Below are 220,294 nucleotides of genomic sequence, written 5' to 3' on the forward strand. Positions count from 1 at the left end.
AAAAAAAAAAAATCACCACTTTATAAAAAAAATTACTGAAATTCGTAACGACTATTCAGACTTGATGCAGCCTCAATCATCCAGGAAAGTAAATCTCCAAAAGTTGATTCTGTTCATCTGGACGTAGTGAGTGGGAGAAACGTTTCGTCACTCATCCAAGTGACTTCTTTGCCAATGTTGTGATGTTGTGCCAAAAAGTAATCTGTGTCCAAGAAGTAATTAACAGTATTTAAAGCTATCAAGTATTTGTCTTTCAGCTTGCTCTGAAGAACACAGGTCTTTACCATTAGGCTCCCTACTGTTGTGTAAGCAAAAATGCTGAGTGTAACTCAGGTTTTCCGAAGATTGAGATTTCTGATCATTTGGCAGTCATTGAATGCATCACAGCACGTCATTAGCCATTTCCAGGCATCCATGAAAACAGAATTTATTAAATTTAAGTTAGCAGGGAATTTGCTCGCTAGTTTTCACCCAGGCATAATATAGCATGTTCTGACTGAGAGATATCTGAAAAAATTAAAAAATAAAAGTTGAAGCGAGGGTTCCCGATGGTTAGGGACAAATGCAGTTGCTTGGCAGGATCCTGCAAAGAACCAAACTTCAGTCAGAACAACTGAGATAATCCATCCACAATACGAGGTTAGTCATTATTTACTGCTGCATGAGCTAGGTTGTAGTTAAATCATAAGGTTTTAAAACCCGAGAGATTTCCACAGTGATCACTGACTTTTTTTTCTTTTCTTTTTTTTGGGCCTTGTTAAGATGGAACAAAATACAAAGCATTACAACATGTTAAAAACACAACAGCTTTAATAAACAGAGTAGTCTGAACCCAGGAGCAGGATTCATCACGTCATTTAAAGACCGGATAGGCCTAGTCCAGGTCCAGGCCTTGATGTTTTCATGCCTAAAAAAGTTGAACAGTGTTTGTTTTCGGTTTTTTGTTTTTTGTTTGTTTTGTTTTTTTACATGAACAAGCCTGTATTTTTTTTGATGTTGAGACTGCTAGATGAGCCGTTAGTGATACTGGAAGTCATGAATATGCTTTGGTTAATTCTCCAGCATCCGGGTGTGTGTAGGCTGGTTTTTCCTTTGGTATCCTGTTCCTACTGGATGATGTTCCTCATCTGATGACTCCACTGAAACATCCTACCTGGTAGATGGTCGTTGCTACAAGTGGATGCTTCTGCTTTCTGGATGCTGTTACTGGATACTACACTGTTCCAACAGGGTGGTAGGAACAAATTGGAGGGCCCCAACGTTGCACTTTACCTTTCCCTGAGCTCAGGTGTTTGTTTGTTTTTTGGCCAAAGGACCTTGATAAATTTTTTTTTTTTTTTTTTTTTTTTTTTTTGGGAACACTGAGTGGAAAGACAGTAAAAGAAAAGGGTTATTGTTTAAAATTGTGTTTTAATAAATGTGTCTATGTTAAGTGAGTGTGGTGTTCGTTGTGTGCTGGAGGTCTTACTGTTCCTATGGTGGAGCAGCTACTACCAAACTCCTTTACAAAACTAGCCTCTGATGGGTTACAGAGTTTTGGGACACATTTCAATTTTTGTAACCTCTTTCTATAGAAACAGATTTTTTGGGGCCTAAAACATTGTGTTGTGGTGAAATTGATGATACAGACACTTAGTGAATTGCTCAAGGTCAATAGTCCTGATTTCCAAGCATTAAAGCTTTGGTGTAAGTACAGATTGCGTTACACAAGGATTCTTTAGCCATAAATGACTCATAACAAAAGTCAAAACCACACAAAGTGCATGCTGCAATGACCTCAATGGGCAGTAACACTGCATATTAATTTGGGTCTTAGCTGCTGTTCTTGAATTTACTTTAAGAATTTATTTTTAACAATTATTTTCATTCACTTTAAAACTTCAACTAAAAGTTTGTTGGAGCATCATCTGTTTTCATAAACTGAAAACAGTAATGTTTAAAGCGTTCATCAATGGCTACGAATGATGTGGTTTCCTGGAAGGGGATGAGCTTCTTATCCATCACAAGGTAGTATATGTTAATGGCCTCCCTGCTGGTTCCAGATACAAGGAGGTACAGCTTGCAATGTCTTTCCTGGTGCTCCAGGTGTTCATCTAAGATGATCTGTGACTAAAGTGAGAAACAAAAATAAAGCAATTGGAAACTCTTTTCTCTTCACTACATTCCCCACCAGAGTCATCTCCACCGTTTACCAAACAGAGGACACTGATGACGAACCGCTGGAGAGTAACAGACTACAGCGCAGACGGCAGAGTTCTCATGTCGGTTCTCTGCCGTTTTCTGAAGACGTCGGCAAAGGGTGCTAAGAGGAAGACAACAGCATCCAGAGCCCGACTCCACTGAGGAAGCGCTTCAGGATTTAATATAAAGTGAAGCATGTCGAACACCAGCAAGCCTGAACAAAGTGGTAAGTAGTAAATAGTGTTTAAGGTTGTTTCTAAAATTCTGTCCTAAAATATAGAAAATTGTCGAGGTTTTAACTTTTATTCTTTCTTTTCTGCCTCTTGTTTCTAAAAGTCAGGAAAAAGAGTCACGCTGAGAAGAAACTCCACACAGAAGATTCTCCCTCATTAAAATGGTAAATATATTCATCTTGTTATGACGTTTGCTCACAATAACCAGGAGTGTTCCTGTTGTTCTGAAGTGATTCACTCTCATTTGGTGTTATTTGTTCCAAAGACAACTGAGAGTGTTCAGAGCAGCGTGAACGGCAGTGACCTGAGAGCAAGAGAGTCCTCATGCCTTTGTGGATCCCTCCAGGTACTCCGGCTTCTTCCCACAGTCCAGAGCGATGCAGTTAGGTTGAATGTGAGTGTGAATGGTTGTGTGTTTCTCTGTGTTAGACTGACCACCTGTCCAGGTTTTGCCCCTGCCTCTGACCCCATAACAGCTGGGATGGCTCCAACCTTGAACCAGATAAGCAGAAGAGATGGATGGATGGATGCACTGAAGGCCCTCTCACCAGCTTTCATTTATTAAATTTGTCTTTACTAAACAATTTCTGGTGTGTATTTGCATTGTTACTCAGACAGCAGCTCACATGTCCTCTTTCTGTTTGTGGTGGAAGATTCAGGCAAAAACATATTACATATATAGATTATGATATGACTCAGTTTCACATTAATTGCTATATGATAGTAATGAGGTCCAATTTAATAGTATTGCTAGTATCTAATGTAATGAATTGAACACATGTGATTTTGGGGTCCAGCAAAGTGAATAGTTTTCACTGTGGATAAAATACATGGAAAGGTTTAATGAGTCATATTTCACTACAAAGATGACGAGATTAAAGGTTCTCATAGATGTCGGTCAGAAGTTTTGCTCCATGCTGGATGTTAAATGTTGATCAATGTTTACACATATCTGCACATTTCTAACAGTTCATTTCACAGGTCATCAGTCTCCTGACTGCATATGCAGAGTTTTGTCATCATCATGAATTCTTGCTTTAGTTCCATTCAGTCACTCAACATCAGGTGTCTGCTTGTCCTGAGCTGTGAGAACTACAGTGAGTTCCTTTTCTTCTTTAGCTTAGTATTAATAAACCAGCTCGTAGCTGGGCACCTGCATCCCTGTCTATGGGACAGATCATTTCTGACCAATTGCATAACTGCCTGGTTTTACACAAAGAAATCACTTGTTGTCAGGAGTGATGAAAGTGTTGAAGCACTCAGTGTCACAGGAGACGTCATTCATGATGAGAACTGTGGATGACAAATCACATGATTGGATCCTAGTTCAAAGTACGCTTTCTTGAGTCCTACATGAACATAAGGTACAATTAAAATTAAAAAATTGGTTGAAATGAGTTTGGAAAATAATTGAGATTTTAAGTTGGAAAATATCTTTACTTCCTTTAGCGTGCAGTTAGCAAAGGTGAAACTTTTCCACACGGGGATGGAGATTTTTTTTAAAGTTTGAAATAACTGGGATGCTGGCTGTCGTTTAATTTGTTTATTAAAAAAGTCAAGAATATTTTAGTGTTTAACGGTGAAAATAATGGACTGTTATTCATGTGTTTGGAAAGGAGAAATGGAAAGACTGAAAGTGGGGCCTGGTGTTGACTTACACTTATTCAAAGTGATGAAGTACCAACAGACACTAAACGTTACAGGCTGAAACACATCAACTGCTTTATTATTTCTAGTTTTAAATAAAGTGTAAGAGCAGTGTGCAACAACAAAGTGCCATAAAAATAGAAATAAAATTAAAATCCCTTCAATTAAACAGTCCCTAGTTAATGTTTTAAGTTCTAACTACTAAATATAATAAAAAATATATCAGAGAAATACTTCAGTATTGTAAATTCATAGACGTAGGTGAAACAAGGGAACAAGATGTATAAATTTGTTCTGAAAACTATGTAAACATGTCTAAACACTTTGGTAAAAATAAGAAGAACTACATTTGAAAATGAATGATTGGAATCCAGACTTTTGACTTTTTTGGTTTTCCTCAACACTCTTAGCATTTTTGTTTTCAAGCTTTTCTAGAAGGAAAATCATTACATCACTGCAAGAAATCTGATGGCCAACTTTATTGTTAATACTAATTACTGCCAGTCCGCTCAGTCTTTCTTGTGCCGTGGAAGGTCTGTGGTAGTTTTTCTTATTGATCTTTTTTTGGAAAAGCTCAAAGTGCAGTGCACCTGTGTTGACCGGGACCTCCGGGTCAACATAGATGAACCAAAGATCAAAAAACAAACATCAAGAACAAAAGCTGCCATATCTGATGTCATATTATACTTAAACATTATGAAAACCCTTCAGTTTTTTTGCGGTTTATTGTACGGAAAAGAAGTCTGCCAGTGGAACAATTGAGAATTACTTGAGATTTTTTTTTAATTATCTCTGCCGCCCCAGGCATAAGCCCCCCAAAGCAATTAATTCTTTTTTTTAAAGTTCGTTTATTATTTTTTATTATTAATTGTTTATTGCACTGTGAAATATAAAATATATATTTCACATAAAAAAAACTATTTAAAAAAATTCTCCCCCCAAATCTCACAAACCTATTTTCAGTCTTTTAGTACGTTCTTTTAAATTAAATAATCAATTTTAAATAAGGCAATAAAGCAATGTAATACCTAAAGACGATATTTTTTAATGTGTTTTGCAATGCATTATAGTAAGTTTAAGTCGGAGAGGGGGAGGGGGTCCACTGCCAGGCTCCACTAAGAAAACAGCTGACAGGAAACACGACCACTTTCACCGGAAAGAAGGAGGAACTGCTTTTATTATCGCCTGAGAGCTGCTGTAATGGCGGTGTCTCGACGTTCATCGCAGCAGCAACAACAGCAAAATACTTTACAGTCTCCGCCGAGAAACGGCTCTCTTTCTGGCGCTCCTCCGGGCTCTCCGCCGATGGCTTTGCTGACCTCGGCCGTCGGACCTTCGGAGAATGAGAGGGAGTGCAGCGGAGGGATTGAAATGGCTTTGGCCTCCCCAGACCTACCAGCCCCGGCCTTAGCGAGCAGTGCGAGCTCCACCACGACAACCTCTGGCGGAGGTAGCAGCAGCGTTTCGAGCCCTGGCTCTGGAGCTGCCAGTCCCACCGACGGCAGCAGCGGCATCGGTGGGGCGTTCAGGGAGTTGTTCGAGGCCTGTCGTAATGGAGACGTATCCAGAGTAAAGAGACTTGTGGATTCGGTGAATGTAAACGCGAAGGACATGGCTGGTCGAAAATCAACCCCCCTTCATTTCGCTGCGGGTAACGAGCTAATGAAGTAGCAACAGCATCTTGTTATTAGCTAACATACTGCGGGCGGCTAGCTAGATAATGTGTTTTGCTTGACTTGTTTAGTGCTAGCGCTAACATTTTATTTACATTTATCTTTCTTATATATTCCTTAAAATGTAACTATAATTTTAAGCTGTCGTTTTATAACTGTTTTATAAGCTGTGCCGCTAATAACATTTAGCTAGGAAACGCAAACCGTCGTATCTTTTAGTTAGGATAACCGTACGTTAGCATGAACTGCAACAAAAACTAACAGTATGCTACTACGTGTATGTTGTTTGCTAAGTTCCCAAGCCCTAAATTAAATACAACACCTCTGCAATTATTATAGGTAAGAAGTTTGTGTATCTATACGGATGCTTAATCGTATAAAGAGTATTTATATTTTAATATAGTTATAAAGTGTTGTTTTTGTTGGGATATTTCCTGTGAATGGCTAAAAGCTATTAATGTTAGCAGGATACTTATGCAAAACGCTTAATGTAATATAGATGGAAAAACTCAACGCACGTGCTTCTTTCAGGCTTTGGTAGAAAAGATGTTGTGGAGCACCTTCTGCAGACTGGGGCCAATGTTCACGCTAGGGATGATGGAGGTCTCATCCCCCTGCATAATGCCTGCTCTTTTGGACACGCAGAAGTCGTCAGCCTCCTCTTGTGTCAAGGCGCAGATCCAAATGCCAGAGACAACTGGAACTACACTCCGTTACATGAGGCTGCCATCAAGGGAAAGATAGATGTGTGCATTGGTAAGGATGCTAGCCGTTTATATCTACGGTTAGGCAAATATGGAATTGTGTATGTGTGGGAGTGAAAAACTTAATAAATGTGTGTGAGACAGGAAAAACAGCCAGAGCAGGCTGAAAACATTACTTACACTGGGGTGACACACAAACAAATGCCTTAGTGTTTTTTTTTTCCCCTATCAAATTTCTATAGCCTATATAACCTTTTTATTTGTTAATTTACATAAACATTTGCCTATGCAGGGATGGCTGCCATGTAGAAGTACATCTTGTGGACTCATTTCAAGAGTAAAGAAACAGTTTGAACTAGGGCGATATGGCCAAAAATATTTATCACGATATATATTTGAAAATTTGCGATAACGATATAACTGACGATATAATTGATGCGAGACAAAATACAACTCCACAACATTACTAGCGCAAAAAGACAACCTTCCATTTATTTTCACTTAAACAAGAAGCTGGTTTTTATGTACATTAAAGCTTTATAAAAATGTAACAGTGCAAATGCAAATTCCTTGCTGAAAGTTTAACCAAAAGGCATTTCCAGTAGAAATGGGCTGACATATCCTGAGCATAACCATGTATAATATCCACTGAAGTTAAAAAGAGGTGCTTTGCAACATTAAACTGCAGTGTGCAGTACGTATTTTTCGGACCATAAGGTGCATGGGATTATAAGGCACATTAAGCGAAACAAAGCAGTCAGATAAATCAAACTTTATTAAACTCATTCTTGCTTCCTCCACTTCTGTACCATTGATTTATTAATGTTGAATTCTCTGGCAGCTGCTCTATTCCCATGTTGCAGTATATTAATGACTAACCTCGTATTGTGGATGGATTATCTCAGTTGTTCTCCTGACTGAAGTTTGGTCCGTTTACAGCATCCTGCCATGCGATTGCATTTGTCTCCAACTATCAGGAACCTTAACGTTAACCTTTATAAGTGTAAAAGTGTTAGTGTTCGTCCTCCAGCTTCACTGTTTATGCTAACATAGCTGTGTCGCTAGCGATCACGTAGCACATCATTATATACCAGCTAGCCCAACTTCAGTAACCCTACAAACGTCACTGCTGTTTAGTTTCCGGTCTTCATTTATGTTGGAAGTGATAGCAGAGCTGTACGTTTGAATTTTTCAGAAATCTCTCAGTCAGAACATGCAATATCATGCTTAGGCAACTAGCGAGCTAACTTCCGCTAGCTTCCTGCTAACTTCTAACTCCGTTAAATGTAATAAATTTTGTTTTCATGGATGCCTGGAAGTTAGACTTCATAGTTACACCTGGTAAAGCAGCAATGCTGATCGTTTTATTAAAGATGAAAGAATTTAGACAGTTTTTAACTCTAAGTGATGCTGCAGTGTTCTTTGACCTGAAGCATACGGAGTTTAGGACCCAGATTACTCCCAGATTTAAGCATCTTAGTCCGACAATAACGACGGCCGCTTGCATGTTCTGCAAAAAAGGTGCTTTGTCATGTATCTGACGGACAAACACCAAACCAGTTCCACATCACTGAAGTTGCACCATTTTTACAAACCAATTCTGGTTCATCTGTTTCGCTCAACAATCGGCCATGTGCGTATGAAAACAAGGGCACTGCGCATGCGCGTTTTACTCATATTCTATCGCGATATTTCATTTTCCTATCGTTGCCTAACATTATACTGGTATTACCGTGAACGGTATAATATGGCCCAGCCCTAGTTTGAACTGGCATTATGAGCCATCCTAAGCCTCAGTCTTTGACTCATACGGATTATTTGTATAAATAAAATGTGCCTGTGTGGAAATAACTGAGGTTCTACTTGATAAATCAGCCGGGTTCATTCTCAGCACTTAACTTGCCAAACAAACAGAGACTGTAATTGCCCATGGAAAGTTATATCCACTGCAAACATTTATGTGAAGTGTTTTGCATGCCAGGCTCTAATCTAAGCGCTCATTTTCATCCAGATGAATACAAGACTGATGTCATTCTAGTTCTTTGAGTGTATGTGCAAACGTCTGATGAGCTGGAGCATTCATTGTGCGAGGTGGCGTTCTCCCCTGGGGCTCTTTAAAATATAGAGGTGGTGCCAGCTTGAACACTGTTTTCAACTTTGTGTCTTTTATTATTATCTATGCTGTTTAACCAGCCTTCCTCTTTATTAATATGCACAGCATTCTGAGTAACACAAAAAAGGAACGTTAAAATGCAAGTTTTTGTTTATTTCATCTTATCTTTTGCAGTGTTACTGCAACACGGAGCTGATCCTAACATCCGCAACACCGATGGCAAGTCTGCTCTGGATCTGGCTGACCCTTCAGCTAAGGCGGTTCTCACTGGTCAGTCTCGGTTAATGTGCCAAACAAACATAAGCAATAAATGCTATGTAAAGTTAAGTCACATGCCAATATTTATGTATAAGTGTTTCACACGTTTCTCTAATCTGAGAGTTTTTCTTGTTCCAGGTGAATACAAGAAGGATGAACTTTTGGAAGCAGCAAGGTGAGTGTGTCAATAGTTGATGACATGAAGTTCTTGGGTAAACTGCAGTTATAGAAACGATGCTGGTGTGTCCTGTGATTCTGTAAGCACATTTAAGAGTTAAAACATATGAAGGAGGAGAAAAATTATTGCATGTGATATCCTTTTAATCTGACTTTAATTGACCTCGTCTTAGTTGCTAGTTTCCATCAATTTATTTTGATTTAACAACATCTGAGTCTTTTCAACCATCTAATTACAGGAGTGGAAATGAAGAAAAACTGATGGCACTGCTGACTCCATTAAATGTCAACTGTCACGCCAGCGATGGTCGCAAGGTAAATGAGCCACAAGTAGCACATTACACCAAATACATACATACACGTTTACTAGTGTGTTTCCAAAACTTCAGATTTTGAGGGGGAAAATGCACGTTGTGTTTTTTTTGTTCGTTTGTTTTTTAATTCAGTCAGCATGTGTTTAAAGGAGTCTGAATTAGTTTGAATGGTGTTTCTATAGAGGATTTATGTTGGGGCCATCTTAATTTGAAAATACCTGTTTTAGACATTTCTTATTCTCTAATCATGCATGCGTGACTCTCATGAGACCATCCACAATCCATTTGCTGCTGTGAAATCATCCTCATTTTAACAGCATCAGTTTTCTTCAACTTGGCTTTTAATTGTCCAGCCTTTTTCAAGGAAACCACTAAAAGCACTATTTCAACCCAGTTTATCAGGCTAGTTGATTCTGTATACATTCTCTTGAAGCTAAAGTAGACATAAATTTACACGAAAAACCCCCAAAACTATATTTTTCCAGCATGTTTGGTCAGTTGTGAAATCTATTTTCTGTGGAAGCACATCTGGTCAGATCAAAGAACTAGGCTTAATGTATTCTGCACAGTTTATTTCTGTGTCATTTTCAGTTCTTAGTCTTTGTTAGTGGGACGTGATTACACTGTAAGCAGTGTTTAGATCACCATGCAGGTTTCCTCCTGTTAATTTTGTTTGTTTTGTTTTTTGTCTTCCTCTTTGTGGTTGAGGGAACTACATGTGTAATGGTACAAACACAGCTGGCACTCCTCTTTTAGACTTTACACACTGTTTATCATGGCTGATTTAGGTGAGGGATCTTGTTTCCATTGCATCCCTATGAACAGGAGCATTTACTCCTACTGTTTGTGTGTGTGTGTTTCTTTTTTCTTTTCTTTGGGAGGGGGGGTGGGGTTGGTCCCTCATGCATTATTTTCAAATTATTGAATGATTAGCTTTCTTATCCTGAATAAATGTGTTTATTTCTCTAACCAGCTTAAAACAAAACATAACTACTACCTTCATTATTCCATGAAAACTCATTGTTGCTAACAGTTTTTCAGCACATGTCATTCACTTCTAACCGTATTTTTTTCCATCAGAAATTAAAGTGTTACCTCTTTGCAGTAGAATTGATGTTTGCATGATCTAGGTCTGTAAGCCACTTTGGAGATGTGGTCTGGAATTTAAGCAGACCTAAGAAGAGGAGGAGCAGTCTCCACTGCATCCTCCAGCTACTTACCCTCTCTGGCCCCGTGTCACATTTAATCTCACACCGTCTTTGACGGATCAAACAGTGGTTATTGTCTTACTGCGCTTTATGTTTCACTGACTTTAAGGGAGAGAGAGAAATTGCTGTGAAAAGACACTGTCATTTTGTAATTTTTGTTTCATTTTGTTTTCCGTGTGACTCTGGCAACATTTGTCGATCAGTCAACATCACAAAAAATGCTGGTAAGTTGACCTTGATAACGGCCACTTAATTGATGCACTGTTGTGATCTTTTTTGTTTGTTTTTGTTTTTATTCTTTTATTTTTAATCCATCGTTTTTATTTGACCAATAAGCTGGCTGTCACTTGTTAATTGCACATCATGGACCTGGGTGTACGGGTCACTCATTTATCCTACCCTGATGCTCCTCTGTTGTGTGTGCGTGAATGTGAGTGAGCGACTGAACTGGGTTGGTGTCATGGTGACGACTCATCTTTTTGGATTTGGAGAGGAGCACAAAATGCCCACTGCCTGCCTACTTCAGCGTCTGTCCTCTCTCCTCTGCACACTCACCCACACTTCTCCAGCTTTCGATCACTTGCACATAAATCAGTGTCTGATTTATCTTTTCATTAATTTTGTTTTTGATGATGGTGATAATTCATGCATGCCTGAAGGCCTGCCCCTCTGCACTTTGTTTGTCAATCGAATCTTGAATTTGTGTCATTGTAACTTGTGTATACTTCACATGTCCTTGTTGGATTAGTTGGTATGCAGTAATGAATGGTCTAAACTTAACCTGCCATTCTAGTGCTATGCTCTTCCCTCCATGTTGATTGCTTCTAAATTGCCTGTGTCATCCCAAACTGAATGAAGCCTCCATGATTCAACTCTCATTATTCAGAGCTGTTTTTTGTTTTTTTTCACTGTCACTTAATAGTCTTACATTTCTGCATTTTTATATTAACATCACTGCATGGATTGAAATGAAACAATGTCCCTTCTTTTCATTGTGAGCTTGACCTGAGCCAGATTTTTGAACAGTGAACAAATGCAATTGAAATGGGATTTGCAGCTTTGCTTATACTAATTCTCATTTTTCTTGGCTGAAATTAGGCTATTTGATTTTTTGTTTTTTCTCAGCCTGCTTATTGTAGCTTCACTGCATCCTATTATGGTTGGGATTCAATATAATTTTATTTACTCAATAGCTAGTATTGAATGATTGTTTTTATACACAGGTAATTGAAAAATTAATAGAAATTAAAATTGGAAGCATTTTTGTATGTCTCTATTGTTTTTTTCTTTTTATTTATTTGTTAATTATTTTATAACTGGAATTGGAAAGTAAGTCAGATATTGTATCCTAACCATAATTCACAAGCAGCCTTTTGGACTTTACTACTCCTCAGCTTACTGCATCAAACCTATTTTCGAAGTACTAAGACCTAAAAGATTTATTTTTTTGTGATCTTATCAATTGGAAATCGAGTTAGATGACTAGTGAGGTTAAAGTTGCTCGTCGTCGCTCAGGTCAGACATAGTAACAACAGCAACTGAATTTTGTTGTTGAATTTTCCCCACAAACTCATTGACTCTGCATCACGATGTCCGCCATTCATCTGCAACTCACCGAGCATAGCCTGCTCTAGCACAATTGCTTTTGGCCTTAATCAGCCGCTCGCTCATGTGGCCATCAAAGGCAGTATGCACCGACCCGGCCCACGAACGATGTTAACAGGCTTTCTTTCTCTTGCAGTCTACACCGCTGCACCTGGCTGCTGGGTACAACCGGGTCCGCATCGTTCAGCTCCTCCTTCAGCATGGGGCTGATGTTCACGCCAAGGACAAAGGGTGAGGCTTTTTTTTCTCTTCTCTCTTTTGTCCTTTTAAGTATAAGTCACGACACTAACCAGAGTGTGTTGTCCGGCAGTGGTCTGGTTCCTCTTCACAACGCCTGCTCCTACGGTCACTACGAGGTCACCGAGCTTCTGCTTAAAGTAAGACACGATTTCTTATTTGATGAGCTTGTGCTTTTAGGACTCTGGGTTGGTTGAAATGTTATTGAGCAATGAATAAGTGTAACTCGTTTCGCTTTGTAAAATCATGTCATGAGTTATAACTAGGAAATAACGTAGTGCTAGGAATTGTAATCAGACACTAATTACATTTTGTTATGTCAGATACTGATGTGATGAAACAAATGTTTCTTCCTTCTCCTGTACACGTTTTGTGCTGTTTCTCTCTGCAGCATGGAGCCTGTGTGAATGCCATGGACCTGTGGCAGTTCACTCCCCTCCACGAGGCAGCATCCAAGAACCGAGTGGAGGTTTGTTCCTTGCTGCTAAGCCACGGGGCTGACCCCACCCTCCTAAACTGCCACAGCAAGAGTGCTGTGGACATGGCTCCGACTCCAGAGCTGAAAGAAAGGCTTACCTGTGAGTTCTCGCTAAGCCACCTAAAAGGCTTCATCAGCAGGCATTTTTTTCCACAAAGATTAGCTTTCATGTACTTAGAAACCCAAATCATTAGACCATACCTAATTTGTCATTTCCACATCTCTTTTTAGATGAGTTCAAAGGTCACTCATTGCTGCAGGCAGCCAGGGAGGCGGACGTGGCCAAAGTGAAGAAGACGCTGGCTCTGGAAATTATCAGCTTCAAACATCCTCAGACCAACGAAACAGCTCTGGTCAGAATCAAGTCTATGGAGCTTGCCAGTAGTTTCTCTTAACATGCCTGTCTCTCTCTCTCTCATTGTGCTACCAGCAGTTCTTTGCATAATTCTGCATAATGAAGATGAAGCTCGGCACTAATATAATGTTAATGTGTATTTCAGCACTGTGCTGTGGCTTCACCCCACCCTAAGAGAAAGCAGGTGACCGAGTTGTTGCTGCGTAAAGGTGCCAACATCAATGAGAAGAACAAAGAGTAAGTTAACAACAAAAAGGTTTTAGATTGTATTTTTAAAAGTAAGAAGCAAATAAACTAGGAGTTCATCTTAAAGGTAATGAATGTAGCTGATATAATAATAATAATTATAATAAGCATTTTATTCCAAATTAAGCAACTTAATCTCTGTGGTCTAAGATGTGACAACATAATTGCAAAAAAATGTGTTGCAAGTAAAAACACATTAAAGTGCCGCAAAGACGTGAGACCGTGATGTAAAACATTTTAAAAAAACGAAAAGCTGCTGATTCAGCACTAAAGAGTGATAATGGTGACATGTTCTCATCTGTGACGTCTTTTAGCTTCATGACCCCGTTGCACGTCGCTGCCGAGAGAGCTCACAATGATATCCTTGAGGTGCTGCAGAAACATGGAGCAAAGGTGTGCTTTTGCATTTCCTTTTTGAAAAAATGTGGTCTTTGGGAGAGTTGTTGGTATGAAACTTAGAAACCTCTTTCGTTCTGACTCCAGGTCAATGCTGTGGACACTCTGGGTCAGACAGCTCTTCATAGAGCGGCGCTGGCTGGTCACATCCAGACCTGCAAGCTGCTGCTGAGTTACGGGGCCGACCCCTCCATTGTGTCTCTGCAGGGCTTCACCGCTGCTCAGATGGGCAACGAAGCTGTGCAACAGATCCTCAACGGTGATTACCGCACTTCTAACTTTCAAGAAAATGGAAAAAACACTATTTTTCTTGATCATCACATGGTGTATGTGAGTCCTTCTTTGACAGCTTTTTTTTTTTTTCTTTCTCTTTTCCAGAAAATGTTCCCACACGTAACTCTGACGTGGACTACAGGTTTCTGGAGGCGGCCAAAGCAGGAGATCTGGATACAGTGCAAGTAAGTTCACTGATTCTTCTGCCTGATCATTCATGATGAGTTTCACAGAGACTTATTACTGTGATAAAATCTTTATTGTACACTTGTAAAATTTGTAGCACATCAGTTCCACATGCTCACTAGTAGCAGTGATATAAAATGTAATGTCTTGTAAACTTGGCTAATTAGAAAATGTACGTTTGTCAGCAACTTTGCACCCCCCAGAACGTAAACTGTCGGGACTTGGAGGGGCGCCACTCCACTCCTCTGCACTTTGCGGCCGGTTACAATCGAGTGGCTGTTGTTGAATACCTGCTACACCATGGAGCTGACGTTCACGCCAAAGACAAGGGGTGAGTTCTTAAACTACCATCTTACAGTCTGTTAGTTCACTAAAAATGTCATAAAAGACATCAGAAGTTATCATGTTTAAAGCCTTTTAAGCCGTAATTATCAGTACTTTAAACACATTTTCTTCCCTCTTAAATGTGATCTTTTTTTCTGCCGGTTTTCCTCCTTCAGTGGTCTTGTTCCCCTCCACAATGCGTGCTCCTATGGTCACTATGAAGTGGCCGAGTTGCTGGTCAGACATGGAGCTTCAGTGAACGTGGCCGACCTTTGGAAGTTCACCCCTCTTCACGAGGCTGCGGCCAAAGGAAAATATGAAATCTGCAAACTGCTACTCAAAGTAAGCGCCCACCCTCATGATTCTGACAGGAAAACGAATCACTTTGGCCTGGAAAGTCACTCAGTGTCATGTGCAACAAATATTTTTATAAAATCGATCAACTAAACCTTTCTGTTCAGCATGGAGCCGACCCAAGCAAGAAGAACCGTGATGGCAACATGCCGCTGGACATGGTGAAAGATGGGGACACGGACATCCAGGACCTGCTGAGGGGCGATGCCGCCCTGCTGGATGCTGCCAAGAAGGGCTGCCTGGCCCGGGTCCAGAAGCTCTGCTCCCCGGAGAATATCAACTGCAGAGACACACAGGGGCGCAACTCCACACCGCTTCACCTCGCAGGTACAAGCTCTTCTGATGTGTTTGTATACTTTTGTACTGAGTAAAAATACTAACTCACACACTGTTTGACATAAAAACTTGGAACATAATATGTCCTGTTTTTCTGGCTGTTGGTCTTATGTGTTTTGTATTTACACAGTATTTCCTTTGCATTTTATTCATGTCGAGCTGTAAAAAGAGTGGAGCTCAATGAGACTAATCTCATCTAATTAAATATGCATTAAAAAAGACTTTTCGAAGTGTGTTCATATGAAGGAAGTTGCACTGACTTTTTTTTTTTTTCTCTTCTTCTTCTCTCAGCTGGCTACAACAACCTTGAAGTGGCGGAGTATCTATTAGAACACGGGGCCGACGTCAACGCACAGGACAAAGGAGGCCTTATCCCTCTTCATAATGCTGCCTCTTACGGGGTCAGTCTCAGCTACATAAACAGAAACATTTTTGTGGGTTTTGTAGCTGTAGATACATGAAAAGTGTAAACATTGTAGATGAAAAGATACTTGAGCTGATGACCTTGCCATCAGCTCTTGAAAACTCTGTGTCAGTAACTGTGTTATTTTATTTAACTTGAAGTTCAGGGTTTAACTTGTGATCTGTTCCCTCTCTTCCTCGCAGCATGTGGATATTGCAGCCCTTCTGATCAAATACAACACGTGTGTGAATGCCACAGACAAATGGGCGTTCACACCCCTCCATGAAGCAGCTCAGAAGGGTCGCACACAGCTCTGTGCGTTGCTGCTGGCTCATGGAGCCGACCCCACCATGAAGAACCAGGAGGGGCAGACTGCTCTGGATCTGGCTACGGTAATGGCTCCTGTCTGAAAGAATAACTGTGATACTAAACGCACCATAAAATGAAATTCTGTACTTCAATATGTTTGCTCGTTGAAAGGCTCAGGCTGTTTCCTTTGCTGAATTTTTTTAACTTGTATATTCCTGCAGGCTGATGACATCCGAGCCCTGCTGATGGATGCCATGCCACCGGATGCCCTGCCCAGCTGCTTTAAGCCTCAGGCCACAGTGGTCAGCGCCTCTGTCATCTCCCCTGCCTCCACGCCTTCTTGTCTCTCAGCTGCCAGCAGCATAGACAACCTTGCCGGGCCCCTCACTGAGCTGGCTGCTGCCGCTGCTACAGGGTCCTCCGGGGTGGCAGATGGAGCCACTGGCACTGACCGCAAGGAAGGGGAAAGTAAGTTTGTTGCGGTCCTTATATCAAACACTGCTCAGTTTATAAAATCTTGTTAAGCAGACAAATTGGACATAAAAGAGATTGGGGAGCTTGTGTTACAATTATTTGTTTTATTAAATCTTCTGGGTTTTTTGTTTTGTTGTTTTATTTTTTTTCATAGTGGCAATGCTGGACATGAACATAAGTCAATTCCTGAAGAGTCTGGGCCTGGAGCACCTCAGGGACATCTTTGAGAGAGAGCAGGTCATAATGGCTTTTTCTAGCAAGCACACCTTTTACGCTGGACCTGTAACCCGCTGGTTATACGTTTGACCAAAATTAAATTATTAAAGGTCTCAATTTGTTGTGGGGTTCTTTTTTTCTCAGATCACACTGGATGTGCTGGCTGACATGGGCCATGAGGAGCTGAAGGAGATCGGGATTAATGCATATGGCCACCGACACAAGCTCATCAAGGGAGTTGAGAGGCTGCTGGGTGGCCAACAAGGTGAGGTGTAACCCAGTGGCTTTTGGGGGGATTTTTTTGGTACTACTTTAATAGAGAGTGTGCATCTTTACACTTTGAATCTTGATCACTTCTCAGGTGGCAACCCATACCTGACATTCCACTGTGCCAGCCAGGGAACCATTCTTATAGACCTCGCCCCAGAAGACAAGGAGTACCAGTCAGTGGAGGAGGAGGTGAGCTGAGAAGCTGCATTTACCCAAAAATAGTGTCTCTTTTTTAATGCAGCTGTTCTAAATACCTGGTAAATTATTATGTAGCGATAGCTGGACAGAGTGCCTTATAACAAATCTTGTTGTTCATGTGTGTCACACAGATGCAGAGCACCATCAGAGAGCACAGAGATGGAGGCAATGCTGGTGGTGTCTTCAGCAGATACAACATCATTAAGGTCTGAATGCTGACTCTTTACTTGACTGTTTTGATTATCAGCAAAATACTGACCAAGTGTTGGCTATTTTTTAAAATCTTTATTTAGTATATTTTTGGGGTTACAAACCTCAATATTACAGCAGTTTGGGAGGAGTCATTAGTTTATGGTGTAAAACAAACACAACTCCCTGCATCCTGTTTGAAATGTACCCTACTGTATCACACAGATTCAAAAGGTGGTAAACAAGAAGCTGAGGGAACGTTACACCCACAGGCAGAAGGAGATCGCAGACGAGAACCACAACCATCACAATGAGCGGATGTTGTTTCACGGTAACCACACCCACTGTCACACCATCTATGTGCTCTGTGTGTCTGCAGCAGACATAACAGAAAACCTGACTACTGTGTAACTTCATCCTGCCACAATTTCTTACAGGCTCCCCGTTTATCAATGCCATCATTCACAAAGGCTTTGATGAGCGTCACGCCTACATAGGAGGGATGTTTGGAGCAGGTATCTATTTTGCAGAGAACTCCTCAAAAAGCAATCAATACGTCTACGGCATTGGTGGAGGCACTGGCTGCCCAACACACAAAGACCGATCCTGCTACCTGTGCCACAGGTAACTTTTGGCTGTCACCCATTAAACTGCAGCACAAAGATGTTGTAGCAAAGTTTTGTTCCTGTACTCAGTTCATATGTTGTGACTTCTCAGGCAAATGCTTTTCTGCCGAGTGACTTTGGGGAAGTCGTTCCTACAGTTCAGTGCCATGAAGATGGCTCACGCTCCCCCAGGACATCATTCAGTAATCGGGCGGCCCAGCGTTAACGGCCTAGCTTACGCCGAGTACGTCATCTACAGAGGAGAGCAGGTAATTAAGAACTCGGGCCATAGCGTTAGCAAAAAGCAACACGTGCTGTGTAATATTGGCTGACACCCTGCTTTGTTTTCTTTAGGCCTACCCAGAGTACCTCATCACCTACCAGATCCTTAAGCCTGAGAGCGCAGCGCAGTCTGCAGCAGGAGCCGAGCAGAAGTCGTAGTTACTTCATGTTACACAAACTCACACAAAGACTCGATGCTTGCTTCTTTTTTCCCCCATTTGTATTGCAAATGCCTAAACACCGTTTTTATTTACCAAACACATTTCCAGTTTTCTGTCCAGTAGAGCCCATGGTGACCAGTGCTTCATGAGCAGATATGCTGTAATACTCCTCATGGTGATTTTCTTTTAGTTTTTTTCCTTTTTTCTGTTTTGGACTCGGCTGCATGATTTTACAGAAGCATGTAAAGCCCAATAGCGTGTGTGGGTTAGTTTTTTGTTTTCAATATGTCTCCCCTCCTCACCAGTGAGAAGGATGCCTGTAGAGACTTTGAAGTTTCAGCATTAACAGTTTGCCACTCTGTCGCCTCATACCTTGTGACTGTGGAGAATCAGCAGCAGCCGCCTTCGCCTCACCTCTACTCACACTTGCTGTCGAAACCTGAAACCTGTGGACTACTACAACCCTGTCGTGTTTGGGGTTCAAGACTGTATAGAATGGTCTGTGGTTAACTGTGACTTTAATGCTAACCTATAACACTACCATACATGTAACAGGTTGTCATTGCTATACTGTAATGCTGACGTTTCCAAACTTTGAACCCGAGAACACTACAAAGACTGAACTGCAATGTTTAACGGTGGCTTTATTTAGGGTTGGGCACGATTGGTTGAGAAAGGGCGTCACAGAGTTTGGGACTGTTTGGGATATTACAGTACTGATTTGCTGGTCAGTGCAAGGCATAACTACGCAGCTAAATGTGTTTGTGTTTCCTTACAAGTGGACATCCTACAGCCAGTGAGCTCAAAGCACCCTTTCTGTCGCCATGGTTTTACTCACAGACATCACACCCATATGGATTTGCACTTTTACGTAGAAAACTATTTAAGTTATTTTGAAATTTAACTTGCAAGTTTGCGGAGGAAAAATATTTGTACAGGTTGTGTAAATGTTTGTGTATAACTGTTGCTGTTTAACAATTTTTTTTGAGTTAAACTGTAAATGACATCTGTATTTTTCCTTTAATGCCTTCTGATTCTCCTATACCGTTTTTGTTTTTTGTTTTTTTTTAATAAATGTCCCATTAACAGCTCCTTGTGTTTTGAGCGTCTGATTTATTATCCATTTCTTTTATGATATGTAAAGTCGAAGGTTAGGGATTTAATGTAGCTTGATGCGCAACTATACCAGTATGATTGAAATTGCAGTCAAATAACTGGCATCTAAGATAAGATAAGATTAGATAACCTTTATTAGTCCCACACGTGGGAAATTTGTTTTGTCACAACAGGAAGTGGACAGTGCAAAAGTTATGACGCAAAAATTAGAATACAATAAGAATAAATACAGTACACAGAGAATAGAATAAAATATACTATATACAGTAGAATAAAATAGAATAAAAATATACAATAAGATAAAAATAGAATACGAATGCTATATACAACTGAGTAAAAATACAACGATGCCAGAAAAGATTATTGCACTTAGTGTTATTGCACATGTGTGGATGTGTGTGTTTGTTCAGTTAAAGTCTTTGTTGTGGAGTCTGACAGCAGTGGGGAGGAAAGACCTGCGAAATCTCTCCGTCCCACACCGTGGGTGCCGCAGTCTCCCACTGAAGGAGCTGCTCAGTGCTGTCACAGTCTGCTGCATGGGGTGGGAGACGTTGTCCAACAGGGATGACAGCTTAGCCGCCATTCTCCTGTCACTCACCACCTCCACTGGGTCCAGAGGGCATCCTAGAACAGAGCTGGCCCTTCGGATCACCCTGTTCAGTCTCTTCCTGTCCCCAGCAGAGATGCTGCCGCCCCAGCAGACCACACCATAAAAGATAGCAGAAGCCACCACAGAGTCATAGAAGGTCTTCAGGAGTGGGCCCTCCACCCCAAACGACCTGAGTCTCCGCAGCAGGTACAACCTGCTCTGCCCTTTCCTGTAGAGGGCGTCTGAGTTATGAGTCCAGTCCAGTCTGTTGTTCAGATGAACACCAAGGTACCTGTAGCTGTCCACAGCCTCAATGTCCATACCCTGGATGTTCAGTGGTTGCAGTGGAGAATGCTTGTGCCTGCGGAAGTCTACCACCAGCTCCTTGGTTTTACTGGCGTTGATCTGGAGGTAGTTCAGCTGGCACCAGTCCACAAAGTCTTGAGTCAGTCCTCTGTACTCCTCGTCGTCCCCATCAGTGATGAGGCCGACTATTGCAGAGTCATCAGAGAACTTCTGCAGGAAGCACTGGGTGGAATTGTGGGAGAAGTCTGCAGTGTAGATGGTGAAGAGGAACGGAGCCAGAACCGTTCCCTGTGGGGCCCCCGTACTGCAGACGACCCTGTCCGACACACAGCCCTGAGTCCTCACATACTGTGGTCGGTCGGTGAGGTAGTCCAAAATCCAGGTAGTGAGGTGATGGTCCACTCCAGAGTTCACCAGCTTGTCCTTCAGAACCGAGGGAAGAATGGTGTTGAAGGCACTGGAGAAATCAAAGAACATGATTCTCACAGTGCTTCCAGCGGTCTCCAGGTGAGCGAGGGAACGATGTAGGAGGTGAATGACGGCATCATCCGCTCCAATGCCAGGCTGGTAGGCAAACTGAAGTGGGTCCAGTGATGAGCTTGTTAGGCGCCGAAGCTGAGCCAGGACCAACCGCTCCAGGGTCTTCATCAGGTGGGATGTCAGAGCCACCGGCCTGTAGCTGTTGAGGTCCTTGGGGCGTGAAGTCTTTGGCACTGGTACAACACAGGAGGTTTTCCAGAGCTGTGGGACTCTTCCCAACCTCAGGCTCAGGTTGAAGAGGTGCTCCATCACCCCACACAGTTGGTCCGCGCAGGACCTGACGACCCTCGAGCTGATGCCATCTGGACCCGCTGCCTTCTTGCCATTAATCCTCCTCAGTTCCCTCCTAACCTGGGTGGTTGAGAGAGACAGGCTGGAGCCTTGTGTTGAGTGTGTATTGGATGCTGTTGTTGGGGGTGGGGGGGAGTGAGCAGGGTGAATAGAGGAGGTGTGAAGTGTCTGAGGTGTCAGAGGTGGAACAGCAGCAGTGGGGGTGGGTGAGTCTGCAGCCGATGTTGTAGACTGTCTCATGGTTGAATCAAATCTGTTGAAGAAATGATTCAGTTCATTTGCCCATCTCACATCCCTCCCAGGCAGAGAGTTCTGCTGTTTGTGGCCTGAGATGGTTCTGAGGCCTCTCCAGACTTCACCAACGTTGTTTTGCTGAAGCTGGTTCTCCATCTTCTGCCTCGATAATATAATAATCGATAATATAATAAGAAGCTACATCATTGATACTCTGCAGAATGTTGTGTTTAATTGAATGTGCAGTGGTTTTGTATCCATGCAACTGATGCACCGCTCACTTCCCTAAAAGACTACAACACTGTCGCATGTAATCTACGTTGTTGTGTTCACATGACTGCAGTCGCACTTTGCTAGTTTGTTAGAAACACTTGTTGGTGTCTTAAGTGTGTCTAGTTGAGCTATGGCAGAGCTTTTTCTCCTATTTACTCACAGACGACGTTTAAGTCACACTTCCCCACTCTCTTTATAACACACCGTGTTTGTTTTTTGTTTTTTTATTGTAGCCGTTTAAGCTAGCGGGTCGCAAATATGATGGTGTGGAAAACGTTTACATTTCTAGCTTTGCTCCTTTGCATTTCCGAAACTTCAAGCGCTTCCTATGTTATCACAGCTGACGTGCAAAGGCCGACAGGAGATCTTAAACACTTCTGGAGAAGCACTGGTTTCTGGTAGGTCCAGTTTTAACTTTTCCCGTGTGAGCGCCGAGCAGTAAGTGTCAGCCAGAAAGCAGAGATTCACTGAAACGGGACACTGACTGTGGAATTATTTTTATATTCACTGTAGCAGAATACTTCAGAGGAAGTATTTAAAAAACGATGCACTTACTAGGAACACGTAGGACTTTCTCTGAGCGTAAAGGGAGAAAGGTAGACTATGGAGTAACTCACTGCCAAGGTATGCAGAAGAGCATCTCTGAGCACACAAGACATCAAACCCGGAAGTGGATGGGCTACAGCAGCAGACCAAATTTCTGACAACTAAGAACACATTAATGATGCATGCTCTGATGAGTGTCAGTATCTGCCACTCATTCAGGGTTGGCATGAACAACATGAGGGCCCTGCCTGCTGCTGGTGGTGCCATGGTGTGGGAGATATTTTCTTGGCATGCTTTGGGTCCCTTACTAAACGTTAAGAATCATTTGAACGACACAGCCTACCTGAGTATTGTTGCTGGCGATGTTCATCCTTTTTTGATCACATCTGTCAGCACCAGCATCACACACAGTGCCACAAAGCTCAAATCATCCCAAACTGGTGTCTTGAAAATTCACTGTACTCAAATAGCCTCCATATTCACCAGCCCACTGACAAATCTGCAGCAGCTATGTTATGCCAGTCATGTCACTACAGACCAAAGTCTCTGAAGATGGTTTCCAGTACATTGTTGAATCTGTGTCATGAAGAACTAAGTGAGTTCAGGGAAAAAGGGGGTCCAATCTGGTGTACCTAATAAAATGCCCAGTGAGTGTGTGTAGATATAGCACAAAGCTAAATGTTTGTCTGTGTTTTGTGTCCAGCCCCCCACTCCCTCACACGCAGGCCCACGAGTATGACCTGAGCATTGACCAGCAGCTGAATTTGGCCTATGTGGGCTCTGTTCCTCATGGAGGGATCCAGCAGGTCAGGATACACTGGATGCTGGAGCTGGTGACTGCACAGTAAGTGAAGTAAATGAACAAGCAAGTAGGTAGCAAGTAGCATGACATGTGGTGGGTCATGTTTGCTATAACACGCTCGCGATCGAAGACAAGCTTTTTGAATGTTGTTTTTGTAGGTTATAACTTACAGTAGTACTAAGAGTGGTCTCATCTAACTTTTTTTTAATTTTAGAGATATTGGAGGAAAACCTCAATATAACTTCACTAGACTGGACCGGCTGATAGAGCTATTATGGATGAATGGCCTTCAACCAGGTACTGTACTACAGTCCTGTTATATTTATTCCTGATGTACATTTGTCATCTGTTTTCATACCTTTTTATTGTTCGTTATGAGGTCATGGAAGAGTAAAACATAATTTCTGTGGTCACGACTACCACAAAAGTTGACCCTGCGCGGGCGACCGTGGTTCAGGGGGTTGGGAAGCTCATCTTGTAACCAGAAGGTTGCCGGTTCGATCCCCAGCTCTGTCTGTCTTGGTCGTTGTGTCCTTGGGCAAGACACTTCACCTACCACCTACTGGTGATGGCCAGATGGTGCAATATGACTCTCTTCTGTCAGTCTGCCCCAGGGCAGCTGTGGCTACAACTGTAGCTGCCTCCACCAGTGTGTGAATGTGAGAGTGAATGAATAGTGTAAAGCGCTTTGAGGATCTCGAAAAGCGCTGTATGCAGTCCATTATTATTATTACTCGAGTAATACCTCAGCCAATTTTGAAGTAGGTCAGATGACAGAAAAACATTCTCTTGCAACAAAATCTAAAGCCTTGCCTAGCCTAGCCTGCTTGGGGTGGCTGTAGCTCAGGAGATAGAGCAGGTCATCTACTGATTGGAAGGTTAGTGGTTTGATCCCTGGCTGCCCTTGTCTGCAGGCTAAATATCCTTGGGCAAGATACTAACCCCAAGGTGCTCTCCGATGCATTCATTGGAGTATGAATTTATGTGAATGTTAGCTTAACCTCCTAAGACCCAAACATGCATTTTTAACTTCTGTTTGCTATTTGGGCTGATTGGGACCTGATTAATGTAAAAACAAAGAATTACCTGATGATTTTTTTTAACTGATTTTTGTTTCTGAGAAAAATTAGATCCACATATGAGGACATTTGTTTTAAATTTTGATAGAAGAGTGGCAGTATGGTGTCCTCGTACGTGGTTATCAGTTCCTTGTATTGCAAAGTTGTGTATTTTGGTCTAGACAACCCAAAATGTGATGTCCACATATGTGGACGCCAGGTTCTAGGAGGTTAGGAAGCACCGAAGAAAGTGCTTGTATGAATGGGTGAATGTGGCATGTTGTATAAAGTGCTTTAGGTGCTCCAGGAGGGTAGAAAAGTGCTATGTACGTCCATTTACCATTTAGTTAATTTGTTAGCTAAACATCAGAAATTTGTATATCAGAAAACGTAATTGGATTTTCCTGTTCTCTGTTGCAGGATTTGAACTGATGGGAAGTGTCTCTAATTACTTCACTGATTTTGAGGATAAATCACAAGTGGTCGAGTGGAGAAATCTGGTTTATCTCATAGCCAAGAGGTACATTGGTGAGTGAGTTGAAGCAGACATCGTTAGTTTAGTTTTTTGTTTCGTACTTTTTTTGCATAATCAATAAGAATATTAAAAAGGACGACAGTGAAGAACAGTGAAGTCCAATAGGAGAGCCATAACAAATTACTATGCATTAAAATAATGAATAACAGTCATTTTTTTGACTAAAATGGTCCCAATTGAAGTATTCAGAAATCAATCAGAAAATGTACTGTGGCGGGCATGTAAACATGTGATTTAGCTGAAACTAAATGGCTTAATCTGCACTGTGTCACCCTGCTCATGCGTTTTGTGATGACTGTCGTTGCTTGTTGTAAATTTCAGACAAATATGGCCTGGGAAGTGTTTCTCGATGGAACTTTGAAACATGGAATGAGCCCAACAACCATGACTTTGATAATGTTACTGTCTCAATTCAAGGTAAACCTGTGAGACATTGTGCATGGCTTGTGTGTGTGTGTGTTTGTGTTTGTAAACTGTTACCATTGATGAAAGGTAAGTCTGGGGGTCCCCCCCCCACCCCCCTACTTATTTTCTCTTATAGATCTGGAGCTTGTGTTTATAATAGTGTTATGTGAATGTAAACGGGCACACACATTATATGAAGTTATGCCTAAAAGCACTAAACCAATTCTTCTGGAGCTTCTTTTATAAATTTGTGGAAATTCAAATGTTCTCGCCAGACAGTATGACAGTGCTGTGCTGTGGATTATCATTTTTTTCTCAAGGGTTTCTAAACTACTATGACGCCTGTTCTGAGGGTCTGCGTGCTGCCAGTACACTCCTGAGGTTTGGAGGTCCAGGAGACTCTTGTCACCCCCATCCACACTCCCCGTACTGCTGGGCCATGCTGCAGCACTGCTACAACGGCACCAACTACTTCACTGGAGAGACTGGGGTCAGACTGGACTATATAGCCCTGCACAAAAAGGTGTTTTCTTTTCTTAGCAAATAGAAAATGAAAGCAGCCTTGATTATGCTCTAGATTTGTGCTTATAGTTGCCAGAAAAATATAATTATCATTATGTTCATAGACTCAGCTGTTTTAGGAAAAACTATAGTTATTACTACACAAACTTGCTTAATTCCAGGCTGACTTCCTGTCTTCGATCTTACAGGGAGGAGGCTACTCCTTCCCCATCCTCCAGCAGGAGATCAAGACTGTAGGAGAGATCCAAGAGCGTTTCCCTAAGTTTCGCAGCTTGCCTGTTTACAATGACGAGGCTGATCCTCTGGTAGGGTGGTCCAGGCCTCAGGAGTGGAGGGCTGATGTGACCTATGCTGCAATGGTGGTAAAGGTGAGGCGAAGACATTTAAACGAACAGCATGGGTGGAAAAAAATATTTCACGTGGGAATTTATGTTTGTTAGAAGTGTCCAGTCTAGAACAATATCTTTCATTTAAACCTGAAAAGGACCGCACCAAATAGCTGATGTGAGCACGGCAGCTCTAAATTGCCGGACATCAAACTTTAATCGGTAATGGAGAGATTAGCAAATGCCCCCATATTTTGTGTATGATCTTCTTCCCATAGAAATGACCCCGACAACTTCATAAAATGTATTCATCAGACCAGTCTAAATGTGGGTATGGGATAAAAGAACTAATTTGTTGTCGGTGTGTTACGAGGAGCTTCTCTCCGCCAGTTAAATCACCCTGATCAAATCCTCTGCTGTCCACCTTCAAAAGATTATAAACCAGCACCAGGATATGTTGATGGCAAACCCAAACAGCACCATCAACTACACCCTGCTGAGCAACGACAATGCCTTCCTCAGCTACCACCCACACCCCTTCACCCAGCGCACATTGACCGCCCGCTTCCAGGTCAACAACACTCAGCCGCCTCATGTTCAACTCATCAGGAAGCCCGTCCTCACAGTCATGGCCCTGCTGGCTTTGCTAGGTGACATCTTTACCCTAGAACACATGTTCCCTCGGGGGGGAAAGGGGATGAATCGTTTAAACATGATTTAATTCGTATGTGTCCCTGTGATTCAAATTTTAGGAGAGACCCAGCTTCTGGCTCAGGTTGTGAACTCATCAGGAGGCCACAACGGCACACTGGGAGTTCTCGCCAGTAGCCACAAACCCGTAATGCCCGGTGGCTCAGACAGCTGGCAGGCAGCAGTGTTGGTGTACAACAGTGAGGACAACAGCACCTCTACCATCACCGACGATGTCACTGTCTCACTGAAAGGACTGCCTGCACAAAACGGTAACACTGTCAAGGGATTTGGAGTGTTTCTGTTTATCTGTGATGATTTCTGTAAGACTGTTTGGTTAATTTTACTCCTCTTTGCTATCTGTTTGTTATCCAGGTCTAATGTATGTCACATATTACTTGGACAATAATGTAACCAACCCTTACGAGCTGTGGCAGAACACGGGGAGCCCTGACTACCCCACAGCAGAGCAGTTCAGACGCCTCAGGAGTGTGGAGGTAAACAGGACAGCTGGACAGTATATATTCTAGTTTTCTGCAATTATAATTGTATGTTTTTCAGTGTACAGCAAAACACGAAAGCTAAAAGTTATCTATCCTGTTTGATACACTACTCAGAGAAAATTAGGGGAAGACTTGATCATCACCACATGTCAGTTAAAAAAATTACCTTGAGCGAGTTGTTAATGTCCATTTCTGAGCATACGGCCAAAATCGGACTTCATCAGGATTGCATGTGGTCCTGATATTCTTTAGCGGCATCTATGGTCACAGCCCAGCACCGTGCGGCTTGATTGGCGTTCCCGAGAGATCAGCAGAACAGCTACTGGTGCCTTTTTCTCTTTACAGAAGAGAGCAGGTTGTCAGTGAGCACACGTGACAGGCATGAAAGAGCCTCGAAGGCTGTGGCACACTTTACGCCGTGCAATGATTCCCTCATTCCACCGAGTTAAACAGGCTTCTCTGCCTTTATTTTTTTTTATTTTTGATGAAGTTTTCTGCACACCACATTGTGAAAGCATGGATTTCCTCCCAGTATGAACTCTCATCATTTTTTGTTATCTAGTTGATGCCTGTGGGATTATTTTTTTGTGAGTCTTTAAGACTTGAACTGATTTGACAGATCACTTTGACCTTTTCCTGCTCTCTCAAGTGCACTGAGACACGCTTTGACCTGATGTGTCATTGTCTCAGGGCCCCCACACTGACGGACCCTTGGACGTTCCTGCAGGAGACAGTCTGATTCTGAAAGCCAAATTGCCGGTGCCCTCCGTCCTCCTCATCCACGTCTGTGCCCGGCCGAAAGCTGTGCCAGACCAGGTTAGTACCAACACAACACAATGTTGTATAGATAAAATATCTCATATTACACTCGTGTCATAAATGAGTCTGAAAGACAATATTAGAAAATAGTAAGAAAGCTGAAGCTGCTTTAAAATATTTTAATTGATTATATTTTTAATTTTAAGCTAGAAAGAAGTCTATAGAGCCAAGGCGAGTTTTTATGAGTAGGTCTATTTGCTAAATTTGTAATAAATGTATGTTTTTAAATGCTCTGTTGTCTATAAAATTAATCACAGATTTATATTTTTACACTGCGTTATATTTGACCTTCTTCAGGTCAACGGGTTACGCTTCATTAGGATCACTAAAGGTCAAGTCCTTATTATCTGGTCTGACCACTGTGTCAATTCAAAGTAGGTGTTTCTCATCCAAAACATTTCATTTCACTCTGCTTTAAAATGTATTATATGCATCTTTATCCTTTAAAGGTTGGACAACGTTAGTAAGGCTAACACCACTTTTATTATGTTATGCTTCGCAGATGCATCAAAACATATGAAGTGGAATTATCCACAGGCGGCAAGGCATTCGGCAAAATCAGCACCCAGAACACTATTTTTACTTCTTATGTTTATTCACCAGGTAAGAATTCACACTAAATTCTTCTAAATCTGAGACCTTTAGAGTCTGACTGTACAGAGAAATAATATCATGCTCTCTGTTGTGTTCTGTAGTGGACCAGGAGGTTAGTGGTCTGTACAGAGTTCGAGCTGTGGACTACTGGGGAAGGCCCGGCGAGTACTCGCTGCCAGAGAGATATTCAGAGGAGCATTAGTCCGAGATCTGGTCTGCTGGCTGTTATGTTATGTTTTGTTATTGTTTTATATAATGTAAATTTTTGGATTGGTGGATTTTGTATTTAATAAAGCATTGTATGTGGTCAGCTGTAATCATGTGAGTCAAGGTGTGAAATCACTGAATCCTCGCCCCACCCCATCATGTTGAGGTCACCTGAGGCAAGGTGTAAGTGAGGTTTGAGACACTTGGGAAGGGATCTCTAGACTGCATTGTTGGTTTCTAATATCCGGTGTCTGGTCAAAGATGGTGGACACAGATCGTCTCCTTTACTGCTCTTTGAAAACATCTGTATTCTCGGTCCAAGGTGTGGACATTTGCATCCTTGAAAGAGTGACCTTTATCGTTCAGGTGCAGATGTTGTCATGTTGAGGTGGCTCTTCTACGGTGGCTGTTTGGTTTCTCCTATTTAGAGTCCGAGCACTACTCACCGCGCCGCACAACATACATTGTGTTATTCAGCTTGTGTTTGGGAGTGCATTGAGATGAACCAGTTTCTGTCTGAGGGTGTTGCTACATCTGAAGTGCAGGGGGAAGTCGTGGGACCACAATGTTGTTCTATTTCTGCCTGGTTGGTGTTTGAAACTCTTTCCTGTACATCTTTGCTGATTTGATTAAGGCTCAGATGAGATAAGCACAAGTTTTAGGACTTTTCTTTAAACACATCCTTTTCTTTCTTTCTCCTCTGCCTTGGAGGAAACATCCTCTGTGACTTCAAAAATTTGGGTTTCTAATTTTTCAAGCGAATCACTTCAAAAGAGTGAATAAACGGGATTGGATAAATAAGTGAACAGTAGATATGAAGTGCAGTTAAGGGAAATAAAAAGCCACCACAAGTTTCTTTACAAAATTTATTGTCACCGATGCAGAATGGCACAGTGCAGATGTTACCCACCAGTGTGACAGTTTGATACAGCTGGTTATTTGATGATATCCACTCCATCGCTAATAGTTTCCAGTGGATTTAAATTGTATTTTTGTCGTGGCAGGTTTAAAGTTTTCACAGGGTTATGGATTGGATTGGATTTATCTGATGTTGGTCACATAGTTGGAATGTGACAGGCTTATTCTCTTGGATCCACTTTAATGTAGGGTTGCTCAACATGCCCCAGATGAGCATTTGTTTAGCAAGCTCCTGTTGAAAACAGAGAGGAGGAACAAGTGTCAGATTAAGTCTTAAAATTCTTTCTCTGCATCAGAGCTTAAGCTAAACAATCCTCAACACAAGTCCTTGTTTTACATACCGGACTGCAGCACAGGCTGGAACTGTCCGGCCATGCAGATTTCCTCCTGCTTCTGGCGGACCACTCTCTGGATGGCAGGGGGGAGGCCACGGGGGTTGCGGGAGAAGACTAGAGCATAGCCATCCTCGCAGGTTCCGTCATCCTTCAGGGTGCGGCAGGCATAGGTGATGGCGTAGTTGTCATAGTCTGTATCAATGACCCAGTAGTTGTCACCTAGAAGTCAGGAATGAGAAATTAGTCCCAGCTCCACGAAGGAAAGACAGAGTGACAAAGAGAACATGATGAGCAGGCTTACCGCCACTGGACAGGTAACTGGCCAGGCCCTGGTAGTCCATAAACATTTTACCAGGGTTGCCAGGGTCAGGGACTGTGTACTGAGCAGCCATGTCAGCACAGACAACCCAGAACCTGAATACAGAGGAGAGGAAATATGCAGCAAATGCAAGCGTATTCATGACCTCACATTGAAGCTGCTACCAAGTATGTTGCAAATACCCACCCAAAGAGAGTGACTCTGCCTCTGGAGGAGGCCACCATGGAGCCATCATCGCCAACCGTGTACTCAGCAGAGATGTTGTCCTGCAGGAACAAACCCTCAGGATCTTTCTTCTGCAGAGCGTACCACTTCCCTGCGTACTGTTATAGGGAAGAAAGGGCAAAGATGAGCTTTATTTTGATTGGCATGTCTATAGTATGGATATACACACTGAAATGTGTGAATATCACAGTAAGTAGCACATAGTTCATAAGTTCATATGTGTGATTGTATGCCGATGATGTTCTGGTTTATACATGAGCCACATTGATCATTTTGTTCCTGTTTTGGTTATTTTTTAACTACTTATTATACACCAGTGTTACTATAAATACAGTCAAGCTAATTCAGATTACAGAAAGTTCAAAAATACACAGAAAAAGTCTTAGAATATATTTCAATTTTTGATCTCGTAATGAAAGGGTTAAGAAGTATCCTTAAAAGACACATTTGCGTACTCACTCTTTTGGGGTCAAAGTCCTGTTTGACTGTGAAGCTGTCCACCACACAGGAGGCCAGGCTGTGCTCCACACAGGCCAGAAGCATCATCACCAGAGCAAAGATTTGAAAATTCATCCTAACGCAAAACCCAAATTAACACTGTATTATGATTTGTTTATATAAAGGTGTAAAGTCAGCATTCCTAAATCATTTTGACACTAAAATCCTCATAAATGGTTTAAGAACAAGAAAGGGTTGTTCTTTGAGCTCCATATTTATTTGTAAAAATTTGAGCAAGTCCCTTAAAAGAAGCATCTCCTTACCTGAAGTAGGGAATGAAGAAGCCACAAGACGTTTTCAGTGCAGAGTTGTTGCAGTGAACTGTGGTGAGAAGACGCTGTGTGAGCCTTTTATACCCGACGCACAGACAGGCTCGCTGCTTATTTTCAGATTTTAAATCTACGGCTTATCCAGTTAACAAAATCCGCCGGCGTAAGCTGATGAACCCCCAGATTCAGCAGGCTTTATGTAATTCAGTGCAGGGCTACATAATGGAATACAAGATAACAGATGCCCGGCAGGATAAGGCTGGCTGAGCCGCAGGTCACGTATGCACAGCAAAGGTGTTTACATGAGCAGGCAAATGTATTTTTAGCCCTGAGGATACATGAAAATGTATAAAGTGTACAGATTTACCCAGCCTGAGAAAGATGCAGGGTTCAAGAGAGATTCTGTCTTTCTACTGCATCTGTGTTTCCTTTAAATGTGTTCAAAATATTCCCAAAACCCTGAACAGGGACAGTTTTTCCAAGAGCATTAATGCTTTCTGTTATCATTATTAATATTAATTTAACACGATAAAATAAATCACTGCACTAATTAACTTAGTGTTTTGTTCTGCCAAGTCTATTTGTAGATTAAGCATTACTGCTCCGTCTCTTTAGCCTTTTTGCCTGTTCTGTTTTATTCAGGATGTTTTAACCTAAAATTATGTATTTTGTGAGTTCTTAAACTTTAACAACCAGTGGAAAGAAATCAAAAATCTGTTTTCCACCTTCAACAAACAGTACAAATGTACAACTGGTAAAACTGCAAAAAAAGAAAAAAATTATATATATGTACTGGATGTTGGGTCATGTTAGGTCAGCACAGGCTCAGGTGTTCCCGGCTGCTGCCACTTACTTGGTTAAGTAATCTGTCTCTTCTTCAGCTTCGCCCTGCAATGTGTCACACAGGAAACAGCTGAGCTGCATTATAGAAAGTTTACACCACTTATGCATCCTGCATGTGCAGAGGTCTAAAAATGCACAAGCTTCTGTTTTACAGGTATCAAGGTGAAGTTATATTCCAAAAGCGCTCACTTTACGATATTATATATCGTCTACATGGTTTATTTAGAAGAAAAAAGGATAAAGAAAAGCTCTTCTTTTGATTTTACAAATTTTGGAGTCAAATGTCGAGCAACTGGTTTTGTTTTGTTTTTTCAGTTTTTGTGTCCCAGAATCCAAACGTAACCAGATCACTGTAATCCCTCTAACAGCTCTTGGGAGATATTTTTGTAAGGTAAGGAAGCCAATTTAAGACGAGTAGTGTGTCGGTAAATCCGGCTGCATTTTTCTGGCAGCCCTGTCATTGTTGTCGTTCTAACAATAACCTGTCCTGAAGATATTACATAAGACCTTTGTGCCCAACGTCCTCACCTTTTTAAATGCAGTCAAATCTTCGACACTGATGTGACCAGTCACGTGTCAGCAGTGTTAACTCTGCATCTCTAATCTGAAAACAAACGACAGGTTTAAATGATCCTGTTACAGACGCGCACTTGCTTAACTGGAAGGGAGCTCAGGTTGATCAGATCTGGACCAGAGCCATGTCAGGTTGATGACTGGTTCAAGTTGTATAACAAGCAGCTGAGTGTAGAAATATATGCATCCGTCTTATTTAATCATAGGCTGCAGTAACTCTTTTGATACTCAACTAGCCATTCACTTTTCTCCCAATTAAAATTTCATTTTACAAAACTATCTTTTTGTGCATTAGTGAAAATAATTAATGACATAACTCTGGACTTTGGAAACAATAGAAATTATTTTTAGGCGATGCAATTAAACCAAAAGTAAGAGGTTGTTAAAATTGTTTTAACACCCAACCAATGTGGGTCACACTAAAAGTGAAAATGAATTTCCACATGAACTGTAATCTTAATTAAATGGGAAGTTTAGACAATAAGTATGAACTTTTCCACAGGTTCAGAAATACAGCAGGACTGAGCAGAGTGACAGACATGTGAATCTCAAATAAAGAGCATATGACTCAAACTTTGGAGTCATATTTATGCATTTAAATAAGTAAATCTAAATTAAAGATCAGCCACAAAATAAGTACATTTTTACCTTTAAATCTATAAAATTATAATAAAGTGTTCCAGGCTGTCTTATTTAAAACTGACATCAAGGGCCTGGTGGCATGTCACCGTGCCAACATCTAAAAGGCTCTTTCAGGCTTTCAAAGAAAAGATTGTGAATGCCTGGCAAAAGGATTTAAGAGGATAAGTCATTCCACTGTAACAACAACTACAGATCACCTCAGCCATGTTGCCAGTTAGTTCTCAGGCAGACGTGTGACCACCTGTTAAATTATTTTAAAGAAATGTGGTTCACACGCACACAGAGTTATACTTCTTATGTCTTTATTGAAAAGCTTAAAGTGAAGGCTGGAGAAAGTGGACATAATACCTCAAAAGCTCCTTGGATTGAACAGGATTTGTATAAATTGGGTATTGACAACCTGTGCTCTTGGAGTGAGGTTGGAGGGAACAGTGCTTTCATCATCAACTTACACAGAGCAGCATTACGGAGGTGCACGAAAGTGGAGGAAAAAAATAAATCAATGCACTCCGTGTTTCATCAGCATTTCTGAAGAAGAAATGAGAGGTTTACTAAACTAACCAGCACCCCTTCATAAATGGTTCCCAGACAACTGTGCAAATTTTAAGTCGATGTTGTAAATGGAAACCAGTGATCCAAAAAGTTGTTGGCAGTAAAACAAAAAAAAAGGTAACTGTAAATAATGATATATTTCTACATTTAATATGAAAAAGTGTTAATGCAGAAGCAATCGGGAATTCAGTTGACTGAAGGAGAACAAAGACCACAGTGCATATATGGCATTAAGAGTTCAAAAGCTTTACTCAATAATCCATGACTAACATTAAATCACAATATCTGGAAAACCAAAGGGCTGCTGTATTATCAAAGGTAACGGTGAACATGTCCACAAAATAGGAGTGTTTTTGAGTGGCAGTGACCCCATTTTGCCATAGCTACTCCAGAAAGAGTGGAAGAGGTTGGAAATTGCACATGGACGTGGACATCCTGGAACAGCACTCCAACGCTTTACTTCAGAATGCTGTCTTCATTTGCTGTGAGGACGAGAGCAAAATATGAGATTTGACAATGCAGTCGTGATTGAGACGTCCACATGTGAGCTGTACAGTATGTCTGCGTGAACAAGGTACCTTCTGCTAGCTGCTTGGCGATGCGCTCCTGCTCTTCACGGACCTTCTTCTCCTCCTCCTCAATCCTCCTCTCTTCCGCTGCAATAGGCTTCAGGTGATCTGAGCAAATCAGAACATTTATTAAGCTGAGGTGGAAGAAAAAGACACGCAGTTTCCTGATTTATGAGATACAACTATTGTCTTACACAGCACGTAGTATATAAGAAGCTCTGCCCAATGAATGGAAGTGTTTGACCTCATTACACTACACAGCTGCAGTAAAGGACAGTTCTAGTAACAACTTACCATATCTCCTTTTGCCATATATGATCCCAGCAATCAAAGCTGAGTACCTGGCTGTCTGCAATAGAAAATGTGTACATGTTAGTGTCAAAAACTCCACAATGAGCCGGCTCAGCCGCAAAAGAAAAAACACGATACAATTGTAAATGATAAATGATTTATGTCTGACAGTGAGAGCCATCCATCAGCCTCTGATGACCATTTGGTACCTAAAAAGCGAGCTACTTCAAAAACCCTCCAACAAAACACAGGAGGAAAAATGTTCCCAGTAAAAGTGGAAACAACAAAAGGTGTTTCACCACTTGAGGCAAAAAACACACCACCGAGTAAAACCTTGCCATAAAGAGGGAGATACTAGCAGCTGGTGTTGTGTGACCCAAATGTAAAATGACTCCACTGAGCATCGCTGGGGAACTCGCTGACTGCACCTCCATATGACAGGAAGGGCAAACGTGGATGGAAGTGACTGATGTGATCACATGGTGGAAAAACAAGGCTGTAAGCAGCTGGTTAAAAAGCTTGATCCAAGACAGAAAATATTTTTCAGTTTTATTATATGACAGCATGGTGCAGCTCCTGAAGGGTTAAGTTTACACTTTAGTTCAACAATAACCAAAGTGTTAAGCAGTTATACTTAACAGTTATAATGCACCTTGTTTTAATAGATTCACATTTCAATTATGGCAAATTTATTGAAATATTCTGATATTGTGTATTATACCGTCACACAGCTTTTTGTTTTGTAGATTTATAGTGTATATATTATTTATGAATGCAATATTCATTATTGTCTTACACAGTGTCAGTCTGTAGTATATATATACACATTTTTGCATTCTCATAGAATAATGCCCTTAGTAGGCGCCTGCAGCATTTTTAGTTTAACTTTGTTGTTTGCTCAATGTTTATTAAAGACTGTACTATTTGTATTCTTTATCCTGCTGCTGTAACACAAACTTCCCTTGTGGGATTAAAGTATTTATCATTTTGAAGCTGTATTTTCTAACACCAGCCGCTACACCTGATGAGCTTTCATTAGTACAAAACCCACATTTGACTGAGGATTTAAAGGGCATTAACGACAGGGCACAAAGAGTAACTGTTCCAGTAAAAAAATATCTAGTCTACAGTAACCTTATCCACCTGTCATTCACAGTATGACCAGTAGGGGGCAACAGCTTCGCTCCAAAACAAGAGTTTTCTGACAGCTGACAACTGAAGTAGAAGGCGAACAGCAGCTAAACTTGTTTGATGCAGAGACAAATACAAAAACAACACATTTTTAGAATTAGTCATTAGTTATTTCCGGTGACTCCACTTTACCAGCCAGTTAGCGCTGCGGCGTTTAAATGAAGGCAGCTTGTATTAACTATCAGTCAAATCAAGCGTGATGTTCCGTAACAGTCACTGTTCTCCCGCACACATGTACGGTCAGTGCAAGCTGAGCTGTACGGCACAATCAAACAACAGTACAACTCAGGCTGCAGCTGCTCATTCATAGTTTTAGTGACACAGCTGACAGCTAGCATGCCCCTGCTAAACGTTAGCAGGTTAGCGTGTTCTCGGTAGCTAACTAGCAGCCTAAAAGACGGCGGTTTGTGCCGTGTGACTATAAAACACTAGTTTTATAACAAAATGTGTGTCAATGCAAACCTTAATCAGAGGTGACACTGCAACCGGAGGAACCATAGTTTCACGGCAGGCTTACGATTAACAGCAGAGGTCACTTTAGCACCAACAGGAGGAAGAGCAGAGGTGTCTTCTTCTTTAGGTCTTTCTGCCGCTGGTGAACTGCTGCCACCTTCTGGAACAAGTGGTCCTCTTCAGCCTTGAGGCCTGGAGTTCCCCACGCCTGATCTAGGCTGCAGCTCAGGCTGTCCAAGAGCTCAGTGATCCCCTTGTCCAGATCTGGATGGAGATCCCCCAGGACACCATCCGTCATCGCATTAGGAACATGCCCCGACATTTTCATGTATTCACTATTTTTGAGCTACTGCAATGAAAATTCAGCAAAATGGACTAGCCCGTCTACTTGTTCCAAACACATCAACCTGTCCATAACTGTACAGATATGAGCATGATGTCTTTTTCTCATTTAGACCGAATGTGTTTAAGTTTTTTGAAGAGTGTAGTTGATAAAAACTATAAAAAGAGTTTGGGTTTGTTTTTTTGTTGTTGTTGTTGTTGTTGTTCGCTTTGTTTTTCCCCTTTTCTTGATGCCAAAACTGTAAAAAGGAAGCAATGTCAGTCTATGGGACAATTTGTGATTGTTATTTGTGCTTCACAATAAAAATATTTGAAGAGAAAAACTATAAAAAGCAATCAACTCTGTACTGAATACAATAAAACAAAAATAAAGTTGATGCGAAATGTCTTTAGCATTGCAAATGCTGTTTTGTGCTGTGATATGTACTAAACTACTCAACTTCCTCAACCATGCCTCCATGTAACAGTGCTGCGCCACCCTGTGGACTGTTTTTCTAATTAAATGCAAACATCTGATCTTCTTTTATCTGTCTATATTCAGTCATAGAGTTTGTCTACATCTGAAAATAATGTAGAAACTGTTCTTCAGACTTGAAGCACAGACATAACACTGGGTTCATTCCCTTACTGATGCTGCCATCCAGCAATAATAATAATAATGATAATAATAATAATAATAATAATAATAATAATAATAATAATAATAATAATAATACTTCATAATCCACGTTTTCCACAGAAATAAGGTCTATGAGCTAAATGGAAAATCAAAACCCAAGCCCATTATTAAATATGTCAATAATACTTAGCGTTAGCTTGATTTATTCATTTTAAACCAGTTTTATTTTCGGTTTGGGATCATGGTCCTGTTTGAACACCCAACTCTGTCTAAGTTTCAACCTTCTAGCTGTTTTGAGGTGAAGAATTTGAAGGTATTCTTCCTTCTTAGTTATTCCATCAACTTTGTGCAATGTAACAACCACTGGCAGCAAAACAGCACCATAACATGATGCTACCACCACCATGCTTGACAGCTGGTACAGTATTAGTTTTGACAGCCACACCTTTACTCCTCCAAACATACCTCTTATCATTGTTGCCGAATCACTTGATATTTGTTCATTCTTATCATAAAACATTTGTTAGAAGGCTCGATTTGCCTCGATGTTGATTTTAAAGCAGGGGCTTCTTTCTCGGTCAGCACCCTCTCTGTCCATGGTAATATAAAACTGACTTCACTGTGGACAGTAATGCTGGTGTTCCAGCAGTTTGAGTCTGGCTGGTTCTTGAGTTGTTCCTGAAAATCCTAACCAATTTCCCCTCATCTGATATTGATAGTTCAGGTGTTTTTTCAAGAATTTAGCAAAGTGATGTCACATTTGAACAGCATGTACCTACATATAGAAAGAGGCCTTCCCAACCTGTGTAAATCTACAATTTCCGTTCTTAGATTAGACACCGAGTTCCTTAAAATCTCCCATTGTTCTGAGTGTTGGTAATTCCAAGGAAAAGCTACAAGTTGTGGTCAGTCATGATCACTAAGAAGTTAAAATGCTTTGTCAGGTTAAAAGACAGTGTGGAGCCTTCAGCACCAATTATTAAAGATTTAAGAGAACATGTGTATATATTTGAGTCTGCATGTATATTTTGACCCTGTGTGTATTAGGAAAAATCCAGAAGTCATTAAAGATGTTTGCTGTCCAATCATTAGAACCTGGAAAAAGAACAGTTCAAATAAATTGTTAAGGGCCCAAAATTACCATGATGTTCATGTTGAGTACATGTGAACTTCTGACTACAGCTGTATATGTAACTGCTGGGTCTCCGAGGTAATCCGACCAGCTCTTTTAATGTATTCCTAGATCCAGGTTAAAGACAACAGGAGACTGGGATTTTGAGGTTGTGGCTCCCAAGTTGTGAAACTCGCTTCCAGTAATTGGACCTTCTTTTTTTTTTTAACAAAAAAACCCCCCTTTAAGACCCACATGTGTGAGATTTGCTTTAATTGGTTTTATCCATTTGTAGTTTTAACTGTTGTATCCTATTTTGTACTGCAAAGCCCTGTGATGTTTGTTCTTGAAAAGTGCAGTTTAAATGAACTTGTTTACAATCAGTCACTGAGGAGACTCTCTCTGTGAGGAAAACAGCATTTATTGAAAACAGTGTTTGAGACAGCATATGTCTCAAAGCCAATAAATCATACCGCGTACATTGGCGGAATGATTTACTTGCTTTGCATGCAGATTTGCAAAATGACCGAATACTGCAAACACATGAAAAGCAGCGCTGCACTACAAAGTTCACCAAGTAAACAGATCACCTGTGTGAACACTGATTTAAAGCACTTCAGATGCAAAGGAAAGGAAACTTTGTTCAGCTGCCTCTTAAAAGCGTCTCTTCCTAAATTTCACTGAGCTACACTGTAGATGTGTATAAGGACCTATGCCCTGCCTATGCCCGAGAGAAAAGGATTAAAGGATTTTCATTCATTCTATAGGTATCCAGGTGAACTCTGACCTCTTTAGCCAAACATTTAGATGTTGATGAGATTACAGATTTTCACTCTGGGAAATTAAGAGTACTGCTTTTAAAACATTTCACTTAAAAATTATGCATTTTAATTTGACTTTAAGTTAAAAAAAAAAAACAACCTCTTCACAGCATGGATAAAACAATCATATGTAAACATATTTTTACACTCTAGATGCTTTTACGGAGAGAATTATTCCCATTTTTGCACCAAGGGTAAATACTGTAGATGTGCACAATTTAATAAATGTTGGCCACAAACGTTTCTCTTTGTCTCTCTTTTGATATAGTGCATAGTTGACAAAATATCTTGTAGATTTGAAGAATGTTTACATTTGTGGTATTCTTGAAACAAATATTTCTAAATTATGATTTTAATGCTTGAATATTCCTTAATAAAAATATAATTTCCTGTAAGAAAATTTAAAGGGACCAGTTTTCCCCTTCTTCTCGGCACACTGTGTGCCAGATTTTCACTCTGAACTCAGTTTAATAGCTAACTAGTCTGGAGGGTGTAGACAGCCATATGCTTCCCTCACAAAAGCTGCCAACTAGCTGGAGCGCCCCACTCCAGTAAGCTGAGTGGTTTCTTTCTTTTCTTTTCTTTTGTCCCTGTTCTAGTTTCACAGTGAAGCATATTAGTTTGTTCTATAAAGAAGAAACAATCAGTGTGCATGACATTGGTGGTTTCCAAAGCAGTGTTCCAGGGTTTTCACCGTCCTCTTGCCAAATTTCACCTTCCCTCGGTTCTTCAGGGAGGCGGTGTACTGGTTGGACTTGAGTTTGGAGTAGTAGTCTGAGAACTTGTTGAAGAGGATAGATATGGGCAGGCCATTGAGGATGATTCCAAAAGCAATGCAGATGAAGGCAAAAATACGGCCTAGCATGGTCTCTGGATAGACGTCTCCGTAGCCCACAGTGGAGATGCTGACCTGCAGCGAAGACAGGAAAACGGTCAGTGCTGATGGAAAAAACATCCCAGAAATAAACAGTAGGCACGTTTAGCCAGGGCCCAGCTAAACTGACCTAAAGCTTTCTCTGCTTTTGGCTGCCTATTGTAATCTAAACCATCATGTTGTATTAAATACGCCTTCAAACGAATGACTGAGGCCACCAGGAAAGTGTTTACTGAGGTTATAGATGAAGTGAGCAGCATGCTCATATTCACACTCACTTCTAAACAGGAGATGCCCCCTGTTGGCCATAAGATAGAATGTACATTACAGCCAACTTTTCTATACAGCTTATGGACAGTGTTAAGAGAACTTTCTTTTGTAACTCTCTTAACCGTCCTAACAACAAGCCTGGCCTCCTCTTTAGAGTACAGCGTCCATGAACAAGAGTTTGTAAATGCTTCTGTATATCTCAGTGCTGCAAATTGTAGGTATGCTAAAAATAATTATGTTAAAAAAATGCAAACGTTCATCTATCTATTTCCCACCACTTCTCAAATTCCAGGTTGCTTCCAGGCTAGAGCCTATCCCATCTGCCATGGGGCAAAGGAGGGGGTACACCCTGGACAGGTCCCCAGCCCATCGCAGTGTTAACACACCATGCCACTACTTATTACATCTGATTATTAGATATTAATAATAATCACTGCTACACGACTACTTACGGTGAGATGACACATGACAATTTGTTTGTACATCAGGACATGCACTGGCTAGCAAACCACCTTTGTAGTAGTTATAAATCTTGCCCTAGAGTGGTTCAGTTTTGCTGAATTTCACTGCTTTCCCCTCCTGCTGACAGACTCACAGTCAGGCTGTATTGTGTAAATACATTCAGACATTTAGTTAGAAAGCACCCACGCTGCCCCTTGATCCATGAGCACTTTTGTCAGACACCAGTTCAGTTTTCATAAGGTATCCTGCCACCAGACTGCAGGTAAACTGTCTTAGAAGTAGGTGGTTCGATGACTCACTGTATGTGAATTTACATTAATGCAATGGGAGTCGGTAGCCTTGAGCAGCATTCAGAGTTCTATAAACATGACTATCATTCAGAGGATTATTGTTTCTTTCCTTTGGATTAGATGTAAGATTCTACCACCTGGTTTAGGGGAGGGAGGGAAAGGATCTGTTAATGGGTTTATTCATGGTGGCAGGCAGACTCTGTGAATCAAGATGTTAACCTCTTAAACTCCAGCACAGACACTACTGGAGTTATGACTGTTCCACCCTCTAAAACTTGACAAGGTGCCCCACAAAATATTCAATACACAATTCCTAGGAAGCGCAGGGAGACATGTCCTTAATCAGAGCTGACCTCATTTGTTTTGTAAGGTGGTATTGCCCAGTGTAATCTAATAATGTTGCACTGAGACACGAGTTACTCAAGGACAGGACGCATTAATACTTACTTTATGATAAAGTTTATATTTGCTACCCTTTCTGTTATTACTTCATACTGTAGTCATTCTTCATTATACCCCTCAATACAAACATGCACTTACAGCTGCCCACCACCATGCATGAGGAATGCTGGTGAAGTTTGTGTGTGGCATGTCGTGCTCCACGGTATAAACCATAGCAGAAAAGCTGAAAATGCCCATGGCGATGAAGAGGAAGAGGCAGCCCACTTGCTGGTAGCACTGTCGCAGGGTGAAGCCAAACGCCCGCAGACCCGTGGAGTGACGCGCCAGCTTCAAGATCCGAAAGATCCGCATCAGTCTCATGATCCTCAACACTTGCCCCAGCTTTCCCACCTGCCCCACTGCCTGCATGTCAGCCTCATGCTTCACGTAATTATCCTGGCTGTCAAAGATCTCCAGAATGCACTGCAGATACTGAGGCAGGATTGCGATTAGGTCCACGGTGTTGAGCACGCTCCTGCTGAAGGAACAGAGGTCGGGTGTGGATATGAGACGCAGCAGGTATTCCATGGTGAAGAAGGTGATGCACATGGACTCCACGCACTCCCAGTATGTCTTGCCGCTGAGGTGACCTGAAGCAGTTCTGTACTGCATCTCCTGTACCGTGTTGAGGGTCATGGCCACCAGGGAGAACAGGACAAACAAACTGGAGGCCACAGCCATCAGCTTGGCCTGCACAGATGAAAAAGGCTTCTCCATCAAATTCCAGATGGCTCGCCGCATCTGGCCCATGAACATGTCGTGGAACAGCTCCTCGTTCTCCTCTATCTCTATCTCTGCCTCCAGCTCCCTCTGGATTTTCAGCTGGTCGTTGAGCTCGTCCTGCCTCTCCTCGAAGGCGATGCGGCAGCAGCGGTGGGTGGTCTTGATCCTCACGCCCCAGTAGTTGATCTCCTCCAGAAAGTTGCGGGGACACAGCTCGTCCTTGATCCAGAGCACTCCCGTCCTGTAGAAGTTGAAGATGCTGTGAAAGACATCTGGGTCCCTGTCAAAGAAGTACTCGTTGCTGGTCACTATGTAGTCATCACACAGGTCCAGCTTCATGTTGTGGTCTGTGTACGTGGCCAGTCTCCCTATCCTGGTCTTGGGGTACTTCGCTGCCATCTTGTAGGCTATCTTGTAGGGCTTCCCTCCTACATTAATATTGATCACATAGTTCTTCTTGGAGGGGGAAATGTGCTTGGTGAAGCCGTATGGAGTACTGTCATCCTCTTCGTCCTCATACTCTGCATAAATGTCGTAGATGTCCCTGCTGAGCTCCTGCAGAGAGTTCCACGTTTTCACGCAGCTTTCCTTTGCTAGTGGGTAAACGATCTCAGAAGGTCTTCGATTAAGATCAGAATCTGTGACTTTGTAGTTGGGGAAGAGACTCTGTCTCCTGTTCGGTATGCTGTCCACCTTCCTGGTGCTCCCCATCTTCCTGTGCTCCACCCTCAAAAACTACACAACACACAGAGCAGCCAGACTGACCAGCATTACTGGAGTCTAATACCCCCTTTACCTAAGAGTGGAGGACACAAGCAGGATGCCTCATGGCCCTGTTAATGTTGCTGACTGAGAGGATCCGCATGCTTACAGGACATATAAATACCATTATCCTCTACTGAGCTGCCTGGTGACATGATGTTGGCTGTGTAGAATATCTGAACAGATGACCAATAAGAATACATCTCGTTTTATATAAAATGTGTTTTGAAATCCCTTACTCAAGAAGTTATACCTGAAGGCTATGTGTGGGAAATACTACTGTATACCTTTGTTACTTGCATGCTGTCTGAATAAAACTACACTACTTTAATACAGGAAAAACTGTAGATTTCTAGTAGAAGTGTTGTTAAAAGTTCACTTCAAATTATTTGTGAGATGTTTTTGTATTGGTTTCCTATAGCAAAGGGAAACAAAGGAAGGCTACATGCATACATAAAAGAGGATAAAGGTTTTAAGCATTAGCCTACTTCCTGACTGGGAGGGGGTGGGGGCGTTCCTCAGAAGTGAAGTGAATCAAGGTTGCATGCCCTTAACATTAAAACATGTGGTTTTAATGTTAAAGCAGCAGACAAGCATCAGCAGCAACGCTGTGACACATTCACATAAGCAAATAGCAGGCTGAAAATTTCTACTCAGAAGAAACAAGTGTCTCCAACATGACTTTGATTGCCATTGAATCCTCTTATTGGATATCAGATTATTGTCCTGCTGACCAATGACGGCATTCTGCAAGACTATTGGCTTATTACAAGAGCCATAAAGTATGTCAACCCTTTATTTACCTTCCTGCTGCCAGCCACCACATGAGGGTTAAATCAATTAAGGACTGAAGTCATTAAATAAGTGACACTTAAATACCACTTTCAGACTTAAGATAGCCTTATTAGTATAATGTGTCATTAGAACAAGGGGTAAACTGGGATGACGATGCAAACTGTAGGGTCACATCAAGTGGAAGAGAAAGGAAAAGAACATTTTCCATATCGTTAGCTTCATAGCATAATTGCCTAAGTCATTTGACTAAGTCAATGACTTAGGCACTTATGCTATGAAGCTAACGATATGATACATTTTCAGAACAATGTTTTTTGTTGTTTGTTAAGCCACTTCACATCTGTGAATCATTTAAGAATCAGAATCAGAATCAGAATTGGTTTTATTGCCAAATGTTGAGCAGGTTTACAACATTAGGAAATTGCTGCGGTGCTTCAGTGCAAACATACTGTCATAAATTACGCTTAAATAGACATGAAAATAAAAATAAGAATAAGAATTAAAAGTGCTAAGTAGATAGGTATATACACGAGGGGCGATCGTGGCTCAAGAGTTGGGAGTTCCCCTTGTAATCGGAAGGTTGCCGGTTCGAGCCCTGGCTCGGACAGTCTCGGTCGTTGTGTCCTTGGGCAAGACACTTCACCCGTTGCCTACTGGTGGTGGTCAGAGGGCCCGGTGGCGCCAGTGTCCGGCAGCCTCGCCTCTGTCAGTGCGCCCCAGGGTGGCTGTGGCTACAATGTAGCTTGCCATCACCAGTGTGTGAATGTATGTGTGAATGGGTGGATGACTGGATATGTAAAGCGCTTTGGGGTACTTAGGGACTAGTAAAGCGCTATATAAATACAGGCCATTTACCATTTACACGAGTGCAGGTGGTGATCAGTGCCAAACATGGAATGATGCAGTGAACACAGCGTAGGGTCATGTGTTAGTAGCGGGAACAGTCATACGGTTATTGTTCATGTGTCCAACAGCAGAGGGGAAGAAACTGTTCTTATGGCGAGAGGTTCTGGTGCGAATGGACCGGAGCCTCCTGCCTGAGGGGAGCAGGTCAAACAGACTGTGTCCAGGGTGAGAAGGGTCAGCTGAGATCCGAGCTGCACGCCCCAGTGTCCTGGAGGTGTACAGGTCCTGCAGAGATGGGAGTCTGCAGCCAATCACCTTCTCAGCAGAGCGCACAACACGCTGCAGTCTCTGTTTGTCCCTGATAGTGGCTCCAGCGTACCACACGGTGATGGAGGAGGTGAGGATGGACTCGATGATTGCAGTGTAGAACTGCAGCATCGTCCGTGTTGGCAGGTTGAATTTCTTCAGCTGCCTCAGGAAGTACATCCTCTGCTGGGCTTTCTTAATGACGGAGGTGATGGTGGGCTCCCACTTCAGGTCCTGGGTGATGGTGGTACCCAGGAAGCGGAATGAGTCCACAGAGGTGATGGGGGTGTCAGTCAGGATGATGGGGGGAGTGGGGCTGTGTGCTTAAGTATATGAAAGGCACCCAATTCGAGGGATAAACCAATAATGTGTCTACACATACGAGACAACTCAACAGAAAACTCATTTTAAATTGTTGCAATAGCATATAATTTGTTGAGCATTGATTAACATTATCTGAAAGTCATGTCCTTGGTGCAAATTGTTGTCAGTATGTACAGTGCAGTTCAGCAGAGAGGTACAACGGTGAGTGTCAACAGGAATCTGTAAAACACAGCTCTGCCGTGATTTGAGGCTGAGATCATTGTGATAGGATCATCTTGAGAAAGAAGAGAACAAAAGGCAACCAACATCCAAGGAAAAACATTTCTAATATCCTTTAAGAAGCCTGGAGAACTAGCCCTAAAGAGTACTTAAAGAAACTATAAGAAAGCTTTCACAGGAGAGTTCAGGCTGTGTTGAAGAATAAAGGTGGCCATGCCAATTATTGACTTTCAAGCTTGCTAGAATTCCACAAACTGTTTTTGTCTTATCTACTGTATTTTGATGTGTGTTTGCATGTTTCAATAAATCCCTGCACCTCTTTCTCATTTTCCCAGCAAAACATAAAGAAATGAGAGGCAGCTCTTGCCTTTTAAGGAGGAAATAATGTGGTTAATTTTTACTATGACCTTTACTCTGACATGGTGACAAACATTACCTACCTACAGACCGAGTCACTCCCGGACCATCAGCACCGGCTCCCCTCAGGGCTGTGTTCTTTCTCCTCTGCTCTTCTCCCTGTATACCAACTGCTGCACCTCCACCCACCAGTCTGTCAAGCTAATCAAGTTTGCAGATGACACCACCGTTATTGGACTCATCTCGGACGGGGATGAGTCTGCCTACAGGAGGGAGGTTGAACGTCTGGTGTCCTGGTGCAGCCACAACAACCTGGTGCTGAATGCCCAGAAGACAGTGGAGATTATTGTGGACTTCAGGAAGCACACAGCTCCACTCCCCCCCATCATCCTGACTGACACCCCCATCACCCCCAGTTAACTTCAATAATTACTTCCTCCAAACCATCAACGTGTCTTTTAGACCCCATTCCTACAAAACTGCTCAAAGAAGTCCTGCCATTAATTAATTCTTCAATCTTAAATATGATCAACCTATCTCTAATAATCGGCTCTGTACCACAGGCCTTCAAGCTGGCTGTAGTTAAACCTTTACTCAAAAAGCCATCTCTAGACCCAGCAGTCTTAGCTAATTATAGGCCAATCTCCAACCTTCCTTTCATATCAAAAATCCTTGAAAGAGTAGTTGTCAAACAGCTAACAGATCATCTGCAGAGGAATGGTTTATTTGAAGAGTTTCAGTCAGGTTTCAGAGTTCAGCACAGAAACAGCTTTAGTGAAGGTTACAAATGATCTTCTTATGGCCTCTGACAGTGGACTCATCTCTGTGCTTGTCCTGCTAGACCTGAGTGCAGCGTTCGATACTGTCAACCATAATATCCTATTAGAGCGATTAGAACATGCTGTAGGTATTACAGGTACTGCACTGCAGTGGTTTGTATCATATCTATCTAATAGACTCCAGTTTGTGCATGTAAATGGAGAGTCCTCTTCACACACTGAGGTTAATTATGGAGTTCCACAGGGTTCAGTGCTAGGACCAATTCTGTTTACATTATACATGCTTCCCTTAGGCAGCATCATTAGAAGACATAGCATACATTTTCACTGCTATGCTGATGACACCCAGCTCTATCTGTCCATGGAGCCAGATAACACACACCAATGAGTTAAACTGCAGGAATGTCTTAAAGACATAAAGACCTGGATGGCCGCTAACTTTCTGCTTCTTAATTCAGATAAAACTGAGGTTATTGTACTCGGCCCTGAAAATCTTAGAAATATGGTATCTAACCAGATTCTTACTCTGGATGGCATTACCTTGGCCTCCAGTAACGCTGTGAGGAACCTTGGAGTCATTTTTGACCAGGACATGTCCTTCAACGCACATATTAAACAAATATGTAAGACTGCGTTCTTCCATTTGCGCAACATCTCTAAAATTAGAAATATCCTGTCTCAGAGTGACGCTGAAAAACTAGTTCATGCATTTATTACTTCCAGGCTGGACTACTGTAATTCATTATTATCAGGATGTCCAAAAAACTCACTGAAAAGCCTTCAGCTAATCCAAAATGCTGCAGCAAGAGTCCTGACAGGGACTAGAAAGAGAGAGCATATTTCTCCTGTTTTGGCTTCCCTTCATTGGCTTCCTGTTAAATGGTAAATGGCCTGTATTTATATAGCGCTTTACTAGTCCCTAAGGACCCCAAAGCGCTTTACATATCCAGTCATCCACCCATTCACACACACATTCACACACTGGTGATGGCAGCTACATTGTAGCCACAGCCACCCTGGGGCGCACTGACAGAGGCGAGGCTGCCGGACACTGGCGCCACCGGGCCCTCTGACCACCACCAGTAGGCAACGGGTGAAGTGTCTTGCCCAAGGACACAACGACCAAGACTGTCCAAGCCGGGGCTCGAACCGGCAACCTTCTGATTACAAGGCGAACGCCCAACTCTTGAGCCACGATCGCCCAGAATTGAATTCAAAATCCTGCTCCTCACATACAAGGTCTTAAATAATCAGGCCCCATCTTATCTTAATGACCTTGTAGTACCATATCACCCTATTAGAGCACTTCGCTCTCGCTCTGCAGGCCTACTTGTTGTTCCTAGAGTATTTAAAAGTAGAATGGGAGGCAGAGCATTCAGTTTTCAGGCCCCTCTTCTGTGGAACCAGCTTCCAGTTTGGATTCGGGAGACAGACACTATCTCTACTTTTAAGATTAGGCTTAAAACTTTCCTTTTTGCTAAAGCATATAGTTAGGGCTGGACCAGGTGACCCTGAATCCTCCCTTAGTTATGCTGCAATAGACGTAGGCTGCCGGGGGATTCCCATGATGCATTGAGTTTTTCCTTTCCAGTCACCTTTCTCACTCACTATGTGTTAACAGACCTCTCTGCATTGAATCACACTTGTTATTAATCTCTGTCTCTCTTCCACAGCATGTCTTTTATCCTGTCTTCCTTCTCTCACCCCAACCGGTCACAGCAGATGGCCGCCCCTCCCTGAGCCTGGTTCTGCCGGAGGTTTCTTCCTGTTAAAAGGGAGTTTTTCCTTCCCACTGTCGCCAAAGTGCTTGCTCATAGGGGGTCATATGATTGTTGGGTTTTTCTCTGTATCTATGAAGCGCCTTGAGGCGACTTTTGTTGTGATTTGGCGCTATATAAATAAAATTGAATTGAATTGAATCACCTCTGTGGACTCATTCCGCTTCCTGGGTACCACCATCACCCAGGACCTGAAGTGGGAGCCCACCATCACCTCCGTCATTAAGAAAGCCCAGCAGAGGATGTACTTCCTGAGGCAGCTGAAGAAATTCAACCTGCCAACACGGACGATGATGCAATTCTACACTGCAATCATCGAGTCCATCCTCACCTCCTCCATCACCGTGTGGTACGCTGGAGCCACTATCAGGGACAAACAGAGACTGCAGCGTGTTGTGCGCTCTGCTGAGAAGGTGATTGGCTGCAGACTCCCATCTCTGCAGGACCTGTACACCTCCAGGACACTGGGGCGTGCAGCTCGGATCTCAGCTGACCCTTCTCACCCTGGACACAGTCTGTTTGACCTGCTCCCCTCAGGCAGGAGGCTCCGGTCCATTCGCACCAGAACCTCTCGCCATAAGAACAGTTTCTTCCCCTCTGCTGTTGGACACATGAACAATAACCGTATGACTGTTCCCACCCCTAACACATGACCCTACGCTGTGTTCATTCCATGTTTGGCACTGATCACCACCTGCACTCATGTATATATCATGTATATATCTATCTACTTAGCACTTTTAATTCTTATTCTCATTTTTATTTTCATGTCTATTTAAGCGTAATTTATGACAGTATGTTTGCACTGAAGCACTGCAGCAATTTCCTAATGTTGTAAACCCGCTCAACATTTGGCAATAAAACCCTTTCTGATTCTGATTCTGATATATATATATATCTTTCAGTGATTTTATCACAAAACCATTTATGCAACTGTCTGCTGAATAAATCCAAATGTCTTTCCTGTAAATATCACGTGTGGCCGTAGTGAGTCCTCTTTTACAGTATTGCTGAAATTTCTAACTTACAATGTGGTGATTAAAAATGATGGATTGTCATAGAATTTAATATTTCAGAATAAATGTGAGAAAGATCCAAAAGGATTTAAATGGAAAGAATTTAAATTAAAGTTGTCCAACATAGTGACAAACATAGCTAGCAAACATAATCGGTCATACTTCTTTGTACTTTTCATTTACAGCTGAATCTCCCTATTGATCCAGTTCATGATACAAGATGCTAAAACAAAACAACTTTTTACTTGCAAATCTGGGGATTAATATGACCCCCCACACCCCAAAGCCTATGCTTTGTTGTCAATCACAAATGTCCACAAGATCATATTTAGTCCCTTTAAAGCTGTTTAGCAGAGCAAGAATGCAGGTTTTAATCTGCCCTGTAGCTTTTTTAAAGCCTCCGGTCATATACATTCCTTGTTATTTAAATTCAAACACAGATTGTTCAGCCACAGTAAATGCTGGCGTTTGACCTTTGAAGGTGTTATTACATAATTTCAAAGTGAACAACTTTGCAATCTGCAAACTCCACAGCAGATTATACTTTATGGTATACCTTTTTCGCAGTGTCAGTTTTGGTGTCAATATTTTTTTTTAGGTACAGTGAGGTACAACAACCTAATCTTATTTTCTCACTTGCATGTGTGAATTGTACACATGTTCATATTCCAGTTTGTTAAAAAGAGTTAGATTTTGTTGCTGCCTCAAATAAAAAAGAAAACAAAACGGAACAACAACAAAACCCCATCAAAATATTTATTTATCTGTTTTACATTGTGTAGTATGGGGGAAGGGGGCAGAGTGCTCTGCTAAATGTTGCTTTTTACTAAGAATTTTTATTTTTTACATTTAGATGACTGGCTTCTCCCGCTTCTGCTGTGCACAGGTTATTTTACCTCTAGTATTCATGAAGTAGCTTTGGAGATATTTCAGATATTTTTATTTTCTGGTTTGAAGCCTTGAAAGAATTATTGCAATGATTCCCAACAATACATCATTTTCAGAGACAATTTAACACATCACAATAGGAAACAGAATAATCAAATTAATGGCGCTTCGACTTTGAGATCTGATTGCTTGTGTGTGACAGAATCAAGTCATCAGTAATGTTATTAGTAACACCACTTTTCTGTGTTCGTCAGTAAAAAATACTGAGTAGATACCGATTAGGAATAGATTAGATTATCAGTGATACTCAAATGCAATCACAGGAAAATAATGGTTAACTTGTGCATTCCTCAGGCATCCTCTCACTCTCCAAGACTGAGGTAAAAAGTCCACTGCCCTCACTCCTGGGCATCTCACTATCTCCACAGATATGTCGTGTGGACCAACTGCTTTGTCTTGACATGTGTGAAACTTCCTGATTCACTCATTTTTCTCCATCTGTCCTCTGATGAATTTTCTTCATTCATCAGCTCCTCAAAATACTACTTCCATCTTCTTGAGACAGCTTGTCAGAGCTAATTCTACTTATTAATTACACGTGTGCTTTCGCTGCTGAGACACACAAGTGAATTACACTGCTCTTATATTGCCAGGGTTGTTGACTGATTATTGGAGGGCTGTCCTGACATGTAGGTTGAACACCATTTATGTGCTTAAGTTTCAGCTTGTTCTGTATCAGGCTGGCAACTCATCATTTATGGTATTCCCTTTTCCCCTATGGCCAAATCCATCACTTGTTAGAGATGAGTTCTTGTGGTAGAAACTTTGAAAAAGAGAAGAAGAAGAAACTACAATGAGTCAATATTATTTTAGAAACAAAGCACACATAAATTTTGATCAGCTTACGTTTCTGAACACATTCAAATCACGTTTGTTACTTAACCACCTCACCAAAAACTACAGCGGGGTCGCACAGTGGGGCCTGACAGCACTGTGAGCTCTGTCAAGTTAGTTACACTAGAATAAAAGATTATATGATTGTAAGAAAATAAAAGTGTTTTATTTCCAATATGCAGACAAAAAAAATGAAGACTGAAGGTCTAATTAATATTTTTATGCAAAATCGGCTTACATGTAAAAAGGTTTCTGTCGGCTGGCCCCAAAGGTGTGACTTCCGGGCTTGATTGGCAAACTGAGGAGATGTGCATTAAACGGAGGTGGTGATTTATATATATATATATATATTTTCTTAGCGGTGCAGAGCATCTTCTGTATTTTATTACCAATGAAATAGTTATTGTTATAAAGATAAACTAAATTATTTGATAATTTATTTATTCTTAAGGAAACTCTAACAGCAACGGCCACTATATATTATTTTGAAACGCCCAACCGGAACTTATTTAAGCAATTACCTCGTTTGCTAAGAAAACGCTGTTTTTTTAAAGGGAAACCAAGGTTGTTGAGGTCTGTGGTGGGCATAGCAGGTGGAAGGTAGGTGTAAACTAATTTTTGCACTATAGCTGTCCAGTTACCACAGATGTTCTCAGTCTTTAATTTTTTCTTGTTTCGGAGCTTATCGCTGGGGTTAGCGGAAACCGAGATGCGTGCAGGTGTCAAGTCAAACGAACTGGTAAAGTGCGAGCTAACTAGCTAGCTAGGCTGAAGCTAGCGAGGCTAACGGTTGGATTTCCGCGGTTCGCAAAGAAGGCTGCCGTGCTCCGGGATCTTACTGCCTTTGGTTGGCCGGAGTAGACAGTGGAAAAGTTAGTGTTGTTGGCTGTTCGCAAAAAACATACTGTCACGGTTGTATTTTGCCTTTTATAAGTACAGTGGCGAATATTTGCTGTGAGTGGCTGCGGGCGGTAAGGGGGGCATTTCCTTTACATAGACGGTTCTGTTCAGTATGCTAAAGTCCTTCTCCGTAGAGGCGAGGTAAGAATAATAAAAGGCCAGTCATCCTCTTCATTACAGCATATTTTACGATGTTACATTTATAAATGCTAACTTTTAGTAGTTTTTCATAATTAAAATTACTTGTATGAGTAAGTATGTATGTTGTGAAGCCAATTGGTCTCGTCAAACAAACAGGCAAGTTGTGTTTGGCAAATGCTAAAAGATAGGAAACCTAAATGAGTGATTTGGGATTTTTTTAATTTATTTTTTTAAGTTGTAGAGTTTTGTAATTGCAAATGGTAGGGTGTAGTCACTGTGGGAAGTTTTATTATTATTGTTGTTGTTGTTGTTACATTACATAGTAGAAAAAGAACAATAATTTTAACACTGCTTCATTTGTGGGTTCAACCCTTCTTTGGGTACAAGAGCTTCTACTCCATCTAATGCCACTGTATAGTCCCTCTGAGCTAAGGGCACACTTGTAACTGTACCCTGTGTAAAGTGATACACATCTGTGTTGGGGCATGCTTTCCTCCACCACACAGCTGACCTTGACCAAGTCTACATTCTCAAAAGGGTACACCTTTCCCAGACAGTTTAACAGCTTCATGTTGCTCCTCATTTCTTTTCTAGAGGTGCAGTCAGTTTTTGCGTCATGTGGGGAACAGATGCCGTTACAAATGGACATTGGTAATGGTGACATAGGGCAGTCTTACGGAAGATATTTAGTGAATGCAGTGAGGTTTTATTGCTGAATGTGTGTTTTGTTTACTGTAAATGGAACAGTCTTGCATGTAAACTTTATTTTGCGCTGAGGTTCATCAAGAATCTAAGAGTCCCTAAAAGAGTTTGATAGGCTGGCCATCCTCCTTTGTTTTGTTTGTTTTGTTTTGTCTTTTTTTTTTCTTTCTTATCAGCATGCTGGGGACCTTCAAGTTACTATAAGAGTACGCACAGTCACTGCTTATTTTGTCCCTCGTGCCACACAAGCACAGTGTGTATGTGCTTAACAGTTGGCCGCTTGCATTTATGTCTTAAAATGCAACCATTAACAGAGCATGTGAGGGAACTGAGCTTTTTTTTTTTTCTGTGATATGCATGCCAAGGCAAGATTTTTCCAGATGATATAACACTGAAGATGTGTCTGTAAAAAATCTATCTGAATGCTTCATCTGTTTAATAAAATTGTCCTTCTACTCCTCACCTTCTTTAGGGTTGCTGCTGTTTGCAGGAACGTGTGGAGCAGAAGAGCTGTGCCATTCCCCCTTTTGCCCTCTCATGCCCCCCTTTCCCCCGTGTGTCTCCCTGTGTGTTAGTGCCCCCACACCCCACCCACCCCCAACCTGATCCGTTGCCGCTCCAGCCCAAAGTCGCCCTCTCACCCCATGCTTGGGACAAAGGTTGCTCACTGCCAGCCCAATGACTGCCTGGATTGTACTACCTGTCAGCTTGTCTGCCTTCTCCATCACAGGAATATGGATAGTGTGAGTCACAGTGCCTGGGTCTTGTATGCTGTCACATTTAAATGTGTTACATGATGGGTCGATTAATTGAAGGGTTTGTGGGAAAGGACGGAGCAAATGGGCTTTTGTCATTGGGGATTTGTTTCTTTCTTTAAATTATGGTGGGTTTTTTACTCTACAGGTATGCCATGGCTGTGATGAATCACCATGTGTGTCCTGTGGAGAACTGGTATGTGATTTTTCTTCTATGAAGGTGATGAAATGGGCTAAAATATCTAATGGGTTACAAAAATAAACCAGAGCTAACTCCATAGCTATGAGCAGGGAATAAACAGAGCTTTTTGTGTCACTCCTACAGGTCTTACAATGTAACATGCATAGAAGAGCTGCCCCGGCCAGGCTTCCCGAAGTCATGCTGCACCATCCAGGACATCCCCCTCATCAGGTCCCTTTGCTACACTTAATGTCTTTGTTTCAGAGTACAAAAGCTATTTTGTGTTAGCAAAGGCCTCGAAGCATGAATTATCATCTTGTTATGTCATCGTTTTGCATAAATTGCATTTGTTTAATTTGCAAATACGCCACTTACCACAGGCGAGTACAATAGCGCTCTTGTAAAAACTAATCACTCCAAACAAGTTTTTGCAGTCCGTACGTTTAGATGATTTCTCATCTAAGTTTCAGGCCGTGTAAGCCGACATTTGGTGTCATACTTGAATTTATTAGAGAAGCTTCCCTTGGCAGAAGCATACTGTTAAACAGTGTCAGGTAAAATACATGCGTAGTCCTTTTAAAGTAAGTCTCACTATTCAGCAGCCATCTTGTCATCACCTCAGGGAAGTTATTTGGGCATTTATCTTAAAGATCCTATCTAAATGAATGGGGAAGGGGCCATGGCTAGTCTTATAAATAACTGCTTAAGACAGTGTTTCCTCCTTCTCACACCAGATCATTGAACAAATGGATGCAGTTAACAAAAAACAATAAGTACACTTTTCCATGTTTTTAGTATATCGAGTGGTTTGAGAACGGTTTAGTTTTGAATCTCAGTATGTGACACTGCAACAACATGATTAACTCATGTTTTTCAGTTCATTACATTGTTGATTTGCTCTTTAAGGGTAGAGGCAGGACAGCTGCCATCTTTGGCGTTTCAGAAATTAGAATAATTTATGTAATTTTTGGTGTGTGTGTGTGTGTGTGTGTGTGTGTGTGTGTGTGTGTGTGTGTGTGTGTGTGTGTGTGTGTGTGTGTGTGTGTGTGTGTGTGTGTGTGTGTGTGTGTGTCTTTGTAAATACTGTCTATATCTTGTCTTCACAGTAAATGTGGCTCCTACCCTCCTGAAAGCTGTCTGTTCAGCCTGATAGGCAATGTTGGAGCCTTCATGGGTAAGCCTAACTAAACGCAGTATGCATGCATATCTTTACAGTGTGTATAGATGTCGATGTAGCTTGCAGTGAGTTGGCTGAGTGTGACATGTAGTCTGTAAACAATGGGGAAAATCTGTTCCTCATTATGTTTTATGTTCTATTGTTATGTTAAGTTTTAGCAACACCCAACGACAGGGTTTTAGTGTTTATGTACTAGTGTTAGCCAATGTATCACCAATTGAAGACACCAGGAAGCGACTGTACCCAAGTTTTACTTCCTGTAAAACTACCAGTTGACATTTTAACACTTCCTTTTTTTGTTGTTGTAATGATTACATAATCATTTTAAGCTACTTTCTGTTTCAAGTCTTAATGTTAAACTGAGATAATCATCTGTAAGAACATCAAACTTATTCGACTAGCAAGAATGATACCCTCTGTAATTGATTACCAAAGTATGACTTGGTGTATTTTTTTTATTTTATTTTTTTAGTCTTTAGTGTCTTAAAACATTTAAGAGCATCTTAAATGACACACAGAAGAAAGGTGTGGGGTCATTTCATAAGGAATAAAAGGTGGACTGGTTAAATCTCTAATCTGTCTTTATATTCATTACCAACACTTGAGTGAAAAGCCTGTTGGCTTCTGTTTGTTAAACAAAATTAGGCAGTAGACACCTTTCATCTCAACACTGTCTCCACAGTCCACTCTGTATATTTTATTAATTCTCCACAGTTTCCCACAGGCACAGACGTTAGCCACAAGAGTTATGCAGGGGCTGGAAATAGCCTGTGCTCTCTAATCAATAATGAATACAGCTTTCCTTCCCCCTCTGTCCCTTCCCCTTCATTCACCTTCTGTGGCTTTCCTCCATTCCTTCTCCTCCCCCTCTCTCGTTTTATCACCACTCACTTCTGTCCCAGTTTTCCCACAGCTGCTTGATTGCTTCTCTCCTGCAGCTCTACTTCATTATTCACGTCACCTTTACTTCTCATATGTCTTTCCTTTATATTCCAGCTGTCATGGTTTTATTTTGTTTCCTTGCATTTTTAGTAAATAATGCATTTCTGCAATTCCTCAGTAGACCAGAAGCCGTTTTAGACCCTCCAATTCCTTCCTGTTGGTAGCTTGTGATGTTGGGCTCTGTTTTACTGACTTGCAACCTGGGTTTTTAAGCCTGCTGAGAAAATTGACCCTTATGCAAGCAGAGATGTCAGTATTTGAAAGCCAGCATCCTGTCTAGGGCAGCAGTTACATGAATCACATAGTCTAACCTTTGGAAGAATGCGTGAAGCTACTTCCCAGCTGCCTTTCTCATGATGCAGAACAGCGAGTGTCCAAATCTCAGGCGTTCAAGTTTATTCTAAAAAATTAGGAAAACAAAAGCATACTTTTCATACTAAGACCGCTTCGTTCCAATTTCAAATCAAAAAGATTATAGATTATTAATACTTGTTAAATTTGTTTCCAACAGTTGTGATGGTGTGCTTTTTGCGCTACGCCCAAGTGATCGAACACAGCCACAGATGCTGGGTCAACACCAGCGCTCTGGTGTCTGGCTGCACCAATGCCATTGGTCTTGTCATGGTGGGCAACTTTCAGGTAAGTAAAGAAAGGAATATAATGATTGGCAGATATCATAAACCTGTTTTTATTCACAATAGAAACCCATCTAATGTTTAAAATGAGAAAATGTACCACTTTTAAGAAAAAACCCCATATTTGCTCATTTGAATGTGGCGCACAAAAGCGCCCTCGTGTTTTTCCACGATAGTCTGTAAATATCTGAGAACCGAGGAGAGCAGCTGCTGAACTTGAACAGCAGTATTCTCTCATTCTTGTCTGAAATAGATTTTTCTTCTGTTTCATGATCCGTCGGATGCTTTTTAGTTGAAGGGTCTGGACTGCAAGCAGGCCAGTTCAGCACCTACATTCTTCTGTTCTCATGTAAAAATGGCTGCAGTCGGTGGTTTAACAGTCTCCGCTCAAATTTGCATGGCCTTCTCTTTTAAAATAAACAAAACAAAAGCCATCGCCTGAATGGGAGGATAAGTTTCTCTAAAACCAGTGTACATATCATTCAGTATTGATGGGATCTTTCTGTTTGTACAAGCTGTTTATTTCACAGGCACTGATGTGCCTCAATACAATCTAGATGCAGACTTTTGAACTGAGTGCTGCTGATAAGCTGGATTGTCGTCAGTTTGTCTGACCACAGAGCATTTTTTGTTACCAGGGTCAATTTTATATCATCTTTAGCCAGAGAAGACGGCTATGTGTTTACTCACATGTTGCTGCCATCAAATTTAAAATGACCTTAATTTCTAAAATGATACATTTTCTCAGTTTAAACATTTGATGTTTCAGTGTTGTGAATAAAATGAGCTTATGAGACTTGCAAATCATTGCATTCTATTTTTATTTTCATTTTATAGTGATGCTGATCACAATAAGTGAAGACCTCGTGGATGTCACAGTTCAAACGGCTCTTCTGACATTGTTTCCATCTGACAGGTTGATCATGCCAAATCTCTTCACTATGTGGGAGCGGGTGTGGCCTTTCCAGCAGGGCTGCTGTTTGTGTGCCTGCAGTGTGTGTTGACCTACCGTCTGGCTGTCACGGCCCTCGACTACTGGATGGCTCATTTCCGAGTGGCTCTGGCACTGGGAGCCATGATCTCCCTCGTCTTCAGTATCCTTTCCTTACTGGAGTGAGATCCTTGTTATTATGCAGATAAACGTATGAATGTGGTTTCAGCTCTTATAAGCTTTTTTTCAGTTCCTTTAAAGCCACACTGACGATTTTGTCATTTAAAGGCATGGTGGCTCTGTGCCTTACAGTAAGACCGTCCTGGGTTCAAACTTAGACGAGGCCTTTGTGTGCTCCATGGATGCTCTTGCTCCAGTTGGACCTCGTGGTGACCTGAGCAGGGTGTAACCTGCTTTTCTCGCCACCTCACCTGGGACAGGAACAATCTATGAACTAAATAAGAAAAATAGCCTTTGATGTCAAACTGCCTACCTGCCTACTCATTGGCTGATTGGCAACAGAAATTAGAACCGTTCAGCTCCGTCCTCATCAATCCTCTAAGCTGCACGTGTGCGCACTGCTGGCACGGTCTCTGCGCACAGACAAAAAAAATCTAACCTGAATTAAAATTAAAACTTTGACACTGCAAAACAGAATTGTTTAGTCAGTAAGTGACCGGCTGCTCCCGTATGGGATTAGAACAGACCTTCCCAAAGTATGGGGGCGCAGAGCCATTGCAGGGGGGGCGCGGTATGAAAAGGAAAAAACAAAACAAAAAAAACCCGCTTGGACACTGCTAGCATAATGGACAGGTTTTTGACGGGGCGCCCACACAAATGCAAATCAGGAGATGAAGCATCGCTGAATATGTTTCCAAACCAACTTCATTCAAAGCCAAAGACTAGAAAATATGGTGAAGCAAATCTGCCCTTTGGCTTCACCTGCACAAGTGCCGCGGTAGGTTTTCCCTTCATTGGGAGCAGCGCTGGGCTCTCCAAATCACGGACAAACAGTATCCCAGTTGTTTATGTTTTTAAACCCATTTTGCACAGAGAGGCATTTTTTTGAAAAATGTATTGATAGCAATGTTGAACATTATTACACAGGAAAAAAACAACTACACGAAAAATAATTACACCGTGACACCTCTGCCTTTGTAAACAGAGGGACATTAACTGCATGTGTGTATGTAAGCGTGTAAACCTGCAGATAGAGACAAAATACTGTTAATCTGACTATCTGCCATTCTGCAATTCATCTCATGTAAACAATAACATGGCGCACAGCGCAACGTGAAAAAGGCTCATACCTTTGACGTTGCCTGACCAACTCTGTATTCCTCGTCCACACTAAACGCAAAAAATTAGTTTAAAAAAAAAAAATCTGTTTTCGGTGATTCGAAACGCCGTTTACATGTGGACGAAAGGTCCAAACACATAGAAACAGCTGCGTTTGCAAAATACCCGTGTAGGTGCGGACGTAGCGTGAAAGAGTTTATTTTCTTACTACCTGTAATTTATTGCAGATTACTTGTATTTAGTTAATTGTTTACTAAATGTTTGAGATGTGAAATAAACTGCAATGGAGCAAAATATGGGTGTGTGGTTAAAGGATGTGTTTGCACGTGCATGTGCGCGCGCCGGGAGGGGGGGGGCGAATATTTTTCTTGTAAAACAAAGGGGGGGCCTGGCAAAAAAAAAAAAATGGGAACGACTGGATTAGAAGATGCCACCTTATCCCATAGTCCAGCCAATAATGTGATTCACATTCGTATACACGCAGCTAATCAACGTGGCTGACAGGCTATGACAGCGTCCTTATGTGCCGACACCGGTGTTTTAGCTAGCAAAGCGGCGTGGCTGATGTGGAGTGAAGCCACGTTAATGACAACGGGCACAACCATTGGAGCAGGACAGACGGAACAATTGACGGAAAAAGTGTGGACTTTATAACAGTTTTTAACTCTGTGTAAAACCAGAGTTATGATTAAAAATAGATGCAATGTTTGTTTTTCTTCCTGAATACTGTCGTTGTTTATATTTACTGTGGGAAGAAACGGTAAAAACTGCGTTTTATAAGGAAAACGCTCAAAAGCCTGTGAGCAAAAACACCAAAAAAAACCCCCACCCTTTCCTATTGGTGGAAAAATGTACCATGTCGACCAATCAAAAAACGATATAGCAACATAGCATTTAGTTGTTTAGGAAGGGGGGAAGTTTTAGGAGTGACGGCGTGTTTTGAGATGTGAGAGATTTGCGAAGTTTAGGTGTAGTTAGTGTGTAGTTAGTGTGTAGTTAGTGTGTAGTTAGTGTGTAGTGTAGTCAATAGTTGTGTGTGTCAGAACAATGAGGCGACTGCTGAATGTTACAGGTGTTACAGCAGTGATACATCTCCTGTTGTCAGGCCTGCAGGTATCAGGCCGTTGTTCTCCTTCATCTCATAGTGGACAGAAATTATTTTTTGCAGCGGCACAAATAATTTGATCAAATTTGATGCAGAACAGCTGATTGTTCTGTAAATAGTTAAAAATGTTTATTTAAAAAAAAAAAAACGCCTTGGCTGCATTTTTAGGTAAACGGCTGCAAAAAAATTTGTTTGCATAACTCAGTTACTTTTTTGAAGAAGTAACTATATAATTAATTGCCCATCATTGGTCTTTATATGCTGTATTTTGCAGACAGAGTTACAGGACTCTCTCCCAGACCACAGACTCATACTCATAATACAAGTCAAGAGTTTTATTTAAAAAATTTTTAAAAAGTTGTTTTCAAAATTGGAGTTCAAGTTATTTTTACTTCAATAGTGTTAACATCCTACACAGGTCATGAACAAGATTTTTTTTTTTTTTTTTTTTTTAATTTCATTGTAAGTGGGCTAAAGCAGTTAAATAACGTTGTCTAACATAAGTGTAAATGCTGTAATTTGATTATTTTAATAAACCATGTAACTTTGATTCGATGCTGGCGTGACCACAGTGCACACGTGTGCTGTTGCTCACAGTGGTCCAAGGGACGCTCAGGGAGTTTGTGTGTTCACTCAGATACATGAAATATTGGAGGGAACATTGGTCATTATAAGTAAGCCTACTGTGGGTGAAGAAAAAATGAAGACACCAATCATTTAATACTTTAAGTCCATCTGTTTGGTAGAGATTTGAATGTTCTGTCTGCTTCAGTGAGGATAAATGCTCTGTTCTCTCTACAAGAGCCGTTTGTCATCCTTAACTTGTCCTCCAAGGCGGCATCTTCTTCATTCACGAGAGCTTTACCCTGCAGCACGCCGCAGCCATCTGCGAGTGGGTCTTCACGGTGGACATCCTGGTTTTCTACGGGACCTTCACCTATGAGTTTGGCACAGTCACCAGTGAGACCATGATGGCAGGCTTGCAGCAGAGCCACCACGGCTCAGGGGTGATCATGGGTTCCAGGGGCCAGGGCTCAACATTAGGAGGGGCAACCAAAGGCCTCAAGTCCCCTGGGGGAAGCAGCACATCGACACATCTCAACTGTACCCCAGAGAGCACAGCCATGTTGTAGCTGTGCAGCCCAGCCGAAAGGTCTGAAACATCACCGCAGAGGTGCTTCACGGGCTCCCACAGGAAGCCAAGCTGACAGAGGCAGCACGTGGAGGAAGAGGAGGCGTTTGGATATCCTCAACCTGTTTTTGTTTTTAAATCTCCACTGTTGGCGTGACCTGCTGCAGTTGTTTCCTGTAGTGTTGTTGAAAGTTTGGAGCTATGAATGTTCCTCGGAGGCTGTTGATCTGGGCACTTCTGCATTAGGTAGGGTGTTGCCTGACTGGGAGAGAAGTTTTTATTTTTTATTTTACTTTCTCCAAAAGTTGATTCTGTTCATCTGGCCGTAGCAAAGTCCAGATGAACAGAATCAACTTTTGGAGATTTACTTTCCTGGATGATTGAGGATGCATCAAGACGTTTATTTTATTTTATTTTTTACTCTGCATAGCTGATCTCTTGATGGTTTTCTCCTTCTCCCCAGACTCCTACACAAAACCTTGCGTGGCCGACCTGCTTCGGCTTTTTGCTTCTCTGCATGGCACGCTTTTCTTTCTTTCTGTCTTTTTCTTTTAACAGAAGAGCATTTCATGTTTGATTTCTGAGTTTGTGTAGTAGGTAGGAACCACTGAATGTCTGAGAAATGAATAGTTATGTTTTACAGTTTGAGAGCGCACAAGCTTTTTTTTTAATCAATCAGGCATAAATTAATTATCGCACCTGCCTTTGGTTTGGTTGCACAGATAATTTGAATGCAGATGGTGAAGGTAGTTTTTAAATAATTTAAAAAAAAAAAAACGTGTAAATGTGTATGTTGGGCCTGCGTCCCTCGTGTGACAGCAGCATGGAAATGAATCAATCACCCTTAGCTGATAATCGTCATCTCCTGTATGTCGTTCCATAAATGTGTTGACAGTTTCTTTGAAATGCTAACATTTCATGTCACCCTTTATTTCACCGATGTCCACGCAATAACTGCCATCAGTCATGTGATAATGAGTTTAACGCAAACCCTCTCTTTGCTTCTGACAGATATTTAAAGCCCATTTTATGATAAAACAAGAATCGACTTTGGCGTTTGAGGGTTCTTGTTCGCACATTGATTCCAAGCTGGACCCTTGGAAGCCTTATTTGAGTTCATAGACCAGCGTTTTGTTTCAGTAAGAAGTGATGTGAAGCCCGAGGTAGTGTGATTTATTCACAGGAGAGGTACATATGATACAGGCTGTAGACTGGTGTCAAAGTGCTTTATGTGATGCGTTTTTGTTTTAAATTGTGTTGCCAATTTCTCTTAAGTTGTTATCTTTGTAGTAGCTCAACACCAGACTGCCACACATCACCACTGGTCAAACTGCAGCTGGCTAATGCCGCCTGTTTAGGTTACATTTCTTTATGTTGGAGTGAGTGAGGTGTGTTTCACAGATGCACAGTATTCTGCCCTCTGCATAGTGTTGAGTCATTTTAAACTGTCTGAAACACTGGATGCCAGCAATATTTTTTTTTTTTTTTTTTTTTTTTTTTTTTTTTTAAAAAGGTCACCTACCTCTCTTATTTTTTATTTTTTTTATTTTTTTGTCAGTTGGATGTTACTAGAAGGTGAAAGCTTCTGGTACAGAATACAGTTGTGAAACATTTTCCATCTGGCAGCGTTTGAGGTATTTAATGTGATGGCGAGTGGGCAGTGTGCGACTCTGTCTGCAAGTGTCTGTCCTAAAAAGTGTCAGCATCCTGTGTAACGGCACAGTGGATGCAGTTACACAGGATGCACAATCATGTGTCTGTATTGTCAATCCTGTTTGTCCTGCAAAACTTGCCAAAAAGACTAAAATCTACTCCAGGTTGAGTTAATTTTTTTTGTGTCTTTTCCGTTTTAGCATTACATCTTGTACTTTTTTTTTTTTTTTTTTTTTTTTTTCTTTCTTCTCATGTGTTCACCTGTAACCTGTTTCGCCATACTGTTACTGAGTCATGCAGTTTGACTCCCAATGGCAGCTTGTTTGAGTCCTCACATTGGGGTTGGGATTATTCTGTTACAGCATCTATACCATAATGCCATCTTCCACAGGCCAAATATTAAATTAGTGGATTTCATTAGTTTGTTTTTTGTTTTGTTTTTTTTCTTTCTATCCAAATGTGCACTTCAATAAGCAGTCAGATCATTGGGTTGTTTGTGTAGGAACACTGTATTACAAAAAGCCGCCTGAACTGTACGTCTTGAACTTTAGCAACACAGAAAAACTTTACTGGTCCTGTTTTTCTTTTGAATTTGAAGAGTATGTAAATGAATGGTAATCACGGAGTCTGACAAATCCCTGAAATCAAGTCAACACAAATTGTTTTGTTTTTTTTTTTATAAATTCTGTAAATATGTATGATTTTTGTCTATCATTTAGGTATTTTCATTTGACAGAGATTTATATTCAAATATGAAATAAAAATGATAAATTATTAGCACGTGGCTTTCATGGACTATTTTAAACGCACAGATTTCCCTTTGTTTCCTCAACGTTACTTTCAGCTGCTGTGTCTTTGATTTAGAAGATTATATTTCTTCTGTGTGGGATGGCCTTCCTGACACAACCCCGAAGGAATTCAGATCTCCTCCTGGGATCAGACCGGGGCTCTTGTTGGGTGAATGTGTAAACTACAACATTATATAAACGGCAAAATTAGTTCAACTCTACAAATCAGCTTCTATTTTCATTTCACTTTTGGTCTTGGGTGCGTCACACTGTGGAAAATGTCAGGTGGAATATTTTTAGGACTCGCCTGTTCTTTAATGCGGCCGTTCACACCAAATGCTGAATGAATTTGTGGCAGTTATTGCTTCTTTTTTTTTTTTTTTTTTTTGCATTTGGCAAAAGTGCTTGTAACCCAAATTGTGCACAGTTACTGAATATACACAGACACTGTTCCTGGTCAGTTGACTCTCAAATCATTTCTCTCCCTTCTCATTTTTTACATTTTGTTTTTTTTGTTTTTCTAAGGATGAATTTTTCACAAAATGCATCGTGTTGTAACACATTTGGTGTGTAATGGCCTTTATAGAGTGGCTTTGCTTGATTTACAGCTCAAAGCCTTATATATCTCATAATGAGCTTTGATACAGCCAAGACTCATGAGATAATGACACGAGCTTTATTTACCATCTGAAACAAGCAGTTTTAGATTGCCTTTCATCAAGGCAACTGTCTTCTGATTGGCTGCCCCTCGCAAACAGATATTCAGACAGCAGGTGGGTGGGGCTTCTGTCTTCACATAGCTGTGATCGAGATGACTGTAATGAGATCTGTTCTCTTTGTCATACTGAGCCAAGAGTAAAACCAGAACGTCAGTGACGTAGTAGCTCAGCTGGCTCATGATCCATCATAATTCACAGGTTACTGTAATGTATAAAGTGCAGAAAGACAGTGAAGAGTTTTGTCATTGCTTGGATGCACAAACCAATGAAAAGTTAGAGAAGCTTTAAGTCCGTCATATCCACGACACATTCATCTCATGTCACTAAAGTCTGACCACCAGTCTAAGACTCATTACGTCACTGTGTACTTGCTAATAGTGGAGGGACATATGGACAGCTGATGAACTTCTCAGCACTCCATGAGTTCACTGATCCTTTTGTCTGAGATGGTGTTTAGAGCAGTCTGAGCTTTTGGCTCACAGGAAATACTTGTACATACACCGACCTCACAATTTAAAACTTTAAAACAAAGACCAACATGGCTTCCTAATCATAGCACGCCGTACTTGTTAGATAATAACAGCATCACTCTAACTATGGTTAGTGTTCTATACGTTCTAACGTTTTTAAAAAAGGGCCAGCTACTTATTTGCAAGCATAAATAGAAACAACTTTGGACAGAGCAGCTGACACAAATAGCTTCATAATTGGTTAAAAAAGAAAAGAAAAAGCCTGTTTAAATGTTTCCCAGATTATCACTGTGACGTGGACGCAGTTTGAAGATTGTCATATGATTCAGGAGCATTAAAACCAATTCTGTGCAGATTGTGTTATTAATATTCGCTCCAGATAGGCTACAGGACAGCCAGTGTTTTTTCTAAAATCAAAACATCATGGGACCAGCTGAAGGGGAACTCCACAAATCTTCCCAATTACAGATCAAATTACTCAGCATGAGGAACAGACAGAAAAATCTGCTGAGACCGCAAATGTACAAAAAAGCCCGTTCTCTACTGCGAACATGGAGTTTGAAAGGTGCGGGCATTTATCAGTGAACAATGGGCAACCCAGAATTTGACGTCCGCTAAGCTTGTTGGCGATTCTTTTAAAATTAAGCTTTTGATTAAAAAAAAACAAACAAAATAAAATCAATTTTTTCAATTTTTATGAAGAAGTAAGAACAGCAGCAGACAGATCTTAAAATCATAAATTACAAATCATAACTTCATGGTCGTTGAACAAATACAGACGAACAGATTTTGTCCATTTATAGCCTACAAAGTTGTTTTTTTGTTTGTTTTTTTTAAAGGAAAGGAAAAAGCAGCTGCTGTGTCTGAGAGCGCTCTGCTGGCAACAGGATGTGGAAGTATAATGGTCCTAGCTAGTGAGAAAAAGAGCATTTTAAATGTTTAATGACCTTGTTGCTTCCACTGCATTCACACCACGTCAACAGAGTGGGGAGAACAGGAGCCTGTTTACATTAATCCTCGACAGTCATCCCGATTGCCCGACATTAAGTCATTCCAGATAACCCGATGTGTTTTTTTTACTGTGGTGCATTTTTTCATTATTACAATTTATGTAGGATTTGCTGATATTTTGCCAAATATTTCACACTGTTTCCCCATCCTTGAGCGTGAAACTACACTCTGTTTGAAATGGTGTGCGAATGCAGCTTTATGCACTTCTCAAGCTTTCATTAAACTAAAATGTCAACGTGCCACAACCTTGCCCAACAGCACTGCAGCGTCATGTGTACATGGCTCCATGCAGGCCCTCCAGCCGATGCTCGCTCTGTTTCCTTCTCTCCTGCAGATCAGAAAAATAAATAAAAAAACAACAATATAGAGCTAATGCCACGATAAATGTACGGTTAAACGTTAGGACACACTCAAACACACCCACCTTGTCTTTTTTAAACTGCTCGTAGTCTGCATTATCGGTGGGTAATTCAAGTCGGCAGAGCGGACAGGAGTTGGTCTAAAGTTTAAAGACGACAAAGAAGCAAAAAGGATTTGTAAGAGGTCACGCTCGTGTGTTTTCTATTTCAAAGAGAAGCACAAACACGGGAGCGTTACCTTGTCCAACCATGGCAGTATACATCCTGAGTGGAAAAGGTGTTTGCAAGGCATTTCTCGAGCCGTTTGCTGCTCCTCAAACTCCAGCAGACACACAGGACACTTGAGACCTCTGCCTGTGAGAACGAAAAACAAAAAGCCACATCAAAATCTCAGGTGATATGCACGCTTACGTAGATTTTACATAGATCATGGGCTGATCATCAACCTAAATGTCAGGGCAGTTAATTCTCATGGTTCTGTCTACCTGCTTGTTCAGCAGTTATAACGATCACAGTGAGGGTCTGAACGGCAGTTTTGGCAGCCGGAGGAGGAAGCCTCTGGTCCCAGCTTGACATGCCAGCATAGCGTGCATCGATCCAGTCCAAGCCCTGTATCAAATACCTGTAAACACCAACGCAGGCACCAACAGTCAGTCAGAGCACTGCACACATGAGAATAAAGCCTCTCTGTTTGCTAGCCCTCACCTGGCCATCTCAAGGAGAGCATTCTGGCGGTACTGCTCCTCGGGGTCGGTGGGCTCGCAGTTGTGTTCATCAAAGTAGGATGCCATTTCCGCCCAGTACGTCCTGTTCGCAACAAAAGAAATCAGGCATGAATGAGACGTGCTGAACGAGAGCTTGGCTCTACAACAGACAGTGAAAGTGAAAAGCTGAGGAATGCGATTGGTGAGTGAGCACCGTGCAGGAAAGTACGAGAAACACAGCTATGCCAATCATACTGCAAAAGCAGATATATGTGCTGCCTTGATGGCAGGGACTGATGTTGTTTTGTAACAGTTTTGTTCTGGATAAACATTCAAAGAGAGTGTGATGGGGATCTGAAAGATAGTCCAGTCATGTTTTACAATACAGGCTTTTCTTGGGAACACAATAGAGGGGGAGGGGGGCAGATAACAACAACAACACGAGCCAGCGCAGATACCATCGACCTGCGCTACTTGCTTTATTTCGTGAAAACAAAAGAGAAAAGCGCTCAACTTTAGCAAATTCTGTTCACGTATTAAGGATATAAATAAAACTTCAAAATATAAAACTGAGACCATCGCAAAAAGCGTTTTCCAGCCGAACTGTGTAAACAGTGAGCCAGCCGCTTCGACGTTAACGACCAACAATGGCTCAAAGGCTCTTCCACATTACAAATAGCCTCCACACGGAACTACCGTAAACACCAACCCTTACACGAGCTTTGTACAATCATAAGATACAAAAATAATTTGTTGTCTTAAAACTATTCTAAACCTGATAAATTTGGTCGACTCACCTGAAATCTTGCAAAGAAACATTTGTCATCTTTCCGGGTACGAAGATAGCCACGTGACTCCTCGTCCAATCACAGTCGAGGTTTGGTTTTCCTCGTCTTCTGTTTTGTTTGTCTACGTAAGCGTGCAAAATGTCTCACTAGCGCCCACAACCGGTGAAAGACGTTCCCAAACACTGAACTTTCAAAGGGTTTCTGTACGAAAACGAATCATTTTTTCATCATTTTTCTTATCTGAAGGTTATGAATAATACGGGCCTTCTGCCTAGACTCTGTAGAATTTCTTAAATAAAAAGGGCTAACTTATCATAGTGAGTAGGGACAGCAGGGTGCTGTGAAGGTTGTGGGTTTGAATCCTCTGTTCCTGCGTGTCTTGATCCCCATTGGTGATTTTATATTTGCTGAAGGCGTAAACGTGAGCATGAATAATCTATGCATTAGCTCTGTGACCTCTCCAGGATGTACTCTGCCTATCACCCAGCTGTGACCCTGAAGTGGATAAGCAGAAGAAGAGGGCTCTTACCTCATCCTGAAAGAGGTGCTCTACAGCTGGACTAATGTCTGATTAAAGTGGACCTATGATGATTTTCCTTATTTTATATTATCCATGTAACTGTGATGAATTAAACTTTACATAATGAAGTCGTCGCGTGTACAAACAATCTCTGAGTGTTTTTGATGATTTTAGTGAGAGCAGGTATCCTTAGTAAAGCCACACTCATCTTCTCTTTAAACCTTTTGTCTGCACTATTCAGCCAATCAGAAGATGGCTAGCTTAAAGGGAAGGACTAGAAAGCTAAAACAGCTTGTGTAAGACAGTGGATGCTCTGAGGGACTGTACCAAGATAAATAAGGGTCATTTTTACCTGTGAATCATGCAAAGCTTCTCTAGAAGCTGAGAATAAAATTATAGCATTGGAAATTGCAAAGCTTAAGGGTAACAGCTGCACACAAAGTAAAAGCTTAGCATAAATTAGACCCTTGGATGACATTTTGATACCAAAACTGAATTTATTGGCATAATCAGGCTAGAACAGAGGAATCTCACTATTTGTATCTATTGACATTCAAAGTGAAAAGAAAAAACAAAGTGAACAGACAAGAAAAACTGAAAGAAGGTATGGCTTTGGTTAAATAACCTCTACGAAAGTCATTTTGAAAAGACGACTGTTACAGGATATCTTAAATACAGTGAGGAAAAAAAAAAAAGAATTAAGGCTCTAGAATTCCCTGAACAAGACAAAAAGCCAAATCTGTCTGCTGTGTATGAATAACCATGTACAGAACCCCAACCTGGTGGTCATACAGTAGATGCTACTCAGACGCTGAGGGAGACAAGTCATCCTAGTCCTACCAGTTATTCTAGCAGACCACCAGGCTCTCATTTTTACAAACTCACAGACTAATAACATGAAAACAGAACAGCGGACTCTTGACCTGCTCTCAGTATTTTTTGCTGAATTTGCCAGTGTTATTAGACATGATACAATGGCACAGACAGCCTAAGAAATAGATGCTGATGCTGAAATACAAAGCTGTTAATCCACAGTTGCATAGTTATCGGAATATCACAGGCAAATTGTGTGTACGGTTTGCATTCTCTCAAAAACAAACATTCATCAGCTTCTCGATACAGTAATATCAGCAAAGACATCCAAATATCTCCGCTATGCCTTCCAAGCAGCCCTTTCCTTCTTTTAACGAGTGGTTATTAAACACATGTACATGCTTACAATGTAGCTGCATTGGACATGTACAAAAAACAACAACAAAAATTCTCAGGATGTACTCAGAAACAGTAAGGGTAGTGTAGCACAAAAACACTGTACCCCCAATATCTCTGTGCAGCTTCACTTTACTGTACGAGGCAAATCCAACAAACTGCTTTTAGACTCGCTTTAATTCAGAGGAACCAAAAGGAATGATTTGGCAGCACATGTAATGAAGAGTGAACACCGCAGTGACTGCTGAGTCAAATATTAATCCATGCTCAGTTTGCCCTTGACTGCTTTGTAACACAGTATGCACCTTTAATTAAAATATGACATACTAGAAAGGGGTTTCTGGTCAAGGGACACTAAAGATGCATTTCACCATAAAACACAACTCTATCAGTTATATAAAGATGCTCCTTATCTGACTTTATACTAGGGAGGAGAGAACGTAAAAGGCCTTTTATCCTGATCATTTGTTAAAAAAAAGTTTATATTGTGTAAAAACAACAGGTCACCTGTTCCCTGCCATATGTTCATTGTTTTGATTTCTAAAATGACGCACTCAACCAGTGAGTAACTTTACCACACACCGAGCATTTCATAGATCAGAGTTTCAGTGTGCTTAGTAACAATTTATCACCTTCTAAAAAGATAAAAAATAAAACGATTTGAGGGTTACACACATACACATACATACACACTCAAAACAAACAAGACAGCTGCTTGTTTCAGCACATCTAAGTAGACTGGGAGAAAAGTTGCTGTCTTGGAGGGGGGGAAAAAGATTTTCCTTTAAAGACCGAATATACCTTCATCCGATATAGTCACCCGCTCACAACACATAAAAAGCTTCACAAATAAACTGCTGTCAATCTAAAAAAAATAATAATTCTGAATGACATGAAAAACATTTAGTCTGGCCGAAGCAGCACACCGCTTCAACCACATGCACATACTTAGCCCATACACACTTCCAACGCCATCATCCAGAGACGGCTTCCTGCGATACAAACTAAACCCGTTCTCACTCTCCCTGTGCTAGAAATGCTTCAGACTCTCATTTTAGCCCTGACCCAAGTGTGCCAGTGTTAAACGTTCCCCCTAACTCTCTAACTGAACAGCTTGATGAAGCAGCCGTGGCAGTAGGGTTTGTCGTTTTGCTCTTTAAAGGTGCCTTTGTTGAGCTGTTTCAGGCAGAAGGCACAGACAAAATGCTCCGGGTGAAACTTCTTGGACATGGCTGTGATGCAGCGCCCCGTGATGGGCTTCTGGCAGCCGGAGCAGAGGGAGCCGCGGCGCTCGTGGTAGTGCACTTCACAGTAGGGTTGGCCATCGTGCTCAAAAAAGCTTCCATTCACAAATGGGGTGAAGCACTCCTGCAGAAACACACACACACGTTATTATTTTAGTACTCTTTTTCTTACAAGGCATGCAAACTATTATAGAAAAGTTCCTGACTAAAGCATAACACTAACCCTGCAAACAAAACACTCGGGATGCCAAAGACAGTTCAGAGCTGAGATGTAATTTTCCAGAATGGCTCTGGCACAGCCGCCGCATTTCGGTGCAAACATGTCAAAGTAATCTTTCCTGCAGTATGCCTTTCCATCCTTTTCATGAAAACCTGAAAGTAGAACGAGACAAGAGATTATATCCACTCTAAAGTAGAGAGAAACTGCTAAGCAGTATGATTCAAAACATATACTTGTATCACTTTACCCTCAGGGCCAAAGAAAGAGCCACACTGAGCGCAGAAGAAGTGTTCGGGATGCCATGTCCTATCCAGCGCCGTCACAACTTTCTGAATGGACATTGAAGACATTTATAGGCTGACACGTCTACAGCAGAGACCACATGTGTGGAGAGCAGTGACTCACATCCAGTATGGGCCCGTTGCAGTAGTAGCACCGCGGAGAGAACAGATTGTGGTAATCCTTCTCACAGTAGGGCTGTCCTTCACGTTCAAAAAAGTTCCTGGAGCCGATTTCCTCTTGACAGTGTGTGCACACAAAGTGTTCGGGGTGCCATGTGCGGCCCATGGCGGTCACCACCTAAAAAATAATTGACAAAAAACAGATATCCAAAGCATGATTAGAAAACATCTATTTATGTTACAGACAAAAGATTACCTTAACCGAACCATCTCACCTGTCCCACAATCGGCTTACAGCAGGCTCCGCAAACTCCTTTAGCGACTGTCTGCACGCCCAGTTTGTTGAGGTCAGACTGCAGGCTGCCAAGCATGTTGTCCAGCTTGTTGACCTGTGTCGGGGGTCCACCGGAGACACCACCCTTCCCTTGGGCCATAATCTGAAATGGTTCAGTATGAAAATAGTTATTTACTGTTGAAATGTAACAAAAATATTTAAGTTTAGGGTTACTTAACTTTAAAATAAGTGTGAAAAACAGAAGGAATAAAAGAGGGAGGGGTTCATGCCTGCATTGGAGGGAAGATGGGGTCATACTCAGTTTGGCAGCCTACAGAGACCAGGACTTTGGGTGCAACTGGGGGAACCGAGTCCACTGTTGGTGGCTGGGTTGGGGTTTTTAGGACAGGAGGAGGCGGCTCTGGTTTAGGCGTAGAAGGGTTCTGAACTGGAGCCGGTGGAGGTGAGGCTTTTATGAACTGCCGAGGTGGAGCAGGAACTGGTTCGTGAATGTGGTGGGTACGTTGTGGAGGTGGTGAAGGAGGTGGAGGAGGTGGGGGTGGTATTGGGACAGGGGGGTGCTGTACAGGGAGGGGTCGCTTAGGTTCTTCTATGACAGGGGGGCGACGAGGGGTAGGGGGAGAGGGAGGTGGCAGCACCTTCCTCACAGGGACAGGAGACTCGGGGGGAATTATGATCTGAAGAAAAGAGGAAAAACAGAAGGAAGGAGACAGGAAATGTGCAGAAAAGGGAAACAAAAAGTGAAATAATTGCGAAAGGAGAATTTGTGGAAACTGTCAAGCACACTGAAGCCAACCTTGTCGACCTCACTGCCCGCCCCATCGGGACGATATCGCTGAGGTTTGGACGTGACGATGACACCCTCCGTCAGCCAATCATCGGACTGTTTGCGCCTCCGTTCTGAGCGGCCGATCCCAAGCTTACCCTGAAGCTCTTCTATGAGACGGTCCTGGGAAGAGTTCTTGTTTACAATGATGGGTCCCATCTTCCTGCGCAGGTGAGCCTCTCGGTACATGGGGTGCACATTGGGAGTCTCCTTAGTGCGCCTAATAACTGATTTTATCTAAGAGCAGGGAGGGAGGGAGCGAACACCTTATCATATGTCCACTCCAATTTACAAGCTCAAGCACTTACAGCAGAGCACTGAGGCAGCAGGTCAGTCACACCAGCCGTTTTCAAGTCACTGACGTGCCGGCAAAGCAGTGGTCACGAGCTCGGAGTCCCATATTAGGAACTTCATGCATGCTTTCAGCAGAAGCCACTGCTATCGATGATCTAACTCTCATCCTTCAGTTTCTCAAGCAGCCACATAAACATCAGGTCTCAGTTTGGTCCTTCACACAAATGCAGTGGTGCCATGCAGAGTGGTGGTGCTGCCAAACAGCAGGTTAGTTGTAAGAGTAGTTTCCAAGCAAAATCTATTAATTAGCTTGCTTCAACTCCTTCAGCCTCTTCCTTACAAGGCATTTTCTTCTAAATAAATACATGTAGTTTCTACATATCGATCAAAGCTTAAAAATTTAGCGTTTTTCTGCCTGGTTTATTTGCCTGGCTAAAGTAACTGGGCGCGTCTCCTCCAAGGTCTGTTTACAGGGATGAAAAGAATCGAGCTCAAGCCAATCACAGCCCTGATGATACTGAAAGCTAACAAGTCAATCATAATCGTATCTGATGTAAGGATCATAGTAGTGGTCAAAATAGCAGATAAAATATTAGATGCCATGTTTTAGTTTTTCAAAAAACATGCAAGATAAACCCTTGCAGCAGAGGCTGGGATTTAAAGGCGCATCAGTCTCATTAGCTAGCAAAACAACATTTTAAAATCAGGCAGGGCCGGCGAAGCGTACATGTCCAGACGCTGAGACTCTGTCTATAGTGGGAGTCTGAAGCAGGGGCAGGTCCAGGGTGACGTCAGGGGTCCCGGGGCATGATGATGGGGTCATGGACTCATCCATCCAGCTGGCCTCTGTCAGTGGGGTCATGCTGCCATCTGTATAGAGCCTCTCAGTGTAAGGGGTCATGGTGCCATCCAGACCGTCATGTAAGGACATGGACAGCTCTTCGTCTGCCCAGTCCAGGTCTCCATTCCCATCTGTGCCTCCGTCCACTGAATCGTCTGTAAAAGTGTTGGTGAAAGTGTCTGGCTGGACGCTGCTTCTGTCCAAGGGTAGGATGAGCTCCTCGTGCACCTCCTGCATTCCTCTGCCAAGACACTCTGCATCATTCTTCAGCTGAGGTCCATCCACATTTGCCATTGTGTGATTTTGTGAAAAACTCATTGCTAGAAGCTTGTCTAGTGCCTCATCCAGGGATGGCTCTACCACAGGGGGTTGCTGTACAGTGAAGTTGGTGGTTGTATGGGTTGCAGGTGGTGTCTCCAGCAACTGTCTGTTGTGGTTATTAAAGGCCATTGGAGAAGAGACTATTAGTGGCGAGACTGGAGATGGTGAGGATGTTTTTGAAGGTGAAGACAGAGAGACAAAAACGGGGAGGGGTGAGGGGGCTGAGACCTGAGGGGTGAAGTTTTGGGTTGTAGGTAAAGACGAAGAGGAGAAACTGACATCGAGATCATAAAAACAAGGAGAACCCTTGCTTACACTCTCAGGAGCACAGGAGGATTTACCTCCAGAAGCTGAGGGTGAGACCCGTTCTACAGATGGACTTGGGGACTTGGAGGACTTGTGATCCAGGACAGTGATAACTGAGGTAAGTGAAGGGGTAGTGGTATTGGAAGGACTTGGGCTACTTCTTAGCAGGTTGGAGTTCGAGGAAGCAGACTGAGAGAGGACTAGCAGAGACTTGGTTTGAGATGATAGCATGATGGCAGAGACATCTATGACAGAGTCCAGGTCTAGCTCACTGGTTGCAGAATATGAGGATGTAGGACTGTGTGGAGAGAGATGGCTAGGGTGGGGTCTCAACATGCCACCATCTCCTCCATCCTCATCTATATGTAGCTCTAGCCCAGCAGGTAAAGAGAAGAGAGGAGAGGCACAGGCAGACGGATGAGACAGACTCAAGGAAGGAGAAGCCATGGGGGAAATGGAAGAGGACATTGGAGTGTGGCAAGAGCTGGAAGATGCTCCTGCTGGTTCAAGCAGAGAGCCTAAAGAGCTAGGCTAGAGGAACAGAGAAGCACAAGTGAGAGAAGAAGAAGAAGAAGAAGAAGGCAATCATGAAGAACATGACAGGAGAAGCTTGGGATTTGTTGTTTAAATAAAGCCTTTCCAATGCTCCCTCATACCTTGAAGTCAGACAAAGAGGCCATCAACTCATCGAGCTCTCTGGTGGCACAGGAAGCTGAAATTCTGGCCTGCTGTTGAGAGGATGTGTCCAAGTCACTGTGACGAGTGGGGGGGCTGGAAAACACAAGTCATTGTGATTATTAAATCCATGCAAACACTGACTTTTGTTTTTAATAGTGAAGCTCAAAATTGTGTAAGTTGATGATTTCTAATTATCAAAGCAAAACAGGTGCTGTGTTGCTCCACAATGTCTCAGTCTCCCCACGGCAGCTGTCACACACAAAGCAATACAGCTACCATTTAATGCTGCTGTAAACTTACTTAATCTTTTACTGCGCATGGAAAATGCATGTATTTGTTAAGAAGCTGTAAATGCTAATACACATTCAGAAACCTCAGATGTTTCCATTTGCTCATACCAGACCCAATATCAACACTCTCACATACATTTTAAGTATATATACCTCCCTGTGTGGAACTTTTCTGGAATCCTTTTCAATAAGGTCGCATGAGGGGAGAAATTGCACACAAAAAAAGAGCCCAACATCTGCAAATATTTTTTCTACTCTTAAGTCCTACACAATGACAAAATGTCATTTTAGTTTAGCGCATTTTAGTTCTCTCCCTCAAATATCTTGAGACAGTGGATGAACTGAAGGGGCTACACAAAGACTCTGTATCAGATATATTAGGATTAATTTAATCTGCAAATCATGCAAAGCTATTCTAGTAGAGTCTAGGGATAAAAATACAGAACTGCAAATGAACACACAGGTCTACTCTGCCAGGTCTCAGAAACTTTCTGCTGAAGAATATAAAGACCGTTTTTAGTGTCCAACTCTGAACTAGTATAGTGAATCAAACACAAAACAAAAAGGAACAAAGTCTGCAACACTGATTAGAGGGGACTTTAATGCCAAGTTAGACCCCAGCTGTAGTGGAGATACCTGGGTGAAGGCACCGAGCCTTCCAGCTCATCCAGCAGACTTTCCACAGTAGGTCGGGCGTCCTCCATCCTCCCATTCCTCTTTGGTTTCTCCTGAGGTGGTGGGCTTACCAAGATGTCAGGTGTGCCGCCGTTCTCGTAGTGAGTGATGCTGCAGGATGGCAAGGGAGGAGCTGCCTCCTCTGTGGACACATAACATTGAAACTAATGATGCTCAATCCCATTAGAACCGATAAATCTGAAGCCTTTGTCTCTACCTGTAGTGGGAAATGAAGGGGAGCTCTGTTGCACAGCATTAAGTTCCAGCAGAAGCCTGTCAAGCTCTGACAGATTACTGCCCAACGCAGAAGTCATGGCTGTTGTAGAGGAATCTGATGTCTTCTGTTTGTTTGGGAAACTAAAGAGACAGAGATAACTTACCGAAAGAAACTAAAAGTTAAAGAAAATGCCAGATGACGCAATCAGGTTTATATACACGACATCCTGAGTGTGTGGAAGTTACCTGTAAACGTGGTCCTCTTCAATGTGAGATAATGGAGAACTGCTACTGTCCCTTGACCATGAGCTCTTCTGTGCCGAACCCAGTGACTGCAGAGAATACACCAACCAGTAACTGCTGAGGTTTTTTTTTAATTAATGTAACATTTACTGTTTCTCATTTGAAGAGTCTGATATACTAAGTGAGATCAGATCACAAACATTGCAGAGATCTACCTGCTGAGAGGAGTGGTGGGAATCAGGCTGATCTCTCAGGGACCCGTTCAGAGCTTCAGCTGAAGGTGGAGGAGGGACCGGAGGTGGAAGTGTAACATCTTGGTAGGGCTGTCCTCCTGTAGGGATGGAGTAGGGCGTCTCGTCGGGCAAGAATACAGGTCGCTTTGAGATGTGGGATGTAGTAGATTCCAGGTCTGCCAGCAACGCGTCTGAAAGATGCAATTCATTCATGTTTCAAGGCACAGTGAGAACATAAAAAATGATCTGTCCAACCAAAACAACAATCAGAATAGATCTATTTGTCTAAGGTAAACAAATTCTAAAGGTCTTTTTCCAAGACGTTTTAGCCTGCAAACATAAAAACCAATCACACCTTCAGTGGGATCTCCCTTCTGTGTGAAGAGCAAACATAATCTCCCAGTGTCTGTGTAGGTTTCCTCCCACAGCTCAGAGAATATCAGAGTAACCGGTGATTTTATACTGGCCTTAGCTGTGGATGATATAGTGTGTTATCCTTGTAAGCCCTTGCAGCTCTTGCTGAATAACTGGTTAACAAAATGGGTGGACAGACGGATGGATGGGCGCTCTGAGGTCACTACTGATGTTGGCGTCAGGCTGTAACAGACAATGCCAGCGAGTCTGAGCCCTTCATTCCAGCCTGTTAACAAAACTGGTTTCTCCTCACAGGTCATCCATGCTGTGGTGGGTACATGGCCAAATGTGACCACCACAGCATGGCACACTACAACACCTACACCCAATTTCTAAATCATAAAACATCCCCCAGAAACTGGCAATGTGTTTTTCCCACAGTCCACATTAAGATACAAACTTGAAGTCAATGAGAGCAACCATGCATTTGATCTGTCAGCTCCGTGTGCCATGCATCCAGTTCATGTCTATGATTAGTCTTAGTTTCAAGAGCCTGAGTGTGAACTTCATGAGACAGACTGATAAAACAAAGAAGCAGAGAGACAGAAAATGTTTCTGAATCCGGTCCAGGGTTGAGGGGGTACAGTGTTACCCTGGCGAGTGTTTGGTGGAACGCAGGAACAAAATAGACTCTTACATCACACAATCCATCCATCTGCAGCATGTCTAGAATAGACCGCAATCCCTGGCTGCATAGTGTTACACTACAGAGGCTTGGCCCTGTTACAAAGAATAATATCTTTGAAAGGCAGGATGGAAAACTGTCCAAATATCCAAGAAACAGGGAGCTCTTACCACCTGTCTGTCTAGCACAGACTGGCTCTCTAGATTTGGATTTGTTAAGTTTTATTTCCTGCCTCTTCTGAGTTTATATTTTAATCTCTTAACATCAAACCAAGTCACTGGTGAGATAGGATTAAAACTTGCGCCTGTTTAGAGCAACCAAAGGGAAAATATCTAACTCTAAAGTATTTGAGAGCTGACAAGTTAAAAAAAAAAATGTTAAAGAAGTTAAGAAACAAGATTCATCTGATTACATATCATTCTGGAAAACTTCCTAAAAGTTTATATTTTACAAAATAATTCAAATTCTCAAAATATTCCACCACTAAATCCCAACTTCATCCCGAATGAAGTCAATGGAGAAACCTCCAGCATAAAATACACAAACACAGAGAGAAACGCATACATGCAACACAACCATATAGTTTTGAAATCCTGACAAAGTTCAGTATCTGTACTTACATTCTTTCCACCTGTATCTGTAATATCCTTCATGAAGGACTGTGACTGTGTGGGTGCCAATGTGTGAGTGTGAGCAGCGTGAAGCGATAACAGGCTGCCAGTCTAATGGGGGAGTGGTTTAAGGGCCAAACAGTATCCTCTCAGTGCCCTCTTATCTCAACACAAACGCTGAAATGAACTTTGAGAGAGATCTGTTGGTCATAACAAAATATGACCAACAGATCTGAGCTTCACAGGTGTTTGGTCAAGAGCAAGAATAATGTGTGACAAAAGTTTAAATCTTGTACATCTTCTAGCAACAGAGCGGTCTAAAAAGAAAACTCACACCTGTCTCCATCTTTCAAATTTCATATATACTCTCTCTCAACCCTTCATCACAGCCCTCAATCCACAGACACTGCCACAAGCCCTGAAAAGTTTGACATAAACCACATGGGAGCTCTAATCTATTTAAAGCGGGAAGCTCTGTGAGTAGCCCATGTCTGTGCAAATGTGCTGAAATATCATGACCAGCCCAAAATAATCTGCACCTGGTGCTGACATGCTGAGCAAGGTCTCACTGAAGTTGACTTTGTCACTCATGAAACAAAGCCGCTAGATTAAAAAAAGAATACCACAACTGTGTTTTGGGACAAAGGTGAGTCATGTGAAATATAGCGCATTTAGGTACTGATCTACATTTCTCATGAAGCAGCAGCTTAGAGCCTTTCAAATCAAAATAAATGAATAAATAAATGCCTTAGGTTACTAATTATGGCCATGTATTCCTAGAAAGTTCTTCACAGCCTTGACAGAGAGGGCAGCCATGCTGCCTCAGGCCCTCTGAGCCAAGTTTATAAGACAACTCCTTTCACAGCAACTCTGCACTTATTATTCCTTTTCCCAGCTGGTGATACTACACATGTATGCCTGACACAGGACCATGATCTCCAGGATAAATATACACAGAGTATCCATAATAGGAAATACATTTTAGTACATTTTACTGTGATAAGCCAATATTGATACATCAGAGTTTGTTTTCTGAATGTGACACTAGTTCAATTATCAGTACAGTAGTATCTTTTCAGGAAACTACAGGGTATAACGATTCTCTAAAACCTGAGGCTGGTTAATACCTCTATTGCTCTTTACAAGGGAGCATTCATTTTTTAAAAACCTATCGATTAGTCACAGACTGGATAACATATAAACTCCATTATTATGATGCATGGGCCTTAATGATACACAGTTCTCTTTCAACCCTCATTTGCTTTTCAAAGAACTGGGGTTATGCTAAATGTTTGCACCTGAGTAGCATGCTCCTCGTGTTGTCATTTTGGTCCCAGTTCCAAACTTGTTACACCCATAAAGGAAAAATAGGCACAGCAGCTCAGCTAGACTGCTCCTATCCATATATGCAACGTATCATAGCTACTCTAGATCTGATAAGTTTGTGTTTCTTTCATATGACAGAGTTCAGTGCATGTGTGTGGTTGCATGTAGGTCACAGGTTACTGTCAGAAAATATAGGTATAGCCGTTGCCATAATGTAGACACTTTTTGGATAGTACAAGTCATGATGGCTATTTAAAAAAACAAAAACAAAAAAAAAACAAAAGAAGAAGAAGAAGAAGTTTTTTTTTTAACATTATGGATTAACGCTATAAGTGGGACACAGACTTCCTCTAACTACACAGACAGATGGTGTTACAGAACATGGGCAAACATATCGAATGTCTTTCATTATTTATAAAGCTGCTTTGATATCAGATTTATTATACACATCCTCAAGCAATCAGTCCCAATAAATCACATTTTTTCTTCTTTTTGGCCATGGACACAGACCAGTGTTTTCATATCACTTCTGTCTGATGTTTTCTCCATTGCATATGTGTTTGTGTGCATAGCCAGGGAAACAGTCCAGCAGATAGTCACTAGGGGAATGGAGTTCTGCAGGTAAGAACCTCCATGCAGCTGTACTTAAACATAAATGTACATTTTATTATACCGGTCAAATTTTCATAATATGTTATTCTGTGAAACCAGTATAGCCAGAAACCAGAGCAAAAACGATTGCCTAGTAAACTGACTGACAGAATGATTCTGTTTTAGATTCAAGTTAACAATTATTTATATTATAGAATAATCTCAACTATTTATCTTCTCTTTTAATCTGTTGTTTGGTTTGTAAATATTCTGATGCCTGTAATTTAAAACATTTACAAAAAACAGTTGACAGTTTATATAAACTGCTAGAGAAGAATTTTTGACACGAAACATTTATGTGCTTTAGGTTAAAAACTTGAATTTGTAAACAATAAGTAACAATAGATGTGAGATCATTCTAGGGAAGTAAACAATATTTCCATCTGACATGTTACAGAGTAGAAGTAGAAAGTATGTCTGAGGAAAAGAAAAGTACCTTAAATTTGCTCTGACAGTGAAAACAGGACATTAGGAAAGAAAATCCAAAATTTCCATCACACATCCTTTTGTGGCTTTTGACTAAGCAGCCTGTAATCCACACACATCATTCTCAGTGGGTGGCCTGTAAGCACATCTCTGATGTCTGTTACTGCAGCTCATAAAAGGAGAAAGAATGAAAATGGGAGTTAAACTTGCTTGCTGCTCCTCATTTCCCTGACGAGGGCAGCATTGACTGTCATGAGGACAGACAACAAGCCTTCGCCAGCCTCAGAAAACTTAAGTCCACAAAGAGTTAGAAACACCGAGAATCCAAACATGCACTGTAAGCCAAGCAACAGGCTAATCTTTTCCATTCCAGACAGGGGGTAGGAGCCACAATGGACAAAGTCCAATTCTGCTCTAACAGCATCCTGACTCAATGGTCCATTGTGCAAGATCTGGAGAATGAAGCTGTCATCTAAAAGGGTGTCTGCAAAAGTCGTGAGCTATGATTTAAACGCTGTGTTTCACAGTGAATACAGAAACAGGTTCGACATCCAACAGTTTAAAGATTAAACCATGTCATTACTCCTCTCTCACAAAGAAGATGGAGAAGAAAGAGGCTCAGGCAATTTATTATACAGCATATCGTGTTTTACCTGTTGCTCTGCAGGTATTAGGTTTGCCTGCTTCATGTCTCTGAATAGATGAGAATGATTAAAGCAGCGATACACCAGTGTGCAACCTGAAAAGAAAGCAGGACAGAGGTGTAACGTGCACCAACTGCTTCACTCGTACAATGTGCTGATTTAAACCAACAGCAGCGCTTTCAGGGGATTCAACTGCGGCCACACTGTGCCAACTAATCTTTATTATGTTCAACAAACAACTGAAGTCATGTGGACACTGTACACATTCTTGTGGCAGTGGGCGCATGTACAGTCTTGTCTGCACCCCTATCCACCCACCCAAAGCCATGCCATCGTCCTGCTGTGTTTATCAGATGGGAGTGAAGGTGCAGGGGGAATTCCACACATTCCTCTGTCCACTTGGCAAAAAGCAAGCAGATCAGGCAGGGACGCAGGCAGAGAAGGTGGCTCAGGAACAGGAGCATATAGTCACCCTAATCCAATGAAAACTCATTTTAAAAACCCAACCAGTCTCAACTGGAATCTAAATGACGCTTTGTGATCAAAGCTACTTAAGCAGGACATTCCTTCAATGCTGCGGGATCCTAGGTAGTGAGCCTGTGAAGAATGTGCTCCGATACAAAACACCATCTGTCAGTACAGAAAATGAAATGATGTGTTGACAATTACAGGATGGATTCCACTAACTGCAGCATGCCTTGAATTCCAGGATAAGGGAGATGTCAAAATTTCTACTGCCCATTGCCCACAGAGTACAGTGCAGGGTGGAAACCAAGGCTGCCTAATGTTTTCTATTAACATGTGGGCAATGGTGATGGGCCGCTGAGGTCTACAGCTCACCTGTTTATAGCCAGGGAGCAAAAGAGCAGAACTGGCCACAATCCCAGGGTGAAACCCTACCCCATCAGGCCAACCCAACATGATATTTATATCAAACAAGACAGGCAGGGGCCACGGAGAGGGGGTGGAGGGTTAGATGCCAGCGAGACAGACAAGGAAGGCTGTGTAGAAACCACAGAGCGGGAATGTGGGTGAGAATGAAAGAAAATGGACCAAAAGCAAACTTGATTAAATAGTGGACCAGGGGAAAGATAAAGGTCAAACCTTGCAGGGGCTCGCACCCTGTCTATACAGTACAACACACGATCCCAAACAGACAATGGATGAATGAATGGATCAGAATGACTAAAGCATTGTAGGGTGATTACTATCTAAAAATATCCTGCCAAGCAATCCCATATCCGAAAGATGACACTCCTCTTGGAGGGAACGCCAAACCAAAATAAAAGAACTTCCCCACAGACCAGTAAATCAGATGACATGGCACCATGTGGAGACTGATGTAACACCCCAGTCACTGAGGACACATTCATAGCCATGAATGTAGATAAATTGCATGTCAGTGAGCAGCCTTTTGTGCTATAAGAGTGTAATTGGGTAGGATGAGAAGAACGGTCAAAGAAAGACCGTCTTGTCCCTCTTAAACACCGACTGAAACCAGTCACCCAAGCTTCAAACTAACAGAGCTTAATGCTTTGAGTTAAACACTAAGAATGTACAGTTGGGACAAAAGAAAGTGTCATAATGTGAACAATTATTTAAATATGGAAAGTGTACCACCTGTTCCAACTGAATTTTTGTGAATAAGTAATTATTATATTACTTTAACCTCATATGTACACTTGGTGGTTTTCTCATCTTCCCATATAATCAAGTTGTAGTTGCAAGTCAGCTTTTGTGTATGAATATAATCCTACTACCGTTTCATTCACACTAGTTTTTTAATAACATTTATAACTAATAAAAAAAATTAAATTAAACTTAGCTGTAAAAGTAATAATTACAGCAGTAAAGTTACTCTAAATGTTATGATGTATTTCACTTTAAATGTCTACATGAGACAGAACTGTTGAGCTGAGCCTCATATCAGTTTTTTAAAATCACAAACACTAGTGAAACTCTGACACACTCTGGTTTAAGCTTCAGTAGGTGAAGCGTCTCCACATCACCTGATCTGGGACCATATTCCTAAAACTGTGCATATAGAGGTTCATGTTTTCAAACTGTACAATTGTGACGATTTTGCATGCAGGGAAAACCCTGATGACGATGAAACCATGAAACTCAGACACTCACTGGAGAAGTGGAGAAAAAAGGAAATGTGCAAAAAAAAAAGAAAGAAAAAAGATCAAGTTTTAAAGAAAAACTACTGAATGGAGAAAAATAGCAGTTCAAAGAAAAGAGTCCCAGCAGAGATATAAAGAAAATTGACTACAATTTACTGATAATCTTATCAGTTCATACAAGAAAAGCTTGTATATAAATGACACAGCATTTATAGAACTCAAATTATCATCATCATCATCATTATTATTATGCTACACGTCGTCTTTTCCTTCTTTGCCAACACCTCTTCACTTCATCAGGTTTGAGCAGCTCTCAAACTCATGTGTCGACATTTGCTGAAGGCAGCATGTTTACTACAGACTGCAGCTCTTAGTTTGGAACCAAGAAAGCTGGAAATCATTTTGTCACCGTCAGAGTATCAGTGTTTGTTACCCAGTCTTAGTAACAAAATATGGACTAAAACAAAACGTAATGACAGCATAATTACTCTTTAGAAAAGAAGTGAGATTCCCTGCTCCGCTTAAGGAAACACATTCCCCTCTCCAGAGACTTACTGACAGCTAACCCCTGAATAAGCAAGCTTATTCCCCCCAAAGGAATAACAACAGGACAGTAATATTTTTTTAGCTGGGATTTCATTTACTTAAGTAGAAAATACATTTTTGTTGATCACATAGGCAGGAATAACAGAAAAATGCACCCGCTTCCCTTACATAAGGCAGTAGAAGCTCTTTGCCTTTACTATAGACAGATCAATTATTCCTAGGTGCGCTGCCACCCCCAAAAGGCCCATTTTTTCCAAAGCCAGGAAACCCCCGATATGCCCCGGAGGTCCCCGGCTTCAGTAATGTTGGAAGAATACAGCAGAATCCCACTACATTACCCAGACCTGTTAGGAAAATAATCAGCATTATTCTCCGAGAGAAGTTACAAGAGTGGGGAACAGTGAAGGCATGGAAACAGTATGGCAGGGAGGGAAGAGGAAGGGACTGAAGGCTGCTGTGAGTGGAAAGAACAGTATCGTACAACAGCATTTAATAGTGGAAAGGCTGTTCGAGCAGCAGGATCACAGACTGAAGGCCCCCCAGCTGCCCCCAGTGCTGACTCTGCTCATTGTTTTTCTCCTCTGTTTCCTGAGGATGTGGGGCAGGCTCTGTTGCCCAAGCGATGAGGTCAGCCACGCAGCTCTTCCCCAGACCCAGAACAGGATGGGTGTGGAGCTCGGGAACAAGGCTGATTTACAGTCAGGAGCTTCTCTCTAGCCTAGCAGGCAAGCCCACTGGTTAGGGATGGTATGCACCAACCTTGCAGCTCTCAAGGGGTGATGATAGCTAGTCTGGTAACACTAACTCTGCTGTGGAATTACTAGGACACAGAAACCACTAAAGACCTAAGAGTTTTTGGTATGCTGCGTAAACGCTGTAAACATTTAAGACAGCTGCCTCACATCTCATCCTATGATTGTCTCAAGAATAAGACGTTCCTCTTCAAGGTGATCAACAGTTATTGTTACAGTAAATCTTACAGGACTACTGTGTGTTTACCAAAGGCATTCTTATAAGGTGTCGCTGTGTTTCATTCCACAGAGCAACCACATGGCCCTCATTATGTCTGCGAAACGAAGCCGAGTGGCTCCCACTTTTTTAAAGTCTGCCTTTAAGCAATAAAGAGCACCTCTCCTCTGCAGCTTCTTTGCAAAGATAGCCAATGTTTATCCTTCCTTTAAAGTGGCCATATAATGCTCTGAGGGCTTTCCCCTTTCATTTAAGTTTTCACATGGCTTTTCACGCATGTAGACGATCTTCAAAGTTACAAAACCCAAAGCTTTGGTTTCCTATAGAAAACCGCTGTCTCTCTGTGACTTATTCAATTCTATTTTTTTATACAGCACCAAATCACAACAACAGTAACCTCAAGTCACTTTACATTGGAAGGTTAAGGCCCTACAATAATATATAGAAAACCCCAACAATCTGACGACCCCCTATGAGCAAGCACTTGGCAACATTGGGAAAGAAGAAAAATCAAATTTGATTCTGGATTATACGGGGCACCAATGAAGACAAGTCAACAGTCACTTGATGTCAAGTCAAGTCCTGCTATGAAGCCTCTGAATGAGTGTTTTTGTCAGCTCCATCTTGTGTGTTTTGAAATAGGTTGTGATGAGTTGGATCTGACAGTGAAACCACATGCTCAGTGGGAACGGACATGTAACTCACACACTGAGCCAATAAGCATATCCTGCATAATTCTCCTTTCTTACTCTAATCATGAACACATTAGGCTTCTTTTTTTTATTCAACATGACTTGAAACTGGCAATTAGGCCACAAAGACATCAGGAAAGTGTTTACTGAGGTCACAGAGTAATTGAGAAAAATGTGAAGCAAGGACTAGATGTATGTTCCTGTATTTTCATGTCACCTTCAGTACTGTTGTGGTACCCTCACCGCAACTAGCTTTTTTTTAAGCATTACCTTAAGCTACATGGCTAAACTATAGACCGTGCATTTAAAAACAAAAAACAAAAGGAAAAATAAACCACACACAAAAACAAAGAAAACTGCTCCACCGCCACAGTAAGGTTAAAGAAGTTCAACTTGGTTCTCAAATTTGTGGAGGAATGAAGTAAGCAGTTTCAAAAATAGTAACATCGTTGCAAGAAAGTGTTGTGCACTGTGTAACAGAGAAACTTCTCTCATAAGTCTCTCTTTGGCTTGTTACAAACAGTGACTTTATTTTTGCAAGGTGCGGATTACGCAGGCATCCTTCAGGTGGATTTCAGAGAAATACCAGTAGAATCCCTGGTTTCTACAGCTGCCTACTTCAGTTGTCTATTATCAATCAGTCATTCAATCAATCACTTCAGAGGAATCCTTCACCTACTGACCAGTTGTGGACTGTGTGACTGGGGCCTTCGTCACATGGTCTTACATATGAAAAATGGTAGACAAGGTAACATCACACAGTTATTTGTCATGTCTACAAAACCTCAAGACCTATACATTATGTAACCAGTCTTGCAGTTTTTCCAAGGACTGAACTGATCAATCAGCACAAGCTGGGATTTCAGGATGCGATGCCTCAAGAAGTCCGTCTTTGGTCCCGTCTTCCTCCCGTCTCCACGAACGTGCTCGCAGCACATGGCTGCCCCTCCCAGAGCCTGGTCCTGCTGGATCGTCTCTCTGTCTCCCAGCGCTTGCTCATAGGGAGTCATTTGATATTTGGGGGTTTCTTTGTATCACCGTAGGTCTTTATCTTACAATATAAAGCTCCTTCAGGTGACTGCTGTTGTAACTTGCCGTTATGTAAATAAAGTAAAACTGAATTGAAAAGCTTTACACAGGGGATGAAGTGGTCTCTCGGAAATTTTAAAAAAAAGTGTTGTTTTTTTAAAAGTTAAATATTATTAAGCTTTACTAGAAGGACCTGTAAATGAAAATTAGAATCATAAGAAACTGCGTCAATGTTTTACTTGGTCAGCCCTGGATTAAGAAAACAAGGTTTTATATGGGAGTGTACACATACTGACATTATCTGTGGACGAACAAACAAAAGGGCTCCTAGTGATCCTGGTTGCCAACATTAGTTTGGTTTCAATTTGAGTAAGTGGACATATATTCAAAAAAGCTATGATGAGTACTAACAGCTTTGGGGAGTGACCCTAGATTTTGCAAAACAAAGTCTAAAAATGAAGAAGCTGCCTTTAGGCCCTTGGAATTATAGTTTCTGTTGTACGTTAAAATAATATATTTAACAAGAATGCAGTATATAGGAGAAGTTCCCTTCTGTGTCCAGTCACTAATCTTTCAGTTTGATTCTCTAGTAATTAACAAAGAAACCATTCAATGGGAAACTGCAAGCAAAAAGTACATTCTGTTACTCAATATTATTCTCACTTTGTTTGTGACCATTGAGCATACTGCATGCGTGCGTATTAGGTCAGTATGCGCATTCTTAACATGCAGAGGTGGAACAGGGGGTTTTCAGCTCACTGAGTGAGGTCAGTGTGCCTGAATGTCACACAATCGTCAGGAATTCACAGAGAGCTGAATGTTAGCTGCACACACCCCACAAACATGAAATGCAGCACAAGAGAGCCAACAGAGAGGACACTACGTCACATGTGGTTTAAGAGCCACATCTGCATGAGTCGCCGCCCCCTCGGCCACATCAGAAGTGAAGGCTAAGCCTGGCTGCCACCTGGTAACCAGCCACAACAGTATGACTGTGTTTGTCTGTTATCATGGCCAAACACGACCCCTGATTCACCTACTCCAGCAGTAATTACAACCGAGATGGCTATGAACACCCTGGCAGGTGTTTATGTGTGTTTACGCCCCCGTCACACAGCCTTTTGCATTGTTAATGTATTTGTAACTCCCCTTAAGGATCTACATCTGGTGTATAAACAACATTTTCCATTATGGGTGTAGTCCGGGAAATCTTTGGCCTCATGGTTGTTGTGATCCCATCTCTAGTTTGTGCTGTATGATCTGTGCTAACTCACAGATCAAGCAGGTCCTCTGGAAAAATCTGACTCAGAGGAACAAATGGGAAGAATGCTTACAATCTGTTGATGGAATTCTCTACCTCGAGCAGTGAGCAACACCAGATCACTATACACAAACATAGTATTCAAACAGTGACCCTGAATATCAGGACCTGCAGGTGCAGGTAAATAGCAGTAGAGTAAACCTCAGTGATGTGATATTTAAAAATATTTACACTGACTTGTTTTTGTGTATTTAGGGAGGATGTGGGATGACTGCGATTGACCCCAAAGGTCAAATTTTTTAAACAGTGCCTGCAATTACTAGGGTACCCATATTCTAATGAGACACGTGTGAAACCAACATCCCTCTCTCAGATAGTAGCGACAGGAGGCGAGTCGTGACCCAGAGAGTTTTCGGCCTTGGACCGTGTCAGAAAGTGATGGTCGAAATTCCTCAGCAGCCTCGCCCCCTCCGTCAGCCCTTCAGCGAGCCTACAGGCTCCCTCTCAACCAACAATCAATCCTTTCAGCCTCATAAGGCAGCGAGAGTGTCTAATGGCTCCTTGAGGTATTCTCACAACAGACAAATGGGAAATGCGGCCCATCATCTCTCCACTTAAACAATTCGCAAATCCATTTCACTGCTGGTCTACTTTCAGAGATCAGAAGATTCCTACAGATATTTGACTGGTGAAACAAGTTTTTCACAAGTACTGAATTAGTAATGCAAATATAGAAACCTGCCAGCTGCTAAAAGTGTAACATAATTAGAAACTCAGACGTTGCGTGTCAAAGGTTAAAAGTGGGGCCAAAGTAGAACAAGAAAAAAAAAAAAAAGATGACGCTGGTAACGTCAGGAGAACTGGCGTTGATAAAAGGCAGATAAAACCTGTAGTACCGATGAAAGGATTCATAAAACTGATTAAATTATTAAAAGAAATAAAATTAACCAGTTAAAGTCATCCACAAGCTATCTGATGACATCACTGTTTTTTCATGACTTGTGATGATCAAATTAGTAATACAAGGGGATGCCACACCAGTCCAGAAATAACAGTTATATTAACAGACACTGAAAAAAGCCTCAGCTACAAGTTACAGTCTCTATTAAGAGACAGTGTCTCCCAACAAAAAACAAAAACAGAAAATGCACAAAGAGTCATGACAGACATGTGAAGCAGCTAAGAGAAAATGACATTCGGCCATTAACAAACATGTTGTATATTTTCCTGTGCAAAATTGTCAGGGATACATCAAGATATCGGCCTAATGGTAGAGGCCAGTTTGATCTGGTGTGTGACAAATGTTTAAAGACAGTTTGAAGTCTCCATCAGCACAGAGTTATTTCTTATGATGAAGGTTTGTTTGCTAGGTAAATAAACACATGTTTGAATATGAGCTCATTATCAGTATCAGCACAGAATTTCCCAATCAGGAGATCCCTAAAGATGTACTGATTGTCCAACTCTTACAGCATTTCTCAACTTGCACATGTCTAATCAAACAGTTTTCAGACCTGATCTTTCCGCTTCCTATACCTCAGTTTTTAGTTTTTGATATAAAACGATAAAGTGTACCAGTATACCAAGTAATTATACATCCCTGCAAGTTAAGTTTGTCACACTGGAGGATCACTAGAAGTCAGCCAGGCCAGGGCTGAGCACACATTGTACAGGGAGGCCTGTTGACTCTACCACTTCAAAGCTGGAATGAGTAGCCTTGGGGCAAAAGTTGAGAAGGTAATGTTGAGGCTTAATGTCAAAATGTCATTAAATAACTCCTCCCTCCGGCACACATACTGATAAAAAAGACCTTGATTTAGACGAGCAGGGCGGCGTGGTATTGCCAGAGACGTTCGCTTCACCTCGGAGAGGGAGAGTTAAAAAGTAGGTAGAGTTAAAGGCTAGCGATGTCCAGCTGCTAACCTACTAGGCTGCTTATTTTACAACAGTGTGAGGAGAAAGTCAAGTCGGTACAACATTCACTCTTTCGCTCGTCACTGTAACATTTCTGTCAGGTATTCGCAAGTTTCCCTGGATAAGAAAGCTACATTGGACAAACAGCCAGCATAAAATCTCTTCGTAACGTTGACTACTCCTCCACCCTGCTATCCGCTCCAAACTGGGGGCAGAAAACCCACATATGGGGGAAAAAAAAAACCTCATAACTTACCTAAATCGTCCATAGCTGCTGCCTAGTTGTGGACTGCGTCAGTTTTTTGTTTGGCGACCTTCCGGATGGTTTGTGAAATCTGACTTTTCCCCTTCAAACTTCACCAGCACTGCTGCCCTGGAAGTTGGTCAGTCAGGATGGCTCTCGTGAACGCGCGGCAGTTTGTGTGTACCACTGTGTGTACTTTTCCAGGGCGCGCGCCGACTGAATGGCGGTGATGAGGGACATCTAGCGGCCAAACACCGGAATTACACGTTTAAAATAAATATCTCCAAATATCCAAATAATGTCATGGCTGTATAAGCAACCGTGATTTTTTTATAAACCTTCTAGATCATGTAGTGCATATCTGTTCACATAACCTCAGAGAAGAATAAACTTTATACCATTAGAATCATGAAAGGCACAACAAATCAGACTGCATACTCAAGTTTTTGGGACAAGTTTGAAGATAAAGATCAATGCATTTATTATAGATCATAAAATACTTTGAAGTATGACCATAACTGTTATCAGACCCTTCCCCAAAGGTTGGTACACTGGGACATACAAAAATAAAGTAAATGCACCTTCAAATGTCTTTTTTTAGATGGCAAATGACAACAAAAGCAGCTGGTCACACTCTTTTGTATAAAGTGTAAAAAGTCTACATAGCATTTCAAATTAAAATTCCATATAAACAGTCAATAAATACTTCAATGATATGAAATGGAAAGATAAGATTTGATCGCTCTCCTATAAAAGACAACAAATGTCATTTATTCTAAAGAAAAAAAAAACATTATTTATGATTCAAAAGTCTACTGCTTTCAGCTTTCTCTCCTCCTCCTCTGGAAGTGGCTGCTGGGAGAGGATTTTATCATGGAAGCGGTGATGTTTGCCTATTCCCAGCTTTGGCAGACCTCGGTTCAGCCCCTCCAACAGCACACATGCCTTACACAGTTTCTGACTGGAGATGTAGCCACACCGGCTGCAGGTTCCCTGGACAGGCATCTTTACCCCCTCGCGCACAGACAGGTTCTCACCGGAGTGAATAACGTCCATGATCGAACTGGGCCTCACACTCTCCAGATCCTTTAAATAGGTTCTTGCATAGCCACGGTAAGCATTAGGAGAGTAGATACACTCAGTAGAAAAGTAGTCTAATTTCTTGAAGTAAGCATACAGAACAATCTCTTTTTCATAAGCGTATTTAAGGGGCTTGCAGCGTGGCACGACCCCTTCGTTCTCGCTGTCCGTTGAGATGGTGGTGCAGCGGCGCAGCCGAGCTATGTCCCCTCGCAAGACGTTCATCAAAACAGTTTCTGCCACATCATCAGCATTGTGACCTGTGCAGAGGGGAAAAAAAGAAAACAAAACAGAGACATCTCGTTATTCAAAACAACACATTAAAGCTAACACTGCTCACATTTTCAGTCATTTGAATCTACCTGTACATATCTTGTCCACTTTAAGCATGATGGCTCCTCTGTCCAACGCCTGCCTCCTGAACACGCCACAGAAGGTGCAGTTATTTTTCAGCCCAACCTGCTTCACTATAGCATCCATTGTCCAGCCATACAGCTCCTCATAGGACACAATCTTCAGAGGCAGCTCATACTGTTGCTGGTTCCTCTTCACAGTCTCCAAGGAGTCATCTCGATAACCCGTGATTCCCTCATCCACCGAGAGAAGCATGAGCTCAAGGCCGTAGCTGTATCGCTCATTCAGGACCTTCATTACATGTGCAAGCACAGTGGAATCTTTTCCCCCGGAGGCAGCGATTCCCACAGACTCCCCGGTTTTGAACAGCTTTGCTGACACTATGGTCTGATGAATCTCCTCTTCAAAGGCCCAGAAGAAGCACTCCTTACACAGAGAGTGGCCGGTTTTTGGACGTTTAAGCACAGCACGCTTTTCAGAGCAGCTGCTACACTGGACAGGCATCTTGACTGTTGGAAAGGTGGTTTATTAAAAGAACAATAATGTCCAAAATTAATATAACAAATACTTTAAATATTTCATGTCAAAGCCATACAAATCTACAAAGCTCAACTTCTTCGTTGCTGATCTCCTTAAAGTGATCTTTATCATGTTCGTTTTGTAACCTGAAAATCCCAATTTAAAGTTTGGCTTTAGTCTAATGGTCTAGTAAGTGCTTTAAAAACACTTTTACAGCTCCTTACATAGCCAGGTAGGTGAGATGTCAGCCCTGAAGACTAAGAAACTTTACTTCATACGCTGGATTCTTACTACATTAGCTTCATTTTTATCGACATAAAAGTCGATAAAACACCCCGTTACTTCAATCAAAGAAATAAGCGGATAACTTAGTCACAACTTCAGTCATATTAGTGGATTATCAGGCTATATTTTCAAGACATGCCACATTTAAGAGTAGTACAACACATACAAAACCTAAACGTGGTCTAACATTAGCTAGCTAAGCTAAGCTAACTCGTGAGCTGTAACATTTTCTTACCAAAGTATCCGGGGAATGTGGGGATAATATATGCAGTTACTATAATAGCTTTTAAAAATTAAACCGTTAGCACGCTAAAGCAGGAGAATATTTTTCATCTTGTAATGTTGCCTCTTCTTTACTGGGACAACAGGAAGTGACGTCTCCAGTAAACACCCTACAGCGCAGCCTATTGGTCGGAGTGGGCCAGTGCACAAACCAACCCATGTAATGCCTTCACAATACCCATATATACTCTGGTGGTTTAAGCACAGTTTAGATGCATTGGTGGTGTCTGTTTTTCAGGTGTTGCAGTCTGAAGGACTTGTGTGGAGGGGAAAAACAGAAGACAATCCCATGATTGAGTCAAATGTAAGCAATGAGGATTTATTAGTTTGCTTCAAAGATTGTTACTACTGCCTCAGCTGATATCAAAATGCTGCATGGTGGTGGTAAATGAAGGTCAAAGGGTTTGTTGCCAGAAAGGGAGCAGAGGATGCTGAGGTCAGGATTCCTGACAGGAGAGAGTCACAAGCTTAGTTGACGGGATGAAAGGCACCCCTCTGATGCCACTGCATGTCTCTGATGCGCCGGACTGATTGGATCTGAGGAATCTGGGCTCCGAAATCAGTGGTGTCCTTGTACTCCCCCTTCTCAAACAGGTACTGATAGCCTCTGTAGCCTGGATACTGGTAGCCCACCCAGCTGGTGCACCACAAGCAAAGAGAGGGGAAACAAATGTTAGCCAATTAGAGGTCAAAGGGCATGTGGCAGCTATTTCTATGATATACAGCACCTGCTGAAAGGATGGACTCACGTGCCACTCTGGACCTGAACAGAAGAGACCTTCTCCTGATAGCCGTGTGCGTGAAAGCTGGGGACATCATCATCTATGATTTCTATCTTCTTCCCTGCAAAGCTGGGGTTTTCGTAAAGGACAATCTTGTGCTCCTGGCTGTCCTGATGAATCAGAAGAAAAAAAAATCAAGCCAAGGGTGAGATGTGAAGCAGCTGATTATGGGATGGAGGTATAAATTTGTAAATCTCTCTTACCACTTTAATGGGGCGGAATGCAACAATGGTGTCACTACGCCTGCTGTTGGTCCAGGAATCCCAGCGAGGATACTCGCCCTTCTCAAACACATACTGCTCCCCCTTACAGTTGGCCTGCTCATATCCCACCCATCTGAGAAGACAGAAAACAACAACAACAACCACAACAACAAATGGGGCTGTGATTGATGCAGGGGCTCAGCTGGAAAGATGGTTGGTTGTCTGCTTATCACACATTAAATTTGATTGCTTTTCTCTATTCCATTCCCTCTTTTTTTGGTCATTTGCTAGTTTTCTCTGTCTGTCTCTGACCCACACTCACGGTCCACACAGCACCAGTATGGAGCCCACTTTCTCCACGCCTGCTTCCTGAAGGTTGTTACAGGGACCAGTCAGCTCATGGCAGCGTCCCTGGAAGTTTTCCTGCTCATAGATAACCAGCTGGAAAAGAGGAAAAATTTCTTCTTCTTTTTTAGCTCTTGAAAGGAGTTGTGTTTTTTGGAAGATAAACAATTGCAAATACGGAGTGCACAGATTTCATGTGAACTTATGTGAACTGGTCTCGCTGCCAGTGTGCGCCTGTCCTCCCTCACCTTAAACGCACTGGTGCCTGGCTGCTGCTGCTTGGATGCAGGACTCTGGTGGTCTGTGGCCATATTGAATGGATAAGGATGATGCTGAAAAGAAACAGGTAAAAGTATAATTCTGAATAATTTTGAGGTATTTCTGTAATTTTTTTTTTTGGTAGCTTTTTCTAAAATCTGAGAAGCTGTTGATTGATTCTGTTTGCTGTTATTGTTCTAAGTTTCTAAGATTTAACCTAAATTACAGTGGCAAAAAGAAGACAAATACTGATAAATATATATATTAAAATTTTTTTTATAAAATACAGCGTGACGGACATGATCCCCTTACCAGTACCTGTCTGTGCCAGTGTGTTTGTGATGGCACAATGAGCTCAATATATACGGGACGCCCAGGGGTGGAAACTTTGCCAACAGCACCGAGAGTGTCCAAGCTGGCCGGCAGATCGGCCTGCCATAGGCCCAGCAGAATGAAATCAGGGGTCACTGTGCACCCCCACCCAACCCCACCCCACCCCACCCCGGAGTGTCACACTCCCACAAAGTTATTTCATTAGTTGTCAGTTTTGTCCAGCCAGTCATTGTTTGATGTCCTCATGATTCAGCACAAACAGTGCCAAGAGACCCACACCTACAATGAGCAGGGAGAGTGAGAGAGAGAAGGACGGTAAAAGATGGGTTTTACCGTGCTGGAGGGATGTGAATAACAGAAGAGATGCTGCTGAACATTTCCATATGTTTGAGTTGATTTTATTTTTTTTTTTACTGTATGGTGTTAAAAAATCAAATCAAATAAAGGCAGATGGTAATGCTGCTGGCTGCAAAGAAAGACAGCAGCTCTAAAGAATGGATTTATGACTTAAACCTGCTGACCATCTACTGGGAGCAATAAAACAGCTCCATAACAATCCATCTTTAACATTTTTATACTTTGGGACAAAGTTTTTAGACACTTCTATTTATACTCTATACTCATATTTATTTATTTTTTTACATCTACTTTATATTGTTCACAGTGATTCAGATGAAACTAGAGTGATTTCCTACTAAAAATGTGCTCTTATTAGGTGTGTTTGTTATTATTATCATTAAGATCGGTACTTTCACCACAGTAGGATTTCAAATGGATGCTTGAAATGAAGCATCATGCTATCGAGGTGATCTTTTTATTGTTAGTGTTGCTAAAAGGAAACATTTTAATGAGATCATAATGTGCATGCATCACCACGGACAACAGATGAACTGGAGCTGAGATTTTTAGGTTTGAGGTTTTGTGGTGTTGCCTGATGGTCTGTTTCAGCGGTGGCCAAGAGCCTTTGCAGAATTACAATACCAAGCTGCAGCTTTTCAGGGACCTTAAAGGAACATATGAGGCTGAACCAAGACACGGTATATGATAAATAAGGATTATTTTGAACTGCGAATCATTCTAAGCAACTTTATTAGTGTCCAAGAATAAAGAAGAAGAAATTGAATTTGAATTGCTTATAATAAGTTCCCTACTGAGAGAGACCTCTGTTGTTGTGCGTGAAATCTGTTGAAGTCACTCTTTTAGTATTGTTGTTACAGCTCCCAATGCTCCTGTTACCAGGAACATTTTGGACCATTTTAGAATTTACCTTCCAATTCTGCTCCTGTTGCTCCCTCATGCTGCTTCTTCCTGATGTTCTTGTCTGCTGTGATTGCAACATCTATCACAACTGCAGTCTTCTGCTTTTTATTAACCACCACTGTGTCTGGTTGGTTGACCAGCAGCTGCTGGTCCCACAGGACTTTAGCCCTGTTGTTCTCAACCAGCTTTGATGGTGTCTCGAATTAGGACTTGGGAACTTTGACACTATATGTGGAGTTTTTCTTGGTCCATAACGTTGCAGTCCATTCCTGTGCAGGCTTCTAGTGATTGCCCTCTTTCAGAGTACAATTGCTGGTTTGGCTAAGTCATTCACTAGAGTCTTGGCAGTTGTTCTGGGGTTTTTAGGTACATCTTCGATAGTTTTCTTTCCAGAGTCTTTGAAATTGTTTGGTTCCTACTTCTGCCAGACTTTTTCTGTACTGTGTGGCAAATAATTCTGTCCTCATCTGTATGCAAATTGTCTTTACCAACATAAAAAGGATTTATTTGACAGCACTCATTGGACTGACAATGCTCAGAACAATGGAAAAGTCCAAGGAGCTCAGTGAAGATCTAAGAAAGAAAGCTAGATTTACACAAGCTGGGAAGATCTCTTGGAGCTAACAGTTAATCAGGTGTGACACCACTTTGCCAAGGTCTGAAAGAACACCAAAACTGTCACCCTCAGATGAGAGGAAATTGTTCACAATGGCCTAGAACAATTCAGAAACCACAAAGGATCAAATCTGTCATGAACCGGAAACTGCTGAAACCCCAGCGTCACTGTCTACAGGAAGCCAGTTTTACCTCGCCATGGACTGAGTGGTAACCAACCAAAGAAGAAGGCCCTGCTCCAAAATCAACACCATCAAGCTCAACTGTAACTTGCAGCTGCCCAAATGTACAAACTAAATGCCTTCTGGAAGTTTTATGGTCAGTCAAGACAAAGACAGAGAGCTTTTCTGCCACAATAACAAAAGGTATGGTTATGGGAGCAAAAGTCAGTCTTTCAAATGCTCTACCCAAAGTCAAGCATGGTGATAGCATCATCCTGTGGTACAGCATGACTCTGCTGCCAGTGGTACTGGTACATTGCACAAAGTGGATGGAATATATTCAAAGTCAATAAAGATGTATGCTGTACAAACGTTCCACCCTTGAAAATATTGTATACGACTTGTATTTCCAAAACACAAACACGACTCTTTCAGGGAACACATTACACAGACAGATAATGTAACACAGTTACATCCAATCATTAGAACCGAAGGAGTCCTGCAATCAAATCCAGTGACTGGCTGCTTTTATGAGCCAGATGGTCCGTCTGAGAAACAGTCAACGACTTTGTCGATTAAAGACATGCTGACTGCGACTGTTTTGTTGGGATGTTATGTTCACTTGACTACACTTGATGTAGTCAAGTGTAGTCAAGTACACTCAGGAAATGATTGTATGACTAATCAATAGTTAATTTGTTTTTCATGCGATTATGGGCAGTAAATCTGGGCTCAATATCCGGTTGCACACTCACAGGATTGACAAATCCTTGAGTAAAATTGCTTGCTTTCTGACAACAGTGAGGTTGTTTGTGGCTCATTTCAGATGTGTTTTGTGTGTGTGTGTGGGTGCGTGTTTGAAAGCCTCATGTTTAAGTGAAAATTCTAGTCCAGGGAAACGATGCTGAGGCAGAAATTGCCAGAATCTTCTCATGATCGCGTATGATTGAGTTATTGATGATCAGCTGCATGTTTTCTGCAAGTATTATGCATAAACTTCAGGTCTGTGTCTCTTATCTCTGCTCTCCCTCTTTTACATGATTAAAACTTTGCACTTTGTAGAAAAATAGAGAAAATGCTCCAGTCAGTGTTGTGAGGGAAAAGTGTGCTTTGTTTTAAAAACCGCATGCATGTGTGCTTTTACATTTGGACTGATTTTTTTTCTCTTATTATGCTAAACCTGAACTTAACACTAGTATAATAGTGTTAAATAGGTACACTGGAGTAACTGCATGCTCTCAGTGTTCACCTTGTGACCATTAACCACCAAATGCACAATGAAGACTAAGGGAAGGGAATGCAGCGCACTCTGTTTTAATAGCAAGCATACATACAGCATGACATCATTTCCATTTCTGTTAGGCAAACGCGTATCCACATATGCATTGAATAAGTCATGTGTTCCTAATGCTCGATGAGGTTTTCAGCTGTCTGACTAGAATAGGAAAACACATGCAATGAAAGCGGCACACATCTGCAGCTTATCTCGAGGAAAACTATCTGCCAGATGTAGGCTGCATTATCTCCACATAGATGTCAGTGTGACATCTCTGATAGTGTTTTTATTTTGTTTCCAAACCTTTAGTTAAAGCCATCTCCACCTTGACTTGAAGTACAACATCACCAATAAACTCCAGGTCAAACAACTTTTATTCGCCACTGATACATACATGGCACTCCTCACTGGGCACAAGCAGCGTTTGCCGTGGTTAGGTTAAGGCAGAGGGCAGGCACTGTCGGCAGCGTGGGGAAGGCTGTGGGAGGCAGGCGAGGGTCCTGCTCAGCTGGCTCCAGCTGTAGCAGGAGGGGCAGGAGGTGCTGGGGCAGGGTCGGGATCAGGAGCCGGAGCTGGATCGGGAACGATGAAACAGCCCCTCTTGTGCCACTGCATGTCTCGCACACGTCGGACAGACTGGATCTGGGGAGCGGGGGCCTCCCAGTCATTCCAATGCTTGAAATCTCCTCGCTCAAAGACAAACTGCCGACCCCTGTAGCCTGGGTACATGTAGCCAACCCATCTGGAGGAAGGAGAAACAGACAAAATGTGAGGTGTGTCGCAGAAAAACACCCAGAAGGCAGTGCGATGTGGTTTAGATAAGGGTGCGCTGAGGATCTTACGTTCCATTGAGAGCTTTGATGCTTGCTACACGGTCCTGAAAACCATGGCCCCACAAACTGGGCACATCATCGTCAACGATCTCCATCTTTCTGCCAGTAAAACTTGGATTCTCATACAGGTGCAGCTTGTGTTCAGCACCATCCTGAACACAAAAATTACACAAATGTCACCAGGGTGTAGTCTGAATGTGTGCGTGTGTTTGTAGACACTGATTCAGTAAAGCAATCATTTAAAATGTGTCAGGAGGTAAAAATACAACGGGCAAAGGTTACGTGTAAACAGCTCGTGTCAAATATTCTTCACATATCTGTGTGACTGCATCATGAGCTTTGTATGTAAACTAGTCACGCACCACTTTGAGTGGCCTTAGAGACAAGAGGGAGTAGCTGTTCTGACTGTTGGTCCAGGTGTCCCAGCGTGGATACTCTCCTTTCTCCAGAATAAACTGCTCCCCTGTGAACCCATGCCGATCATAACCCACCCAGCTGAGGGGAAAAGAGAAGATCCGAGTTTACCAGCATGACAAGCTTGCCTAACAAGTTATCTTCTAGATTTTCTTATATGAATAATCTCACATGCGGCATTACTTACGGTCCTGACTCAACAATCACAGAGCTGACCTTCTGCAGTCCCTTCTCTGTCACATCTTTACACTCTGCAGAAAACTCTGCCTTGCAGCCCTGAAAATTTTCAAACTCAAACAGCACCACCTGGAAACACAGAAACAAAAGGCATTCCATAAACTAACACAGACTCCTTTCAGTTTCCCCTGGGAGCTTAAGATAACAGCCTCCATATAGAAAATAGACATGACATAGGCTGAGCTTAAAAATAACTCAAACTGTCAGGTTCAGCAGATGATGCAGGTACATCTGTGACCAATAGCTGGGCAGCGAAATACACCTGTATAAAGGTGAACCCTGGGAGCAGTTCTTCTATGAGCAAACCAAGTTGTTCCAGTACCTTGTATGTGGCTCCAGCTCCACCCTGGCTCTTCCCAGCAGCTAGCTGCTCCGGGGCACTTTGCTGCTCCGACATCCTCCTGATCCACTGCTCCTCCACTTTTTGGCGGCAGCACACACATAGAAAAAGCACCGTCCGTCACACATTCATACATGGACACACACACACACACACACACACGAGAGAAGCTTAATGTCTAAGCTACAATTGTAGAATACATCCTTGAGCAGGAGGACTTTTTTTAAGCCTCAGCAGTAATAATTTACCTGATAAGAGTTTGTTTTTCGAGTATGAACACACATTTTCTTCATCACGTGCAATACTTAATAACAAACTCCACCAAACCTGAGTCTTCCCCGGTGCAGCACCACTGAACTCCTTTGCAATGGCATTATTACACCATGGTGATTGATAAGTATGTGTCCAGTAGGAGGCTTTTACCTGGGTATGCCTGCTAGGAAGCTGTAGTGTCCCTCTTTTTTCGCTGCCACTTGGTGTTTGGTGGGGTTGAGCCATTAGACCGCAGGGATGGTGGGGGGGGGGTATTTATGGTTTATTTCTGGCCACAACAGCAGAAAAGGGGGAGCTGTTGATACAGCAAGTCTGTCGCTCACATTGTGTCCGTAACGCTGCCTCTCAATAGGCAGCTGTGTTGGCACACGCTGCCCTGCCTATCTGCCTGGCTGCCAGCAGGCGTTGTGTGTGGGCACACAGAGAGAGAGCCAAGAGGATTCAGCAAACGGCCCTACTCAGCATAAACACACACACACACACTCATTCACCCAATCTCAACTACACAAGAGTTCCTCGTGCCTTTTTTGTGTACTAAAAATAAGTAACTTGATTCAAGAAATACCCAGAAGAATGCAGTTTTTCATGTTACATGAGGCTGTGACACAAGTCAAGTATATTTTATTAAGAATTTATTCACTTTAGGACACTGGCCAGTACAACACAGTGCAATATAGACCTTTCCTTTTGAATTTAAAAAAAAAAAAAAAAAAAGGGCATAAAAATTAACCCTTGAATTTTATGACAAAGTAAAACATCCATGTACATACACACCAGGGACAATCACTCTGAAGCCTCGATCAACACATTCACTTGCATTGCACGAGCAGGCCGACGATACAGAAGATGAGACCAGAGGGGAAGGGGTGGTGGTGGGTGGGTGTCTGTGCTGTAGTGCGTCAAGTGACAAAGTGCTTTACTGAAGTGTGGAGAAAGTAGGGAGATGGCAAATGTGGAGAGGAAGACGGAGATGAGGCGTAGCTGAAGTTCAAATGTTCACATTAGTTTGGTGCATTACAGGACTCGTTTACATTGTAGTGAATGAACCGTCCCCTTCCCTGGAGTAGTGTAAGTCAACATCTAGGTCCTCTGAACCAGTCAGCGAGAGCCAAGCCTGATGTGACAGCAAAGATTGTACATGCATGGATAATGAGTGACAAAAACGAAAGGGAAATTGCACATACTGGGAAATAAAAACAGTATTGTCAGGACATGATCGAGAAGTAGGTGAGTATGGCTTAAATTAGATGCTCGCAGCTACAATCTACTAAAGAAGGGGAAGATGGGCTGATTAGTGTTTTTATAAAAGACTGAGGAGTGTGTTTGTGCTGATTAGGAGTGTGCATGATTGACAGATACAAAGCTGCTTGTCCCATCCCTCTTACACATTGACAAAAAGATAAATCACAAAAAAATATATACACAGTATGCAGCAACTGCACCCCTGTTAGGTTGTGTAACTGTATCAAAGTGAACAGCTCTGCTGTAGTGATGCATCCTTTCCAAAACGAGTTCTCCACCTTTGTTAAATCAATGAGGATACAAATATAACATCTCCTGATTACAGATACTAACATGAGCAGCACCCCCGTGGACGATCAAGACCGTGGAGGTTTGTTCTCAATACGCAGAAATCATTAGTGTCTGAAATGTCATCCTATGGTAAAGTTTGTGTGACTCCAATCAGCAACCTCTGCAGATAACACATACATGGCTAGCCTGTACATTAGCTCAGTAAAGAGGAAACTGGATGCAAAGGATTGGCTGGATTGTCCTCCAGCATGCGATGAAGCTCGTCCAGGAAAAGGAGGTGCTGTGTCTTCCCGACTCCTCCTGGTCCCTCTTTAAAGTGTTCGTGTGAAGTTCGTTTTGGAGCCCCTGTGTTCAAGCATGAAATGGAGTAAGCAGACCAGCCTGATGTTTTTCCTCCATGCTCGTTTTTCTTTTTCCATAGGACAGAGACTTCCCCCCCAAAAAGGCACCATGCACATTTACCGACCCAGATGAGAAGAGAGAGAGAGAGAGAAAAAAAAGTGGGGGGGTTTAAAAAAAAACCAAAAAAAAAAAATCATCAGCAGCTGTAGATTCAACCTCCTCCTACTCTCTGGGTCAAACGTTAAGGCTTCTGTTTCACACAGATTCATCTGTTAAGGCAACCTTCAGGAGACAGACAGAGATAAGTATGAGAACCGCTGCTGTTTATTTGTTACAAAACAAGAAGACACACAGAAGAGCCAAAAACCTAGCTCACCTTATTATTTACTTAGCTCTCACTTTCATACTGACTCAGGCGTTTCTTGGATTTCAGCTCTTTCAACCACTGGGGTGAATCCTCCTGGCTACAAAGTAAGATAAACGATGAGTCGACAAATTCTCTCAAGTATAAAATAAACGTTTTGTGTTCAGCTGATGTTGCTTACCCATTTTCTTTCCCGCCAGAGGGGGGCAGCACACGCGCTGCCCTGGGGAGAAAAGGGGACTTGGGAGAGCGAGACAGCTGGGAGGGAGAGGGAGCAGGTCCATCAGTTTGATTGTCAGAGTCCCCCCTCTTCTTCAGCTGTGCCTGACAGAAAAAGCGATGCATTACAAAGAGTTTGCTAAAAAGTCAGTGCGAGTTTAAAATAAGAGAAGGCTCTGTGAAATAAAACTGCAACATGACAAACAATGCCAGGAGGTGAACGCACAGTTCCTGGCTCACCTTTAAAGCTGAAGGGTCCATGCCAGGGAACAGGGCGACCCTCTGTGGCTGTGACGCAACAGCCGGTGCAGCATCAGCTCCTCTGGGCTTCTCCTCAGAGTCTGAGTCATCGTCTTTACTCTCAGCCTTTGCCTCTGTCGAACGGTGAGCACATATTAACAGGTACTTTCCACCAAATGTCCTGTAATCTCCCCCTAGAGCTTATGTGCAGCAAGTGTAGAAGCTCCTCCAGGGATTTTTAAATTTGCATTTCCACAACAGGGCTTCAGCTTTGGGAGATTTAAGCAAATTAATTAAAACAAACAAGTAAAGATCTCAAATTCCCTTGGTTATTGTTCGCAACAAAAATGAACCAACCCTGGTCGTCATGTTAATTTATTAGCCCGAGTATTTCCACCACAAAATACAAGGAAACCAACTTGCACCGAAATGCTGGTAGAAATATTAAATGGTTCCTGTTTCAAACTGAAACTTCCTGAAACTTCAACTACCCAGTGAGGACTTATGAATCAGATTCCTGGAATAAATGAAATTGATGTTCCTGGAACTGAATTCAGTCCACGGTCTATCGGGAAAAATTGCATTTAGGGGAACATCATAAGCCTTCTATTCCCTGGGAAAAGTTGTTGTGGTTGGAAAAGTTCTTTGTGTGATTTGGGAGCCAGTTAAGAGAGTGCAGGGAGGGAGTAGGGCTGCCACAAATTTTGATAGACGACTAGTCACCGATTATTTTTGCGATTAGTCGACTAATCAGATCATCATCCATTGGACGTAAAACGTACAGCTTATTGCACCAGCAGCATCTGCTCTCATATAACTATCATTAGCTTACAGCTTTAAGTGTGTAAGGTCTGTGCTAACTAAAAATAAAGACAAGATGATAGTTTATTAAATTTTAATGAAATTTGCAGATTGTTTCGGTGAAGTTTAATAAACTCCTTGCGATCTAAAATATAACAGGACACCGGAGTATATTCTCCAGCATCTCACACTTCTGATAATCAGCTGTCTGCTTGACGTTTATTCAGCTGTGTAAAAACTATAACTTTAATCTCAGCCAAACCGATTTACTCAGGAACAACTAAAATACAAAAAAAAGCCAAACAATAACATTTTTAACTTATCTAAGTGACTTAGATATCATGTTTAACCTGAGTAGCGAAAGACGGCGGTGGGTTTGAAAACGATTTGCCAGGAGTCCGGTGTTCTCACGGCTCTAGTGAGCCTTGCCCCCGGCTAACTATCGAGCTAGTGGGTAACGGACGTCTCTGAAAATGTCGGGGCGCTTTTGAGAATATGTGGTGTCCTGATAAACTGAGCACATATTTGAGGTTTACACAGCTACATTCTCGCCTGAAATATGTTAAACATTTATTTTGTGACCCAGAAAGAATAATAGGAGTAATATTAAAACTAACCAGCTGCCGCCATTGTTGGAAACTGAGCATGTCACTACCCGATCCGTACCGGAAACCCGATCGGTACCCCGCATGCGCGAAAGGTTTCTACTTCCGGTCGTAGCGTTTTACGATAGTTATGGGTCAGAGTATCTGTTAAGAATAACAAGTATATCTTAAAATGTTTGCAATAATGAAGCATTTCAGTACAATGTAGACAAAATCGAAAAATAAAAATAAAGTTACGGATCAGGACTCTCCGATCCTTACTGCGCATGTGCAGATGTTTTCTTCTTCTTCTTCTGTTCGTTTAATGGCAGTTTACTCCCCAGTGTACGAGGATACCGCCACCTGCTGACCGAGCGAATAAACCCTATTATAAACTGAATTAGCGTCATTACAAACGTGTGTTAAATCTGATTTAGCGATAGTCGAGTGTGTTTATGCTTGTCTGTGAGGAGAGGATTGTTGGAATAGTGATGATGATGTGCGCTATCACTGTCAATTGTCAGTAAACACTTAATCTGGCTGATGAATCTACACGTGAGATATTACAAAGTCTGCATTATTAACTCTGTCATTAGGCGCCATTCTTCTTATTTTACGGCGCTGTTGCTCAATCGGGGGACGCTCTCTGTTGAGGAGAAAAGCATGAATTTCTTTGTATACGGATTATCCATTGTTTAAATGTCCCGGGCAGTCGAAAAGGAGGCAGAGCTGTTGAGAAATGCTAGGAGCTAACTGGCCGCTAACCGTATCATTCAAATATATTGAATGACGCAATGTTGGCAAAGAGAGGAAGTGACGTAAGATTTGCGCATGCGGGGTACCGATCGGGTTTCCGGTACGGATCAGATAGTGACAGAGCAGGGCTGCCCTATGAATTCTGGGACACAGCTTCTTCTTCGGGGTTTAACGGCAGCTGGCATCCTTGTACATGCAGTGCTGCCATCTTCTGTTTCAGTCCGTTATTACACTCTTAAATCCTACTACTTATTCCTGTGTCTTTTGGGATCTTACAAAGCTTCAAACGACGCGTCGACTATTAAATCAGTCGTCGACGATTTTGATAGTCGACGTAATCGTGACTAGTCTACTAATCGTGGCAGCCCTAGGAGGGAGGTGAACTTTTGAGAGACTCTAGATTAAAGGCATGTATGGACAACAGAACTGCACTTTGGAGTCTGCATATCTAGAACCTTATTCATTCATGAGCAGTAATGAGTAGTAACCTGTGGAGTCTCTGTAGAGCCAGTCCTCAGTGGTTCCTCCCTCACCCTCTGCTTGTGCAGCACTCTGACGTGTAGCCCTGGTGGGTCGTGTCCGCGGCGCTCGTTTCTTCCCCAGCTGGGCTCTAGAGCGGAGCACGCTGGTATCTAACAGGGTGGTCGGAGCCTGGATATCAAAACACAAAAAGAAAACACGAGACAAAATGTATAAACACAGCATAATAAAGAAGACCTGTGTCACCATAGTGAAGACAGAGCAGACTTTACTGACTTAAACCGGCTCATTTGGTAACGTTCAAAAGGATTGAGCTGTGTTTAGCACTTACGTCAGGGAAAGAGAGCGGCTGGCTCTCAGGTGGGGATGAGGGAGGGAGGCCATCCAGACTGCTGCTTTCAAACGGTGAAGCAACATCACCTGGTGTGTGTGCTGGAGTTGGCTTTTTCGGTGAAGGACTGAGATTACTTTCTGAGCTGGGAGTCGCAGGTGTCAGACTGTCAATGATTAGCATAAACAAGATCTTTGAAACGTCTGAAAACAGCTGCGTGGATTAAGTAACCACAGGATCTCATCATTTCATCAAAACCATGACAACAGTGAAAACAGTGAACCCTAGTAAAGTGAACTGTGTAGAGTGTGTGTTCAGACTTTTAAGAACTTACTCTCCTTTATTATTATCATCAGTGCTCAGTATTTTTGTGATGTTATGTTCTGACCACATGAGGTCAGTAATGGATCGCAAAGTAATGCAATGAAGCGAGAAGAACAATCTGTTGTTCCACCTGAAGTTATTTCAGCTCCGCTGTGGGTTTCTATTAAACCTTTACACACATTTCACTCCTGCATGCTGTTGCTACATAGGCAATATTTATTGGATTACATCATGTTTGGATTTCGTCTTTTTTAAGGTAAACGATCTTTTGTGTTGTTGAATGGGCCGCTGATTTTCTGGTCTTCTTCAAACATTATCACCATAGTATTTAATCATTTTGGATCAACTTGTTTGATTTTATTTAAGATCTTTAATAAACTTTTTATTGTGCTATTATGCTAACTAAAGTTCTTCTTTCATCAGGCTTTAATCATTTATAAACAAAAATGACACTGATTTGTCAGAGTCGAACATTTTATAGATTGTGACTTATTAAACATCTCAGCTCAGGCGGTGCAATGTCAGCAAACATATGAAGAGATTAATGCGTCAGGGTTTAAAAAAAAAAATCACTCTGCCTTTCATTCTAATCCGCTGGTCTCGCAATGGCAGCCGTTTGTCTTTGGGTGGTGTGTGGCCTTCAGTCTCAAAAGGCCACGCCTTTTCAGGTGTGGATAAAGCTTGTGCCTGTGGAGACTTGACTGGTCATCACTCTATTGCTGCTTGAACTCTTGACTCCTGGTTTTAATGTAGGATTATTAATAATTAAAAATAAAACTCCCTTTTGTCTGATGCTGATCTTAAAGCACATGTCTGTTTATAAAAATCATCTTTCCCATTTCACTGCTTCCAAAGTGTTTTGAATTAACATTTTACAGTGCAGTCTCACACAGTCGTACAAGTATTGGCCATATCTTTGTTTGTTTGTTTTAAATCAGGGATGTCATGTACACATTTACTCCTTCTGATACCTTAATATGAGAAGGAGAAGAGCAATTTCAGCAGGACATCTCAGTATTTTGTACATGATAAAGTAATGCTGATGTAGGAAACAAAAGAAATTTATCTGAATGACTTCAATTGTAAGAAATACATGTTCTGGTAGCTGTAGCTCATCACAGAAAATGTCATTTCTAAAAAATGTGTGTATCCATTGTAACAACAGAACTTTCTGTAATAAAATAGTGATATAATAATGCAGTTAAAAGTTCAAAATGTATGTCTTCCTTCACATTTTCCAAAGCTGTGTAGTGAGGCAGGAGTAGGGATGGGTACCGGTGTCCGGTGTTCTGACATAAACGGTAGTAACCAGACCGAAAAGCAGCGCACATTTCGGTGCTTTATTTCGGTGCTTTTTTTTCCTGAGCTGTGATACACTTTAGATTCTAGCCAATCATTTTACGTTTCCGAGGATAGTAGGCGGGGCCAGGTACGTACGTTCTGTTAGAGCAGAGCTACAGATTAAAAATGTCCAAGGCGAAGCGGTCAAAAGTCTGGCTGTACTTCACAGCAAAATATGCAAACTCAGCAGCCTGCAACAAGTGCTTTAAGCTGATACTGTGATACTGTCAAAGGAGGTAACACCTCAAATCCGATGAAACACCTGGCGACGTATAGCGTTTTTTTTTTAAAGCCCAGAAATGCGCCGTATTTGATAGCTTGCTGCGAGACCTCACACCGAGCACATCTACTGTGGGTGGGTTGCCTGTTATGCAACATCCTCCAAAAACACGAAGAGGAGAGTCCTGGCCCCTAGCCCTGCCAGTGTAGCAGAAATGATGACGGATGATGGTGGCAGCAGCCGTTCTTCTCTGCGTGAGTAGCTAATTTACGTTGAGTAGGCTAACCACGTTATTACATTAATGCATGTAAGGTGAACTAGCAAACATCATCATAGCTACATGCGGCTGTCTTCTTGTTTGATGGCAGATACTCCCTTCACCCTGGCTAAAAAGGCTAAAATGACCAAAGAAAAAGTGGAAAACAGTTAAACATGAGAGGTTTTGGACAAAGTTTGTGTTTTTTCCATTGTTTAAGCACTGCTTCCAGCCAAGAGTGATACCATATATGCCCCATAGCTGCAGAAAAGGCTAACATTGTTATCTTTTTACAAAAAACAGCTGAACATGAGAGGTTTTTGGACCAATTTGTGTTCTCCATTCTTTAAGCACCGGTTTGAGCACCGGCACCGTTTCAAAAGTACCGATTTGGCACCGGTATCGGATAAAACCTAAACGATACCCATCCCTAGGCAGGAGTGTTGGCCAGCCCAACCCTGGCCTCTCTTCTAAGTTAGTTGTTTTGAAGTAGCCTAGACATTTTTAATTTACCTAGTTTAGTTGTATTTGCATGTCATTTTTATTGTATATTTACCTATCATCAGTGCGTAGTCCCGTCTCCCAGGTCCCATACTGACTGTCAGTCTCACGGACCGGTGTTTCTGAGCCCTTCACCTCCTCTTCACCACTGACACTTTGCTTCTGCTGTACCTAGGGGAAAAAACAGAAGAGCAATGAATGATGACAACCAGCTTGAGAGACATGAATAGCTAAAAATCAGTGGGGTGCAGTGAACAAGTCTTTAATATCTGTGGACCATTCACATCCCTAATAGGAAGCCAAGCAACAAAACATTAATGAATGATAAAGTGTAATAGTAGCTAATTGACATCATAACTAAAATTACTTCTGAAGAGCACACAGTGTTGCTGATAGAGCAGCCACCAGTGGTAAGACGGGTAATGGAAGGTGAAGGGATGAGTTAATGGAGACAGAACCAGAGTGGGGACAGAGATGGTGGTGGGCGGCTGGGTGATCGAGTGTGTTTTTTCTGCCTACTGAACCATGCCTCTTTTAATGAGGCGGGCACAGAGGACATACTGTCTCAAACCCACACGGAGCTCACAGAGGCAGAAGAACTGATAAGCCTGGCCTATATAGAACAAAACAATAGAAAATCGTTCTGTCCTCAGATGTTGCCTAAGGGCTGGACAAAGAAATCTGATACACCTGGCTCTGTAATTGCCCAGGCCCCTTAACAGCGAGAGCAGCTCAGTAGTTGTGCTTATATGAGCACGGAGGGCAGATTAGAGCACTCGTACTTGAAGCTTTGTGAATGTTTTCTTTGTGTATATAAGAGCAGAGACGCAGGGGTGCTGCAAAACAGGTGTAAGAATGAGCACATGAGGAAGAGTGTGACTGTGTGAAATTCTGATTGAGGGAAAACAAAACAGCTGAAGAAAGTGTGAGAGTGAGGAAAAAACACAGGACATCATTCATCAGCGAAGCCCTTCCCAACAGGAAAAGTGAAAACAGCCAGAATGGCATTCAACAATACTCCCTGCATCTGAGAAAGCACTTGGTACTTCAGCATAACCTCTTCTCAAGGACTTACAGCACCAACACTTAACCTTAAAAACTGCATATCTGAGTCCTGAGTGACTCTGATACAGAAGCAAAGATAAAAAATGCACACACTGCCTGGGCAGAGCCAGTAAAATGTTTCACTTCTCTGGTCTACAACGATCATAATCCAGCATGTGATGCTACAAATATGGAGATTCTGGAGTTTTGATTGTGAAAGCTTCCAGCTACACTTGCTGATATTATGTCATCTTTCAGTTTTACCCTCACATGTTGCTGTACACTGCTATCACTGCAGGCAAATAGGCCTTGTAAAGTTCTGGTGATAAAAATTCCAATCCAATGTGTACATGTGTGCTATTCAACCTAAACACGCCCAGAACACTCCCTCAGCAGATCAGTGCAGAGGACGAACACTGCCTTTGCTGGAACATGTTGTAGTGAGCAGTCTTTACACAGGTACTTATGGCAGGGTGCTCAAAGCAGAGGTTGTAAAGCTGTTTAGAGGCTCATTCATAATCTCTTAGCTTTTATTATTCAGTACAATAGCAGCTTTCAACCAGCCTTGGTAACTGAACTTTAGCTGGAGTCTTTCTGTGTCTTTTTCTGACTTAAATCTCCATCAATCAACAGACAGTGCCAGGTTAGACAGATGTACTGGTTAAACACCCAAAACAAACAATGCCACATATATAAAAAAAAGGAAAAAAAATATCCACTATGGCTGTTAATTACCTTTGCTGAATGAACACTCACAGGTGCAACCTTTGCAGTAATCGTGGAAAAGATGAAGGAAACCGACTGAACTGACAGGTCTAGCAGCTATAGCTCTCAGGAGGAAGGCTTTTCCTTAATAACATTAGCAATAGCCAACTTCCTCTGGACAGGAAGGGTGTATCAGGGGAAACAACATAACAAAGCCCGGATGAATGGATGGATGAAGGAAAGAAAAGGCTGATCACTAAATATGTCTGACTGACAATCTGCGGAGGAAGGGGCTGGAGCAGGGCCTTGGAAACTTTTTGATAGTGCACCGGCTGCCGATTGCAGCAGTGACTGTTACGTCCTCAGCAGTTAACTGAAAGGCGAGTAGCTGCAGTGCTGTTTCTTGAAAAGGGAAGGGCTCTGTTACCTCATGGTCTGACATCAGGGGCAGAGATCTTTCGATATAGTCATTCTATTTACATAAACAGTGTCTAAGATACAAGCTTGTACCACAATTTGATGCTATCGAGGAATGTGTATGTGTATTTCAGGATGACTATCATTGTCCATCTTATATATGTCAGGGTAATAAAAGCCCTAAAAACACATTCAATCACACTTACAGCACTCACCGCTCCATTCTCATCTGCTTCAATCCCTCTGGCCTTGGTGGAGTGGGAAAATATGCCTGGCGGGCACTCATGTACACTCCAGCAATCAATATCAATATCCTAAAAGATATTCAAAACAACTGCTCCCGTGAGCACTAATCTCATGCCAGCAAATGGGCTTTAGCCGCATGTCAGAAGTTTTACATTACGAGAAACCCTACAAGGAAAACAGAACAGTGCTGTATATATTTTTCATTACACAAGTGTTGCATACAGACGAGGTCTCGCCGTCGTACAAAGCAGTTCGTAAGAACAGAGAGAAGAATGTAAGAAACCTGACTTGGCTTAAGATTTCAGCTCAGAGTGTGCTGAACCTGACTTAGAGGATTACTTTCAGTCTGTGGTTTGTTTTTCTGGTTTGCAAACAGGAAGATTGTTTGCGATCAAATGTGTTTCCCTTCACCGTGTATACATGCTTACATCTTGTAAATTTCAGAAACTGCTACATACATGTTGAAAAATAAAGCAGAAGTGCCTAAAATTTGAGTTTCCTGAATAGGCCTTTGTGTCTGCCTCTTAAAGGGAATCCTCCCGTATATACAAAAAAAACAACCAACTTTCTTCCTTTGTGAAAAGTGTACTTGAAGTGTTAATGTACTTTTTTTTTTAAATATTTCGCCCTTTCAAACTTTATTACTGCTTAAAGGTTGCATTATTACAGGTGTGGCTACTCTGAGTGACAGGTGGGTGCCAACAGATTCAGTTAGCACTGCTAGCTGTCTGCCAAGAGTCACCTGAGATGTTATGAGTCACTGAACTGGTTGTCTCAACCATGTTGGCTTTTTAGAGCTATTTTATTGCAGTCAATAAATAAAAAAATGTTGTTTATGAAGCAGTTAACTGCACCAACAGCCCACACAAGTGATTGAAGCGATTGAAATTCTGGCAGTAATTTCCATGTATCTATTACGGTGCAGTTCTTGCTTGACAGATAAAGGGTTTTAAGGACAGATGTTGTCTTAAAAATCCACTATTCTGATTATAAAAATAAATAAACTGGTCATACTCTATTGGTAACCAGCCTTAGTTAGTGGGTGATAACTCATTAGATGGTCACTTCAGGCTCCTAAACACCTACACGGGAAAGACCATAATGTCTAACATCAAGGCAAAGCAATGGGTGATGTGGTTACATTCAACTCTCCAATTACAGTCTGTGGTGCCACTTTCGTACCACTTTGGTATAAAACATACCATGTTTTCACAAATCACAATTTTAACTCAGAGCAGTTTATATTTACATAAAATCTGTTATAACAGAAATTGCATATCAGAGTACTTAGTCAGGGGCTTTGGAAACCGATCATTTTGGGAAGTCATCTGAGATTACAAGTGACTTCTAGCTATGAGATGTCAGAGCAGAACCGTTTGTTTATACTACCACAGCTATTCTGAAAATCATGGAGCACTGATTCAACTCCTTATAATGAGACCTGCAAAGAAATCACTCTCAAAATAGGAGAATGAAAAGTTTAAAAAAAATAAAAAAAATAAAACTTTACTTTCTGATTAACCAGTTGGCCGGTTTTCTGGATGAGTATATCAACAATAAACATTATATTGGTATCATTTCTGCTATTGATTTGAACTGGCAAAAATAAATGAATAGATCAAAACAACAATTACGTATAACTGTAATATGCAGCTCACACCTCAGACAACGGACCAAAAACGTGTCACAAACAGCAGAGACAGCTTGAATAGGGCACGAAACTAAAGCCTTGTGTCTAGATGTGCTAGTGGTAATGGCTTTTTCAACCGTCTTCAGTTTCTCTGTGCTCTGGGAGAAATGTGTAGTTCCAGTTTTCAAATCCACTGCCTCCTCTCATCAATTCAATAGCTTTCAATCATTAGGGATCATTTACTGTCATTTACTGAGTCAGTGGGAGCGGACGCTAGAGCAGGGCGATATGGCCAAAAATATTTATCATGATATATATTTGAAAATTTGCGATAACGATATAACCGACGATATAATTGATGCGAGACAAAATACAACTCCACAACATTACTAGCGCAAAAAGACAACCTTCCATTTATTTTCACTTAAACAAGAAGCTGGTTTTTATGTACATTAAAGCTTTATAAAAATGTAACAGTGCAAATGCAAATTCCTTGCTGAAAGTTTAACCAAAAGGCATTTCCAGTAGAAATGGGCTGACATATCCTGAGCATAACCATGTATAATATCCACTGAAGTTAAAAAGAGGTGCTTTGCAACATTAAACTGCAGTGTGCAGTACGTGTTTTTCGGACCATAAGGTGCACGGGATTATAAGGCACATTAAGCGAAACAAAGCAGTCAGATAAATCAAACTTTATTAAACTCATTCTTCTTGCTTCCTCCACTTCTGTACCATTGATTCATTAATGTTGAATTCTCTGGCAGCTGCTCTATTCCCATGTTGCAGTATATTAATGACTAACCTCGTATTGTGGATGGATTATCTCAGTTGTTCTCCTGACTGAAGTTTGGTCCTTTTACAGCATCCTGCCATGCGATTGCATTTGTCTCTAACCATGAAGAACCTTCACGTTAACTTTTATAAGTGGAAAAGTGTTAGTGTTCGTCCTCCAGCTTCACTGTTTATGTTATGCTAACATAGCTGTGTCGCTAGTGATCACGTAGCACATCATTATATACCAGCTAGCCCAACTTCAGTAACCCTACAAACGTCACTGCTGTTTAGTTTCCTGTCTTCATTTATGTTGGAAGTGATAGCAGAACTGTACGTTTGATTTTTTTCAGAAATCTCTCAGTCAGAACATGCTATATCATGCTTAGGTAACTAGCGACACTAGCGAGCTAACTTCCGCTAGCTTCCTGCTAACGTCTAACTCCGTTAAATGTAATAAATTTTGTTTTCATGGATGCCTGGAAGTTAAACTTCATAGTTACACCTGGTAAAGCAGCAATGCTGATCGTTTTATTAAAGATGAAAGAATTTAGACAGTTTTTAACTCTAAGTGATGCTGCAGTGTTGTTTGACCTGAAGCATACGGAGTTTAGGACCCAGATTACTCCCAGATTTAAGAGCGTCTTAGTCCGACAAATATGACAATAACAACGGCCGCTTGCATGTTCTGCAAAAAAAATGTGCTTTGTCGTGTATCTGACGGACAAACACCAAACCAGTTCCACATCACGGAAGTTGCACCATTTTTACAAACCAATTCTGGTTCATCTGTTTCATTCAACAATCGGCCATGTGCGTATGAAAACAAAGGCACTGCGCATGCGCGTTTTACTCCCATTCTATCGCGATATTTCATTTTCCTATCGTTGCCTAACATTATACCGGTATTACCGTGAACGGTATAATATGGCCCAGCCCTAGCGGACGCTACTCCCACAGACCACAAAAACAGTTGCTGATGTGTAGAACTAACTTTAGACATGGTAACACAACTAATAGCAACACAGATCTCATGAAAACACCTCTTATCTTTAGGTGCTGTGACTCATGAGGTGTTGGACAGCAGTTGAGCAAACAGGCGTCGACATGAATATAGGAACAACTTCACTGCAAGGCACACGTCCCTCAGGGACTTTTAAATCTGTCCTTCACGCAGACCAGGTTACAAGGGACAGAAATTATGTACAAATAAATAAACAATATATATTATAAAATATAGACATATTTTACAATTTCAGTGTTTATCAGCCCCTTTCTCAGTTCTTGTGTCTAATTATATCACTTGAAGAACAGGTAGCACAACGGATTTGCTAATCAAAGAGAGACAAACACTACGCTGTTCCAAAGAAAACAAGATGGAGATGAGAATAATCCACAAAAATCGACAGATGAGAAGCAGCAGGGCTGTGCATCAGGCAGCATGTGGTTAAGTTCTTCACATGTTTGGCTAGAGACCAAATACTTGATGAAGGAGCAGCAGTTAATACAGTGACATGGACATAGCTATGAAATGACTTGAATGCCACTTGTGCTTTATTTATCACCAACAGATGTAAAAGTAAAACTTATGAGTCACATTAGTGCCTCATCTCTAGATACACCGATTCACTGTTTGCAAAACCATCAGCGATGAAAGTTGGAATCAGTGCTTCCCTGCTATGTTTCTGTACTTAAAGTGTGTGTGTATGTGTGGCGTCTTACAGCAGTGGGGGTGTTGGGTGCCGTGCGTCTGCGTAAGGACAGGCGTTGCTGGCTGCGCAGAGAAAACCTGCGGAAGGACTCCCTGCTGCGGGAGGCCAGGGAGCGCAGGGAGTTGGTTCTCTTGAAGTCCCCAGTATCGTCCTCTCCCCTGCCTCCCCTCTCCGCCGAGGTGGACAAAAAGCTGAGTGCCCCGTGAAGGGAGCGACGCACATTTCCCACCCATCCTGACACCTGAGATTGAGCTACTGACAGCTTGCCCCCGAGATACTCCATCACAACCAACCAACGAGGGGACCTGCTGTGTCTGAACGGAGCCCGTGAGCTAAGCTGGGACTCTTGTTGTTGCAGCAGGAGCAGCAGCAGGGAATCATTAGAGTCTAGTTATGCTGGAGAGGTGGCAGTCCAGGGATGGTGGCCTATGTATTCAGTGACGCATGTTGCAGGGTCAGTACTGCAGCAGTGTATAAGGTGACAGAGAAAATGACAGAGCTCAGCAGGCTTAATGTAATGATGCTGCTGCTTACAGCACTGTAGCACAGATGATGTCTGAATGTTACAGGAGAGAAAATCTACCCAGTTTCTTTACTCAGTGTCCTTTCTGCAGTGCAGTCCCACTTTAGATGTCAGCACTCTTGTTTCAAGGCTCCAGGCTGTCGGCATTAAGTGGATTGTGAAGCTTTCTAATGTCTATTTCGATGCTTACAAGATATGTCTGCTGTGATATTCCTAGCACAACACCCAAGTGGGCATATAAAGGTTAGGAAAGGTCACCACTTAATATAAGTTTTACTGAAACACTGCTACACTGTCTTCCAACAGGTTCTCTAGCTTAAAGAACACAAATCACTACTAAAAATAATCAAGTACAAAAACAATGAGCACTAATGATAAAATCACCTCAATATACTCTGTTTGGCCAAACGTTCACTTATCTCAGTGCTCTGCGAGACCTCTGCCAATTCACCGGGTGAGAGCTTCTCTGTCCTCATGTGAGCCTAAATTATAGCCGACCTGACGCACACTCTCGCAGCTGGTGTTGAGCTTTTTCTCCCGAAACATGGCTCTGATTAAAAGTTGTTAAATCCACCCACCCTTCCAACAAGGCTACATCTTCATACTGCACACAACTATTGTATCTTCCGGCAAAAAGCTGCAAGCAGAAATGGTGCAGGGCAGCTGGTGGCAAAAAGAAAGCTGCTGTAGTCATTCGTATTCCATGAGGAAAACCAGAGGGCAACCAATGCACCGCCGCAAAGAGGAAACTGAAGAGAGAGCTGTGGTAGAGAGGTCAGATCCAGAGAAAGGAATTTTTTTTTCTTCCCTCCCCTCGCCTTTTTCTGCAGGTATGGGCAGGTAGGAGAAAATGCGTCAGCCAAGCTGCTCTCTATAGTGAGTGTTACAGGACTCACCGTCAAGGAGAAACTGGGTGGAGAGAGGGAGTGTGGGACAGAGCCAAAGACAGCGAGACAGAGAGCAAGAGCGAGGCAAAGAGAGGGAATGGGAGGTCCGTGATTCAGAACAGAGGGGGGAGAAGGGAGGGTGATATATGTTCTGCGGTGCTCTGTCGCTCCAGCTTGATTCAGCTGCAGGAAACATAAGTGGAGTGACACAGCCAGGACAGCAAGCATGCAGACAACATGTAGAAGGAAAGAAAAAATAGAGACGAGGTTGAGTGTGTGAGCAGAGAGAGAAAGCTGCAGAGAAAGTAAGGTTTGTGATACAATCAGACAGGAATGAGGACAAGTGTATGTATTACATTAAGAGAAAGCTATCAGTAGATAAATTGGACGGGCACAAAAGAGACAAGACAAAAGACAGGTGTGGCTCCAGGCAAGTGGGATTGCACTGTATGCACATCAACCAGTTTGTCTGCGCAACGTGGCCAAAACCACCAATCACAACAGGCAACTCAGTGTTTGTTTAAATCTCACCCAGAGTCGGAGTCATGCAAACACCACAACAGACAAGGAAAGAATAACACTTCCTGACACATGCTGCTCACTTCAGCCACCTTCTGCCAGTGAACTTGTACCTTAAATAAAGACATAGTGGGCCACTCTGACACACTTCAGAGACTTAACCTGGGAGCAAACTGAGGCAGAGGGGTTCCTAAAATCTGGATCTCTGTCCACATGTGCCCCCTACAGGTAATCTGATTAACAATTCTTTGAAGTGCTCTGCTAAAGATTTCAATAGCATAGAAACTCTCACATACCTTTCCCTTCCAATTTACTGCCACACACGAGTATTTCAACAAAAAAAACCTTTAACCTTCTATCTCCTTTAATACTTTATTAATATTTAGTCCTCACACCTTAATTACCATATCTTCAAAATTACATGTACACCTAAGGAAAATACTCAATACTGAGTACCATTTTCATTTTATCATTAGCTGTAGCCACTACCTGCTACCTAATGATAACAAGTGGCTAATCAAGCTGCTAACCCTTGATTAGCTGCTTGATAACAAGTGGCTAATCAAGTGTGGCTTAAGTAGAAGTACAGCTACTTCTACTAATAGTGTTAAAAATACTCTGGTGAAAGCACCAATTCAACTTTACTTAAGTAAGAGTGAAAAAGTACAAGCTCTGAAATATATTCGGTGTAAAAAGTAGCTCGCTTGTATTGTTTACAAGGCTTCTATGTATTATTTTTCCCTCTATTTATGTTCAAATCACTTTAATGTCGTGAGGACATGCAGTGACTTTCCCCTAAAGTAATGAGCCTGTTTTGAAAGTGTAAGGAGTAGAAAGTCAAAAGTTACGGATTAAAAAGCAAAACGTTGTCAGAAAAATAACAGACAACTTTTTTCAAGTACACATAGAGTCCTAAAAAATTCTACTTAAGTACTGTAACAAAGTATTTGCACTTTGTTATTTTCCACAATGCTAATAGTTAAGTTGTTTAAATATTAATAGTCAATATTCTCTTAATATTTAAGTAAAATTATAATATTTATAGTTTTTATCTATTTCTCCAAGATAAAGTATTACATTAAGTATTTTGGTGATACCAGCAAATTTATAATGAAAAGCACACAGTTTTAATATTTGAAGCTTCCTTGATTGATATTATTCAGACTATTAGTTTTAAAAGAAAGATTTAAAGACAAGGAAGTGATACAATAAAACATGAAACATCTAACAATCAACATATTATTGATGTCTTTTTGACCAAATATTCCTCATCGTAGTACTGAAAACGATCTGCTAGGAAGTGACTCATCTCTTCCCCTCTTCTGACCTCATCGGTCTTTACTCAGCCAGGAACCCAACCAGCAACAACAGGAAGAAGGTGAAATAGGATGCGGCTAATGTACATACAGTCTACTGTATATGATATGAACCAAGAGTTCCTACAGCCCTATACGAGAAGACGCGCACGGCTGATGGAGACACATTCAACATGAGTGGTGCTGTCACTTACCCAGAGGCAGTAAGGAGTGAGACAACATGACCACATGTACAACACAGCTCTCTGCCCGGTGCCCATCTCCGCTCTGCTGCACTCACCAGCCTCAGACCCTCACACTTAAACCAGTGATGTCACCACCCTACTATTACTTCATGTCTCTGAGTCTATGGTGAATACAATTTGAGGAAAGTAGTCATTTCAGATGTCCAGCAACGCCCACATATTTGGCTTTAAACACTATCTGTGATATTTTACATATGCTAAACATCTTAACTAGATTTAAGAATCTGCCTATGGGTTTTTTTTATCATTACTAAATACTTTTTTTTTTTTTAAAGTCATGCTCCTGCATATAAGCCTTAGTATTTGTGTTAATGATGCTCTGCTCATATTCTGATGCTGAATGTTGACATGTTGAATTCTTGCTACCTTGAATAAAATATCACTACTGAGTAGAAATATTGAATTTATTAACAAACAGAAAAAATGATCCAGAACTGAGCAATTGTGTAATTTTATCATTATCATTTCTTACTTTTGAGTAAGAAGAAAATGACAGAGCTTTTGATTTGATGCCGTTTTGTCTAAAGTGAAATTAAACTGGATGACAGTGAGTTTTAGAGCCAATAATGATGAATACATTGTTAGCTGGAGCCTTATTCCAGTGTAATATTCCGTTTTATTACTTTTGGAAAGCTTTATTTTTACACCAATTCACTGACAAAATGAGCAGCGACGGCAAATATTCTCATTATTAGTTAGAAATCTGTATTAACACAAGCAGCAGGTTTGTGTAGTGTCTGTGGCCTACTGACAGAGACAAATGCATTCAGACTGTACGATTTTTTAGAACTATTTTTAACAATTTAAAAATCTAATCTAATTCAGCGGTTCTTCTACTATGTGTAAAGTTGTCTGAGCTAAAATGTAAATCTGTGCACTTTTTTATTTACATAGGGTCATTTGAAAAGCTTTTTTTTCAAACAAGCACTGGAAATGGCAACAAGGAGTAATTCAGATACCCAGAACACTTGACTCTTGCAAACTAAAACACAACCACTAGATGGTGGTAATGACCTTGACCTTTGTGGTGACTTAATCTGATCTCCCTGTGTAATGTTAAGGCACAACAGACTGTACTTCAACCTGAGCCTACAATTACAGTGTCAGTGACAAAGCGCAACCTGAACCCAACCCTGTATCGTTAATAAACACTGTCCACCCTTAAATGTAATAATAATATGAGTGTGCATGTAATTTGTAGAGTTGATAACATGCAGACACATTTGTTTACATGTTTAAAAATATAAAACCGAAATAACCACCTTGAAGTTGCTTCCACCAACCAGTCAAGCAGCAGCTTACATTGATGTCTGTCCACATTTCACCGCCAATCTTTTGAAATCAAAACATTTTGTCTTACTAGACATTTTTGTTAAATTTAGCATACAAATTAGGCAAAATTTCTAGAGTTATGGCCAAAAAGGTGTTTTATGAGGTCAAAGAAACCTTTGATCACCAAAAATCCCAATAAGTGCATCCCTGAAACTAAAAAAAATCTTTTGTTTTTGAACAAATCCCATCAAGTCTTCCAAGAAATATCAACTACATATACAGACAGCATTATCACTCCCAGCAAAAGCTATTCCATTCACAGTGGTATAAAAACAGAGGTGAACTACAAGTTTATAACCAAATATAACTTCTAACCAATCAAAATCAAGTAGCAAGGTTACACAAATACCTGCAGAACACATAATCATTACATGCCATTTCACTTCACAGGTTTCTCTGAGCCCTGCTGTCAGGTTTCTGATAAATCAGCAGTGAAAATCTTTACTTAATCATTTGCCTGATCCAAACCTGACGTACAGGCCTGAGAAGGTGTTTGAGCACCACTTCCCTAGAATGTAATGTGGGATGGGCAGAGGTGAGTCTAGGACGTCCATGCTTTCAACATTAGTCACTAGCTCTTTACTATGTGAGGCCAGCAGCATTTTCATGTCAAGTGAGCAAGCTGCATTCCAATACAGTCTTCAGTGCATGAGGCACCGCATACTACGCTCTCTGTTTCCACAGAGCTGAGTGAAAACAGTCATTTGTAATAAAATGGTGCAGAAAATGAGCAGCAGCCTGACTCACCCTGCTCTGCAGGTCCTGCTCTCTGTGGGCGCTGCGACTCCTCATCCTGGAAGGGCTTCCATCCACGGCACTACCTGCAGGAACCGATCGTCGTGACACACTCCGAGACCGCAATCTGTTCAACTCCTGAGCAGCATAGAGGACCCAAAGTGAACACCGCGATCCAACTGCATCACCTCATAACAGTAAAAAGCTGCTCATTGTCATGCTGGAAGCTGGACAGAATAAAGTGAACTTCAGTCCACTCACGTTTAAACACTGCTTAGGTGTCAGTTTGTTACTTTCTTGTGAAGTGTGACTGTAATTTGGCCACGTTTTTGTAAGGAGTGTGGCTAACTGGAACTAACAACAAATTGATTTTTGTTTCTAAAACCAAAACATGTTATGGTTTATAATGTAATAATTAGCATGCATGGCCATGTCTACATCATTATGATCTAGACATGGCCTGAGGAATCAGCTTTTTTGCTTTAACCCATTCTTGTGAACACAGTATCTCAGGAGCACCTAAAATATGGGACTCAAGAAATGCAAGTGATAATAATTCAGTGGTGAAAGGTTAAATGTTGCCCCCACAGTCACAAATACCTTTTGTCACAAACACCTAATGCGTTTAACTTTAATTACTTCAAAGTCTTCACTACATGTATTATACGAGTCTGAACAGACACAGATACACTGCAATCTAACTGGATGCAAGAGGCATCTTACTACATTATAGTTGTAAATACTTTATATCAAATCTAAGTACTCCTTAGATATCTTGCAGACATGAGGATAATACTAAGGAATCATGAAAGAGAAGCAGCAGTGCTGAATCAATATTCCTTTTTTCACTTGAATTTCATTTGCATTTTTCTTGATGGTGACACAGCCTGTTGTAGTTATTAAGAAGCAAGAATTAGACTAATTTAGCCACTACGTCACTTAGCTCGACTACAATATGGCAACTCAGCTGGAGCCTCTTTTCTCCAACCAATTTAATCAGGGAATGATGGCACACAAATTAATGCACGCTAAAAATAAAACAATATTAAAAAGAATTTTGCGTATGCTTTTGCTTTCGGAACTTGGTGAGCTTTTAAAATGACAGGGTGAAGAATATATGATACCACCTACATCATGAGAAGCTATATTTATGTTTTAGATGGTTTGTACGTCTACAAGAACAGATTGTTCTGTAAGATATCACAAAATGACCTGTATTTTCACAAGACTGCATGTCTCTGTGTGATAATCTGACTCCATCTGCACTGACAAACTAAGAAAATGACAACCTGATTTCTACAATAATCACAAAATAAAGTGTGGTAGAAAGGGGGGCGGGTAGTTCATTGGCACCTCTGGAACTGATCAATTGATTTATGTCACTCACCTTGGACCCCTGTGATCTCCTCTGGCCCTGTGCTTCTCCCCTGATCTTCTGTGGCTGTAGCTCTCTGGGCAACCAGATCTGCTCTGCAGGAGTGATGGTGGGGAGTCCACCTGGGGAGTTCACACTTTTAACCTCTGAACCAGGAAAAGGGCCCAAAGGGGGTGGCTCATCCAGGAAAGCAGACCAAGGCCTTTGTTGAGTTGGGATGCGTTCCCCATGATCGAGAAGGAGCTGTTCTGGACTGTGTTTGTTGGCGTGTTTTCTAGATTCAGCCTTAGGCTGGTCCACAGACATCTCAACTGACCGCAGCTCCCAGGGGTCCTGAGGAGGCGTCGTCCATACTGGGTTTGAGAAACCTACTGAAGTCTGTGATGGTATCTTCCAGCTAACGTCACTTTCAGATGTAGGCTGTAATTTACCCCCAAAGTCAGCATTTAGTCCCTGCATTCCCAATGAAGGAAACAAGTCATTATTAGAGGAGAGCTGAGCTTGAGATGTAAAGGAGTCTATGTCAAGAATGTTAGGCTTGTAAGGCTCCTTCCAGCGGGTTGCAGCATCGCTGCGCTGAGAAGTAGACTTAGACACTGGTTCATTTCTGAGCACAGAGTCCAGATCAAGAATTTTGGGTTTCAGACGTGATGGCTCCAAGTTTAGCCTCTCTTGCTCCTCTTTTTTCTGCTTCTCTTTTAGTCGCTGTCTCTCTGCTTCTTGTTGCTTGGCTATGACTCGCATCCGTTCTGCTTCCTCCCTTTCCATCTTTTCCCTCAGTCTGTGTTTCTCAAACTCCGCAATTTGTTGTCTTTCCCTCGCTGCCTGCTTTTGCTTTTCAAATTCCAGGAGCTGTAATCTCTCAAGCTCTTTAAGTCTCTCTACATCCTCCTTCCTCTTCCTTTCCTTCTCCAGTTCCTGTTGTCTCAGCTTCTGGTTTTCTAATTTCTGTCGCTCAATGTCTAGTTGCCTCAGTTTTTCAAGCTCCTGAAGTTGTTGTCTCTCCCTCTCTGCCTGTTTTTGTTTTTCAAATTCCAGGAGCTGTAATCTTTCCAGCTCTTTAAGTCTCTCTACATCCTCCTTCCTTTCCTTCTCCAGTTCCTGTTGTCTCAGCTTCTGGTTTTCTAATTTCTGTCGCTCAATGTCTAGTTGCCTCAGTTTTTCGAGCTCCTGAAGTTGTTGTCTCTCCCTCTCTGCCTGTTTTTGCTTTTCAAACTCCAGGAGCTGTAATCTTTCCAGCTCTTTGAGTCTCTCTACATCCTCCTTCCTCTTCCTTTCCTTCTCCAGTTCCTGTTGCTCATTGTCTAGCTGTCTCTGTATCTCCCTTTCTAAATCTTGTTGTCGCCGTTTCTCCAGCTCCCTCTGTATCTCTTTCTGACGCTCCTTCTCCATCTCCTTTTCTCTTTCCCGCTCTTTTTCAAGCTCTTTTATTCTTAACATTTCTTGCTCTAATGCGATCTGTCTCATCTTGTCTGCCTCTTCTTTTTCCTTTTTTTCTTTTAGCTGCTGCATTTCCTTTTCTTTCTGCTTCTGTCTTTGAAGCTCTACGAGCTGCAGTCGCTCTAACTGTTTTAGCCGCTCTTCCTCCTTTTGTTTTTGCTGTTCCTTTTCACGCTGTCTCTCCTTTTGTCTCTCTAGTTCTTGCCTTTTTTCTTTCTCAAGTTTCCTTTGCTTCTCTCTTTCAAGTCTCTGTTTCTCCTCTAATTCTTGTGCTTTCTCAAGCGCAATCTGTTTCTGCCTTTCCAGGACACGTTGTTTCTCCTCAAATTCTTGTTTCTCCTTTTCAAATGACTTACGTCTTTGCCTTTCAAATTCTCTTTGCATCTCCCACTCTTTCATTCGTGTAAATTCTAAATGTGCTTGTTTCTCCATTTCCAGCTGTGTCTGTTTTTCACCTTCAATTTCTTTTATCTTAGTCCTGTGCCTTTCTTTCTCCTTCCTTTGCTCCCTTTTCTTTTCAGCTTCTAGCCTTTCCTCTTTACTCTGTCCATCTGAGGCTAAACTGCTCTCCCTGGGTGACTTGTGGCTTCTTATCATCAAATCTTTAACTTGCTCTTGCGATGGAGTTGTTTTTCCAAAAGGATCATCGTTTAAAGACGGGCTCCCCCTTACTGGAAGACTCTTCCCTTGAGGGCCACTAAGGAGAGAAATCCCTAAGAAGTCATCAAAGGGGCTAGTCATGTCCCCAGTGTTTGTCCCTGCACCCCCAAGAGAAACTGGCTCCTGTATTTGTCCGGTTAAAGCAAAGTAGGTTGCCTTGGGTTTTGCCATTTCGTCTGCCTGCAGCATCTTCAAGCGTTTAGGTGCTGCAGACACTTCTTCCTGTTCTGCCACTCTTTGTCTCTCCTTGTCTTTATCTAAAGCCACTTGTCCTTCCCTTTGTGATTCCTTTAGCATCCCTGTCTCCATATCTACGTCTTGGTCGAGACCTGTAGTGGTCCACTTCTGTAAGGCTCCTATCCTCAGATATCGTGGCTGTGTTTGAGGCATCAAAGGTGCCAAAGGTGGCTGTTCTTGTGCAGGACTGGTCCATTCTGGAAGAGGCCTGCTCCCTTCTGAGCGTCTGGAACGGAGGGTCATGGCTTTATCCTCCCACTGAGCTGATGGGACGCTCACACTCACTGCCCGACTCTTTTCGACAGCCTGCACTGTGTCAAAGGCATGTAATACGGGTTGAAAACATGATGGCGATAAAGGCTGGCTGTAGTTAGCGGTGACTGAAGCCCCGTTATATTCAGTAACTGTTCTATCGAATGGAGACGTGCTGCTGAGCAAATCCTTGGCCGTGTCAACAGATGAGCCATCATCCATCAACACCACGCTGTGCCTCTCCACGACATTATCAAACAAGGATGCTCGCACTGTTTGGACTCCACTGCCTGCACCAATTTCCTTGGAAACAGCAACAAACGTCTGTCCTGCTTCAGGCCCTTCAGGCGTGGAGACCTTTTTGAGCTGCTCTTGGGAATCTTTTAAATCCAAAAATGTCTTCTGGTCACTGGGAGTGATAGCTGATTCTTCAGCCTGGGAAAATGAAGAGATATACTGAGAATTCTTAAGTTCATGCTCACAACTTACTGCCTAGTTATGGAACTGATAAGCTATTACAGAATTTCTTTCAGCTGGAATCTTCTGAAGGAACTAAAAGCTTTTTTAAAAAGTTATGAATTTAGGTACCATTTACTGCTATAAAACCATAAGCCAGAATAAATGGGACTTGGCAATGGAACATTCAACAGTACAGCACACAGAGGAGTTCAAGAGAACAATTGGCAGGGCACAAACAGCATCCTCTTCTACGTAGGGCTCATTGGGTGTGGTGCAGAGGTGGTAATCAAAGTCTCTCAGCATTGACCTTTCCTATTTGATCTCTTCTTTGTGTGTTTCATAACTGGCAGTCACTGGGGATGTTTAATGTATCAGCAGTATTAGGTTTCACAGCTTTGCATGTCTATGGCAGCAATTCATTTTACTGTAATGTCCTATTTCTTTGAAAGAAATTTCCTCATGAATGCAGAGGCGCTTTGGTCCACTGGAAATGCAAGTGCTTTTCAACAGGTAAATAAAGATGAATTTCCCAGTCGTGTATACAGTTATAGAGTACCTATAGCTCTAAAGCGTGAGTTGAATTTGTGTCTCCCTACTTCACTTCTAGTTTAAACTGCGTCAGAGGCTTCACCTCTATTTGCACACTGCTCATTCTCCTGTGCTTCTTTTGTATTTTCCGTCTTTATGTTATATTGCATGGGTTTCAATCAAACAGGAAATGGTAACAAACACACTAAAATCAAACTCTGCTGAGCAACACCATATGAAAAACTTTTCAAGCACCACACGGTGACACAGTTTCTCATTGTTACCCTCATTTGCCTGTTAAACACAGACCGAGCCCAACAGAAACCAGTTCCTACAAAGCTCACGCCCTCTCTTACCCTCTTCTGAGGATCTTTGCTGATGTAATGACGGTCCTCTGCCTCAGTGAGGGAAACAGGGTCAGGTGACCTCTCGGCTGAAAACCTATTGAACATACATCACACAAGACAAAAGCCATGCATGACAGTGGAACACAGAACAAAAAGCAAAGCACATGGACAGTATGAGCAGCTCTTACCTTTTGGTTAGGTCAAGGGGCAAGGGACGGGGCTTCAGTGCTGGTTTAAGGACAGGGCTCTGAGTCGGTGTTGTATCCTCTGTCAGCTGCTTGATGAGCTGTTTAACACCAACTGCTGGTTCACCTTCAGGGGTTGGCTGCAATGGAGAACGAAGATCTGAACCATGGCCGGTGGCAGCTACCCCAGGAGAAGACGGCAAATCGAGCAAAAGACTTATTCGCGACTTGACGCTAACCCTGCGCTTGTCTTCATCGGTCTCTTTTGCAGCCATTTCTTCTTTGTTTTTGTTGCTTTGGTCTGAGAGGATAGGATTACAGACATCAGTACTTTGTGGTGTGGTACTCGTAAAGGTTTTATCTTCCTCTTTGCTTTGTGGTAGTGCTTTTCCCTCTGGAGTGTTGTCTACTGTATTTCCTTCAGGAAATTTCCGGTGCAGTGAAAGACCAATAGACCCAAATTTGGAAGTGAGATCAGCTGAAAGGGGTCGTCTCCCAGCCGAGCGAGGAGCAGGAACCGGGGTCTCCGTCTTCGTTGTACTGCCGGGGAAAATGGCTGATACAGGTCTGGGCTTGGAGCCTCTAGGATGTGGTCGCAGAGGCACAGATGTTTCAGGCTGAGCCTTTTCTTTTCCTTCATTTTCTTCCCCTGCATCAAGAAGAAAGCCCATGGACTTTGCTCTAGTAAGGGAGGTTCCAACTTTACCTTGTGCATTGTGGCCTTTTTCGTCTTCTTTTTTAGTGGTTCCAGACCACTCTGCTGCTGGTAGTTTTTTAAAGCTCTTTGAGTAGGCCAAGCTTGATGTTGAGGGTTTCTGCCTCTGTGCTGGCACAGGAGGAGGGGTGGGTCTGCTAGGGCCTCCAGTGTCATGTGGAGGTGCTGGTTTAAATGGCTGGGCTACTAGCTTTGTTGTCTGTCCAGTGTTCAACTTAGTGGGTGATCGAAAGGAGGTAGAGGCAGGACGGTTGGGGTTGGTTAAAAGTGGTCTGGGTTTGCTGCTGGAAACCGGCTGCTGTGGTTTTGGATTGCTTGGAAGCTCTGGTTTGTATCCAGCAAGGCGAGTGGACTCAGGTCTGGGTTTAGTTTGAGGCTTTGGGGCAAGTATGGGCTTAATTGTAGGATTTTTCTCCACAGAAAAAGGTTTGGGAGTAAGTCGCGGCTTGGCGCTTGGGGCAGGCTTGTTTGGTTCAGCTGCGATGAGCTGCGGCTGATTGGCAGACGGGATGTCAATGAGGCTCTTATTGCTGGAGTCTGTCAGGGGAGTCAGGTGATGTCGTCCTCCTGCCACTGTCCTTCCTACCTCCGTAGTCTGAACCTCCACCTGAGCAGCCATCCTGTTGAACAACACCTTTTGTTAAGCATAAAGATAAAATACCCCATCAGAGAGAAAATAAAAAATAATATTACTTACTGAGATCCTCAACAAAAAAGTACCTGCACAAAATCTAAAAATGTAAGGATTTAAACAATCCCCTAATCTAGCCGTTACTATAAACTTGGGAGTGCCTGATATTCCATCACAAGTTTATTGTTCAAAAGTCTTGAGCCATCTTTATTTAAAATTTTCTATGAAAACAATTGAAGTCATTTATTGAAATGTAAAAAAAACAACAACAACAACAAAAAAAAAAAAAAACACAGGCAGAAGTCTCTCAAGCTTTCTTGTAATTTCTTATAAATCTTCAGAAACAGTTCTCCAGGTTTCTTGAAGGACATTCAAAGCTCGTCTTTGGATTTTGGCTGCATTTTGTTCTGTTCTCTATCGAGAGGATTTGACACTGCTTCAATAATGTTGAAGTCTGGGCTCTGGGGAGGCCAATGCATGACTGATAGAAAAACCCAAAGTAGAACACTATCCATGTAAGGTGTAAGCGCAGAAGCGGTGTGTTTGGGATCACTATCATGCTGAAAATCAGGTTTGTTGTCAAGTTGTCTGACATGTGAAGACACAAAACTGGTTCATATGAGTTACAGGCAGCTTTTGTTACTCTTAAATGATTCATAGGTCAGTGCTGATGCAAAAAAAAAAAAAAAAAATTGAGGAAATCATTCTTTGGAAAATACAAAGCACTAGACTGAAAATTAGTGAAAAAGCAGCCAAAGTCCAAAGAAGAACTTTGAAATACCTTCAACAAAAACTACCGCTTTAAAAAAAATAAAAAAATAAAGTCTAACTCATTGCAAGCAAAATCTAAAGAACTGATGAGTGGCTCAAGACTTTTGCACAGTAATGTATATTATTTTGCCAAAGGTTATTGATTGTTAGGTTAAAGCAGGACATATTTAGTGCTAAAAAAGAGCGGACACCAATAAAAGGTGAGTGTTTGTCTTGTACATTTACACGACACAGGTCATTTAATAATGGCTTAGCACACAGCAGCACAGGTGGGACTAATAACATCAACTTTGATTATGATGCATTGAACATTCACGCTTCCATGAGCCCAAAAGCAGTATCACTGTGCCTGTGCTTTTTCTGCAGTGACATATGAAAATGCCTGATGTGAAAAAAGCAGCAGCCGTGTCAGAGAAAAGTTACAACATATTTCCAATGGCTATTTAAATGTATTTTATTGTATTTTAAGACACATTAAACATTAGTTTATCTACTTAATGTTTTGATTTAAATGTTTTAATGTTACTTGTACTTAAAACCTGTAACCTGCACAATTGTTGCCTTTGTTTGACCTGTTGGTCGACTCTAACAACTGACATTAACGTTATCTCAGACAACCACACACTCACTTATGACACACACTGGAAGGAAGAACTCAGATACATCTGGAAGAATCAGCTGCATCAGTCAGACAGTTGCAGAATATGATCAATTGGAACTGAAAACATTTAACTATATGGATCACAATACACACGACTTGGAATATGAAATAGATCCAGACAACTTTTTCTCATCTAACAATAACAATTGCTGCTACTATACAAATAAAGACTACAATCAGAGGATTAAAACTGAGAATAAATTATCAATTATCCACTTTAACTGTAGAAGTCTCTATGCTAATTTTAGTCATATCAAAGAATATCTTAACCAGTTTTCACATCCATTTAGTGTCATTGCCTTATCAGAAACTTGGATCAATATGGAAAAAGGAACAGACTTTGAACTGGAGGGTTATGAATTCACATTTATAACTAGGCGAAACAAAGGAGGAGGAGGAGTGGCCTTGTATGTGGACAAATCCTTGAAATTTAATGTGGTGGAAAAGATGACGATGGTGATTGATAATGTACTAGAATGTATTACAGTTGAAATTTGTAAAGAAAAAAGTAAAAATGTAATCATTAGCTGTATATACAGAGCTCCAGGTAGTAGTATTGAGACATTTAAAGACTGGATAGAAGAAACATTTATTGAAATAGCTCGCAAAAAAGTTTTCATTTGTGGAGACTTCAATATTGATTTGCTAAACCCAAATAAACATAAAACCACTGAGGAATTTATAAACACAATGCACTGTATGAATCTATTCCCTAAAATTACTAGACCTACCAGGATTACATCACATTGTGCAACTCTCATAGACAACAATTTTGCAAATGACATTGAAAATAAGACTGTAAGTGGACTCCTGATTAACGACATAAGTGACCATCTTCCAATTTTTACAATCTATGATAGGAATTACAAGATCAATAAAATGGACAGTAAAAAAGAGTACAGACGAGTAAGAACAGAAGAAAGAATGAATGCATTTAAAAAAGATTTATTGAAGGAAAACTGGGGTGAAGTATATCAGGAACAGGACGTTAATAGTGCTTATAATAAATTCCTTAGAATATTTACATTACTGTACAATACCAACTGTCCAATAAAGCAATATAGTAGGAAACAGAAATATATGGACTGTCCATGGATAACAAAAGGTCTGCAAAATGCATGTATAAAGAAAAATGCTCTATACAGAGAGTTCTTAAGAACGAGAACTAAAGATGCTGAAATCAGATACAAAAGATATAAAAATAGGTTAACTAATATACTTAGATTTAGTAAAAAGGAATACTATAAGAAGCAATTAGATATAAATAGAAATAATAATAAAAGATTATGGGAAATCCTGAACAGTGTTATAAAATGTGGGACTGGACAAAAGAACTATCCCAAGTATTTCATTTGTAATGACCATGAAGAATACAATATGGATGTTGTGGCAAATAGTCTCAATGAATTCTTTGTAACTGCTGGACCAAATTTAGCAAGAACAATCACTCATCCTGGGAAAGCACAGGAAAAACCCGATACACTGATTGACAGAAATCCATATTCTATGTTTCTCACAGCCGTTGATGAAAATGAAGTTCTTGAAATTGTCAAAAAATGTAAAAATCACAAATCTTTGGATTGTAATGATATTGATATGATAGTGGTTAAAAGAGTCATTGAGGCTATTATAAAACCATTTACATACATCTGTAATTTATCATTTCAAACTGGTCGATTTCCAGACAGAATGAAAATAGCAAAAGTTATACCTCTATACAAATCTGGAAACAAACACCATTTCACAAACTACAGGCCTGTCTCTTTACTACCTCAATTCTCAAAAGTTCTTGAAAAACTGTTTAAAAACAGACTGGAAAAATTTATAGATAAACATAAACTACTCACTGAGAGTCAGTACGGATTCAGATCAAGCAGATCAACATCATCGGCACTATTAGATTCAATAGAATACATCACAAATTCCATAGACAAAAAGCAATATGTGGCTGGGTTATTCATAGACTTGACAAAGGCATTTGACACTATAGATCATGATATATTAATAAGAAAACTGGAACGTTATGGTGTCAGAGGGGTAGTTTTAGATTGGGTCCGGAGTTATTTAAGTGACAGAAAGCAGTTTGTGAAAATAAATGGTGGTTGCTCCTTATGTATGGACATTGCTTGTGGTGTACCCCAAGGGTCAGTTTTGGGTCCAAAATTCTTCAACTTGTACATTAACGACATCTGTAAAGTGTCCAAAGTATTAAAAATGGTTCTCTTTGCTGACGATACAAACATTTTTTGCTCTGGTGATGATCTGCAGAATTTATTGGAGGATATGACTAATGAAATAAGTAAAGTGAAGTTCTGGCTTGATAAAAACAAATTATCATTAAATTTGAATAAATCTAAACTTATGTTATTTGGAAATAGTAGTTTAAATACAAATGCAAAGATTCAAATAAATGGTGTTGATATTGAAAGAGTCAGTGAAAATAAATTTCTGGGGGTAATAATAGATGAAAAACTTAACTGGAGAGCTCACGTAAGATATATTCATTCCAAAGTATCACGAAGCATTGCAGTACTAAACAAGGCAAAACAGGTATTCGACAGAACATCACTTCATATTCTCTACTGTTCACTGGTTTCACCATACTTAAGCTATTGTGCAGAGGTCTGGGGCAATAACTATAAAACCACATTACATTCACTTTTTACTCTTCAAAAGAAAGCAATTCGAATCATCCACAATGCAGGTTATAGGGAACATACAAACTCACTATTTTTGCAGTCTGAAATATTGAAAATTGACGATATAGTGAAATTCCAAACAGCACAAATTCTATTCAAAGCAAAAAATAAAGAACTGCCAGGTAATATTCAGAGTATGTTTTTTTTGAAAGAAGGAAGTTATAATTTAAGGGGTTTTTGTAACTTCAAAACAATGAAGGTACGTACTACAAGAAAAGGCTTTTGTGTTTCTGTTCAAGGAGTGAAACTATGGAACAAACTGAATATGGAATTAAAGCAATGTCCAAACATAAAACTGTTCAAAAAGAGTTATAAAAATATGATCTTCTCGATCTATAAAGAAAAGGAAAATATTTAAATTAAGTGAATGTCTCTATTTAAAAACAAACAAACAAAAAATTCATGATGTGATATTATAGTATATAGTATATCAGAAATCTGTTCACTATTTTTATTACAAATTATATCAGTAAGGAAGCTGACTAAATATTCACTGATAATTTATGGGACAGGGGTGGGATTAAATAAGTGTATACTTCTTCCCACTCCCTTTCAACATGTAAATTAATCAGAATGTTTTTTTGTATGTAATTTGTATAGTATATATTTTTTTCTCTCATTTCTTTTCTAAATGTACTTGTATATTGTTCACATGTTGAAATAAATTACCAATCAATCAATCTCCTTGGCTGTCGTTATCAGTGCAATCAAACTAGCTTGTAAAATGTGTGTGACTAAGTTGAGATACTGGTGTAGTGGTGATCAGGACTGCATACTTTTCATGTGGCAACTGACACAAGGAGGAACCGGACAACTGTACAATGTCATTGTTTTTTGCTTCAGGTTTTAACACACGCACATCATTCTTAGGCAGTAAATGGGAGATTCCAGTGCAAACTCACACCAGACCACCATCCATCAAACATTCAGCTCCACCCCTAATGAACTTCTGCATGTCTATTTTGAAATGCTTATTCAGTCAAAAGGAGGTTTAGTGATAAATATGAGATGACTAAAGATCGACTTACTAATCTCTGACACAATATGCTGGTAAACAGCTTTATCTGTTGTTATAAAGCAATAATGAAGATAGAAAAGAGCACAAAGGCCCTTTAAGAAACTCCTTCTCCACATCTGATAATGCTTTCCACGTGTTGTGCTGAGTTACTCTGCTATGCAGAAACTGAATTTTCTTTTTATATAAATAATGGCACGCTTGATCAAAATCCTGAATATAATATCCTACCTGACCAGATGTCAACCGTCTGCTGTAGAGCTCGAGCTTCTCTTGTAACCGAGTCGTGATGTCATATCACACGGGAGGAAGGAGTCGAAGGAGCCTAAGAGATACACACTTTGCGTCATCAAAGCAGACAGGCTGTTCACTAGTTAAGACTGTCGTGCTGAAGGCTACGGTAGAGAAATCACAGCAGGGATACAACAGGGCGGTCCAAATGCGTTGCTGTGGTGTTCTCACGCCTTCAAAAAGCAGCAAATAGATGATATGTTTTCACTGACACAGACTTCAGTAAACACAGGCACACCCATATATATTTAGTGCACAACAAAGGTCATCGACTCTGCTCTCGTATATGCTTGTTATTTCCTGTTCTTACATTTGCATTATGTCCTCGATCAGTACAAGCACGCCATCGCCAATGCAGTCCTCACACTACTGCATCTAAATGACTTCAATCAGCAAATGATGGAAGTATAAACATTGCTGTTTGGTGTCCTTTTCTGTGCCAGTCACGTCTTTACATGATCGCCCCTGTCGTTGTGCTTCTTAGCTGATAAGCTCCAAATACTCAGTGGGCAAGTCCATGATTCATAAAAGAAAAAGAAAAAAATATATACAAACATAAAAACTGGACAGACAAGGAAGCAGAGCCACGAAGGCTTGCGCTTGACTAACAGAGACTGTTGAAAATGCTGAAAACGTGAACTTTAGATAGTGGCAGGAAACACCTTCGCTGAGATGGAATGCCAAACATCCACTGTGATGGTGGGACGAGCAGCACAGCGGAGATTAAGGAGCCGTCTGCCTTATATAGGCTTAGACACACCACCGAGTATCCTACGCCGACTCATTACTGCAAGCCTCACATAACAATTGAAAAGAGCATTTCTTCAAGCCGAAGATGTTAAATAGTCAACTTTGAAGAGATCCTGCGAATGTTAGAGACATATTTCAGAGTATACGTGCAGGACAGTAGGGCACAGGGCATGGAGGCATTTTGTTTTGTTTTAGCCCTGACTCACTTACTGTCTTTAACTTTTTAAAGACAATGAGTCAATAACCCGGCTAAGCCAGTTATGCAGAGGAAATTTCCTTATGCAGACAACAGAACAACTAAAAGAAGATGAGCATTACCGCAATTTAGTTCTCACCTATGGTAAAGTCACATAAAATATACATCACAATCCACAGGCTTTCACTGGACTTTAACAGTGAAATATGCGATACTGTTCTCTAAGAAAACTTTAGACTGAGTTTAGCCTGGCTGTAATATTTTGCTGTATTATTATGGACATAATGTAGTAGGCTCAGGTTTTTAGGTGATCTTGACATTTAAAAGTAACTTACAACAGTGAAGCAGGTAACCACAGTTTTATATCACAGTAAACCATAACCCAGATTTAATGTGGACCTACTGGATGCTACAGAAAACCAAGCATCCCAACCACTTACACACACACACAATGATACAACTAAATCTAAACAACAATGCTAATAAATGAGCTTTCTAAGTTTTGTAGTTTTCCATCTCAGCAACAAGTGTTAATGCTTCCTCATGTCGTGTCTGCTCACCTAAATTACCTCGACAGTGCCCGGTCCAGTTTACCGACAGATAAGAGTTGGCTTGCTCCCAACAGCAGGGAGGCACATTTAACGTACAGAAGGAGAACGGAAAAAAAACAGAAGTGTGCAGACGTATTGAACGAGCGTGTTGCATTCAGCTGTTTGGGAATTCCCACAGACTTCAAACAAGAGGGAAGACAAACGCTTAAGCAGCTCGCTGGCTAGCAACCGTAAGCTAACAACTCAAGAAGCTGGACTCACAAAATGGAAACACTGTCTGAACCTGTCTTTCGCTGCCTGTTTGATCCCAACTGCAGACAACTTACCAAACCATAAAGTCAGCTTTCCCTCCACGCTTGTCGAAACAACTTCTAACACAGTGTATCCCGCCAACTTAAGGGAAAAATTACGAGTCGTGACAGTTGGTTAGCAGAGCAGCTAACTTAGCTGGTTTACTTAGCTAGCCAACTGGCTGGCTGGCTATCCCGTCTCAGGTTGCAGTATTGTTGACAGGGATAGACTACACAGGCAACTAGCCGCCTGAGTACTTTCCGCACAATCCAGCTCCACATAGCACTTCCGGCTATTGCTTTCAAAATAAAGTGCAACTAAAACATAAAATAGGATTTTGCTACATAAACTTGTGTCGTTCCAGTAAGAGACAATGACAGTTTGTGCATACAGTATACAAACACTAAGGAATCATTTTTGCTATATAGCACAACTCATCAGGTGTAACGCATACATACATACATACACACACACACACACACACACACACACATATATGCATTACTTAAACTTCCGGGATGAATGTGGATAACTTAACTGGATACGAACCTGAGTATAGGATGTGCTCGGGAAAATATTATTCCATCCCAACTTTATGGCATTAATTACCCGTTCCCATGTTTAAAAGCACAAACCATCAGTTTGTTTGTTTTAAAAAGCTGACTGGTTATTTTCTGTTTGAATGGCGACACCTATTTGAATAAAGAAATCTGCATAATTCATGAACTTCAGATGCATTATGCATTTATTTGATCTCAGACTATTCTTAACCAAGCTTTGACTGCAGTCAGTATACAAAAACTTAAATTTTATTACACAGATCAGGTGGACTAAGACTGCCCTCTTGTGGAGAAAAAAGGTGCTGCGTTAATAAGATCGTGTGAACTGACCTAATTTGATAGTCACCTTCAGAGTTTCACTTTGCCAGACAGGGGGGTAAAGAAGTGTAGCAAACAACCAGTTCTTTGATTGTGCATCTTTTTATTATTATTTGCAACAGACTAGTTATGCTTACCAGTCTATAAACTTGGACAAAATTAAAGGTGAATTAAAGAACCCTCGGGAAAAAAAGAAAAAAGAAAAAAAAAGAAAAAAAAATCAAATCCACTTGTTCTCATTTCACCAGCACTCATTAAGCCAGTAATTCTCTAACTTCACACATTTCCAACACTGAAATAAAAGTTGGGGAAATAATGTTAAAAGTGAGTAAACATCCTACAACAGAAGATGAAATTAAGAAGAAACTGAATGACAAGAAAAGTGCTATTCATGTTTATCCAGGCAGAATATATCAAGAGTCCTGTTGAACCTACAGAACTAATATCTTTTACACAATACTGTGTTTTCACTTCCTGACATTAGAACTTAATGTGTAGGCATAATGTTGGCATTACCAAATACTAGAGCTTTGACTCTGGCAATCCAACAAATCTATACATATGAAGAGCTAGCCCAAGACTGACCTGTGATAAACACTGAAAGATTTACTCACTTGCTGCCTTCTGTATTTAAGTTCCAGACTGATAATGTGTAGGTGCTGAGTATCCTGGAAAGTTTTAAAGGTGTAACGTACCTGCAGCTGGCTGACTGCTATTCTAGTATGAAGCACCCTCAAATTACCCTGTCTATATTAGTAATGGGTCTAATGGCTTGCACATGCATACATCTTGGGTACACGTTGCACTCTTAGCACCGCATGTGTGAACACACATACTCAGGCAGCCAACTTGTGATTGGATCACCAAAAACACATGTTAATGCCATGAACAAGGACAAAGACGCAACACTATGGGGCAGTTTCCTACAATAGACCCCATGATGCACTCAAGTACATGGAACTTACATAAGCCTGAAGCATGTGTAATACTTAGAATGTTAACTTAAATTGACTCATAAGGCTTTCATTGTGACACGAGCATGATGGTGCAAAGCTTTGGCCTTGTTGTACAACAGAAATGCAAGTTAAACCGATGGAAAGACAAACAGCTCGAACAGGTGATGAAGCCAGTGGAACAATGTTTGAAGCAGCATGAACTCAAATCCTTTTCCATAGCTTATAGTTCCAGAAAGATCTGCGTGAAACTGAAAACACAAGCAGTGGGGGAGAAACAATATGATTAAATGAACTTCAGTGTTGTCTACTTTGTGTGAACCATGGATGTGCTGAATAGAAGCTTCTGCTTTTTCTTCTTCTTTTTTCCTCCTTTTTCATCTGAAAGAGAAAAATCCCAGACGGGAGTGAGCGTGTGATCGTCTCTGAACAAACAATGAGTCTAGTCAGAAATATCAGGCTTCGGCTAAGTAGATGTGAGGGATCAGAGGTTCCTGACCTGGTTCAACCACAGGTTGTTGAGAAGAAACTGGACCACTGTCCAACTGCATAAGTGCCTTCCCTAAAGCCTGACTGAAGGAGTTCTGAAAGTTGGGCACTGGGACACGGTCTGAGCCGTCGCTCTCGCCATCGCTGTCTGCTGCTGGGGGAGCGAGCAGCTTATCTGCATGGTACAAGGCACAACATTGAGTTCAGGAAACCTCTTGGTGTTGCAGTTCCAAAAACTGGTTTTACCAGAAATGCACAATAACACAAAAAGCTTTGCTTATTTTCACCCACTCGGTACGTGCAATTTGTAACAACTGATATAACCACATAGACAGGAAGCACAAACAGAAATGATGAGGCTGGGGTTTTATTCTGAGCCAAGGTTCAATATATCAGATTTTACTCCTATGACAAGTTGGGTTTAAATAAAAGTAGCAAAAACTGTGTGACTCTATTATTCCACCTTGTAAGCGGATGTAGGCAGACAAACCCTTTGATGACAACATGGGTACATTATCTGGCTCTTTGCTCAAGTATTATCAGTTTATAAAGCAGACTAAAACTGCACCCCATAAATACAAGCTTACTGCTGTAGCTACTATCACGAGCCAACCAGGCACCTCTAATCAATTTCATTTTAACAGGAGTTGGCATTTTAACTGTGAGATTTCACATTATTCACATTTACAGCTTAACTGTAACAAACAAGGCACCATAACATCTACACTCCTGCATTACCTTTCTTTGGAGTGATCCTGGGCCCAGCATCAGCTCTTGCTTTCCCATCTCTTAGCATCTACACAGGAAACAGTCTTATTAAAGCACTGCTGAGCTATGCCAACCACTTAAGTTACAAAGAATACTGTTCCCACACACACCTGTGCAAAGGACATGCAGTGGGACTCATCCTCCACACTACCCACGACAGGTGACGGCGTATTCAGACTTGGGAATTTCATTCCATCTGAATTGACAGACGTTTAAAAAAAAAAAAAAAGAAAAAAAATTTATGTGTGTCATGGCGTTTATCACCAAAAGCCACACAGGCAGCTGACAGGAGGAAACTCTTATCAAAAAATGGCAGATGGAAGGGGTGATCTTACCAGAGGAAGGGCTGCTGCTGAGGGGCGAAGGAGGCGCAAAGGTGAAGTCAGGCTGGATCAGGGGGCTGCTGTTGTGAGGTGGAGAGCCGAATGCTGGGAAATGCTGAAGGTTCTCCAGTCCAATATGCACCTCAGGATCTGGGGAATGAAAATGCAAGTACTATGGACCTCAATTTCAAAATATGAGGTATATAAAAGGTGTAATTTTCAGGTATACTTACATTTACCCTGCTTCTTGTTCTCCTCAATCTCAATTCGCTTCTCTCTGCGTTTCTCATCTCTCGCCTTCTTCTGCCTCAGGCGTTTTCTTTTCTCCAAGTCATCTAAAAGGTTTAAAGGACGATTTATTTCATCTGAGAAACCTTTACAGTAAAACCCTTAAAACAAGTTTTAAGTGTTCTAACCTGCAAACATGTCCAGAGTTTCCTGGGACAGGACTGGTGGTTGCAGTGCTAGCTCACAGATGCTGAACTCGCACGTGAGTGGCAGATGAGCCAGATAGCGATGCCGGCGGCGGATCTCCTGCAAGAAGGAAAGGGGGATAAATAAACTAAATGTGTTGACTTAAATGAAAACTACATTAAACAACAGAACGTCAGTCTTTTGTTTCTTTGTTTGCTGACCTCTGTGACTGTCTGCCCCACTATCTCCACCACTGTGGCGGTGATGGATTCAGGACTGGCCTCCAAGCTGCCGTATTCACGTAGCAGGCAGCGCACGTTCACGGGATGCAGGAACATCTGCTGGCAGTCGTCAGCTTGACGGAGAAAAATGGAAAGCAGGAAAAAAATAGGGATGAGGAAATTTTACATATTACGGCAGGAATTTTATCCTGGGTAGATGGGTGGAGCAGAGGATCACCAACCTTGGTAGAAATAGTAATAAGGTCCAGGCACCACACTGGCTGAGGGCCGGCCTGACTCTGCCTGGATGGCCGGGCTCTCCTCTTCAAGCTGGAGCTCTGAGGTGGAATCCCCTGTAGCTGCAGGAGGCTCCTCCAGCACACTCTCTAGAATCGCTTCGGGAAAGCCTGGCAGCTCTACATCAGCATCTTCCGGAAACTCTGCCACCTCGTCATCAAATGCTGAGGCGTACTGCAGCACGGGCTAAAGATGAAACAAGACAGAGGCGATAAAAAACCATAACCAGGACCACGCAAATAGGATACATTTGATCCCATCACCAGAGATACAACAATGTGAAAAAGGGTAAAGAAGGTTTAGACTCACCTTGGCACTGCTGATGTTAGTCACCCCTTCTTCCACAGGAGAAGAAGGTTCTTTCATAGTCAGAGAGGACAAGTCGAGGCTGTCTGCATTCTCCTTCTGCTGCTCCAGAAGCTTCTCCTCTTGCTCCTAATCACAAACACATACAGATAAAGACATCATCAGTTAACTGTTTATTTGGCTTCCTTAGACAAAACAAACAAACAAACAAAACACCCAAGAGAAAATGGATTTAGCGGCATAGCAAAAAAACTTTTATTCATACAAATTAAATGCGCTTATTTCACTTTATTTTGTCTATTGCATTATTTATGTCTATGTTGTTATGTCTTAGTTGCCAAAGATGTGCACGTAGCTTTACCTGTAAAAGACAAAGGGCGCTCTGGATGAAGCACCCTTGAGCGTCCTCTTCCTGGCTAAGCTGAGCCTGAAGAATTCCCTTCTCCTCTGCCACCAGGTTCAGGACCTGTGCCGGGGAGGTCAGCAGCAGCTTGGAATATGGACTCAAACATGCATCTATGAAATAAATGTGAACAGAGTTTAAAAATACCTTTAAACTTATATGAAGTCTTATATGAATTTAAAAGTGAAAATTGATCTTGTCCATAAAACTGGCACAGACTTGCCTCCAAAACGAACAGGCTCCTCCACCTTCACCCACTGAGAGCTAGGCAGGGCCACCAGAGCCCCCTTCTCTCTTCGCATCAAGCGCATGGTGATCTTGTCACCAGCCACATACTGTCTGGTCTCCATAGCAACCACACTGCAACAACACAAGCAAGTGGTTAAAAACCAAACAAACCGAAAAACCCTGCGCAAACTAAATGAACCTGTTTTAATATCTCCATGTAGCAGGAGAACTTGTGAGGGCACAGGGCTCACAGGTAAGCAAGCAGCAAAGAACTCATTTGTATATACTAAGAATTATGATGTCTAAATGAGCCATGGGGGGGGGGGAGTAACTCCTCTTCTCCTTTAGACAGATAGCAATGTTTTGCTTCCTTCTGTTTTACCTCTTCAGGTCAGCTGTGTGCACTGCCTCATAGCAGATGGGGCACTTGGACCAGCTCTTGTCACTAAGAGACAGGTAGTGCAGCATGCACGGCCAGCAGAAGATGTGTCCACACCGGGTGATGCGGGCTGCCACAGGAGGGTACAGGCAGATGGGGCACGATGGCACCTCGTGGCTATAGATGCGCTGCAGAATGAGCAGAAATGGCTTGTCAAGACACGTGCTTTCATTTGATTAAATATTGGTAGTTAAGTAAACACTTCCCCGTCAAAACGCGGAGGATAACTCACCACTTGTTGCACACAGTCCCAGTTGACCAGAGTGTCTGGATCAGTGAAGTGAGCCTTGTAATCCTGGTCATCAGTCACCACAAACTGACAACTGCAACACACACAAAGGTGAGATGAATCCCAAACATCGAGTCTCTGCATTCAGAATCATTTTCGTTTGGGAGGCCGCTTACTTGGCCTGCAGAAAAAGCTCCTTGTTGAAGGGCTTGTGCTTGTGGCCCCATTTGTTTCGACGGCCCCAACAGGAGTGGCCTCCGTCTCCGACGCCACCGTTACCTCCACGGGGTTCAAAAGTGAAGTTCAGCAGGTGGTTCAGGCTTATTTTTTTCGGTCCTGCCAACTGAGCCGGGCTGAACTCGGCCCGGCGCGTCTCTGCTACCTGGTGACACGAGGATTGATCGCAATTGACCAAATGAATGTCAACAAGGAACTGCTGAAGTTTTCTCACCACTAAATGAGGTCAGTACAACATCAGCCTTTGGAAACACGCACCTCCTCACGTCGTCCTCCACCTGTAACTCCATACTGTCGTCCTCCACCTCTCTGAGGGGGTCTCTTGTCAAAATTCTTGCTTTTCTGTGAATTGGTGCGGCGAGGGCCGGGGAAACTGTCGGCTTTAGGAAAGGAGGGCTCACGCTTGCGGCTGTAACGCTTGGAGCCTCCATTATTTTTACCTTCTGAAATCCAAATAAAAAATTTTTTTTTAAAAAAAGCCTTAGGGGGGAAACATTTATAAACATCACAATTCAAGCTGATTTGTAATGTGAAAGACCCGATGTCTAAAAACAGTAGATTAAGTCTCCTGTAATTGAGTCTGTAGGTAAAAACTAAGCCTTTTGCACATTTCCACCCCATATAAAGAAAGTGCAAATACAGTTTCTTACAGAGTTCAATGGTGTTTGTTTAGGGCACATCTTAATTCGTGTGTTTTGGATTTTCAGTGCATTTTTTTCAGGATTTAGCAAACAAAATACCAGTTTTCATGCATCTGAAAACAATAGTTTTGTGAAAACTATACAACTAAATATTTATTTACGTACATTAGTAGCTTTTGATTGGTAGCGGAAATGTGTCATCATGTCATAAAAAAAATAAGTAAAACAATGCTGGATGGAAATATCGGGTACTTTTGTGACAGCTGGTGGGTCAAATGTTTTGACAGCTACGTCAGGTCCTTAGCCATACAAGGTAAACAACCTCTGCAGTACGGCTAGGCCCCAACAGGCCACAGGGCAATGGGTGTTTAGCTACAAGAGCACACAATGTGTTTGGCAACCTCATGTGATATTTATGCCGTTTCCTGATATGTGTTCACCTGTTTTGGGTTTAGATTCGCTCGGTGCCGGGCCTGTGGAGCTGGAACGGGGCGGAACCTTGGTGCTGCTGCTGCTGTTGGGGTTTTTCTCCATGTTTGTCTCCGTGCAGTGAACGGTGTTGAGGCCGAGCTCCGGGCAGAGAGCCGCCGAGCTCTCTAGCATAAAACGGAAAAACGGAGAAGGAAAGCGGGCTGCAGTGAGTGCGGGTCAGGCGACGAAGGCCCCGATTCATTTCTGTCAAACGCGGAGACCCCATCACGGCGACATCTTGACCATAAAACAAACCCGAGAAAAAATAAGAGACACGGTTTCGGCGTCTCAAGTTATCGGAGCAGTTGGAAGTGAGGACGAAAAATCGTCACGCGGGGCCAAGACCCCCCGAATTTAGGATTTTTTCTCGCTAAGGGAAACAATATGCCCTTAACAAGGCGATAAATGTTTTCCAAAAGCTGGAAAACCTAAAAATTCCGAGATTTTAGCCAAAAAAAATATATCCTTCAAAACGAGCTTGCACTAATGGCGACGGGTCGCCAGACAGGAACCTGAGAGACCCGGATGTTTCTTGTACTGCCTGCCGATTTGTTTAGTAGTGATGTGTCGGTCGCGAACGAAACGGCTCTTAGAGCCGCCTCTTTGAAGTGAACGACAAGACCCGACTCCTTATTGGGAGCCATGGGTTATTTTTTTCTTTCTCTCACCCTCTCTCTTGCCCTTTTTTCCGCTTCACTCCGCACGCGAGGCTTGTGCTTTGCGCTGGGAAGAGTGGGGAGAGGCGGTAGTTGCACTCGCAGTAGCACAGGAACAGAGCCAGAGAAAAAGAGAGCCAGGGACAACAACGTCACATTAGAAAGGTATAATAATCATCCACAACTATTTTCATTTGCAGATGATAAAGGATTCAGATAGTTTATTCATGTAGGCCCATATGACAGAGAATGTGCATCTTCTTTTTGTTTTCACATTTTAATTTATATTTAATTGTGTTGTGGTTTGCAGTGTTTTGTGTTGTTTCACTTTAAATTTGTTTAAAAGGAAAAAGCTGAAATTTTAAATAGTTAAAAGTTTAAAATGTGAATAGTTTGGTTTTGTATTATATGATTTATTTATTTATTACATTTTATGTGGAGTGAATAAATAAAATTATATTTACGGTGGCCCCTAGAGACAAAGCACGTAAAAACTCCGAAGCACGTACAAACTCCAAAACACGTACAAACCCCGAAGCACGTACAAAACACAACAGAAGTGCTCCAGGATGCTAGGCGCAGTGTTGAGCTTTTGTTACCTAGTGGCTACACAAGCCAGGAAGTACCAGCGACTGGATTCGGTGTGTGGTAGTAACAGGTAAATGAACTTTTTTTTTTTTTATTATTTGAATATATATATGAGTGCTTGTGTATAAATACACAAACAATACACATATGCTTTCAATTGTGTAATTTAAGTGATCTAGGTAGCTCTGTTTTGGAAATTCAGTTAACGCTAGAAATGTGTTTTGGAGTTTGTACTTGCTTTGGAGTTTGTACGTGCTTTGTCTCTAGGGGCCACCATATATATTTATATATAAACATATATAAATAAAACCACAGGGTTTTTTTTACATTAGGAATTCATTTTGTGCACAATTTTATATTATTGTTAATAATAAATAAATTAAAGCAACAAAACAACCTGAAGATCCAGTTGGGAGCCAAAAGAGCCGGCTCTTTTTAGTGAGTTGAGCCAAAAGAGCCGGTTCTCAAAAAAAAGAGGGGGAAATCCCATCACTATTGTTTAGTAAAGAGGCCCGTGCGAGGGATCATGGGAGACGTAGTAATAACGTCCATGTCAGATTAGGATTAGTTTATTGGATTTGGGGTGATAAAATAAGTTTAGTATACTTTTGTTTTCTTCATACTTCGTGTTTTTTAAATAGTTTGTTTGTTTTGGGTTCTTTTTTTTTAATGGAGTCAGCTGGAGTAGCTGAGCCAGATGGTGTAAATAATTGGTGTTACCTTTATACTGGGCCTTGGTGCAGACCCTCAATTTAACTAGGGCCTCAAACTAGTCATAGCCTTTGTTTCTGCCCCTCTCCAAAAAAGTTAAATTTTAAAATGAAGACACATTAACCAAGTAAAATAAACCAGAACCCAAAAACATTACCCAAATGCCTGTCTGAAAAGTTTAGTTTAAGTGTTTAATGCCACAAAGTTTTGGCATTAAGATTTTCAATGTACAAAACCCTTCTAGTTTTCAGATGGGTACATGGGATCACAGGAAGACCTTGTCTACAAATCTAAGTATGCAGCTTGGATACTGCACAGGGGTAAAAGTGGGGGCCTCACCTCATAAGACCATAAATGTAGAAACTAAGATTTAGGAAACAATAAGTTAATTTTATAAGTCATGGTCAGTTTTGGAGTTGGATATTTAGCCCAGGCTTGTTCACTGGTTAATGACTTACCAGTTACAAGGCATTAGCCTAACAGCATGCTCCGTCCACAGTTTGCATTCAGCCCCAGCATTCGCTCTTCAAAACACTAAGATGACCTTTGCGCTGCTGAAATTGCAGCTACTAGAACACAGAACACACACCAAGAATACCTGTTCAGTCTAGTCTTCGTGTTTTCTTCATCAGGCAATGGAAACTTTTATTTTTAAATAGATTGAAGGATATAAAAAAAACAACAACAGCAATAGAATAATATTAAACACAAAGTGAACCCGTCTTCCTTCATTAAATAGGTTCTTTTAGATGTTAAGGAGGAATTGACTTAACCAGGCTGGCGGAGAATGAAGACAACCGGACACCTGCAGCAGATGGGGAATCAGTGAACTTTTATTGAGACAGAGACAACCTCTCAACACAGCTCACATCAGGAGATTCCTAATATTTGCTGTGAGGATGGGTATATATTCTCTAAAACTTACAGGAGGGGGTTGTGAGGAAAGTGCTGCATTAGCAGAAAAACAACTCCATAAAAGGAAAGCGGCCTTGGGTGTTCTAGTCTCTTCGCTTGCAGATATCTTCCACCTGCAGGATGAGGCGATCGCTTCTTATCGCTCTCAAGGCCAAAGTCGTGAGCACACTTTTTTATTACACAGTTGCACAGTAACTTTAAAGCTGAACAATATTTAAAGCTGAATAATGTTTGATCAAATTATATTTTCTTCAAATCCCCCTTTTGACCCATCTTAAATGGGTCAACACACAAAAATAAGTAACATTCAAAGGAACACAGAGACGTGTCGAAGCCTGGCTCGAAAAACTCCTCGGGTCTTATCATTTGTCTTTATCTGTCATTGCAGATGAGGAGAAAAGAGTCCAGGCACCACCCTGCCCAGGGGTCGGCTGCAAGCAGTCTCGGTTCCCGACGAAAGCAGTAACAGCTGTCCTGCACACAAGGAATACAACGAGTCAGTGCAACCAGGGTAGTGACACAAAATTAACAGTTCCTGTAACTCAGCAACCAAAAAGCACAAGTAATGATAAAAATGTGGAGAGTACAGAGTATACTATAATAATGAAAGATATAAACGTGAAAATGTGAAAGAATAAATCAACCGTAAAATAAACCCAGAACGGTAACTGCTAAGGACATTCAAAAGTGAATATGGTAAAACGTGAGGAAGGGGTGTGGAAAAAAAACAATTTATATCCAGTGGTGGGAGTACACATTCGCTCAGGCTTAAGTCCGGAGACCCTGAGAACATCGCTTAACCCTCACAACCCGACCAGACACAGTTCAACCAGATATATCCTTCAAGAGGAAGTGGGTGAGGGAAACAATTAATAACAAACCTAATACAAAACACCACAGAGAAACAACCAGTCTAGAAGCATTTAAACAAGAGAAAGACGATAATGTTCGTCACCCTCACGATCAGGATTATGCCAATGGGAATGAGACCCAGGGCCAGGAAGCAAATAAAGACGCAACATCTTTGCCTGCCTGTCATTTCAGGGGGAAAGGGCCAAGACATGTTTACTTAGCTTGGATGTCTTCCAATAGAGGATGATGGGGCAGAGAAAGGTGGTCCAGTTCCCCCCACCTCGCCAAGGGCGTGTTCTAGGAGTTAAAGAGCAACAACCTGCAATCTGTACCAAAAAATCTTCATAGTCCCACCGGAAAATCATAAGAGTAATAAACGATTCAGCTCAACAGACAAGTATCATGTTCAGGTTTCTCCAATCATTAAATCACTATTATTGCCACAATTTGCTTTATTCACCCTTTGGGCAATGTTATTCCAAGAGAGAGAGAGAGAGAGAGAGAGAGAGAGAGAGAGAGAGAGAGAGAGAGAGAGAGAGAGAGAGAGAGAGAGAGAGAGAGAGCCCCTAATGGCCAGTTAGTGGGCTCTAGGTCAAACTGTCCCCAAATTTGTTATTTGTTATTATTACTTGTTTTCATGTCACTTGTCTGTTTTCTACTGCACCCCTCTCACCAAAGCAAAGCAAACATTAGCAGCACATTGACCGTAGTCAGGCATCCTCATTCCATAGGTGCTATAAAACATTTCCTGTAAAAGAATCACAGTTTTCAAGACAGGGTGTGTCTCCCCCAACACTCTCACCAGAATACAGTGTAATAGCATCCCCAACTCCTAACCCATAAACACCGTTTCTTCACACATCCGCCCAGAAATCCTGTAATAGAAAAACATTAAAACTGTAACCCTGTAGGGAAGAAAATGTAAATGGTAACGCTGCGCAGTCACCTCTGTAAGCAACACAAGACACAAAAATGGCATTTACAGGTTCACTCATCCTCGAATATTTTGTCATCCTTCTACTCCTGTAAAAGAAACCCACATAAATTCATCCACCCTTTTATCCTATCTAGGTGGAGGTGGTTAACCTTGAGTCATGGTCAAGTCTTGTCATCTTTTACCAGTCAGTCCGTTTGTTTTTATTCCCAGTCTTTCATCCATTCATCCGTTCTTTGCTGATAGTGAAACCTGTCGTCGCATCTAGTTTCCACACTCAGCAAAATGACGTCATCTCAAAAAGAAACAAGAACTTGAGTTTGGATTACCTCGCTGAATCCTTTTTTAAACAGGGACTCTCGTTTCTAATTGTCCCCACAAGTGTTTCCTCCAGAACCCATTTCAATGCGGAGAAACTCACTTACAACAATTTTCTCGCCGACGTGTAATGCTTGTAATTTCCGATGTGCAGATCTGCTTAAAGAAAAGATTCACAAACAAAAATCAGTAAATATAAAACAAAATAAAATGAAAAATAACAAAAACAAAATGCAGACGCCCGGGTCTTAGGACTTGTCACTGAATATTCTTCCCATCAATAAAAATACCAACCTAAACCTACACAGAGTCAAATCAACACCACCTCAACCTTTTCATATTCATAAACCTATATGTTTTGCGTTCGTGAAACAAAATTGAACCATTAAGTAAGTTGAGCTCTTGAAATGTTTTAATTCTCTTAATTCTGCCAGTTTATTTCAACACTTATTCAATGACTTTTATTCAACTGCTACTTGGTCACTCGACTTTTACCTGTTCAAATTGCCTAGGGTTCAACAAAGTCTAGATCCCCGTTATCATGAAACTTGAACGGTGTACGATGATTTACTTACAGTAATTTAGCATCATTACTCAACCTAGCTCTACTACTGGCACTGCGTGACTTTTCTCACACTGGAAACCAGAATTTAGTACAGAACTTTAATGCCTCAGGCAATCGCGTTCAAGGGCTGCCCCCCCTTCTCTTCTTCTTTGTCCGTGTGTTCCTCCTTTATTAAATCTCCATCACAATGACGTGGCGCTCTGAAATAAAACTCACACTGTTAATTCCTCGTTTTCACTCTGCACCACTGCTCAGAGTGTTTTCTTTTCTTTTTAGTGTAGAGTAAACAATTAAGTCGAGGCCTTAAGCCCCAGATATCTCGCACGGGCATCATTTTCATAACCAAACCGCTCCGGACTCTGCTCCCCAGACCACACAAATGCCCTCTGGGCTTATTATTATAGCAAATTCTGTATTTGACTTTGTTGTGTGCAGCATTGAGCCTTTGTCAGTAAAGCATTCTTCATTGCAGCAGCTGGAGCATTGTGTGTCACTTCTTAGTAAATTAAATCAACATTTTGATTTTAGTGCATGGGTATGTATCAGTTTTTACTCCCTCAACAAGTGCATAAGTGTTCATGTGTGTGTTTCCCTTCATTCTAAGTAGGCGCATGCAGAAGTGTGTGTTCGTGTGTTGGTATATGTTTGTGTTCATCACCTTCCTGTTCTGTAGTTTAGGTAAACCAGCGGCCTGACGCATGGCCTAGGGTCCTCCCCTCCTCTTTGGGTCTGTTTTCATCCGTTGTTGCAGCTGCCTGCATCTTCTCCTTGTACCTTGACCCTTTTGCTTCTGCCTTCTGCAGCTCTGCTGTTCGGCTCTTCTCAGAGGTCAGCATCCTTCTGCTCACCGTCCCTTTTCCTCCGGGCTTAATGCGCGTCTCGTCACAGCTCTGTCAGCTGACGCAGCCTGGGAATTTCCCCCGTGTAGTGAAACGGGCTTTAGGTTTAGTGCTCTCCGTCTCTGCTGCATGAGATCACTCTTTTGCAGCACTGTTGACATCCTCAAGTTGTTGTTGTGAGTCCAGCTGCTGTGGCCTTCAGGGGTCAAAGGGTCAAAGATGGTCGCGGAGAGGGCAACGATGGTAGAGGGGAGGGTAGGAGTCCAGGTCAGCTTCGGCTCTCAGAAAAAACAAAAACAAAACAAAACAGGCGAACAGGAAAATGATGTTGTGTTGGCTGTGCTGTGTTGGCTGTGTTATCCCGAGAGGGGAGAAACAACGAGATCTCGTCTCCCCCCTTTTTTTGTTTTTGTTTTTTTTTTTTTTTTCACCATATAATCAACTCATAACCCCTCAAGTTGACAGGACAACACAGGTACGTGTTAAAATTCTTAAGATCCTGTTTAGAAACCTAAAAAGGAATTTCCTATCATTCAGTAGTCATTTGTCTTAAACAATCAACAAAAACATGTCCCAAGTCGACCCTTTTAACCACTAAATTTGTCGTGTCCTCACTTAATCCTCAGACCAGTGTCTTTGTCTTTTGACGTTACGTTGTTGTCCTGCAACCCAAAGCGTTTAATTGTCAGTAATGTATAAACTATATCATTTAAAAACAGGTGTATGTTAAGTGTCGCTACTTTAACCTTGCATGTACGTGCACATGTATGTAAGCTGTTTCTTCATTGCATGTATGGGTGCGTCTGTATATGGGTTACTTTAACTTTTTCTCAAACGAGGCATTTCTCTAACACGCACATGTGTCTGTTCCTCACCCTTCTCATATCTTTCTCTGGTTGTGTGTGGTTTTATTTGTTTCAGTGATTTACCAGTAACATCTTTTCCTTTTCTCCATGTCTTCCGCCAGAGGTTAACACTGGTGAGATTCAGGGACACAGCACCCAGAGCAGTTCAGCGAGAAAAACCTGCCTCAAACTACATTCTCTCTTTTTTGTTTTACCGGGAGGGGTGAGGACAACTCTGGTGTCCAGCCGTGAATTATAGCCAAAGCTTGGCCTGTCTTCTGCTGCCGTACTCAGGCTTCCAGGTTAAGAAAAAACACCTGTATGAAGACACTAAACATACATTTAGTATTTGTATAAACATAACTGCCTAAATCATTGAACTCTTGAGGAGGGTGTATTTCAGAATCAGAATCAAAATCAAAAACTTTATTGTCATTGTCATGAGACCGACGACATTAAGAATGGTCCCCGATCATTGCATCATCCCTAGTAATATCAAATATAAAAAACAATAAAATTCAATCAATAAAATAGATAGAATACTTAAAATACTAAGTATTCCCACCGTCATGCTTCAGACCGTGCATAGATTAACACAAGAGTGGCATGGTGGACATTTTTGTAGTATTCAGATGTGTCATTGCAGTTGGATAACAGCTGTGTTTGAGTCTATTAGTCCTTGCTCTGATTGCCCTGTACCGTCTGCCTTAGGGCAACAGTTCGAACAGGGAGTGGCCAGGATGTGAGGTGTCTTTTATGACGTTTTGGGCCTTTTTAAAACAGTGGGCGTTGTTTGACTCTTTACTAACTTTAAAACCCCACCATAACAATTTCTCACTGACAAACTTCTATGCATCCATTTAAACATGCCAAGCCAGCACAAAATCACACACATACCCCTACAGCAAAGCTTTAACATAACCACAATGCAACTCCTCCCTTAAACGGGAGAAATCACCCTGAATCAACCAACTCTATATAAAACGTCAAACAAAGATAAACCACAAACATTTCTACACTTCTGTGTCTTCCACGCAGCACAATAGGCAGAAAAACACCGATTACTCACAGTCTACAACAAAAGAAAAACCTGCTCTTTTCACAACTCTCACAGCTAAAGTCAAAACTCTTACCCAGTGCCTCTGAAATAATAAAAAATCACCAAATACTCGATTACTCTTTTCACTCGCTCCCTCTCACTCCCTTCTTCCTCATACAGCATACACGCTCGCTCCCGCGGACCCGCTCGGCCCCGCGGGCTCACTCGGCCCCCACCTTTTTCCTCTCACAGAGACAGAGAGAGAGACCCTTTTCCTTTTTTTTTTATTTCTCCAGCACACATACACACACAGAATCCCAACTGAGAGAAAGAGGGAGAGAAGAGAAAAGAGTTGTAGAGAGGAAGTTTTTTAGCAGGAGTTTCAGATCTAACAGATTTATACAACTTATTTACACACACCGGTAATTTATGTTCTATTTATTGATTTTAAAGGAGAATTTGGGCCAGCTGGGTTTCTGCCTCTGTTAGGCACTAACAGCTGGGGCGCTGCTTTAAAGGTGAGTCAGCACTGAAATATCCCTTCAGGTGTTACCAGGCTTCTACCAAACCGGAGTCTGGCGGGTAACCTTGCCTAGAGCTTCCTGATAGGGGTGCTAGTTGGTTGTCACCTTGTTCACACGTCTCATTCACACTTCATACATTACCTGCAGTCACTCATTACCCTCCTTATGTATGTAATAAATGTGTAAAAAAAAAAATTCTATGTGTGGTGTATTATTTTAACCAAAAGAGGAACCTAGTTCCTTTAATTGTGTAATCTGTGAACAACGGAGAACCAACTGTCCTGCCCAGTGTTCCACAGCAAGCATTCAGCGTGTATTTATGTGTGTCCAATATCAAACAGAACATCAAAACATTTAAAACACTAAAATCATCGGGGTTTTAAGAAGAGATCCGTTTTCTCCTATTGATCAAAGGGACCCCTCCTTTGGACTCCAACCAGTACTTCTCCTTTTTAAGTTTTAGAGGATCTTTTCTAATAAAGTCCTCTGGGCCTTCCTAACCCTTCTGTAGTTTAGAGAATATTACTAAAAAATATTCTCAAGGCCTTTAACCTTTTAATTTGTTTAGAAAGGCGTTACTAATAAACCCTTTCAAGGTCCCAGACCTGCACTGAGGTATGTATCCGACACCGGAGAGCAACCCGTCGGCTGCAACCGTGGTCAGACCTCAGTTCACTCTTATCTTTATTCACTTATTCACTTATTTCTTATTCACTTATCTCTTATTCACTTGTCTGATTCTCAACAAGCCTTAAGTAAGCCAGACAATTTTGGTTATGAATTACTAGGAGTTTGGACACCAAGTATTTTTATAATGTTCAATATAGCAGAAATAAAAGGTCTGCTTACCTTGTTTTTGTGTGCACACAGCTTTTGTCCAAACTCCGTTCACTCAGACCACTGCCGATGTCCTCCCATCCGTTCCAGTTTGGCCTGGAGCGGATCCTGTTCCGTGACGCCAATTGAAGGATATAAAAAAAACAACAACAGCAATAGAATAATATTAAACACAAAGTGAACCCGTCTTCCTTCATTAAATAGGTTCTTTTAGATGTTAAGGAGGAATTGACTTAACCAGGCTGGCGGAGAATGAAGACAACCGGACACCTGCAGCAGATGGGGAATCAGTGAACTTTTATTGAGACAGAGACAACCTCTCAACACAGCTCACATCAGGAGATTCCTAATATTTGCTGTGAGGATGGGTATATATTCTCTAAAACTTACAGGAGGGGGTTGTGAGGAAAGTGCTGCATTAGCAGAAAAACAACTCCATAAAAGGAAAGCGGCCTTGGGTGTTCTAGTCTCTTCGCTTGCAGATATCTTCCACCTGCAGGATGAGGCGATCGCTTCTTATCGCTCTCAAGGCCAAAGTCGTGAGCACACTTTTTTATTACACAGTTGCACAGTAACTTTAAAGCTGAACAATATTTAAAGCTGAATAATGTTTGATCAAATTATATTTTCTTCAAGATCCAGTTTTAAGCTTCAGAGCTCTAACTTGCAGCCGTCACCTTCGAAATAAACAGCAGGGCAGAGAGCGTACTCAGGATCAAAATAATGAACTCAAATTAAAATGTTTAACCTCCTAAGACCTGAACTCTTCCACGACATGCATTTTTAATTTCTCTTTGATATTTGGGCTGCTTGGGACCTGATGAATGTAAAAACAACGAATTACCAGATTATTATTTTTTTTACCTAATTTTTGTATCTAAGAAAAATGAGAGCCACATACGAGGATATTCGTTTAAAATTTCGATAGAACAGTAGCAGTATAATGTCCTCGTAAGTGGATATCAGGCCCTTGTAGAGCAAAATTGAGTATTTTGGTCTAAATAACCCAAAATGTGATGTCCACATATGTGGACGCCAGGTCCTAGGAGGTTAATCTACCTCTCTGTGCACTAAATTTCAAACCTAACAATTTTCTGCAGCATTAAGCTCATTGTTTTTGCAAGTCTTGTATTTTACTGTATTTTTCATGTTCTTTTACATTTTATCACTATTTTTCCCCCATCATCATCATCTGACCACATCTCTTTTTAGAATAGGCGGCGCTCACAGGGATCATTTTGTGCACCGTCACGACACATTGAATGCACCTTTTTGTTTAAGTTTGCACAGAGCCCGAGGCAGAAAACGCACCTTAACCTAGACAGCTGATAGCCATCATTGTGATACCCGATCTCTTCCACTGCGGTTTTTAGCTAATGCAAAGCATTGTGTTGAACTTTTGTAGTATATCTTTCTGGACGTCACTAACCAGTGGGTGATGTCATGATTTACATACAGCCTGCTGTATGTATCTGTATCCATAATTTTGTATACGTACTACAGAACATCTTTCTATATAATGAATGGTATATTCTTAATAAAATTATGAAAGTGCGTATTTGATTGCCTATATGACCCAGATGGTCTATGTGAGCATGTGAAGTACATGGAACAGCATCACAAACACTGTATCTTCAAACTATGGCTTTAATTTACAAATATGACAAAAAAGGAACCAATACAAATTAAACACACAAAATTAAATGTCTGACTCTTCAGAAGGAGAGCATAGTACTGTGTCGCACTGTGTAAATGCAGTTTTATTTAACTATCTAACTTATGATCATGTGATCAAACACATGACTTTGCTGATGAAAGACACTCAAGACAGTCCATCAGACCACTCTGCAACCCAAAGTTATCCATGTAAACCGTCCCTCCAGTGCAGAGAATTATCTAAAGGAGGTGGAGGGGTTAAAAGTAACAAAAGCACTGAGAACCTGCTGCAAGGTATTCTTGCAGTTGTGAATCAATTTCTTCAAATGCTTCATACAGACTTCTCTTTCAGTCACAACAAAAAACAAGCACAACCAGGCATCCTACTTGAACCTGAGCACAGGCCCCAGCATGTAGTCAAGTCACTCCTCTTCTTCCTCTTCCTCCTCACTCTCTGAATCCTCTTCAAATGCTTCCTTGCTTTCTGTTAGGGAACAGCTTAGAATTGCTTTGCGAACCTGCCGTTTTTCTTCTGCAAATGAAACGAGGAGAACTCCGTCAAATTGCATTTTTTTTTGTTCATTTTGTGTTTGTTGTCCCAAGATCAAATGTTTGTTGTCTTCAGTGAACTACAAGATCTACAACTGAAGAGCTTGATCATATCCTATATGATTTAAGACGAAAGTTAAAATGTAGAACATTACAACTTTATGAGGATAATATTAGTGTAGTGTTAAGAAACACACTGACCAAAACTGCAAAATTTAGTGTTCAAATCAATTCTTTACCTTCGCTTTTACATTTAGGCAGCATTCGATGGAGCTGCTGGGTGTTGTATCGGATCAGAAACTTCTGACATGTTCTAATTGTCCCTGAAACAAACAAAAAACCTCACCTTAAATTATATGTAGTTAAAATGTATGGTTCTGTGCAAAAGTCTTGAGCAACCCCTAATTTCTTTCTATTTTCCTTCCAAGGAGCCAGACCTCCTTATAATTGTTTAAAATCGTCGTGAGCAATAATTTTCCAGGCTTTCTGAAGGTCTTTCAAAGTTTTTTGTTGTTGGCTTTTCTTGGTTGCTTTTTCACTTATTGTGAATTCAGTCTTTCTACCTGACCATTTTCAGAGCAATGCTTATTTGTTTCTTAACCCCGACTGATGATTCATTCAAGTATTAAAAAAAAAAGCACTTGTGGTGGGGCGTTGTCTGCGGGGCCGTGCGGATGCACCTGCATGGTATCCGTAATCATGCCCGCCGAGTTTAAAACATGGGGAACTGGGGTTTGTTGTGAGTTTTTGTGGTGTGATGCATGTATGGCTGACAGCCGAGAGCTGCAGCTGGAATGAATAAAATGGCTCAAAACTGTGATCTCTGGACCCGCCGTGTCTCATTCACACCACAGCACTTAACTCAAGGTATTCACCAGTGGCGTACACATAAATGTTAACTTAGCAAAGAACCAGTTTTAAACTGTACATAATTTGCTTCCACTTCTTCTGTTTAATCTATGAAAAAATACCAACGATAACAATGTGACGGGTGGGAAATAGTATTTTTTCCACTAAGAGGACGATTCCTAAAGAGTTGTAAGATGGAAACTAGGTATATCTCAGCATGGTCTGCAGTCCATTGTTAAAAAACTGAGAGAACTGGGTGACAAAAAAAGGAAGTGGCACACCTAAAAGACTATCTACAGCAGATTAACTATCTGCTGTATATGAAAGTCATGTCCTTAAGAAATAGTAAAAAAAAAAATCCAGCAAAGACCTCACACAGAATCTGAAAGATGCATCTGAACCTTCAGCTGATGCACCTACTGTTCACTGCCTCATTAGAAATGATTTAAGTGGAAGAGTGGCTGTCAAGAAGCAGTTCTTAATGAAGGGAAACAACCAGAAGTCTGTCAACTTACACACGAACTGAAAGTCAGTGGCAACAGGTCTTATGGAGTGATGAATCAAACGTAGATTTTTTTCCCCCCAAACTGTCTCCAATAAGTACAGAGGAGGTTAGGAGAGGGGTACAACAGTGAGTGTCTACAGCCATCTGTAAAACATGATGGAGTCTATCTTGGTTTGTGGTGTGAGGGATCTTCTGAACACAGGAGATTAAGCATTAGATTTTGATAAACCATGCAATACCATCTGGAAAGTGTCTTCCTCGTGATCAACGATCTCAAACACATTGCCGGTGCAGTAAAAGCATACCTGGATTAAAACAAAACAAAACAAAACAAAAAAACAAGTCATGGACTGACCTCCAGTCAACATCATTGAAGCAGTGAGGGATCACCTTGACAAAGAAAGGAAAAATAGGCAGCCAACAACCAAAGAACAGCTTTGGATGTGCATGAAGAAGCCTGGAGAACTATTCCTGAAGACTACTTAATGAAATGACAGATAGTTCAGACTGTGTTGAACAATAAAGGTGGTCAAACCCTGTATTGATTTTCAAACTCATTTGAATTGTACAAACTCTGTTTTTGCCCTATATGCAGTATTTAAATTTATGATTGCACACTTTTCAATAAATCAGTGTAACTATTTCAGATTTTTTGAAGAAACAATGAGTGGCTCAACACCTTTGCACAGTACTGTATGTATTTTTCATTCTGGAATATTAGTTTACAGTTTTTTCTTACCTCCTACATGCAAACAGTTTAGAAAGCAGGGAATTTTTTGCCCACGAGTTTCAATACTGGTAATGAAAGGCAATGCAGACCACAGGAGTTTGTAACACCTTTTGGGAAAACGTAGAAATACTATTCCAGTGTGAGCGTTCAGATATTTAACTAAAAGGGGGGAAAAGACAAAAAAATTAAAAGTCAAACGACATTCCAGCAACATTAGCACGATGTCAAGAAGAATGTCGTCCCCCCAGAAGCCAAAGGGCTGGGACTATTATTATTTCGTTTAACTTTGCTTGACCAGCTTCCACAGGCAAACATTACGAACAGCTAAATACATTTTAAAATTTACTTTAGTGCTGATGCTTATTTGAACAACTTTCACTGGTATTTTCAAGTGTTGGCGCTTGATCCTTGGAAAGTATCTAAAACTTCTTACCACAAAATCTAATGCTACACATAGCGGCCCCATAGTCCCCATGTGTGCGGGCTACCGCTGCCTTCACTGCCACCATAATTGCTCGGTCGTCGAGCAGCAACAGCTGGCTCCTGTCCGACACGTTGACTTCGCATAGTAAATACCTGCGGTAGAATATGTAGCGTCAGAAACTAGGAGCACACACGCTAGAGGAAACAGTATACGAATGGCACGTTTTACCTCGTCTTCAGCCGCACCATCGCTGCTTTACTCTACTTCCGTCGGAACTTCCGTCAACAAAACTCGGACAAGCGCACTAGCGCCACACGCTGGAAAGATGTAATGTATATTCGACACTTACATGGGCCCAACAACACATCCGAACAAAAAAAATTAAAGGGTAATATATTTCAAAAGCGGAAGAACTGGTAGATAGGTGGCTTTCAGAAAAGATAAAACGGTCGTCAAATCAGATCACTCCAGTGTGTTAAAAGCTAAACAACGCAAGCAGCTCATAAGGAAACGGAAAGGCCCGGAAATTAAACCATTCACACCCCTGGGGTAACTATGGCAACCTCCATCGATCTTAGCCAATCACAACCTCGCGTTACCATCTCCCTAACACGTTTCACGCCATCTTGAGATTACCTCCTAGTTTGTTAAATCGCTCCCAAATTCATAGGCTCCGCTCCTCATTTCATTGTTGCCGCGCTGTCCGAAATGAACGGTTCCCGAAACAAACCTTTACAAACAGTCAGCAAGGGCCCGAAGGACGCAGACACCGGCACGGAGAGCAACCACAGGGACAGAAAGAGTGGCGGAGGAATGCTGAAGAAGCTGAAGTCGAGGCGCAGCCAAACGGAGAAGTGGCCTGTGGTCACAGAGGATGAACTCCGGGCTCTAGGAAGAGATATCACCCCGGACCATGTCCTCGGGCTCCGGGCTGTTACGGAAGGTAATGTTATGGCAACGTAAAGTTGCGCATTGCTGAAAGCGGCGAAATTTGATCGCCTAACTAGCTACGCACTATGCTAATTGTGGCTAACGTTAAGAAAAGAAGTTTGAGAGCAGTCGACCAAAGGGTACGTTTTCTAAATGTGTTCATAAGGTAAATACTACATGTGTTACTTTGGTGATTCTGCGAGCACGGGTTCATTGGGGGTTTTGCAAGGGTGCAAGTAGGACTTTGAAGCCCCAAAGCGAGCATTGTTTAGGGCACCCCACGCTGGCTTGGGGAGGTCAAACAGCTAAAAGCCTATTATTATCTTAACAACTTGTTTTAGTAAGTGTGTTTGGCAGATACGTGTACTGTTGTGTTTCTTCTCATTTCTTCCCAATTGGAGGTGTAGTGACTAAACTTTTAGGTTTAGAATCTTCTACTCACCCACGTTTATTAAGTAAGTTATTATAAAGCACACAGTTTCGGTTCTGACACGGCTGTTAATGAGTTAATGATCAGTTGAACCTTTGTTTTGATTTTAGTTTATTATGTGTAAAGTATACACAAGTGGATGATTTCATATTAAGAAAACAAAAACAAAGTGGGAAGTGTAATTACAACACTTTGGCTTTATGTACAGTATGTAAAAACGATATGAAATAATCTTAAATTCTACATATAATGTAGATACTGTACCTGAACAGCAGTAGGTAGAAGTTTACGTTTCTCGGGCTGTACTCCTTTTTCACAAAAAGGAGAATCTTACTGAATACATTCAGCTTGGGTTTCCTGCCTTGATTTTTAAAAAAGAAAATTAAGACAAGGCTTCATTAGAACATAAGGAGACAACTCGATCTCTGGGAGGAGCATTTCCTATATTTATGCAGTTTGTTGTTTTGAACAAACTTGTGTAATTATGTATTGATGTGCTTTTTTTTTGTTCGTCTGTGCAGTTGTTCCACACACTGTAATGCTGTGATATTTTACATTAGTCCTTACTACCGGCTTCCTAAACATAAGGATTCCTCTCCCAGGTCATGTCTTATTTGGAACAAATTCTGAATGTTATGGTGCCTGTTGTGTGTTCATCAATATAAAGGACCAACTTCCCACACAGTTATTTAATGAGTAATTCATTTGGATTGCTGGCTTCTTTCATTTTCTCCCCTAACCGTCATCACCTTCACCCATGTAGTAACCTGCTTGAACCCTATCCCATGGTTTGTCATCGGACACCCAGTTGACTACAGCTGCAGCTAGTGACTAATGTTGTTTTTTAGCTTTTTTCTCACCCAGACAACAATGACATTACTTCTGCTCTATCTCACTGCCATTGTTTGAACACTAGAACCTTTTTCTATAGCATTAGTCACCATTACTGAAGTTTGCAGGAGCCAGAAAAACAGATACTGAAAGCCTGACTGCTCCTTAAGTGCTGTCTCAGTTCTCTAAGTAAAGGTCAGTCTTTGTGCTCCAAACAGTTGTGTGACTTTCACAAAGTTGTTATATTGAGGTTTTTCAGTTGCGCAACCACATGTCGTTAACGTGTTCACTATTTTGGATGTGTGACAATCATGGTGACAATGCAGACTCCAGTCATGATGTGAAAAAATGGTATTCCCTGATCTGTTGCTGGAGGTTGGTGGTAGTATCTGATTAAGTAATTACTAAAGCCCCAGTCACACATACCAAGAGACTGATCATTGAGGCCTTGCAAGCAACGGTCGGGTTCTCTCTGAGCTGTAGTAAAACTGAAAAAAGTCCAATCCAAATTGCCTCCAGAGCCACATGCTTTTACTTTGAAATCCAATCGTCTCCATTTCCATTTGCGTCATACTTTTACTACTGCTTTGCTAGTAGTTTGCAAGTGTTTGCAGACAAATTTGAAAAACGTCAGGCAGCTATGACAGTCTGCTAGAAACCAAAGCAATCACTAGGAGGTTTTTGGTGCAGCACCTTCTTTGCATCCAATTTAGCAAACATAGCTTGTAATCACATCCAATGAGGCGGATAAATCTCTTAAAATGTGAACATGACATCAAATGAGAAACCTCAATACAGAAGAATTTAAATAAGGGGACCTCTATTTTCTAGTAGTTGTTTGCTAGTTGACGTCTAAGCTCACAAACGGTGATAACACTAATCTTAATTCTAGGCAATGAGAATGTGCTTTTTTTTTTTCTCATTAAATTTTTCACCAAATTTTGTCAATCAGCAATGAAATTAAATAACCATTCAAACTGTCACACATCAAAAACTATTTACATTTTTTTTCTCCAAAAGTCTGTTTACCCCACTCTGGAACAAGGCAAAAGTTAACATCAGTGTTACTAAACACGATCACTTTGACTGCAGAGGGTTAAACTCCCTCACGTTTACTGCATAAGTTGATTGTCTTGGCTTAACTTGCTTTTTTTCCTTCCACATTCCAGACTATCTTTGCAGACCTGAAGATAATATCTACAACATTGACTTCACACGTTTCAAAATCAGAGATCTTGAGACAGGAACAGTGCTCTTTGAAATCGCCAAACCTCCTAACAGCGGTAAGTGATACACTCAAAATTTGCCTGCATGTTACCAAGCTTAAAATTGTTTAAAAATATAGAACACACCTGAATGAATAACAGAAATGATCATACATCCATGCAAACATGTTAAAGCTGTTTAGTTATCATGCATTTAAAAAGATGAATTGTCACCAAGCACGAGAGCTGCAGCCCAGCTGTGTATTGGTATCCTTACTTTTATCTCAAATGTAAATCTATCAAAACACATGAAGTCTAAAAAGAAGGACCCACGATTAAGCACTATTGCTTCCCCTTTTCACTAGTAACGCATCCTCTGCATGTATTTAGATTTTTGTTTGTTTCTTTAAATGCCGATTTGATTTGACGCCACCATCTCAAACTGTGCTCATTCAGTTGTATCAGAGCCTTTTGATGGATGATCATAACTTGAAAAGAGACACCCTATGTATATTTCAAGCACTACAGTAAAGCATGTATGCCAGTCAGCTGAATTAGTCTTCTGTGTCAGGACCCGTGGAGAGTGAAGAGGAGGGTGGCGATCCAGACACCAGTGCGGGGCGTTTTGTCAGATACCAGTTTACACCAGCCTTCCTAAAACTCCGCACGGTTGGTGCGACGTGAGTAAATGGACTACAACAGTGTGACTGCATCACGATCAGCCTCGGGTGTCTATTTAGTTTCTTAATTTGTCTCTTTTCCCCTCTCTGCAGAGTGGAGTTCACAGTGGGTGACCGCCCCATTAACAGCTTCCGTATGATTGAGCGGCATTACTTTCAGGGACGCCTTCTGAAGAATTTCGACTTTGACTTCGGTTTTTGCATTCCTAACAGCTGCAACACATGTGAACACATTTACGAGTTCCCGCAGCTTCCTGACGACCTCAGTAAGTTCTGCTCCTTTTTGTTCATATTACCAGATCTGTATATCTTTATTTCTTAATTGATGGTGTGCTCTTCTCCTTTTCTAGTTCGTCAAATGGTGGCACACCCTTATGAGACCAGATCAGACAGTTTCTACTTTGTGGATAATAAACTCATCATGCACAACAAAGCAGACTATGCCTACAATGGTGGTCTGTAATACCTGAAGGGGGGGCGTGTTTAAAAAGGATGCAGTAGCTCCCAGGAGACCGATTTTCTGGATTGTGCCCCTCAATAAATGGGGCAGAGACAGAAGTATTCACTCTTTATCGGAATAAAGCACCATAGTTTAAAAAAAGGAACAGAAGCAGGAAAAAACCCAACCATATCTGCCTTCATATGAAATCATGGATCAATTCATCAGTACCGAACAGAGCTCAGTTTCTGGGAGTCCGAGAGAATGTTTAATTCAGTATTTCGCTGTTATATCTGACTGAAACCTTTCTGTTCTCCTTTTGGATTGTCATACATGTGTAATGTAACTGCTTGAACACTTTTGCCTTAATTTCCTGCTGTCTCTGCTGGAAAGGGACAGTTTTGAGTAACACATCTATAGTGGTAACGTCTGTAGACTACGTTAGTTTTTCATTTAATTACTGATGTAATAAGTTTGTTTATTTTTGAGCTGAACTACCTTTTGCAAGTGACAATTGTGTTTCCTTTATGGAAAAACAAGCATTATGTAGGTGTTTCGGTCTTGTTTTATCAATAGATGTAGCATTAGTATTTGTTTGATTCTTCCTCAGATGTGAGTTGAGAGCAGTTGCTACTGTTTGTCAGATATTTAAGCTTGGTGTCCGTTTTATGAAGTACAAGATGACCAGTTTCTTCTTTGGTAGAATATCCCTTAATTCGAAAATGGTCTTCTCCCTTTTCCTGTTTTGTTTTTGTTTGTTTGTTGTTGTTTTTTTTAAATAATTCCAGGTGTGATGTTCATTCTGCTACAATCGGTTAGATTGTTATAACAAAAGTTTTCCCATGTCTTTGTTCTATGAAAACTGTGGGATAGATCTAGTTACTAGACTTTAAATGTTTTTCTTTTATGTGCCGTCCATGTTTAGAAGTGTTTTTCTGCCTTCTTTGTACAATTGCATAGTTCTTTCATCCTTTGTTTATTTGTCACAGCAGTGCTGTGAATCCCACTCTTTAGCAGCGTTTGGCCAAACATGTGGTATACCTATTGAACTGTTAGTACGCTCTTCTCCTTTGAGATTGCCTTCTCAGTTTACTAATGAAATACCACAGTAGCACACAACTTGACAGTACAGAGGGAGGTAACTTGGTAGTTGGATCTATTTTTAATGAGGCACTGGGGTAGATGCAGTCATTGACCTGTTTGACCGATGATACTGGTGACTGTGCAAATTTTAACCCATCTGTATACGAATGTCTTTTTCAAATTTTACACCAGTTTTCCAGTGTGCACAATTTCATGTGATGCCAGTCCTGCTAGAAGGAATACCTTACTTACTGTGATGCTCTGAATTGCATTATGCTGAAAAGTTGTCTGTAATTTATTCAAAACGGCAGCAGTTAAGAGTTTGAAATTGGGCTCCACTTGCAGAGTGATTTCCAGGTGAAACGTGGATTTCTCTTCATAGTTGGGTTTTGTTTGAATTTATGTTACTGAAATGAAAACCTGCAAGGCAGGAGATAGTAATGAAACCTTGCAAATGGTTGTTTAAAGTGTATTTGTTAATTTGCATTTCAGTCATGCATACACACATCAGGACTTCTTCCTACTGTACTGTTATTGACTCTATGTGCCTTGAATCCAGTTTTTTTTTTTTTTTTTTCACCTTTAATGTGCAGAAGTCTCCTTTTCTTGTCCACTCGTGGCAGAAAGCTGAAGGGATGTAAAATTGCCTCCTGATGTTCTTTTTCTGTATTCTTGTAGCATTACCTTCTATAAAACAGGATGATTACAGTGAGGAAGAGTCAGTGACAACATATTATGCAGTCCGTTAATACCCACAACAAATGGGATATCACATTAGGCACCCTTTTGTCAACTGTGCCCTTCTCTTTTTTTCCTATGTTGGACTCTGTCACCTGCTGCATGGTCACCAGTTTTTATATTGGCTAATTTTGCTAATGTTCATCTTATCCAATTTGTTGTAAATAAATAAAAAAATGGGTGAATGAATGAGATGGAAAGTACTTTATTTACCCTATGTTTTGGAAATTCTTTAAAATTAATATTTTATTAATATCTGACAGATGTCTCTGTGCCAGGCAGATGTATTGTGTTACAAGAGATCATAACATGTGGTGGGAAAGTTTAATTGTTTCTGTCCTCTTGGCAGTAGAGCTGAATCAGTCTGTTAGAGAAAGTGCCCGTGCTCCAGTAGGGCAGATGCTAAGCCCATCACCATCTCTCTGGTTTTATTCACATTCAGGAGACAGTTCCTTCCAGATCACTCTATGAAATCATCAAGTAGTGCTCTGTACTACTCCCCCCCTGCTGCCATCACTACTAGAGCTAAACACTGCACAGTCTTTGTAGGTGGCATCACAGGGTTGTACTGAAAGTCTGAAATATGAGCAATGACAAAGTCCTCTGTGGAGCTCCTATACTGCACATCACCAAATCAGACACAGCACTGCCCAGTCTCACATATTGCAACCTCTCTTGTCAGATTGTCACTAATCCATGCTAGATTACTGATGGTGGATATGCTTACTGACATTTCCTGGAGCTTCTCTTTCTGAGTCGTGTTAATTGCACTTGAGAAATTAAAGGAGCAGCTTTGTCTAAATTGCAGTAAACTCTCTGTATCATGTTGTCGATTTATCCACTACATGATACATGATTAAGTTCTATGCAACCTGCAGGGTAAAGTGATGTTTTCACATTTGTTCTGAGGTGTGCCAAGACTAGTCTCTCTCTTAGTCTCAATATAAATGAGTTATAAGGGATGTTGTTTTTCCACCTTGAAACTTGAATATCACATTGTAAGTTTGCTGAACAAAATGCATACAAGGTGATGTGCTTGTGAGACCTGTCCAAGTTAGAGTGACCATGTGTCCTACTTAATGTGGGTCTGCACAGAATTCCCAAATATTGAGACAAAAATAAACACACCTCATAAAACCCCAAACATGCCATGACCCACTGAATAGTTTTGATAGTGACTCTAGGAAAAAGGAAGAAAACAGGACCCAGAAATGTAACTCTGATTTCCATTTGAAAAGTAATTTGAAAATAATATTTAACCTTGATTTACCACCGTTTCTTAAAACGGAATGAAAGTAGTGATGAGTCTGAGAACGCTTTGGGGTTTTTTCTCACCTGGGTAACAAAATACATTACCCAGAATCCTCTTCTGAAAACACAACACTAGTAGCTGCACATGTGTTTCATCATGGCGGCCCCCGTTAAAAAGATGGTTGGGGTTTCGGACGACTCCAGCAGCAGTGACGACGAAGTACTTAAAAGATGTCAGGAGGCGGTTTGGGAGACGAAGGCTGTCAAAAGCAAAGGTTAGTGTTTGCCTCCTCTGTTTGAACCGAGGGGCCAAGCTAGCATACGTGCACCGCTAGCCGTTCCCAACAGGTACCCCGGAGAAGTTTCCACAATATTTATAGTCCATGCATAAAGAGCTGTCGGTCAGTAACATTTTCTAATGAAATTTATTTAATTGGTTACAAATAAACATTACGGTAAGACTCTAAGAGCATAGCGCAGCTTTAGCTAGCCCCTGAGCTTGCTAAATCAACACAGTGCGCGGGTTTAATCAGCTGCAGTGTAGCTCTGTTAAAGACACTAACTCTCTGTGTTTTAAGATGCGGATGCCAGTGTGAAAGAGTCAAAGCGGTAAGTGTTACCTTTTAAAATATCCATTTGCTTCTTTTAGTGTTACATATCCGTCCAAGTGTGAAAACTGCTTCAATGTTCCAACAGAATACATTGTTGTTCCTTTCACTATTGCACAGGAGGGAAAATGTATGAAAGGTTTAGAGTATTTCCAGATTTGGTTGTTTGACCCACAAAGATGTAACACGCTGTTGTTGTTTCACGCACAAAAGCTCTGTATGTGAACTTTGTGTCTTTCCAATGTGAGCAGTAAATTGTAATGATATTAGATTCAATTAATGTGAAAAAAAAAAAACCCCAGATGTACTTAAAATTAGTTTTTGTAAGCTATGACTATCCATCTGTTCTGCAAATTAATCTCGCATTGCGTAATAATAATTTGTTGGTTCAAGTTAATGTTTTTAACTCGAACCAACCCTGATTTCTTTATATTTTGCTTAGAATTGTTTAAAGTAGTCTTGAGCAATAGTTCTTCGGGCTTTTCAGAAGGTCTTTCAGTGTTTCTTTGGACATCGGTTACTTTTTCACTCACTTTCAGTTCAGTCATTGTGCCTGATCATTTTCAAAGGAATGTTGTCTTTCCTTGTTTGTTTGTTGAGCCACTTAACACTGATTAACACAACATTGTGTCTTTAGGCACTTTAATAGCAGCCTGTCACAAAAACACATTACTTGTTACCATTTCTTTAGTTGAAACTATGAAAAATCCCCAAGAAAACACAGTTTGGCAGCCACAAAATAATATTTTTACGCCAACAAAGTGATTACTAAAAAGTTATTGGCCAAAAACTTGGCATGGTTCATAGCGTGTCTTTAAAAAATACGAGTAGATGAAACAAATGGAGAACTAAAAATATCTACAACAGATGAACAGTATCTGAAAGTTATGCCCTTAAAAACAGGAAAACGTTTAGCAAAGACCTGACCTGAGTGATGCCCCTCTGTTGATCCATCTGTTGTTCATGAAGCCTTATAACAAATGGTCTCAGTGGAAGTGTGGCTATCAAGAACCCATGCTAAATTACACAAGAACTGGACTGAAAATCGTTGGCAACAGATCTGATGGAGGGAAGAATCCAAATTTGAATTTTATTGTTCAAATAATTGTTAATATGTACGGAGGAGGTCAGGAGAGAGGTACAGCAGTGAGTGTCTATACAGAGGATTTGGGGGTTTTGGGCAGTGGTGTTGGGGATCTTGTCAAAATTGGCAATGAAGTAAAACTTACATAATTAAGAAAACACACAATGGGATACTATCAGTCGTAGATTGAGGCCAGACCATAACATTAGTGAAAGAGTGTGAGAGAATCTTGCAGAAACATCCAAAAAGCTTTAAATGTCCTCCAAGAAGCCTGGAGAAATATTCCTGCAGATTACTGAAAGAAAGGGCAGAAAAATCTGCCTGAGAGTTCAGAGTCAGAGGCTCGAGACTTTTGCAAAAGGCTGTAGATCCTTTATCTCAGTAGGCAAGTACAGAGGTATCTGTTTTTTGTTTTGTTTTTTTTTTATATGAATGTCAGAAATAAAATAAGCTTCATAAAGTTTTTTTGTATAACAGTCTCGTTGTCGCTGACCATGAACATGATGGCAACGAGCTCCAGGTCACGCCAGGATTCCAGACGCATGTTGCCAGAAAGTTAGGACACTTTCTTGACAGGTAACGACTCTGGCTACAAAAAAACAAAAAAAAAACCTTTTGTTTATAATAATTGATAATCATAAGATTATCTTATTAACCATTATATTTGCCTGTCAGTTGTATTTCAGAGATAAAGCCTCAAACTTCATCCTGTTTAGAACCAGCTAAATGTAACAAAGATGATGATGAGGAGGAGGAAGGTAAAGTTTCTGGCTCTTTAAGAAGATTTTGTTTCTATGGGAACTTGTGTTCATCTCTTTAAACCTGACAGTTTTCTTCTTCTAGGATTTCGTCTGTTTTCTACATCAGTCCCAGGAAAGAAAGCTGAAGATCCTCCCGCCCCCGTAAGGCGTCGGCCTGCTCCCAGCTCAAGGTTCTTCATCTCTATTAATGTTTTCTTCCTTGTGTTATTGATTCATTTTTATTTCCCTCCGTATGACATTCTTTCTCTCTCTGCCCTTCAGCGACAGCGATGATGAGATGGAAATGAGGCTGAAAGAGGCAGCGGTGTCTGTCAAAGATCTGTTACCCTCGTTGGTGCTCTCACCCCCTTCGATGGAGTCTCCTTGCTCGGTAAAAATGACAAAGACGAAGAAGAAAGATACAGAGGGAGAAGAGAGCCGCGTTAAGAAGAAGAAGAAGAAGAAGAAGAATCAGGAGGATGGGGAACAGGTGGACTCAGATTCTACTCCTGATGCTCAGAGTAATGGTGAGCTCACAAACTCAGAACAGGAACACATGCAAGTCAAAGTAAAACGGAAAAAGAAGAAGAAGAGGCAAGAAGAAAACGCAGAGGAAGAAGCATTGCACTGATTTTTAATTATTTTTTAAATGACTTTCTGCCACGGTGAATTCAAAGATTTAAAATATTTTTATTCAAAAGCTGGGATTGGTCTTTACTTTGTCATTAATGATGTTAAAACAAAAAAGTGAAAATATTTCAAGGTGAGTTAAAAAAATGCAGGTAACATGCTGATGACAAGTTTCAGATCAGTTTACATTTTGTTTAAATTCTAAAACATTTACAAATATTTGAATAAAAAAATACACGTCAGTGTTAATCTTCCGTTGATTTTCTGTGTCGAGTGAATTTCCTGTGTCCTCGTTTCAGTGACAGTTTGACGTTTGAGTCAAACAGTGTCATCGCTCAGGTGCAACTCTGGGTTTTCAGTGTTACGAAGGCGACCTGCTTCTTACTTTGGTACATCTTCATGGTAACCTACACTGCAGACCTTACCTGCTCGTGTTTCTGTTTCTGTAGTTTTATCTTCTTTTGTAAAATTAGTTGCACTGCTTGTCCACGTTTCTGATTGGTCAGATCTAGATTGGAAAGACCCTGGTTTGACGCATCAAGTTCATAACAGCTTTCGGGTGACTACTTATTCTGAATGCTGATCTTGGGGTGGATGAAGCCAGTATTTTGGGTATTTTGAACTTGCTTTGTAGTACTGGCCCCAAGCTTACATGGCATACGTCCCGATTCACTCCTGAATCCAGCTGACAGTCAGGAGACTCTTTTACTGTGCTGTGGAAACCATTTGTGCAGGGATGTAGGAGCTGATTTCTGTCGGAGACGGTGAGAGGAGGTGAGATTGATGGCTTTCTGTCGCCTGAGAGGAAGGATACAGCTCGAGGCTCTCGGATGAAACTGTTAATTTAAAAAAGAAAAGAGGCTTCAGATTGTTTGAAAACAGTGTTTGTGTTGGGACATTTATGAGGATCAGGCTACAAAGACATCTGAGAGTCTATTATCTTTGGGTTCTTTTCTGTGAAGGTGTAGAAGGTAAAAAAAAGAGTTGCTGATATCAGTCAGTTGATGTACACATGATAAGAAGTAAATAATGAAACATCTCTGATGGACTAGCTAACCACCCTGTTGGCTTATGCGCCGTAGCCAGCCTTGCTCTATGCACCATGTAATGGGTAAATGTCAGCTTTTGGCTTTGTGCAGTGTTTGAACCAGTCGTCTGCTTTCATGGTCTCCTCTCAGCTGCTCCTTTTAGGGGTTTCTACAGCAGATCATATGCCTCCATCTCACCTCTAGCACCCTCCTCTGTCACACCAACCCTCTGCACGTCCTCCTTCGCTACATCCATGAACCTTCTTTGTGCTCTTTGTCTTTTCCTCCTCCCTGGCAGCTCCATCTTCAACATCTAATCAGCGTCTAATCTTGTCCATCCTGCTCACTCCCAATGAAAATCTTAACACCAGCTTGGCCTCCTGTTATTTTGTCAAAACCATCTTCTCCAAAGCATTAGCATCACCCCTTCGATTTCCAGCTTCAAACTCGTGAGCCTGTCTGACACTCTTCACATAATCTTCCTTCAGGATCACCCCTAATCCATTTTTCTTCCTGTCTACAGCACGGTAGAACATCTTGAATCCACCTCCAATACTCATGGCCTTGGTTTGCTTCCACCTGAGGCCTGTACTATGAAGCCAGATTTTGGCTTATCCAGATAACTTCAGGGTTAACTCTGGGTGTTCTGTACTGCATGTGGTTCACTTTTTGCCATGGTAACTTGTGCTTATATCCTTACTCTCATTCCCCATTATTGTATCTGTAACACGCAACTTCTGTCGCTGCTGTGCTACTGGAAACTGAATTTCCCGAAGTAACCCACCCAAGGGATTAATAAAGTTTCATCTAATCTAATCTTATGCCGTGAACCTTACCTGGACCACCTGACCAACCAAATCTCCCAAAAATAGCATCACTATCCCTGGAATCAGGCAGATCTCCATGCATGAACAAGTTCATGGAGCATCGGTAATAATGAATATGTAAATATAGATTTTTACATGCAACTTTATTCCTGTCGGCGCTAAACAATTTTACAACAATTTTATTTTTTCAAGACCTCATATCAAATTTCCACTAAGGTTGAATTCTATTTTTATATTTAGTCTTTACTCTCAAGCTGTAAACGGCACCCAGTCTCCAGCTGAAGGAATAAAACTCGAACTGTCAGGAGCCGGTTATGTTTTGAGTTTCAGTTTCACATTTTTACTGATGCTTTTATTCGCAGCATGTTTTATTCTGCTGGATGAATAAGTTTTAAATGTTCGGCGTGTTAAGCCGTGCCTTATTAAACCCACCGAATGAAGTGCAAACTGCATCACATTGTGACGGGAATGAGAAAGGTATCAAATGGTGATTAAAGATCTATAAATATAAATACGACTGTTATTAAAAGGATCAGATGAATGCTGCAGAAAATTGATAATCTGGTGATTTATAGCACAATCAGTCTTAATTCCAGTGAATCATTTTTTTGTGGAAGTCATGATTTGTAAAACGCCCCTTTCAGTTTGCTCAGACCCTGCCAACATCACCCCTTTCATATGAACCCTTGATCAACTCGTGGGACCGTTTCTCCTGATTGTCAGTGAATCCAGGTGACAGAAAGAGCTCTGGTCTCCTGCAATATATCCAACTTTCCTGTCAACATCATATCATCAATCTCTATCCCTTTATCAGTCCCTACATTTACATGCTGTTTACATCTTTGTACCTGGTGCAGGTGAGTGTGGTTGCATGTTTAGAGAGTCTTCCTGTAAAGGTGCGTCTTCCTGCTCCTCAGGGTCTGTGGTCAGAATCTGCCCGAAACAAAAATCAATGATTTAGGTTTTAAAACTAGATGCTCTGAACAGACTGAGCTCTGGTCAGTCCCAGTACCTGTCTGACAGCAGTGAGGCTGGTCAGGCTGGTCAGGCTGCTGCTGTCTGCGATGACCATGGCTTGCGAGAGCAAACTGGACGGGTGGTACTGGGGCGAATCCGATTTGCTGTACACTGGAACGACAAACAGATGAATGAATCTTTACTCGGGGATGACATGTTGAGCTCTAGTCTTCATGTTACTGCAGTCTTACTGTGACATGGCAGCTGTGCCATGGTTGCCATGAACGGACTGGCAGCCATGTGACTCTGAAGCTGCTGTGGTATTGGCGGCTGAGGAGAGGCGTGAAGCTGCTGCTGGAATGAGATGGGCTGCAAGGTTGTGAAACCGCCTCCCATGTTGTTTATGACAGGCACCGTCTGAGGTTGCGTGGAGGCTAAACCTGTGAAACAGCATTGACGTTGGTCTGAGAATTTTTCCCCTTATTACAAAATGGGAAATAAAGGGAACCAATGTTACCAATGAGAAGGGAGGACTCCCCCAGACTCATGACGCTGGGCACTGAGGCCATGATGAGGCTCTGTGAGGATGCAGGTGAGGCAGACAGACTGTGCAGGGAGGTTAGAGTGCTTACTGGGGGTAGTGGCCCACCGCTGGACACCTGAAACCAGAGGATGGCATGTTTAGGGCAGCTGGTAATTTAGCATATTGAACCACGAGGGATCCGGACACGAGCTCTCACCAGCTTGGGGTTATGGGTCTCGAGGAGTGTGTGGCTTGGTTCCAGTTGGACTGGACTCACCATGAGATGCCCCACTCTCTCCCCTCCGCTGCCTCTGGCTGAGCTCACAGTGTCGCATGGGATGTGCTGGCTGTATTTCACACCTGGGGAAACAACAATCATCCAGTCAGTCCCAGAACATTTATAAGGTTCGTGGTTTACACACATCACAGCTGACTTTGGTCGATTGCTCCAAGTCTAAATAGAATAAAGGTAAATATGAGCATCCAGCAGCACAACCAGTAGAGTCATGTCTCTAAGCCATTCTGATTTCCCTCTCAAATTTCCATACATGAGGATGGGTTATTACCGTGCTCGGGACTGGGTGGAAGGTTGGCGTTGGAGGATGAGGCAGTCTGACTGCCGAAAGGCGTGTCGAGGGCCAGTTTGTGACGAAAAGCCTCCTCTTTCCGACGGTTAGCGAACCAGTTGTACACTCGGACTTCAGTGACCAGGTTAGAGCCGAGGCCAGCAAGCTGGGAGGGAGACACGCCCCTCTGGAGGCATTCTGCCCTGAAAGAGGAAATCAGACTCTCTTTATTACAAGTGTTAATTGTTATAAATCTATAGAAATATATGATCAGATGCCAAGAATTTAGATCAATCACAGCAACCCTATAAAAACAAGATAAATGAACACAAAATCAAAATCCCGTCTCACCTGTTACATTCCTCCACCAGCCCCTCTCTTTCCTCCTTGCTCGGGTTCTTCTGTCGTTCGTAGGCGTGGAAGAGGATCTGCAGGGATGCTGGACCCCACTTGAACCTGTTCCTCCGTCCTTTCTTGGTGTCCTCCCCTTGGTCCTTCACAGTTGCAAGGCCACGTTTGGCATTGGTAAATTCTACATTTAAAAAGTTAGCATGGTTTTTGTTGTTGTTTTTAAACACCTCACATTTTTCTTTTATTTTTGCACTCTTGGAGCTCCAGCACGGCTTGTGTACTCACGCTGGCTGATCTCGCACTGCTTCTTGACATACCAGGTGTACAGAGAAGCTCTTTTTTGGTTCTTCATGGGCGTGCCTTTGTTGAGGTGCTGGGAGAGGTGAGACTGGTTGAGTCCCGTGGACTCCACCACCTCCCGCTGAGGTAGGTTATGCTGCTGCATGTAGCTTTTTACCATTTTTGCAACATGCCAGGGATCCTCACTGTCAGACAGACAGACACCTGAGCTTAAAAACGGCCCACCTTATAGTTTTGTGCATTTTTATTTAGTGGACTTTTCCTTAACAGATACCAGTATATGTAGAAGTGCTAACCAGGCAGTTTGTCACATCAGTAGGGATGTAAAATATGACCACACAAAGAGAGGTTTGTTGACAAAGAGAGATAAGAGAGAGCACGGGGGAACAAAGTCCAGCCCTTTCAGATCACTGGAATGGAAAACATGTAAAAGATTTATGAAGCCTAATTTAACACTTCCTAATTATCAAGTTGAAAACGTCATTAAAGACACACCAAATTATTTTGAAAGTCTCAAACAGCTTCCAAACATTTTGGTAAAGGTATCGGCAAAAATTAGTTGGGTTTTTTTTTTTTAACAATCCTATTTAGAGCGCGCTTTTCCCCCACTTTTTTAAACATTTAATGTTTATGACAGAATGTCCAATGTTTATATGTCTGTGTTCCATATTTTCAGGATCAGGCCTTAAAACGGAACGGACAAAAATCACTCATGCGTTGCGCAAACACAGTCTCACATGACTAGCTCTGCTCTATTAATCTTCACCTCAGGCTCTTGGCTTATTTATTAAGAAATGGTCAGGGAATAATGATGAGGGTGGGTAATTAGTAACTAGCAAAGGAGGAACCCTCTTTATATTCGCCCAAGAGCCAGACTGCAGAGAGAGAGTCAGAGAAGCATGGCAAGGAGGGAGGATTTGGTAAAGACATGGGGACAGAGTGTAAGAAGACAATAGGAATAGTGGTGTTAACAGGTAAATGCGTAAAGTATTGCTTCGACTCTCAAGTGTGTGGTTTTGACACACGGGAGGTAACACAAAGACGAGGAGAATCAGAAGCGGTGGCAAGGATGTTGTCAATTTTCAGAATTTATCCGACCGGGTCCTACTGGAAAAGCTGCTGAGTGAGAATAGCAGTTACCGAGACATTAGGATGATTGTCGCTGTTGCCATTAAGCTTCCAGAGAAGTGCCAGGATCTACTTACTGCAGTAGGTGCTCGACTTCAGTCCTCAATTTGGACGCCTCCTCTGGAGGGAGCTTCTCCAGTTCTCGGAATATAGGTGGCGGGAAATCCATTTCTCCCTCCTCTGAGCTCTCTCCATCCCCCCTTTCTCCCTTCTCGTTGCCAGCACTTGCCCTGTTTCGTTCCAGTTCCCCCATGGCTTGGATCAGAACCTCCCGGGACAGTCCAGATTCCAGCAGGGCCCAGATCAGCTGCTCCTGCAGGGCCGTCAGACGACTCGGCCCCGCTTTGGCTGCCTCAGCCCTCTCCTCTACCTCCATTAGTCTTATGTCTTACCTCACTACTGCCTCGCAAACAAACTGCTCTCATGTGCACTACCACGCTCAAACGACAGCCACACAGCCAGTGCCAGGCCGCATTATTTTATATCTGCAGTCCTTCTTCAGCTCATGAGAAAGTAAACTTTCATTTTCCTTTGCTGAATCCTCCCGATGTGTCCAGAGCTGTCCGGTTTTAGCTTTTCACTTGTTGTTTTTGCTTTCAAAGGTCAATTTTCTTTTAATCTAACCTTCCTCCTATTCACCCCCTCCTCCTTACGTGCGCCCTGTGAACTTTGTCCCTTCTCCCTCAGTCCTCAGCAGGGACCAAAGTTCATCTTAAAAACAATAAATAAAAATGAGGGGTGTTGCACTGGCAGAGTCCACAGTCTACTTCTCAGAGCAGAAAACTGATAAGACAGTGGGGGGAAAACATGACTTGGAAAGTTGGGAGCTTTTTACGTATAGCTTTTTCTCACACGGAAAGGACATTTTAGAAAAATAGTTTTGGGCTTTTTTCTTTCTTATTTTTCATTCTTATTTTTTCTTATTCCATACATTTTATTTGTTAATGCATATGTAAAATATAAAGAAATAAATAAGTCAATAATACACGGAGGAGCAGGAGATCAGCTAAGCAGGAGCAAAGTTTGATTTGTCTTTTCTGCCAGGAGAGGGCGCTGCTGTGTTATCTTTACATTAGACTTTCAGGAAGTTGCTTCATGTTAGGGGCCTTGGTGGAGTGTTTTCTGTCATGAACATGAGTTCAAGACAAGAAAGGACAAAGAATAAGAAAGGAATAAGTTGGCACATCAGTTTCCTAAAACATTTCCACATTTACTGAGAGAGTGCTTTAAGGTCGACCTCTAACACTGTACTCCCCCCCCCCCCCCCCCCCTTTTTTTTTAAATCAATGTGCACAAGTCAAACACTTTGGACATCATCGACTACTTGTGACTATTTCACAAATTAAACTTTAAAAAAAGGAGCAAGATTTTCTCTTTTTTTTCCCTTGTTTGAAATACATGTGCTTATTTCTAATCTGATTCCAGCAGCACATCCCAGAAAGAGCTAAGAAAAGTGCAACAAGAAATTGGACAAGTGTAATGCAAAAAGCCCCAGACGCCTGTTTTAATATCTTACATTTAATTATGTTAGTTAGCAAAATTTCCAAAGAGCACCCCAGTGATGAATCTTGTAGAAGTAAATATGGGAAGGGGTTTAGACCACATGTATTTTATTCCGTGCTTTAACTATGTAATAATCCAACTTACTTTAAACTCTTCAGTGAAATTGGGAAAAATCTCTGCATTCTTTGTGCATAAGGACAAAGACTGATGTCGAGTGTCTGTGATTAAAATAGACATAATTATGTAGTGAAAAATCACTGCATGGGCTCAGAAACACTTCTGAAAACCACCGCCAGTGAACACAGTCATCATGCATCCACAAATAAAAGTTCAACTCTGCCATGCATCTAAAAACAAGACCCAGAAACACTGCTGCCTTCTCTGGGCCTTACTGCTTTTAAGACAGCCTCAAGTGAAGTGGAAAACCTTCCTGTGGGCTGTGAAATTCAAAACTGAGGAGAGAGACCACCTGGTGTGTTTTCAGCGTGCAGTTCAGTACAGGGAGCGCATGACTGCACATGGCATGAGGTAACCAAGAGCACCTGTGAGGGCACCATTAATGCTGAACGATGTATACAAATCTACAGCTTTTAGAGCATCAACTGCTGCCATCGTGATTATTTTAGCACGACAGTGCAACCCTGCACATCTGCAGGGTGCTGCTAAACCAGGCTGCTTGCATATTTGGCACATTATGAAATGAAACAAAGAAAACGTGCACGTCAGCTGCAAAGCTGAAATTCTATGCAAAGCATGCAAAACATTTTTTTTAAAATACAGCAGTAGGCCTATGCAAATTCTGCATTTTGCATTTCTGATATGAATATAATCTTATTGATTTTTGACTATAGATCTGATTCTTTATTGAGTCCCTTATTAATTCTTGATCAGTTTTCTTTGTGGAAATTATAGATGGACAAAGGCTTGGAAATCACTGCTGAGTTTGACATCTGTGCGTTGATAAAGAAATTTATATGCTTGGAGAAATATGATTCCGGTATACTGGACAACTTGAAAGTGGTTCACCATTCCCATCTCTAATGTTTAAACTTTAAACTGTTCGGCTGTTGAATTCGAATAATATTATTGTTTCCATAGATTTGCCTTCCCCCTGTCTCTCCCGCTCTCGCCCTCTCTTTTTTTTAATCCACCCTCTTGTTTTTTGACAACATAAGTTGGCAGGAAGACTAAGTTGGAACTGAACTGGAAAGGAAAGAGGGCAAACTGAATAGGAGAAAACCTTTGAGAGTTAATGTAGTCTTTTATCTTTCCTCTTTTCTCTTTACACTGTAAAATGCTCACTTTCTCTGCCTGGATCACCTAATACTATTCTCAGGTTCGGCCTATCAGCACCTTTTTGTGTTGAGCTCCTGTTACCCCACCCCACCCTTGGGAAGATGGCATTATACTGTATTTGGAAGGGTAACAGAGCTGCCTCTATCTCCCTGAGACATGCCAGTGACCTGTAATTAAGTCCCATTGTACTATTCAGAGGAAACTCCTCACCAAAACGGACAGAGGGCAGTTGTGTGTGGATTTCCAGCAGCTCAGATACCGCTGTGACTAATACCCCACCACACAAGCTGGGTTTATCAAAAAGGAACACATGCAGCACACATTAGAGCTTGCATTTTCCCTCTCTGGAGAACTCAAAGCTATGTTGATTGGTAATGAGATACAATCCACGCTGTCCATCTCTCATTAGTGAGCCATTGCTCGCTAGCTCTCTCTCTCCCCCTCGGTTTCTGTTTCTGCCTCTGCCTAGCGTTAGCCCCCACCCACCACCAACCCCACCATTCAACCCCATTGATCATGCATGCAGAAATTTAACACACCCCTTAATTCCTGTCCAAATAGCCCCTGTCCCACTTCCAGAGCTTCATCTGTTCATCTGCAGAGGGTAGAGTAGGCCTGTTTGCAGGCAGGACACTGACTGCAGCACTCAATGAGGATAAACTGTGCTGGAGAGGACAATCGCAAACCTAAATCAGTGTCTGTGTAACATAGGATGTGTGCTGGGTTGTGCGCTCTGGGCTCGAAGTGTTTCTATAAGGCATGGAAACACTGTGGAGGCATGATCTGGAGGCTGTGTTTTTACTTGTTTTAAAGCAGTTTGGTAGAAACCAACAGAGACCATGCTAGCAGAAACCACCTAGAAACTTTGCTTCAAACCATAACGATTGCATAGGACCGCATGCATGTATACCTACTGCGAGTCAAAGCTGACATTGTCTTTGTTTGAATTGCTCAGGCTATTGATTGGCCTTAACATTACCAGGTCACATGTTGAGTCAGTGTTGAGAAGATTAGCCAGAGCTGGCTTTGGTACTAATTAAATACTTAAACCCCAGCACTGAATGAGCACACAGCACACAAACCTCCTGTTATACCCCGTTGCATAAGCCAGTTTACAGCCTGGAAGGTGCATCAAAATAGACGAACACATTTTTAACTCTACCTGCAAATAAGGACACTGACACACATCACATTTCCACAGACATATTTGAATCCACAGTTATTAGATGAAGCAAGAACAGGAATACTGTATGGTATTGATTGTATTAATAGCACACAAAGTTAATTTCCTGAAGACAAAAGTATGTACATGTGTTGTGGAACTGATGACATGACTCACAGTGTTCTGGGAGACTTTATTTTAGTCTATCACCTCTCATATCTGATGTTTGGACCTTTTTAGAACCACACTAAACCAGACCGAGAACAGCAGATAAGTTCCTGTGTCTGTAAACTGGAAATTTCGACAAGTCAGTCAAACTTAGCCAGACTGTGACAGGAAGTTGAAACTCTTCCTTCATAATAAAGGGTTAACGCTCACAAAAAAGCAGGAAGACTAAAGGTCTGCAGTCTAAAACACTTGGTTTACTCTGGTTTGACTGTAACATAACATGGTTGGAGTGTGATACTCCTAAATGAGTGTCTTTATTACTTATTCTGTTATTTCCAAAATACACATCTAGTCTCCAACTATGGTGGTAAATAATTCTGATGCATGAAATTACAGTGCAGTGAAAAAGTATTTGCACCCTTCCTGATTTCTTAGCTTTTTGCATATTTGTCACATTTAAATGTTTCAGATCGTCAAACTAATTAGACAAAGATTATACGAGTAAAAACAAAATGCAGTTTTTAAATTATGATTTCATTTATTAAGGGGAAAAGTTATGCAAACCTACACGGGCCTGTTTGAAAAGGTAATTACCCCCTAAACCTAATAACTGGTTGTGCCACCCTTGGCAGCAAGAACTGCAATCAAGCATTTCTGATAACTGACAATGAGTCTTTCACATTGCTGTGGATGAATTTTGGCCCACTCCTCTTTGCAGAATTGTTTCAACTGAACCACATTAGAGGGTTTTCAAACATGAGCCGCATATTTTCTTCACTTTGTTTCTATTGACCCAAAGTTTATTTTGGGTCATTGTCCTGCTCCATAACCCAAATACACTTCAGCGTCAGGGCACGAACTGACAGCCAGATGTTCTTCCTCAGGACTTTCTGGTAGAGAGCAGAATTCATGGTAACGTCAATTAGTGATCCAGGTCCTGAATCAGCAAAGCAGCCTCAGACCATCACACTACCACCCCCATGATTGGCTGCTCCTATGATCTTTTTCTGAAATGCTGTGTAAGTTTTACAACACATGTAACTGGACTAAAACCTTCCAAAAAGTTCACCTTTTGAGTCATCAATTCACAGAATATTTTCTTCATTCAGCAGGTCTGACAATAATAAGAGCCGGGTGTGGCTCGTGAAACTGAACTCGGTAGTTAATCACAGTTAATTTAGCATTTAGTTTTTCACACAGGACCAGGTAGGTTTGGATCACTTTTTTCCTGTAAGAAATGACATCATCATTTAAAAACTGAATTTTCTATTCATTTCATCAAATATTAAAATTTGTTTTATGATCTGAAACATGTAAGTGCAACAAATATGCAAAAAAAGTCATAAAGGGTGGGCGAATACTTTTTCACTACACTGTATTCCAAAATATGAATGTAAGAATTTTTTTAGCACACGCAGTCAGAGTGCAGATTACCTATTACTAAAACACTAATCATGGCTCTGTTAATCAATTTATAGTATTAAAAGGGCAATTTCTTTATTTCCATGGGGCTGTAATTGGCTACCTGGTGACAGAGAAAAATTGCGCTAGTTGGATACAATCAGGGGTTATACGGGTAGGGAATGTGAGTGTAAGCTATTCTTATTAATCACCGACCAGTCCTATTAATAATAATACTTTTGAAAAAAGTAAATAACATTTTGCAATATTAAACTACATGCATACATTTTCCTTTTCTAGCCATGCTGTAATTTTAGCGGCTTTGATATTCTCCTCGAGGCAGCAAGCTTAATTGAGGTGCTTATCTGTATAGGCCAACCTCTTATTAAATGGTATTAAGTAAAAATAGACATGTAGATTATTTAAGCAGAATAACAGAAACAAAATGAAGTCTCCCTGTGAGTTTCTGGCTTATTCCTTCCCCTACCTTTTCATCCAGCCACACCACCTGCTCCATTTGACTGACAGAAGTGGTGCTTGAACTGCAGAGTGGCTTTTGGAGGAACCGGGGCCCCTTTCGATCTGAAACACGTGCGCAACCATTTGCTGATCTTTCAGGGACAAACAGCAAACTGCTTTAATGAAAAGGCACAGTTGTGGGCAATGGGGCTTTAAGGTAAGCTTTCTTTTTTTGTGGGTGTGTCAGAAGTGTTACCCCTATCAGGAGCAACCCGTATAGCGATAAACCCCACTATCTTTAAAAAGTCAGTGCAGATGGTGAATCAGCGGCCATAGATGCAGGGCTTGCGTAACTTAACACTTTCCTCAGTGCACCAGAGTCTCTATTAAACACGTTTTTCAACTTTTGTCTGGGATCCCAGTTGATTTATTGCAAGCTGCTACATTTTTATATAATCTACAACTACAATCAGTCTAGACCAGGGGTGTGAAATAAGCCAGAATCATCCTCTAGGTGGTCAAACGTGAGATGTATAGAATAATTTTAAATATCGGATGCCATTTTTGCCCAAAAAAATGCTCTCCTGTTCTTGATGTGCTGATGCGATGCATGCATTACTGCATTTAAGGGACTGACCACATGAAAATACAAGCACAGGTGTAATTTTCAAAAAGTGGGTTTAATTTGACCAAAATGTCCAAAAAACAAAACACTGAAAGTAAGCGTTACTCAAAAACACTAGTTAACAAAAAACACTAACTCATCAAACTAATCTTCATTGTTTACTAAAATTCATTTAAATGTTTAGCAAAAAGTTTTGTTTTTTAGTTTGTTGTCCAAAAAACCCTCAACTTATTAAGGAACATTGTACATGCATTCAAATTATTGTGCATTTAAACAGTTCTAATATATAATTATTATACTATATAAAATATGTTACTGTCATGTACATAACAAGATAAAATAACATGATATTTACAATCCCCATATATCATTCTCTATTTGTTGTCAATACAAACAAAGGCAGTAAGAAACAGTTTTAAATACCTGTACACAGCATTATTATCACTTTGACTTTATTATTCTATTGACCTTGAAGGAGAGGTCAGAAGTCAAATGTAACATGATATTTTAAATCTTTGTGCAGTACTTTCTATATGTTGACAGTACACACAGTAAGTTATGAGGCTTTTTGTCAGCTTTGAGTTGGCCGTGAACACTAAATTTGAATAAATAGTTAACATGACCCCACTCTAGACCCCTACAATTTTTATCAGAAATCATTCCAAACTTTTCAAGCTATCCTGTTTCAGACAGAATGATACGCATGCATGCAAATGCTAACCTCTTTGGTGGAGGTAATGAGAACTTCATGCCGTTACAGCAGATGGTTCAGTCCATGTGGGTGGCCTTTGCATTTCAACCATTTCCACCCTGTGCCTCCTCTTTGCTCAGACCAGCAAGGACTGTACTAGCTGACACATAACTCAAAAAGCTAGGGAAAAAATTAATAATCAGTCCAGGACACGTTGGAGAGATTATAACTCTTGGCTGGCCTGGGAACTCCTTGTTGTTCCCCCAGACAAGCTGGAGGAGGTGGCTGGGGAGAGGGAGGTCTGGGCTTCTCTCCTTGGGCTGCTGCCCCCGGGACCCGGCCCCGGATAAGCAGAAGAAGATGGATGGATGGAAAAATGATTAATTATTCATGCAACTTCTATAAATCAGAGTCAAAACAGTGTAAACCAAACGTGTTCCATCATTTTGAATGCAGTGTAGTATGATACAGTGTAATGAGAGAAATGAACCAAATTAACTCAATCAAAGAAACATTTTTTTTTGCTGTGTAAATGACTGCTAATTAACTTAACTATGGGACTTATAATATAATATAATAGTCTATAATGATCTGTTAATGGCATCTGATGCAGGGAATTATTCTGTGATCATTTTGCTTGATCTTAGCGCTGCCTATGACACCATCGACCACAAAATCCTACTTAACAGGCTCAAGGTTTTGGCTCTGCCCTAGACTGGTTTTCTTCCTATTTATCAGACAGGACCTTTTCTGTTAGGACTGACAGGTTCACCCCTGACATTGCTGCCCTGACCTGTGGGGTCCCACAGAGTTCAGTTTTAGGTCCATTATTATTTTCTTTTTATATGCTTCCTTTAGCTGGTATCATTCAATCTTTTAGCGACCTGTCTTATCATTTTTATGCTGATGACATTCAGCTCCATATGTCCTTTAAGCCTCATCAGCAGGATAGGCTGTCCACCCTAGTCCAGTGCTTAACCGAGGTTTCTGATTGGCTTTCAAGCAACTACCTCGTTCTAAATACTAACAAGACCGAGACCATGATCATAGCTCCTCCTGAGCTACATTCTAAAATTAGTCAGGTCCATCTGTCAAGCCAAATATTCGAAATCTTGGAGTAATATTTGGCTCTTCTCTGGGTTTTGACTCTCATGTAAAATCTTTGTCCTGTTACTATCATTTAAGAAACATATCTAAACTGCGACATATGGTTTCTTCAGCTGAACTGGAAAAACTCATTCATGCATTTCTGTCATCACGCTTAGATTACTGTAATTCCCTGTTTACTAGTTTGGATAAATCATCCCTCTCTCGCCTCCAGACAATACAAAACGCAGCAGCCAGACTACTAACTCGCTCTACCAAGCGTGTTCACATCACTCCCATCTTATATTCTTTACATTGGCTCCCAATAGAGTTTAGAATTCGCTTTAAAATTCTTGTTTTAACATACAGAGCACTGAATGGCTCCAGATTATTTATCCAAGCTTTTTATAAAATACACTGCTGCTCGTCATCTCCGCTCACAGACTCAGAGTGTGTTGGTTCCCGTACACGACTGAAGACAAAAGGGGACAGAGCCTTTCAGTCTGTTGCACCAAGGCTGTGGAACAGTTTACCACAATTACGTTTGCTTGACTCTGTGGATTCTTTTAAAAAGCAGTTAAAAACTTTTCTGTTCAAACAAGCCTTTTGTTGATCTACATATTTTATATTTTTTACATTATTTACATTTGATCTTTTACATTGTGTATAATGTCTGTTGATTGTATTGTTTATTTTAATACTTGTGTACAGCGCTTTGTGACTGTTTGTCTGTGAAAAGCGCTTAATAAATAAATTTTATTTACTTACTTACTATGGGACTTATGAGGGATTCAGAAACCTTAAATGTGCTATCTGTGGTTGTAGATACACAGTAGAGTAAATGTGTGCAAGGTTAAGAATTTGTAGCTCTTGACAAATAGTTTGAATCGAGGACTGCTTCCACTTATTTCTTGGCTAGCTTTGAGTTAGCATGCTATCTATACCGTCTGATGTTGTTTTAGCAGGATAATGCAGTTGTTTCTGTGCTGAACACAGTTTGCATTCTATCATCACACTCTTGTTCTTTCATGCAATAAAAAAAATAAAGGTAATGTCGACATCTCCCCTCCTCAAAAGCTCTAAACCACTGCACCATTTCTCTCCTCCCTGCGTAAAAACTGAAATCAGCTGATTTTAGCGCAGGAAGAAAAAGGCATGCTTGTTTGATTTTTTTTCTTTCAATCCTTATGTTTTTGTTTGTTTGTTTGTTTTGTTTTGTTTTTTAAAGACCTAAACACTTTTCTCGGTAAAAACTGTACAGGTGCTACCCAGTCAATGCTTTTATTTTTAAAGGCGTTCCCGGAAGCGGTGGTAGTGATGGCAGCAGCTTTGACTCCGTAGCCGCGTGTCTCGGTGGTGGGATGAGAGAGAGAGAGCGTGAGTGAGAGACAACAGCGAGGACTGACTGGAGGGGGGAGGAGGAGTCTGTCCCAGCCTGCATCTGGCCCGCTCCCCTCTCTGTCACCCCGGGCCAAACCCGCCCAGCTCCTCTCACTCACTCTCCGCCTGTTTTCCCGCACGGCTCGGCCCGGACACACACACAGAGCACCCACTCACACACGGCGCGAGGACACGGAATGGAGACGGAAGGGAGCCAGAGCAGCCTGTCCACCGCGGACTCCCCGCATGACCCCTGGTAATGGAAGAAAACTTTGTTTTTTAAACTTTCTTTCGCACCTCTGATCACACATACACACACCTCTGAAACAAACCTGCTATCCTGCGAGAGGACTTCCACGCACACGCACAGCTCTCGTGTAAAATCAGAGGTGATTCTCCCTGATCATCCACCTTTAAAAAAAAAAAAAAAAAAAAAAAAAAGCTCCACGGTTAAACTTTCCAGGTCTCAACTTTGTCATTTCTGAGGTGCCGCATTAATTTCACCGGAGGTTTTTAAAAAAGAAACGATGACTGTGTCGCCTAAATAGAAATATTTTCTCTGTTTTTCCGCAGCAAAATGTTCATAGGTGGACTCAGCTGGCAAACAACACAAGGTAAATCTTTTTTTTTTTCCAACACTAGCTCTCCTGAAATGCCACCATGTCGTTAGAAATCCTGGCGTGGATCACAGGGAGCCAAACCAAACTTATTGGAAAAGCTGTGTTTGTTACGGTGTCTGTTGGGATGAACTCAGCTTGTTTTTATTTGTTGTCTCTTTTTTTTAGTTTTGAAGTGGCAAACACGCTCAGGATGAATGCCCCCATTCACATATACCATAGTGGATTCTTATAAGCTCATTAAAGGGGTGGTGGGGAGGTGTTAAATTCTTGAGATTGGAAATGATTTGTGATTTGAATTTTCTTTTGACACGTGAACACGTTTTATGTTTTGTCACTTTTAATCTAAAAATGCAGGAAGTTTGACGAAACAAATCTCAGCAGGCAAATCACCCCCCTCCCCCCAATCCCATCCCCTTTGGTTAACTTTTTGATATTAAAGTACTTATTGCTTGTTGACCACTTGTTTCCTGTGTCTTCTATCCTGCCTTGTTTGATTCCCAGAGGGTCTGAAGGAGTACTTCTGCAAGTATGGCGAGGTGAAGGAGTGTATGGTGATGCGAGATCCAGTTACTAAGCGCTCGAGGTGAGGGAGCTGTTCCCGGAGCTTGGAAGTTTGTCTGAATTTCTGCGATTTTCTCGCTCCTCGTAATGTGTCATATCAACATGTGTCAGTAATGCCTTCCCTCTCTCTCTCTCCCTCACTCCCCACCTCCCCCCACCCTGATGCCCACAGAGGGTTCGGATTCGTCACCTTTGTCGATCAGGCTGGCGTGGATAAAGTTTTGGCTCAAACCAGGCACGAGTTGGACTCCAAAACAGTGAGTTCTCTGTATTTACTTCCCACCACCGGATAATCCCATTGCTCACTGTTTGATTAGTGGATTTTCCAATAATCCGCTACAGAGGTGTAACATTGCTCCATTTTTGGTGTGTTTACGATCGTTCCACCATGTTGGTGTCGCTCGAGTCTGCCCGCCGCCACACCTTACACATGAACCTGTTCATCTCAAAGATGTTAGCGGAGACACATGGGAGGGGGGAAAAAGTGCTCTTTCTCTCCTCTCTCTCGCTCTCTTTAGACAAACAGGCAAAATGTTACCCAGTGTCAATTTCCATAGAAACAAGGGGGGGTGGGCTGGACAGGGTTGAATTCACTGCCAATCTTTGATTTGGCCTCTAGGAAGAGGAAAGCAAGACTTTCCTTTCTGCTGTTGGTTTTTTTCCCCTTCTTCTCCTCCTGCCCCCAAGGGGTCGAATTGACCCCGAAAAAAAACTTTCTCAATGAAACGAGAAAATGCAACCTGAAACCATCAAGGTGTGAATGCGGCAGCAATCAGACTCCCGTGAGCTTCCTGTTGATCACGGAAAAACTGTGAATGTAGCCTCGAGAAAGTCGCACATTCAGGCCTTTTTCACCTGTGTGAATTCTAACTTCAAATGTATTAATCGCCTGTGTTGCAGAGTGAGTGTGTGTGTGTGTGTGTCTTTGTCAGTAATGAATGTGGGCTGGCCTGGGAACAATGTGGCCCGTTGGTCGCCATAGGGACCGCTGCCCCCGCCTCTCTCCTCAGTGGGAGTGGTAATGGCTGCGGGTTAGTGACTGTTTTGAAATGAGGGAAGCCTATTTCTTCTTTCCCCTCTTTTGTGCTCTGCACGATTCACCTTCTCTGGGAGATAAGTGGAGGTGTTGTAGAAGGAAATGGACGAGGAGAAGATGAAGAAGGGGAAAAAAATGGTTGTTCACTGTAGAAAGTTACAGAAATAAGACATTTCTGTTATTATGACTTCAAAAGTGACATTTTTGGAGGAGTGTGTTGGGGGTGTTTGATACAGAAGTTAAGCTGAATTCAGCTCTTCATAGTTTGTTGGTTTCCCAAGTGCCCGACTGCTATAGTGTCACTTGCAGGCACGACAGCTATGACAAGTAGCACCATCATGGTTGGACGCCACTAACTCACCATGGGGTTTGTTTCCATAGTGACCCCCCCCCCCCTTTCTTCACAGTTGAAGAATGGCTCTGTCACAAAAGAAAGAAGATAACAATGCACATCATTTACAATCATTTCTTGGATACCAGAAATCAGACTGCGCAAACAGTTGCAGGCGCAGAGAGAAGAGGTCATGACACCGACGGTTTATCCTTCAGATAAGCAACTTATTAAATTCATCGCTGGCTCCACCGATAATGATTCCTTGTCTTTAATTTGACACCCCCCCCACTCCACCGCAGCTCGTGCATCAGCGCAGCCTCACGGGCCGTGGAAGGTCCCCTTGTGGCTGGCACTTGGGTGTCGGTGGTGTTTTGGTAGGGGTGCCGTGGCAGCCTGTGTGTGTGTGTGGTGTGGAAAGGGCTCAGTGATCAGCCACAGGGGTTGGATGGTGAGTAGAGTAGCCCTTTTAGACCGCTGCTCACCCTGCCCCCTCTCCCCTCTCTCATGCAGACAGGTTATCCTGTTAGAGAGGGAGAGAGAAAAGTTCTCCAGTGGCAACAGAAAGAATGTGCCATGCTGTGACCGACTGAACCGCTCCAGCACTGGAATTAACGCAGCTTTGCTCGGCCGCGAGGCTGAGGAGCGAATACTGTGCTGCAGAGGAATTTATTGGTACTTATTGTGTTTGAAGGACAGATGCTGTCCGGTTTTGACCAGTGTGCTGCAGCAGGCCTTACTGTGATTTATGCAACTGCTGCTCTGCTAGCTGCCCCTCTGGGTGTCCTCCCGGCTTCCCACTGTCTGTAAAGTTAGTGACGGCCGAAGCAAAAGACACCTTTTGTGGGACAAAGTGTCCATTCAGCTGCAGCTCCAAGGTGCAACTGTGGAGAGTTTTACAACAAAGTCACACAGCCTTTTAGTTCGAGTTGCATTAGGGGTTATCCTACTCCCCCCTCCTGCTTAACCATTTCCATACTGAGATGAGTGGAAAGACTGAGGTGGTGGTGGGGGCAGGATAACCCCGTCTGTGATTACTGTGACTCTCCTAACTAATAGGATTGGAGTCAACAAGCTTGAGTTGTTCCTCTGAGATGTTGAGTGCGGCCCAATCGGTGCGTTGCTTTAAGTGCGTTCCCAGCTCAGGCTGTGACAGGCAGCACACTCGGCCAACTGTTGCATAGCTGGGATGTAGCCGGTCAAAGGGGATTACCCTGATTTCATAAACCTCTCTTGGAATTACGTTCAGCTTCTTCCCTGTTACCTTGAGTCCGGTGAGGTTAGACTCCTCTCTAAACTACACCTCTGAGGCCTCACATGTATTCATGATATTTCTGTCCCATATGTTTATGTTTGTTTGTTTGTTTTTTAAATATAAAAATCTCACGAGTGAATGTTTTTTAAATTAAAGCCGTCCCCCACCCAAAAAAACCCAACAAAACAAATTTTGTTTAGAGTCGTTAATCATTGAGAACAAGATGCCCCAGCCTCATAAAAGTCCAGTCAGTATGTATGTGCATTGGGAATTTCCCAGTAAAGTTCACTTCTTGCATGTAAGGTCAGTTTTTAAGTAAGTAGAAAGAAACGTTCAGCAGGTGAAAGCAAAGCTGGTCTCCTGTGTCACACTCTGAACACCTGAGGCAACGGGATGAGTCCGATAAACACGGCCACTTCATGTGCTTAATGTTCACAATTTCCTCACCACGGATGTGCCGTGTGCTGCCATGTGTTTGATTTTGTGTGTTTGTGTGTGTGTGTGTGTGTGTGTGTGTCTTGTTTGTTTGAATGTACACAGGAGTTTTGGACATCGGGAGGGTTGGTGACCGGAGGTGACTATCAGAGTAGTCTAGCCACCATAGAAACTAAACAGTAGACTCTGCATCTGATCCTCCAGTGTTAGCCTATAGTCTTCTCACTCTGCTCTCTAGAAAGAAAGTGAAATAAATAAATAAGAGACAGAAACTTGCGTTGGTGATGTCGACTCTCATTAGAAAACTCTGGTAAATGCACACGGTTTACCATAGAGGCTCTAGCTCTCTACTGTAGTTCAACTCTACCCTCTCATGGTTACGGACTAATCTTAGCGCTGTACTGTCTCACCATCTGTTAGTGTAACAGCAGTACAGTGTGGCGTAGTCTAGTTGTTCTCTAGCTCTATTAGACCGTATAGACTAATATAGAGGTCTCAAATTCCAATTTTGCAGCCTGTCTATGATTGCATCTTCATGGTGTGGTTTGGCTCTCTCTCCAATCTTAACCTTGGTGACATTCGGGGGGTTAGTCCACATCAGTTTGGGTTTTTTTGTTGTTGTTGGTTTTTTGGGGTTGTATTAATCTGAAATGAGTTACTCAGTTAAAAAAAAGCACTTTTATTTTTCTGGAAGTAAAGATGACGGACTGCAGGGCAGACCAGCCAGACCACCTAAAGATCACACAGGTCGAATGGTTTCTATTGTTGTCATCGCTTGCGTCACAAGCAGGCCAAAATCGAACGAACAGACTTGGTGTGTCCGCTGTCAGCGCGATGTGATTGACAGCTCTTTGTCTTCCTCTCCTTCCTCGTTTTCTCCCGCTGTCTTTCTGACACACTTGACCTCCGTCTCCGGCTCTCCTTCCTCGCCGAGGTGAGGTGTGTTTGTGATTGTGGTGTCCGTGTGAGATTCCAGGAGATCACATGTCACATGGTGGTGACGAGAGAGGCCTGGGGTTCGCCGGACATTCCCAGGCATTCCACCTGCGCGAGCACGCTCACACACACGCTCACACACACACGCACGCACACACACACACACACACACACACACACACACACACACACACACACACACACACACACACACACACACACACGCGCACATGCACGGAAATTTACACGATCGATCAAGCCAGAGATGCATGTGCCTGCACCACACAGGCAAATCCATGCAAAATAAAAAAAACACAAACTAGTAGCACACCCTCGCACACGCTGCACACTCACTGACAATGTGTGGCTTAAGCAGAAGAATGTAGAGCACGCACTCGCTTCGATTCAGTCGGCCTTTTCAGGCAGAGTTTTTTCCCGTTTTGTCTTGGTTGATGGAAAATGATCAACAATTTGTAAGTACTTTATTAAGAGACGCTCGCTGGAGTCTGGTACAGATTATTATACACTTGATCGTGCTGGAGGTGTGGCCAAAATAAGACGCAATCACTACATCAGTGTTGATACACGTAAACACGCACACTGGCATCACACACCTGGAAGACTCGACGCTTGAGTGGCCAAAGTCTGCATTCGGATTTCTGATTTAAAGAGAAATCTGTAGATTTTTCGTTGTGGTGTCGTCACGTTTTCTAGTACAGCGAGGCCCAAGTTTGATGTGAAAAACAGGTTTTTTAGACATCAGTGTTGTGTGGTATTAGTGAACACGTGCGCTAGGCATGACAGGATAACCTGGATGTGTTGTACCTTCTCTGCTGACTTGCTAAAGAATGAAAGATGAGGGTCTGATATCAGAATACACCAGGGCAAGGCGGCGGGTTATAGCAGCGCATCACTAACCAGGTCCTCTTTTCTCTATATCCTTTGTTTTAGATCGATCCAAAGGTCGCATTTCCTCGCAGAGCCCAGCCCAAGGTGAGTCGAGCGGCCTCCTCGCGCTTGTCCAGCGTCGAGTGTTTTCTGTCACGTATCTGGGACAGTGCCTCATAATGCTGATGTGAGCACAGGTTAACAAAACCTTTTAGACCCTCACCTGAATGTCGGTGTTACATTTCAAAGCAATGATGTTCATGTAAGTCAAATCAGAGCCAAGCGGAGCCTTATAATAATGAACAAAACAACTGTTTTCCTTTTGTTTGATGTACAATTTGTAGCTGTGCTTTGACAAATAGCTGGAATTTCAGTTTTACTGATCTTTTTCTTTTTAAAAATTTGCATTTACTGTTGTACTCCAAAGTCCCACCCTGACTTAAGTTGGTGTCCAGCGCTGTTCGAATGATTAGTCTAATTAATCAGTTAGTCGAAGTATATAAAATGAGTCGGCAATTCTGGCAATCAATTAGTTGTTTTAGGTCTTTAAAAAAAAAAGGACCCAAAATTTGACGAGTCCAATCTCTGAATGTTTGATGGCTCAGTTTAGTAAAAAAAAAAAGTGGTTTTCCTTTTGGACTGCTGGGACAGATTAAAAACCGCAACAACACTGCCCATGTTTGTATTTTAGTGAGTCATTTGTAGTGTTATAGTTACAGAAATTGAACATTGAACAACAGTTTATTCTTTTGGTTTTCTCTCACTGACTGCTAAGAATAAATTTTATATATTCACTAATGGAAAGCCAGCAATACGTCATACAGCATCACTCACTCACTTCGCTCACTGGCATCAGACAAACTGCGAGGAAGTGAAACAAAAAAGCCCAAATAAATAATAACAGGTGTCCAATGCTTCCTGTGCACACGATTGGAGGAACGCAGGAAGTCCTGCTTTTTATTAAAAGATTTTGTGAATTGCTGGTCAGCGAATAACACACGAGAAGCCGAATCCTTAGCATGTGAATCTTTTAAAATCAGGGCTTTTTATTGTTTTGTTTTTTTTAAATCTTCACAGCTTGAGGACATCAAACTTAGAGGAGCAAAGTCATTCACAGCCTTTAAAACAGAGTGTTGCATTCTTGCTTAGTGTCATTACGGCTAGTCAGTCAGACACTTTCACATGTGGCCTGTGCTCTTGTAAAACCTGGCAGCAGTTTGTATTGTGTACTTAAACGGCCTAAAGAAAACGTGTGGATGATAATTCTACCATTACACTTAATGACTTCATATGATCAGCTTTAGTGACACAGCTTTATAATCAAATGTAGCTCTCACTGAACTCCATGTGCATGCATTTCTAATGAAACTGGTTCATGAGTGCTGCCCTTTCTTTCCTCCTTCTTTTGTCCAGTTGGTCACTCGAACCAAGAAAATCTTTGTGGGAGGCCTGTCGGTGAACACGACTATCGAGGACGTCAAGCAGTACTTTGACCAGTTTGGGAAGGTGAGTGGTGGGTCCACGCGGTTTGGAATGAAACCAGCCAGTCCTTACGGACTTGCATAAGTTTGCCGGTGCAGAAACAAATCAGCAGCTCAGAAAAGCCGTAGTACCACATCCCACAAGCTCGGCAGGTTCAGATTCACAGCACATTCTCGGAGAAAAACTTCACTTTGAATCAAGCGACTTGACTGGGAGTGAAGGAGTTACTGGGGAGGAGGGCGAGAAAAAAAGGCTCGACGAGGACAGAAAAAAATAACGAGGCTAGGAGGTTCTGGGAGCAGCAGGCGAAGTTTAGGGGGACTGGAAGACGGAGCGAGGGGTGGGGGGGGGAGTGGAGGAGGAGGTTGTGTGAGGAAGGGGGAGAAAAGTTTTGTAGTGAGTGTGTGGTGATGGAGAGGAAGGAGGAGGGATTATCAGAATCTGAATTAATCTGATGTAACAGCTGCTCCTACCCACAACCCCCTCCTGGCCCGTTACCGTGGTGACCCGGCTTGTCCATTGTCCCCAAGTAATTCTGCGGGTAAGGGGGTTTTGTTCTGCGGGAGGAGGGATGAGGCGGCGTTAGCATAAGTGTGTTGGTTGTGGAGAGTGGGGGGGGGGGGGTCCAACTCACGAGTTTGGGAGCAATAAATAGAAGTTGAGTTGTTGTAAAAAAGCTTGTAAACTTGGCGCTCTTCCTTCAGTTTCTTACGTCGGTGTTTTTAAAAATTAGGTTTGAAAACTTTTTTTTTTAAAGATGTTTTGTGTTTTGCAAGATTCTGAAAGGCGTGGGGGCCGAAAAATAGACCGTGGGCTGACAAAGGCATCGTCAAGGGAGGGAGGGCCTTACTGAGGGAGGTTTGCAGAGGGGTAAGAGAGGGAACTGGGTCAAAATGGGGTATGTGTGAGTGCTGATCGGTGGTGGTGGCGGGGGGGGGACCATTATACTGCTGTATAAAGCTGGGCAAATATTTTGCTAGTTTGTTCTGAAGTTATCTGCATACTGGTGGTTTCTGGATTAATTACAATCCAGTGTGTCTTCTGATATGAAACTGACCGCATGTAATACGTGTGGTTTACATTCACACACTCAGTTCTTTCAGTTTTTCGGGGATCTTGTGCAAAGTTATCATTCAGACTTTTTTGTCCAGCAGATTTCAGTCTGCACCTCAAGCCCTTTAAAATGTTTTAAAAGCAAAGATGCAAAGACTCGGTCTGAGGTGCTGCGTTTCTGACCGCGCGTTGCTTCATTTCCAGTGCCGAAAGGTTTGGCCTCGAGTTCCTCTGTTGCTCCCTCCTCAATCATAGCGTCTAGATGAATTTTTGCCGAGAGATATATCCAGGGATGGACGGTGAAATGCAGGCTTCAGCCATCCATGGAAGTTCCTGATTAGACTGCCTCACTGGACCTTTTGTGTCCCGTCCTGGTGAGGACAAAGGAGTGCGGAGAGGGATGGGCAGGGGATAACAGGGAAGATGAGAGGTGGGGGGGAAGGATGAGGGGGAATATTGTTTGGCAGTACTCTGTGAAAATGCTCAGTGTTTGAAATATTGTGCAGTTAATTCTGTTCCCGCCATTAAATATTGTTTTGATCTTCTTCATAGCATCCCAAAGGCCGACATGTGCGGTTTGAGCCCACGTCGGGTTTCTGTTTGCTTTAGTCTGATCATCAATCACTTGCGCCAGTCTGCACGCCGACCCTTTCCTCTGCTTGACTTTGTAGTAACTTTGGGCCGTTTCTCCCACTGGTGTCCAGAATAAAGGCTGTTTTTTTTTTTTTTTTTTTGTGCAGAGATGGAGACTTGTAGGCAGTGAGTAAATGTCAGGCTGGAAGTAAGCAGTGACTTGAGAGGCACACTGACACTCCTCACTCACCTTTGACCTTTCTGTAGGCAAATTGCCCTTGTGGGTTCTCACACACACATACACAGACACTGGGCAAGGACTGACACTCCAATGTCACTATGACAAATTACTCTGTGGACTGTCTCCAGTAAACTTATTATAGACCGAGAGCACAGATTTACTTACCAAATGTTTTTGTGGAGCTCTGAAGTATAAACATGTCAGAAGAGACTAAAAGCGAGAGAAATAAAAGCAGAGACTGAGCTAAAGAGTAGGTCAACTTTGACAAAAGAAGCTGTGTGTGTGTGTGTGTGTGTGTGTGTGTGTGTGTGTGTGTGTGTGTGTGTGTGTGTGTGTGTGTGTGTGTGTCGAACAGACACCTGTGTCTTTGCTCTATAAAGGGAGGCCGGGCCAGAGGGAGAGGTCAAAGGGAGAAGAGGAGGAGGAATTATGGCTGACTGTGCCAACAAACAAAGCCTCCAGGCCTCTTTGTTCTCCCTCTCCCTCTCCCTTTGTCTCCTCTTTTTCCTCCCTTTCCACTTTGACCCACTCTTTTTTCCTTTTTTCCCCTTTCTCCCTCTTACAGGACTCTCTGTGCTCTCTTTCACCACATCTCCACCTGTCGCTATTCCTCTCACTATCAGCTCTCCCCTCTCATCGAGTCGCCACCTGCCCGATGGATTCACCTTTCTGCTTGTGACTCGCTACTTTTTCGTGTGTGTGTGTGTGTCAGTGTTTCTCTCTTTGCAGTGCTCTTTGTGTCATTGGCACTCTCCCATCATTCATAAGGCATATTTGATGTTGGGCTTGAACTTTCCTTTCTTTTTCCCCCTTTTTTTTCTTATAAGGACTTTTTGTACAGTTGCCATGGTTATATCAAACTCTGGAGGGGGTCAGAGGGTGGGTGGTTTATTAGCTCTCTGTAAGAAGGAGCTAACGCAGCTTCCAACTTTTTGTATCGCCTGTTATGTACGTGAGCTTGTTGTGGAGTTTTTCAACATATCTTCCTGTTTTTGCCCCCTCGGCCTCCTCTTTGTAACCTGTCGCTCGTCTGCAGCCCTCCCTCTGCCTCCCCCCTCCCCTCCTCCCGCTTTCTGTCCATCTGTTGCTGAGCCTCCCTGCAGAACTTGAGAAGGGCTGAGGTCAGGCAATATGCCGCGTGGTGAGAGAGAGAAAGAGAGAGAGAGCTCTGAGTAAAAAACTGTGTTGTTTGTCTCCCCTCAGGTCGACGATGCCATGCTCATGTTCGACAAGACCACCAACAGACACAGAGGTGAGATGGACTGACCCCGCCTTCCCTCAACTCTTCCTCGTTTTTTTCCTCTACTGTTCCCCCACCCATTTCTGGTTGTCTATTGATCCCTCTCCAACCCCTCCACACCCCCCATCGTCCTCCTTCCTGTGGGCTGAGCTGCAAGGAGACGAACGGGGCTAGTCTAATTAGCCAGTCCGTTAATCGGGATCAGGATAAAGCCTCCTTAAGCACCTCCTCCCCACCCTGGGATTGATCGATTATGACAGCCTACCAGCTTTGCCCGGGCCTTCTGGCCAGGAAGGGAGGGAGGGAAGGAAGGATGAGTGCAGAAAAAGGAGCATTGAAAGAAGGAGGGGGGCAATGTGTTAAGCGGCTATTACACCACTAATTACTCCACACTATTTAGCTGTACTACTGTACAGAAAGGCCTATTGTCTAGTTCCAGCGTGTTGTGTGAATTATTACGATCTACTGTTTTTTAACTTACAAACTTGCCTTCTGCTCGTCAGGATTCGGCTTTGTAACATTTGAGAATGAAGACGTGGTGGAGAAAGTGTGCGAGATCCACTTCCACGAGATCAACAATAAAATGGTACGAGGGCTCGATTTGCCACTCTTGCATCAGCACAACATAGAAACTAAGGTGTGATCATTCTCCTCTCTTCTGGAAAACAGGTGGAGTGCAAGAAAGCGCAGCCCAAGGAGGTGATGTCCCCCACCGGCTCGGCCAGGGGGCGCTCTCGGGTGATGCCGTATGGGATGGACGCCTTCATGCTGGGCATCGGTATGCTGGGTAAGTTGGCATCGATCAGGACAGGAAGGATGTGGCGGCGCACATGAACCCAACGGTAACTGCTCCAGCATTAAAGGCCCAGCTTCCTCAAAGGTCACGCGGCGCCTCGCTGGGAGAAGGCTGACCACTGCAGCCGGCTGCTCGCTTCAGCTTATAACTCTCCCCCAAGCAGCTCATAAAAGCTGTGACCTCTGTGGCGCTTTAATACATGTGTTAACTTTACATATTAAAGCTTGAATACCACACTTGTGTACAGTTTAGAAAGTCACAGGGGGTACAGTAAAGGAGCGCAATAACGTGGCTGAAATACACTTATATTTATGCAACCAAATAGCACCTTTTAATCCCTTCTTTTAAAAACTGTTTCCTCTGATTTGTAGCACCTGTAGTCACGTTTTTGTGGACTGGAGCTAAAGCCAGCATCCCTGTAACTTCACCAGCTGGGGTGGATCCTCACACAGCTAAAGACAATATTTTCCAGTGGTTTTTCCAGTCGATCCTTGGGTTGTAAAATGAGTGAAATGGCCCTTTGAAAAAAAAGGTCTCAAATAGGGCTGAACGATTATGGAAAATAATCTAATTGCGATTTTTTGCCCCAATATTGCGATGCGATGCGATATGCGATTATTTTTTAAGGTATTTGTCTTCTGTATTATTAAACAAAGACAAGCAATACATCATATAGTATGGCCAATACTATATTACATTAATTTTAAACTGTTCTTTCCTGGAAGACAGACCTCTGTTATGATGACATGAGGTGATGCATGAATTGATGACTGACATTTTTATTTAACTTCTTCAATCACAACAGTATATTTGAACATACACAATAGTTTATTTTTAGCTTACAAACATCTGAGCATAAAGTGCTGACAAGGAACCCTGGTGTAAACATTAAAATGAAAGTCAGTACAATGTGCAGATTGCAGAAATATACATAAAAAAAATCAGTGGCTTTACCACACTCAGTTTTTCGACATCTGTGAACTACTAGACAGTCATTCAATTAAAAAATAATATTAAATAAATAAAACTAATAAATAAAAAATACACACATCTTACTGATCTCTGCAGTCAGTAACATTACACATAAAGTGCAAACATAATAGCAATTGTATAAACACACACACAAACACGCCTTTAAAGTTTAAAGGCGTGAAATTGGACGGTCTAGTTCTGATTAGCGTCACCGCTGTCTCGGTGGAGTTTAATAAACTCGGCCGTCTGCTTCTTGCTATCTAAAATATAACCAGACACTGGTGTAAATTCTCGACTGTCTCATACTTCTGTTTAATAAGTTTTCTGTTTGACGTTTAGTCAGCTGTGTGAAAACCAAGGAGGAACCCACCCGGGGGATTAATAAAGTTTTATTTTATCTAATCTAATAACTTTAATCTCAGCCAAACCGATTTACTCACGAACAAACAAAACACTGAAAAAAGCCCAACAATAACATTTTTAGGTTGTCTAAGTGACTTATATATTACGTTTAACCCGAGCAGCGAAACTCCGCGGTGATCTGAAAATGATGTGCCGGGAGTTGTGCCGTTCTCGGCCGCATCAGTAACCCTCGAGCTCCCGGCTAGCTGTCGAGCTGGTGGGTAGCAGACGCCTCTGAAAACGTCGAAGCACTTTTGCAAATATGGGATATCTTGATAAACCGAGCAGATATTTGATGTTTACACAACTACTTTCTCGCCTGAAAATATTTTAAAAGTTTATTTTGTGACCCAGAAAGATTAGTATGAGTAATTTTAAAACTTAGTAGCGGCCGCCATTGCTGGAAACTGGAGTTTGGCTGGGCCGCGCTATGAATTCTGGGATATGGTAGTAATTTGGACAGCCTTCGGCGCGTCGCTGTGACGTAATCGGTCTACAAATGCGGCCTCAGGAGGATGCAGCCCATGAATTGTATAATATAATCGCAGTATAATCGCAGCCTTTGCGGTTAGAAAATTGCACTTGATCATGTCGCGATATTATCGCAAATGCGATATATCGTTCAGCCCTAGTCTCAAACCTCCATTACTGTGAACATTATCCTCTACAATACACCCTTTACCCTTGTACTGACAACCACGCTGGTGCTACCACCTGCTGTTCAATCTGAGAACTACTTTCTTCAGTTTCAGTTCTTTAATTATCCAGTGCATAGAAAGGATTTGGTGGCAAATTCTTTCTCTGAGGTGAGGATTTAAAAAAATGTTTACATTACTTTTGTTATCCTGTTGCGCTAATGCTGGGTAACATTATTGTTATTCCCCTGAATGTTCTCCTGAGGTAGGTTCTTCAGGTGTCAGCTTGCATTACAAAGAAATTCCCTGAGTAATGAGCACCGCTGAGAGTGTAAGTGAAGACAATGACAGAAATCCGCCCAGTCCCGTCCTTGCGAGGAAATCCAGATCACAGGTGTAGGATATCACACACCTGCATGTCACGGATTGTACAAAGCTTCACTGTTAGGGGGCAGCAAAACAGCACACACGCATGCATTCCTGTTTATCTATTTCGTGTTCAGTATTTCACCACATGTGTAATTGTCCTCACTCGGGATACATCCCATGTACGCCTCAGTTCGCATATTAACGCCAGTTTTCTTCCCACAGGTTATCCAGGCTTTCAGACTGCCACCTACACCAGTCGGAGCTATGCTGGCATCACTCCTGGATACACCTACCAGTTTCCTGGTAATCGCAATATACTTTATGCTCCTTGTACCCTAAGGACTATTCTTTTTAAAATCCTATTTCTGGGAATAAAGATACAGCCATCTTTAGTCGATGTGCATCCTTTGGAAGTGCCTGGTGCCCACTAAAACGACTCTTTCTAAGACTGTGGCTCAGGGTCATGTTTAATAAAACAAAGAATGGACACATCAGGTAAATAATCCGAAATGATTTGCACAGTTTGCTCCCAGCAGCCTTCTGCTGGAGGGAATTTCACACAAAGGTCCCAGTTTGTGTGAAATCGCACGTTCCACAGGATGTATTGAATAATGAGGTGGAGTGTTGTGTCAGTGAGTCAACTGAATGAAGTCAGTAGCTGGAGTAGTGTCACGTTGAACAGCCAGTAGACACACTGTCACAAATACAAACATGTTTCCATGGAAGCATATAAAACACAGTGAGTGCAAATGGCTGCTTGTAAATATCAGGGAGTGGAATTGCATCTGCTTTGCTTGAGTGTGTGTGTGCATGCATGCTAGCATGACATTGAACTTTAGTGATGTGGAAACGATTCCAGTAAAAGAAAATGCGACGCTTTCTTCTGAATGATTTGAAATGATCAGCCTGGACGACCAAACTGTAACTCTTGCTCTATTGTTTTGCTGTCTCAGCAGGATGACTGTGTGTCATTTAACTCCACTTCTTAGACTGTAAAACATCTTTCCGTCCTTTAAGTACACGCACCTGCCCTGTGCGTGTACTTCCTCTCACCTGTGATTTGCCCCTCCCCTTGGCTTTGTGTGTGTTGTCCTTGCTGGCAGTGGTGGTGTGTGTCTCAACAGCACTCTGATGTTTCTGTTTTAGAGTTCCACTTAGAGAGGACTCCCCTTCTGACTTCACCCCACCCCCCTGAGCTCACAGGTCAGTCAGTCCCTCCTCTGGACTTTACAAGCAGCACGTTGTCAGTCTGCTACACGCCCACAATAGCACCAACACATGATCACTCTTTGGTTTGCATGTTTGTGTTTGTCGGTCCTCCTTGGTTTCTAGCTGTAGGCTGATTGCTGACAGTAATGGGGGAAGAAGTAGGTGTTTGGTTTAAAGGGCTCCTCTGGTGACCTCAATGGACCCTGTTTTAAGTTAAATGATCCTAGAATCTGCAGTTCTTTATTGAAAGTTGTTAGCTTCCTTTTACATCTAACATTTGCTCTATCATATGTTTTAACTTAATCTTTTCTTCTCTGCCTTTTTTAGCCATTCCTCTCACGGCATATGGACCAATGGCAGCTGCGGCAGCAGCGGCAGTAGTCAGAGGTACCAAATGACATTAAACACAACATCCATCATCTGGTCAAAATACTATTCTCACCATCCTCAGCTGCACTTATCATCAATTTGAAAAAATATCAGCAATCAAATTATTATCAAGTTTTAGTCTAAACTGCAAGTGTCAGTGTGGGCATAAGTGGTGAATCACCTGATTGTTAATGCTAATCAATGAACCGTGCTGCTAGTGTGTCTAAAAATGAGATTTTTCTCATCCAGTGTGAGACAGAGAAATTACTTTCTCTCCCTGCAGGTTAGAAGATTTACATTTTAATCTGTGTTAAGTCCTCTTCATTAATCCAACCTCTGCTCGCTTAACCTTGGCACTAAAATGATAGTTGAGACAGGTTGATGTCTCCGTTATTGTGACGTCATTATTTTTTACTTTCAGGCTCCACCCCGTCTCGTTCTGCTGGATTTTTAGGTACAAGCAGCCCAGGTCCAATGGCAGACCTTTATGGAACAGCCAGTCAGGAATCGGCCGTCAGCAGTTACCTCAGCGCTGCAAGCCCTGCACCAAGCACTGGATTCAGCCATAGTCTGGGGGTAAGTTACTGTTGCCATTAATTATGTGTTCCAGTTTTTGATTTGAGTCGTGTCTGACCCTTAGTATCACTAAAGCTGTAACTTCTGTCTGTTACATCAAGTCTGTTGGTCCTCATTTAAAAAAAAAAAAAAAAAAAATCACATTTAAGCTAATTTCCCGGTGAAGGCAGGTAGCATCTGCAACGCTTACTTTAACACTGGTACATCACTGCATTATCCTACAGTTTGTCTTCTAATATTTTAATTATCATAATAATTTAGGCTGAGATATTATGTAAAAGGTCAATATCACACTCTTGTCTGTCCATTAAATACAGAAACTGTATATAGAAGATGGGCATAGCATCCGTGTCTAAAAACCGGTTCATCTGACTGATTTATTGTTGGCCAATATTAGCTATTTGCTAATTTATCTGTATCTGCATTTATAATGGCTGATAAATGAGTTGTGTGGTTGCATAGTCTGGCCACCAGAGAGAAATGCAAATTTCCTTTATGTAATACGCATTTGGGACCCCACAAATACAACAACCAGCTGATCCAAGAAGAGTCGGGCAGGGCGCATAACAAATGCTAGGTTATTCTGTTTGGGTTTTGTGTATCCAAGAGGGAGAAAATGGTCTCTACATCCTGATATAAGTGGCACAGTGGTTAGCGGTTAGCTGTTGCCACACAGCAAGAAATCCACAACAAAAATAACATCTTGATATCGGTCTTAAAAGTCCAATATTGGCCCCGCTCTACTGAAGTCAATGTGCAAGTGCCTTAAATCCACATTCCCAGTAAAAGCAAGCGGGGCATGACTCCTGTGTCACTTTAGTGTATATTTTGCTTTTGCTGTAAGTTAATTTAGTGAATTATGATCAGGGTCAGAAACGAGTGTAAAGCAGGCTCCACTCATTAACTAATGATTTGCGATTGACAACCTTTTACCCAAAGCTAAGTCTGTCATGGCTAAAAGGTTCATCTTGAGGCTTAAAAGTGGTACTAATGAGTGACATCATGGATGCTGCTTCCATCTTTTGTATACAGTCTATAAGGCTGTATATATCACCATGCTAGCTTAGCTTGAGACTGGAAACAGTACTTCTAAACAGCAATTCACATTAAAAATGTTATTTTTTTTTTATACAAAAGTGTTTTTTAAACCGTTTTCATTGAAGCAATCAAAAATAGTTTAGACATGCTGGTTAGCGATGGTGGTTTCTGGTTTTAGTCTTTGTGCTAAGCTAACTGTGGGAATTGCTTCCTGTTGAATGGACAGATGCAGGAGTGGTATTATCTGATCTTATTTGCCATTGCAAGAATGCAAATAAGTGCTTTTCTTAAAATGTTGAGTGATTAAATGAACTTGTTGAGTGAACATCACAAGAATAAACATTAGAAGCAGATTCAGCAACTCTACAATTTGGTGTTTAAAAAAAATTAATCTGGCCCTCATTTAACAGCTTATTTTGGTGTGTGTACATTTCCAACTCCAGTTATTACCACCTTTAGCCCAAGATGGCAAAAGTAGTCAGCGTAGCTCTTAGGCTATATGAAATCATACTGACCTTGCATGCTTGCTCCCACAGGGCCCTTTGATTGCCACGGCCTTCACTAACGGGTATCACTGAGAGTGTGAGTCAGTCCTCCTGCTAGCTGTCATCCTTTAAGTGTAACACATACGAGTGCTTCGTGCTGCCTAACCTGTGAGTAATCCCGCCGGTTTGTGTGTCAGTGCAGAGCTGTAGACTGAGAGCTGGAAGGAGTTGAAGCTGCTTTGGAGCTGATCTGGCCTGTCTCTGTCCAGTCCACGTCTCCGGCTGGGGTGGCCTAACCTGTAGCCAACCTGCCCTGGTGTCAGCTACATCCAGTTGACTCTACAGACACCACACTAAACTCCACCACAATTTTTTTTTTTTTTTGGGGGGGGGACTTAAAAGAAAAAAAAAAAAACCTTCTCAAAAAGAGCAAAAACGTTTATCACTACATGTAATAGCAACACATTCAGATGCTGTATTTCTTTGTGTTTTTCCTCTGATATGTTTTTGTGATGGCTGTGTTATTTCATGATCTGTTTTGGCTGTGATTCATTGGTTCCTTTGACCTCTTTAATCTGATCTCTCTGAGATGGGAGGAGTTTAATCTCCAGGTGATGGCTGTTTGAAGGTCAGGAGATGTAAAATGTACTGGAAAGCTGTATATTTGTCACTAGTTCATACTGAATTTTAACATTGGGGATTAATACTTTTTCTCAAATGTGTCACAAAGTGTATATCTTGGTAGTTTTTTTTTTGTTTTGTTTTTTAACAATGACTCGTTACTAATAATGGTCAGACGACAAAGGTCATTAGTCTCTGTTACGTAATAGGCCTTCATGAGGTGTACAATTTTGTAAAATTTTGTAAATACGGCTGGTTAGCGGGTGAGAGGGTTCTGCAAAATTTGCGTCAGGGAGGCGGGAGCGTTTTGGCGAAATGGTACGATCTCTTTTATCAATCTTGACTGATAGTTTCACATGAAGGTCGAGAACATTTCAGTTTGTCTGTCTGTTACTGTATTTCTCTCCAGGCGTTTATAAATGATGCGTCACGTGAGTCTTACGACATTGAGGAGCAGCGTCAGAGTTTTACTTGAGCGGGTGAGGGGCTGCGTACTGAGCGACACTTGCTACTGTTCGGAGACGAGGGGTGTGGAAGCACTCCTGTTGGGAGAGGAAAAACACGACTTCTTACTTTATCATATTGTTGTTTTAACTGTGATTTTTAAATACGTGATGATTGTGAGGGCAAATGAAGGACTGTTACGATGGAGCAGTCGTGCACAGTTTGCGTTCTGACTGATTTCCTCTGCAAGATGAGTTGATATTCGTGTGTCATTTGGTCTTATTCACATTGGTTTCCAATGTGCCATGTTTTGTTTTGTTTTGTTTTTGTTGTTGTTGTTTTTTTTTTTTGGGGGGGGGGGGGTACCTCTGCTGCAAATGTGAAATTTTAATCTGACCCTTTTTTTAAATTATTATTATTATTACATTAACATTGATATAAAAGTGTGGGTGGTTGAACCTTTTAGAAAGGTGGGGTCTTATTAACTCTTGTTTACCTGTCATACCCACCCCACAGCCATCCATCGCTGCATATCCACTGGAGGTCACAGACTGTAGCAATGTGACTTATTTCTTTTGTTTTGTTTTTAGACCAAAACACTTATTTTCAGAGCTACTAGGATTTTGCACTGGCCGGACACGATAAAATAAAAAAGCACTCCCCATCTACAAAATACCAGGTTTTTAAACATTTTGATACACTCGCTCTGTCTGCTGCGAGCTACCATGGTATTTCAAACTCTGATGCTGATTTCACTGCATTATAACAATCTTGTCAACACTGTAACATTTTCTGATTTTCATTTTTCTCGTGTTTATTCCTTTGGAGGAAAGCAAAACTTTTTAACTTTTATTCCTAATAAATTATTTTAAAACATTCCACTTTTTTGTGTCCTGTTTGAGTTTTTCTTGATTTCCTACACAGACTTGCTTTTTTTCATTTAAAACTACTATTTCTAAGGAAAATGATCTTGTATTTCTAGCTCCATTTATTGGCTTGATTTGGCACAAATACATGACAGCAGATGGCCTTTGCTGAGTAAAATTAGTGCGTCTTAACATTTGTCCAGAATTATCATTTGTAATAAACTTCAGTACAAAACAATAAGTAAAAATAAGCCTTTTATAAAATTACTCAATTTTTAAAAAACAAACAAACCCCAATGTTATGTGTAATTCTAGTTTCTTTACTATGATATGCTCTAAAGGAGAACCAGCTTTACTCCACGTTGCTTTAAATTTGCACAAAATCCATAAAAACAGCATTGTGCAAAAGTCTTGAGCCACACATTTCTTTATATGTTATTAGGAATGTAAGAATTAGATGCAGTGATGTATTGAAATGTGCAAACATAAAAGGAACAAAAGTACATAAACGGAGTTTGTAGGATCCCAACAAGCTTAAAAATGAATATTTGGTATGACTACCTTTATTCTTCAACACAGTCTAAACTATCTGAGGCAGATGTCTTCTAATTTCTTGAAGTAGTCTTCAGGAATAGTTGTCCAGGCTTCTTGGAGGACATTCAAAGCTCTTCTGCTGTTTGTTCTGTTCTCTGTCAAGACAATCCCACGCTGCTTCAATAATGTTGAGGTCCGGGCTCTGAGAAGGAGAATCCATCAGTGACAAGAATTTTATCCTCCACTTAACCACTTTCCGCTGAATTTTTTAAGGACACACTGCACACCATGCTGAGATATACCCAAGCTTTTTGGGAATCACCTTGTTGGTGAAAATACTATTTTATAACTCAAACTGTGTTGTATTTGGCATTTTTCGTAGACTTGACTAAAGAAATTATGTATTTTTTTAACCTGGCGTCTAGTAACAAAGAAGCTGTTCGTGTAGAAAGAACACTGGTTCATCCCTTGAGAAAGGTGCCTTTTCTGTGTTTGGACGATTGCTGGGTCAGTGGTAAGTGGGTTACAAAAGCATTCCTTCGACAATGGTCAGGTACAAGGACTAGACTGAAAAAGTAGCCAATGTCCAAATAAACCTTGAGAAAACCTGGGAAAAAGATCATCTTAAGAAGGTCTGGAAACAAAATGTAAAGAAATGAGGGTTGGCTCAAGGCTTTAGCACAGTGCTATTTTTATTATTGCTTTAAATGTGCATTTCATTGCCATCAATAATAATAAATTACATTTAACACATTCCTATGAATGTAATAGGCTACTAGATAAATTAGTTGAAATATATATGTATTGTTTTAAGTCTGTTTTCCTTGTTGAGCTTTTTTATTTCATGCCTGTACACGATACATGAGCAGTAGGGGATGGAGCACAGAGGCATGCAGAGTTTTAATGTGTTTATTAAAAATTAATGTTTTATTTATGTATCCATTATGTGTTCCTTTTTTGATATACTCTCTCTCTGACCGCATTAACGTATACCATCTGGGTTCTGAGTATGGGGGTACATGAGGTTGGAGGAAAAAGGGTAGGGTGGACCTTTTTGTGTCATATTTTGCTCTGTCACTTTTGAGACTAAGCTGATGGTACCTTCTCTTCCTTTTTTCACTTCCTCCTTTTATATAGGCGATAATAAATAATTGATTACAAAAAAAAATGCATGATTACAAGTCTGAAGTAAAACATTATAAATGTATCTGCTCAGGCTTCTTGCCTCTGTTCCTCTGCATCTCTCTCATAATCTCTGCTGGCTGATTTCTATCTTCCATCATCGCTGCTCCACTGCCTCCCCTCCCCTGCTTCCACCTCCAGCCTCCCAGTGTCTCCCAGTGTCTCAGTGCTGTTGTTTCGCCTCTCTGCTTTCTACTGTCTCGGCGGGTGTTGAAGCCAGTCATGAACACCAAGCCCTCGCTGGATGGGAGCTCTGACTTTGTGAAGAACGAGGAGGCTCGGGAGACTCCCCCTATGAGGAGCTACCTCTGGCTCACCATGTTCACCTGTTTCTGTCCTGCGTGGCCCATCAATATTGTGGCGCTGGTTTTCTCTGTCCTGGTAAGTTGCTCGAAGCTGGAAATGTGAGGTTTCTGAATCCTGTCTTTTTTTTAGTTTAATGAATAGCTGTGGGTTAGAATGCGTAATGTTTTTAAGAGGTATGCTGGCATTAAAAAAACAAAAACAAAAAAACAAATAAATGTAAAAAAAAATCAAAGCATATGTTATCCTGCATAAATGCATATTTTATAGGTAAAAGTACCACTGCTGGGAAAAACTCTACAGACCACGTGGGATGATTGCAATAGTTATTAAATATGGAGCAAACATAAGTCAAGTGAGAAATTTGCATCTTTACTGTGTAAAGTTATTCCAACCCACTTAACGTTTCTGAGTGGCCTAACATTAACGCTTCTGCTGATGTTTGCTAAGATCAAATATACCTCCTGTTTCTTTCCAAGCATCCAACCACACCCTGGACTGCTTACAGTAATGCTCCATACAACGATGCTATCAGACCAGCATGTGGATAAAGCTCAGGAAAGAACATCCATTACCAGCCAGGGTGGCACAAAGTTGAACAAAGTTGAAGAATAGATAGCAAAGATGCATTTAGACTGATGTCAAGTCTTTGAGTTGTCAGATGAGACGGCGTGAGTGCCAACAGCAGCTGCTGCATTGCTGTAGCCGTGAGTAATAAGATGAGGCATGCAGGCTTAGCAACGTGTGGTTACCACTGCTTAGGACATTGGCTACAATACAAATATGAATTAGAGACAACATGAGAGGCAGGTGCAGATGTAACGCACAAATAATCATTTCCTAAATGTTCGGTGCAGATTCCCATGAAAGCCACGTGCTGTGTGTCACTATGAGGATTATTATTATTGGGAAAGTGGAACTAGTCTTTTCCTCACAGCACATTTGCCCACAAAACATTACACACACAGTGTGAGCATGTACGGTAATGTCCGTAATTGTCCCAAAGGCCCAGAAGAGCTATACCCACGAGGACTATGATGGCTCCAGACAGCTGGGTCGGAAAGCTCTCCACTTGGGAATTGCCTCGTTTGTCATCGGTGCTGTCATCATCACTGCGTACATCATTATACACTTTACCACGGTATGAATGCACCAGATATAAGAGGTGTATAAAAAAGAAAGAGCAAGACATTTCAGCAATCTGTTTTTTTTCCATTACAGCATGGGGTGTGACCTCTTGAGGGGAAAGAGGAGATGGAAGAGGCGAAAAGGTGGAACTGTTACGGCGAGATGAGCACCATGTGGTGGAAAGGAGCTCTGTTTGGCTTCTGTCATCAGCAGCTTTGGAGGTTTTTAAAAGATCTGGTGGACCTAATTTTAATGTACCGTACATCCTGGCTGAAGCTATTATGTAAATGATATTGCAATTGCATTTTCACAGGCTATGTGAATGTAAGGTAAAAGAGGAGCCTTTGCTGTACTACCAGTGAGCAGGGTTTTTTTTAACTAAAGGGCTAAATTATGAACCGCTATCAGATAACATCTGCTTGATAACATAAACAGAAAACATCTTATTGTTTGAAGAAGCCACTGATAATTCTTAACTTGTGTTTGCAATCTTACTGTACATGATGTGAGCTGACAAATACAACATTAAACGTTTTGTTCACAAAAAATGGCCAATTACACAAAATAGAAATGACACAATATTCATATTTCCTGTCATGCAGAATAAAAACGAGTTTAGAAGTGCTGATGGCAAAGCTTAAACCTATACCAAAATGTATATTTCAAACAGGGACTCAACTCATGTGATCTCCTTACAATCAATAGTATGATTATGATCTGGCGACAATATTGCCACACTATAGTAGGTTAATTTCACAATACTCAGTCCACTTTGCCTTTTGGCCTCATTTCACCTTCTTTGACACCTGCTGCAAGCTGTTGACTACGTGTATGAGTAGTTGTAATCTGAGAGGTTACATTAACGCTATTACAGGGCTAAAAATACAGCATGCAATTTTTACAGTTTAATCACTGTGCTAATTAAAAAGAAAATAAAAGTCTAATCACCAGCTTATAGTAGTGAAACTGCTGGCACATTGCCGTGAACCCAGAAGTATCTTAATGAAGAGGTTTTCATTGTGATCTGTGTTAACCTCTGATTTTGGCATTTTCCATCGGCAGAACCTCATAAAACATGAGTGCCATGCTTCTCGGCTGATCGTAACCTCTGTACAGCACTGGAAGAAGGTCATCTCGACTTGGTTTTCCCTTTGAAGTCCCTTTTCCAAATCCATATAAATCCCCAAGAGAGAAAAGAAGGAACTACATCTCTAATTGTAAACCTTGGCTGGTGAAAATGAACCATAGCTAAAATCTTTTGAATGATTTTGATTTTTGTGCTTTGGACCAAGTTTCCAATGCTGCAACACTGGAAAGTAATCTGTTTGCACATGAAGCACTGAAATTTTATAGAGAATATCCCTGGAAATACAATAAGCTGCTGATTTTTTTTTCTCCAACACAGTCTAAAATAAAAATGACCACTGTGGAAACGACTGCTAATGTTAATGCTTTTGTTTAAGATTTTCTTTTTGAATCTTAAAACTGTAACATTGTGACCCACTGAATTTTATTTCAAATAAAATGTCAGGATGTTTAAATGTATTATGCTACATTTGGATTCTTTTCAAAACATCTATCAAATATTCATTTTTTGGAATTGCATTAAAAACAGGACATCATATTGCTTCAGGGAACAAACTGATACACGTTAAAATGCATGCTGTCAATTGTATTTACATGTACAGTAGTTCTCTCTCTGCTAATCCAGACAGAAAAAAAGAGATGAATTTTATTAAAAACTGATGACCCTGTGTTGTTTTTATTTTGAGTGCATACAGTAACACCCGGATATATGGATTACATGAAACTGGAGAGGTGTGAGAATGTCTCAGAAGAATCAGATGTGAGTGCTGAGCTGCAGAAACCTATGGATCTGTGATCGTAACACAGAAAAGCTGGCAGTACGTCAGTAAAGAACAGGCGATAATTCTTTTATTTAGCAGGGATAATGCACATTAATTAACATGAGCACTTAGATCCATCATTTAAAAATTCGATATTTAACCATATAAATAATTTTAATCTCCACTTCCTGGCAGGATGTTAGCAGTTATAAACATGCAAATTAACAAAATTTGACTCTATTTACAATTTTTTTCCTGTATAACTAAATCCAGAATTAAATTTTAAATCCTTTTCGCCACATATAAGGTATTGAATCATTAGAACCCATCTTTACTGTATCACTCCAAAAGAACAATTTTCCCCAAGACTGTGGGCTTACCTGTGGCTCCTATGGGTATTTAAAAGTAGACTGGGAGGCAGAGCCTTCAGTTTCCAGCCTCCTGGGCCCTGTTTCAGGAAGCCGGTTTAGTGGAAAAACTGAGTAAGTATACCCTGAGTTAACGAAAACTCTGGGTTTTCGGTTTCACAAAGCGAGTTCAGCTGAAGCCTGAGTGAGTCACTATGACGACACACGCCGTGAAGCTAACCTGCCCCCTAGCAGGTTTACTACAACTAACCCTGACTGTCTCCGCCCCTTTGTCGGAAACCTGACAGTAGGAAGTGTCAGACATGGCGTGTCCCTTCCTTGAAGAGCCAGTAGATCGTGAAGCCCAAATTCTCCGCAGAGCTCTCCGCCGGGAGAGAGTGATCAGAGCGCGTTTGGACATTTTATCATTTCCTGATGATTGTCTGTGCGAACGTTACCGTTTCTCAGCACAATCTATAATTTATTTGAATAACATCCTCAGGCCATATATTACGCATGTGACACATCGTGGACATGCTCTCAGTTCATTGCATATTATTTGTATTGCACTTCGGTTTTTTGCAAACGGGAGCTTTCTGTATAATATTGGTGACGCTGAGCACGTTTCCAAGGCTACCGTCTGTCGGGCAGTCAGGAATGTTACAGTTGCACTGAAACGTCTCCTGCACTCGTCTGTGGTGTTCCCCGGTCACAGACCCACAAGATTTATCAAAGAGGGATTCCACAAAATTGCAGGTATCAGGATGAACAGAACTTAATTCATGATGTGGTGATACTTGGACTACTACTTAAATTGCACATTTATTTTCAGGGTTCCCAGGCGTGATTGGCTGTACAGATGGCACTCACATTCCAATCATTGCTCCTTCAGTAAATGAAGGAGACTATGTGAACAGGAAGTCTTTCCACAGCATTAATGTACAGGTACATAGTTCCCTGTAGCATTTCAAACTAACAAATTATTTCATTATAGTAATGGATGCTAATTTGTGTTCTCTGCACTGTGAAGATCATATGTGATGCTGCCAACATTATCACAAATGTGGAAGCCAAGTGGCCAGGCTCTGTCCATGACTCACAAATATTCCGTGAATGTACACTGAGCACTAAATTTGGACATGGTGAGTTGAGAATACTGTAAAATATATAAAGACCAATTGCTTCAGGGACATTTGAACTGAAGTGTACCCTTCTGTCTTAGGAGAGTTCACTGGCTACTTGCTTGGTGATAGGGGGTATCCATGTTTACCCTATTTGCTTACCCCTTACCCTGACCCTGAACCGGGCCCACAGCAGCGATATAATCTGGCTAATTGCAGGACAAGAGCCAGAGTTGAAATGACTATCGGAATGCTTAAGGCCCGGTTCCAGTGCCTGCAAAGACTCAGGGTCACCCCAGAAAGGGCATGTGACATTATTGTGGCATGTGTGATTCTTCACAACATTGCCACAATTAGAGGAGAACACTGTCCTTCTGAACCAAACATCAGCAGTGATCCAAACCATGAACATCCTGACCCTCCCACGGACATACAAGATGGAAGCGCAGTCAGAGACACCATATGTCACAATCATTTCTTTTGACCCATCACCTCAACATGTTGAAAGAAGAATAAACAGATTTTTTGTTCAACTGGCTTTATTGGTCGCCTGTATTTCCTGTACACAAAGTATTAAAAGATGTAAACCTCATAAAGTGTCTCTGTTGCTTCCTCCTCTGTAACAGCTGTCAATGTTTCTCCATTATTTTCCTGTAGTAAAGAAATAAACAACATTGCTGTTCTACTGTAAACTCATATAATCTGTTGAGTATTACTCACAACTGCATGTTGGTCTGGCTCAACAGGAGGCTGCACCAGATGCAGTACACCATCACCATCAACTGATAGAATATGAGGTTTATACAGGTCACTTATAACTTACAAGGGACCAAATGGCAATTAACAAACATACCAATCACCTTACACTTCATTGTCATTATGCTCTCAAAGACAACCAAGGCTGAGGGAAGGCAAAATCAGTAGGAAAATAACTTCACTACAAAATAATCCATTATGGTAAAGAGTTTATCAAATGAATGAGTAGCACTGCAAAGGTGACTGTGAAGAAAGGATGTATGCACATCATGTATTATTTTGAATTTACCCCCTATGTAGGCACTTGTGTCTTGCGGGGTTATTGACTCAGAGGATGTCCCCGCAGAGATGCCTTCGGCCACAGGGCGCCCACTGTTTTGGCTGAGGGCCAACTGCTCAGCCTCTGTGAGTGGTGGTGGTGGAGGACCCCCACCTGTTTTTCGGGCCTCCGCTTTTTTTCTGTTGGCTATAACGGGCCACATTTGAGCATACAGAGTAAGCAAATATGTACTTGTAATGTGCTCAGATAATTTCAATAAGTGCTTACAGAGGGGAAATTAATGTAGCCTCTAACTGCAATTGATTTACATGGGACAAACAGACCAAGCACTATGGCTCATAATACAATTACACCTTACCTGTTTGGACTATATTTTTATATTTCATTTTTACTTGCTGCCAGGAACGTTTGGGGCCTGTTGGGTTGCACCTGCGCTCACATCACATCACAAAATAAAATGTATAAAATAACAAATAAAATAACATATGATAAAATAACGTGTTAAATGGGTGGAAATCCCTAGATCAATGTTTATATTAACACTCACGCATTGACTCTGTCGGCTATGTTTTGCCATGCATGCTCCCTTTCTTTTGCAGCTGAAGCTGTGTTACTTTTTTCCGCGGAATTTGCATGTTATCGGCATATGCTGCCATCAGAATTTCGGCCTCAAGTGCTGTAAGATGCATTGACCGCGCCTTCTTTCCCTCCGTCTCCATGGTGACTCGCTTAATCTGTGCTCCGCTTATCAGGGCTTTATGTATCCTCGTCCGCGCGCTTCACTTGGGGTTAAAGCAACTCCACGTTGACTGAACTAATTGTTATCAGCCTTTCTGAAACCGAATATTCCGAGTTGGACAGTTCGGGGTTACTCAACCGTGAGTGTCGTTTTTCACTCTGAGTTTTCCAAACCGGCTTCCTGAAACAGGGCCCAGGTCTGTGGAATCAGCTCCCACTTTGGATTCAGGAGACAAACACCCTCTCTACTTTTAAGATTGGCTTAAAACTTTCCTTTTTGATAAAGTTTAGAGTTAGGGCTGGATCAGGTGACTCTGAACCCTCTCAGTTACGTTGCAATTGCCCAAGGCTGCTGGTACATCCCATGATGTACTGAGTATTTAATCTTCACTCACCTCTTTTCAAGCTCTGTGTCTCCGCAATTAATCAATATTTATTATTAATCTCTCCCACAGTGTGTCTTTTGTCCTGTTTCCGTCCCGTTCGCCTCAACCGGCCATGGCAGAGCTCTGTCCCTCCCTGCTGGAGGTTTCTTCCTGATTAAAGCGTTTTTTTCTCCCCACTGTCACCAAGTGTTTGCTAATAGAGGTTTTTTTTTTTTTTTTTATGGTTTTGGATTTCTCCGTATTAGTTTCTGATATAAGCGCCTTGGGGTGACTGTTTGGCACTATATGAATAAAACTGAACTGACGATAAAACATGCAGAAAAGTGGAAATAGGCACATATAGTTCGAGTCCAAAAAATTCAGTTTTAATACATACACTATGTTTGCATTTTCTTCTAAATGCATTCGAAACCTTTAAAACCTTAAAAACTGTGACTATATTTTTAAAAAAATCGTACTTGAACGCGGATGATAACGTCCAAGTCTCTTTTTCTTTGGGCATTTCAATGATTTCAAGAAGCCGCGGGACACGACATATAAAAAGATGAGTCCGCCGCAGTAAACGAGAAGGTCTTGTCAGTGACGACAGGGCAGCAAACAGTTAAACTGCCTTTGAAAACGAGCACAGGAGGCGGAAGAGGTGTGTTTTCAACAGGCCTTCAACGCCAGACGCTGAAGTTTCCGCTCAACGGCGAAAGTCATCAGAGTACGGCTGACTAAGGCGGAATAAAACTAAAATCAGGGCAGCGGAAGGTAAAAAACGAAAGAAAGAAGGGCCAGGAGAAAACTTGACTGCTGTTTTGTATTAGTCCGCGGGGACGGAGGACGCCGCTCGGCTCTGCTGTTTACAGGCAGAGGAAAACTTTCAGGAGACGGAAAAAGCAACGATAAGGACACAAGAATAAAAACACCCCGACCAAGGTGCTCATCCTGCAGGAAGCCGAGGCGCCACTGGGAGGGTTTATTTTGGTGGGTTATTTGTAGTTGTTAGCTGGCAATCATTGCTGCTGCTGTTGTTATTAGTGGATACGTGAATTGTATCGCGAAGGGCCCCTGGTGGTCATTGTAGGGACCACTGCGGGGCTCCCGGTAGACTCTGCTGACTTGATGCGTTGTCTCTTGCAGTGTGTGAAGCCATCAGGATGGGGAACAGCAGCAGTGACCGATCCAGTGGAAGTCATGGTGAGAGGTCGTACAGAGAGGGACATCATGGAGGGAAGGAGGCTCGTTCTAACATCATGATGGACAGCGCAGATGATGCAGACCTTTACCAGAGAGAAGATCAAAAGGTATTAGAGCAAGTTTACACCATGAACTCTTAAATAAAGCTTTCTGTTCTGTCCCATTGCACTGGATAGCAAGTGACATGCAGGCTTTTGGAAGTAAATTTGTTGTTAAATGAGTTGGTACCAATTATTGTACAATTAACCAATTTCCCCCCCAACCACAACTGGTCGCCGTGGATGGCGGCCAGTCCCTGAGCCTGGCTGTTCCGTTTGAGGCTTCTTCCTGTTAAAAGGGAGTTATGTCACCAAGTGCTCGCTCAGAGCAGGATTGTGTGATTGCTGGGATATTCTCTCTATTGTATGCTCCTTACCTGATGATATAAAGCACCTTGTAACAGGTAGCTGTTGTTGTGAATTGACACTATATAAATAAAATTGGATCAATACCTCTTATATATGGTTTTAAAGAGGTAAAAGAGGGGCCTAAACTAGAATTATTAACCAGAAGCTTTTATTTTTACGACTGATCAGAGTGCAGTGTAATGGAGAACAAGAGGCAGGATAACCAGTTTAATTAATGCTGAGGCAACATGTTGACACTACCTCGGAGGAGGGAGAGCAATCCAAAGAGCTTAGTGTCTTGTAAAATAGTTGGTGCAAAGTGTCAGTAATGTGTCAAAATGGTCAAATGTGGTCTGTTCAGGATGTGAAAACTGTGTGTAATGGATGTAAGGAAGGCTATATATTCTGTTAGTGATGTGTACACAAGTCAAATGTTAAAACAAAGATTTGTCCAACAGTTTGTTTTATCAATGTCAAATTCCTGATAAAGGTGAATTAAGTCTTTTTGTATCTAATTGGAGAGTAACATCAAAGAGCATCATAAGCTAAAGCTATGTTTTAGAGGTTACACATACAAAAAGCACTTTTCTGTATCCTTTAGTGTTTTTCTAAGTTTGCCATTCAGTCTGGAGAAAGACTACAGGCGCTCTTGCTAACAGGGCAGTAATGCAGTGATATCATGCTTCTCAGTCTCCACAGGAGTTACAGGAGTTTCTGGCCTGGCAGCAGGACCTGGAGAGCGACGCTAAAAATCTAGCGCAGGCCAGACCGACTGTGTTCAGATGGGCGGGTGCAGCGAAAGACGTCTTTGTGTCCGGCTCTTTTAACAACTGGTCTACCAAGATCCCACTCAACAAAAGGTAGTTTGAGTCAGGGGAAAGCAGCCTCAGAGATGCTTCACTGTTTAAACTTATTAAAAAGTAACAAGCGGTTGTTTCTCAAACCCAGTCGGAATAACTTTGTGGCTATTGTGGACTTGCCTGAGGGAGAGCACCAATACAAGTTCTGTGTGGATGGTCAGTGGATCTTGGATCCGGCTGGGGTGAGTGGAGGTTTTACATTTTGGGGTCACTAGTTTACTCTTATTAGTGGTTTACACTTAGAAGTGTGTATCATTACCTTTTTAAAATGTTTTAATTTTTTTATGCTCTCACACAGGCCGTGGTAACGTCTAAAACTGGAACAGTCAATAATGTCATACAGGTGAAAACAACAGACTTTGAAGTCTTTGATGCCCTCAGGATTGACTCTCAGGACTCGGCTGACGTCTCGGGTATGGAAACTTGTTAATTTGTAACTCAAAAACTTTGAGGTGGTTCTGTAACTCCAAAGCATGTTCAGACTTGGGCCATATTGATTTGTATGCTCACAATTTTGGATATTTGGCTGATTATTGCTTTGATGATTGTACCCTTAGCAGCCAGCTTGTTACGTAGGTACACCCATTCAGCCTGTTGTTAACACAAATATCAATCACATGGTAACGACATGGTACATTTGGGCATGAAGCTGAAGTTCAAACAAAAATGCAGAATGGAGAATAAAAGTGATTTTAAGTGACTTTGGCGTGGTTGTTGGCCGCACACTGGTCTGAGTATTCTAGAAATGGCTGATCTGCTGGGATTTTTTTTTTCCCCCCCACAAAACCATCTGTAGTGTCTCTAGCTAATGGAGTGGGTGGGACAAAATATCCAGTGAGCGGCTTTTCTCTGGGAGAAAATGCCTTATTGATGTGAAGTCAGAGGACAGTGGCCAGACTCCTTGAAGCTGACAGGACGACAGTACAAACTCACGAACACCTCGTTACAATTAAGGTATACAGCAGAACATCTCTGAACACACAACACATCGAACCTTGAAGCAGATGGACTACAGCAGCAGAAGACCACACCGAGCTAAGAACAGGAAACTGAAGCTATAATTTCTCTGGGCTCCCGACTATGTAAACAACATAATCCCTGTATCAGTTCAGGCTGCTGATGGTGTATTAGCGTGAGCAACACCAGTCTACCCTGAATATTGCTGATGTTTGAGATGACTCGGGTTATCTCAAACTGGTTTTTGTTTGTTTTGTTTTTTTAACATGACGGTTGGTTCACTGCTCTCAAATGGCCATTGTCAGTCCAAAGAGGACTTTGGGATGTGGTGCAACACAAGAATTCATATCATGAGTGTGCAGCTGTCAAATCTACAGCAACTGTGATGATGTCATATCAATATCAAATTAATATACTAAATCTGAGGAATGTTTCGGCACCTTGTTGAGTCTATGCAGCAAAGAATTACAGCAATTATGCAGGCAACAGGGGTACTAGCAGTTTTTACCCAATAATGTGGCTGCTGACTGTAGATGAATGATTGGAATCGAGTCCAAACTTTATGCTGCCTGATTAATAAAGATTATTGATGGAAAAGCCTTTGAATCGATTGTCCCAGAAAATGATGGTCTACATGCGCCGAAACAGCTAAAATATGCAGAGTGCAGCTGCAGCATTTTGGAGGAGTCTGGTTTTTATTTCAATATTGCATATTGTTTTTTTGTTTGTTTTCACTGGTGTTTGTTTACAAAGGGTCCTTGAATAATTCTGTCTGCTGTATCTCTCTGTAAAGCTTTATTAAGGCGAAGTTATTTATTTGTTTACATTTGATCACTCTTTCCCAGACTTGTCCAGTTCTCCTCCTGGCCCCTACCTACAGGACGCATATGTAACCAAGCCAGATGACAAACTCAAACATCCTCCTTTCTTACCTCCTCACCTGCTGCAAGTGCTGCTCAACAAGGACACTGGTATTTCTGTAAGTCCAGGCTTTGAGTTGTTATATACATTTAATTATATAATTATTTATATGCATATGTTTAATTTTACGTTTGATTCATCCTGCTGTGAATTTTCCACAGTGTGACCCGACACTGCTTCCAGAGCCTAACCATGTGATGCTAAATCACCTGTATGCCCTCTCCATCAAGGTAACAAATTGAATAGATCTTTTTTATTTTTTAATTTTTTATTTTTGCCCAAATTGTTAATGCTGTAATTCAGATTGTGATTGTCAGTTCTCACGGTGCTGTGTCAAAATGTCATGCGATCATGTGATTGTGGGTTGCTTTCTGTTTGTTTTTAAAGGACGGGGTGATGGTTCTCAGTGCAACACACCGATACAAGAAAAAGTACGTGACCACTCTTCTGTACAAGCCAATATAATCCACGGAGGTGCGCTCCCTCCTCCTCTTTTGAAATCGATCTGTTGGTGTACACAGCTGCTATCTGGACTGCTTTGCTGAAACTGGACCTAAAGTATCTTCCTGATATCGGTTTAAAACATTTGGTAAAGTTATTGATTTTGAACTGTTCTATGATCTCAGAATTTGAAAATGTTGAAATGTTCAATGTTTGCAAATACGTGTTATGTTATGAGCAGGCCGGTGTTTTAAAAGACTTCATTCCAACTTCACCCTGATTAATTAATACAAGTGTGGTTGCTGGAGACCAAAATGATGAGGACGGGGGAGATCTGTAATCGTTCAACTCTGACGCCAAGCCTCAATTTTGACATTTGTATTGAAGTGACCTGGAATTGCCTGAAACTGAGACTTGAAAAATGTTAGTTTTACTAACCAGGAGGCTAGCACAGCTGCATCGGCTCTCCTTACACGAGGAAATGGACACAAAGACACTAAGAGGTGGAAAAAATGTAACATGTAATGAATTTCATATGATTCCTCTGTTGTTTTTTGTTATTCTTTTCTAACGATACAGTGTTTTTCAGATGACACATTATAAATCAGAAATAGAATGAAATTTTCATAAAAAAATGATGACTGCAAAAATCCATTAGTGCTATGAGTTTTTGTGTTTGTGCGTGGGTTTTTATTTTTTGAGGTTGTATGATTCTGTGCACACACTGGGCTTTAGAAACCAGGTTCTTGTTTTTGTCGTGAATTGCACGAGTACACTTATTTTTAGTTCAGCATGAGATGAGCATCAGTGTCCACCTGTGCAGCTGTTCTTATTTTTTATTTTATTTTTTTTTTTTTGAATGATGCAATTTGTAAATGAATATACTAAAACGGCTGTAGTCAACATACTCAACAGTATGTTGACTCTAAGCATAAGCATTCACTGCACCTACTGTATCTACATCCAGGTAAAGATTCACATAATCAAATTGTTTTTAAATGGACACGATGAAAAGCAAAACCTGGAAATGGTTCAATTACATATTTTCAGTCTTTTTTTTTTTTCCTGTTGTTTGTGCCCATAAAGAAACAAGTTTAGCAGAGTGAAAATCAGGTAAGGGAAGCATGACAGATGTTTACTTCTGTTGCACAAACATGTAGGTAAAGGACATAAATAACATGAACATATTACAGAATGTTATATTTCTATATTTCTAATCAACTTGGTAGCTCTTGACACTTGACGGAGAACAAATTTTGGGGTCAACTTGAAAGAAAGGCACATGTGAAATGTAAAAGAGCAAATATGACATGATATTTAGGTGCAAACTGTTATGCAGCATTTAGAATCCCCATATAGCGGTATCATTTCCTGTAATATGCCAATACAAGGAATTTATTCCGCTCCCCTCCAATCATGGACCATCTTCTAATTCAGTGAATGATGGTCAGCTTATCATTGATCTTTCCACTCAAATGTGGCTGTTCTTCTCTGTCACCCAATTGCAGAAGCTGCTTCATCAGCTGCAAAGCAAACAAACCCTCTACAGCCTTCCTACTGCAGGATGTCACTGACAGTAGCCTTGGTGCATAACCGCAAGTTGTAATAAGAGGCTGCAGACCTCAGATTTTTAGGGACTTCTGGTGTAGACAATAAGGCATGCGTTTATGAGTATTTTATTTAGTTAGCAGTAGTTTTCAAGTTGGAACAGTGGTGGTATAATGGTGGAGTAATGAAAAGCTGAAACAGAAAGGGATTTGGGTCATCCCACTAACACTGTCATCTTTACTCTCATGGAGTTATGTGCACTGTCGATGACTTTTACAGCTGGGTGGAGATGTTGGTCCTCTTGAGGTCTTTATAGATTTGAATTGAATCCTGTCTATAATCTATGTGTGATCTACAGACACAGCAACGAAACTGAACTTTTGAAACGAGGTTAAACAACCAAAGGCTTCCTGCTTTAAATTAAGGAGGCTGGTTTAGTTGATCACAATAGCAACCTAGTAGTTTCAGGGCTTTGTGGAGGCTGATCACTGAAGTTTAGGAAAATTACCGATGTCTCATGTCAACTATATAGGATCACCAGAATTTACAGGCAATTTTAAGTTTTGAAAAGCCCCATTTGTTTGTGTGTGTGTGTGTGTGTGTGTGTGTGTGTGTGTGTGTGTGTGTGTGTGTGTGTGTGTGTTACTGGGGATATTTTGTCACTCCAATGATAAACACATTTAGTCCTGGACAAGTAAAGAAGGAAACATGAAATACAAACATGATGGTCGTGAAAATTAATATTTGTGATGGAAAAAAGCTATGAAGGCCATGTTCTGTGCAAAAATACTTTTCAGATTATATTGTTACTGTAGTCAAATGAACAAGTTGTAATCCACCATCACTTAAATAAGAAAGTAAATCAACAAAGAAACTTTTAAATAACCAGTTCTTAATTCAGTTTTTGGTTGATTCTCGGGTTTTACTGTGCTGTGTTAAATGACTGGGTTTCGTTAGGGTTTATAATCAATTCAATTCAAACTTTTATTCATATAAATCTAATTGACAGCAGTAGCTGTCAAGGTACAGTATGTGATATAGACCCTACAGTATTAGGGTTAGTAATCAAATGATACCCTATGAGCAAGCACTTGGCAACAGTGGGGGGAATCTCCCTTTCAACAGGAAGCAACCTCTGGTAGGGTCGTTATTTGCCATGACTGGTTTGGGGGTAAGGATAAAGGGAAGAGAGCATAGAGACAGAACAAAAAGCACAGCGTGGGAGATAAAAGATAAAGGTTAATGACACGCAGTAGTAGTATAAGCACATTGGAAGTACTCACTGCATCATCACAAGTCCATCAGCAGCTTGAGCCTTTAGTATCGAAAGGGAAAGTTTTAAACTCAAAGTTAAAATTAAATAGATGGTGGGAAGAAAGGGAGATAGGAAACTAGTAAGTGAATTGGAAATGAAGGGAGGGAGCCTGAGAGGGAGAAAAGGAGAGAAGGTAGGAAGATAGAGTGGGAAGATGCTGTGAAGAAAGGGAAATAGGGAGGGATTAAGGAACTGAAGGACAGAGGAAAAAAGGCATAAAGATCGGAGGAAAGAGGGAAAAGAGTAGGAGGAAGATAGAAATATAGGAAGGGAGGAAAGAGATAACACATGAGTATAGGTAGGAGGGAGGAGAGAATGAGGAAGATATGGAGCAAAGGAAGGGAGACAAGGGAGGAGGATCAAGGGAGAGGTAAATACAGGGAGGGGATAGGATGGAGGGAGGAATAAATGAAGGTAAATAGGGATGGAGAAATTGGAGGAAGTGGGTGAGGGGTAAATACAGGGAGGAAGTAAGGAGATAGAGATGGAGGGAGGGTGGGAGAAATTAAGGCACATACGGGTACATACTAATAGAGAGAGAGGGAGGGAAGACAAATAAAGGGAGGGAGGGAGTGTGTGTGTACTGTGTGTTACGCACTGATCAATAATCAGTCATTTGTTCCATTATAAGTGGTCACACTAATGGAAGCAGAGCAGCTGCAGACAGTCTGACTGTAAACTGATTACATTTCATATTGAAATGTCTTCACAGACTGAGATTCAGTCAGAGTCTGAACTTCAACATCTTTTTCACTGAAAGTCACCTAAATCAGTCCCACTGGCTCGACCCAGAACCGGAATCACTTAAAGATGTCACAGGTTCTGTAAAGGATCTGCAAACCGTGCCCAGGTCTGCTTGCATGGTGGAGTCGGACATAAGTCGGACACAAGACTCAGAGCTTAGTTTTAAACTCAGTTTGTTGAACAAGCTGCCTGGTGTAGGGTCCCAGTGGTCTTAAGACCATAACCCAATATTCTTCTCTTTGTTTGAGGTGTGCAAATTTATCTCCACCCCTGCACTGAGACTAATAGATTTACCTGCTGACACTTGTAGTGTTCAGTCCTCAGTCTACTTGCAATCACACCTACAGAGAAAAAAAAGTTAGATTTTTCTCTATGCAGGTGTGAAAAAAACACACCTTTAAAGGTGTTTTTATTGATTAAAAACACCTTTAAAAGTTTCTCACAATAATTGAACTTACCACAGCAAAAATTGTCTTTAGGCCAGTGGAGCCAGGTTTCTGGTTTGGGAGCAGACAATTAATGCCTGACTAGTTTGTGCCGTTCTGAAGCTGAATCCTGGGGGTTCCAGTATAAAAAGATTGGGATCCCAATCTTTTTGTACTATTGTTAACATTGTTAATCAGAACAGTTTTCTTCTCTCAAGTCACAAAAGTTGGTGATGAGCCAGACTGAACATATATCTCCTCTGATGTCTATAGTTTGGATTCAGAAGTCCTGATCAGAATCCCACAAGGGATGCTCATAATGAGCCATAAGAAACGAAAACCCTCTGCGTGCGTGTTGCGGACAGCCATTTTTCTGAAGATGAAAGTGTGCAATTATCCTTCATCATACTTCGAACTCATCAGATTTAAAAAGTTAAGGACACTGATAAAACGCTGTCTCTAATATGTGTTGATTTTTACTGTGTAGTTGTTCATGTCATGTATCACCCCCAGTACAGCACCACAAAAGCACAGTGCTGTATGCTCACACATGCTGGAGCTAATCATCTCTACAGGAGGCGGTGCCTGATAACGCTCTCGCTGATCATACCTGTGTTTCCTCTCAGATGACTCTCTCCATGTACAGATGCTCAGTCAACTTGGTGAAGCCCTGAAAACACCTGTGTATTATATTTGTAGGCATAAAAGACATTTTATAACATAACAAATACGTTAATATAAAAAAAAACTTGTGTCACCAGTCACTGAACTTCTGTCCCTTAAAGTGTGCAATGAGTACAGATAGATGAATGAGACACTCCGTAAATAGTCAGCAAGTGTCTTCTGTCAGATTTCAACTACAGCACAACATGGAGACGTTTCTAGGTAAAGTTCTGAAACACGGAGAGCAGCAGCATTTCAGTCTTGGTGGTTCCAAATAAAGACCAAAAAAGTGCACTGAACAGAAAACCCCCACAGATTTACCAAAGTTATCTTCAATCCAAAGTAATGTGATGTTAAAGATGAATTGCACAAGGCACATTCAAATAATATTAAGAAATCACACAAGTCCTTTGTTCCGAGAGTTCGTTGCAAGGATGTGTCAGAGTATTAGTAACAGATTCAGAGAGTGGGACTCAGAGGCTAAGACGACCAAGAACCACTTACAAAGCATGGGAGGGGACAAAAACTAGTGGGCGGGGTATGGTCACATGGAAGTGTTGGTGACAAGAAGATATTAAGCATCTGAAAGACAACAATGAGCTGATAAGTTCAAAGACCAAGGCATATTGTGGCAAAACAAAAGTTTCACAGGGCCAGCATCAAGCATGCTGGGGGAGATTGTCTTCAGATTTACTTGATTAACCAAGATACAATTCAGCAGGATGAACAGGCATTGTTTCAGTAA

General features: G+C 41.6%; 20 protein-coding genes across 29 annotated transcripts; 8 read left to right on the forward strand and 12 right to left on the reverse strand.

Annotated features, from left to right (window-relative positions):
• Nucleotides 1-5,214: 5,214 nt before the first annotated feature.
• LOC308404559 (poly [ADP-ribose] polymerase tankyrase-1) lies at nt 5,215-19,472 on the forward strand. Of its 2 annotated transcripts, XM_080894661.1 has the most exons (28): nt 5,221-5,712; nt 6,266-6,490; nt 8,726-8,821; nt 8,948-8,984; nt 9,226-9,301; nt 10,712-10,732; nt 12,250-12,344; nt 12,424-12,490; nt 12,742-12,928; nt 13,060-13,181; nt 13,329-13,420; nt 13,744-13,822; nt 13,913-14,084; nt 14,204-14,283; nt 14,470-14,615; nt 14,785-14,950; nt 15,070-15,289; nt 15,590-15,699; nt 15,905-16,093; nt 16,232-16,478; nt 16,639-16,721; nt 16,845-16,965; nt 17,062-17,159; nt 17,300-17,374; nt 17,583-17,688; nt 17,795-17,981; nt 18,075-18,231; nt 18,317-19,472. In XM_080894661.1, the coding sequence occupies exons 1-28, from the start codon at nt 5,262-5,264 to the stop codon at nt 18,401-18,403; spliced, it is 3,792 nt and encodes a 1,263-aa protein (XP_080750787.1). In that variant the 5' UTR covers nt 5,221-5,261; the 3' UTR covers nt 18,404-19,472. The 2 variants fall into 2 exon arrangements, with proteins under 2 accessions (XP_080750786.1, XP_080750787.1); XM_080894660.1 differs by lacking the exon at nt 10,712-10,732 and having other exon boundaries at nt 5,215-5,712.
• A 2,358-nt stretch (nt 19,473-21,830) lies between these two features.
• idua (alpha-L-iduronidase) lies at nt 21,831-28,871 on the forward strand. Its single transcript, XM_080895048.1, has 14 exons — nt 21,831-22,152; nt 23,004-23,144; nt 23,317-23,399; nt 24,581-24,688; nt 25,017-25,112; nt 25,421-25,623; nt 25,811-25,990; nt 26,382-26,598; nt 26,701-26,910; nt 27,014-27,135; nt 27,832-27,957; nt 28,258-28,334; nt 28,463-28,563; nt 28,656-28,871. Exons 1-14 carry the CDS (start codon nt 22,013-22,015, stop codon nt 28,754-28,756), a joined length of 1,905 nt encoding a protein of 634 aa, XP_080751174.1. The 5' UTR covers nt 21,831-22,012; the 3' UTR covers nt 28,757-28,871.
• A 533-nt stretch (nt 28,872-29,404) lies between these two features.
• Nucleotides 29,405-33,528, reverse strand: LOC308403891 (purpurin-like). 2 transcript variants are annotated; one of them, XM_080893686.1, is made up of 7 exons: nt 32,179-33,528; nt 31,320-31,377; nt 31,018-31,132; nt 30,520-30,656; nt 30,316-30,428; nt 30,021-30,233; nt 29,405-29,911 (listed from the first exon to the last, which is right to left on the reverse strand). In XM_080893686.1, the coding sequence occupies exons 3-7, from the start codon at nt 31,129-31,131 to the stop codon at nt 29,901-29,903; spliced, it is 588 nt and encodes a 195-aa protein (XP_080749812.1). In that variant the 5' UTR covers nt 31,132; nt 31,320-31,377; nt 32,179-33,528; the 3' UTR covers nt 29,405-29,900. The 2 variants fall into 2 exon arrangements, with proteins under 2 accessions (XP_080749812.1, XP_080749813.1); XM_080893687.1 differs by lacking the exon at nt 32,179-33,528 and having other exon boundaries at nt 31,320-32,148.
• Nucleotides 33,529-33,668: 140 nt separating this feature from the next.
• atp5meb (ATP synthase membrane subunit eb) lies at nt 33,669-36,588 on the reverse strand. The gene is made up of 4 exons (XM_080893688.1): nt 36,449-36,588; nt 34,799-34,853; nt 34,514-34,612; nt 33,669-34,417 (listed from the first exon to the last, which is right to left on the reverse strand). The coding sequence occupies exons 1-4, from the start codon at nt 36,482-36,484 to the stop codon at nt 34,392-34,394; spliced, it is 216 nt and encodes a 71-aa protein (XP_080749814.1). The 5' UTR covers nt 36,485-36,588; the 3' UTR covers nt 33,669-34,391.
• A 3,387-nt stretch (nt 36,589-39,975) lies between these two features.
• On the reverse strand, nt 39,976-43,103 carry LOC308404648 (potassium voltage-gated channel subfamily V member 2-like; the record flags this gene model as incomplete). The annotated part of the gene is made up of 2 exons (XM_080894802.1): nt 39,976-40,242; nt 41,769-43,103. 2 exons carry the CDS (start codon nt 43,101-43,103, stop codon nt 39,976-39,978), a joined length of 1,602 nt encoding a protein of 533 aa, XP_080750928.1.
• Nucleotides 43,104-51,850: 8,747 nt separating this feature from the next.
• On the forward strand, nt 51,851-63,686 carry LOC308404111 (transmembrane protein 150A-like). Of its 3 annotated transcripts, none has more exons than XM_080893973.1 (8): nt 51,851-51,956; nt 53,572-53,842; nt 54,003-54,050; nt 54,180-54,266; nt 55,142-55,209; nt 56,666-56,793; nt 57,706-57,883; nt 60,959-63,686. In XM_080893973.1, the coding sequence occupies exons 2-8, from the start codon at nt 53,778-53,780 to the stop codon at nt 61,255-61,257; spliced, it is 873 nt and encodes a 290-aa protein (XP_080750099.1). In that variant the 5' UTR covers nt 51,851-51,956; nt 53,572-53,777; the 3' UTR covers nt 61,258-63,686. The 3 variants fall into 3 exon arrangements, with proteins under 3 accessions (XP_080750099.1, XP_080750101.1, XP_080750100.1); XM_080893975.1 differs by lacking the exon at nt 51,851-51,956 and adding an exon at nt 52,109-52,228; XM_080893974.1 differs by lacking the exon at nt 51,851-51,956 and adding an exon at nt 52,261-52,397.
• A 1,878-nt stretch (nt 63,687-65,564) lies between these two features.
• rnf181 (ring finger protein 181) lies at nt 65,565-67,852 on the reverse strand. The gene is made up of 6 exons (XM_080893976.1): nt 67,758-67,852; nt 66,962-67,063; nt 66,742-66,878; nt 66,495-66,610; nt 66,322-66,396; nt 65,565-66,225 (listed from the first exon to the last, which is right to left on the reverse strand). The coding sequence occupies exons 1-6, from the start codon at nt 67,784-67,786 to the stop codon at nt 66,166-66,168; spliced, it is 519 nt and encodes a 172-aa protein (XP_080750102.1). The 5' UTR covers nt 67,787-67,852; the 3' UTR covers nt 65,565-66,165.
• An 893-nt stretch (nt 67,853-68,745) lies between these two features.
• On the reverse strand, nt 68,746-90,201 carry LOC308403786 (paxillin-like). 2 transcript variants are annotated; one of them, XM_080893530.1, is made up of 14 exons: nt 90,051-90,201; nt 76,543-76,751; nt 76,331-76,416; nt 76,086-76,225; nt 75,830-76,010; nt 74,882-74,996; nt 73,485-74,756; nt 72,434-72,700; nt 71,907-72,314; nt 71,618-71,779; nt 71,347-71,520; nt 71,189-71,270; nt 70,945-71,093; nt 68,746-70,845 (listed from the first exon to the last, which is right to left on the reverse strand). In XM_080893530.1, the coding sequence occupies exons 1-14, from the start codon at nt 90,061-90,063 to the stop codon at nt 70,579-70,581; spliced, it is 3,525 nt and encodes a 1,174-aa protein (XP_080749656.1). In that variant the 5' UTR covers nt 90,064-90,201; the 3' UTR covers nt 68,746-70,578. The 2 variants fall into 2 exon arrangements, with proteins under 2 accessions (XP_080749656.1, XP_080749657.1); XM_080893531.1 differs by lacking the exons at nt 71,907-72,314; nt 72,434-72,700; nt 73,485-74,756.
• A 287-nt stretch (nt 90,202-90,488) lies between these two features.
• ctu1 (cytosolic thiouridylase subunit 1 homolog (S. pombe)) lies at nt 90,489-92,654 on the reverse strand. Its single transcript, XM_080894364.1, has 3 exons — nt 92,512-92,654; nt 91,481-91,981; nt 90,489-91,378 (listed from the first exon to the last, which is right to left on the reverse strand). Exons 2-3 carry the CDS (start codon nt 91,974-91,976, stop codon nt 90,843-90,845), a joined length of 1,032 nt encoding a protein of 343 aa, XP_080750490.1. The 5' UTR covers nt 91,977-91,981; nt 92,512-92,654; the 3' UTR covers nt 90,489-90,842.
• Nucleotides 92,655-93,026: 372 nt separating this feature from the next.
• Nucleotides 93,027-94,205, reverse strand: crybb2 (crystallin, beta B2; the record flags this gene model as incomplete). The annotated part of the gene is made up of 5 exons (XM_080894345.1): nt 94,137-94,205; nt 93,866-93,984; nt 93,544-93,676; nt 93,308-93,450; nt 93,027-93,195 (listed from the first exon to the last, which is right to left on the reverse strand). Exons 1-5 carry the CDS (start codon nt 94,197-94,199, stop codon nt 93,027-93,029), a joined length of 627 nt encoding a protein of 208 aa, XP_080750471.1. The 5' UTR covers nt 94,200-94,205.
• A 3,620-nt stretch (nt 94,206-97,825) lies between these two features.
• Nucleotides 97,826-100,098, reverse strand: LOC308404617 (beta-crystallin B3-like). The gene is made up of 6 exons (XM_080894759.1): nt 100,039-100,098; nt 99,598-99,695; nt 99,226-99,344; nt 98,987-99,119; nt 98,634-98,776; nt 97,826-98,533 (listed from the first exon to the last, which is right to left on the reverse strand). Exons 2-6 carry the CDS (start codon nt 99,670-99,672, stop codon nt 98,296-98,298), a joined length of 708 nt encoding a protein of 235 aa, XP_080750885.1. The 5' UTR covers nt 99,673-99,695; nt 100,039-100,098; the 3' UTR covers nt 97,826-98,295.
• Nucleotides 100,099-101,913: 1,815 nt separating this feature from the next.
• On the reverse strand, nt 101,914-134,559 carry LOC308403774 (uncharacterized protein). Of its 3 annotated transcripts, none has more exons than XM_080893506.1 (13): nt 134,355-134,559; nt 132,472-132,565; nt 125,752-127,083; nt 125,573-125,657; nt 121,653-124,664; nt 120,278-120,403; nt 108,236-108,351; nt 105,539-105,704; nt 105,216-105,378; nt 102,587-102,720; nt 102,309-102,451; nt 102,140-102,227; nt 101,914-102,045 (listed from the first exon to the last, which is right to left on the reverse strand). In XM_080893506.1, exons 3-12 carry the CDS (start codon nt 127,080-127,082, stop codon nt 102,152-102,154), a joined length of 5,352 nt encoding a protein of 1,783 aa, XP_080749632.1. In that variant the 5' UTR covers nt 127,083; nt 132,472-132,565; nt 134,355-134,559; the 3' UTR covers nt 101,914-102,045; nt 102,140-102,151. The 3 variants fall into 3 exon arrangements, with proteins under 3 accessions (XP_080749632.1, XP_080749633.1, XP_080749631.1); XM_080893507.1 differs by lacking the exon at nt 134,355-134,559 and adding an exon at nt 132,842-134,335; XM_080893505.1 differs by lacking the exon at nt 132,472-132,565.
• Nucleotides 134,560-135,274: 715 nt separating this feature from the next.
• On the reverse strand, nt 135,275-142,152 carry rnf10 (ring finger protein 10). The gene is made up of 17 exons (XM_080893266.1): nt 141,586-142,152; nt 140,763-140,947; nt 140,444-140,649; nt 140,271-140,361; nt 139,982-140,166; nt 139,595-139,731; nt 139,330-139,484; nt 138,972-139,097; nt 138,608-138,848; nt 138,366-138,499; nt 138,147-138,264; nt 137,964-138,065; nt 137,743-137,880; nt 137,518-137,603; nt 137,378-137,435; nt 136,650-136,814; nt 135,275-136,531 (listed from the first exon to the last, which is right to left on the reverse strand). Exons 1-17 carry the CDS (start codon nt 141,746-141,748, stop codon nt 136,458-136,460), a joined length of 2,364 nt encoding a protein of 787 aa, XP_080749392.1. The 5' UTR covers nt 141,749-142,152; the 3' UTR covers nt 135,275-136,457.
• A 10,716-nt stretch (nt 142,153-152,868) lies between these two features.
• Nucleotides 152,869-156,387, reverse strand: pop5 (POP5 homolog, ribonuclease P/MRP subunit). The gene is made up of 5 exons (XM_080894867.1): nt 156,181-156,387; nt 155,962-156,104; nt 155,538-155,687; nt 153,684-153,767; nt 152,869-153,427 (listed from the first exon to the last, which is right to left on the reverse strand). The coding sequence occupies exons 1-5, from the start codon at nt 156,198-156,200 to the stop codon at nt 153,318-153,320; spliced, it is 507 nt and encodes a 168-aa protein (XP_080750993.1). The 5' UTR covers nt 156,201-156,387; the 3' UTR covers nt 152,869-153,317.
• Nucleotides 156,388-156,532: 145 nt separating this feature from the next.
• Nucleotides 156,533-162,487, forward strand: unc119b (unc-119 lipid binding chaperone B). The gene is made up of 5 exons (XM_080894866.1): nt 156,533-156,895; nt 159,313-159,426; nt 159,920-160,028; nt 160,122-160,294; nt 160,379-162,487. The coding sequence occupies exons 1-5, from the start codon at nt 156,661-156,663 to the stop codon at nt 160,489-160,491; spliced, it is 744 nt and encodes a 247-aa protein (XP_080750992.1). The 5' UTR covers nt 156,533-156,660; the 3' UTR covers nt 160,492-162,487.
• A 1,177-nt stretch (nt 162,488-163,664) lies between these two features.
• cUnh12orf43 (chromosome Un C12orf43 homolog) lies at nt 163,665-166,861 on the forward strand. The gene is made up of 6 exons (XM_080894890.1): nt 163,665-163,814; nt 164,118-164,148; nt 165,709-165,807; nt 165,907-165,989; nt 166,075-166,162; nt 166,254-166,861. The coding sequence occupies exons 1-6, from the start codon at nt 163,685-163,687 to the stop codon at nt 166,600-166,602; spliced, it is 780 nt and encodes a 259-aa protein (XP_080751016.1). The 5' UTR covers nt 163,665-163,684; the 3' UTR covers nt 166,603-166,861.
• A 141-nt stretch (nt 166,862-167,002) lies between these two features.
• hnf1a (HNF1 homeobox a) lies at nt 167,003-173,446 on the reverse strand. Its single transcript, XM_080894889.1, has 10 exons — nt 172,359-173,446; nt 171,139-171,338; nt 170,854-171,034; nt 170,503-170,705; nt 170,154-170,296; nt 169,931-170,072; nt 169,665-169,853; nt 169,469-169,584; nt 169,305-169,389; nt 167,003-167,437 (listed from the first exon to the last, which is right to left on the reverse strand). The coding sequence occupies exons 1-10, from the start codon at nt 172,655-172,657 to the stop codon at nt 167,307-167,309; spliced, it is 1,689 nt and encodes a 562-aa protein (XP_080751015.1). The 5' UTR covers nt 172,658-173,446; the 3' UTR covers nt 167,003-167,306.
• Nucleotides 173,447-182,067: 8,621 nt separating this feature from the next.
• Nucleotides 182,068-201,500, forward strand: msi1b (musashi RNA binding protein 1b). Of its 3 annotated transcripts, none has more exons than XM_080893502.1 (15): nt 182,070-182,308; nt 182,626-182,666; nt 183,174-183,255; nt 183,406-183,490; nt 188,178-188,219; nt 189,528-189,620; nt 192,667-192,715; nt 193,207-193,289; nt 193,373-193,490; nt 196,100-196,180; nt 197,024-197,080; nt 197,414-197,473; nt 197,877-198,031; nt 199,606-199,651; nt 199,757-201,500. In XM_080893502.1, exons 1-14 carry the CDS (start codon nt 182,250-182,252, stop codon nt 199,645-199,647), a joined length of 1,047 nt encoding a protein of 348 aa, XP_080749628.1. In that variant the 5' UTR covers nt 182,070-182,249; the 3' UTR covers nt 199,648-199,651; nt 199,757-201,500. The 3 variants fall into 3 exon arrangements, with proteins under 3 accessions (XP_080749629.1, XP_080749628.1, XP_080749630.1); XM_080893504.1 differs by having other exon boundaries at nt 182,082-182,308; nt 199,752-201,500; XM_080893503.1 differs by lacking the exon at nt 197,024-197,080 and having other exon boundaries at nt 182,068-182,308; nt 199,752-201,500.
• A 1,923-nt stretch (nt 201,501-203,423) lies between these two features.
• LOC308404183 (transmembrane protein 233) lies at nt 203,424-205,051 on the forward strand (the record flags this gene model as incomplete). The annotated part of the gene is made up of 3 exons (XM_080894084.1): nt 203,424-203,582; nt 204,511-204,645; nt 204,726-205,051. 3 exons carry the CDS (start codon nt 203,424-203,426, stop codon nt 204,735-204,737), a joined length of 306 nt encoding a protein of 101 aa, XP_080750210.1. The 3' UTR covers nt 204,738-205,051.
• A 5,664-nt stretch (nt 205,052-210,715) lies between these two features.
• On the forward strand, nt 210,716-215,518 carry prkab1b (protein kinase, AMP-activated, beta 1 non-catalytic subunit, b). The gene is made up of 8 exons (XM_080894382.1): nt 210,716-211,076; nt 211,233-211,396; nt 212,366-212,535; nt 212,624-212,717; nt 212,834-212,948; nt 214,338-214,471; nt 214,575-214,643; nt 214,801-215,518. Exons 2-8 carry the CDS (start codon nt 211,250-211,252, stop codon nt 214,876-214,878), a joined length of 807 nt encoding a protein of 268 aa, XP_080750508.1. The 5' UTR covers nt 210,716-211,076; nt 211,233-211,249; the 3' UTR covers nt 214,879-215,518.
• The last annotated feature ends 4,776 nt before the right edge of the window (nt 215,519-220,294 follow it).

The sequence above is a fragment of the Rhamphochromis sp. 'chilingali' genome, assembly GCF_963969265.1.
Source record: "Rhamphochromis sp. 'chilingali' genome assembly, chromosome: 10".
Classification (NCBI taxonomy): domain Eukaryota; kingdom Metazoa; phylum Chordata; class Actinopteri; order Cichliformes; family Cichlidae; genus Rhamphochromis; species Rhamphochromis sp. 'chilingali'.

Excerpts from the sequence above, each read along its gene's own strand:
- pop5 (XM_080894867.1), bottom strand. The coding sequence starts at position 156,200 with ATGGTGCGGCTGAAGACGAG. Across the intron at positions 153,768-155,537 it reads AAACTGTTTGCATGTAGGAG|GGACAATTAGAACATGTCAG; the intron begins GTAAGAAAAAAC and ends TGTTTGTTTCAG. Across the intron at positions 153,428-153,683 it reads GCCTAAATGTAAAAGCGAAG|AAGAAAAACGGCAGGTTCGC; the intron begins GTAAAGAATTGA and ends TTTCATTTGCAG.
- prkab1b (XM_080894382.1), top strand. The coding sequence starts at position 211,250 with ATGGGGAACAGCAGCAGTGACCGATCCAGTGGAAGTCATGGTGAGAGG. Across the intron at positions 211,397-212,365 it reads ACCAGAGAGAAGATCAAAAG|TCTCCACAGGAGTTACAGGA; the intron begins GTATTAGAGCAA and ends CATGCTTCTCAG. Across the intron at positions 214,472-214,574 it reads ACAAGGACACTGGTATTTCT|TGTGACCCGACACTGCTTCC; the intron begins GTAAGTCCAGGC and ends AATTTTCCACAG.
- ctu1 (XM_080894364.1), bottom strand. The coding sequence starts at position 91,976 with ATGCCTGTCCAGTGTAGCAGCTGCTCTGAAAAGCGTGCTGTGCTTAAA. Across the intron at positions 91,379-91,480 it reads AGTGGACAAGATATGTACAG|GTCACAATGCTGATGATGTG; the intron begins GTAGATTCAAAT and ends CCCTCTGCACAG.
- LOC308403774 (XM_080893505.1), bottom strand. Across the intron at positions 102,721-105,215 it reads GCTCTACAGAGACTCCACAG|AGGCAAAGGCTGAGAGTAAA; the intron begins GTTACTACTCAT and ends ACCGTTCGACAG. Across the intron at positions 102,452-102,586 it reads TGGACCCTTCAGCTTTAAAG|GCACAGCTGAAGAAGAGGGG; the intron begins GTGAGCCAGGAA and ends TTTTTCTGTCAG.
- idua (XM_080895048.1), top strand. The coding sequence starts at position 22,013 with ATGATGGTGTGGAAAACGTTTACATTTCTAGCTTTGCTCCTTTGCATT. Across the intron at positions 25,991-26,381 it reads ATGCTGCAATGGTGGTAAAG|ATTATAAACCAGCACCAGGA; the intron begins GTGAGGCGAAGA and ends CACCTTCAAAAG. Across the intron at positions 28,335-28,462 it reads GACCACTGTGTCAATTCAAA|ATGCATCAAAACATATGAAG; the intron begins GTAGGTGTTTCT and ends TATGCTTCGCAG.
- atp5meb (XM_080893688.1), bottom strand. The coding sequence starts at position 36,484 with ATGGTTCCTCCGGTTGCAGTGTCACCTCTGATTAAG. Across the intron at positions 34,854-36,448 it reads CAGTGTCACCTCTGATTAAG|ACAGCCAGGTACTCAGCTTT; the intron begins GTTTGCATTGAC and ends TTTCTATTGCAG. Across the intron at positions 34,418-34,513 it reads CGCCAAGCAGCTAGCAGAAG|CAAATGAAGACAGCATTCTG; the intron begins GTACCTTGTTCA and ends TCGTCCTCACAG.
- LOC308404559 (XM_080894661.1), top strand. The coding sequence starts at position 5,262 with ATGGCGGTGTCTCGACGTTCATCGCAGCAGCAACAACAGCAAAATACT. Across the intron at positions 8,985-9,225 it reads GAACTTTTGGAAGCAGCAAG|GAGTGGAAATGAAGAAAAAC; the intron begins GTGAGTGTGTCA and ends ATCTAATTACAG. Across the intron at positions 13,182-13,328 it reads AGACCAACGAAACAGCTCTG|CACTGTGCTGTGGCTTCACC; the intron begins GTCAGAATCAAG and ends TGTGTATTTCAG.
- LOC308403891 (XM_080893686.1), bottom strand. The coding sequence starts at position 31,131 with ATGAATTTTCAAATCTTTGCTCTGGTGATGATGCTTCTGGCCTGTGTG. Across the intron at positions 30,657-31,017 it reads AGGACTTTGACCCCAAAAGA|TACGCAGGGAAGTGGTACGC; the intron begins GTGAGTACGCAA and ends TCCCTATAACAG. Across the intron at positions 30,234-30,315 it reads CAGTTACCTGTCCAGTGGCG|GTGACAACTACTGGGTCATT; the intron begins GTAAGCCTGCTC and ends CCTGACTTCTAG.
- LOC308403786 (XM_080893530.1), bottom strand. Across the intron at positions 76,011-76,085 it reads CCCTTCATTTCCCACTACAG|AGGAGGCAGCTCCTCCCTTG; the intron begins GTAGAGACAAAG and ends ATGTGTCCACAG. Across the intron at positions 74,997-75,829 it reads GGCTCGGTGCCTTCACCCAG|CCCCCCCACTCGTCACAGTG; the intron begins GTATCTCCACTA and ends TGTGTTTTCCAG.
- cUnh12orf43 (XM_080894890.1), top strand. The coding sequence starts at position 163,685 with ATGTGTTTCATCATGGCGGCCCCCGTTAAAAAGATGGTTGGGGTTTCG. Across the intron at positions 163,815-164,117 it reads GAAGGCTGTCAAAAGCAAAG|ATGCGGATGCCAGTGTGAAA; the intron begins GTTAGTGTTTGC and ends CTGTGTTTTAAG. Across the intron at positions 164,149-165,708 it reads AGTGTGAAAGAGTCAAAGCG|TCTCGTTGTCGCTGACCATG; the intron begins GTAAGTGTTACC and ends TTTGTATAACAG.
- rnf10 (XM_080893266.1), bottom strand. The coding sequence starts at position 141,748 with ATGCTAGAGAGCTCGGCGGCTCTCTGCCCGGAGCTCGGCCTCAACACC. Across the intron at positions 140,167-140,270 it reads GGGACTGTGTGCAACAAGTG|CGCATCTATAGCCACGAGGT; the intron begins GTGAGTTATCCT and ends CTCATTCTGCAG. Across the intron at positions 138,066-138,146 it reads AACTCTGGACATGTTTGCAG|ATGACTTGGAGAAAAGAAAA; the intron begins GTTAGAACACTT and ends TAAACCTTTTAG.
- LOC308404617 (XM_080894759.1), bottom strand. The coding sequence starts at position 99,672 with ATGTCGGAGCAGCAAAGTGCCCCGGAGCAGCTAGCTGCTGGGAAGAGC. Across the intron at positions 99,120-99,225 it reads GTGATTGTTGAGTCAGGACC|CTGGGTGGGTTATGATCGGC; the intron begins GTAAGTAATGCC and ends TTTTCCCCTCAG. Across the intron at positions 98,534-98,633 it reads ATCAAAGCTCTCAATGGAAC|ATGGGTTGGCTACATGTACC; the intron begins GTAAGATCCTCA and ends TCCTTCCTCCAG.
- msi1b (XM_080893502.1), top strand. The coding sequence starts at position 182,250 with ATGGAGACGGAAGGGAGCCAGAGCAGCCTGTCCACCGCGGACTCCCCG. Across the intron at positions 183,491-188,177 it reads ACGAGTTGGACTCCAAAACA|ATCGATCCAAAGGTCGCATT; the intron begins GTGAGTTCTCTG and ends CCTTTGTTTTAG. Across the intron at positions 198,032-199,605 it reads GATTCAGCCATAGTCTGGGG|GGCCCTTTGATTGCCACGGC; the intron begins GTAAGTTACTGT and ends TTGCTCCCACAG.
- rnf181 (XM_080893976.1), bottom strand. The coding sequence starts at position 67,786 with ATGACAAATGTTTCTTTGCAAGATTTCAG. Across the intron at positions 67,064-67,757 it reads GTTTCTTTGCAAGATTTCAG|GACGTACTGGGCGGAAATGG; the intron begins GTGAGTCGACCA and ends TGTTGCGAACAG. Across the intron at positions 66,226-66,321 it reads AGCAGTTTAAAAAAGACAAG|GAGAGAAGGAAACAGAGCGA; the intron begins GTGGGTGTGTTT and ends TCTGATCTGCAG.
- LOC308404111 (XM_080893973.1), top strand. The coding sequence starts at position 53,778 with ATGACTGCCTGGATTGTACTACCTGTCAGCTTGTCTGCCTTCTCCATC. Across the intron at positions 53,843-54,002 it reads ATCACAGGAATATGGATAGT|GTATGCCATGGCTGTGATGA; the intron begins GTGAGTCACAGT and ends TTTACTCTACAG. Across the intron at positions 56,794-57,705 it reads TCATGGTGGGCAACTTTCAG|GTTGATCATGCCAAATCTCT; the intron begins GTAAGTAAAGAA and ends TCCATCTGACAG.
- hnf1a (XM_080894889.1), bottom strand. The coding sequence starts at position 172,657 with ATGGAGGTAGAGGAGAGGGCTGAGGCAGCCAAAGCGGGGCCGAGTCGT. Across the intron at positions 171,035-171,138 it reads GCAGTGCGAGATCAGCCAGC|AATTTACCAATGCCAAACGT; the intron begins GTGAGTACACAA and ends TTTTAAATGTAG. Across the intron at positions 170,297-170,502 it reads TCCACCCAGTCCCGAGCACG|GTGTGAAATACAGCCAGCAC; the intron begins GTAATAACCCAT and ends TTGTTTCCCCAG.
- unc119b (XM_080894866.1), top strand. The coding sequence starts at position 156,661 with ATGAACGGTTCCCGAAACAAACCTTTACAAACAGTCAGCAAGGGCCCG. Across the intron at positions 160,029-160,121 it reads CTCCGCACGGTTGGTGCGAC|AGTGGAGTTCACAGTGGGTG; the intron begins GTGAGTAAATGG and ends CCCTCTCTGCAG. Across the intron at positions 160,295-160,378 it reads GCAGCTTCCTGACGACCTCA|TTCGTCAAATGGTGGCACAC; the intron begins GTAAGTTCTGCT and ends CTCCTTTTCTAG.